Source organism: Pristiophorus japonicus, chromosome 1 (genome assembly GCF_044704955.1).
Source record: "Pristiophorus japonicus isolate sPriJap1 chromosome 1, sPriJap1.hap1, whole genome shotgun sequence".
NCBI lineage: Eukaryota > Metazoa > Chordata > Chondrichthyes > Pristiophoridae > Pristiophorus > Pristiophorus japonicus.
This window is the reverse complement of record NC_091977.1, coordinates 233,966,313-234,169,353: the sequence shown is the minus strand read 5'-3', so window position 1 is coordinate 234,169,353 and position 203,041 is coordinate 233,966,313. Positions and strand designations below refer to the sequence as shown.

Below are 203,041 nucleotides of genomic sequence, written 5' to 3'. Positions count from 1 at the left end.
TTTGTCATTTCTCTCCATTTATATAATCTGCTTTCTTATTTTTTCTGTCAAAGTGGATAACCTCACATTTTCTTCCATTATACTCCATCTGCCAAATGTTTGCCCACTCACTTAGCCTGTCTATATCCCTTTGCAGAATTTTTGTGACCTCCTCACAACTTGCTTTCCCACCCATCTTTGTATCATCAGCAAGCTTGGCTACTTGTACTCGGTCCCTTCATCCAAGTCATTAATTGAGGTCTCAGCACCGATCCCTGCGGCACCCCACTAGTTACTGTTTGCCAACCGGAAAATGACCCATTTATCCCGACTCTCTGTTTTCTGTTAGTTAACCAATCCGCTATCCATGCTAATATGTTATCCCAACCCCGTGAGCTTTTATTTTGTGCAGTATCCTTTTATGTGGCACCTTATCGAATGCCTTCTGGAAATTCAATTACACCACGTCCACTGGTTCCCCCTTATCCACCCTGCTCATTACATCCTCACAGAACTCCAGCAAATTTGTCAAACATGATTTCACTTTCATAAAACCATGCTGACTCTGCTTGACTGTATGATGCTTTTCCAAATGTTCTGCTACTGCTTCCTTAATAATGGACTCCAGCATTTTCCCAACGACAGATGTTAGGCTAACTGGGCTATAGTTTTTGCTTTCTGTCTGCCTCCTTTTTAAAATAGGGGCATTACATTTGCAGTTTTCCAATCTGCTGGGACCTCTCCAGAATACAGGGAATTTTGGTAGATTACAATCAATGCATCCACTAACTCTCAAGACCCTTGGATGCAAGCCATCAAGTCCAGGGGACTTGTCCATCTTTAGTCCCATTATTTTACCGAGTACTTTTTCTCTAGTGATCGTGATTGTTTTAAGTTCCTCCCTCCCTAAAGCCCCTTGATTATCCATTATTGGGATGTTTTCAGTGTCTTCTACCGTGAAGACCGATACAAAATATTTGTTCAAAGTCCCTGCCATTTCCTTGTTCCCCAGTCTCATCCTCTTAAGGAACCAACGTTTACTTTAGCTACTCTCTTCCTTGTTATATACCTGTAGAAACTCTTACTATCTGTTTTTATATTTCTTACTAGTTTACTCTCTCAGGGCTCAATTTTGCCCAAAGCCATTTTCTGGCATATTGCCAGAGTCACGCCCATTTTTCTAGATCAGAAATACTCCAGAAATATTTGTGCCAAATTTTCCTGCTGTACTTTTCAAAATTAGCGCTGCACAGCCGATCCAGTCGCCTCGGGTGGTGGAGCCTGCTGTCTGAGCCGAAAAAACGATGCTGCACCTTCTGCGCATGCGCGGGAAAAAAGAGGACATTTTTTACGTTATTCCTTTGGGCACACATGCGCAGTACAGTTCCAGTCTGCAATCGGCCATTTTTAAAGAGCCAGTTGTGTGTGTGAGAATGTTGAGTGCTGTGTGAGAACATTGGAATAATCGGAGCAGCAATACAAGATGCAAAGCGGTGCAAGGACAAAGAATTTCTTACACGATGAAGTGGAGGCACTATTGAGGCCAAATGACATGAGCTGGACATCAGGAGAAGTCACACAAAAGTTCCACCCAAAGAAATGAAGAAACGCTGGAACCAATTTGCAGAAGATTACTGTGCAATGATGACCACCCTGAGATCTGGAGGCTCGTGCAAAAAGCAGTGGCAGGACCTTGGTCAAGTAATGTAAGTAATATTTTCATTTATTCAATGCAATTGCAATTGTAATATAAATGTGACCAGCTGTATATGTCGCACCCAGCAGAAAGACACCCTCTCTAAAAAGATGTGTTTTCATCTTTGCAGAGGAAGGTGGCACACAACAAAAGGGAAAGAACTCGAACAGGAGGAGGCCCGGCAAATCTGCACCCACTGACACCCTTGGAAGAGAGGGTCGCTGCTTCAATGGGTCCTGCCTGGAGAAAAGCTATCACCACTGCACAAGCTGGGCCCACACTCAAGGGAGAGGGTAAGTCCTGTAAATTTCACAGTCTGACTTTCCTAAATGTTAAGTACTGTGTGGGCTAGTCATGCTTCGATTCATGGGGATATCTCCGTCAGCTACGCTTCGATTGATGCAATGTGCTATCATTCATGGTCCTTCAAATGAGCCTGCTACCTGCGCTGTGTGAGCCTACTCATGTCACCCACCCTGCCCCCTCCTCTGCTGCTAACCATTTGTCTGTTCTATTATATTTTGCAAAACTTGAGGCCAACCCTGACGATGCAGAAGATGATTCAGATGAAGACGAGCCTGAAGAGGATAACATCTTCCAATCCACCTTCCAGAACCAAGAGCATGGGGGTGAGGGAGGGTGGTGTTGGATGAAGCCTCACTTTTGAGGAGGTGCAGGTGCCGTTCATTGAGGTGCCAACCCCTTCCCTGACTAGTGGTTTGAGTATTGATGGGACATTCCATGGTTTCCCACCTTCCGAGGTTGCGGGTTCCATTGGGAGGCTGCAAGCCACACCCAGGGTGAGGAGGGGAAGGAGAGCTCGACTGTGCTCTCTTGAGGTGCAGGATCTAACAGATGTGGTTCAGATGATGGCAATGAGTGGGGAGAGCATTGACCTTGGACAATCACTGCTGGACAACATCAGTGGGGTGGGTGATGAGGTATTGGGACTGTCAGGAGAAATAACACTCTCACGAGAAATGGGAACAATGTCCGGGACCATAAGTGAGGGAATATCTGTCAGCTGAAACCATGTCACTGAACGTGAAGGAGGGAATGTTGCAGGTAGTTGAGACACTTTTGCTCAACATGAGGAAGGGAATGTTGGAGGTAGTTGAAACACTGTGAGGGCGTATGAGAGAGGGCATGTTGGAGTTAGCTGCTGCAATAAGGGAACATGCCCAGACCCCGCGCCCATTGATGGAATCAACTGCCACTTCCCACTCCAATCCTCACACCAGCCTCTCAAGAGCCCCAAGCCGGGCCCGCAACAGGTGCGCATTACACGAGATGTTAGAAAGAATAAGCTTGGTACCAACCCCAGAAACACTGTGCCACCACCTGCGGGCAGGGGTGGTGGAGTCACCAAGACCAAGCGTGGCAGGCAGTCTTAGAATAAGGTGGAGTGAGATGCTGCTGCTGCTGTTGATGTTGAAATTTTGCAAGTGGTCTTAACTGAAAACTAAGATTTGATACAAGAATATTTTTATGAAAGTTAAGTAAAGTACAAATGTTTAAGCTTTTGAATAAAATATATTTTAAATTATAACTGAATCATTTCCATCATTTGTTCCATTAACACAACACAACATTACGGAACAGGTCCAAACAGTAAACATGTCCATGTGGAATAGTTGCCGCTGAGCCTTCAGGCAGCAAAGCGTTCACAGATGAGCTGCTGGCACAAGGCTCGAGCAATCGCTAAAGGGGCATGATAGCCCGCCCTCCTCTGCCGTCATGCTCCGGGTTCAGGTACTTTCGTGGCTTCCTTGTTCTTGTCCTCCTGCTCATCATCTGCATCTTCCTCATCATTATCATCAGCCACAGGTGGGTCTTCTACTGCCAGCTACTGCTGCCTCATGATGGCTAAGTTATGCAGCATACAGCAGTGAACTGACCGACAATCTCAGGGGAGTATAACAAGTAGCCTCCGGAATGATCCAGGCATCAGAAACACTTTCAAGATGCTAATGGTCCTCTATATGATGCTGCACGTAGTAATGTGCGACATGTTGTATTCCCGGTCAGCTTCCGTCCAGGTTACGTGGTATGAGCCAGGTGGTGAGGCCGGACCCTTTGTCTCTACCCTTCTGGCTGCTGCTGAAACATGGCAGATATAACACTCTCGCTAGGATGAATGCATCATGGATGCGGGCAGGGTATCATGCATCGACTGACTTGATGCGATGCATGTCGTCACACACGAGCTGTACATTAGCGGAGTGGAAGCCTTTTCTGTTCCTATGCATCTCGGAATCCTCCAAAGGTGCTTGCAAGGCAATGTGGGTCCGATCAATGCAGCCCTGTACCTTTGGGAAGCCAGCAATCCTGGAGAAGCCCACAGCCCTGTCACGCATTGCCTGGGCAGTCATGGGAAATTTTATGCAGTCATTCCTGCGGGCATATAGTCACCTGCCGAATGCAGACATGTGTTGCATGTTGAGAAATGGCACACATATCCCCAGTTGTAGCTTGGAAGGATCCAGAGGCATAGAATGAAAGTGCAGCTGTAACCTTCACTTCAACTGACAAAGCCTTCCTGATGCTTCTAGGTTGCAGATCTGCTTTCATCAACTCTCAGATCTCAGTTACAACTTCTTTGCAGAATCGCAGCTTTCTGACACAGTCTGCATCACTCAGGTGCAGGTACGAACGCCTGTCTCGAAATACCCGAGGTGGGTAAAGTCTTCTACCCAGCACCCTACGGGCTCTGAGGTTCCTCATGCAATGACGTCGAATCAATTGACTTCTCTGCAGCACTATGATTTTTTAAATTCGTAGCCAATCTTTCCAATTCTTTGTCAAATCACAAACGCCAGAGGTCACCTTGCACACATCAAGGATCACTCTGCGCCAATGCTCTTAGCCAAAAGGCCGAGAGCCACTGCACCGTTCCTGGAAGTACTGCAATACCAGGTTCGTGCCATGGAGGTGGATGGGTCAGGTCCCCCACACACCTCCGTGGAGGTGGATGGGTCAAGCCACCCCACCCACCTCTTATTTCCAAAAAAGCAAGCATATACCTTCCTGATCCAGGGAGAACCACCTTGGGGTTATGGTGGTTACTCCCCTGTCAGGTCAGTTACGCATGATCTTAGCCAAAAGGCTGCAGCACTATGATGCAGAACGCTCGCACAAGATATGGCATTGTCAGTAAGCTCAAAACGGCAGGTAGGCAGGACAGGTTCTTTGTTCTCTCTCCCCAAGGTCTGTTTGGACCACACCCAGGTCTGAGCAAGTGCAGTGATCGGGAATCCCCAGCCACCTTTAACATCCTTTACTTCCTTAGTTAGCCACAGATGGTTCTCCCTTCTCCAAGTCCTTCTACTTTTTTGTACCACATTACACGATAACATAACATGTCATCCTCCGTCCGCTCATGAATCCAGCCACTATTGGTGGGGACTAAAGTAAAAAATCATAAACAGTAACTACACTTCAAAAATATGTCATTGACTGTAAAGCGCTTTGAGATGTCCAGTGGTTGTGAAAGATGCTATATAAATGTAAGTCTTTAAGTCTTTATTTTAGAATGGTTACAGCATGGAAGGCGGCCATTCAGCCCGTTGAGTCCGTGCCGACTCTATCAACTCTCAGCTCGTCCCATTCCTCTGCCCTTTCCCTGTAGCCCTGCAATTTTTTTCCCTTCAGATACTTATACAACTCCCTTTTGAAAGATAAAATTGAGTCTGCCTCCACCACCCTTTCAGGCAGTGCATTCCAGATCTGAACCACTCGCTGTGTAACAAAGTTTTTTCTTACGTCACCTTTGGTTCTTTTGCCAATGTAGAAACTGAACACCTCAAAAGTTTATTTTATGCAAAATAAAGGCTACCCGATCCCATTCATGCAATGGTCCTTGTGAACTATGCCTTTTGATCATTTATTTTTTGCAAACCACCTCTTGTATTCCTCCTCCCTTTTGAAATGGTTGAAACCCAGTTGAACAGTAATGTTTATGCCAATAAGATTTTCTACCCTCTGACCTCGAGAGGTGTAACAAAAACAATTACACGGTTATCATGCTGTCCAGTATAAATAGCTCCTAAAGTGTCTACTTTTATCATAGAATCATAGAAGTTTACAGCACAGCAGGAGGCCATTTTGGCCCATCGTGTCCGTACCAGCCAATGGGATGCTATCCAGCCTAATCCCACTTTCCAGCTCTAGGTCGTAACCCTGCAGGTTATGGCACTTCAAGTGCACATCCAAGTACTTTTTAAATGTGGGGAGGATTTCTGCCTCTACCACCCTTTCAGGCAGTGAGTTCCAGATCCCCAGCACCCTCTGCGTGAAGAAAGTTCCTCTAAAATCTCTAAACCAATTACTTTAAATTTATGGCCCCTGGTTGTTGACCCCGTTAAAGGAAATAGGCCCTTTATATCCACTATATCTAGGCCCCTCATAATTTTATACAACTCAATGAGGTCTTCCCTCAGCCTCCTCTGTTCCAAGGAAAACAAACCCAGCCTATCCAATCTGTCCTCAGAGCTTAGATTCTCCACTCCCAGCAACATCCTCAAATCTCTTCTGTACCCTCTCCAGTGCAATCACGTCCTTCCTGTAATGCGGTGACCAGAACTGCACGCAGTACTCCAGCTGTGGCCTAACCAGTGTTTTATACAGTTCAAGCATAACCTCCCTGCTCATACTCCGTGCTTCGCTAATAAAGGCAAGTATTCTGTATGCTGCTTAACCACCTTATCTACCTGGCCTGCTACTTTCAGGGATCTGTGGACATGTACTCCAAGGTCCCTTTGTTCCTGTACACTTCTAAGTGTCCTCCCATTTAATGTGTATTCCCTTTCCTTGTTAACCCTCCCCAAATGCATTACCTCATACTTCTCTGGATTAAATTCCATTTGCCACTGTTCTGCCCACCTGACCAGTTGATTGATATCTTCCTGCAGTCCGCAGCTTTCTTCTTCATTATCAACCACAAAGCCGATTTTAGTATCATCTGCAAACTTCTTAATCATATCCCCTATATTCAAGTCTAGATCATTGATGTATATCACAAAAAGCAAGGGACCAAGTACTGAGCCCTGCAGAACCCCACTGGAAACATCCTTCCAGTCACAAAAACACCCATCAACCATTACCCTTTGCTTCCTGCCTCTGAGCCAATATGAGAGAGGATTTATTATTCCTGAAGACTCAACAATGTTGCAAACCAAAGCCGCTGGTTACAGACTGACAAAAGTAGAGGCAGACCTACTTGTCTGGAGAAGGGGACTTTTGGTGCAGGGTTTTCTAAAAAAAAAGAAAAGTCATTTTTAAAGGGACTTTTTTTGAAACTTCTGCTTTTGTAATCACATTTTTATTGTGCCATAAGGGTGATTATTACAACCCTCAATGAATACTTAATGTTCTGCAATAAAACCGACCATAAATAGGTTAACTGGTAATTCCTTTATTCATTCGTCGTTTGTGGGATCTTGTGCACACTATGGATGCCATATTTGTCAACAACATCGCAGTTCAAAATAATCCTCTGGTTATAAAATACTTTGGCAGCTTCTGAGAATGTGATGCAGTGCTATGTAATGTTTTTTAATCTTTAAATCGAGTGACCTTTTTTAATTAAAGTAATGATAGACAATGTCATCCATGTATTGTTTTTTTAAAAAAAAACATTTTTTAATCTCTACCTCAGTACCAATCCAAGTTGTTGGATCCCCAGATGGCCATAATAAGCTCCTTATCTGCAAGCTGTATAATAACATCCAGCCCTGAGAACTACTGTTGCCTTTTCCCTGCTGGATCTTGGTCAAGATTAATTTACATTGTTTTCCCCACAGTAACGTATTAAACCGTAAATCACCCAAGATCTTATTTAGAATAGTTCAGGGAGTGCGCATGATTGCCTGTGGATGAATATTCATTTTTAGAATTCACTCTTTCTTCCACTAACTAATATCCAGAGTTATTTTCTATAATTCAAGCTATAAAATAAAGCTCAACTGAGCCTAGCGATTATTAATTCCTTGAGTTCTTAATAGCCCATGGGGTAATTTAAATAAATTCAAAGGGAAATCTGTTGTCAACGTTCATTAGTCTTGTGTAACTTATCTTAAGAGCATCACTTAGCTGTCATTGGTTCCGAACAAACAGGGAGCAACATTGTCCTTGCACAGCTCTGATTTGTAGCATTCCCTGCCAATGTCAGCCCTTCCAGTGCAGCGTCCCCTCAAAGCTACCACTAAGGTCGAAAAGTTTGAGATCCATGTTTGTTTTTATCCAACAGCATAAAGGAGAGGACAACTTTGGCAAGAGTACAAGCACTGGACCGAATGTAAATGGTTTCCACTGAATTCAAAGCTGGAGAATTGTAGGCAAATTTTCCACACTAAATAAGACACCACCACTTTACATTGTCAAAAACCTCTTGTGTATTTTAACAATGTTCAAAAAATGTGAATTTGGGTATCATGGATCCATATTAATATATCCTTTCTATACAGTACAAATGCACACGAAGTCCATACTAGAGAGAAGGTCACTCTGTGACCAGTAACCTTTATTCCAGCACTGAAGTGGAGAAGATGGGTGGAGCTTGCCTATTTATACCTGAAAGTCCAGGTTAGGAGTGTCTCCCACAAGTTCACCACCTAGTGGTCAGTATTCTCACGGTGCACAACTAAGGTCAGTTTATACATGGATTACAATGACAGTTGAATACATGACATCACCTCCCCGCCCCAAAGTCTTATTGGGATCACAGGTTAAGTCTCTCGGGTGGTTTACGCTCCCTTGTAGAGTGCCTGAGTTGGGGCTCCGGTTGTTGGGCGCTGGCCTGAGTGTCTGCTGTTTGCGATGCCTCAGGCCTGTCTGGACTGCCCACAGTGACTGGGCTCTCCTCCACTTGGTTCCGGTGTTCGGTCACCGGTGGTGGAGTGAACTCTACATTGTGTTCTTCCTCTGCTTCTTCTGTGGGGTTGCTGAACCTCCTTTTTGTTTCATCCGCGTGTTTGCGGCAGAATTGTCCATTAGTAAGTTTAACTACCAGAATCCTATTCCCCTCTTTGGCAATCGCAGTGCCTGCAAGCCATTTGGGCCCTGCAGCGTAGTTGAGGACAAAGACAGGGTCATTGACATCAATACATCGCGCCCTCGCATTCCCATCATGGTAGTCACATTGTGACCGGCGCCTGCTCTCAACAATTTCTTTCATGGTGGGGTGTGTAAGGGATAACCTGGTTTTGAGCGTCCTTTTCATTAGCAGCTCTGCGGGTGGAATCCCTGTGAGCGAGTGTGGTGGGGATCTATTGGCCAACAGGAGGTGTGATAAGCGGCTTTGTAGGGAACCCCCTTGGATTCTGAGCATCCCCTGTTTGATTATCTGCACTGCTCGTTCTGCCTGGCTGTTTGAGGCCGGCTTGAATGGTGCCATTCTGACATGGTTGATACTATTTCCTGCCATGAAGTCCTGGAATTCAATGTTTGGAAAGCACGGGCCATTGTTGCTGACCAAAACGTCCGATAGACCATGGACGGCGAACATTGCCCATAGACTTTCTACCGTGGCAGAGGATGTGCTTGAATTGAGAATGTCACACTCGATCCATTTAGAGTAGGCGTCTACTACAACCAAAAACATTTTTCCCATGAAAGGACCTGCGTAGTCCACATGGATGCGTGACCATGGCTTGGCGGGCCAGGGGCTAAGGGGGGCTTCCCTGGGCGCATTGCCAAGCTGGGCAAACGTGTTGCACCTGCGAACACAAAGTTCCAGGTCTGCATCTATCCCTGGCCACCAAACGTGTTACCTGGCAATTGCCTTCATCATGACAATGCCCGGGTGCTCATTGTGGACTTCTCGGATGAATGCTTCTCTGCCCATCTGGGGCATGACTACTCGGTTTCCCCATAGTAGGCAGTCGGCCTGAATCAAGAGTTCATCCTTGCGCCTGTGAAATTATTTAAATTCTTCAGGGCATGCCCTGTACGTGGCTGCCCAGTCCCCATTCAGGACACATTTCTTGACTAAAGAAAGTAGCGGGTCTCTATTTGTCCAGACTTTGATCTGACGGGCTGTCACGGGTGAGCCTTCGCTTTCGAAAGCTTCAACAGCTATGACCATCTCAGCACCATGCTCGGTTGCCCCCTTGGTGGTGGCTAGTGGGAGCCTGCTGAATGCATCGGCGCAGTTTTCAGTGCCCGGTCTGTGCCGAATTGTATAGTCATAGCTGGCTAACGTGAGTGCCCACCTCTATGCGGGCCGACGCATTTGCATTTATGGCCTTGTCAGCCAAAAGGAACGTTAGGGGTTTGTGATCTGTCTCCAGCTCAAATTTCCTGCCAAACAGGTACTGGTGCATTTTTTTTACTTGCATATACACATGCAAGCGCTTCCTTTTCTACCATCCAGTAGCCCCTTTCTGCCTGGGACAGACCTCTGGAGGCATAAGCTACTGGCTGTAACAGACCCTTGGCATTAACATGCTGCAACACACACCCGACCCCAAAGGACGACGCATCGCACGTTAAAACAAGTTTCTTACATGGGTCATATAGTGTTAACGGATTGTTGCAGCGTAACAAATTGTGTGCTCTATCAAAAGTCCTTTCCTGGCTGTCCCCCCAGACCCATTTGCGACCTTTGCGTAGGAGCACGTATAGCGGCTCTAACAGCGTGCTCAATTTGGGAAGAAAGTTACCAAAATAGTTCAGGAGCCCCAGGAACGAACGCAGCTCCGTCGTGTTACGGGGTCTGGGTGCTCTCTGGATCGCTTCCGTTTTGGATGCAATAGGTCTGATCCCGTCTGCTGCTACCCTCATCCCCAGGAATCCTACCTCTGGAGCAAGGAAGACGCACTTAGTCTTTTTCAGTCGCAGACCTACCCGGTCCAGTCTGCATAGCACCTCCTCCAGGTTGTGAAGGTGCTCTTCAGTATCGCAACCCGTGATGAGCATGTCATCTTGAAAAACCACCGTCCTTGGAATGGACTTGAGGAGGCTTTCCATGTTTTGTTGAAAGATCGCGGCGGCCGAGCGAATGCCGAGCGGACATCTGTTGTACTCAAACAACCCCTTGTGTGTCGTGATGGTGGTCAGCTTCTTCGACTCACTCGCCAGCTCCTTGGTCATGTAAGCTGAAGTCAGATCCAATTTTGAAAAAAGATTGCCACCGGATAGCGTCGCAAAGAGGTCCTCCGCTCTCGGTAGCGGGTACTGGTCTTGGAGTGATACCCGATTGATGGTGGCCTTGTAATCACCATATATCCTGACCGACCCATCCGCCTTGAGCTCCGGCACAATCGGGCTCGCCCAATCATTGAATTCGACTGGCGAGATGATGCCTTCCCTCAGCAGGCGGTCCAATTCGCCTTCTATCTTTTCCCGCATCACAAACGGCACCGCTCTGGCCTTGTGGTGTACTGGCCTGGTGTCCGGGTTTATGTGAATCACTACCTTGGTCCCCATAAAAGTGCCAATGCCGGGTTGAAATATTGAGTCAAATTTGTCCAGGATCTGTGAGCATGATATTCGCTCCACAGAAGAAATTGCATTAACATTGCCCCATTTCCACTTCATGACAGCAAGCCAACTCCTCCCCAGCAGTGCGGGACCATCCCCCAGGACAATCCAGAGTGGCAACCTGTTCTCCGAGTCTTTGTGGGTCATGACTACCATGGCGCTGCCTAGCACCGAAATGATCTCCTTTGTATATGTCCGTAGCTGTGCGTCAATCGGCAATAGTTTTGGCCTCCTGGCCTTGGACGCCCACAACTTGTCGAACTGTTTGATACTCATCAGGGACTGGCTGGCCCCCATGTCTAGCTCCATTGATACTGGGATGCCATTGAGGAGCACTTTCATCATTATCGGTGGCATCCTGGTGTATGAACTGTATATGTGCTCCACATGAACTTGCTGAACTTCAGCTTCCAGCGATTTCCCCCAGTATTCATTTGGCCTTGTCGGGTTTACATCGGGCCCGTCCTCCTCGTACATCAAACTGGCTGCAGGCTTCCTGCACATACGCGCCAAGTGACCACTGACGTTGCAATTTCTGCAGGTATATTGCTGATACCTGCAAGCTCTGGCTGTGTGTTTGCCTCCACACCTCCAATATGAGCCATTGTTGGAAACAAAAGGTCCATTACCAGGCAATCGTCTCTGACTGTCTGCAACTGTCCTTAAACGCACCATTGACAGGTGTTGATGGCCACATTACTGGCCACAATGTCCCTTGCGATGGCATGAATCGCCGTTCAGCTAGCCATTGTCTCAGTTGAATTCCCCCTTTGGGTTCGACTACATGCTCGGGCATGTCCGATTGCCCCTGTCTGCCTGGAGAACTGTGTGCCGAATTAACAATGTTGACTCCCTGTCCATTTGCTGCATTTAAACCAAGATTTTTGTCAAACATCATTCTGGTCTCTTCCTCCCCTGAGATAAATGTCTGGGCCATCAAAGCCGCTGTTTCCAGGGCCAAGTCTTTGGTCTCAATCAGTTTCCTGAAAACCCCAGCGTGCCCAATGCCCTCAATAAAAAAAGTCTTGCAGCATCTCCGCTCTGCATGCATCTGGGAACTTACATAGGCTCGCCAGTCGCCGGAGGTCTGCCACGAAGTCTGGAACGCTTTGCCCTTCTCGCCGCCGGTGCGTGTAAAACCGGTGTCTCGCCATGTGCATGCTGCTCGCCGTTTAAAGTATTCCCCGATCAACTTACTGAACTCTTCAAAAGTCTTGTCCGCCGGCTTCTCTGGCGCTAGAAGGACCTTCATCAGGAAGTTCGTCCTGGATCCACAAACCATCAGGAGATGAGCCCTGCGTTTGTCGGCCGAATCCTGTCCCAGCCATTCCTTAGTGACGAAACTTTGCTGTAGTCTCTCAATAAAATTGTCCCAATCATCACCAACACAGTACCTCTCATCTGTGCTGCTAGTGGCCATGCTCACGTGGTTTAAATCCCAGTTTCTCGTCGCCAATGATATGTCCTTTCTATACAGTACAAATGCACACGAGGCCCATACTAGAGAGAAGGTCACTCTGTGACCAGTAACCTTTATTCCAGCACTGAAGTGGAGAAGATGGGTGGAGCTTCCCCTTTTATACCTGAAAGTCCAGGTTAGGAGTGTCTCCCGCAAGTTCACCACCTAGTGGTCAGTGTTCTCACAGTGTACAACTTAGGTCAGTTTATACATGGTTTACAATGACAGTTGAATATATGACACATATCATACTGGTATACTGATACAGTGCCATATGTAACTCATCCAAAACTCTGCTGACCCTATCCTAACTCACACCAAATACCGTTCACCCATCACCCCTGTGCTCACTGACCTACATTGCCTCCTGGACTGGCAATGCCTCGAATTTAAAATTCTCATCGTAGTGTTCAATTCCCTCGATGGCTGTACCCCTCCCTATCTTTGGCCACTTGCACATCCCTGATTTTCATCGCCTTCAGCTGTCTGGGCCGTATCCTTGCTAAGTCTCTCTACCACTTTACCTCTCTCTTTCATAGAAACATAGAAACATAGAAAATAGGTGCAGGAGCAGGCCATTCAGCCCTTCTAGCCTGCACCACCATTCAATGAGTTCATGGCTGAACATGAAACTTCAGTACCCCATTCCTGCTTTCTCGCCATAACCCTTGATCCCCCAAGTAGTAAGGACTTCATCTAACTCCCTTTTGAATATATTTAGTGAATTGGCCTCAACTACTTTCTGTGGTAGAGAATTCCACAGGTTCACCACTCTCTGGGTGAAGAAGTTTCTCCTCATCTCGGTCCTAAATGGCTTACCCCTTATTCTCAGACTGTGACCCCTGGTTCTGGACTTCCCCAACATTGGGAACATTCTTCCTGCAGCTAACCTGTCTAAACCCGTCAGAATTTTAAACGTTACCATGAGGTCCCCTCTCATTCTTCTGAACTCCAGTGAATACAAGCCCAGTTGATCCAGTCTTTCTTGATAGGTCAGTCCCGCCATCCCGGGAATCAGTCTGGTGAATCTTCGCTGCACTCCCTCAATAGCAAGAATGTCCTTCCTCAAGTTAGGAGACCAAAACTGTACACAATACTCCAGGTGTGGCCTCACCAAGGCCCTGTACAACTGTAGCAACACCTCCCTGCCCCTATATTCAAATCCCCTCGCTATGAAGGCCAACATGCCATTTGCTTTCTTAACCGCCTGCTGTACCTACATGCTAACCTTCAATGACTGATGTACTATGACACCCAGGTCTCGTTGCACCTTCCCTTTTCCTAATCTGTCACCATTCAGATAATAGTCTGTATCTCTGTTTTTACCACCAAAGTGGATAACCTCACATTTATCCACATTATACTTCATCTGCCATGCATTTGCCCACTCACCTAACCTATCCAAGTCGCTCTGCAGCCTCATAGCATCCTCCTCGCAGCTCACACTGCCATCCAACTTAGTGTCATCCGCAAATTTGGAGATACTGCATTTAATCCCCTCGTCTAAATCATTAATGTACAATGTAAACAGCTGGGGCCCCAGCACAGAACCTTGCGGCACCCCACTAGTCACTGCCTGCCATTCTGAAAAGTACCCGTTTACTCCTACTCTTTGCTTCCTGTCTGACAACCAGTTCTTAATCCACGTCAGCACACTACCCCCAATCCCATGTGCTTTAACTTTGCACATTAATCTCTTGTGTGGGACCTTGTCGAAAGCCTTCTGAAAGTCCAAATATACCACATCAACTGGTTCTCCTTTGTCCACTTTACTGGAAACATCCTCAAAAAATTCCAGAAGATTTGTCAAGCATGATTTCCCTTTCACAAATCCATGCTGACTTGGACCTATCATGTCACCATTTTCCAGATGCACTGCTATGACATCCTTAATAATTGATTCCATCATTTTACCCACTACTGAGGTCAGGCTGACCGGTCTATAATTCCCTGTTTTCTCTCTCCCTCCTTTTTTAAAAAGTGGGGTTACATTGGCTACCCTCCACTCCATAGGAACTGATCCAGAGTCAATGGAATGTTGGAAAATGACTGTCAATGCATCCGCTATTTCCAAGGCCACCTCCTTAAGTACTCTGGGATGCAGTCCATCAGGCCCTGGGGATTTATCGGCCTTCAATCCCATCAATTTCCCCAACACAATTTCCCGACTAATAAAGATTTCCCTCAGTTCCCCCTCCTTACTAGACGCTCTGACCCCTTTTATATCCGGAAGGTTGTTTGTATCCTCCTTGGTGAATACCGAACCAAAGTACTTGTTCAATTGGTCTGCCATTTCTTTGTTCCCCATTATGACTTCCCCTGATTCTGACTGCAGGGGACCTACGTTTGTCTTTACTAACCTTTTTCTCTTTACATATCTATAGAAACTTTTGCAATCCGCCTTAATGTTCCCTGCAAGCTTCTTCTCGTACTCCATTTTCCCTGCCCTAATCAAACCCTTTGTCCTCCTCTGCTGAGTTCTAAATTTCTCCCAGTCCCCAGGTTCGCTGCTATTTCTGGCCAATTTGTATGCCACTTCCTTGGCTTTAATACTATCCCTGATTTCCCTTGATAGCCACGGTTGAGCCACCTTCCCTTTTTTATTTTTACGCCAGACAGGAATGTACAATTGTTGTAATTCATCCATGCGGTCTCTAAATGTCTGCCATTGCCCATCCACAGTCAACCCCCTAAGTATCATTCGCCAATCTATCCTAGCCAATTCCTCCTTTAAGACACTCTTTAAAACCTACTTCTTTGACCAAGTCTGCCTTAATATCTCCTTCTGTGGCTTGGTGTCAAATTTTGTTTGATGTCGCTCCTGTGAAGCGCCTTGGGGCATTTTGCTATGTTAAAGGTGCTATATAAAGGCAAGTAGTTATTGTAACAGGTAGGTTTGCAATGTCCTATTTGACAATTTAACGAGCTTAACTATCTGTTGACCTAGTCTCCCCACACGATGGGAAGAAAAAGAACAAGCGAACCTGGGCCACACTCTTGCACCCACTTCTCTTCTTAGGCAGTCCCTCGGAGCCGAGGATGACTTGCTTCCACACTAAAAATGAGTTCTCAGGTGACTGAATAGTCTGATGCGGGACCTAGTCTCTGTCACAGGTGGGGCAGATGGTGGTTGAAGGGGATGGTTGGGTGGGATGCTTGGCTTGTCAAGCGCTCCTTTCGCTGTTTGCGCTTGGCCTCTGCTTGCTCCCGATGAAGAGACTCGAGGTGTTCGTCGCCTTCCCGGATAGTTCTCCTCCACTTTGAGCGGCCTTGAGCCAGGGATTCCCAGGTGTTGGTGGGGATGTTGCACTTTTTCGAGGCGGTTTTGAGGGTAATAAGAACATAAGAACATAAGAATTAGGAACAGGAATGGGCCATCTAGCCCCTCGAGCCTGCTCCGCCATTCAACAAGATCATGGCTGATCTGGCCGTGGACTCGGCTCCACTTACCCGTCCGCTCCCCGTAACCCTTAATTCCCTTATTGGTTAAAAATCTATCTATCTGTGATTTGAATACATTCAATGAGCTAGCCTCAACTTCCTTGGGCAGAGAATTCCACAGATTCACAACCTTCTGGGAGAAGAAATTCCTTCTCAACTCGGTTTTAAATTGGCTCCCCCGTATTTTGAGGCTGTGCCCCCTAGTTCTAGTCTCCACGACCAGTGGAAACAACCTCTCTGCCTCTATCTTGTCTATCCCTTTCATTATTTTAAACGTTTCTATAAGATCACCCCTCATCCTTCTGAACTCCAACGAGTAAAGACCCAGTCTACTCAATCTATCATCATAAGGTAACCCTCTCATCTCCGGAATCAGCCTAGTGAATCGTCTCTGTACCCCCTCCAAAGCTAGTATATCCTTCCTTAAGTAAGGTGACCAAAACTGCACGCAGTACTCAAGGTGCGGCCTCACCAATACCCTATACAGTTGCAGCAGGACCTCCCTGCTTTTGTACTCCATCCCTCTCGCAATGAAGGCCAACATTCCATTCGTCTTCCCGATTACCTGCTGCACTTGCAAACTAACTTTTTGGGATTCATGCACAAGGACCTACCAAAATTCTCTGGACTCTGGGGAGGTACCAGCGGATTGGAAAGCAGCTAATGTAACGCCTCTGTTTAAAAAAGGGGGCAGACAAAAGGCAGGTAACTATAGGCTGGTTAGTTTAACATCTGTAGTGGGGAAAATGCTTGAAGCTATCATTAAGGAAGAAATAGCGGGACATCTAGATAGGAACAGTGCAATCAAGCAGACGCAACATAGATTCATGAAGGGGAAATCATGTTGAACTAATTTACTGGAATTCTTTGAGGATATAACGAGCATGGTGGATAGAGGTGTACCGATGGATGTGGTGTATTTAGAGTTCCAAAAGGCATTTGATAAGGTGCCACACAAAAGGTTACTGCAGAAGATAAAGGTATGCGGAGTCAGAGGAAATGTATTAGCATGGATCAAGAATTGGCTGGCTAACAGAAAGCAGAGAGTCGGGATAAATAGGTCCTTTTCGGGTTGGAAATCGGTGGTTAGTGGTGTGCCACAGGGATCGGTGCTGGGACCACAACTGTTTACAATATACATAGATGACCTGGAAGAGGGGACAGAGTGTAGTGTAACAAAATTTGCAGATGACACAAAGATGAGTGGGAAAGCGGGTTGTGTAGAGGACACAGAGAGGCCGCAAAGAGATTTAGATAGGTTAAGCGAATGGGCTAAGGTTTGGCAGATGGAATACAATGTTGGAAAATGTGAGGTCATCCACCTTGGGGAAAAAAACAGTAAAAGGGAATATTATTTGAATGGGGAGCAATTACAACATGCTGCGGTGCAGAGGGACCTGGGGGTCCTTGTGCATGAATCCCAAAAAGTTAGTTTGCAGATGCAGCAGGTAATCGGGAAGGCGAATGGAATGTTGGCCTTCATTGCAAGAGGGATGGAGTACAAAAGCAGGGAGGTCCTGCTGCAACTGTACAGGGTATTGGTGAGGCCGCATCTGGAGTACTGCATGCAGTTTTGGTCACCTTACTTAAGGAAGGATATACTAGCTTTGGAGGGGGTACAGAGACAATTCACTAGGCTGATTCCGGAGATGAGGGGGTTACCTTATGATGATAGATTGAGTAGACTGGGTCTTTACTCATTGGAGTTCAGAAGGATGAGGGGTGATCTTATAGAAACATTTAAAATAATGAAAGGGATAGACAAGATAGAGGCAGAGAGGTTGTTTCCACTGGTCGGGGAGACTAGAACTAGGGGACACAGCCTCAAAATACGGGGTAGCCAATTTAAAACCGAGTTGAGAAGGAATTTCTTCTCCCAGAGGGGTGTGAATCTGTGGAATTCTCTGCCCAAGGAAGCAGTTGAGGCTAGCTCATTGAATGTATTCAAATCACAGATAGATAGATTTTTAACCAATAAGGGAATTAAGGGTTACGGGGAGCGGGCAGGTAAGTGGAGCTGAGTCCTCGGCCAGATCAGCCATGATCTTTTTGAATGGCGGAGCAGGCTCGAGGGGCTAGATGGCCTTCTCCTGTTCCTAATTCTTATGTTCTTATGTTCTTATGACGCCCAGGTCCCTCTGCACCGCAGCATGTTGTAATTTCTCCCCATTTAAATAATATTCCCTTTTACGTTTTTTTTCCAAGGTGGATGACCTCACATTTTCCGACATTGTATTCCATCTGCCAAACCTTAGCCCATTCGCTTAACCTATCTTAATCTCTTTGCAGCCTCTCTGTGTCCTCTATACAACCCGCTTTCCCACTCATCTTTGTGCCATCTGCAAATTTTGTTACACTACACTCTGTCCCCTCTTCCAGGTCATCTATGTATATTGTAAACAGTTGTGGTCCCAGCACCGATCCCTGTGGCACACCACTAACCACCGATTTCCAACCCAAAAAGGACCCATTTATCCCGACTCTCTGCTTTCTGTTAGCCAGCCAATTCTCTATCCATGCTAATATCCTTAAAGAATTTCCTCTGCCCACCTGGGGCTTGCTTGCCATGTCGGAGCTCCGAGTAGAGCGTTTGTTTTGGGAGTCTCGTATCAGACATGCGGATGATGTGGCCCGTCCAGTGGAGCTGATCGAGCGTGGTCAATGCTTCGATGCTGGGGATATTGGCCTGAGCGAGAACACTGACGTTGGTGCGTCTATCCTGCCAATCGATTTGCTGGATCTTTCGGAGGCAGCGCTGGTGGTACTTCTCCAGTTCTTTGAGGTGCCTGCTGTACACGGTCCATGTCTCTGAAGCATATAGGAGGGCAGGTATCACATTGCTCTGTAGACTATGAGCTTGGTGCCGGGTTTGAGATTCTGGTCTTCAAACGGAAGGCTGCACTGGCACCCTTGTTGACAATAGGCTCCCGAGGTATGGAAAATGATCCACGTTGTCCAGGGTCTCGTCGTGGATTTTGATAATCGGGGGCAGTATTGTGTGGCGGGGGCAGGTTGGTAGAGGACCTTTGTCTTACGGATGTTTAGTGTAAAGCCCATGCTCTCGAAAGCTTCTGTGAAGGTGTTGACAATGGTTTGGAGTTCGGCCTCAGAGTGTGCGCAAACGCAAGCGTCGTCTGCATACTGTAATTCAATGACAGAGGATGGGATGACCTTGGATCTGGACTTGAGGTGACAGAGGTTGAACAATTTTCCGTTTGTTCTGTAGATTAGCTCCACTCCAGCGGGGAGCTTATTGAGAGTGAGATGGAGTATTGTAGCAAGGAAAATCGAGGAGAGCGTTGGTGCGATGACATAGCCTTGCGTGACCATGGTCCGTATGTGGATTGGGTCTGTGGTGGATCCATTGGTCAGGATCATGGCTTACATCTCATTGTGCAGCAGGCGGACGATGACAAACTTTTGAGGGCAGCCGAACTTGAGGACACTCCATAGTCCCTCACAGTTGACAGTGTCGAAGGCCATGTGCACGGGCTGGTGTTGTTCCCTGCATTTCTCTTGGATTTGCCACGTGGTAAAGATTGTGTCCATTGTGCCCCTTAGTGTGCGGAATCCGCATTGCGACTCTGGGAGTTCTTCAGCCACCGGGAGAGGCGATTAAGGAGGATTTATGCGATGAGTTTCCCTGTGGCAGACAGCAGGGAAACTCCTGAAATTACCACAATCGGACTTGTCCCCTTTCTTGAAGATGGTCACGATTACGGTGTCTCTGAGATCCCATGGCATGCTCTTCTCCTTCCAAATAAGAGAGTTTGTGTATTCGCGTCAGTAATGCTTCTCTGCCATGTTTTAGTGCTTCAGCGGGGATTCCATCTGCTCCTGATGCCTTGTTCTTCAGTTGTCGGGTGACATTATCAACCTCGTGCTGGGCTGGGGTTGTGCTAAAGTTGTAGCGGGCAGTATACTGCGGGATGAAGTTGAGGACACTCATGTCGAAGACAGAGACTTGGTTAAGGAGATATTTGAAGTGCTCCCTCCAGCGGGCACTGACTGCCTCTCTGTCCTTGATGAGTACCTCTCCGTTATTAGCCAATAGTGGGGTAGGACATTGTCATGTATCGAGACCTGTTACTGCCTGTACTATTACATATGATGTGCCACCAGAGGGCACTACTATCGGAAACTTGTACACCAGCTGTATGGTCACTAAGGTGTGCCACAAGGGGACACTGCAGTGGGAGACTTGTAGGTTACCTGTACAGGTGTGCCAGGCCTAGTATAAAAGGCAGGCCACCATGTGTGATCCTCACTCTGGAGTTATAATAAATGGACTAATGTCACTACAGAGTCATTATCAGAGCATCCAAAGACATAACAGACCTTTGGGTGCTTGGGCCGTAGGTGGTGTTGACTGCGCTAAAGAATCCTCGCACGTTGTGGTTGGCAGCTAGTTGCTGGATCTCTTGCACTTTCTCTATCCACCATCTGTTCTTTAGGTTGCGAGTTTTTTGTTGGACCTCGACCTTCACACGTTTGTAGAACTGCTTTTTTGCTCTCGAGTTGTGTTGCTGTTTCCAGTTCAAGAATGCCTTGCGCTTGTGGCTTATTAGCTCCTGGATCTCCTGGTCATTCTCGTCGAATCAGTCTTGATGTTTCCTGGTCGAGTGACCAAGCGTCTCTTTACAGATGCTAATTATGGAGGCTTTGAGGGCAGACCAGGCGCTGTGGGCACTCTGTGTCTCTGGATCACTGGGAGTCGCCTGGTTGGATGTGAGGCGCTAACTGAATCGGGTTTTCTTAGCAGGGTCTTGAGTGCTCCAGCACTGATTTTCCTGCGGCATTGTTTCTGTTGTCACCGCTGTTTTGGGGCTACATTGATGGAGATGACAGAGCGGATTAGGCAGTGGTCTGTCCAGCAGTAGTCAGCTCCTGCCATGGCGTGGGTGATGCACACGTCCTTGCGGTCCCTCGCTCGGACGATGACTTGGTCTAGCAGATGCCAGTGCTTGGAACAAGGGTGTTGCCATGATGTCTTGTACTTGTCTCTCTGACAGAACAAGATCATGGTTATGACAAGGCCATGTTCTAAGCATTTCGTCAGGAGGAGGGTACTGTTGGAGTTCGTTTTCCTTCCCCCCTCTCTGCCGCTCTCACTTCCCCAGAGGTCTGTGTCCTTTCCAACTCTAGCATTGAAGTCGCCAAGGAGGATCAGCTTGTTGCCCGTTGGGACTAGGGACAGGGATTTTTCGAGGCTGGAGTAGAATTCCTCTTTGGCCTCGTCTGTAGCTTCCAGTGTTGAGGTGTACGCGCTGATGACCGTAGCGCACTGATTCCGAGCTAGGGTGAGCCGAAGAGTCATGAGGCGTTCGTTTAGCCCGCAAGGGGAGTCTCTGAGATGGACAACTAGTTAATTTTTTATAGCGAAGCCTACCCCATGGAGGTGCCGTTCTTCTGGTTTATCTTTCCAGAAGAAGGTGTAACCACCACCTTGTTCCTTGAGCTGGCCTTCCCCTGCCGCCGGGCGGCGATGTCTACGTCGAAATGTCTGAGTTCCTGGGCAACGATAGTAGTACGGTATTGAGGTCTGTCACTGTTGGGACTATCCGCGAGGGTCCTGACGTTCCAGATCCCAAACATCATCTTAAAGGGTGGAAGATGCCTGTGCGTATATTCTTTTAACGTGGGATGGCTGTTGCACACCAGCTACCACACGGGCTTGACAGAGCAAAGTCTTGGTCCAGTGGCAAGGGGATCCAAGACAATTGGAGACCAGGCTCTGCTGCATGAGCCTAGTACATACACACAAACACACTCCTACTGTCCTTCCTCCTTCGCACAGGTCCTCTCTCCCTGGGATTCTTAGGACGCAGTGTAGTCCTCACGACCTCGCTGTTGGCCTGTGCTGCTCCTTCTCTGGGCCACTCCTGGGTCCCGGCCTCATCACTGCTCCAGACCTCCATCTCCGACCCCCGCTTCACTCAGGTCCCGACCCCCGCTCCCGACCTCTGGTCCCGACCTCCACTCCTGTGTCCCGATGCCTCCTCTAGGCTCGGCCTCGCTCCAAAGACACGTCACCAACCAGTTACCTGGATTCCGGTGACGTCGATTTTTGTCGCCCTCTGGGGATGGCTCGCACTGCTCCCTGTGCTGGTTGCTCCTGGTGCTCCTCTGTTCCCACCCAGGTCGGCTCAGGCAGGCACATACCACCTGTCTGTAGGCGATTCTGTGCCACATAGCATCGTGTATCAATTGTTGCAAATTCCTGCAATTCCCAAGTGTATATAATTTGCTGCCCGAGTCTTGCAACATTTTATAAAAAGCCCTGTTGCTGTGAAAGCATTTTTGTGAGGGAATGTGAGCAAAAATCATAAATCTCCCCTAACCATTATTACCAATATATTATAACTTTCATTTATATTGCACCTTTCATAGCCTCAGGATGTCCCAAAGCAGTTCACAAGGTGAAGTACTTTTGGAGTGTAGTCACTGTTGTAATGTAGGAAACATAGCAGCGAATTTGTGCAAAGCACAATCCCATTGAGAGAAATGACCAGATAATCTCTTTTAGTATTGTTGGTTGAGAAATAAATATCAGCCAGGACACCGGAAAGCAATGTTCCCTCTAATTTGTTTTTTTTTGGCTGGGCAGCCCCTTTAATGGGCTGCACGGCCCATTCTAATTTCCAGGCATGTGCGTTTTTTCCTATTGGCAAGCGGCCTGCGTGGAAACAGTGCTAGGGAGCACTCCCCTGTTATTCCATGCTAAAAAACAGCTACGGTGAGACAAAAATGATCTCCAATGTGTTCATGGCAAGAGCAGGAAAAGAAATGCCTTTTAAAATATGCATTTCACTGATGTAGAAACATAGAAAATAGGTGCAGGAGTAGGCCATTCGGCCCTTCGAGCCTGCACCACCATTCAATAAGATCATGGCTGATCATTCATCTCAGTATCCCTTTCCTGCTTTCTCTCCATACCCTTTGATCCCTTTAGCCATAAGGGCCATATCTAACTCCCTCTTGAATATATCCAATGAACTGGCATCAACAACTCTCTGCGGCAGGGAATTCCACAGGTTAACAATTCTCTCAGTGAAGAAGTTTCTCCTCATCTCAGTCCTAAATGGCTTACCCCTTATCCTTAGACTATGACCCCCTGGTTCTGGACTTCCCCAACATCGGGAACATTCTTCCTGCATCTAACCTGTCCAGTCCTGTCAGAATTTTATATGTTGCTATGAGATCCCCTCTCATCCTTCGAAACTCCAGTGAATACAGGCCCAGTCGATCCAGTCTCTCCTCATATGTCAGTCCAGCCATCCCGGGAATCAGTCTGGTGAACCTTTGCTGCACTCCCTCAATAGCAAGAATGTCCTTCCTCAGATTAGGAGACCAAAACTGAACACACTATTCCAGGTGAGGCCTCACCAAGGCCCTGTACAACTGCATTAAGACCTCTCTGTTCCTATACTCAAATCCCCTAGCTATGAAGGCCAACATACCATTTGCCTTCTTCACCGCCTGCTGTACCTGCATGCCAACTTTCAATGACTGATGTACCATGACACCCAGGTCTCGTTGCACCTCCCCTTTTCTTAATCTGTCACCATTCAGGTAATATTCTGCCTTCGTGTTTTTGCCACCAAAGTGGATAACCTCACATTTATCCACATTATGCTGCATCTGCCATGCATTTGCCCACTTACCTAACCTGTCCAAGTCACCCTGCAGCCTCTTAGCATCCTCCTCACAGCTCACACCGCCACCCAGCTTAGTGTCATCTGCAAACTTGGAGATATTACACTCAATTCCTTCATCTAAATCATTGATGTATATTGTAAATAGCTGGGGTCCCAGCACTGAGCCCTGTGGCACCCCACTAGTCACTGCCTGCCATTCTGAAAAGGACCCGTTTATCCCGACTCTGTGCTTCCAGTCTGCCAACCAGTTCTCTATCCACGTCAGTACATTACCCCCAATACCATGTGCTTTAATTTTGCACACCAATCTCTTGTGTGGGACCTTGTCAAAAGCCTTTTGAAAGTCCAAATAGACCACATCCACTGGTTCTCCCTTGTCCACTCTACTAGTTACATCCTCACAAAATTCCAGAAGATTTGTCAAGTATAATTTCCCTTTCATAAATCCATGCTGACTTGGACCGCACCTGTCACTGCTTTACAAATGCGCTGATATTTCATTTTTAATAATTGATTCCAACATTTTCCCCATTATTGATGTCAGGCTAACCGGTCTATAATTACCTATTTTCTCTCTTCCCTCCTTTTTAAAAAAGTGCTGTAACATTAGCTACCCTCCAGTCCATAGGAACTGATCCAGAGTCAACAGACTGTTGGAAAATAATCACCAATGCATCCACTATTTCTAGGGCTACTTCCTTAAGTACTCTGGGATGCAGACTATCAGGCCCCGGGGATTTATCAATTCCATCAATTTCCCTAACACAATTTCCCGCCTAATAAGGATTTCCTTCAGTTCCTCCTTCTCACTAGACCCTTGGTCTCCTAGTATTTCCGGAAGGTTATTTGTGTCTTCCTTCATGAAGACAGAACCAAAGTATTTGTTCAACTGGTCTGCCATTTCTTTGTTCCCCATTATAAATTCACCAGAATCTTACTGCAAGGGACCTACGTTTGTCTTCACTAATCTTTTTCTCTTCACATATCTATAAAAGCTTTTGCAGTCAGTTTTTATGTTCCCAGCAAGCTTTCTCTCAGACTCTATTTTCCCCCTCCTAATTAAACACTTTGTCCTCCTCTGCTGGATTCTAAATTTCTCCGAGTCCTCAGGTTTGCTGCTTTTTCTGGCCAATTTATATGCCTCTTCCTTGGATTTAACACTATCCTTAATTTTCCTTGTTAGCCACGGTTGAGCCACTTTCCCCGTTTTATTTTTACTCCAGACAGGGATGTACAATTGTTGAAGTTCATCCATGTGATCTTTAAATGTTTGCCATTGCCTATCCACCGTCAACCCTTTAAGTATCATTCGCCAGTCTATTCTAGCCAATTCACGTCTCATACCATCAAAGTTACCTTTCCTTAAGTTCAGGACCCTAGTCTCTGAATTAACTGTGTCACTCCATCTTAATAAAGAATTCTACCATATTATGGTCACTCATCCCCAAGGGGCCTTGCACAACATTACGCATCACCCAGTCTAGGATGGCCAGTCTTCCAGTTGGTTCCTTGACACATTGGTCTAGAAAACCATCCCTAATACACTCCAGGAAATCCTCCTCCACCGTATTGCTACCAGTTTGGTTAGCCCAATCCACATGTAGATTAAAGTCGCCCATGATAACTGCTGTACCTTTATTGCACGCATCCCTAATTTCTTGTTTGATGCTGTCCCCAACCTCACTACTACTGTTTGGTGGTCTGTACACAACTCTCACTAGCGTTTTCTTCCCTTTGGTATTCTGCAGCTCCACCCATACAGTTCCACATCATCCAAGCTAATGTCCTTCCTTACTATTGCGTTAATTTCCTCTTTAACCAGCAATGCTACCTCACCTCCTTTTCCTTTCTGTCTATCCTTCCTGAAGGTTGAATACCCCTGGATGTTGAGTTCCCAGCCTTGGTCACCCTGGAGCCATGTCTCTGTGATGCCAATTATATCATATTCGTTAATTGCTGCGTGCGCTGTTAATTCGTCCACCTTATTACGAATACTCCTCGTATTGAGGCACAGAGCCTTCAGGCTTGTCTTTTTAACACATTTTTCCCCTTTAGAATTTTGCTGTAATGTGGCCCTTTTTGATTTTTGCCTTGGGTTTCTCTGCCCTCCACTTTTACTTTTCTTCTTTCTATCTTTTGTTTCTGCCCCCATTCTCCTTCCCTCAGTCTCCCTGCATAGGTTCCCATCTCCCTGCATATGTTCCCATCCCCGCCATGTTAGTTTAATCCCTCCCTAACAGCACTCGCAAACACTACCCCTAGGACATTGGTTCTGGTTCTGCCCAGGTGCAGACTGTCCGGTTTGTACTGGTCCCACCTCCCCAGAACCGGGTCCAATGTCCCAGGAATTTGAATCCCTCCCTTCTGCACCACTCCTCAAGCCACGTATTCATCTTAGCTATCCTGCAATTCCTACTCTGACTAGCACGTGGCATTGGTAGCAATCCTGAGATTACTACCTTTGAGGTCCTACTTTTTAATTTAACTCCTAGTTCCCTAAATTCAGCTTGTAGGACCTCATCCCATTTTTTACCTGATGTATTTGTCCAGAAGATTTACAGAAGTTATTGCTTAGCCTTGTCAAAAAATGTCATTGTTGTCTCTGTAATGCCAACCCACATACATCATCATCTGATCAAGCAAAAGTGCGGCATACGTTACTTCTCTTAACCAGCTGTGCTTCAGTTGTTATAGCACACTCAGAACGTTGTGTATCCAGTCCCATTCCAGAAACATGAGCATGTACTGAGGAAATGCTGCACTGTTGGAGCAGTATTATGGTGATACTTCACATACTGTCTTCCTGTAAACTTAGATGCCAGACTGTCATACCTAACACACGTGGATGTTGTTTAAAGACTGTTACAGTTTACAGATAGGTGCGTCTGCTCTCTCAGGTAAATGTAAAAGATCCCATGGCACTATTTCAAAGAAGAGCAGGGGAGTTTTCCCCAGTGTCCTGGCCAAAATTTATTCCCCAAACAACATCACTAAAACAGATTATCACATTGCAGTTTGTGGGAGCTTGTGTTCAAAATGGCTGCTGCGTTTCCTACAATACAAGAGTGACTACGCTCCAAAAGCAATTCGTTGGCTGTAAAGTGCTTTGGGACGTTATGAAAGACACTATTTAAATGGAAATCTTTATACAGCTAACTTTCTACCTGCTTTTGTATGTTATATTTATACACTGTAAAAGCTGCACTCAGAACATCGGCACAAATACATCTACAAAAAGTCCATGTCAGAATAAACTGCTCTTTACCGACGGACTACTGCCACATGGATCTTTCCCAATCATGGATATTGGTGATCTTGTTTTTAAATTGAAGCTTGTGCAGCTTTTTATCTGGGAGTCCAAGTGAATTGCAGCGATGATGATTTAATGTTTTATTCAGCACATGGCAACTGCAGTATTATCAAGGTCAGAGTTTGGAGCATGACATTGAGAAAAACAGTGACAAATTGTAAACCCATCAAAATGAATACAGCTGCGACCTTTTTGCATTCGTTTACAATGCAGAGAAAAGAGGTTTATTTTTTTGAAAAAAGTAACCATTACTGAAAATAAATGAGATTTATTTGTTCTTAAACTGAATCAAAAATGCAATTTTTTTTGAAAGAGCCTATAGTATCCAAGTCTGCACACTTTTTATATTTTGCATATATATTCCCTCTAAATCTTATTGGCCTGGAATTTGCAGTGGGGATGACGGCAAACAGGCCTTTGAAACTGACCGCAACCTCGGGATTTGGTGCATGCGGAAATCCTGAAGTTGCGGACTGTCATTGACGGCTCCGAAACAGGTCCCCACCACCAGCAGAGCCGGCAATCTGTGTAATCAACCAAATCTGGGAAACTGACTAACTTCGGCTCTTCCGCAGTAAGTACGCTGTTGAATTCCCCACTAAAAGTTAGACCCAAAGGGATTAGGTGGAACTGATGTTTTGACAGCGTCATTGCTGCTAAACAATTGTTGAGGGCCTGGAATACTAATTTTAATTCAATACAGTGTGATATTTGTCCATTTTAATAAAAAAATAATTTTTTAAGAAACTTCAATAGCAATTGTTTTAATTTTTTTAATAGTTTGTCCATCTTTATTTCAAGTTTTCCTTTTCCCTATGTGATAGTCTCAATCTTTGTTTTGCTCTCTAATTATTTTTTAAAAGTTAGAATTTTAAGAGCTTACTCACTTCCTTGTTGACTGTCTGTGACAATTCTGCCTTTTGATTGGCTGCTTAGACAGCCTGTTGATGTCACAGCAGTTCGTATAAGAGAATCCCATTAATTGAAGGTCGTAAAACCCGAAGCTCTCGACAAGGATTGCAAGATCAGGTGTACTTCGGGGCCAGTCATGAATGCCTTCGTTTTGCTTCGCTGCTGACCGCAAATTCAGGGCCTTTATAAACCTCATACCATAAACTAGAGATGTTCAACCTTTTGCAGTTGGAGGTTGGATACACCTCACAACCACCCCATCCTGTCCCCTCCCTCTTTCCCTCCATTCTCATATTCCCCAACCCTCTACCTCAACAACAACATGCATTTATACAGCTTTAATATCCTAAAATGTCCCTGAGGAGCTTCACAGGTGTGATTATCAAAGAAAAGTTTGACACTGCGCCGCATAAGGAGATATTAGGACAGGTGATCCAAAAGCTTGGTCAAAGGTAGGTTGGAGAGGCAGAGAAGTTTAGGGAGGGAGTTCCAGAGCTTGGGGTCCAGGCAGCCGAAGACAAGGTTGTCAAAGGTGGAATGATGAAAATCAGGGATGCTCATGAGACCAGAACTGGAGGAGCGGAGAGCTCTCGGAGGGTATAGGGCTGGAGGAGGTTACAGAGATAGGGAGGGGCGATGCCAGGGAAGGATTTGAAAATGAGAATTATAATTTTAAATTTCACTCAAGTTACCATTTGTAATTGTAAATGTTAGGAGGGGTAGTTAGAATCGAAATCTGTTAAGTTCGTGTAAAATCTGATCAATCAGTTGCATTTTTACATGGGAGGAATTAATGGGCTCGACTTTCCACTTCACATTGCCCATCTATGGCCCAAAACGGACCTCTATCGCCCATTTTGAGCAAAAAGTGGAAACTAGGCCCAAAATATCGCCGGAAAAATAGGCCCCCAAGTTTCCACTTTGATCGCTGAGATGATCGCCCAAATGATCGCCCACACAAGGCCCATCCCAAGTTTTAGCACTTAGCATGCACTTCGCTGGGCCGATGCAAGGCCCAAAAGAGTGCTCAAAAATAGTTGCTTTTTCAGGGCCTTAGAGAAGGAAATGGGCACTACGGACGCCATTTTTAGCCTCTGAGGAAGGGTGGAGAATTGTTCTGAGTTATTTAGAGAGTAAAATTGATGCAAATTGTACTCAGAAATTTGGGACAGGGAATATAAATAGGTATTATCACCTTATTTATGCATATATTGGAATTATTTATTAAAAAGCTTTTACATAGTGAATTTATTTAATGATATTCCATGGGGATACAGAATAAACAAACAAATCTGTATGAAGAACTGTACGTTGTAAAACTTATGTAAGTAAGAGAGAAGGTTCAAAAGTTGTAGAAATTTTTTTTTAAATTGACAAACAAAGAACTAATGAACAACACCCTCCCTCCAAACCCCACCCCCTGCAACAACCCACCCTTCCCTCAAAATCCCCAGAATGTTACAAGAAGAAGAAATGAACATTTTACAGAACAAGTGGCCATTTAAGTAATGATAACAAATGACCATTTTAGTCACGCCAACAAGTGACCATTTCAATGCTGACAACAAGTGACCATTTCAGTGATGATAACAAGTGACCATTTCAGTCACGCCAACAAGTGACCATTTCAGTGCTGACAACAAGCGACCATTTCAGTGCTGACAACAAGCGACCATTTCAGTCATGCCAACAAGTGACCATTTCAGTGCTGACAACAAGTGACCATTTCAGTCATGCCAACAAGTGACCATTTCAGTGCTGACAACAAGTGACCATTTCAGTGCTGACAACAAGTGACCATTTCAGTCATGCCAACAAGTGACCATTTCAGTGCTGACAACAAGTGACCATTTCAGTCATGCCAACAAGTGACCATTTCAGTGCTGACAACAAGTGACCATTTCAGTCATGCCAACAAGTGACCAATTCAGTGATGATAACAAGTGACAATTTCAGTCATGCCAACAAGTGACCATTTCAGTCATGCCAACAAGTGACCATTTCAGTCACGCCAACAAGTGACCATTTCAGTCACGCCAACAAGTGACCATTTCAGTGCTGATAACAAGTGACCATTTCAGTCACGCCAACAAGTGACCATTTCAGTCACGACAACAAGTGACCATTTCAGAAAGAATGGAAAGGGAACAGTTAAGTAATGATAACAAGTGAACATTTAACTTTATGTTGGGTTGCGTAAAACTTAGTTATGTTTAAATGTGACCCAATAACATTGCAGATCCTAGTTACTATTTAGATCATTAAATAATAGATAAATATAAATTTCAATTACTCTCGCAGCTGCCAGTAGGCTGTTCCACCGTTTGCGGCACTGGTCCGGTCTGCGCGTTTCATTGGAGGCCGATGTGACTACGTCGTCTATTTCGGACCAATTCCTGTGCTCTGCACAGGGTGGAGGTTTCCCCTGCCCACCCCGTGTCAGATCCTCCCACCTGGAGCTGACAGCATTTACGAGGGCCTCATTTGCCTCTTCGCTGAAGGGTTTGGCCCTTCTCTTTCCTGCACCTCCCTCCATTCTTTAAATTTATCTGTAATTTGGATAAGACTTTCTGACCTGCTTCCTTTCTCCTCTCTCTCTCTCTCTCTCTCTCTCTCTCCCAGATCCCCCAGAGCTTCTGAGCATGTGTGAAGACCCTTGACCTCTCAAAACGCTGGAAGAAGCATCAACCTGAAAAAATAAAATCAACCTGCACATGCGCAGTGATGCGTTGCTCGGAAAGCTTTTTTTTCATTCACTTCCGTTTTCTTTGGACGATCAGGAGATCGCCGAGAAATGACATCGCCCATTTGACATCGCTGGGCTAAGGCCGAGTGGAAAATCGCAACAAAAAAAAATGAGCCTTGAGCCGGCGATCAGCACGGGCGATACGTCCCGCATCGCTGCAACAAGGCCATTTTTTTCAGGCTTAGCCTGAATGTGGAAAGTCTAGCCCAATGGATTTTGTCGTCTCTAAGATTAAGATCAAGACTATCCATCTCCATCGCTGCCCCTGCCCCAACCCCGAACTCTCATCATACTCTAGCATCTTCTCCTGCCACCTCCTGAACTCGCACCTGACTAGGATTGCCAACTCTGTTTGGGTGTATTCCTGAAGGTTTCATCATGTGACGTCCTGCCTCCAACTGCCCGGCCCCCACACTCGTGTGATTGGTCCATCGTCTAGGCACATTGACTTCCCATGGCCAATTGGAAAGGGAACAGTGTAAGCATTGGCGTAAACATCAACACAGACTTCAACATTTTGGACATTGCTTTTTCATATTTCATTTACTGAGCTGACAGCAGAACTGGGACAGGCCCAGGCGTGTTCCACAAGAATACACATCAGGTGGGCGGGGATAGTCTGGGGTGGCTGAAAACAGATGGAGGACGCTTTTTTCATGTAATGGGAATCCATCAGTGAGAGATCAGGTAAACTGGTCAGTGCTCAAGCCATCGAAATGACTGAGAGCCCCGGAGCGCGGGAACCTCAGGACAAGGAAGTTATTTGGCCACCCAGACTCGTTGGAGCCTTTATCCCCAGAAAGAGCCCGATAACAAAGGCACAGGCTGAAGATGTGATTCATTGCTCTTTAGTTGGACTGCCTCAGGCAAAGGACTGTTTTTTGGTGCGAGGATTCAGCAAGCAATTTTCAGGTATAAGAGACGGCAGTTTGCTTCCATCTCTCTCCTCTTCTACTCTTGCTTGCTTCATTCAACGCATCCAAGGACCGAGCACTCTGTCTGGGACAGAGAGAAGAAACTTTCATCTACGAGCAAAGAGAGCCTCGCTATTTCGACTGGGAAGCTGACCTTGAGACTGAATTTGGAAACCACAGTTTGGTATGAACCCAGAAGATACGCCTCATCGGGAGAAGCAGCGAGTAAGCCAGAGGGGTAACTGGTGAGCATTTATCCCAGCTCACACATCCTTTAGACCACCGCATAGTGTGAAGGGGTGTCATGTGTCCCAACCAAGCATTAGTGGTTTAGTGGGGAGGTTTCTGCATGGATCATAGGCGTACGCACAGTCTGTTGGACAAATTCAGTGGTGCCCTATTGAGCCGAGCAGGGGTGTTTTAGTCGTGGGTACTTTGTGATAGGGACCTGTTCAGACGGGCCAGTGTTGTGTGTTGTACTGTGTTTGTATTACGCCATCAGGGTGTGTTTTACTGGAAGCAGGTGTGTGCTTTAACTTGAATAAAAGCATTGTGATGGTTGAGACCGAAAGATTTGTCTATAACTGAGTATTCTGTTCACTACTATAGTTCCCAGGGTCTAGAACTGTTGATTCGAAACCACCAAGGGCAAAACCACTTACAGAATCTGGCGACCACGAAGGGACCCTTGGTTTGAGTGAACAGATAGTTACGGAAGATCTCAAGGTCAAGAGATTGGCAATGGGGCTAGGATTTCCTCGTACGTATTCGGTAAAGTTAATGTGACACAGCAGTGTGTGTTCGACCTGTTGCGGGCTGAGAGTCCTGAGGACAGAGTACAGAGTGGACAGGGGGTAAGGAGCACAAAAAGGTAAAAGAAAAGGCCATTTGTCTCCTGTGTCTGCAGAAGCAAATCCAGCTGCACAGGGAGCAGGTTGGTAAGCTTAAGGCAGAGCTCCAAGAGTCAGAGCAGCAGTCAGCTGCAAGGGCCACAGTGGGGAACAGATTAGTGGATGAGTTACGCGAGGAGAGGCAGGAAAGGCGTACTCAGGAGGAAACCTCCCGTAACACCGGGGAGTACCTGCAATGCCAGGTCACCGAGGCCAAACTCAATGAGCCAGCTGTACGGGAGGAGAAAGCCCGCTTAACGGGTAAAGTTGACGGGTTGGAGGGGCAACTGAGATATTAAGACAGCTTACAGGGTAGCTAGCAGGAGGGGGTTTGAGGGTGGGAATCACGGGCTCTGCCAAGAAAAAATCCAAAGCTTGACCCAAACTCTTGCCAAAGCCAAAGACATGGTTTGCTTGATGGCCCTGGGGGAAGCTCGGGTGGACTGGGAAGAGGAAGGTGAAGATAGCGAGGATTGGGGGCAGGGTAGGGACATCCGACCACTGCCTGAAGCACTAAAGGGACCGATGTGTCCCATACTGCAGCAGACATTCGGCCCACCCGTAGACGGCACGGGTCAGGGCATGCTGCAAAGCGATTTTGTGGTTCCATTCACCATCCCACAGCTGCAGAATATGATCTTGGGGGTGCTCAAGTTAAAGAATGAAAGGGACTCCTCAGTTCACCGAGGTGGACCAGTTTGGGGGGATTAATGGGTGTAGTGATGCTGAGGCTGTTGCTGTTTTCCCTGGAGGGGAAACTGTATCAGGCCTTGACCGCCGACACCAAACTGGGACAGGGGACCACGGCCGGCTTAAAGGAGGAAATCCTGAGAACCATGGGTCACACCCAGGGTAGTCCATTCTCTAGAGTAGAGAGGACACTGCAACTGGCAGGGGAAGCACCTCAGGTATTCGCGGACAGGCTCTGGCATGACTACGAAAAGGCCACAGATGGGGTGCTCGACAGAGCGCAGTTGCGGGGGCGGGGCCGAGAAACCATTGGCTCAGGACCCTCGTGGCAAACAGTTTGCCACGAATGAGGGTAAAAGCGGAGTGCTCCGTCACATGAACCGGTTCTGGGGGAGGTGGGACCAGTACAAACCGGACGGTCTGCACCTGGGCAGGACCGGAACCAATGTCCGAGGGGGAGTGTTTGCTAGTGCTGTTGGGGAGGAGTTAAACTAATATGGCAGGGGGATGGGAACCTATGCAGGGAGACAGAGGGAAATAAAATGGAGGCAGAAGCAAAAGACAGAAAGGAGAATAGTAAAAGTGGAGGGCAGAGAAACCCAAGGCAAAAAACAAAAAGGGCCACATTACAGCAAAATTCTAAAGGGGCAAAGTGTGTTAAAAAGACAAGCCTGAAGGCTCTGTGCCTCAATGCGATGAGTATTCGGAATAAGGTGGACGAATTAACTGCGTAGACAGCAGTTAACGGATACGATGTAATTGGCATCACGGAGACATGGCTCCAGGGTGATCAAGGCTGGGAACTCAACATCCAAGGGTATTCAACATTTAGGAAGGATAGGCAGAGAGAAAAAGGAGGCGGGACGGCGTTGCTGGTTAAAGAGGAAATTAATGCAATAGTAAGGAGGGACATTAGCCTGGATGATGTGGAATCGGTATGGGTGGAGCTGCGGAATACCAAAGAGCAGAAAACGCTAGTGGGAGTTGTGTACAGACCACCAAACAGTAGTAGTGAGGTTGGGGACAGCATCAACCAAGAAATAAGGGATATATGCAATAAAGGTACAGCAGTTATCATTGGCGACTTTAATCTACATATTGATTGGGCTAACTAAACTGGTAGCAATGCAGTGGAGGAGGATTTCCTGGAGTGTATTAGGGATGGTTTTCTGGACCAATATGTTGAGGAACCAACTAGAGAGCTGGCCATCCTAGACTGGGTGATGTGTTATGAGAAGGGACTAATTAGCAATCTTTTTGTGCGAGACCCCTTGGGGAAGAGTGACCATAATATGGTAGAATTCTTTATTAAGATGGAGAGTGACACAGTTAATTCGGAAACTAGGGTCCTGAACTTAAGGAAAGATAACTTTGACGGTATGAGGCGCGAATTGGCTAGAATAGACTGGTAAAGGATACTTAAAGGGTTGACGGTGGATAAGCAATGGCAGACATTTATAGATCACATGGATGAACTTCAGCAATTGTTCATCCCTGTCTGGAGTAAAAATAAAACAGGGAAGGTGGCTCAACTGTGGCTAACAAGGGAAATTAAGGATAGTGTTAAAACCAAGGAAGAGGCATATAAATTGGCTAGAAAAAGTAACAAACCTGAGGACTGGGAGAAATTTAGAATTCAACAGAGGAGGACTAAGGGTTTAATTAAGAGGGGGAAAATAGAGTACGAGAGGAAGCTTGCAGGGAACATAAAAACTGACTGCAAAAGTTTCTATAAATATGTGAAGAGAAAAAGATTAGTGAAGACAAATGTAGGTCCCTTGCAGTCGGATTCAGGTGAATTTATAATGGGGAACAAAGAAATGGCAGACCAATTGAACAAATACTTCGGTTCTGTCTTCATGAAGGAAGACACAAATAACCTTCCGAATGTACTAGGGGACAGTGGGTCTAGTGAGAAGGAGGAACTGAAAGATATCCTTATTAGGCGGGAAATTGTGTTAGGGAAATTGATGGGATTGAAGGCCGATAAATCCCTGGGGCCTGATAGTCTGCATCCCAGAGTACGAAAGGAAGTGGCCCTAAAAATACTGGATGCATTGGTGATCATTTTCCAACAGTCTATCAACTCTGGATCAGTTCCTATGGACTGGAGGGTAGCTAATGTAACACCACTTTTTAAAAAAGGAGGGAGAGGGGTAATTATAGACCGGTTAGCCTGACATCAGTAGTGGGGATAATGTTGGAATCAATCATTAAGGATGAAATAGCAGCGCATTTGGAAAGCAGTGACAAGATCAGTCCAAGTCAGCATGGATTTATGAAAGGGAAATCATGCTTGACGAATCTTCTGGAATTTTTTGAGGATGTAACTAGCAGAGTGAACAATAGAGAACCAGTGGATGTGGTGTATTTGGACTTTCAAAAGGCTTTTGACAAGGTCCCGCACAAGAGATTGGTGTGCAAAATCAAAGCGCGTGGTATTGGGGGTAATGTACTGACGTGGATAGAGAACTGGTTGGCAGACAGGAAGCAGAGTCGGGATAAACGGGTCCTTTTCAGAATGGCAGGCAGTGACTAGTGGAGTGCCGCAGGGCTCAGTGCTGGGACCCCAGCTATTTACAATATACATCAATGATTTGGATGAAGGAATTGAGTGTAACAGCTCCAAGTTTGCAGATGACACTAAACTGGGTGGCGGTATGAGCTGTGAGGGGGACGCTAAGAGGTTGCAGGGTTAGGTGAGTGGGCAAATGCATGGCAGATGCAGTTTAATGTGGATAAATGTGAGGTTATCCATTTTGGGGGCAAAAACACGAAGGCAGAATATTATCTGAATGGCAGCAGATTAGGAAAAGGGGAGGTGCAACGAGACCTGGGTGTCATGGTTCATCAATCATTGAAGGTTGGCATGCAGGTACAGTAGGCGATGAAGAAGGCAAATGGTATGTTGGCCTTCATAGCTAGGGGATTTGAGTATAGGAGCAGGGAGGTCTTACTGCAGTTGTACAGGGCCTTAGTGAGGCCTCACCTGGAATATTGTGTTCAGTTTTTGTCTCCTAATCTGAGGAAGGACGTTCTTGCTATTGAGGAAGTGCAGCGAAGGTTCACCAGACTAATTCCAGGGATGGCTGGACTGTCATATGAGGAGAGACTGGATCAACTGGGCCTTTATTCACTGGAGTTTAGAAGGATGAGAGGGGATCTCATAGAAACATATAAGATTCTGACGAGACTGGACAGGTTAGATGCGGGAAGAATTTTCCTGATGTTGGGGAAGTCCAGAACCAGGGGACATAGTCTTAGGGTAAGTGGTAGGCCATTTAGGACTGAGATGAGGAGAAACTTCTTCACTCAGAGTTGTTAACCTGTGGAATTCCCTGCCGCAGAGAGTTGTTGATGCCAGTTCATTGGATATATTCAAGAGGGAGTTAGGTATGGCCCTTATGGCTAAAGGGATCAAGGGGTATGGAGAGAAAGCATGAAAGGGGTACTGAGGTGAATGATCAGCCATGATTTTATTGAATGGCGGTGCAGGCTTGAAGGGCAGAATGGCCTACTCCTGCACCTATTTTCTATGTTTCTATGAGCCTGGCCTTTAAAACTGGCTCAGAGGAGGAGGTCAAACCAAGTAAGGACAGGATACACGAAGTAAAGGCCAGTGAGGCTAGTAAAAAGGAATTGCGTCAGGAAGGGGTTAGCACAGGGAAGGCTAGGAAGTGTTTCAGTTGTGGGTAGATGGGACACTGGAGGAAACACTGCCCAGCTCCGAGACGGGGACAAGGCAAAGGGGATCCTCCAGCCGCCTAAGACGAAACATGTCGAGGCGAACGGACCGACCACGGAACTATTTGATGTTCTGGTGGCCGCCCAAATCCCGACCGCTCCGGTGTTCGCTCACGTACGATGAGTGGAGTAGACCATGCGTGAGGATGGGGGTGGAGAAGGTAGAGGGGAAATACTTGGTGGAGACCGGGGCTTCGAGCATGGTGATCCATGCAAGTATCCCGACCGATTCACCCTGGTCCAGCAAGGTTCCATTCAGTCTTGTGGGGTTCACAGGGAACGAACAGGCAGGGGCGATGTCCAGGCCGTTAGCCATAGATTTAGGATTTCTCCACACCAGGTGGGAATGCATCCCAATAAAGTGGGAACAGCCAGGGTCTGGAGTCCTAGGGGCCGTCTTTATGTTAGCCCACAGGATTATAGTGGATTTGAGGAATCACTGTCTTTGGGGAGCAGTGGGTTCCGATAAGGAGAGAGAGATTGTAGTGATCTCAAGGAAAGGGGAATGAAAAGGCAACATGTGTACCATGAAGCCGAAGGGGAGTTACGACCCAGAGCAATTGGTCAATACTACCCCAGCCAAGTACCAGGCGTACACGCGGGACAACCTCGCATCGTTTGTCACACACAAACAACACTGTGATAGGGTGACGGGGGTGGAAGTCAGAGTACAGGGGAACCCCATGTCATGGCCACAGAAACAGTACAGTTTCCCCAGAGAGGCAGAGGCTGACTTGGAGATGGCACTGGGATCCCTGGTAGCACAGGAAGTGTTGGGGCCCATAGCCACACAAGTGAACTCGCCACTTTGGCCGGTTAGGAAACCGGACCAGTCGTGGAGAGCCACCATGGACTATCGGGTGCTCAACAAAAACATCCCAGCCTGCACGCCCACAGTCACGGCCGTAGCTAATCTGATAGGGAGTATTCCAGCAACCGCAACCACATTTACGGTGCTGGAAATTTTGAACGGGTTTTGGTCGATTCCCCTGAAACTGGAAGACCAGTACAATTTTCCTTCACGTTTAAAGGACAGCAGTACACATGGAACTGCCTTCCCCAGCGATTTCATAACAGCCCCTCCATATTCCACCAGTGTATGGCACTCGTCTTAAAGGGATTCAGCAGACCCCAGCAGTTGGTGCAGTATGTGGACGATTTGCTTTTGTTCTCCGGTGAGGGGGAGGAGCATGGTCCGCTGCTGGCTGAGCTGCTGGAGCTGCTGAGAGAGACAGGGTTCAAGGTCAATCCAAAGAAAGCTCAGATCGGTCAGAGGGAAGTAAAATTCCTCGGGCTGCCTGTGAGGCCTGGGGAAAGGGCTATAGACAAGGCCAAATGGAAGGCGGTACAGGAGTTACCAGCCCCCACGACCGTGACGGGGGTGAGATCCTTCCTGGGGTTCACGGGGTACTGCAGGGATTTTATTGAGGATTACGCTGCCACGGCAGCCCCTCTGCTTCGGCTCCTCCGCAAGGGAATCGGATGGGAGTGGGATGAGGACTGCACGCAGCGTTTAATCTCCTCAAGGGAGACCTGCAGACGGCACCTGCACTAGGGGCGGATTAATGGGGAGGACTTCTTTTTGGAAGTAGCAGCCAGCGGGGACAGTTTGAGCGCGGTGCTGCTCCAGGAGCGGCTCGACCAGCTGACACCTGTGGTGTACTCGTCAAGAGTCCTCACGGATGTAGAACGGGGATATTCCAGTTACAAGAGGCATTGGGCCGTAAAGCGCTCACAGCTCTTTACGGGATCGTCCCTGATCGTTCTACTAACCCACCATACCCCCACTCAGATGTTATTAGATGGGAGGATAAAGGGTGGCACGGTGAGCAGCGCTCGCATTGTCCGCTGGACTTTATTGCTCTCACAAATGCATCTGAGGGTGCAAGGCCTGACTGGGCCCAAGTTGGCCGCCAACATGATTTACCCAGGGACGGCCCACATGGGACATGGACGTAGGATTCCGGGCCGGGTTACACCCAATGGGCCGCGAGATCTACATTGATGGGTCTAATTCGGTAGTGATCGGGGAGCGTTTCACCGAGTGCGGGATTTATGACCCTACGGCTGGGATAGCAAGGGCCATTAAACTCCCGAGCACCCTGAGCGCCCAGCACTGTCAGCAGTGGTGTATGTCGTTACCCACGCCGACGAGTTCCTGGCCCCATACACCAACTGCTCGGATTTCGTGTTTACGTGCAATTCATGCACCGAATACTTGGCCATCTGGGCTCGTCGCGGTTTCACATCCACAGACGGGAAGCTCTTAGCAACAGCACCGTTGCTGAGAAAGGTCTTCGAGGCCACGGGGACCCCGGGAAGTCATTACATCCACAAAGTAAAGGCTCACTCTAAGACAGAGCCCAGAGGGGAAGGCAACCAAAGGGCAGACGAGTTAGCAAAGGAGGGAGCCAGGGAAGGATTTTTTTGGGATCCATACGGGTCCAGCCAGTAGCAGCGATCTGGGCCAAAGCGGGGACACCAGGGAGTGCAGGGATAGCAATGACCTCGGACTTGAGGCAAGTCCAGACACAGGATCCCATCCTGAAGGTCGTTCTGGAGCAGCTAGCTAAGGGCGAGAAGGTAGAAGGTCCGTTCGGGGTAGCGGGCATCACGGTAAAGGACGGGATGCTCTTTCAGGGGGATCGGTGGATGTTTCCCGAGACGCACCAGAGGGAATTCCTCCAATTGGCCCACAGGTGCCCAGGAGCGGGACACCCAGTGCCGGAAACTACCTGGCAAAGGGCAGAACAGGCAGGGTGGTGGCCACAACTGAGGGAGGATGTCTGCGATTTTTGCGCGGACTGTCTGGTGTGTGCGGCAAACAACCCTGATCTGCAACATAGGAAGGTTCCCAAGGGGAACACAAGAAGGGTAGAGGGACCATGGCAGTCGGTACAGGTTGATTACATCGGGCCATTGCCCACCATAAAGGGGGGTTACAAGCTCTGTTTAGTCTGAGTAGACGTGTTCTCCAAGTGGGTGGAAGCCTTCCCTTGCTGATCAGCCTCGGTGTTGGCGATGGCAAGGATATTATTTTCAGTGTGAATACAGCTGTGGAAGCAGGGTCTTTACCATCCTTCTGGCTTCTTGCGGTTTAAGCATGAGGCACCTGTGAACAGTAGGAAAAATGACTGCCTTTGAACAGAATGTGAGGATTGCAGAACCAGCTGATAATTGTTACGGTCACATGCTAATCAAATCCACACTAGAAGTAAATACAGCTATATCCGGAAGGCATGCTACAGAAACACAATCATCCAGTACTTTTTTTTTACTAAATTAGATAAATCTAAACTATTGATCCCTCATTAAATTAGAATGGTTTAATATTACAGGATATATCTTTTGGGCATTTTAAACCAAGGTCTATCTCCCTATCTCTGTAATTTCCTTTAGGCCTACAACCCTCCGAGATATCTGCACTCCTCCAATTATGGCCTCTTGAGCATCCCCAATTTTAATCACTCCACCATTGGTGGCCGTGTCTTCAGCTGCCGAGGCTCTAAACTCGGTGAATTGCCTCCATAAACCTCTCCACCTCTCTACCTCTCTTTTCTCCTTTAAGACACTCCTTAAAACCTATCTCTGACCAAGCTTTTGGCCATCTGTCGTAATATGCCCTTATGTGGCTCAGTGTCAAATTTTGTTTGATAACACTCCTGTGAAGAGCCTTGGGATGTTTTACTCTGTTAAAGGCGCTGTATAAATACAAATTGTTGTCTGCCAGTTCAGGTGGTTATAAAAGATTGTGTGGGGGAAAAAAAGAGAGAACGAAAGAAAGAACTTGCATCAATATAGCGTCTTTCACGACCTCAGGATATCCGACAGCATTTTACAGCCAATGAAGTACTTTTGAAGTGTAGTCACTGTTGTGATGTATAAAATGCAGCAGCAATTTGTGCACAGCAAGCTCCCACAAACAGCAATGAAATAAATGACTAGATAATCAAGCCGCACTCCAGAGACCTGAGCACAGAATCCAGACTAACACTCCCAGTGCAGTACTGAGGGGGTGCTGCACTGTTGGAGATGGTGTCTTTGGGATGAAACGTAAAACCGCGGCCCTGTCTGCCCTTTCAAGTGGATATAAAAACTTCCCACTATTTCAAAGACGAACAGGGGAGGTTTCCCGGTGTCCTGGCCAATATTTATCCCTCAACCAACATCATTAAAACAGATTATCTGGTCATTATCACAATGCTGTTTGTGGAACCTTGCTGCACGCAAAATTGGCTGCTGCATTTCCCACATTACAGCAGTGACTACAGCGAAGCCTTTTGAGATGGCCTGAGGTGGTGAAAGGCTCAGTTTAATTGCAAGTCTTTCTTTTATCTTTCTAATAGCATCAACCGCTAACAGGACAATTTTACTGCTTTCTGAAGAAGGGACATCGACCTGAAACGTTAATTCTGTTTCTTTTTCCACAGATGCCGCCTGACCTGCTGAGTAGTTCTAGCATTTTCTTTTTTATTTCAGATTCCCATCATCCGCGGTGTTTAGCTTTTGTATTTGCAGCTTTCTGCTTATTCTCTATATTTCTCTAATAAAATAAATATGAATCAACCTGCCTGCCCACTTAACATTAGTTTGTAAGCAGTTCTAAATCACTAAATGATCCCTTCACACATGGTGTGTGTGTTCCTCTTCTGATCACAGTCAATGTAGTGATCCTGAGAAGATCGATAATAGGGTGCTCTCTAGGACCCGAGGGGCAGTCTCCTTGCGGAGCCCTCTAACAAAAGTGCAACTGCTTTTTGAAAAGACATTAAAATTACGCACAATCCAGCGACCAATTAACAATCAGCCCCACCGATCCTCCCTATAAATACTTCATCTCATCCATTATCTCAAATGCATCAACTGACAGGAAGAGGGGTGGAATCACAGGAGAGAAATAAGCAAATAACGAGGAAAATGCAACTGCTCACAGTGGCTTTCCTCCTCCTCAGTTCCATCACCGGTACGTCTCGTGCTTGAGTATCTAACTATGGAATATGTTCTTAACCTGGCATCATCCCTTCACTTTTGTTCTATCATTTGTATTCTAGATCCCACTGAAAGTGTTCAGGACCAGCTCAAATCCAGGATAAGGAGAGGTAGAACTTAGCTGTTTGTTTGTGTCCTTGTCTGTCTATGTTCGTACTGTTCTCGATGCAGTTACAATCTGTTATTTACTGTTTGCTTGTTGTCTGTAGTTGCTCACTAATATTAATCTATGGTTACTTTTTCCAAGTTTATTTATTATAATGCAGGATGAAATATTGGGCTGAACGTATTTACTTTTTTGTCCTATTCTAATTTGTGTAATTTTTGCTAATTATAATTTAAAAAACTTTAGAATCATAGAATGGTTACAGCACAGAAGGAGGCCATTCGGCCGTCGAGCCTGTGCCGGCTCTAATTATAAATGCAAGTTCTTTTGTTTTTGTTGAATTTTTTATCTTGCATTCTTTATTGCCTTTAATTTGAAAATGTACTTGACATTTGAGGGTGGAACGGATTTTGTTGTTGAGTCTCTTCCCTGCGTTTCACCAGTTCTGAATCAAACCATCACGTTCTGAATTCAGGTCCCACTCCAGAGACTTGAGCACAAAGTCTAGGCTGACACTCTAGTGCAGTGCAGAGGGAGCGCTGCACTGTCGGAGGTGCCATCTTTCGGATGAGACATTAAACCGAGACCCCGGCTGCTCTCTCAGGTGGATGTAAAAGATCCCATGTCACTATTTCAAAGAAGAGCAGGGGAGTTCTTCCGGTGTCCTGGGTCAATATTTATCCCTCAAACAACATCACTAAAACAGATTATCTAGTAATTATCACATCGCTGTTTGTGGGAGCTTGTTGTGTGCAAATTGCCAGCTGTGTTTCCTACATTACAGCAGTGACTACACTTCAAAAAGTGGATCATTGGCTGAACAACACTTGGGGACATATGGTGGTTGTGAAAGGCACTATATAAATTCCTTCTTTCCTTTCTTCCATCCGAACTGTATTATTATTACTTCAGGTACCTGAGGTGCGTATGTGATATTATATCCTTCTTTATTCAACAGGTCCAAGCATGATGTTATTTCGTAAATTAAGCTTAGCTCAGGATTTCTTTAGCTTTCCCTAAAAAATACAACTAAAAAGAACTTTAATTTATATAGTGCCGTTTACGACCTCGGGACGTCCCAAAGCGCTTTACAGCTAATGAAGTACCTTTTGAAGTGCAGTTATTACTGTTGTAATGTAGGAAACACAGAAGCCAATTTGTGCACAGCAAGCTCCCATAAACAGCAATGTAATAATGACCAGATCATCTGTTTTTTAGCAGTGTTGGTTGAGGGATAAATATTGGCCCAGACACTGGGGAGAACCCTTATATTAAATGCTGTCTAAATCCACAAAGACTTCATCCTTCCTATTACGCTCTGTATTCTAATGATACCCAGCCTTGGATCTCCACCATCCCAAACTCCATGATTTTAGCTGATTTTTCTGACTGCCTGCCTGACATCACCCAGCTAAATCCAGAAAGACTGAAGTCATTCTGTTTGGATCTAGCCAGAAAACTCCCTTCTTCCCGATTCTATCCCTTTCCCCAGCTGCTTGCTCAGGCTGAATCTCACTGTGTGTACCTCAGTCTTTTGCTCTATCTTGAGCTGAGCTTCAATCTCCACATCCAAATCCATTGTCACTGCATAGTTCCACCTCCAAGCGTTGCCCGCCTCCAGCCCTGTAAGTAAGTGCCTTGGGATGTTTTCCTACATTAAAGGCACTACATAGATGCAAAATGTTGTTGTTATGTAAGGAAGTCGGAGATGAAGTTTCCAGAGTAATTTTTCTCATATTGACCCTAGTTTTTTTACATGACTGTGGGGAGCATGCTGGAGGAAGGAGAAAGGTGAGATGGTGCAGGGTGGGGAAGTGGGTGGTGGTGAGGAGAGACGGGGGAGGTGGGGGGGGGGGGGTGGTTGAGAGTGTGGTGGGGTGGAAGGGAAGAAGTGTTAAGTAATGATGCTCCAGCCATCATGAGGTGCAGGGCAGGCTTGATGGACCAGATGGCCTTTTCCTGCCCCTCAATTTCATATGCTCAGCGTGGGTTATCTCTCGCATCTCTCTGACCACGACCTTAAAAATCCTCTTGGCAGGGAGCCTGTATGAATTTCACAAACAACAAAGTATAATTTCCTTCGCATGTGACTTGGCATTGCACAGAAATCACCCATAATGGTACATGGCGAAGTGGTGATCACATCACATCTGTCCTCCGTCAGATGGTGTCAGCAAAGGAGTCCACCCATGGCTTGGTGGAGGGGAGACTGTGCAGCTGCAGTATCTATAGGATAGGTTAGATCCAATGGTGAGAGTGGTGGTGAAGCAGGGCTGTTTCTGCTCCTGTCTGAGATTTTGTAAACTGAATGGTACTTTGGAAAATGTTTTGCCAACCTGTGATCTATATTGAGTTAGTTAGTCTTAGCGGGGATTTAAAAAAAATATTCATTCTTGGGATGTGGGCGTCACTGGTAAGGCCAGCATTTATTGCCCATCCCTAATTGCCCTTGAGAAGGTGGTGGTAAGCCGCTTTCTTGAACCGCTGCAGTCCTTGTGGTGAAGGTACTCCCACAGTGCTGTTAGGGAGGGAGTTCCAGGATTTTGACCCAACGATGAAGGAACGGCAGTATATTTCCAAGTCAGGATGGTGTGTGACTTGGAGGTGATGATGTTCCTATGCCCCTGCTGCCCATGTCCTTCTCAGTGATAGAGGTCGTGGGTTTGGAAGGTGCTGTAGAAGAAGCCTTGGCGAGTTGTTGCAGTGCATCTTGTAGATGGTACATACTGCAGTCACAGTGCGCTGGTGGTGGAGGGAGTGACTGTTGAAGGTGGTGGATGGGGTGCCAATCAAGCGGGCTGCTTTGTTCTGGATCGTGCTGAGGTTCTTGAGTGCTGTTGGAGCTGCATTCATCCAGGCAAGTGGCAAGTATTCCATCACACTCTTGACTAGTGCCTTGTAGATGGTGGAAAGTCTTTGGGGAGTCAGGAGGTGAGACACTTGCCGCAGAATACCCAGCCTCTGACCTGCTCTCGTAGCCACAGTATTTATGTGGCTGATCCAGATGGTAGTGGGGAGGGGGATTATACAATTGGTTTCAACACCCCTGTCTTGGGAGGTTAAAGAAAATCAGCCAAGGAAGATTGACCATCTAGGAGGATAATGGCCACCTAACCCACCCAAGGGCGGAGAAAATCTTTGTGTGAGCTAAAGATTGATTTTTAACATAATGTCTTGATTCTCTTGCACTGCATCTCTCAGTTTTGTTTTCTTAATACTTTAGTGTACTTTTCCAAAAAGTCTGTGCCGCTGATTAATGAAAAGGATACATATGATGAAAAATATGGTAGGAACCGACTGGATGATTTAAGGACACAGCTATTTGCACTAGGAAATGCACTGATAGGCTCACCCTGATCACATGACCTGATTGGTCCCCTTGGAGGATAAGCCACACCTAGAAATGTCTCCACAATGTGTAATTGTAACCGCCCATTCCAGGTACTGAGTGACTTTGCAAAGTGTAATTCGAGCCATTCTGAATTCAGACCACAGACATGATAGAGCTCCCCCAGCCCAAGTTCACGCCTGCTCCATCCTAAGTTCCTTACCCGACCCCCAGCCGAAGTTCCTTACCCCAACCCCAGCCGAAGTTCCTTACCATCCCCCAACCCAAGTTTCTGACACCCTCAGCTGAAGTTCATGCCCCCTTCAGCTGAAGTTCCTTCCCCGCCCCCCCCCCAGCCCAAGTTCCTTAACCACCATCCCATCCCATTCCAAGTTCCTGAACTTACCCTGCCATAAATGGGGCATTGTGTGTGGGTCACAGATTGTTAACAGGTTTTTTGGGTATGAAGTGAATATTGTCAGTGTCGTGACTTCCGGATTTCATCCACTCCAGTGATGTCCCTTGTCATGCACACACATCGAACATTCCGAGAAACCGGCTGTGGGTGTAAAGGTGCTTTGAAGAATATGATACGCCATCCCGGAGTTACATCTCTCCCCTCCGATCCCCTCTCCTGCTTCCCTTCCCTTTCCACTACTCTCTCTCACTTACCCTCCTCCCCAGTCGATCTCTGCCCCCCCCCCCCCCAACTCTCTCGCTCAATCCATCGTATCTCCTCCTCCGGTCTCTCCCTTACGCCTCCCCCCCCCACCCCAGTTTCTCTCTGACTCCCCCCCACCCTCCCCTCTCTCTCCCCCGCCCCCCCTAGTCTCTCTCTCTCTCTCCCCCCCCCCCCCCGCAGTCTCTCTCTCCCCCCCAAGTCTCTTTCTCTCTCCCCCACCTCTCTTTCCCCCCCAGTCTTTATCTCTCCCCCAGTCTCTCTCTCCCCTCAGTCTCTCTCCCCCCACTCTCTCTTCCCCCCCCCCACCCGTCTCACTCCCCCCTCGTCTCTCTCTCCCCCTGCTCCCAATCTCTCTTCCCCCCCAATCTCTCTCTCTCTCTCTCCCCCCCCAGTCTCTCTCGCTCTCTCTCCCCCCAGTCTCTCTCGCTCTCTCTCCCCCCAGTCTCTCTCGCTCTCTCTCCCCCCAGTCTCTCTCGATCTTTCTCCCCCCTCTAGTCTCTCTCGCTCTCTCCCCCCTCCAGTCTCTCTCGCTCTCTCTCTCTCCCCCCTCCAGTCTCTCTCGCTCTCTCTCCCCCCTCCAGTCTCTCTCGCTCTCTCTCCCCCCTCCAGTCTCTCTCGCTCTCTCTCCCCCCTCAAGTCTCTCTCGCTCTCTCTCCCCCCTCAAGTCTCTCTCGCTCTCTCTCCCCCCAGTCTCTCTCTTTCTCTCCCCCCAGTCTCTCTCCCTCACTCCCCCCCAGTCTCTCTCTCTCTCTCTCTCCTCCCCCCAGTCTCTCTCTCTCTCCCCCCCCAGTCTCTTTCTTCCCCCCCAGTCTCTCTCTCCCCCCCAGTCTCTCTCTCTCCCCCCCCCAGACTCTCTCTCTCCCTCTCTCTTCCCCCCCCAGTCTCTCTCTCCCTCTCTCTTTCCCCCCAGTCTCTCTCTCCCTCTCTCTTTCCCCCAGTCTCTCTCTCTCCCTCTCTGTTTCCCCCCCAGTCGCTCTCCCTCTCCCCCCACCAGTCTCTCTCTCTCCCCCTCAGTCTCTCCCTCCCGTCTCTCTCTTCCCCCCCCCCCCCAGTCTCTCTCTTCCCCCCCCCAGTCTCTCTCTTCCCCCCCCCCCAGTCTCTCTCTTCCCCCCCCCGTCTCTCTCTCTCCCTCTCCCCCTCCCCCCCTCTCTCTCCCCCTCCCCCCCTCTCTCTCCCCCCCAGTCTCTCTCTCCCTCTCTCTCCCCCCCCCCAGTCTCTCTCTCCTTCTCCCCCCGTCTCTCTCTCCTGCCTCCCAGTCTCTCTCTCTCTCTCTCCCCCCAGTCTCTTTCTCTCCCCCCAGTCTCTCTTTCGCCCCCCCAGTCTCTCTCTCTCTCTCCCCCCACTCTCTCCCTTTCCCCCCCCCCAGTCTCTCTCTCTCCCCCCCAGTCTCTCTCTCTCCCCCCCAGTCTCTCTTTCGCCCCCCGTCCCCCCCAGTCTCTCTCCCCCCCCATCTCTCTCTCCCCCCGTCTCTCTCTCCCCCCTAGTCTCTCTCTCTCTCTCCCTCTCCCCCCCAGTCTCTCTCTCCCTCTCTCTCCCCCCACAGTCTCTCTCTCCCCCTCTCTCCCCCCCCCCAGTCTCTCTCTCCCTCTCCCCCTCAGTCTCTCTCTCTCTCCCCCCCAGTCTCACTCTCCCTCTCTCTCCCCCCACAGTCTCTCTCTCCCTCTCCCCCCCCCAGTCACACTCTCTCTCTCTCTCTTCCTCTCTCTTCCCACCCCCCCCGTGTCTCTCTCTCTCTCCCACTACCTCCGATGTTTTCTCTCCCACAGAAGGCCGCGAAAATGTTTTAAATAATCCAGAAGCGACAAGTGGCTCCAGTGGCTGTCTCTGTCTCGTGCCCGACTTCCGACTTCCTCGTACGTCCCACTGCGCATGTGCGACCGGATCGAGAGCCCATGCTCAAAAAGGGGGCGGAGTCCAATGCTCGCATTTGCAGAAGGACACAAAAAAACTAGTGCAAATAGTCACTCTGATGATTTAAATGTTTTACTGATGTGACGTTTTGTAATATTCTGTATAATATTGTGGAGTCTTTATCTGTGTTCTATGTGTGCCTGAACAAAGGGCATCTGAACCTGTCGGGAGCAAAGCTGCCATCCAAGCATATCCATTTATACAGTTCTGCTCGATAAACACTAACTCAGTTTCTACAGACTTGTTATAGACTCCTCCAGGACTTCCCATCAAAAGGAAGTATTGCAGTACAGAAGTAATTTAAGAACATAAGAAATAGGAGCAGGAGTAAGCCATACGGCCCCTTGAGCCTGCTCCGCCATTCAAAAAGATCATGGGGCTGATCTGATCTTGGACTCGGGTCCACTTCCCTACCCGCTCTCCATAACCCTTTATTCCCTTATCATTTAAGAAACTGTCTATTTCTGTCTTAAATTTATTCAATGTCCCAGCTTCCACAGCTCTCTGAGGCAGCAAATTCCACAGCTTTACAACCATCTGAGAGAATCAGTTTGAAATGGGCAGCCCCTTATTCTAAGATCATGCCCTCTAGTTCTAGTCTCCCCCATTAGTTGAAACATCCTCTCTGCATCCACCTGGTCAAGACCCCTCATAATCTTATACGTTTCGATAAGATCACCTCTCATTCTTCTGAATTCGAATGAGTAGAGGCCCAACCTACTCAACCTTTCCTCATAAGTCAACCCCCTCATCTCCGGAATCAACCTAGTGAACCTTCTCTGACCTGCCTCCAAAGCAAGTATATCCTTTCGTAAATATGGAAACCAAAACTGCACGCAGTATTCCAGGTGTGGCCTCACCAATACCCTGCATAACTGTAGCAAGACTTCCCTGCTTTTATACTCCATCCCCTTTGCAATAAAGGCCAAGATTCCATTGGTCTTCCTGATCACTTGCTGTACCTGCATACTATCCTTTTGTGTTTCATGCACAAGTACCCCCAGGTCCAGCTGTACTGCAGCACTTTGCAATCTTTCTCCATTTAAATAATAACTTGCTCTTTGATTTTTTTTCTGCCAAAGTGTATGACCTCACACTTTCCAACATTACACCCCATCTGCCAAATTTTTGCCCACTCACTTAGCCTATCTATGTCCTAATTTATCAAGGTTTTTCTCCACATCCAATTACCCTTATCCTTCTTCTCCAGAGAATGATAACTCATGCTCCTACATAGTGCTATGGGCACCAACACCTCTCTGGTATGTTGCCCAAATGATTATTCCTCATATATAAGTCTAAACAGTCTAGAGGCATAAGAGTGCAAAAGCAAGAAATTTATGGTAAACGTTCATGTATCATTGGTTAACCCTCAGCTGGAGTATTGAGGTAAATTCTGAGGTAAAGAATCTGGGATTGTTTTCTTTAGAGCAGAGAAGGTTAAGCAGAGATTTGATAGAGGTGTTCAAAATCATGATAGGGAGAAACTGTTTCTACTGGCAGGAGGGTTGATAACCAGAGGACACAGATTTAAGGTAATTGTCAAAAAATCCATGGGGGTAATGTTTTTTTTTACACAATGAGTTGTTATGATCTGTACTGCACTGCCTGAAAGGGAGGTGGAAGCAGATTCAATAGTAACTTTCAAAAGGGAATTGGATAAATACTTGAAAAACAAAAAAATTGAATAGGGAAAGAGCAGGGGGAATGGGACTAATTAGATAGCTCTTTCAATGAGGATGACATTAGTACAATTCCTTGCTCTTCCTTGAATAGTGCATGGGATTTCTTATATCCACCTGAACATGTTGACAGAGACCAGTTTAACATCTCATCCAAAAGCCAGCCCCTCCAACATCGTGTTCCCTCTGTCTTGCGGTTCTTCAGTGAAATGCCGGCCTGGATGATGTGGTCAAGTCTTGGAGTGGCTTTGAACCAACAATTTTCTGATTCAGCGGTGAGAGTGCTACACTAGGCCAAGCTGACGCTTGGAAAATTTGTCTTAAATTATGGGCGGTTTTGTGCCTTAGGGCTTGGCCTACAAGAAGCAGCTTGAGGTTTATGGTTATCAACCCTCCAGGATTATCCTGGTGTCTCCAGGAATTAAAAATTAATTTCCTGGACAATATGGTGAGCAACCTGGGAGATAGATCACAGGGGCATTTTAAGAAATTGTGTTCTTTTACATTTTCTTTTTATACTTTTGTTTACTAGTTATAAAGAATATTGGAGACTGGGTGGGGGAAGAATCATCCAATCAGGTAATGAAGAATTTGTTTGCTTTACAATTGGCCATGGGAAGGCAGGGCACTGAGAAGATGGACGTGTCGGGTGACCAATGGGGTGAGCGTGGGTGGGGCTGGTTGGAGGTGGGAGGTTATGTGATAAAACATCCAGGAATACGTCCAACCAGAGTTGTCAACCTTATTGAGGTTGCTCAAACTTATTTTATTTATAACGTTTACAATTGACACGGGAAGTAAATTCATCCTGTTAATCAGGACTGACCTCATAACAGGAACAGAGGAGCAGTGTAGGCCATTCAGCCCCTCAAACCTGTTCCGCCAATCAATTTGATATGGCTAATCTGTATCTTAACTCCATCTACCCGCCTTGGTTCCGTAACCCTTAATACCCCTTGCCTAACAAAAATCTATCAATCTCAGTTTTGAAGTTTTCAACTGACCCCTAGCCTCAACAGCTTTTTGAGGGAGAGCGTTCCAGATCTTCACTATCCTTAGTGTGAAGAAGTGCATCCTGACATCACCCCTGAATGGTCTAATTTTAAGGATGTGCTCCCTTGTTCATGACTCCCCTCACCAGAGGAAATAGTTTCTCACTATCTACCCTATCAAATCCTTTAATCATTTTAAACGTTTCAATTAGATCACCCCTTAATCTTCTATTCTTAAGGGAATAAAAGACTAGTCTATGCAACCTGTCCCCATAATTTAACCCTTTTGCTTCGGTATCATTCTGGTGAATCTGTGCTGCAGCCACTCCAAGGGCAATATAGCCTTCCTGAGCTGAGGTGCCCAGAACCAAGTCCTAGAATTGAAAGGATAATGTGATGACCCTCTCCTCCCAGTAACCTCAGGCTGCCACAATATTTTGTGTATTGAATCAAGTGTACGTGGAGATGTAGTATAAAAATAGCTGTTTTAACACCTTTGTGTCAGTGGAAGTGAATACTACATTAGATTTAATTTCTCATCAATTTCTTTTTTCTCATTTAATGTAATCAATGAAAAATCCACAACGCAGAGTGTGTGGAACAGCTGGAAATACTAGTGGTGCATGAAGAAGTCTGTAGGGAAAGAGGATCGGATACTCGTACCTGTTTGTGTGCCACTGCCTTGAGTACTTGCTGTTCTTTCCAATGATTATTACTGATAATCTAAACCATTCGGTCAGGGCACAGTCAGTTTCCCAAGAAAGTAGTACAATGGAGACCTTCTGGGTGTGACTCTTTCCAATTAAGTTCATTAGAATCCCCAGCTCGTCTTCAAAATAGAATCTTTTATCTCCACGAGAGGATAGACGGGGCCTGGGTTTTACATCACATCAGAAAGACGGCACCTCCGACAGTGCAGCACTCCCTCAGCACTGGTACTGGAGTGTCGGCCTAGATTTTGTGCTAACCACTAAGCCACAGCTCACACAACCGACAGATAGGTTTGGGTTAATTTGCTACTCCATGCTCGGCAGGTTAACAGGTCTGAATGGCAGGAGAACAAAATGAGGACATGTGAAATTCCACCAACAGGTGGGAAGCAGAGATACATGTGAAAGGAAAAGAAATACTAGACAAGAAAAAAAGATAATGGAAAGAAAAAATGAAACAAAAAAGAGAAACAAGAACAGAGAAAATGCTGCTGTTATCTTGCACTAAAGGATGGATTATTGACCCTACTTTCACAGCATTGAGAGGGAAACAATGAAGAAGAATTACAATGGGAGAAGAGCAAGGTATTATGTGTAATGGCATTGTGAACATATTCTTTCTGAACACGTTGACGGTGTCACTGCACACAGCTACCTCAAAAATTCTTTCTTCCCCTCCTTGCAGTGACATCATGGGAGGGTGAACTTCATTTTGTGCTCCAACCACAGGGAAGGATTGTTGCTTGCTGCCATTCACTGCCAAACTATTTGTAATGACTGCGAGCACAACAGCCGGAGCCCAACTTTACCAGGGTAAAGTCACCTCTTCCAGTGGCTTCACTAACAGTCAGCTCATGTTGCCCAGTTTGTAATGGCGTGCTGCATTCACGTTGGTGTGCTTCTGACTGGTGTAATATAAGAATCAGATTCTCTGCTAGAGATTTAAGTTTATGGAGTGAATATTGACACTACTGTGTCAGCCAACAAGTTGCAGGCGGGGCAGAACCTGTGGTTTTAATATACTCATAAACTATAGCAAACAGAGTCTATTTACTACAACAGAATCTATTTAATCAGCAAATAAGAGTCTCTTGATAATAGCAGGGTGATTTCTCCAGCAAAATGCAGTGAGTGGAGGATAGTTACAAAATACAAATTCTGTGCGTCAAATCAATCCCAGTCACTTCTAGCAGTGCAGTCTCCAGGTATGATTGACGGGGGAATTACCCAATCATCTCCATTCTGGCTGGGAATAGTGGGGTCACCATAGGCAGCCCCATGATTTTGATCATTGGTCACTTACTTTTGTCGGCCATGTCCCTGATTGGCTGGTTCGGTAGTTGAGAGATATGCATACCCTTATCACAGAGAAAGTGCAGTCCATCAATTCAATAGAAAAGGCACAAAATATATTTCCTAATGCTATAACAATGGGAACTGGAAAGTAATGGTCTCTTCACTATTTATGTAGCTGAACTAGTAAATAGAATGTAATGTTCTTGAAAGAGAAGCAACTCCCATCATCAAAACAATGTTTTATATTTTATTTCTACTAATAAGTTGTTTTTTTTGTCTGATAATATTGATGATGGTGAACAGGAAGGGAATCATAAAGGGTCCTACCTCCACAGGCCAGACGTTGTTCAGAATCTCTGCGCTTCCCCCAATTCTGGCCTCTTGAGCATCCTCGATTTTCAATGCTCCAGCATTGGCGGCCGTACCTTCAGCGGCCTAGGCCCTAATCTTTGCAATTTCCACCTCAAACCTCTCCATCTCTCCTCTGTTAAGATGCTTTTTAAAACCTACCATGTTGACCAAGTTTTTGGTCATCTGTCCTATCTCCTTCTGTGGCTCAGTCAAAATTTTGATTGTTATCACACTTGTGAAGTGCCTTGGGACGTTTTTCTACATTAAAGGCACTATATAAATGCAAGTTGTTGTAATTTAAGGTAAATGGGGAGTCAAAGTGAAGCATCAGTAAAGTCAAAATACTCGTCAATTCAAAGGCTATGTTAAGAAAAATTATCCTTTTTAAAAAATATGTACGGAGACTTGTCAGATCAGGTCTCTGCCTCAATGCCCGGATATTTTGTGGTATGACCGAGGGGGGAACTGTTAGGAGCAGATTGCCAACATCCATAGATGGGATTGCCATGTTTGGAGAGTTAAGTAACTACAACATGTTACGATGAGTCAAGTGAGACTGTCTCACTCGAAGCATCACACTTCCCCGAGCTAGCTGATCAGTCTTATTGTAAAGATAATTATATCCTGCTGCCCATAGAATCATAGAGCCTTACAGCACAGCAGGAGGCCATTCAGCCTATCTTGCTCATGCTGGCTCTTTGAAAGAGATATGCAGTTAGTCCCACTCCCCCTGCCCTTTCCCCATAGCCCTGCAATTTGTTTTCCTTTTCAAGCATTTATTCAATTCCCTTTTGAAAGTTACTATAGAATCTGCTTCCACCGCCCTTTCAGGCTGTGCATTCCAGATCATAACAACTCGCTGGGTGTGAAATTGTCTCCTCCTTTCCCCCCTGGTTCTTTTGCCAATTACTATAAAATGTCTTGTTTAAAACTCAAGTTTCTGTTTGCATGTTAACATTGCTGACATCCCCTCTTAATTGTTTCTCCTTTTAATTAGGGTGTGTTGTTGATCAATGCTTTTCTCGTTTGAAGACATGTACAAATACAAGAATTGGGATTCCAGGTACTGCTCCAGCAATGAAATGATCCATATAGCAGAATATTACACTTAATTAGCCGATTACTGATGGAAGGTAACCGAAAATCCAATGTCCAATTTTGAACTAGATAAAAACCGGAATCTTCTCATCATTAATACGTACACAGTCTTTTCATTCTGGTGTTCAATTATTGACTTTGAGCTGCACGGAGAGAACAGTAAATGCCACAAGACTTTACATTGACCTATTACAATGCCAGTGTGAACTGTCTCACCATAATGGAGGTAACAACATTGACTGACGTGACGGTAAAGAAAGATCTTGATAGTGCCTTCCATCACCTCAGGACGCCCCAAAGCACTTTACAGCCAATGAAGTACTTTTGAAGTGTAGTCACTGTTGTAATGTAGGTGTCAGCCTGGGCTCAGTGGGTAGCACTCTCGCCTCTGAGTCAGAAAGGTTGTAAGTTCAAGAATCACACCAGAAACCTGAGCACAGAATCTAGACTGACACTCCCACTGCAGTACTGAGGGAGTGCTGCACTGTCAGAAGTCCCGTCTTTCGGATGAGATGTTAAAACGAGGCCCTGTCTGCTCTCTCAGATGGACGTAAAAGTTCCCATGGCACTATCTGAAGAAGAGCAGGGCAGTTATCCCCAGTCTCCTGGGCAACATTTATCCCTCAACCAGCATCACTAAAGGACGTGACTGCTGCCAATGAAATAAAGTAGTTGTACATGCATAGTTCCAGTGGTAATTTTGATTGTTCTCGCCGGGCTTCCCACAGATTGGAGAGAGGAGGAGAGGGGGTGGAGAAAAAAGATCACTGCTGCCAAAGTGCGCTGAGAAAGTTAACATTTATGCGCTGCCGAACTGAGCCGAAAATAAAAATTAAAAGTTGAATTGGTGTTTCTAGCAGCTTGTGAAAGTTAATATTTACGTGCAGAATGCTTCTGCACAGCTTCTGGTTTATTGGCAGCAGTCACTCTGATCACTAAAACAGTACTGGAATGGCTGCTAATTCTGATGGCTCCTCTTGGGCCAAGTTCTAGAACTTGATTACAGCAACAGCAGAGACCAAGCACATCCCAGAATCTTGGTGGAAGGATCCTGACACTGAGTTGCCCTATGGCCTTGGAGTCAATTCCCTACCCTCCCAACAGACAGCTTAAAAAAACACAGGATAATGGGGAAATATCTTCAGTAGGATTAAGGAAGTTACATTTTCACATTAGGATCCATTTTCTTTATTTTTAATGAAAAGAATGAGTATAGCAGGGTAGTATATGGAGAATAGCAACAAAAATGATCTCTAGATGTCAAAGATTTGGCACAGGCATGATGGGCCGAATGGCCACCTTCTGTGCTCTGAGATTCTATAAGTGAAGACTTACGAGGAAAGATTAGAGTTGTTTAAGATTTACAGTCTGTAAAGAAGATGGTTTAGGGGGAACCTCATTGAACACAAAATGGTTGATTTTGATCTTTGGGTGATCGACTGGCGGAATCCGTTGGTTGACCTCTCGTTCTAGCGGCAGAGGCCCCCTGCCATTTTGAGGCCCCAGTCTCATTTAAAGTTGGTAGGCATGCTGCGGGATGTCAAACAGGCCTCCCGATGCATCTCGCTAGTTTGAGACCTCAAGGTCGGGTCAGGGTGGCTGCCAGTGAAGTACGTTGCTTGGGGAGGGGTGGGAGATGAGTCTGTCGCGACTGCGAAAGGTGGGGGTCCCGGATTGGCAGTGGCCCAGATTAATTTTTGGGGGCCTGGAGTAGCTCCTCTAAGCCCAGAAACATTTGGACACTTGCTTTTGACTAGGTCTCTCTGATTCCATTGCCTGATCACGCCTTGACCTAAAATAACAATCGGGGCCCTATTAAAACAGGCCTATCTCCTGAATCAGGCAGGTGCCCCTTTCAAAATGGAACCAGTTTTAAGGGGGCATTAGGGCTACCAAACCCATTTTCAGACCATTGCTGCCGCTTTAATGCAAGGACACTCATAGGTAACCCTAAAGATTGAAAACATTGAAGTTGTTCAGAATACAGCTGGATACTGTGTTGCGAAAGACGACTGATGTGTGGATGCTGGATTGTTCTCTCCTGGCCAGCCTCACCTATCACCCTTTGTAAACTTAAGATCATCCAAAACTCTGCTACCCGTCTCGTAACTCGCACCAAGTCCCATTTACCCATCAACCCGGTGCTCTCTGACCCATATTGGCTCCTGGTCCAGCAACACCTTGATTTTAAAATTCTCATCCTTGTTTTCAAAGCCCTCCATGGCCTCGCCCCTCCCTATCTCTGTAATCTCCTCCAGCCCTACAACCCTCCGAGATCTCTGCGTTCTTTCTATTCTGGCCTCTTGAGCATCCCCAATTTGAATCGCTCCACCATTAGGCCCTAAGCTCTGGAATTCCCTCCCTAAACCTCTCCGCCTCGCTACCTCTCTCTCCTCCTTTACGTCGCTCCTTAAAATCTACCTCCCTATCCTAATAACTCCTTCTGTGGCTAAGTGTCAACATTTTGTCTGATAATGTTCCTGAGAAGTGCTTGAAACATTTTACTACGTTAAGGGCGCTATATCAATGCAAGTTTTTGTTGTTCAAATGAAGACATTTATCATTTCACTAGAAAACCAAAGGAATCTTCGTGGATGTATTGATGAGGTTTTTTCACGTAACGTAACCCCGCCTCCCCCCACCCCACACCCCATTACTCTTGTAGACTCTCAGGATTAGTTGTTGACTTTTCTTGAATCAGTAAGAATATATTTTTATTTATTTTATAGTTCAGGAGGAGAAGCAGATACTGGAAGTTCGCTGTGTGATTGAATTCGGAACTTGTGCCAATGCCTGTTTCAACGACTACAAAATCTCGAACAGTGTTTAAGCTCACGATGGTCGAATGTCTCTTTCATCTGATGCAAACCCTTTAGAATAGTCTGACTTCGAAATAATCGGTCAGATTTTTATTAATTTGGATTATTATTGTTTCAATAAAATAATAGTATGCACAATATAAAATTTATGTGGGCTCAAGAAGCTGTTCTGCTGAATTATTAAACTGTTTCCTCAGTAGTCTTTCCCTGTAATTTGTATGTTGGCATAAAATAATACACACTATTAAATACACAGTTATTGTAATATTTAGTTCAGGTGTCCCAATTATAAACATGTTTTGTTTCAGTTAAAGAAAACTTATTCCCAGTTTTGTCCCCTCATCTGAATGTGTTGTCTCATGTTGGCGGATCGGTTTAGACACTGTCAGAACGCTGGTCGACTCCCAATTGGCCATTCCTTGTGCGAGTCTAGAGAGTGAGCGCGTCTGGACAGTGAGCAAGTCTAGACCAAAGGGCATGACAGCTCAGTCCAATTGTGTCCCCACACAACAGCCATACACACACACACTCCTTCCTCACTGGATGGTGATCAGCAACAAGAATTTTGCGAATGCAGGTCAGGCAGCATCTGTGGAGAGAGAGTCAGAATTAACAAGGTCTGTGACCTTTCGTCAGAACTGCCTGCGCTGCTGCGTGTTTCCAGCGTTTTCTATTTTTACTCAAGATTCCCAGCATCCGCAGTATTTTGCTTTTTTAAAAAAAATGGTGTCCTAGTTCAGGTTGGCAGTGCGATATTAATGCTTCGGAGGGTTATATATTTGAATTTAGAGCTGTTTCCATCCGTAAACTATTATGCTAATCAGGGAGGGAGAAAAAAGTTGGTCATCCCATCCTGCACAAAAACCAAAGAATCAATCAATCGATCGTTGAGGATTATTAAATTTGTCCTCCTCGTTCAGCTCTGCGGGTGCCAGGGTGGGAGAATGAGAAATGCTACTAATGCCAAAGTGAAGGTCTGGTTCTATAGGTAGTTTTGTTCTGTCTGCAGAATAGACACACGGCCAGGACACCTGCAAGTGTTGGCATCTGATCTCATAAACTTGTAAGGCAAGAAGGCCAAGGAATAAGCTCTCTTATCAAACCCAAAGCACGTTTTATTGTCAGGTCTTATGGATGCAATTGCAGGTTCATATCTTTGATTATACAGTGTAACACTCAGGATACTGCTTGATAAAATTACGAGGTGTTGGCTGAGCATTTCTGTTACAAAAGGATGGGGCAACTTTGGTTGCATGATTTTCTGTTACACTGAGAAAGAAAGAACTTGCATTTGTACAGCCTTTCATGACCCCAGGACATCCCGAAGTGATTTACAGCCAATGAAGTACTTTTGGAAATGTAGTCACTGTTGTAATGTAGGAAATGTGGCAGCCAAATTGCACACAACAAGCTCCCACTAATGGTAATAATTATGAAGAGCTCTGTTGTGCACTATCATGTTAACAAACATTTTACAATTACTTTGACAAGGCAGACACCTTAAATATACTTCTTGAGAAGTTAAGCTGAAGGTTCGGGCTCTGTTGTCCAGAATACCACCAAGGTTGAAAAAAGCAAAATAGAAGACAAGTCCCATCAGGAAGTCATGACTGGAGGACACCAAAGTTGCGTCTTAAAAGACTGAAGATTAAAGGAAGAAGATTAAGGGAGATGGTGGGGGGGAAATTGCCCTCCGCCTCGTTTGGGGCGGATAATTATCACTCCCCCCCCCCCCCCCCCACCGGTGGGAGTCAGAGGGAAGAGGCGTGAAATTTGTATTTTTAACTTTGTCACCGCCTCCCAGCGCTTTGGGGCGCTGTTGGAGGTGATATTGGGGCAGTATCCATTAGTCAGTGTGGTGGTAATGACATCAGTGCAATGTGGACATGCCGCTGAAGCGTAGCAACATCCCTCCCCTTCACTTAAAGGGGGGGATGCTGCGAGGCCTAGTGAGGCCTCCTTGGCGCCCACCGGGCTGCCTGGGAGGAGTTGCCAAACTGCCTGTTAGCGGCCCGGCAGAACCAGCGGCCACCATTGTCGGGCTGACTCCATAGTTGTCCGACAATTAAAACAAAATGGCGGCCACGGCAGTGTGCCTCCACTTTAAGGGCGACAGCACTGCCCAGTTACTGGCAGCTTCCTACCTTGCGAAGCACCGACAGGTGGCAGCCGTGCTCCCAAGGGGCAATTTCCCCTACGGGGCGAAAAAGGGGTTGCTGCTGGGCGGTAAGGGATCGGCGCACAGTGTCGGAGTGCTGGGCAGGGCGGAAACCTGTTTCCGCTGCCCCTGGCTCGGGGGCCCCAATGAGTACCACAGTTTTGAGATTCTGAGAATGAATTAAAACCTTTAGCAAAGGAGGAGATATATGAACAGGAGGAGTCCATTCAGCCCCTCTTCTGCCATTCAAGTAGAACATGGCTGATCTGTATCTTAACTCCATCGAACCGCCTTGTTTCCATGACTCTTAAGACCCTTGCCTAATATCAATCTCAGCTTTGAAATTTACAATTGACCCCCAGCTTCAACAGCTATTTGGGGGAGAGAGTTCCAGATTTCCACTACCCTTTGTGTGAAGAAGTGCTTCCTGACATCACCCCTGAACGACCTAGCTCTACTTTAAGATTATACCCCTTCCGTTTGTGACATAGGCGTTATATTAAAATACTGGATATGGTCCCTGATGGCAGAGTGGAGAAACGTGCTTTGCGACAGTGCCTTGAAACCAAGAATGCCCCAGGTTTGATCTCTGGTTCATGCAGTTGCATGGGGCATGGATTTCCATGAGGATTCTCCCAGTCATCTGACAAAACGTAGGCAGAAGAACTGTGGAAACCCCAGTAATAGTGCAAGGGGTGTGAAAACCCCAGAAAATAGTGTAAGGGGGGTGGAAACCGCAGTAAATAGTGTAAAATGTGTGAAAGCCCCAGTAAATAGTGTAAAATGTGTGAAATCCCCAGTAAATAGTGTAAGGGGTGTGGAAACCACAGTAAATAGTGTAAAATCCCCAGTAAATGTTGTAAGGGGCGTGGAACCCCCAGTAAGGCTGTTTACATAATTTTCCCGGATTTTGCACAGAGTGCCCATGGGCGATCCCGATGCAAAACATATGAGTTGGTGTTGTATGAGGACAGGATTGGGCTCAGCAGTGCTACCCCTCATGGTCAAATAGCCTGTGAACATTCACCATCATGGCTCACATATGCTGTCAGTGCCCATGGAACTGTACGCCAGCGAGGGTCAATGCCAGCAAGTGAAGATGGAAGAAATATGGAAACTAATAACACAATGAGATAGTAGATGCCGGGAGATATTATAAAGGGATTGATTCTGTAAATTTGAGTTATGTGTTCATGCTAATTTCAGATGGTATCCATGCGCTTAACAAAGCAGAATCATGACCTGACTGCTGAGCCAGTTGTCAAGGTGAATGCTTCAGAAAATTCCTCTCTGACATTCGGGAGATTTATATTTTAATTTCATGTGCTATTGTCTTCACAGTGGGATAAAACTTCCATGGGGGTTTCTCCCCCATCTCCTGCTGTAATTTGGGCAAAAACCCCAGAGAGATGTCTTAAGCAGCCCTCTACATCTTCTCCGGAGTTTTTGCTGTCTTCCGCCAAAGTTACACTGCAGTCGTTCGCAGGGAAGCCCCCATGGAAACTTTTACACCACTTTATTTTGATGGAGTGAAATGGCAGACACAACACAAGGGAAAGTTCAAGCTAAGAGCTTTCTGTCCATTTTTAATTTTTTATAACTCCAAGCAATGTTCTCCGTAAGTCCCACTGCCTCTGACGCGGCCAGCGTCCGTCAATGTGCGAACCCACTCAAATCTTTGCGCATGCGCGGTACCTGCAAAGGAAAAAAAAACATTTTGCGACCTATGTGGGACCTTGTAGACGGCCGGGCAGCTTAGCGAGAACATTGACTCCCAATGTTAAGTTGCTTACGTCACAGGGCACAGTTCATGTGTCCCACAGCAGCTCTACATGTTTGCATAGAAACATAGAAAATAGGTGCAGGAATAGGCCATTCGGCCCTTCGAGTCTGCACCAACATTCAATAAGATCGTGGCTGATTATCACCTCAGTACCCCTTTCCTGCTTTCTCTCTATATCCCTTGATCCCTTTAGCCGTAAAGGCCATATCTAACTCCCTCTTGAATACATCCAACGAACTGGCACCAACAACTCTCTGCGGTAGAGAATTCCACAGGTTATAACAACTCTTGAGTGAAGAAGTTTCTCCTCATCTCGGTCCTAAATGGCTTACCCCTTATCCTTAGACTGTGTCCCCTGGTTCTGGACTTCCCCAACATCAGGAACATTCTTCCTGCATCTAACCTGTCCAATCCCGTCAGAATTTTATATGTTTCTATGAGATACACTCTCATCCTTCTAAACTCCAGTGAATACAGGCCCAGTTGATCCAGTCTCTCCTCATATGACAGCCCAGCCATCCCTGGAATCAGTCTGGTGAACCTTCGCTGCACTCCCTCAATAGCAAGAACGTCCTTCCTCAGACTAGGAGACCAAAACTGAACACAATATTCCAGGTCAGGCCTCACTAAGGCCCTGTACAACTGCAGTAAGACCTCACTGCTTCTATATTCAAATCCCCTAGCTATGAAGGCCAACATGCCATTTGCCTTCTTCACCGCCTGTTGTACCTGCATGCCAACTTTCAATGACTGATGTACCATGATACCTAGGTCTCGTTGCACCTTCCCCTTTACTAATCTGCCACCATTCAGATAATATTCTGCCTTCGTGTTTTTACCACCAAAGTGGATAACCTCACATTTATCCACATTATACTGCATCTGCCATGCATTTGCCCACTCACCTAACCTGTCCAAGTCACCCTGCAGCTTCTTTGCATCCTCCTCACAACTCAAACCGCCACCCAGCTTAGTGCAAACTTGGAGATATTACACTCAATTCCTTCATCTAAATCATTGATGTATATTGTAAATAGCTGGTGTCCCAGCACTGAGTTCTGCGGTACCCCACTGGTTACTGTCTGCCATTCTGAAAAGGACTTGTTTATCCCTACTCTTTGCTTCCTGTCTGCCAACCAGTTCTCTATCCACGTCATGGAAGTTATAAAATCATACAGCGTAGGAGGCCATTCAGTCCATTGTGCCTGTGCTAGCTCTTTGAATGAGCTATCCAATTAGTCCCACCCTCCCCTGTTGTTTCCCCATAGACCTGCAAATTCTTCCTTTTCAATTATTTATCTAATTCCCTGTGAAAGTTATTATTGAATCTGTTTCCATCACCCTTTCAGGCAGTGCATTCCAGATCATAACAACCGCAAATTACCTTTATTAATTAACTGGCAAGTTGTACCTTGCCTGGTGAAAGGATACACAGAAATTTTTTGGGGGGACAATTTATGTTCTGTAGATATGAATCGGCCACTTGAAATCTGAAAATGATGTTGATAAAATCATTAACATTATTTTATCTTGGTATAACCAGAAGCATAACAACAAATAGCTCCACAACTTGTGACAAACTATAGAGTGGGAATATGTATACTTGCCCATGGTATACTTTACTTAAACATGTGTAGCTTGTTTCCAATGGAAAAATAAACAAGGATCTTGCTAGAGTCCATTGAATGATATTGGGGCTAAAAGGGTTAAATTATGAGGCTAGGTGGCATAGACTAGGCTTGTATTCCCTTGAGTATAGAAGATTAAGGGGTGATCTAATTGAGATGTTTAAGATTATTAAAGGATTTGATAGGGTGGAGAGAGATAAACTATTTCCTCTACAACAACAACGACTTGTATTTATAAAGCACCTTTTAATGTAGTAAAATGTTCCAAGGCACTTCATAGGAGTGTTTTAAGACAAAACAAATAAATTGGACACCGAGCCCCATAAGGTGGCTCCAATTAGCTGGATAACAATGGAACCAAGCGAGTGCGGTCCCACCCAACTGGACGATGGTGGAGAGGCGTTGGAGGAGGATGGAGTGGTCAATCGTGTCAAAGGCTGCAGACAGGTTGAGAAGGATGAGGAGGGATAGTTTACCTTTGTCACAATCACAAAGGATGTAATTTGTGACTTTGACGAGAGCTGTTTCGGTACTGTGGTAGGGGTGGAAACCGGATTGAAGGGATTCAAACATGGAACTGCGGGAACGATGGGCACGAATTTGGGAGGTGACAACACGTTCAAGGACTTTGGAGAGGAAAGGGAGGTTGGAGATGGGGCGGTAGCTAGCAGGCACAGTGGGGTCAAGGGTTGGTTTTGAGGAGCAGAGTGATGACAGCAGATTTGAAGGAAAGTACCTGAGGAGAGTACCGTTAAAAATGTCAGCTAACATGGGAGCCAGAAAAGGAAGTTGGATGGTCAGCAGTTTAGTGGGAATAGGGTCAAGGGAGCAGGAAGTGGGTCTCATGGACAAGTTGAGTATGGAGAGGGCAAGAGGGGAGATGAGAGAGAAACTGGAGAGAGGTGTGAGTTTAGAGCGAGGGCAGGGGGGAACCTCAGAGGAAGTTTGGCCTGATGGGCTCCAGTGGGGGAGTTCAGAGTAAGGGGGAATAACTTCAAAAGTAGAGCTAGGACGTTCAGGGGTGATGTCAGAAAACACTTCTTCACACAGAGGGTAGTGGAAATCTGGAACTCTTCTCACTCCCCCACCTATACCAAAAAAAAAAGCTGTTGAGGCTGGGGTTCAACTGAAAATTTAAAAACTGAGATCAATAGATTTTTGTTAGGCAAGGGAATTGAAGGTTACGGAACCAAGACAGGTAAATGGAGTTAGGTCACAGATCAGCCATGATCGAATTGAATGGTGGAACAGGCTCGAGGGGCTGAATGGCCTCCTCGTGTTCCCATGTTCCTGGAGTTGGTTTGTAAACATCATCTAATTGTGTCCCAGTCTCATTCTCTGCTGAGCTTTTATTTTATATACGATGTAGCTGTTGTTTTAATGTATTCATTGAGCTTCCTGTGAGTTGCTGCAGGTTTACGATGTTGCCCTATGCACTTTTTTATGCGCCTATGACTTACAGAAGTGCTGCAAGTTTTGTTTGCAGTAGATTGCAGGATTACTCATTAATAACTTCTTATTACAGTGTGTATTGTATAATCAACTGCTCAGCCAAATAATTTCTATTGTTGAGTGTCTGGACACAGATTAAATTAATAAATATGTGTTAATATACTTAGGCAACAATTTGAAAAACACCAGCTTTTTCAACTTTCAAAAATGTTCTTATTCCTAGTCGAAATCTCTCCATGGCCTTGCCCTTCCCCATCTCTGTAACCTCCTCCAGCCCTACAACCCTCTGAGATCTCTGTGCTCCTCCAATTCTGTCCTTTTGTGCATCCCCGATTTGCATCACTCCACCATTGACGGCTATGCCTTCAGCTGTCTAAGCCATAAGCTCTGGAATTCCCTCCCTACCTCTCTCTTCTCCTTTAAGTCACTTCTTAAAACCTACCTCTTTAACCAAGCTTCTGTCCTAATACATCCTTATGTGGTTTGGTGTCAAGGTTCGTCTGATAACGCTCCTGTGAAGCGCCTTGGGGCGTTTTACTACGTTAAAGATGCTATATAAATGCAAGTTGTTGTTGCTGCTCTGGTCAGACCTTGAATACTGCATCTGTTTCTGGTCACTAAGAAATAAGAATTATTTAAGTGCTAGAGACAGTGCAGGCAAGAGTCACAAGGATGATTGCCACTGTCTAGGATCTGAGTTGAGGAAAGTCTGAATAGATTTGGGTTTTAGAGCCTGGTAAAGTGATGTCTGGGAGAGCCTGTGAGGAAATTCCCTGCGAATGAGCAGTACAGATCGGCTTGCTAACAAATCCTGGATTGTCCTGGAGTCTTGAGAAATTAAAGATGAATCTCCTGGCCACTGCAAAACCCGGGAGAAAAATCGCAGAGGCATTAAAGAAGTGTTTTTTTCTCATTTTCTTTGAACACTTTAGTTTAATAGTTTTTAAAATGTTCGAGATGGGGGGAAAAAGGCTGTTTGATTGGGAGGGAAATGTTGGAGGCAGGAGATCATATGATGAAATATCTAGGAATATGTCCAACCAGAGTTGGCAACCCTAATTACAGAGAAGGTATTTCTTGCAATGTTGTTAATGCACTGTCAACGCTAAGCTTTGGATCAGGTAACAAAAAAATATTCTAATGAAGTTTACTGTAAAATTTGATGAATATTCTAGGAGTTAAATTTCTAAAGTTCATGTTAGGACTGATTGCACAAGGTGTGTGGATGGAATAAATGGCCTCATCCCATTTAGTGATTTCTTATAGCAATGGAGCTTTATAATGTGTTTTCACTGGTACAGAATGGCTGCAACTCTCATCACAGGTGTATCCACATTTACACACTTTAAACAAACCTTGTATCCTAGCTTTGCCGCTGTTCCTTCTCCTCTTTCTTATAACTCACCTGATGTTATCTTTTCCATGTGCCTCACAACATAAACCAAACCATAAGAATACAAATTAGACCGTGTACACCAGATGTGTATGATTGTCATTCATCTCATTTAATGTGAACACAAGAATCTTTGCAAATTGAGCCAAGGCAGATGAGGTTAGATTGGGTTCGATGAGGTTAGGAGTTCTTCCTCGATTTCCTTATGAGTGAAGTGGATGAGATTAAATGAGTTTAGTAGTAGCAATGATCGAATGGATAATACCTGGTCTTTCAAGGGCTGAATAGCCATTTGTCATTCCATACTATATGTTCTAAGGAAATGATTCAACTGCAGAATGTTCCTGGTCACACAATGTTGATGGTTCCTGCTGTGTATCTGTAAAGCATGCACTCCCATGTTCCGTCACCAGGAAGCGCATCCCCTGAAGTCCCAAGGGATCCCAGCATCCCTTGGGAGCACTGTATATAAGCCGGCCCCCAAATCCTGTTCCTCACTCTGGAGTGTCTTAAAGACTGGGGTCACTGTTACTGTAACCTCCCCATGTGCAGTCTCATCTGTGTTAGGAATACAATAACTGGCGACGAGGATATGAATCTAACGCAAAGATGCAGCAAACTGTGGGTATCCTGGAGAAGTTCTCGGAGGGCGAGGACTGGGAAGCCTATGTCGAATGGCTAGACCAGTACTTTGTTGCTAACGAGCTGGACGGAGAAGGAAGCGCTGCAAAAAGGAGAGCGGTCCTCCTCACAGTCTGCGAGGCACCGACCTACAGCCTTATGAAGAATCTTCTGGCTCCGGTGAAACCCACAGATAAGTCATATGAGGAGTTGTGTACACTGGTTCGGGAGCATCTTAACCCGAGGGAGAGCGTGCTTATGGCGAGGTATCGGTTCTACACGTGCCAGCGATCTGAAGGTCAGCAAGTGGCGAGCTAAGGCGACTTGCAGGACAATGTGAGTTTGATGGCTACCTGGAGCAAATGCTCAGAGACTTTTTTGTACTGGGCATTGGCCACGACACCATCCTATGAAAACTTTTGACTGTAGAGACACAGACCCTCAGAAAGGCCATTGCGATAGCACAGGCGTTTATGTCCACCAGTGATAACACCAAACAAATCTGTCAGCACACAAGTGCTAGCAATGTTCATAAATTAACTGGAACTGTGTTTGCGAGCAGAAATGTACAGGGCAGAACCCACGAGTCTGCAACTGCCAGCAGGCCTCAGGTGACCCAAATGACTCAGAGTCCGCAACAAAGGATGAATGCAAGGCAATTCACACCTTGTTGGCATTGTGGAGGCTTCCATTCAGCTTATTCATGCCGCTTCAAAGGGTATGTTTGCAAGAGCTGTGGAACAATGGGACACCTCCAACGAGCTTGCAGACAAGCTGCAAGCTCTGCAAAACCTGCTAACCACCATGTGGCAGAGGAAGATTGGTCCATGGTGGATCAAAGCAATTTCGAGCCTCAGAGAGAGGAGGCAGATGCTGAAGTACACGGGGTGCACACATTTTTGACAAAATGTCCACCTATAATGCTAAATGTAAAATTGAATGGCTTACGTGTACCCATGGAACTGGACACTGGCGCTAGCCAATCCATCGTGAGTAAAAAGATGTTTGAGAGACTGTGGTGCAACAAGGCACTCAGACCAGCCCTGAGCCCCATCCACACGAAACTGAGACCGTACACCAAAGAGCTCATCACTGTTCTGGGCAGCGCCATGGTCAAGGTCACCTACGAGGGCACGGTGCACGAACTGCCACTCTGGATTGTCCCGGGCGATGACTCCACACTACTTGGAAGGAGCTGGCTGGGCAAAATCCGCTGGAACTGGGATGACATCCGAGTGCTATCACATGTCGATGAGGCCTCATGTACCTAGATTCTAAACAAATTTCCTTCCCTTTTTGAGCCAGGCATTGGAAACTTTTCTGGGGCGAAGGTGCGGATCCACTTGGTCCCAGAGGCATGACCCATTCACCACAAGGCGCGAGCGGTACCTCACATGATGAGGGAGAGTGGAAATCGAGCTGGACAGGCTGCAATGCGAGGGCATCATCTCCCCAGTGGAATTCAGCGAGTGGGCCAGCCCGATTGTTCCAGTACTCAAAAGTGATGGGACGGTCAGGATTTGCGATGATTATAAAGTACTATTAATGGTTTCTCGCTACAGGACCAATAGCCGCTACCGAAGGCAGACGACCTATTTGCGACACTGGCAGGAGGCAAGACGTTCACCAAGATTGTCCTGACTTCGGCCTACATGACGCAGGAGCTGGAGGAGTCTTCGAAGGGCCTCACCTGCATCAACATGCACAAGGGACTGTTCACCTACAACAGATGCCGTTTGGAATTCGGTTGGCTGCAGCGATCTTCCAGAGAAACATGGAGGGCCTACTCAAGTCGGTAACACGCACGGTGGGTTTTCAGGACGACATATCGGTGACGGGTAGGGACACTGTTGAGCACCTACAAAACCTGGAGGAGGTCCTCCAGCAACTGGATCGCGTAGGGCTGCAGCTGAAGAAGTCAAAATGTGTCTTCATGGCAACAGAAGTGGAGTTTTTGGGGAGAAAGATCGCGGCGGACGGCATTCAGCCCACAGACGCAAAGACAGAGGCTATCAGGAACGCGCCCAGGACACACAACATCACGGAGCTGCAGTCGTTCCTGGGACTCCTCAACTATTTTGGTAACTTCCTACCGGGGTTAAGCACCCTCTTAGAGCCCCTACCTGTGTTATTGCGTAAAGGTGAGAACTGCGTATGGGGAAAAACCAAGTAATTGCTTTTGAGAAAGCCAGAAATATTTTATGCTCCAACAAGCTGCTTGTATTGTATAACCCGTGTAAAAGACTTGTGCTAGCATGTGATGCATCATCGTACGGAGTCGGGTGTGTTGCGGGGAAGTTGCAACCTATCGCCTATGCCTCCAGGAGCTTGTCTAAGGCCGAGAGGGCCGACAGCATGATTGAGAAAGAGGCATTAGCGTGTGTGTTCGGGGTAAAGAAAATGCATCAGTACCTGTTTGGCCTCAAATTTGAGCTGGAAACCGATCACAAGCCCCTCATATCCCTGTTCGCTGAAAACAAGGGGATAAATACTAATGCCTCAGCCCGCATACAAAGGTGGGCACTCGCACTATCAGCGTATAACTATACCATCCGCCACAGGCCAGGCACAGAGAACTGTGCGGATGCTCTCAGTTGGCTACCATTGCCCACCACGGGGGTGGAAATAGCGCAGCCTGCAAACTTGTTGATGGTGGCACAGCCCGTAGACTTGTTGATGGTCATGGAAGTGTTTGAAAATGATGAATCACCTGTCACGGCCTGCCAGATTAGGACTTGGACCAGCCAAGATCCTCTGCTGTCCCTAGTAAGAAACTGTGTACTGCATGGGAACTGGGCCAGCATCCTCATTGAAATGCAAGAACTAATCAAGCTGTTCCAGCAGCGAAAAGACGAGCTGTCCATTCAGGCAGACTGCCTGTTTCTGGGTAGCACTACGCGGTTACCCCACAAGGGCAGGGGGACGTTCAGCGCGGATCTCCACAGCATACACCCGGGTATAGTAATGATGAAAGCGATAGCCAGATCCCACGTGTGGTGGCCCGGTATCGACTCTGACTTAGAGTCCTGTGTACGGCAATGCAGCGTGTGTGCTCAGTTGAGCAACACGCACAGAGAGGCACCACTAAGTTTGTGGTCCTGGCCCTCCAGACCATGGTTGAGGATCCATGTCGACTAGGCGGGCCCGTTTCTCGGTAAAATGTTCCTGGTGGTGGTGGATGCTTTTTCAAAATGGATTGAATGTGAAATAATGTCGGGAAGCACCGCCACCCCCACCATTGAAAGCCTGAGGGCCATGTTTGTCACCCACGGCCTGCCTGACATACTGGTCAGTGACAATGGGCCATGTTTCACCAGTGCCGAATTAAAAAAATTCATGACCCGCAATGGGGATCAAACATGTCACCTCGGCCCCGTTTAAACCAGCCTCCAATGGGCAGGCAGAGCGGGCAGTACAAACCATCAAACAGAACCTTAAACGAGTCACAGAAGGCTCACTCCAAACCCACCTGTCCAGAGTACTGCTCAGCTACTGCACGAGACCCCACTCGCTCACAGGGGTGTCCCCGGCTGAGCTACTCATGAAAAGGACACTTAAAACCAGACTCTCACTGGTTCACCCCAACCTGCATGGTCAGGTAGAGCAGGCGGCAGCAACAAAATGTAAATGATGGTCGCACCACTGTGTCACGGGAAATTGATCTGAATGACCCTGTGTATGTGCTAAACTATGGACGTGGTCCCAAGTGGATCGCGAGCACTGTGATAGCTAGAGAAGGGAGTAGGGTGTTTGTAGTCAAACTAGGCAATGGACAAATTTGCAGAAAGCACCTGGACCAAACGAGGCTGTGGTTCATAGACTGCCCTGGACAACCCACAGCAGACACCACCTTTTTCGAGCCCACAACACACACCCAAAGGATCAACGACACCACCCCGGACCAGGAAATTGAACCCATCATGCCCAACAGCCCAGCAATGCCAGTCTCACCCAGCAGCCCTGCAGGGCCAACAACACGCCAGCCTAGCGAGGGCACAGCCAACACACCAGAACAGACATTTGTACCGAGGCGGTCCACTAGGGAAAGAAAGGCTCCCAATCACCTTATCTTGCAAATAGTTTTCACTTTGACTTTGGGGGGCGCGGGGGGTGATGTTGTGTATCTGTAAAGCATGCATTCCCATGTTCCGCCACCAGGGAGGCACATCCCCTGAAGTCCCAAGGGATACCAGCATCCCTTGGGAGCACTCTATATAAGCCGGCCCCAAAGGCCTGTTCCTCACTCTGGAGTGTCTTAATAAAGACTGAGGTCACTGTTATTTTAACCTCCCTGTGTGCAGCCTCATCTGTGTTAGGAACACAATAGTTCCCATAGGCTCAATTTTCCCCAAAGCATTTTTTTGGTGTACTTGAAGAGTTACACCCAATTTTTTTGGGGGGGCACAAATACGCCAAAAAAAAAATTGTTCCAAGTTTCCCTGTTGGATTTCTTCATTTTGAGTGGCCTAACCCGACCCTTAGTTTTGGGGGTGGAGCCTTGATCTGCGCCAAAAAGATCGGGCTGCCGTGGTAATCAGGGACTCTCTCTTTTGTGTGTGTGCGTGAGAACCGGGGACCGAGAATGGGACCGGACAGCCTTCGGGCAGGGTTGGAGGTAAGTTGTTGCTCTGTGCTTTTCAATTCTTTCACTGTGTCCAGGCATCTACTGCGCCTCTTTCCTTACCTGCGCCGATTACCTTAACTCTAGGGAAGGTTTTTCTGGAGAGGCAACATACACTGGCCTAATCAGAATTGGAGTAACTCTCAGCTGGCCAAACTTCCCTAATTGGCGTAGGTGGCTGGTTACGCCGCCTTTGGCTGAAAAAAAACTGACTTAAAAAGTCACTTATGCGATATCATTAAAAAACCAAGGGCTAGAAATTTGCCGACTTTACGACAGGGTTTTTTGGCAATATTTCACCATATTTGGTGAAAACCCGGTCAACGGGAAATTCGATGACGTTTTGCGGTGATGCTTTCCACATACCGCTGGAGAGGTGCGCCACCGTGCAAGACCCAAAATAGCGCTTTCGCCAAAAATTTAGCTCGCTCCACACCTGTATTCTGCGCTCAGAATACCGACAGGGAAAAATCTGTCGTTGCAGCCGTGCCAGCAGCGGTAAGTATGAAGACCTGCAAAAAGGCAAGTTAAAGTTTTCATTAATTCTTTTTCAGCGATTTGATAGATAATTGTCTTGTAAATGTTTTGTGAATTTTTTTTTTTCCAATTTATCTTTAGGTGTTTTTCTGCCCTCCCTAGGCCTAACCCGCAGCGTTATCGGCCTCGGAGTAAAGTTGTTGAGGATCGCTGTAGGTACCGCGAATCCTCGTGCAATGCCGATTTTTACTGCTGTGCAAATTAAAGCTTGTATTTACAGCCTGATAGCGAAGCGATAACAGTAATTTGTGAAAAAATACCATTTTCGCTGAGAACCGAATTTCTAGCCCCAAAGTTTTTAAATGGGCTTTCTGTATTTAGGTTTTAGTTTCCCTGAATTGGAGTTAAAAATACTAAAATGTGCTGTGAGCAGGTATATGCTTTTTATAGTCATAAATAACAAAAGGAATGAACTGAGAAAACAACATTGGGAAGTACAAGCATACAATGAAAGAAAGGACTTACATTTATATAGCATCTTTCATGACCTCAAGATGTCCCAAAGCACTTTGCAGCAAATGAAGTATTTTTGAAGTGTAGTCTCTGTTGTAACGTAGGGAAACGTGGCAGACAATTTGCATGCAGCAAGGTCCCACAAACAGCAATGTGATAATTACTAGATAATCTGTATTTTTTTATAAAAGTGATGTTGATTTGGCTTTTCAGCAAAACAATTTTGGAAGAAATGAATGATTTTAATAAACACATAAAGCTGTCTTTACAAAGCACAATGCTAAAAGTATTGGATGAGCAACTTCTCCACTGCCTCCTTTTCCATTGTTATTTGTGTGCAACATTCAACTGAGGGTGCACCTTACGTCAATGTTGACCATTGATAAAGAGATGAAGTGTTACATGCAAGGAATTCATTGTATGGGCTTCTTTGAGATGTTTGAGAGCTTGATAGGCAAATTTGTTCATTGAAATGTTCCCTGCACCAAGCATGCAAATTGGTTGTGTATGTCACATTATGCAGACATTTGACCTTTGTTGGTTTGATCAAGTGTAACGCACAATTTTGGAATGAATCCTTTTTCGGGGAGGAAGGGGGGGCAGGAAGAAATTATAGAAGAATCGTAGAATCTTACAACACAGGAGGTAATTTGGCCCATCGTACCAATGCCGGTGCTTAGAAAGTTATCCAATTAATCACATCTGCCTGCTCTTTCTCCATAGCCCTGCACATTTTTCTTTAAGTATTTATCCAATTCCCTTTTGAAAGTTACTATGGAATCCACTTCCACCGCCCTTCCAGATCATAAGTTGCTGTGTAAATACATTTCTCCTCATCTCCCCTGACTATTTTGTAAATTATCTTAAATCTGTGTCCTCTGGTTACTGACCCTCCTGAGTAGAAACAGTTTCTCCTTATTTACTCTCTCAAAACCATTCATGATTTTGCACACCTCTATTAAATCTTCCCATAACCTTCTCTGCTCTGAGAACCACCCCAGCTTCTCCAGTCTCTCCACATAACTGAAGTCCCGCATCCCTGCTCCATTCTAGTAAATCTCCTCTGCACCCTCTCCAAGGCCTTGATATCCTACCGATAGTGTAGTGCCCAGAATTGGACACAATACTCCAGCTGAGGTCAAATCAGTGATTTAGAAATCACAAAGCTCATTTTATTACTGAAGTGGTGCCATTTCGTTCAGCTGTGTGAAGAGAACAGGCAAATGGTTCTGAGGCTGACTGCGTTCACGAGGAACCAAGTGTCTCGTAAGAGGAGACGTTTCTTCAGTTGCTGAAGTATCTGGAAAATCCACACATGCGGGGATTGGCTGTGGACAGGATTAGGATCACCTGTGATATTAACCCTACCCAGTCGAATTGCCCGCCAACATTTACTGCTTAGGCCCATGAATGAACTGCAACTTTGGCAAGATACTGGAATGTGCCAGTGACCATGAAACTGCTCTAGTAAGGATCAATGCCTTCAGGAGAATTGGTGAAATGTTATTTGAATTTACTTACTCACAAAAGAGTGGGAGGGTTCAATTCTATACCTCTAGTGTTTGCTTTGCTTTTTTTGTGGCCTTGCTAACTTCCGTCACAACTTTGTGATTTTTGTTTTTTTACTCGAGATCCCTTTCTTTGTTCCTCTACCCCACCTAGACTCTCACCCTCCAAGTAATATTCTTCCTACCAAAATGTAACACCTCACATTTATCTGTGTTGAACTTAATTTGCCAATTATATGCCCATTCTGCAAGTTTATTAATGTTTTCCTGTAATTTATTGCAGTCCTTCCTCAGTATTGACTAGCTCCCATAATTTGGTGTTATCCGCAAATTTAGAAATTGTGTTTTTGATTCCAAAGTCTAAATCGTTAATATAAATTGTGAACAACAGTGGTTCCAGCACTCTCATTTTCATAGGCAGTCCCTCGAAATTGAGGAAGACTTCCACTCTAAAAGTGAGTTCTCTGGTGGCTGTACAGTCCAATGCGGGAATTAGTCTCTCCGGAGGTGGGGCAGACAGTGGTTGAAGGAAAGGGGGGTGGGGAGCCTGGTTTGCCTCATGCTCCTTCTGCTATCTGCACTTGATTTCTGCATTCTCTCGGCGACGAGACTCAAGGTGCTCAGCGCCCTCCCAGATGCTTTTCCTCCATTTTGGGCGGTCTTGGGCTAGGGAGGCCCAGGTGCCCGAGGGGATGTTGCATTTTATCAAGGAGGCTTTGTGGGTGTCCCAGCACTGATCCTTGTGGAACACCACTACCCACCTTCTGCCACTGTGAATAGCTATCTTTTAACCCTACTCTCTGCTTTCTGTCTTAAAACCAGCTAGCTATCCATTCTGCTACTTGTCCCCTGACTCTGCATTCTCTGACCTTGTTCATCAGTCTATTATGGGGTACCTTATCAAAGGCCTTTTGAAAATCTAGATAAATTACATCTACTGCATTATCATTGTCTACTCTCTCTGTTACCTCTTCAATGAGGTTGGTCAAGCAAGACTTTCCCTTTTGAAATCAATGCTGACTATTCATTATGTTCTTCTATTTTCTCCTTTAGTAGGGATTCCATTAATTTTCCTACCACCGATATTAAGCTGACTGGTCTATAATTCCTTGGACATATTCTATCCCCCTTCTTGAATATAGGTATTGCGTTAGCTCTCCGCCAGTCCTCTGGCCCCACATCTTTTTCTAACAAATGATTAAATATGTGTAGTAATGCCTCTAGTATCTCTTCTCTAGATTCTTTTAAAATGAGTAAGATGCACTCCATCCGGTGAGTTTCATTAGTATATTAATACAGGTTGAGCGTCCGAAATCCGGTGTTCCAAAATTCGGAATATTCCGGAATCCGGACACCGGGCCGATCCATGACGGGGTCGTCCGGAAACCGGAAAATGTTCCAAAATCCAGACCCCCTCCCCCCCCACCTTGTTCCGGCTTCGCCCGCCCCAGCCCTTGGCAGCCCGACTTCGCCATGGCCCGGGCTCCCCACACTTCCCTCGGCTGCCCGATTCCACTTACCTCGGCCCAGGCAAAGACGTTCCAAAATCCAGAAATATCCAGAATCCGGAACGGCCTCGGTCCCGAGGTTTCTGGATTTCGGACGCTCAACTGTATATCCCCTCTTTATTTTAAATGTACTTATCTCATCGTCCAATGTTATGTCCACCTGTTCTATCTCCCTGGTAAATACTGAAGCAAAATAATTATTTACTATTTCTGCCATCTCTCTATCGTTACCTGTGGTATTATCCTGTCTATCCCTTAATGACCCTATTCCCATCACAACCTTTCTTTTTTGATTAATGTACCTTGATAATTTAATTTCACCTTTGCCTTTCGAATTATTTTTTTGACTTCTCTCGCACACCCCTGCTGTCTATGTACTTAATGTATGCCTCTTTCCTTAACCTCAATTGTTCCTTTGTGACTTTATTCATCAATGGAGTTTCATTAGTTTAGTTTGTTCTTTCCTTATAGCGGAATATATTGTTCCTGCACTCTGTTGAATAACGTTTTAAATGTTTCCCTTTGCTGTTCTACATAGTTGTTTTGGCAACATTGTTGTCCATTTTATTTTCCCCAAGTTCTAGTTTCAGCCCCTCAAAATCAGCTTTTCTCCAATCTATTAACCTGTTTTTTGTCATACTTCCGTCCTCCTCAATTATCATCTTTAAAGCATGTTATATTATGGTCACTATTGCCTAGATGTGCTCCTACTTTTACTTTTCTTACATGCTCGGATTCATTCCCCATTATTAGATCCAATAGCGAATCCTCCCTTGTTGGGCTTTTTACATATTGGGTCAGAAAGAAGTCACATTGTAGGAACTCCATTCCCTTATCCCTTTTACCTACCTCTTCTGTCCAATTAATATCTGGGTAGTTGAAATCCCCCATGAATATTATACTATGTTTTTTACTCATTTCCCTAATTTGTGTGCATAGTTCTTCCTCCACCTCCCTTCCACTATTAGATGGTTTGTAAACCACATCCAATAGTGTGATTGATCCTTTATTATCTTTTATCTCTATCCATATGGATTTTATTTCTGTCTTGCCGATAGCTGCATCACTTTTTTTTTACTGCCATTATGCTTTCCCTAATAAGTACAGCTACTCCACCTCCCCTTTCTCCCCCCTCTATCTTTTCTAAATATGTTATACCCTGCAATGTTTAATTCCCAGTCCTGATTTTTCTGCAGCCATGTCTCAGTAATCCCTACTGTGTCTGGTTCCTCGCAACGCATGATTGCCTCCAGCTCCCCTGATTTATTACTGACATTTTAAACTCATTTTTAATAGGATTTCCTTTCACTCTATGTTCAACCATATTTTTAGACTCCTGTTCTATAACGTTATTGATTCCCTTGTCATCAATGTCCTCCCTTACTTTATTCTTTCCTATGCTCTCTTTTACTGTTTTGTTTATATTTAGGCTGGTTATATTTCTTGTAGATCCCTCCCCCCATCTTACAATTCCACCTCCCTATTTACACTTTCTACTAGGACACGGGTAATTAGAGATTATTACCCTCGAGATCCTGCATTTTTAATTTAGAGCCTAACTCCTGATACTCTTTCAGCAGGACCTTCTCCCTGTTCCTACCTATGTCTTTTATTCCAGCATGAACCACGACAACTGGATTTACCCCTTCCTTTCCAAGTTCCTCTCCAGTCGCCATGAGATATCCCTTACCCTGGCACCGGGTAGGCAACATATCCTTTGGGATTCTCCTTCTTGGCTGCAGAGGATGCTATCTATCCCCCTAATTATAGAGTCCCCTATCACTACCACATTTCTATTCTGCTCTCTTCCCCCTCCCCCCTCCCCCCTGCGGACAGCCTTCTGAGCTACGATGCCTTGGTCTGCATTGTGGCTGTCCTCCCTGCAGTCTTTCTCCTGGTCTTCACAGGTAGCAAGTACATCGTACCTATTGGGCAGGACCAGTGTCTGTGAGACCGCCTTCTCAACCTAAATTCCCGCTACCTGGCTCCCTAATAGTCACAACCTCCCTTTCCTGAACCTGTGTTTTTGTGAATGTATGCATCAATGTGGCTGAAACTGCACAACCTTGGCTCATATAATATTTTGATCTTTAAACGGTTAATTTGTAGCACTAAACAGTCTTTGGAAAACAAACCTGAAGCTTGAATCATACCCAGGACTACAGGATGTATGGAAATGTTGTTACTTTGACAACTTAAAAGGGGATACCAGACATTTTATTAGATACACAACTGTGGTACGCTGAAAAGAACACACACAACAGGAGGATGGACAAGCTGGAGTTTCACATGGGTTTATTTTTGAATAATGTAATCCCAGCGATCCCACATGACCCCAATTCACAAGACTCCAATCTGACTAAGGGGGACAGGGCTAATTAATTAGGAGTCTATGAGATCAGTGAAGAAAATGAAATCCTATCAGTAGTCATGTAAGAAATGCACGGTGACCTGGGGCAGAAGGTAGTTAGCAGAGAGCTCACACGAGTTTGAGAATACTTATTTGCAGTGGTAAGTATTATGGGTTTTCTGTTCACTTAGTGGAAAATGGACCTGTATTTAAATTCCTAACTGTTATACAAAGTAGCTCGGCAGAATTCTGCTGGTTTAACAATGTTAGGTCAACTGTAAGTTACAAGCTTTAAATAGCAGAAGTACAATCTATATTGGAACTCTGAAGGGGAAAAGGAGAAGTGAGAAAAAAATAGTTTTTATAATCATGAACCCTTCAAGTACTACAGTAGCATTTTGCATCAAAGGGAAAATACAAGTTTACAACAGTTTGAGTGAACAGAGTATGAAAACTTTCTATTGATCTCGGCATTTCTCTTAAATCATAGAATTACAGAATGATATAGCATAGAAGGAGGCCATTTGGCCTATCACGCCTTTCCAGGCACTTTGAAAGAGCTATTCAATTAGTGTCACTCCCCATCTCTTTCCCCATAGCCCTGCAAATTTTTCCCCTTCAAGTATTGATCCAATTTCCTTTTGAACGTTATTATTGCATCTACATACACCACACTTTCAGGTGCATTCCAGATCATAACTAGCTGTGTAATTTTTTTTTCCTCATGTCGCCTCTGCTTCTTTTGTCAGTTACCTTAAATCTGTACCCTCTGGTTACCAACTCTTCTGCCACTGGAAACAGTTTCTCCATATTAACTCTGTTAAAATGCTTCATGATTCTGAATACCTCCTATCAAATCTCCCCATAACCTTCTCTGCTCGAAGGAGAACAACCCGTTTTCCGAGTCTCTGCACATAACTGAAGTTTTTCATCCCTGGTACCATCCTAGTAAATCTTCACTGCACCCTCTCCCTGGCCCTAACATCTTTCGTAAAGTGTGGTGCCCAGAATTGGACACAATACTATAGCTGGGGAATAACCTGTGTTTTAGAAAGGATTAATAGAAAGATTTGCATTTATATAGCGCCTTTCATAGAAACATAGAAAATAGGTGCAGGAGTAGGCCATTCGGCCCTTCGAGCTTGCACCACTATTCAATATGATCATGGCTGATCATGCAACTTCAGTACCCCATTCCTGCTTTCACTCCATACCCCTTGATCCCTTTAGCCGTAAGGGCCATATCTAACTCCCTTTTGAATATATCTAATGAACTGGCCTCAACAACTTTCTGTGGTAGAGAAGTCCACAGTTCACAATTCTCTGAGTGAAGAAGTTTTTCCTCATCTCGGTCGTAAATGGCTTACCCCTTATCCTTAGACTGTGATCCCTGGTTCTGGACTTCCCCAACATCGGGAACATTCTTCCTGCATCTAACCTGTCCAATCCCGTCAGAATTTTATATGTTTCTATGAGATCCCCTCTCATTCTTCTAAATTCCAGTGAATACAAGCCCAGTCGATCCAGTCTTTCTTCATATGTCAGTCCTGCCATCCCGGGAATCAGTCTGGTGAACCTTCGCTGCACTCCCTCAATAGCAAGAATGTCCTTCCTCAGATTTGGAGACCAAAACTGCACACAGTACTCAAGGTGTGGCCTCACCAAGGCCCTGTACAACTGCAGTAAGACCTCCCTGCTCCTATACTCAAATCCCCTCGCTATGAAGGCCAGCATGCCATTTGCTTTCTTTACTGCCTGCTGTACCTGTATGCCTACCTTCAATGACTGATGTACCATGACACCCAGGTCTCGTTGCACCTCCCCTTTTACTACTCTGTCACCATTCAGATAATAATCTGCCTTCCTGTTTTTTCCACCAAAGTGGATAACCTCACATGTATCCACATTATACTGCATCTGCCATGCATTTGCCCATCACCTAACCTGTCCAAGTCCCCCTGCAGCTTCCTAGCATCCTCTTCACAGCTCTAACTGCCACCCAGCTTAGTGTCATCTGCAAACTAGGAGATATTACATTCAATTCCTTCGTCTAAATCATTAATGCATATTGTAAATAGCTGGGGTCCCAGCACTGAACCTTGCAGCACCCCACTAGTCACTGCCTGCCATTCAGAAAAGAACCCATTTATTCCCACTCTTTGCTTCCTGTCTGCCAACCAGTTCTCTATCCACGTCAATATATTACCCCCAATACCATGTGCCTTAATTTTGCACACTAATCTCCTGTGTGGGACCTTGTCAAAAGCTTTTTGAAAGTCCAAATACACCACATCCACTGGTTCTCCCTTATCCACTCTACTAGTTACATCCTCAAAAAACTCTAAGATTTGTCAAACATGATTTCCCTTTCATTAATCCATGCTGACTTGGACCTATCTTGTCACTGCTTTCCAAATGCGCTGCTATTACATCTTTAATAATTGATTCCAGCATTTTCCCCACCACCGATGTCAGGCTAACCGGTCTATAATACCCTGTTTTTTCTCTCCCTCCTTTTTTAAAAAGTGGGGTTACATTAGCTACCCTCCAATCCATAGGAACTGAACCAGAGTTCATGGAATGTTGGAAAATGATCACCAATGCATCCACTTTTTCTAGGGCCACTTCCTTAAGTACTCTGGGATGCAGACTATCAGGCCCTGGAAATTTATCGGCTTTCAGCCCCTTCAATTTCCCTAACACCATTTCCTGACTAATAAGGATTTCCCTCAGCTCCCCCTTCCCGCTGGACCCTTGGTCCCCTAGTATTTTCGGGAGGTTATTCGTGTCTTCCTTAGTGATGACAGAACCAAAGTATTTGTTCAATTGATCTGCCATTTCCTTGTTTCCCATTATGAATTCACCTGATTCTGACTGCAAGGGACCTACATTAGTCTTCACTAATCTTTTTCTCTTCACATATCTATAGAAGCTTTTGCTGTCAGTTTTTGTTCCCTGCAAGCTTACTTTCATACTCTATTTTTCCCTCTCCTAATTAAACTCTTAGTCCTCCTCTGCTGAATTCTAAATTTCTCCCAGTCCTCAGCTTTGCTGCTTTTTCTGGCCAATTTATATGCCTCTTCCTTGGATTTAATTTCCCTTGTTAGCCACGGTTGAACCACCTTCCCTTTTTTATTCTCACGACCACTGGACGTCCCAAAGTGCTTTAAGGAAGGGCATCCAAAGCTAGAGCTCCCTGGTAGAGAGATTAAAATGAAACATAAAAAGGAGGCTTATGATAAATGTCTGGTTCATAATACAGCACAGAACAAAGCTGAATACAAAAAGTATAGGGGTGAACTAAAAAAGGAAATAAGAGGGGCAAAGAGAGTGTATGAGAATAAATTAGTGGGCAACATAAAAGGGAACCCAAAAGTCTTATAAACAGACAAGTAATAAAAGGGTAGTCAAAGGAAGGGTTGGGCCGATTAGGCGACCAAAAAGGAGATCTTCTTGTGGAGGCAGAGGGCATGGCCGAGGTACGAAATACTTTGCGCGTGTCTTCACTAAAGAAGGGGATGCTGCCAATGTCACAGTAAAGGAGGAGGTAGTAGAGAATTTGGATAGGATAAAATAGATATAGAGGAGGTAGTAAAATGGTTGGCAGCGCTCAAAGTAGAAAAGTCACCCAGTCTGGATGGGATGCATCCTAGGTTGCTGAGGGAAGTAAGGGTGGAAATTGGGGAGACTCTGGCCACAATCTTCCAATCCGCCTAAGATATTGGAGTGGAGAGGGATAAACCCAGCAACTACAGGTCAGTCAGCCCATCGGTGGTGGGAAAACATTTACAAACATTAATCAGAGACAAAATTAATTGGCACTTGGAAAAATAGTAGTTAATAAATGAAAGCCAGCACAGATTTGTTAAAGGCAATTTGTGTTTGACTAACTTGAGTTATTTGATGAAGTAACCGAGGGGGTCGATGAGGATAGTGCGGTTGATGTGCAACTTTCAAAGGGCGTTTGATAAAGTACCACATAATAGACTTGCTAGCAGAATAGAAACCCATGGAATTAAAGGGGCAGTGGACTAAGGGACAGAAGTTGGCGAAGGGACAGAAAGCAGAATAGTGGTGCATGATTGTTTTTCAGACTGGAGGAAAGTGTAACCCAACCCCCTGCCTCATTTCTCCAGCCACGTGTTAACCTGTCATATCTTACTCCTCCTAAACTCACTGGTACGGGACACTGGGAGTAATCCAGAGATTACTACTTTTGAGGTCCTGTTCTTTAACTTCCTCCCTAACTCCTGAAACTCTGTGTAGCACTTCTACCTTTCTTCCTGCCTGGACCACGACTTTTGGCTGTTCCCCTTCACCTCGCAGAATGTTCTGCCGCCGTTCAGTGATGTCCTTTACCTTGGCACCAGTGAGGCAACAGACCATGCGGGACCCACATAGTCTGTTGCAGAAACACCAGTCTATCTCCTGATTATTGAATCCCCTATGAACACTGCATTTCTACATTTTGTGTGTCCTCCTGAGCAGTCAATTGCCCCAACGTGTCGTGGGTATGCTCTAGACTGTACTTTCCCCAAAGGTGTCGTCACCCTCACCGGTATTCAGCACTGAAAGTGCTACATTACCAGAGGATTCCTGTGCTGCCTGCCTCTTCCTACCCTGTCGAATGGCCACCCACTCGCTATCCTCCTGAACTCTCTATACTGCGGGGTGACCACCTCTTGGAACTTGCGCTCCAGGAAATTCTCAGCCCCCCCCGTATGCCTTACAGTGACTCCAGCCGCTCCTCAAGCTCAGAAATCCTAAGCTCGAGTTTGAGCAACTGGAGGCACTTCCTGCACATGTAGTTATCCAGGACACATGAAGTCCTGGAGTTCCCATATGGCACAGGAACTGCAGGCAACGGGTCTTAGCTGTCTCATCATTTTGTTTAAAGTCTATCTACAACAACAACAAGCATTTATATAGTCATTGGAACATTACGAAACAAAATGACACTGGGCCACAAAGAAATATTAGGACAGATCACCAAAAGCTTGGTCAAAGAGGTAGGTTTTATGGAGCATCTTAAAGGAGGAGCGAGCGGAAGAGAGAGGGGCAGAGAGGTTTAGGGAGAGAATTTCAGAGCAGAGGGCCCAGGAATCTGAAGGCACGTCCGCCAACGGTGGAGCAATTAAAACTGGATGCACAAGAGGCCAGAATTGGAGGAGAGCAGAGATATCGGTGGGTTGAAGAGCTGGAGGAGGTTACAGAGATAGGCAGGAGCGAGGCTGTGGAAGGATTTGAAAACAAGGGTGAGAATTTTAAAATCGAGTCATTGCCAGACCAGGAGCCAATATAGGTCAACGAGCACAGGGACGATGTGTGAATGGGACTTGAAGCGAATTAAGATACGGGCCGCAGAGTTTTCGATTAGTTCATTAATGGAGGGTGGGAGATTGGAGGCCGGTCAGGATAGCATTGGAATAGTCAAGTCTAGATGTATCAAAGGCATGGATGAGGCTTTCAGCAGCAGATGGGCAGGGGCGGAGACAGGCGATGTTATGGAGGTGGAAATAGGCGGTCTTGGTGTGGTTTGTAGCTCATCTCAGGGTCAAAAAAGGTGCCAAGGTTACGACCGACCTGGTTCAGCCTCATACAGTGACTAGGGAAGGGGATGGAGTTGTTGCTTAGGGAACGAAGTTCGTGCCGGGGACATAAGGCAATGGCTTTGGCCTTCCCAATATCTAGTTGGAGGAAATTTCTACTCATCTGGGACTGGATGCCGAGCAAGCAGCGTGACAAATTAGAGACAGTGAAGGGGCCGAGGGAGGTGGTGGTGAGGTAGAGCTGGATGTGGTCAGCGTACATGTAGAACTTGACATGTTTTCGGATGTTTGTGTTACATGTATATACGTGTTTAGTTTAGCATCCCCTGGTATTATTTATGTATACCAGATTTTTATTTAATGCAATTCGGGTCCCTTTAATGTTGGTATCCCCTGCTTAGTTAATTTTAATTTTATCCCCTTAGATCTAATTAATGACTCTGATTATTTAGATATTTATTTATTTACTGTTCCCCCTCTGCACCAAATTCCTGTCATCACTCAGTTAAGCAAGCCACTTTGTTCAGAAGATTCGCCCAACTCTCATCAAGTTCTGTGCTTTTGCAAATACCCCTTCAGAAACACATTAGTTACAACTGGTCAGTCAACTTTCAGTCCCGATAATTAACAGCTAGTGAGCGACCCACTTACATCTGATTGACTTTTTAAAAAACTGCAAGTCAGTGACAGTTAAGAAATCCAGGTTAAATTTCAGTTTGCTAAAAACACACTTTTTGCACTACTCACCCACTACTTACCAGTGAATTCCCACTCTCACCAAATTCCTGCAGCAATAGGAGTTTACAGGGTTTTTTTTTTTAAAACAGAGGTTAAATGACAGGTTTTTTTTGAAGCTGTAATGAAAATACTGTAACAAAAGGATTATGGATGATTAAATGAGTATCTATTGCTCCCTTCCGAATAAAATCACATAGTTTTTCTACTTGCTATCCGTATTATTATTTCCCCCCTTTATTAGAAGTTCTACATTGAAAACACTCTTTTGGTCCAAAGGACGCAGACTTTCTTCAGCTGTTGGTAGAAAGGAATTTTCCTGGTTTGAGAAGAGAAGCCTGAGTGAAGGACACAAAGGTGAAGCTCTCACTTTGCTCAAGCCTGACTTTCTTTGCTAGTTTGGGGACCACGGCCCTGAGGGAACGTAGACCCATCCGCTGCTCCTCAAACCACACGTTGTCCAGCTGGGAGAAGTCCTTCCTGGCCACGAGGTAAAAGGGCGACTTGGGATCGCGCTGGCTCAGCGGCCGGTGGGTGTACATGTATTTATACAGCAGGCAGTACGGGCACCTCTTGAGTCCTTCCGAGTGCTCGTGGTAGATCTGCCCAAAGCACAGCTTGTTGCTGCAGACCTTGCTCTCTCTTTTGACCATGTCAGTCCGGGCAAAGAAGGGCCTGTTCTCTGCATCCTTCAGCAGCTCAATGTCCCCATACATGAGGTCCACGTGCTCCTGCAAGGTTCTCATGTTGAAGTACTGGCTGTTGAACTTCACCACCACACTCAGCAAAGCCACCGGGTTGGCATCGCCCAGGTAGCCGGCCTGCCACATCTCCTCCTCGTCCTGGCCGGAGAAGTAGATGATGTTGCGGGATCGCGAGCCGGACATACCCGCTTTGTTCAGCAGCCGCAGTTTGTCCTTCAGCTTCTGGGTGGAGGACTTGAAGATGGCGTCGCCAATCGAGAAGCCCACGTTGCCGTTCTTCAGCACACGGTCCAGGCCACGCCGGATGGCGTGGAGGGAGGTGGCCAGGAAGTCGGAGCCGTCAGTCTTCCTCACGGTCACGTAGAAGTCCTCCAGTAGCTCGTTGAGTTTCGCAGGCGGAATCTTTAACGGAGAGAGAACAGGAAGTAAGTAAACGCTGAAATCACATAACTCCTCCAACATGCTTCCCTTTACGCGCACTCTCCTCCTCACCTGGAAGGTGCTGGCTCATGATTGAGGTGCAGTTCCATCGGCTCCAAGTACCTTGCCCAAGTACCTATTCTTCAAGTGTCAGTCTAGACAGTCAGCAGTCCATTTGGTCCTGGAGGCATCAGGGTGAAACCTGATCCAGTCCCCGCCCATGCACTTTCCTACAGTTGCCACTAGATACTGATCAGGAGCAGGGACACCGTCTGCTATTCCCCCACAGTAGGCTGGCAATACTTCCACCACTGCAGTATCCCTATCCACTGCCCTCGCAGACAACTCTCTAACTCCGCTCGGAATGGGGATCAAACCTGGGCCTGTCACATCCACTGAGCTATCAGGCCAGCCCACTGCTTGCTCTTGGGCATTATATTTGTCGTGACTTTTTCTTTGAAGGTATTTTACCCATCTTTTGGGATGGGACATGTTGAGGGGGAAATTGATTTGTTGTCTCATTGCTCAGTGCATCTAAACATTATAAGGTGGTAGAAAACAAAGCAAATGGGATGCTGGTTATATTGCCCCATCGGCTGGATTCAAATTGCCAGAAGTCACACTGAAAGCTATACAGAATCCTTGGTCAGATTACACCTGTACATTACTGGTCACTGATCTGTTCCGAACTGCCTCTCTATACCAATGAGGCTGATCGTGGGCGTCAGAGGAGGAGCTACTAGGAACTATGGAGCTCACTCTTGAAGAGATGATCCTGAGGGGATCTCAAAAATTATGCGAGATATTTAATGACAAGAAAGTAAACTTGAAACAGTAATTTCAGAAACTCCAGAGTAAGATTCAGGGTTGTAAAGGATAATTTAGGATATACGACAAGAAGTATTTCTTTACAAGGTGAGAGATGAATAGTTGAAATGCATTGCCTAAGAAACAACAGCAGAAAGATGATGGGGTTGGTATTGTTGTAGGATGAGATCAAATCTTGCGAGAGAGGTTGCCAACCTTCCAGGAATGTCCTGGCATCTCCAGGGATTGAAGGTTAATAAGCCTGGACACTGCAGAGAACAACCCAGGAGAAAATAATTTAAAAAATTTTTTTTTTTCCTCTGTTTTTTTGAACACTTTTATTTATTAAAATATTGGAGATGGGGAAAAAGGCTGTTTGACAGGGAGGGGCGGTTGGAGACAGGAGGTCATGTGATGAAACATTCAGGAATGTGTCCAACTAGAATTGGCGACCCTACCTACACAAATCGAGCAGCTTCCCTCTCTCTGGGTTGACACCTTGTCTCTACATGCCAGGTCCCCACATGAAGGTGAATAAGACCAAAACACCCGGTTCTCCCACTGCTTATGTTAATTCACCGTGCTCACACATTGATCAAATTACATAGAATGTACAGCACAGAACAGGCCATTCAGCCCAACTCTCCATGCCAGTGTTTATGCTCCACCCGAGTCTCCTCCCATCTTTCCTCACCTATCAGCATATTCTTCTAATCCTTTCTCCCCCATGCATTCATCTAGCTTCCCCCTTTAAATGCACCTATGCTATTCACCTCAACCAGTCTTTGTGGTAGCAAGTTCCACATTCTCATCACTCAATTCAGGCGCCTCTGAATCAGTCTCCTTCTGCAATTCAACCAGGTGAATAAAAGATGGTTGAAGTGAATATTAATCTGTGAAAGAGCTATTCAATTTAGTCTCACTCCCCAGCTATTCCCCCATCGCCCTGCAAATTTTCTTCCCTTCAAGTATTCAACAATTGGGAGTGTCTCGTCTTAATAAAAGCACCAGTTGGGCTGAATGGCCTGTTTCTGTGATGTACGTTCTATGTAATGCCATTCTATGTAAGTATTCAGATGACCTACCTTGGTAATATCCATGAATTGCTTTAGCTCCCGTGTCACACACCAGTATCTCCACACATTCAGTGAATACAGCGTCGCCTTTGTGGTGTTGGCACTTACAGCACTTGTGCAGAGCTCCTTCAGTTCTCCATCAAATGTCGGAAACCTGTTGAGTTTTCCAGAAAGGGCTATATAAAACAAAAAAAAAAAACAACCCACAGGTGATGGCCAAGGTTACTTACAAAAAGGAACAGTGCCTTACACGAACAACAAACCCCTCTGGAGGGGAAGGATGGCCAAGAGCTGGATGAGACATTATTAATAATAAAGTGCTGGTTTGATCCAGGTCAAGGTGGGAAACAAACTGATGTTCCAACACCGTGATCATCTTGGTCTGTTTAATCCTCAATATTGACTGAGCATAAATTGAGAGCATACACTAAATGGCCTCAGGTTGTTAAATATCTCTATAAATTATGCCCTCATTGTTAAATTATCTATTCTCTCCCCCACCCTCTTTACTGTCCTGACACCATGTAGCTTCTCAAGTGGGCCAGGCATACCACTCTGAGGACCCTGCCAAAGCTTCTCGTGTCTTTACTGACACCACTGTGCCAGCAAATGAGTTGGAGGTGGGGCCAGACTGACAGCAAACAGTCTATTTTACAGCAAAGTCTATTTAAGCAGTGCACTGCAGCAAATAGTTGACAAGAGTCTATTTAAAAAGAGGCTTTACGAACTATAGCAAATTCATGACCAACACTACAGCAAAGTCTCCTGATAAAAGCAGGATGATTTCTCCCGTAAAATGCGAGTGCAAGATAGTTGCAGTATACAAATTATGTGCGTAAAATCAATCCCAGTTACTTACTGCCGTCTCCAGGAGTGATTGACCGGCTTGGGGGGGGGGGGGGGAATTGTCTAATCAATCATCGCCATTCTGTAACTGCCCACTAATTTGAAGGTGATTGACAAGTGTCTGGTCTCCCTTGGTTGCACAGCCTCGATTGGGAACTCACCAGTTTAGAAACTCACTTCTTACCAATCCCCAGCACAATGCAAATTGGCCACATCACTTTCTTACACAACATCTACCTCCATAATTTCTTTATGATCACCCCATTATCATGCTGCCATGCTCTACCAGATATATCACACAGCAACCAGAAGTGCCTCAGAAGCCCACACTACTACTGTAAAGCTTGGCACGCAGTAAATATGAAAAATATTCAGGGTTTTTTTGAGTTTACGTCAAGTGAATATTCATATTCAGTTGTTGATTCTATGGTTAGATAGGCAGAAATAGCCCCATGAATTTAATACTTACTCCCTTTTATAAGGATATTGTCAAATCCTACAAGGAATAATGAGCACTATCAAAGTATCCTATGTGCTTTTAATGAAACCCCATTAAAACTAAATTTTAAGATATTAAAAAATATATATTTTTATATTGTTGTATGAACAGAATGTTGCAGCTTCCAGATTACCAGATCTAACTGGCTGACAGAATTAACTGGCTATTCAGTTGTTCACACAACATATCCTCCACAGATGAACATCTAAAATGAAGACTGCAGTAACAGCATTGAATATTTTAAGATCCCGATGCAGTTCAATAGGCAAATCACTGTGTTTTATTTATCTAATAATACCATCCGCAATGTCAGTCCGTATTGCACCCAGAAATAATCCCATTTCTAACTAATTCGAACCAATCCCACCTCTGGCTTATAGGAACCAAGGGGGTGAAATTGATTATTGGCAATTGCACAAAATGGGTGATCGCGAATTGGTAGCCTGATTTAAACAGAGAGGAAAATCGGGCGGGGTGTAAAACAGACTGGCGATTGGCTATTACCTGTTTTACGCTACCACCTAATATCTATTTCACCCAAAGACTCATAAAACATATACTGCAAGGTTGAAAATGTTGATACTTTAGGTTTCTGAACTATTCATCTTTGTGAATATGGTCATTGGGAAATTAAGAACATTTTCACGCCCAGCGAGTTTTTTTTTGTTGTACACAATAGCGACAGCTCAAGGTTTTGAACGCTCGTAGAAGACCGAAGTCAGGAATACTAAGTGGAGGATGACCTCAGCCCCTTCCTATCTCTGTAACCTCATCCAGCCCTAACAACCTCCGAGATCTCTGCGATCCTCCAATTCTGCCCTCTTGTGCATCCCCTATTCCCATCACCCCGCCATTGGTGGCCGTGCTTTCAGCTGCCTCGGCCCTAAACTCTGGAAATTACCTCCCTAAACCTCTCTGCCTCTCTATCCTCCTTTAAGACGCTTCTTAAAACCTACCTCTCACCTGTCCTAATATCTCTTTTTGTGGCTCAGTGTCAAATTTTTGTTTGAACCGCCTTGGGATGCTTGACAACATTAAAGGCGCTATATAAATTGTTGTTGTCAACTAGCTGATCTCAGTAAAGCTGGTGGTTGAGATGGTACATTAACCTCTGTGACCACCCCCACCGTCCCAACATTCAGCTACGCATCCCATTCCTGATCATGATCTGGTGACCCCTGCTGAGAAATGAGTTAGTAGATAGCAAGCTCGGACAGAATCAAGCCTGATTATCCCTCTCCCCACCAGTCAAGCAGCCTAATGACATCCATTATCTGGGCTAGCACATGGTGAATGGCCACTTGGCACGCTGCCAGAGGTCGATTCCCTTTCTTCTTACTTGCCCCTTCTCCAAGAACAATATACCAGGATGCTCTCATACGGCAAGTGGGCCTCAAGTGTACACAGCACAAATTAAGACACAATCATCTCCTGCCACCCTCCCCCATTTTTCTTCCACCTTTTACTAGGATCACAAACCATCAGACCAGTAATCTGATCCTAGAAGTACCACAAATATTTTTAATCTGCCTTTCTGTACATGTGTCAGATTGGTCTGGGAGTGAGATACCAGTGTTCCTTGCCTCCACTCTGCCACTACTACACCACATCTGAAACCACTGGTGCAGCCATTAGCTGGGCCCTAAACCCCACCACTCAGATACCGTGCATTGGAGCATCAACATACCGCCCTATCATTCCACCCTAAACGCAAGCCATTTTTAGTCAAGGTGAAATAACAGCCCATCATCAATACTGGGTCAATATCCTGGAATAAACTTACTTAACAGCATTGTGGGGGCACCATCGCCATTAAGGCAGCAGTGGCTCAAGGAAAAGGTCCACCAACACATTCTCAGAGCAGCTAAGGATCGGCGATAAATGTGACCATGCCAATGTTAACTCACATCTTGAGAACAAATAAAAAGGAGTGTGTTTCACTCCGATGTAGTGGCATCAGATGTTCAGATTCTTGTGACCTGTAATATTTGATGGCCATCTATTTTAGCCAGGTGAAGCTTCAGGTTATACTTCATAAATCGAAATGCCGTAACTGTGAAATGGGGCATTTAAAACATATTTTTCTCACCGGTTTTCTCTGTTTCCCTTTCTTGCAGGTATGGACTCCTTGATGGGGAACAGATCCAAGGATGGGTGTACCTCTCACAAGTGGCCATTACTCACAGGTGATCCTCAACAGAGTATCAGATTATCTGATTGAAGGGCATATCACAGCTGAGCCTAACCCTGTCCTCACCCAACAATATGGAACTCGCTACCACAGGGAGTAGTTGAGGTGAATAGCATAAAAGGAGAAAGGAGTAGAAGGATATGTTGATAGGGTGAGACGAAGAGGGGTGGGAGGAGCCTCGTGTGGAGCATAAATACCGGCACGGACCAATTGGGCAGAATGGCCTGTTTCTGTGCTGTAAATCCTATGTAAAACCCACAGATTTGCACATCTTGAAGGGATCCTGGATACTGATCTTCCTCACCCAGGAGTGATGAGACCAATTGGAGCACTCCTACCCATGCTTAACTCAACGAACAGTGTGAGAGGGGAATTGAGCTTGGAGCCTTCCTGGTCAGTGCAGCTTACATATTTACTGGATGAACGATTGGCAGATTATTGAAGTATCCCCTAACATTTCTTGGTTAGAGATTTCTCATGACTTGCAGTTTCCACCCTGCCCCCATCCCCCTCCCAGCTTTATTAATACCTGTTCACTTCACTACATCAAAACATATTGAAGTAAAACTATATTACTGAGCTGAGTTGGGCCCTAAAACAAATCTCAAAGCTGGAAGCTGATTGCATTTAATTTAGATTGTACTGTAGTGCAAGGCTTGGATTGTCTGAAATCTGTACAGGAATTCAGAGCATGAATTACATTACTTAGACACAATTCTATCCTCGTGACAAGCTGTATCACACACAGGGACACAGACAACGAAACAAACAAATTGGGAGGATTTGTCCTCCGTTCTCAATTCTCACTTTCTAAGAACATAAGAATTAGGAGCAGGAGTAGGCTATTCGGCCCTTCGAGCCTGCTCTGCCATTCAATAAGATCACAGCTTATCTTCTACCTCAATTCTACCTTCCCGCACTATCCCCATATCCTTTGATTCCCTTGGTGTCCAAGAATCTGTCAATCTCAATCTTGAATATACTCAACGACTGAGCATCCACAGCTCTAGTTGTCATTTAGTATGTGCCAAGACAACTGCCTGTTGCTTAAAACAGAGCAGTGAATTTAAGCCCATGAAACCATTCTTAGCCACTTCTGGAGAGCTGCTGTTGATCCAGTTGATATACTTTATACGCTACTAGATTGCAGCGGTACAATGCTCCCAGCAGAGTAGCAAGAAGTGCGCCCCATGGAGCTCTGCGCGCAAGGGGGAGTCTGTACGGATTAAGTAACACAGCATTACACAAAGGAGCCCCTCAGAAATGACAGCAATTCACTTTGGAAAAACCACAAACAAGCTCTTGTAATTAAACTGTGCATCTCTGCAGTAAGTTTCAGTCATGGCACCCATAAAGTTTATTTAGTGTCAAGGTCAGATTCAACCAGCAGTCTTGCTGGCTGATCACATTCTCCACTATAGTAGGCCTGTAGAGAGACCACTGTGATGTTAAAGCATAGACTCGCCAAGATAAATACACCTGCTCTCAACAGTCCTCAGTCCTACCGCAGTCAAGCGGCACTTCATCTGGGTTTCATTCCCAGCATTTGTGGGTGGAAATAGCAGTGACAAGAATATACTTCAACAACAAGAAACATTTATACAGTGCCTTTAATGTAGAAAAATGCCCCAAAGCACTTTCACAAGTTGAAAATATTTTATGCCACGACAGTCAATAAAAACTCCCTCGAAGTGGAAATATGATTTCCACTAAAAATGAAAACTTAGTTAATTCCAATTCCCATCACTACTCCAGAGATTACTGTCTATCCTGCCCCAATCGCTATAATTGAACTTTGCAATTCCTCAGTTTAAGAATATACAAACCTTTCACTTTGAGGTCAAGATTTATAACAACTATAACGTTCATTTATATAGTGCCTTTAAAGTAGTAAAACGTCTCGAGGCGCTACAAAGGAGCGTTATCAGACAAAATTTGTCAATCGAGTCACATAAGGAGATATTAGGATAGGTAATCAAAAGCTTGGTCAAAGAGGTAGGTTTTAAGGAGCGTCTTAAAGGGAGAGGTTTAGAGCGGGAATTCCAGATTAATAAACCATGAGCATTTAAGTTAGGAGTGAAAACTTTGGGGATGGTTCCTACGAGGTTGCCCAAGCTCATGCAGTGTTAAGAGTTACTGAAAGGGCGCACGCGTGTTTAAAAATGTGGGTAGACTGCAGCAGGATTGTCACTATAGCTCTATAGTCTCTGAAGTTTAACTAGTCATCATAAAATCAGCACTGCTATCCCAGGATTGCAATACCAAGCAGTGGGCACTTGAACAGGCAAATTCCAGCATCTAATGCCAAGCACAGTAACTGGAAGAAAATTAAGTTACACCTTATGCAATTGTGATATTCGAGCCATTCAATATATACTACAGTACGCTCCCTGTCACATCAGAACAGGAATGGTGTTTGACAATAAATAGTCAGGTAAAACATTATATAGTATAATGCGGTAAGGTATCTTCCCACAGAGAACATGATTAGGTTAAAATACTTAAATGCATGCACATTTGTTCTGTCCTACATAAGTGCCTACAAACCTTCTAATGCCAATTCAATTGCTATAATTAGCAAATTCCAACAAGATAGGTCAGCCTTTTTCTGTTTTTATAAAACAGACACACTCACAACAACTTGCCTTTATGTAGCACCTTTAATGTACTAAAGCATCCCAAGGCTCTTCACAGGAGCGTTATCAAACAAAATTTGACACGTAGCCACATAAGGAGATATTAGGACAGGTGACCAAAAAGCTTGGTCAAAGAGATAGGTTTTAAGGAGTCTTAAAGGAGGAGAGAAAGATCGAGAGGCGGAGAGGTTTAGGGAGGGAATTCCAGAGTTTAGGACCTAGGCAGCCGAAGTCAGGGCTGCCAATGGTGGAGTGATGAAAATCAGGGATGTACAAAAAGCCAGAATTGGAGAACGCAGAGATCTCGGAGGGTTGTAGGGCTGGAGATCAAAGGAAATCAAACAGACAGAAACATGCCAAACGTGCGTCAATGTGGCTTCTTTCCTGCTTGTGTTGCACGTTGGCTGCAGTCTGACAATTACATTGCAACTCTGATTCTACAAAAATACCGTGTTGATTCAAAGATTGACAGATAGGACAGGATCGGATCCACCATTTTTAATTTAAACACACATTTATTTCAATTAGTGCCACAGCAGTATTTAAATAAGGTTTGGTATCTGGCCTTTGAAAGTCAATGAGGCATTTGCCACAATAAGGCCGTGTGTAATACAGAGCAGGCAGCGGAAAGAGCGTGCAGCAAACCAGACTTCCCACCCACCCTTTCCTTCAACGACTGTCTGTCCCACCTGTGACAGAGACTGTAATTCCCGTATTGGACTGTACAGTTACCCAAGAACTCACTTTTAGAGTGGAAGCAAGTCTTCCTCGATTTCAAGGGACTGTCTATGATGATGAATACAGAGCAGAAATTAAAAAGCACATTCCACACAGCATGGGTGGGGCTTGTATACTTTCAATCATGCAATCCCATAATCGCAAGGACCTTGATAACCAAAGTAAAAGCTGCTTTGAAGTTAGCCTTAATAATGCAAACACACAGTTTAATGCTTAAATAGGACTCCTATTAATTTTAAAAAGCATTGAATTCTTTACCAGTAAAATGTTGCAATTTTGTTCACAAAAAATATTAACTATATATTACACACATACAGTTTAAGTGTTGTTTTCAGGTAAAACCGAGTTAGACGCCAGGGATAAATGGACCAAAGCACAGATGTCCATTAAGTCTATATTTCTAATGGAAACTACCAATCAAATGCAAGAAGAGGTCCTGCTCTGACAAAAACTGTCTGGTTGTCTAAAATCATGGGTCCGTCCACCATTTTTGCAAATCTTACAACTGCTGGTTCGACCTAGGTGAGCTTTAGTGTGACCATTGTGCTGCATGTTGGGACGGAGAAAACGTTTGAGTGATGGAAATGGAACATACATTTTAATAAATGGGAGATTCTAAAATGGTGACTATGTTGAAATTGAGGCCTGCTCCTCAATTTTTTCGAATTAAAATTGGCACAACAGAGTAGACAAGCAGAGATGATTTCCCAATCCACTGCGAGTTGCACTGTGCCGGGGGGCGGATAGCTGGGCAAGGCTGCCCACCACAGGCTATCATGTGCTCCCTTGCAGTCAACCAGAGGTAAAAGGGGATGGGCTAAGTGTCAAATTGGCTGCTTGGCATGTGCCTTGGATAAATGTGTGCCTTGAAGAATGCAGGAGGAAAACGCAATACGTCCTTCATTGGGGGCAAACGTCCTTGGGCCAGAAACAAACAAAGCAGCTTTGAATTATCTTAAAAACCCTTTTCAGGGCCAAGTTTCTCCAAATGAAGTATGAATTATTTTTAATGTTTCAAGATACTTTGTTAGACCCAGCTGTATGGCAGCTTGAATTAATCATTCCAACAACACTGAAGTGAAAAACCCTAAACCCACCACGTTATTATATTGTTACTTATATCGACTGTGGCTAGAAGCCACAGCGACGAACCATTAATCAGGAGATATCAAAATGATTGAGAATCTCTTAGTTATAATACTCCCCAAGCTTCTATTGTCAGCTGAGCCCCTTTATTAATTTACGACCTTGCAATCATCCCAAAATATTCATATTCTTTTCCAATTAGTGGGTAAAATTGGATAAAGGCTATGTTATTGTGTGAAGGCAACAGTTTTCAATAATGTTTGGGACAGCACATCACAGCACCTTACATTTATATAGCACTTTTAACATAGTAAACTGTCCCAAGGAGCTTCGCAGGAACGTTATAAAACAAAATGTGACAACGAGCCACAGAGATATTAGGACAGGTGACCAAAAGTTTGGTCAAAAGGTACGTTTTAAGAAGTGTTTTAAAGGAGGAGGGGGAGTGACAGAGGTGGAGGGGTTTAAGGAGGGAATTCCAGAGTTCAGGGCACAGGCAGCTGAAAGGATGGCCGCCAATGCAATGGTGGAGCGAAGTAAATCAGAGATGCACAACGGGCCAGAATTGGAGATCTCAGAGTGTTGTAGGGCTAGAAGAGGTTAGAGAAAGGGAGGAATGAGGTGATGGAGGGATTAGAACACAAGGATGAGAATTTTAAAATCAAGGCATTATTGCTGAGACAGCACATGGCTCTTTCATCTTTAGGACCTGGTCTTGAACATATTTGAAACTGTCGGAATAAAAGCCTTTCCTTTTCATTTGCAGTCCAACTTTTCAGCAAAATGAATTTGGCAAGTCAATTCATTTCCTAGTGGGGTGCAAGCCACAGCTCAAACCAGCCCTTAATTTGTCAAAGTTGATCAGTGAAACCACAAGTAGGAGATAGAAATGTCACATTGGTACAGTAGAACCTGCCCTTTTAAGGTTGGGGTTAAGGCAACAGTAGTGCTGGATTTTCGTAACAACCCAACTGGTTCACTCATGACCCTTTGGAAAGGAAAACCTGCCGTGCTTGTCTAGTCTGGCCTATGTGTGATTCCTGACCCACACCAATGTGGTTGATGCTTAACTGCCCTCTGAAGTAGCCTAACAAACCAGTCAGTTATATCAAAATGCTATGTGGATCCAGAAGAGCTAGCACCAACTTCACAAAATCTAGGCTGACACTCCAATGCAGTGCTGAGGGAGTGCTGCACTGTCAGAGGTGCGCCTTTCAGATTAGACGTTAAACCGATGCCCCTTCTTCCCGTTCAGGTCCCACAGCATAATTCGAAGAAGAGCAGGAGTTCTCCTCCCCGTGTCCTGACCAATATTTCTCCGTGAACCAACATCACTAAAACAGATCATCTGGTCATTATCAGCTTGCTGTTTGCGGGACCTTGCTGTATGCAAATTGGCTACCATGTTTCCTACATTACAACAGTGATTGCACTTCAAAAGCACTTCACTGGCTACAAAGCGGTTTGGTTGTGAGGTTGTGAAAGGTGCTCTGTAAGTGCAGGACTTTCTTCTTTCAATGTAATGTTGGAATTTTATTTTTGAATTTAAAAGTTAAGACATGAAAAAATAATATTTCAGTTCTCCTCCTCCTTTGCGAATAAAAATAATGAATAGTCAGTGCTAAAGAATCACAACTTCACAGAACAGTGATCAGACAAGTAAAAAAAACACTGAATATTCTAGATGAGAAGGTATACAAGATATCTCATGCTGTAGAAAATAAATTGCTTTGGGATTGCTAAATAAAGAACATTCATTCAGCGAAACAGAAATTCATTTTTTTTTATTAGTGATCCTTCAAATCGAGCCATAATCAAAATGTATAATTTGTTACCTTCAATGACAGATTTCTGATGACATGACACTGGGACACGAGGTGCCTTTGTAATCCTCAGCAGCATGATTTCTAGCCCAGAGGCACCACATTAAAATAAACTAAAAACTAGCCAAGTGGAGAACACAGCATGGTTTATTCATTTATTATCTGGCAACTAGTTCAGTTTCTACATACACAGAGGAAACTCTGAAATAGCATGCAGCAATCAAATAGACAATTATTAACAATTTTAAAAACAGATTAGTTTTAAGTGTGTTTTTTTTTGTCTTTTTTTTTAAAAAGAGCTCTACATATTTTTGCAAGGAACATCAAAGACTTTTGCCTACCAATCAATTCAGTCATGAGTACGGTACTATACCAAATGTGCAAATGATACCCCCAACCCCTCCAAACCTTTCCCCCCACCCCCCATATCCCAACACACCCTGAATGCACAATACTGAAACACCTGAATAATTTAACACAGTCTGCAGGAATTGACAGTGCACACGTAAAAAAATTATTAAAATCAAACTTGTACGACATGGGCATACTAACTCGGAGCAATACAGAGTCTTGAAACTTTGATTGACTAACTTGTAAAGAAGTACAACACATGGGAAAGGAGGGAGGAGGAGACGCAGAAGTACATCATCCTTTCCGACCCCTTCTGTTCCTCCCCCTCCACATACAACTTTCTGGTCTTTAACCAGAAATAGAAGAAATCCAACAATTCAAAACGGTGCACTGTTGATTTTTTTTTTGGTTTCTCACGCACACCAACAAATCAAATAGTATGAAAGAATTGATTGGTGGAGCCTAAATATACATTGAAGGCTCTTCAAAATCAATAACTAATTGATTAGCAGCAAATGTTAACAGTTCTAAAAAATATTGACAATTTATGTAAATAAGAGCACCTACAAAACATGCTTAGTCTGCACTGCAACAATACCACTTGATTACAAAATGCATAGAGATTTGCATGTTTTTTAGCATGACAGCAACAGTTCATTTTGACAAAATACTGTTTAGAATTTAGACGTTTAAAAAAAAACAAATTAATGATTAGTCTTTGAAAATTTAAAAAAGAGAAATCGCAGAGGCCAGGGTGAAGCTCAAAGCCAAAATACATAGGCTTTGCAAATAAAGTACTCACATTCCCCTTAATCATAGGGTCAAAGTTCATGATTTTATAAGGTGCACCTTGTGAAATGAATGCTCAGAGTGTACACATTTTGAATTTGGTGCATAATATAACCACTGCATTAGTAGAATGGTGAATAACATGATTTTAATCACAGTATGATAACTTGGCTAAACAGAAACACGAGAGATCATAAAAAGAGCAGAATCAGTCACGGACAACCTGCTTGAACCCCTTCTCAGCCGAGTATGACAAAAATGTATCCTTCCAATACGAAGGCCAACAGTGCAAAGGCAGCCTAGTAAAATTAACATTGCCCAAACCAAAAAGGTGTTGCTCTACCTTTTACAGCAACGGACCTCAGGGCTTTAAAGTCAATTATAATTTATCAAGAAAAGAAAGGTTTCCAGGTTTCAGGCCTAGCTAGCTGCAACTAAATATGCACCTTGTAAGGAGGTGGGGGACTACATTATGGGTGTCCGGGGGGGGGGGGAAGAGAACTATTACTCAATCCCCTCCCTAAGCCTCGCTACCTCTCTTTACTCCTTAAGATACTCATTAAAACCTATCTCACTTGTACACTAATATCTCCGTGTGTGGCTCAGCGTCAAATTTTGTTTGATAGCCATGTTTGATAGCGCTGTTTAAATGCAAGTTGTTATTGTTGAAGTGCATCACGAAGAGGAAGCAACACAAAGCAACTATTTGAGGCACTGAAAAATACACTTTGTAAAGAAAGAAGAAAAATAAACATTATATTGTACTGTGAGCCAGTAATTAAGCCAATCAACCAAAAATTTTTCCCGGTGCTTAAAATCGCTTTGCTATCATTTTTCTTGTCAATTTCCTTCTTTCCCCTCCTGACGTTGTTACTTCTTTGCTGGGGCACAGTTGCCACAGGCTGCAGTTAATCTCTGGGACCTCGTATTATTCACTTACGAGCTGCGACAACGGGGGAACCGGGGCTGAGCCTGAACTTTTCCGATCTGATGCAAAGTCATTGACCAGAAACATTAACTCAGTTTCTCACTCCACAGATGCTGTCTGATCTGCTGAGTATTTCCAGCATTTTCTGTTTTTATTTCAGATTTCCAGCATCCACAATGTTTTGCTTCTGAACTTTTCCTCACCTGACGATCCACACATGAACATTTCCAATAGCAGGTGGGCTGGCTAACAATCAGGAATGGAAACCCTGGTCAATTCCGCCCTCCACCTTCCCTTAAAGCAGAAACGCTGTTGGTCAATTGTAGCACCACTAAATTGACAATTTCAAAATTGAGATTGATAGATTTTTGTTAGGCAAGGGCATTAAGGGATACGGAACCAAGGCGGGTAAATGGAGTTAAGATACCAATCAACCATGATCTGAGTGAATGGCCACAACAACTTGTATTAATATAACACCTATAAGGTGGTAAAACATCCTAAGGCACTTCACAGCAGTGGTGCCAAACAAAACTTGACATCAAGCCACAAAGAAATATTAGGACAAAAAAATTGGTCAAAGAGGTAGGTTTTAAGAAGCATCTTAAAGTAGGAAGGAGAGGTAGGGAGGCAGAGGTTTAGGGAGGGAATTCTAGAGCTTTGAACCTTGGAAGCTGAAGTCATGGATGCCAATGGTGGAGTGATTAAAATCAGGGATGCTCAAGAGGCCAGAATTGGAGGAGCACAGATATCGGAGGGTCATAGGGCTGGAGCAGATGAGAGAGATAGGGAGGGATTTGAAAACACGGATGAGAATTTTAAAATTGTGGTGCTACTTAACTGAGAGCCATTGTAGGTCAGCGGGCACAGGGGTGATGGTGAACAGGACAGTGTGAGTTAGGACACAGGCAGCAGAGCTTTGGATGACCTCAAGTTTAGTGAGGGTAGAACGTGGGAGGCTCGAGGGGCTGAATGGCTCCCTCCTGTTCCTATCTTCCACTACCATTCTAAGATCAGGTAACTCAGCAACGATCAGGGATCAAGCCTTGGCTGCTAACTGGATTAACGCACTGAGCCACTTGCAAAGAGCTCAAAATAACTTTCAAATTATGGACTAATATGACGGCCACAGTTTTAGCTTGAATCATTGGGAATCAAAGCCAGAGCAGAACACCTGAAGGCTCCATCATGACTCCTGGCCATCCCCATTCTCTGTGAAAACATTGTTGGCTGCTGGGGCCTGAATCCCGGGGAACCTCAATCTTCCAGTAAACAAACTTTTACTTTCAAAGGGGCAAGCAAAGCTGGACAGCCATTGTTCTTCACTGGACAGTTTGCCCTTTTATTCAGTGGAAAGTTCACAGGCTGGAAAAAAAAGCCTTTTTATTTTTACTAGTACTGCCTTCGGCTGTCTGCAGGGGAAAATAAGCACTACATTCTGAAAACGTACATTAATCAGCAAAAAAAAAGACACCCATTAAAAGAGAAAGATTTTTTTTAAACTGAGTCTACAAAGGCCAGTTTGAAAAGGCTGTACCTAAACACTGTAATTTAATAAAAATGAGGCAAAAAACCCTACAAAACTGCATTGAATAGTAATTTCTGTCAACTACTACACTTCAGGCAGTGATCTGAGTTTCACAGTATTCTAAAGAATTTCCAACCTAGATTGAAACCTAGAGCCATGCAGAACTCCCATCAGATTGACTTCAAGACTCAAACCAAAACAAGAGCAGGTTATTTTAACCCTTTGAGCACTGAAAAACCTTCAACCTTTCAAAACACATGCACCACTTCTGTAGAACACATCTGAGCAAATTCATTTTGTGTACAATTAGAAGGAAGCGCATTATAATTCTGCACACAGTTCTTAATGTATAGTGCTCATAATTTGTCAAATTTTGGTGCATAGGTGCTCAATGGGTTAAATTAGCCGAACGCACTTTGATTAAAAAGTAGTACCTAACAGTCTCCTTGCGAATATATCTTTGCATATTGTTAAAGCAATAAACTGTTTGGATACTAAGCAAATAATTCCATTTAACAAATCCAGATTTTTTTTTTATATAAAGTAAAATTTTTAACCATTTAAAAAGGAGCATGCACTTGTAGGCACATTATTTTGATATAAATCTTTCCTTCCAACAATTTTAGAACGCTCCATTATTTTAACTGAGAACAAGCGGGCAAATTGGGCCCAATTTACACACAAATTATTAAAATACACACACTCAAAATACACGCACTCATTCGTGGCTCCAGAAAGCGCTACAGGAAGTAACACAGTGTCCTGCACATAAGTCTACTTCATTTAAATTTTGTGGAATTAGACTGTTAAGACAGACGGACTATAGAGAGCTGCAATCCTTCATTGGTGTGAACCCAGCATCAACTAATGAATTTCACACCAGACTTAGCTTATGCACTTTTCTAAAATGGCGTTCCAACAAATATCAGTACTTGTGTACGAGCAGCTATATACAGATAGTTCTAATTACAAAATGTCATCTTAAAAAAACTAAAATAAATATGATGACATACAAAATCTGCAACACCAATAATAGTAACATTAAAAAAAACAAAATCAAATTGCTAGCAGAATGTCACAAGCAACTTTCAGGTGTAGAGTCCACTAAAATACAACATGAATGAATAAGAAACTGTGCATTTGCCACACAATGAGTTAACCAGGACACTGAATGTCTTCCTCAGTATCAAGACGACATCTTCAGTAACCAGAAGAGGTAAGGTTAAAGGTTTTAGTCATGACATACTGTACAACCATCATACATCTAGAATCATGAGATGCCAGCCTGATACAATTCAGTGTTTACCCAGGCTAACTGTTTCGTCCTATAACACACCCTGATCAATGTTTCCCAGTCAAAGCAGTAGTAGTGGATCACTGGTTTGCACAGCAGGGTGCAACATGAATCATACAGGCTCCTGATAGAATGTCCTCAAACTCCAAATATATTTCAATATCATTGCCAATCATAAAATTATTTTAAAAATAAATCCTAAATCTGCTATTTTTCTCACTAATTTCTTGTAACTTGTAGGAAAGTTAGAAACACAACTCCTAGGAAGATCTCAGAACCAGCTAATCGCTCTCTGTTTAAAAAAAGCTTGGCTTGGCAAAGAAGGCAAGCCACTTACAACACACTGAATTGACTCACAGATGAGAGACTCTGGGCAACAGGAGGGTAAATGTCATTATCTGCAGTGAAGGATGCAAAGTGGTGGGTATATGGGGCCCAGTGGTACAGGATACAGAAACAATAATACCGAGAGGAGAAATGGTTTAAAACAGCACACAATTAACACTGGGTTAAACAATTAATACTGCAGCTGTGCAAAGAAGCTTCTGCACTTTGGGATCCATGGCAGGTTTGTTCAAAAATATTATTTTTTCGTCTCACCCATTTAGAAATTTGTGAATAAAAAAAAAAGCTGTGCAGCTGAATAATTTCTATAACTCTACTTGAATGCTTAGCACCTAAACATTTGACAGTCGTTTCATTGCAGAAATTGAATAAAGATTGTGCAAATTTTGAAAAGCTTTATGGAAAATTGGTCATTCTTGAGCGTCATGAGGAGAGATTTAAAAATAAAATCAGGATTTTTTTTTTTATTAAAACAACTTCCAGAATTATGGCATTTCAAAAACTATGATTTGATTAATGATGTCCATAGACATGCTTGGAAAAAAAAGGAACTTTCTAGACCAAAATCTGCACACCTTTTTAAAAAAAAGACTAGAGTGCGTTATAGAATCATCATTAACCTGTACATTTGATCACTGGAGTTTTAATATGCCTGCTCTAGAGACATAATTCAGGCCAATAACCCTTTCACATGCTGCGTTTAAAAACTATAACTATCAGTGGCTGAGGAATAATTAGACTGTATAAAAATGTGAGAGAACACAGAGAATAATAAAAAATAATTAAAAAAAATCCCAAAGCACATTTCAGTCAGGCTGTATCTGAGGAAGAGTCAAAAGAACCAGAGATGATAAAGTTCCCCGTATTGGTGAGACCCGACATCGACTGGGCAGCTTGCTGGCTCAGATTGTTACATATTAGCACCAGTTGGTTGCTTTGTGCCTCAGACAGGGAACTACAGCTCTGGTAAACACTAAAGTTGGTCTTCCTCCCAGGAATATTCCCCTTTTCACACATGGTTTTAACCATTTTTGAGAGCTTATTCTTCCCGAGGGATTGGCTGTTGTACCAGTAAAGTGCAGCCAGGTTGCAGACTGGCTTGATGGATAGATAGAAGGGGGCATCTTCATAACGCATAGCTGGCGGGCGCCTTTGAGCGTACTCCTTGTAGTCCTGCACTGGGCATGTCTGCGGAGAATGCGGCGTGGCGTAAATTCTGCACTCAGTTCCCGCTCTCCGGCTCTTCCCTTGTGCATCTGAGCTGTCTATGATTTCCCACTCCAGGTACTCCAAGCCTGTCTCGGTTACGTGTAACCTGATGTCCCCCCATTTTAGTGTGGAACTGTGGAACCCAGCACAGTGCCCAAACGCTTTAGTGTTGTTTAACCACACGAGGTTGAGCAGCCCTTCGGGGTTATATCGGCTCAGCAAGCCTCGTTTGCGCAGGATGAGTTCATCAGCAAAGGTGAGTTTCATTGACTTATGTGGCTTGTTCCCTTTCCCTTTGCCTCGCAGCTCAAGCTGCTTCTGCTTCAGTGCTTCCTGGGAGCGCCTGAATTCCTTATCCCTCGTTATACTAAACCCATATTTGTATTCCTTTAAGTACCTTTCAAGTCCACATTGATAGTTGGCCAAACTGTTTGGCTCGTACTCGGAGCCATCTTTCTGCCTGGCATCCACAAAGAATGAAGCTAGATAGGCATCAAGTTCCGTGCATGGTATAATTTGGATGTCCCGGTTTTCGTGTGGGTATTTGGAAAGGAGGAACTCTCTGAAGTTTCTCAGTGCAGTCAAGGTGCTTCGGACAGTTTTTTCATTCTGTTGACCCTCGCAGCCTCTTTCTTCATTTTCTAAAAAATGGAACAGGGAGGGGGAAAAGAGAAAAAATATATATAAGCTGCACATAAAGCCATTCAAAACTAAATTTCAATTCTCAAAGGTCATTGGAAAACGATTATTACATACCTGTCTCACGTTTCAAAAGCCAACTTCAATTTCACAAATGACGTAAAAGATTAAGGCAAAAAAAATTTCAAAACAAGGTCCTCATGTCAATGCTGCACTCTCGGTGCATGGGAATTAGTGAGAGAGATTAGATCAGAACAACACCTCACAATATTACACTGCTGGAATTGCCCAATATTACACTGCTGGAATCACCCAATACACTGCCGCTGCAAATGGGTGCTGAAAGTAATGCAACAGTAGACAGGATTTTGAAATATGGATGTAACAAAGTACTTATAAACTACCTACACTACTGACACCTAGTTAGCAAATGGGGAAGTCTGGTGTAATGTGTGGCCAAAGGGAACAATAAATCCTTTGTGACTTAAAACAAACCAAGCCAGGCAATCTGGAATTAAAGGACTGATATGCCACACCAAGCATCATTTTCATCTTTACCCTTTCTGCCAATTCACAAAATCATCGATGTTGCCTTTAGGATTTCGTCAGTTGAATGGTGGAAAGTACTCTGCAGTATAATTAGTTTACATCACTCCAACTTGTGTTGTACCCGGAGCAAGCATTTTGAACGAAACAACACTGGATGAAATATTGATAGTTACCCGTTGGTCACTGGTGGCGAGAGCTGTTTCAGCGATGAACTGGTAATAGACTAGAACGCACATCAACAATATTAAAACATATTGGCTTGTGTGATTTGTTTTCCTTCCAGCAAATTGGGACCAATATGCATAATATAGCTCATGACAACATGGGCTTGGTTTGCCATATAGACTACGTTTCTACAGATTCAAACAGAGTATTAGAAATGTCACTCTCACGCGCGCTTTGTGCTTATACAATTACAAAAGCAGCAAACTTGTGAAATGTAATTTGATAAAACACACAGACCAAACACATTGCAAATGATGTATGACTATCTTTGCTGGATTATATATAGGCATGGCAGGCATGGTATTGCAATAGAGAAGTCATTGAGTGCCAGAAAGAATCTCTCAGCCCACCTACCCCATCAATGCAACGACTTTCAGCCATGCAATTTAATGTGGAAAAAGTGACATACAACTGAACTGCTCCAGTACGGTAAAGTTCACCTCGCATTTCTTGACCCAAAGAGGGGCACCACGACGTCTGAAATTTTGTGACTTATTTGCTTTGCCCAAGCTGGCCGAAGAGACAGGCAAATGAGCAACTATACATTGTACTGATTTAGTAACTGAGTCTCTAGGTTGAAAAGTAGGAAAGAAGATAAGATATATTGAGAAACAGTGGTTAGACTGGGGTGGAGTATAAAATGATAGAGGGGGAAGAGATGAGAGAAGCATGAATAGATTTAATTAAAAAAATACATTTGAAGCAGGCACAGCAGCGAACCTAGCTAGATGGTTGCAGTATTAAGTCATATAGCTGTCTGGCCTTGAATCCATTTCAAAACCTGGGCTAAGTTTAACCACTTCTCAGGTAGTCTGCAAAGTGATGCGATAAAAACTAAGCATTTTTTTCCCTGTGAGGTATGGTGGTGTTGGTTTCTTTCTCCCGTGATAGTGCTTCAGTACAGAGAGACCCGTGGGTCCTTGTGCATGAAACACAAAAAGTTAGTATGCAGGTACAGCAAGTAATCAGGAAGGCAAATAGAATGTTGGCCTTTATTGCAAGGGGGATAGAATATAAAAGCAAAGAAGTCCTTCTACAACTGTACAGTGTATTGGTGAGGCCACACCTAGAGTACTGCATACAGTTTTGGTCTCCGTATTTAAGGAAGGATATACTTCCATTGGAGGCTGTTCAGAGAAGGTTCACTCGGTTGATTCCGGAGATGAGGGGGTTGACTTATGAAGATAGGTTGGGCCTATACTCATTGGAGTTCAGAAGAATGAGAGGTGATCTTATCGAAACATATTAAGATAATGAGGGGACAAGGTGGATGCAGAGAGGATATTTCCACTCATAGGGGAAACTAAAACTAGGGGACATAGTTTCAGAATAAGGGGCCGCCCATTTAAAACAGAGATGAAGAGGAATTTCTTCTCTCAGAGGGTTTATTAAACAGTAATTGGATGAATGAACAGAAGCAGTGACACAGTATAGATTTACAATAGTTACAGGCTTAGTTATACCTTCTTGGAAGTTAAAAACCTCGAATTCTCCAGAGAGCTGTGGAGGCTGGGTCATTGAATATATTTAAGGCAGAGATGGACAGATTTTTGAGCGATATGGGAATAAAGGGTAATGGGGAGCGGGCAGCGAAGTGGAGTTGAGTCCATGATCAGATCAGCCATGATCTGATTAAATGGCGGAGCAGGCTCGAGGGGCCAAATGGCCTACTCCTGCTCCTATTTCTTACGTTCTTGTATGGAGCTAAAAATCTGTCTCACCCATGAAAAGGGGCCAAGATATTCAATTCAAATACAAACATCTTGTGGATTTTCTGTTTGTCTGGCAACTTATTTTGAATTGACATATTTAAATTTATTTTTCCTCCTGTCAAATATTGAAAAGTGTTTCTCAGGTTGTCTTGCTTAAATTGAGTGGTCAGTTTGAAGTTATCAGAGAGACAGAAATTGGCCAGGGAGGCTTTGTGGACACTCAACAACAATAACAATATAATATCCAGGGACCCGATGATGAGTCCAGTTTACTTGCAGTATAGTGCAGCAGACACGAGGTTTTTAAACTTCCGAGAAGGTATAACTAAGCCTGTAACTATTGTAAATCTATACTGTGTCACTGCTTCTGTTCATTCATCCAATTACTGTTTAATAAATCTGTTGGCAGTTTATAGCCTCTGCCACAGTCTGGAGAAGTATTTATTCTACCATTTTCTGAAGGTGAGGAAGTTCATGCGAGGACATGTGATTTAACAAAAAAGCCAAAACGCAGTGACAAGTGTTTTCTGTTTAATCCCAAGATACTGAACCCCGAAAACAGTTCTAAAACTTAACCCAAGAACAGAACAGTAAAACATCTGGGATAAATAATGTGCCTCAGGTAGGGGTGAGGGTAGGGGCGAGAGTGGGAGAAGGAGTAATCCTATTATAAGTGAGTTGCTGAGTAGCATTTCTGGAAAGATCAGTGGAATGGACCATTGCCTATACTCTGACACTATCAGACTATATAGGAGCAAGTGGACTGAGAGAGAAATTCACAATATAATTACCGATGGGAGGGGAAGGGCCATTTGGCCCATCTTAGATCATCATCCAAAAGTACTCTAAAATCCCTCTGTGGTAGCACCCAATTGGATCTTAAATGATTCCAGGTTGTTTTGCCTTCACTTGGGAGTCTATTCCATATTGGGAGCTACTGCCTGTAGAACTATTACCCCCAGCACAAGTTTGTACCTTAAATAGACGAGAGAAGGAAATTGGTAGTAAAAATGGCCTGTCAACCAATCGAAATGCATAAAAAATGCTCCAAGACATGGGGACTGGGACCGAGCAGTTACAGTGCACTTGACCTAGAGACACCTGTTGCCTGGAGCATTGAATAAACCAGACAAACAGAGTCCCATTGAACCAAAAGCAATAAATGTTATGCAGGTATTGGGTATAGTTAATTTTCCCAAGTACATTGGCAACATTGGTGCATTATTCATTGAAGCCCTGTGCACTTGCCTCCTCCTCAGTCCTTCACTATTTCCTTCTGGAGTGTGACCCCAGGAAGAGATGTCCTGCACTGCTGTAACCAATCCCCCCCCCCACTCCCACTCCGAGGTTATGCAAAATTAGTCATGTCCCAGGGTTACTCTGGAGATCTGGTGCCAAAACAGACAGGCTTACGTACATTTACTTGGGAGACTGCTTTTGCATTTGCTCTAGGGGCGCCAAATTAATAAAAAAAATATTTAATTTCAGCCGAGCTGCAAGGGGAGAAGCTATGCGTGACTGTGACCAATCAACATGCAAATTCCACATAGAATCCTCAGACTAACTAATCTGTCCATTCATCAGTTTTTCAAGTAAATGGAGATCAAAGGAACCGGATTTGTCCAGTTACACTACATGGCAGATGAGTCTGCTATAAGCAGCTTACATTGTCGTGCATTTTAAACATCGCGGTTCATTGACTGGTTGCCCTTATTCAATGTCTACGAGGGCAGAAGACTGCTTCCCAATTTTGCATAAGGGACATCTTTCTTTAGCAGTTTTGCTCATTCTGTTTGTAATAGTTATTAGTATCTTTTTTAGAGAGCATTTTTCAAGCAATCAATACAAGTGTACATGCTCTGCTTGCATCTGCATTAACAGCGCGTGTGCAATGTTTAGTCTGCAAGCTGGTGCATGATCTTGTGAAAAAAGGCCCCTGGTAATGGTGACACACTTAAGACTGAGCTAGCATTATCATCATAAGCGTGCAATTGTTCTGGAACACGTGAGTATTTTCTTTCGTCCAACTTAATTCCAAAAGCACTGGTTCCTCTTCTACCATATAATACCACGAACAATTTAAAAATTGCATGGCATTAAATTCTACCGCTGCCGTTAATTTCTGCTGTAAACTGAAGTTTAATTCAGTAGGTGAACATCAGTGGTACACAATGTTAAAAGTGGCTGAAAAGAATGCAGAGATTGTAATGGGTTTCTTATATTCCAAATAACTCAGTAAAAATGTAAAATTCCCAGCAAGATAAATGTGTCACAGCAACACCAGTGAGATAAACGAATTAGAATGTGCTTAACTCATTATGCACTGCAAATTTTTTAAAAGTTTGCTTTACACCACATACTAGAGAATAGACTGAAAGGATACTCTGAAGGGAGGGGGTTAATTGTTTTTATTTAATAAGTGGCATGAGATTGAAGAAAGCCATGGCAATGCTATTTATAAACACATTTAAATAACTGTGCTTTAAAAAAATGGCACCATCTAAATTGAATGCATTATTTGGGATCAATAGTATATGGAGAAATAAACTATTTAGGATGCAGACCTCACAACTCCCTTGTGACTGAGTTATGAGGATTGACATGATTTGCTGATTTATTTTTCCTTATACCACTGATTCTTCACCATGCATCTTCTGTTTACAATGCATTCCTAAATCAAATCTACAACCTGTCAGTGCGCCAAGATTACCCTTTAAATGTTCATGTTGTGCTGATTAAAAAAATAAATCACACAAGGAAGCCTTCATTATGTTCACATACCACAAGCACACAACAGATAATACAGGACACAAAGAAAAGCAAAAAAAAGGATATCTCAGTACTCAATATGAAAGGTGAAACACCAGCAGCACAGAGAGAAAATAAGTAAATACATTAAGTATCAGCCGTGGCTCAGTTGATAGCGCTCTCGCCTGCAGAAGGTCGTAGGTTCAAGTCCCACTCCAGAGACTTGAGCACAAAAATCTAGGCTGACACTCCCAGTGCAGTACTGAGGGAGTGCCTTTCGGTTGAGATGTTAAACCAAGGCCTCGTCTGTTCCCTCGGGTGGACGTACAAGATCCTATGGTACTATTTTAAAGAAGAGCAGGGGAGTTAGCTCCGCTGTCATGGCCAATATTTATCTCTCAATCAACATCACTAAAACAGATTGGTCATTATCATTTTGCTGTTTGTGGGCACAAATTGGCTGCTGCGTTTCCTACATTACAACAGTGACTACACTTCAAAAGTACTTCATGGTGCTTTGGGACATCTGGTAGTAGTGAAAGGCGCTGTATAAATGCAAGTCTTTTTTCTTTCAATCAGCTGATACTGCATATCATATATTGTTTTCCTGCAACTATGGCCAATCTTTACTAATCGGCATATTTTATAGTTAAGTTTTCTATAAATTTTTACATAAAATTTTTGCAGCACAGAAACAGGCCATTCAGCCTGTTTATGCTCCACATGAGTCTCCTCCCACCTATATCATCTAACCCCATCAGCATATCCTTCTATTCCTTTCTCACTCATGTGTTTAGCTAGCTTCGCCTTAAATGCATCCATGCTATTTGCCTCAACCACTCCATGTGGTAGCGAGTTCCACGTTCCTACCACTTTCTGGGTAAAGAAGTTTCTCCTGAATTCCTTATTAGATTTATTAGTGAACATCTTACATTTATGGCCCCTAGTTCTGGACTCCCCCACAAGTGGAAACATCTTCTCTACGTCTACTCTGTCAAACCTCTTTATAACTTTAAAATATCTTTATCTGGTCAACTCTGGAGCCCAGGTTTCAGTCAACACAGCCTCAGAATTATTGCATTACCAAAACCAAACATGGCTGCAAATAATTCATTCATTCAGATTTGGATCCTTTGCAATGTAACTCACTGAATTCTTTACCTAGCACACCTGTAGGAACAATTAAAGTACAAATAAAACTGAAGTAAATGAGCAAAAATTAAAAACCATTGTAATGCAGATTTTGAATCAGGACACATCATAATTCGTGTTTTTTTTTAAAAAGTGAGGTTAAAACTCCCTCTTTCCAATTATGCCCCCATGCTTGCTCATTTGGTTTTCCCTGAATTGTCTACCATACTTTAATCAGTTCACCTGCATCAAATTCCTGTTCCAGAACTAGCAGTTAGAAATAACACTGGGATGCTCAGTAAGGGATGAACATTCTTCCAATTTCCCCCTCTTTCCCTGACTAGTCTCCGCTTTTATGTCTTCCCACAATGACGGGGCTGAGCTTAATATCGCAGTGAATGGAGATCGCAGGAACCAGCCCATGACAACACACGTTGTTGCTTCAACACAGCGGCAAACTGAGAAATTTCTCCACTCCTCTCCTGAAGTTGCGGACTCCAGCGAGGATGCAGTTTTTCGGGCCCTAGCAGTTCTTGGGCGCCTTGCCCGATGGGGTATTCTTCACGTACAAGCTCTTTTACGCCGGCCCTCGTTTAGTTTAGATTCCGGGACATCATTAACGATGGGCCATCACCCTGCATTTACACTGCTAACCCAGGTCCCTTATCCCAGCTAGAGTAACAGGCTCAATAAAACCCAACTAGGTTTAGGATTGCACTGCTGGGAAAAGCCAACAGTTAGCAGTCTGAACATAGGGAGCTGACTCCAGGATACTACTCCCCCAGAATCTAAACTAAACACCAGTGTAAAAATGCTTTGCAAGCGTTATTCAACCACATCACAGCCAAGCACAACCTTGTTCTCATCCAGCATTGATAGACACACCTTCCAGAAAGGACTAATGGATATGAGGAGTGCAAACACCCACCTTTCCACCACCACCCCCCTCCCCCCCAGGGTTTAGCTTGGGGACATTGAAGACAATTGAAGCCCCTTGCTGCTACCCCCACCCAACCAAAGATTAAATCATCTAACCAAGCAAGATTGGTCCGCATGGCTTGGTACCACACAAAGTGATACATTATCAAACCGTGGGAGAATCGCCTCTTTACCTGTTTTAATTAGCTGCGCAAGATTTTAAAAAAAGATTCATTTGTTTCAGTAAAAAGTTAAACAATGATATTCTCTACCACCAGCAGTGCGAGGGATCAAATACCCTCTTTATAGAGATCAGATTTGACCTGACATCAGACCTTTGCTCATATAAATTGCCCAATGTCAGCACTGGACTGAATCAAACTTCCCTTCAGCAGCGTGCTTCAAACTGCTTTCCATGTAGATGGGCTAGCAAGCTGATTCACCATCCCAATCTCCGATTCCATATAATAGAATATAAAATAATAATATATAAAATAATCCCTACAATACAAATCACGGCTGATCTACTAATCCACCCGCATGGGCTTGATTGATTAATGGATCAACACTGAAGATAAACAAAAAAAAAGAGTCAATGATGGTGTCATCAATAATATCAATGTTTCAACAGTACTCCGGATCATGGTACTGACAAACCTTGGGTAAAAATTATTGAACTTCTTCCACACACACTTCCCCTAACCCCACTCAGAAACTTGAACTAAAATGTCATAAATTCAAACAGACTTTTGCAGTGTCAGTCATGGCTCAGTTGGTAGCAGTCTTGCCTGAGAGTCAGAAGGTTGTGGGTTCAATTCCAACTTGAGGCTTGAGCACAAAATTTAAGCCGACACTCCAGTGCAGTACTGAAGGTGTCCTGCACTGTCAGATGAGGCGTCTTTCCAATGAGACGTTAAACCGTGGTCCCGACTGCCCAGTGGACTTATCCCACAGCACTATTTCGAAGAAGAGCAAGGGAGTTCGCACCGGTGTCCATCACGAAAACTGGTTATCTGGTCATTATCACATTGTTGTTTGTGGGACCTTGCTGTTCACAATTTGACATCTGCATTTGGGCGAACTTCTGCAGAAGATCTTCAAAAACCATGGGGAAAAACAACCTAAACAAATGTCTATGCCACTTTTCCAGGGCTTCTGCAATTCTTGTGCTGAAGTTAAGGTGGCCCAGCAGAAAGTCACTATCATGGTGTCTCTTGTATGGAGGTGCCGCACTGTTCTGTGGCCTGTTTCACACACCTGTTATAGCAGGCTCAATCTGTTGTGGGCCACATTTGAAAAAAAATGCATAGAAAAGAGCAGTAAGAAAAATACATATTTTTTAAACACCTCAAACATGTAGGGATAAACTGCACAGCATGTTGGAATAAAATGCACAGGAGAGTGTGGAAAGACTATTGTTCTCAATACTTGGATGTGCCAATATTTCCTGCAGCCTTTGGACAAAACCAACATCATAAGAACATAAGAATTAGGAGCAATAGTAAGAAATTGCAAGAGTAGGCCATACTGCCCCTCGAGCCTACTCCACCATTCAATATCATGGCTGATCTTCAACCTCAACACCACTTTCATGCACTATCCCCATATCCCTTGATTACCCGAAAGTCAAAAAATCTATCCATCTCTGTCTTAAATATACTCAATGATCGAGCATCCACAGATCTCTGGATAGAGAATTCTAAAGATTCACAACCCTCGGAGTGAAGAAATTTCTCCTAATTTCAGTCCTAAATCACCAACCCGTTATCCTGAGACTAGGACCCCGAGTTCTAGACTCTCTAGCCAAGGGAAACAATCTCTCAGCATTTCACCTGTCAATCTCTCTCAGAATCTTATGTTTCAATTTTATTAGCCATCTTATTTGTCTCCCACCAACACCTATGTGGTTCTATCCTCAACTCCATCAACCATCCAGTAAAAAACTTCAGCATACTGCTTAACTCCAAGCTGAGCTTCCTCCCCCACATTACCAAGACACCTCTCTCCCACTGCTGTTGCAATCCTAGTTCAGGCCTATGGATCCAAGCCAGCCTTCCTAAATTACAGCTTATCCAGCCAGCTCAAAGTCCTGCACTCCCATCAATCTAGTCCTTTCCAAGCTCCACTGACTCTCTGCTTCAGTATCTTTATCTTTGCATTCAAATCCTTCCACGGTCTCTTCCTCTACTTAGCGCTCTACTCTAATTGCATGACCCTGGAAGTACACGACTTTCTGATCGAGTTACTTCTTGTTCTTCACTCTCACCAGTGGTGATTGCTCCTTTAATTACCATATATCCTTATCGTCAGGAACCCCTTCCCTAGATCCTTGCCATCTCTCTGCTTACTTTGCAAAACTTCCTTAAAACCCATCCAACCTTGTCTGTTTTCCTCTTCTACTCGGTGTCCACCATTTTTCCTCTTCAGTATAAAGTTTTCAGAAGAGTCTGCCTGTATGGGAGGACAGCCATATAAATACAAGTTGTATTGTAGTTATTAAACAGATCTAGTGCTTGTGTACATCAGCCTCCACGTAAAGTGGCTCTCTGACCAATAGCGCAAGAGCTATCAGTGAATCAGTAAAGAAAGACTTGCATTTATATGGCGCCTTTCACAACTTCAGGATGTCCCAAAGCGTTTTACAGCTAATAAAGTACCTTTGAAATATACTCACTGTTGTAATGTGGGTAACGCAGCACTTAATTTGTGAACAGCCAGGGCCCTCAAACAGCAATGTGATAATGACCAGATAATATACTTTTAATGATGTTGGTTGAAGGATAAATATTGGCCAGGACACCGGGGAGAACTCCCCTGCTCTTCTTCAAATGTTGGGGAAGTCCAGAACCAGAGGTCACAGTCTAAGGATAAAGGGTAAGCCATTTAGGACCGAGATGCGGAGGAACTTCTTTACCCAGAGAGTGGTGAACCTGTGGAATTCTCTACCACAGAAAGTTGTTGAGGCCAATTCACTAAATATATTCAAAAAGGAGTTAGATGAGGTCCTTACTACTAGGGGGATCAAGGGGTATGGCGAGAAAGCAGGAATGGGGTACTGAAGTTGAATGTTCAGCCATGAACTCATTGAATGGTGGTGCAGGCTAGAAGGGCCGAATGGCCTACTCCTGCACCTATTTTCTATGTTTCTATGTTTCTAAATAGTGCCGTGGGATCTTTTATGTCCACCTGAGAAGGCAGTTGTGGCCTCGGTTTATTGCCTCACCTGAAAGACAGTGGCACTCCCTCAGAACTGCACTGTCAAGTGTGATTTTGTGCTCAAGTCTCTGGAGTGGGATAATAATGGACTCTCAGTGGAAAAATATCACATTGATCTTGTTTGAAAACTCTCCAGTATTTTTGGCTCATCAGATTGCGACACTGATGCGTCAATCAATCATATCTGGAATGCAGGTAAAAGGTTAAGATAAACCTCCACCAAGCCCAGTGACTCTAGATTAATCCATTTAACTTGTGCTCATGGTCAGCCCGACGAATACCACCCAGAGTAAAGCACCAAAGGGGTGTGAAATACACATATTACCTGGATTAGCTCAAGAAATGGAATATAATTCTACTCCGAAATTCTACTTGACTCGCCCCACTCCACTTCCCTTAATGTTGTCAATTGTACAGAAAAACGTAGATTTTTATTGTATTTTGCCGTTTATACGGATTAGTGTATTACATAACATAAGAACATAAGAATTAGGAACAGGAGTAGGCCATCTAGCCCCTCGAGCCTGCTCTGCCATTCAAAAAGATCATTGCTGATCTGGCCGTGGACTCAGCTCCACTTACCCGCCAGCTCCCCATAACCCTTAATTCCCTTATTGGTTAAAAATCTATCGACCTGTGATTTGAATACATTCAATGAGTTAGCCTCAACTGCTTCCTTGGGCAGAGAATTCCACAGATTCACAACCCTCTGGGAGAAGAAATTCCTTCTCAACTCGGTTTTAAATTGTCTCACCCGTATTTTGAGACTGTGCCCCCTAGTTCTAGTCTCCCCGACTAGTGGAAACAACCTCTCTGCCTCTATCTTGTCTATCCCTTTCATTATTTTAAATGTTTCTATAAGATCAGCCCTCATCCTTCTGAACTCCAACGAGTAAAGATCCAGTCTACTCAATCTATCATCATAAGGTAACCCCCTCATCTCCGGAATCAGCCTCGTGAATCGTCTTTGTACCCCCTCCAAGGCTAGTATATCCTTCCTTAAGTAAGGTGACCAAAACTGCACGCAGTACTCCAGGTGCGGCCTCACCAATACCCTGTACAGTTGCAGCAGGACCTCCCTGCTTTTGTACTCCATCCCTCTCGCAATGAAGGCCAACATTCCATTCGCCTTCCCGATTACCTGCTGCACCTGCAAACTAACTTTTTGGGATTCATGCACAAGAAACCCCCAGGTCCCTCTGCACCGCAGCATGTTGTAAATTCTCCCCATTCAAATAATATTCCCTTTAAATGTTTTTTTTTCCCCAAGGTGGATGACCTCACATTTTCCGACATTGAATTCCATCTGCCAAACCTTAGCCCATTCGCTTAACCTATCTAAATCTCTTTGCATCCTCTCTGCATCCTCTACACAACCCGCTTTCCCACTAATCTTTGTGTCATCTGCAAATTTTGTTACACTACACTCTGTCCCCTCTTCCAGGTCATCCATGTATATTGTAAACAGTTGTGGTCCCAGCACCAATCCCTGTGGCACACCACTAACCACCGATTTCCAACCCGAAAAGGACCCATTTATCCCGACTCTCTGCTTTCTGTTCGCCAGCCAATTCTCGATCCATGCTAATACATTTCCTCTGACTCCGCGTACCTTTATCTTCTGCAGTAATCTTTTGTGTGGCACCTTATCGAATGCCTTTTGGAAATCTAAATACACCACATCCATCGGTTCACCTCTATCCATCATGCTCATTATATCCTCAAAGAATTCCAGTAAATTAGTTAAACATGATTTCCCCTTCATGAATCCATGTTGCGTCTGCTTGATTGCACTATTCCTATCAAGATGTCCCGCTATTTCTTCCTTAATGATAGCTTCAAGCATTTTCCCCACTACAGATGTTAAACTAACCGACCTATAGTTACCTGCCTTTTGTCTGCCCCCTTTTTTTAAACAGAGGCGTTACATTAGCTGCTTTCCAATCCGCTGGTACCTCCCCAGAGTCCAGAGAATTTTGGTAGATTATAACGAATGCATCTGCTATAACTTCCGCCATCTCTTTTAATACCCTGGGATGCATTTCATCAGGACCAGGGGACTTGTCTACCTTGAGTCCCATTAGCCTGTCCAGCATTACCTCCCTAGTGATAGTGATTGTCTCAAGGTCCTCCCTTCCCACATTCCCGTGACCAGCAATTTTTGGCATGGTTTTTGTGTCTTCCACTGTGAAGACCGAAGCAAAATAATTGTTTAAGGTCTCAGCCATTTCCACATTTCCCATTATTAAATCCCCCTTCTCATCTTCTAAGGGACCAACATTTACTTTAGTCACTCTCTTCCGTTTTATATATCGGTAAAAGCTTTTACTATCTGTTTTTATGTTTTGCGCAAGTTTACTTTCGTAATCTATCTTTCCTTTCTTTATTGCTTTCTTAGTCATTCTTTGCTGTCGTTTAAAATGTTCCCAATCTTCTAGTTTCCCACTAACCTTGGCCACCTTATACGCATTGGTTTTTAATTTGATACTCTCCTTTATTTCCTTGGTTATCCCTTCTTTTTCACTGGAATATATTTTTGTTGAGCATTATGAAAGAGCTCCTTAAAAGTCCTCCACTGTTCCTCAATTGTGCCACCGTTTAGTCTGTGTTCCCAGTCTACTTTAGCTAACTCTGCCCTCATCCCACTGTAGTCCCCTTTGTTTAAGCATAGTATGCTTGTTTGAGACACTACTTCCTCACCCTCAATCTGTATTACAAATTCAACCATACTGTGATCACTCATTCCGAGAGGATCTTTTACGAGGAGATCGTTTATTTTTCATGTCTCATTACACAGGACCAGATCTAAGATAGCTTGCTCCCTTGTAGGTTCTGTAACATACTGTTCTAAGAAACAATCCCGTCTGCATTCTATGAATTCCTCCTCAAGGCTACCCCGTGCGATTTGATTTGACCAATTGATACGTAGACTAAAATCACCCATGATTACTGTCGTTCCTTTTTCACATGCGTCTATTATTCCCTTGATTATTGTCCGCCCCACCGTGAAGTTATTATTTGGGGGCCTATAAACTACGCCCACCAGTGACTTTTCCCCCTTACTATCTCTAATCTCCACCCACAATGATTCAACATTTTGTTCATTCGAGCTAATATCATCTCTCACAACTGCCCTGATATCATCCTTTATTAACAGAGCTACCCCACCTCCTTTCCCTTCTTGTTTATCCTTCTGAATTGTCAGATACACCTGTATGTTTAATTCCCAGTCTTGGCTACCCTGCAACCACGTTTCTGTAATGGCCACCAAAGCATACCTATTTGTAATGATTTGTGCCGTCAACTCATTGTCTAACCTATCTGACTGCTTTTGCGGCTATTAAATATCCACCCAAGGATCCAGAATGTTGAACACGAGAACAATTAGGAACTTACTGTTTATTAAGCAAATCTATTTGAAAACCCATATTTCCTCTCTCAACACCAATAGAAATGGCCTGCAGCGGGTGTGCAGGTGATTCAAGGTGCTTTGCTTTGCTATTAATGATGGGATTCTAAATTTTTTTTTTTTTAAAGTGACAACCAACTGTTGATCCCTGTGAAATAGTCGCAATGGCTGGAAGAGAGAGAGAGAGAGAGAGAGAGAGAGAGAGAGAGAGAGAGAGCGCTGAGGAGAGATAAAGGAGAGAGAGGGAGAGAGGCCAGAGAGAATAGATAAAGGAATGAGAGGGAAAGAGAGTGAGTGAGAGAGAGAGACCAGAGGGAGAGGAAGGGGGAGAGAGGAGAGGAAGAGCGAAAGAAGGGGGGGAGAAAAGGGATGGGGGGGGGGAGGAAAGAGAGGGAAGGGAGCAGGGGGGAGAAGGGGGGGGGGGAAGAGAGAGAGAAGGGGGGGGAGAGAGAAGGGGGGGGGGGAAAGAGAGAGAGAAGGGGGGGGGAGAGAGAGAAGGGGGGGAGAGAGAGAAGGGGGGGAGAGAGAGAAGGGGGGAGAGAGAGAAGGGGGGAGAGAGAGAAGGGGGGAGAGAGAGAAGGGGGGAGAGAGAGAAGGGGGGAGAGAGAGAAGGGGGGAGAGAGAGAAGGGGGGAGAGAGAGAGAAGGGGGGAGAGAGAGAGAAGGGGGGAGAGAGAGAGAAGGGGGGAGAGAGAGAGAGAAGGGGGGAGAGAGAGAGAGAAGGGGGAGAGAGAGAAGGGGGGAGAGAGAGAAGGGGGGAGAGAGAGAAGGGGGGAGAGAGAGAAGGGGGGAGAGAGAGAAGGGGGGAGAGAGAGAAGGGGGGAGAGAGAGAAGGGGGGGAGAGAGAGAAGGGGGGGAGAGAGAGAAGGGGGGGGAGAGAGAGAAGGGGGGGAGAGAGAGAAGGGGGGGGAGAGAGAGAAGGGGGGGAGAGAGAGAAGGGGGGGAGAGAGAGAAGGGGGGGAGAGAGAGAAGGGGGGGAGAGAGAGAAGGGGGGGAGAGAGAGAAGGGGGGGAGAGAGAGAAGTGGGGAGAGAGAGAGAAGGGGGGGGGAGAGAGAAGGGAGGGGGAGAGAGAGAAAAAAAGAGGAGAGTGGCACCGGTGAAGTTATTTAGGAAGGAAAAGCAGATGAAGTGTGCGGGTCTTCAGAATTAGCAGGGGGGGGGGGTGGGGGAAACAGACTTGGGAAAAAGCAGGTACATTAAGGACCACACTGGAGCAAGTAGCTTGTGGCTATTGCAGGTGGAAACAAGGGGAAAGTCTGTCTGGGTGTTTTCGAGTTTGATTTTTGGATTTTATTTCCATTGCTTTCATAATACAATTGTGCTCTAAAGAGAGACTGGATTATATAATGGTTTGTAGGAGTTGCCGTGTGGTTGTTTGGCTTAGAGTCTTCGGTAGCCAGGCTGGGCAATAAAGCATCAGGGAGTGCAGGCCCAAGGTCAGGAGTGTTTAAGGCTTTGTGGGTTTGTCTGAATATTCCTGCTTCAAGGATGGGGGAAGACAAAAGGAACTGGAAGGTGGCTGAGTAAGATTTGTATTTCTCTGAGCACGTATTATATTAGAAATGTTAATTTTAGTGGCATGTATTGGGGAGGGCGAGGAACAATCATGGTGCTATATTACAGAGAATTTATTTTTTGTTGTAACGCGATGGGTGGAAATTGAAATCAGGAAGAAGGACTTTGTGCAATCCGATTTCTGAATAACAAAAAACGTTAAAATAATCAATTAGCAAGGAGAAAAAGATTAACCAACGAGGAAGAAGAAAAAATGGCACTGACAGACAGATTGGATTGACAGGTCATTCTGCAGATTACAGACTGCGCGTGCACGACAGAAATTAAGACAGTTATAATAAAGACGTATAACCATGTACATTCTGAATATCATTCTCAATATATTTTGCATGTATAAACATTTATACCACAATCATAAGAAAATGTTATCTTCCATACAGGGTATGACCCATTTAAAAAAACATAGAACTGCCCAACTTCAGCCTCAAATCCCACAAGAAACTGCTTGATCACCAAAAAAATAGTAATTCGATATTCTCAATTCACAAACATTTTAAGGAAGGAAAAAAAATGATAGTAAATATTAGCCACTTAAAAAGGAACCCATATGCTGTATTAGAAAATTAATCACCAGTGTATGTACCCAAAGTAGGTTTCTATAAACAGGCATTTATATATATATTGGTAAAGTTTATTAACGTGGAGTGAATTGAAACACTTATAAAATCAATATCATTGGTTTGGCAGGGTTTTATTAAATTCATTTTAAATTTAAGAATGTTTCACACTTCAGCCTGAACTATATCTATCCCCAATTTAAAAAGGTATAATTCAGAATTGCTGAATCAGAAAATATTAATGGCACCAAAACCATTGCCCAAGTTGCAAAAAGCGGGTTAAAATGTTGATCTTCACCCATTTAGACCAAGAATTTTGTCAATTCTGCAATATTCTGTTGTTTCATCCATTTCTCATTGCTACTTTACGACAGTCATTTGACCATGCAAATGCAAACAATGCCCCATTTCCTTTACAGTCCCAACTTCAGTTGTAATGATGCAACAACAACAACTTGTATTTATATAGCAGCTTTAACAGTGTGAAATGTCCCAAGGCACTTCACAGGAGTATTATGCAATAAAAATGACACTGAGCCGCATAAGTAGAAACTAACGCAGGTGACCAAAAGCTTGGTCAAAAAGGTGTGTTTTAAGAAGCATCTTGAAGGAGGAAAGAGAGGTAGAGAGGCGGAGAGGTTTAGGCAGGGAGTTCCAGAGCTTGGGGCCTGCAAGATAAATGAGGTGGCACTATGGGCTCCAGAGGCTGAGGCCCACCTAAAGAGGTGAGTTTGATCAGTACCTCTGTAGACAGCAAGATAAAAAAGTCTACCACCTTTTGAAACGGGCAGTTGCTAATATCACCCACAAAGTGAAAACAATCAGCATTTGCATTATCATCAATTTCAAAGTTGCCGGATATAGCGTCTTAAGTGCTGCGATTTTTAAATTCATTCCTGGGATGTGGGCGTCGCTGGCAAGGCATTTATTGCCCATCCCCAATTGCCCTCGAGAAGGTGCCTTCTTAAACCGCTGCAGTCCACGTGGTAAAGGTACTCCCACAGTGCTGTTCGGGAGGGAGTTCCAGGATTTTGACTCAGCGACGATGAGGGAACGGCGATATATTTCCAGGTCAGGATGGTGTGTGACTTGGAGGGGGACTTGCAGGTGATGGTGTTCCCATGTGCCTGCTGCCTTTGTCCTTCTAGGTGGTAGAGATCGCGGGTTTGGAAGGTGCTTTAGAAGAAGCCTTGGCGAGTTGCTACAGTGCATCTTGTAGATGGTACACACTGCAGCCACGGTATGCCAGTGGTGGAGGGAGTGAATGTTTAAGGTGGTGGATGAGGCGGGCTGCTTTGTCCTAGATGATGTCGAGCTTCTTGAATGTTTTTGGAACTGCATTCAACCAGGCAAGTGGATAGTATTCCATCACACTCCTGACTTATGCCTTGTAGATGGTGGAAAGGCTTTGTGGAGTCAGGAGGTGAGACACTCGCCACAGAATACCCAACCTCTGACCTCTTGTTGCCACAGTATTTATGTGGCAGATCCAGTTAAGTTTCTGGTCAATGGTGACGCCAGGTTGTTGATTGTGGGGGATTTGGTGATCGTAATGCCGTTGAAAGTCAAGGAACGGTGACTGAACTCTTTCTTGTTAGAGATGCTAATTGCCTGGCAATTAAGTGGCAAGTAACATTCATGCTACACATCATCCTAAGCCTGAATGTCGTCCAGGTCTTGCTGCATACAGGCACGGACTACTTCATTATCTGTGGAGTTGTTGAACTGAACATTGCGTAATCAACAACAAACTTCCCCACTTCTGATCATCAATGACCTTCCCTCCATCATAAGAAGTAGCTGAAGATGGTTGGGCCTAGGACACTGCCCTGAGGAACTCCTACAGTGATGTCGTGGGGCGGAGATGATTGGCCTCCAACAGCCACAACCATCTTCCTTTGCGCTATATATGACACCAGCCAGCGGAGAGTTTTCCCTGATTACCATTGCCTTCAATTTTACTAGGGCTCCTTACTTGGCCAAATGCTGCTTTGATGTCAAGGGAAGTAACTCTCACCTCACCTCTGGAATTCAGCTCTTTTGTCTACGTATGGCTGGATTGGATTTGAACTGCGTTTTGTGGACAGGACATACCTGGCAGTTTTCCACATTGTCGGGTAGATGTCAGTGTTGCAGCTGTACTGGAACAGCTTGGCTAGAGGCGTGGTTAGTTCTGGAGCACAAGTCTTCAGCCGGGATAGTCAGGGCCCATAGCCTTTTGCTGTATCCAGTATGCTCAGCCGTTTCTTGATATCATGTGAAGTGAATCGAATTGGCTGAAGACTGGCTTCCATGATGGTGGGGACCTCAGGAGGAGGCTGAGATGGATTATCCACTCGGTACTTCTGACTGAAGCTGGTTGCAAAGGCTTCAGCCTTGTCTACTGTACTCGGGTGCTGGGCTCCACCATCATTGAGGATGAGGATGAGGATGTTCATGGAGTCTCCTCCTACTGTTAGTTGTTTAATTGTCTACCACCATTCACGAATGGATGTGTCAGGAGATGTAGAGCTTTGATCAGATTTGTTGGCTGTGGGATCGCTTAGCCCGGTCTATAGCATGCTGTTTATCAAGCATGTAGTCCTGCGTTGCAGCTTTCCCAGGTTGGCATCTCATGGTTAGCTACGCCTGATGCTCCTCCTCTTCTACACTCCTCATTGAACCATTGGCTTGATGATAATGGTAGAGTGAGAGATATGCCGGCCATCAGGTTACAGATTGTGGTGAAATACAATTCTGCTGTTGCTGATAGGCCACAGCACCTCATGAATTCCCAGTTTTAAGCTGTCCCATTTAGCACGGTGGAAGTGCCACACAACACGATGGAGGGTGTCCTCCGTGTGAAGACGGAACTTTATCTCCACAAGAATTGAGAGATTTTCACTCCTACCAATACTGTGATGGACAGATGCATCCGATGACAGGTAGATTGTCGAGAACAAGGTCAAGTAGGTTTTTCCCTCGTGTTGGTTCTCTCACCAACTGCCACAGGCCCAGTCTGGCAGCTATGTCCTTCAGGACTAGCCCAGCTCGGTCAATAGTGGTGCTACTGAGCCACTCCTGGTGATGGACATTGAAGTCCCCCACCCAGAGTACATTCTCTGTGCCATTGCTACCCTCAGTGCTTCTTCTAAGTGGTGTTCAGCATGGAGGAATACTGATTCATCAGCCGAGGGAGGACGGTAGGTTTCTTTGCCCATTCTTGGAAGCCATGAGACTTCATGGGGTCCAGAGTTAATGCCGAGACCTCCTAGGGCCGCTCCCTCCCTAATGTATACCACTGAGCCGCCACCCCTGGTGGGTCTGTTCTGCCAGTGGGACAGGACATACCCAGGGATGGTGATGGAGGAGTATGGAGTCTGGGACGTTGGCCGAAAGGTATGATTCTGTAAGTGTGACTGTGTCAGGCTGTTTGCTTGGCTAGTCTGTAGGTCAGCTCTCCCAATTTTGGCACAAGTCCCCAAATGTTAGTAGAGGAGGACTTTGCAGGGTCGACTGGGCTGGGTTTCCCTTTGTTGTGTCCGAAGCCAGTGCCTCGGTCAATGCCGGGTGATCCATCCAAATTTATTATTATTGTTTTTCGTAGCAGTTTGGTAGAACTGAGTGACTTGCTGGGCCATTTCAGAGGGTTGTTACCAGTCACATATAGGCCAGACCAGGTAAGGATTGCAGAATTCCTTTCCTAAAGGACATTAGTGAACCAGTGACAATTCGATTGTTTTTTGGTTACCATTACTGATACTAACTTTAATTAACTGAATTTAAATTCCCAAGCTGTCATGGTGGGACTTGAACTCACATCTCCGGATTATTAGTCCAGCCCTCTGTATTACTGGTCGAGTAAGATAACCACTAGGTTATCATTCCGAGCAGTTAGGAAAGGTAGTGTAGCTAGAATGCACATGCTCAATTGCAACAGGGTGCATTCCCAGCACTGGGAACTTCAGGCAATAGAGCAAAGCCACTTCTTGAACCAATATGGGCTGTTTACCGTAGGAGAACGCCGTCTATGGTTGATATGTGGTTCTCCCGCTGTTGAGGATAGGCATACATAAAGTGAGGGAGCATCGGAGAGCCAACCACATCGGAGACCCATACTTTATGGGCACTGCCAGGAGCTGTTCGGTCTTGACTTGAAAATATGCAACGTCAGATTCCCTTCCTTTTACCAGTTAACTAGGGGGCACAGGAGTAATGCCATGGTCAAGATAAATAGGGGAGAGCAACGCAGAGAGATAATTAGCCTTTATTTTACAAGCCGCTGCCCCAAGACCCCAAACTTAAATATAAATGTGGTTATAAATAGGCCATGAAGTGATACAGGTATTCTGAATTCTGCAACAATGTCCCACAGAAGAAGCTTCATGGAGTGTGCAGCTTTAAGAGCTTCAACCAACAGCTGATTCCAGGTTGACACACTTGAACTTTCGGCTCCAGGTGGCAGTGAAAACTAAATGAAACTCCTTAAAAGAAACGACCCAATCCTGGTCTCAGCAAAATATTGCCACTATAGTGACGGAATGCATTTCATGAGAGAATTTGCTGGCCTCGTGTAATACTCAGTTTTCACTGCTGGGTGCACTTAATCATCATCTATTACTAGATTCTGAAGATGCCTGTGTGCTTCCATTAAAAAGCTCCTAACCATATTCGGTAATATAGAAATATACTATTTTGTGGGAAAAAAACTATAAATCACACACAGACACTGCTGAGGAGAATAAACCACAATGCTGAAAATGCTTTGGTCCCTTCAGTCATATTTCTGGATGCAAGAAAGCATAAAACTACAGACAGGAATGATAAAAAAAAACATATCTTCAACAGACCTTAAAACAAGCGATGGAAACACAGCTTATACTTGTGTGCAAGATTTCTATTAAGCTTTCAAGAGGGACAAGCTCATTTCCACTAGAAAACGTGAGAGCATCAATTTATTTTATTTGTCTGATGACTACACCCCCTTTCATTGTGCTCTCTGTCTGGATTCATTTGCTTTCTGCTGGTGACATGTCATGTTGCCTCAGTGGTTATACATAAAAAGTATACTTTAAAAAAACACAGGTCGAGCTTCTGACTTTGAATCGGGTTTTGGTTTGAGAATGGTAATAATCAGAATGTCAGCCTAATTATAACATTTCCAGAAAATGTCCAAAGTGTAGTGGGAGTAGGAGGCGGAAGGAACAAGGGGAGCAAGGCACATTGCAGATGTCTAACTACAAGGCATCCTTTGTAACCGTCTTAAGTTCCTTCCTTGTCTGACCCAGTGAGCACTGTGTGGGTGTTTGTTCACTTGTCAACTCTCCATGTGGTGTTCCAACACTCGCACAAACAAATCTCTCGCCAGCCAAGGAGTTTATGGACTATTTTGCCTGCTCTAATTTTTAAAAACCACAAATGTCTCATATGAACAAAGCATTTCACATGATGACATCTGATCACTCCCAGCTCAATGCCGTCTGCCAGACCGCGTAGATTCAATTAGCAGCTGAACACTGTGAGCAGGGAGTGACAGCCTCACAATTTACAGCAGCAAAGCACCAGTTTACAGCCAAGAACTGCCCAATAGGAATCTAAATACCACATTCATTATGAATGTCTGTAAAAGGCAAGGACTATAAACTACAAAATGTCAAAGCACCACAGTGCAGCCTTTTACTGCTTTCAAACATTGTAAAGTCTGAGATGAGGAGACCAATTATTACCTCAGAATCATAGAATGGTTACAGCACAGAAAGTGGCCATTCGAACCTCTCCAGCTCGATGCAAGAGCACTTCAGCTAGTCCCACTCCTCCGCCCTTTCCCCGTAGCCCTGCAAATTTTTTCCTTCAGGCTGCGTAGATTCAATTAGCAGCTGAACACAGTGAAGCGGGGAGTGACAGCCCCACAATTTACAGCAATATCCAATTCCTTTTGAAATCTATAATTGAATCTGCCTCTACCACCCTTTTAGGCAGTGCATTCCAGATCCCAACCACTCGGTACGTAAAAAGGTTTTTCCTCATGTCGCCTTTGGTTCTTCTGTCAATCACCTTAAATCTGTGTCTTCTGCTTCTCGACCCTTCTGCCAATGGGAACAGTTTCTCTTTATCTACTATGTTCATATACTTGTATACATGCACCAGGAAGATTACAAACTTCAAAAGGAAAAGGCATGCAATATAATTATAGGCCTCAAGAAACAATTGCAATCATGACCACCAGGGTGTGTAGCATCATTCCATGATGGCAACAGAAACCAAATAAACCTTCTATTAACCTCGCACCTTCCATTCATTACTGACTGCCCCTTTACAGTATTTGGGGTGGGGATAATATTTTTATTTTTTCCTTCTTTCAATTTTCTCCCCTCCCCTCTTGAGGGTTAAACTCCTTGCTAAGTTATGGTTCCAACAGAGCTAAGTACTCTCGAGCACATCATGAGCTCAGTGTTAATGGGATATCTGTCCACAGGGGCAACACAGCCAAAACTGTTCTTGTCCACACATGACATCCACATACCCCGACTGTTGAGCAGGGGCCACTGGATACCAACCAGCTGTGGCTCAGTGGAGAGCATCCTTGTCTGCTCAGAAGGTTGTGGGTTCAAGCCCTCACTCCAGAGACTTGAGCGCATAATCTAGATCGACAGTCCCAATGCAATACTGAGGGAGCGCAGCACGGTCGGAGGTGCTATCTTTTGGATGAGACGTTAAACCGAGGCCTAGTCTGCCCTCTCGGATGAACGTAAAAGATTCCATGGCACTATTTGAAGACGAGCATGGGAGTCCTGGCTACTACGCATCTCTCAATCAACAGCACTTAAAAAAAGATTATCTGGTCATGATTACATTGTTGTCTGTGGGAGCTTGCTGTGTGCAAATTGGCTGCCATGTTTCGTAGATTACAACAGTGACTGCACTTCAAAAGTACTTCATTGGCTGTAAAGCATTGAGACATCCTGAAGATGTGAAAGGTGCTATATAAATGCAAGTGTTTCTTTCTTACCAACACCTCAGCTGAAATCAGCCAATTCAGCACAGACTGGGGATCAAACAGTGATCTTCCAGGCCTGTACAGTTCAGCTAATCACTGGAGAAACTCAAGAGTCACCAGGGGCAACCACCCTTCCAGCTCTAGGAATTTGAGAGACTCTTTCCCACCCAACGAGATTTTGTTCACCATGTTTGCTGAGATTTGAGTGTGAGCAAAGGACATATCTCACTTTGCTTATGTGAACATATTTCCAATGCACATTATTTTAAAAAGATTTTTGTATTAAAAGCCAGTTACATCGAGACATATTTATAATAACTTGTCTACGCTAGTTTAGTGGGACCATTTTTCCTCTCATTCCTCCCCTGCTGATAACGTCTGCTACCCACCCACCTAGCCACCAAGCAAGAGCTGCTTACTTAACAGTGTATGTAGCCTTGTTGATCTGTGCACCCCAATTTTCCCGACATACACGTACACTAATGTGCATGTGCAATTAATTTCCATTATTCATCGACTAGATAACCGTGTCAATTCTAAACAGCAATATTCTTCATACTATACATAGTAAGTAGTGCTCTAATGAGTAGTTGTGCAATTGATATTAAACCAAAAATACTGGCATTGTGAACAAAAAACACATGGTGTACATTTGTATATGCAACAGGCATTCCATTTTATAATAAAAGATAGTTTCTTATGCAGTGTAAAGAACTGATTTATATTGGCTTTTAATGATACACAACAGGAGTTCTACAATTATATATTTAGTAATTGATATAATGTAAATTCTCTCATCTTTCAAAATGTGATCTTGTATTGATGTTAAATTAAATGCACTAATTATAAAACCACTTAGCTTCAATTTATTTTCTATATAGTAATACAGTCGAATTTAATGAAACAGCCAAAGAGCTACAGAAGGACTCGTCAAAATTGGAGCTGGGCAGAATTATGGTAGATGACATTTAATGCAGCTAAGTATTAAGTGTTACACACTGGCAGAAAAAAAAGGACGTACTTACTCAAGGAACTGTGTTGGACTGGCTAGTGGAGAAGCTGAAAGAGATTTACGAATACAGACTCAAGCCTTAACTTGTTTGGTCATCGCAAAGCAAACAACAAAGCAAACATAATGGTGAGCTATATGCACAAGTCAGTAGCGTTCAATTCACCATGCAGAAATTGTACAGTGTTCGGATCAAGCTGCGTCTCGAGTTCAGTTCTAGTCACTCGAGCCTTGGAAGAGGTGTAAAGAAGATCTGTGAGGTTGATCCATAGTGTTAGGGAAGGTTAGAAAAACTCAGGCCCTTCAGCCTTGAGAGCAGGTGAATGTGAGAAGACCTGACAGAAGTATGGAAGATACTACCTGGATCAGAAACGTTTGAGTAAGGGCACTCGTTTCAATACTGTAGAATAAGGGGATATATATACAGGCTAGTAAAAGTTAAGTTGAGGACTGATGTCAGGAAGCATTTCTTTATGCATAGCAATTAATACCTAGAATGGTTTTCCAAGTAAAGTAATGGAAGAGAAGTCCCTGGAATCATTCAAGAGTCAGTTAAATGCTGTCGTGGCAGGGCTGTAGATTTCTATGGAGGGATGCGCTAGATGGGCCGAAGGTATTGTCTTTGTGAATTATATATTAAGAGTACCTGTATTAATATTCCTCAGATATAAATTACAGCCTTGAAATTCTGTGACAGTGGAATTGTTTACACCAGTAGTCATTGTACGAATGGGGCAGCAAAAATCACACGTTTCATAGCCCCTTTGCTTCCTGATCACTGAGACTAGCGCTGCTCACTAAGTAGAGTTTCTCACACAGAATGCGTGTCAAGAGGATTTAACATGCAACTCTGGCTACTGGGGGTATTTAAGGAGTTAGCCTTAATATTGCTGAAGTAAAACATTGCGTTAGGAGGTCATTTTGGTTTATACATGTTGGGAAGGAAGGCAATTATTGTGTGGAGAAGTGAGGGAGATATGCAGCTCAGGTACTGCTTGGTTGCTTTAGACACTTTGATGTCTTCTATCATCAGAGTCAGTTGTTTCAGTAAGTCGATTTCCCCAGCTCAATGAAACAAATGTATTTATTTAACCATTCCAGTTAACTGGGACCAAATCATTTTAAAGTTTGTTAAAAATTAAACATTCAATCAAGTTTAACAGCACATCTCAAGTGTTAATTTTGCCTGGACTACTGCAAATATTCAGTGTGCTTTGCAGTTCATGAGATTTGTACATTAAATCAAGAAAATAATCAGTACAGCTTGACAAAGGTATTTATGTCTCAAAAATCAGATACATATTTGAGATGAGTCTTTAAGCTAAGCTGGTTAATCTCGTTCTTGATTTAATGTGAAATATCGTATTTGTTTTTAAATCCCTCCATGGCCTCGCTCCTCCCAACTCTATAAACTCCTCCAGCCCTACAACCCTCCGAGATCTCTGCGCCTCTACAGTTCTGGCCTCGTACACATCCCCGAATTTAATCACTCCACTACTGGTAGCTGTGCCTTCAGCCGGGGCTCTAAGCTCTGGAATTCCCTCCCTAAATCTCTCCTCTCTCGCCTTCTTTAAGACATTCCTAAAAAAAACTACCTCTTTAGGTCACCAGTCCAAATAGCTCCTTATGTGGCTTGATGTCAAATTTTGTTTGATAATCGCTCCTGTAAAGTGCCTTGGGATGTTTTACTGCATTAAATGTGCTATATAAATGCAAGTTGTTGTTGGTCAAAGAGTTTAAAGTAATCTAAAAATTCCCAGCTAATGACTCCATCATTTTCATGACTAACAGCATCAATGTGAATGGGCAACACAATTCTCCAGAACTGCTGGTTTACACAGAGCCAAGCGTCACCCTGCACCCACCTTGCCATCTGACCTCTATGCAGCACAATAAGCAGACAGCAAAGATGAGCAAGAGGGAGAAAATGCCAGTGAGAAATTAGTAGCATTATCAACTAAGCAACAAAGAAGATTGGTGCACCAAGAATACATTTCAAATGACTTCCAAGGAGTGCCACAGCTACACCTTTCCTTAAAGAGACAAATGACATCTTGCAAGTTTATTGCCTAAATCTTCATAATTTAGTTCTTCAAACAATTACAGTAAACTATTGCCATCTTATGTTGAACTCCTGCAAAAATGTAACAAATGATACAGAAATAAATGTTCAAGGCAAGTATAGGCATTTATTTTAATTGTCTCAGGGTGTGGACGATGTTGGCAAAGCTGCATTTATTAATTGCCTCGAGATGATGATGGTAGGTCCTCTTGAAATGCTGTAGTTCTTCTGTTGATGGTACTCCCACAATGTTGTTAGGTAGGGAATTCCAGGATGTTGACCCAGTGACAATGAAAGATTGGCATATGTCCAAGTCAGGATAATGTGCGACTTGGAAGAGAACTTGGAGATGATGCTGTCAAAGTAACCTAGGTGAGTTGCTGTAGTGCATTCTGCAGAACATATACACTACAGCCACAAAGCACGGATGATGAGGTGAATATTGAGTCCAGTGGCAGAAGCACCAAGTGTGAACAGCTCTACCCTAGTTGGTGTCAAGCTTCTTGAGTATAGCTGCAGCTGCACCCATCCAGGTGAGTGGCGAGTATCACACCACACTCCTGATTTGAGCCTTGTTAATGGTGGAGAGGCTCAAGGAGGTCAGGAGATGAGTCACTTATCCCAGAGAACCCAGTCTCTGCCCTGCTCTTGTAGAAACGGTGCTGAAATGGTTGGCCCAGTTCAGCTTCTGGTCAATGCTGACCCCCAGGATGTTAACAGTGGGGGATCTCTGTGATGGTAGTGCCACTGAAAGTCAAGGGAGGATGACTGAGCTTTCCCTTGTTCGAGGTGGTCATGACCTGGCATTTGCCAGCCCACTCCAGGATGTTATCCATGTCCTGTCGTAGGCTGACATGGACAGCTTCATTATTGGCAGAGTTGTGAATGCAGCCGAACACTGTGGATTCATCAGCAAATAGCCTCACTCCTGACTTGTGAAGGAGGGAAGGTGATTCATCTAGTAGCTAAAGATGGTAGGGCTGAGAATGCTTAGCGAAGGAAGTCCTGCAGTGATATCCTGGGGCTGTGGTGACTATCTGACAACACAACCATCTTCGTTTATGGTAGGAGTGACTGAATTAAATTTTTCTAGGGCTCCTTGATACCATACTCGATCAAGTGATAACTTGATGTCGGGAGCAACTACTCTCATCTCTTCTCTGGTATTAAGCCCATGTGTTCATATCTGCATCAAGGCTGTGATGAGGTCTGGAGCCGAGTGTTTTTTTTTTACAGAACTGAGCTGACAGTGAATTGATTATTGGTGAAGTGGTGTCACTATTGATGACTCCTTCCATCACTTTACTGGTAATTGGGAGGAGGCTGATGGCATAGGAAGTTACTGGGTGAGATTTATTGTGTTCTGTGACAGTACTTCAGCAATCTTCCACATTGTCAGATAGATACCAGTCTCATAGCTACACTGGAACAGCTAGCTCTGCTGCACAGATCTTCAGCATTCCAACAAGGATGTTGACAGGGACCATAGCCTTTGCTGTATTCATGGCACTTTGGTGCTTCTTAATGTCACATACAGTGAACTGAATTGGCTGGACACTGATGGTGGGGACCTTAATGGGAGGCCGAATCGAATCATCCACTCGACACTTTTGGCTGAATACACTTGAAAATACTTCAGCCTGGTCTCTTACATTTGCCTGCTCCCTTATATTTGCGTATGTTCGTGGAACCTCATCCTGTTATTTCCCTGGTTATTTACTACCATTCTCAACTGGATATGGTAGGGTCACAGATCTTTGATTGTGAGGCCAATTAGCTGTTTATAGCCAGATGCTTATGGTGTTTAGCGTGCAGGTAGTCCTATGTTATATTTTCACTAGGTTCATAACCACATTCTAAGGTGCTGTTCCTGGCATGCCCATCTACATTTTGCATTGAACTAGGATTGGGATGTGCCAGGCCTTGATGATACAGTTTGTGGTGATATCCAATTCTGCTGCTAATACTGATGTCCCACAGCACCATATGGATTTTCCATTTGGGCTGCCAGATCTGCCCTTCCTCCTGTTGGTTCCCTCATCACTTGACGCAGGCCGTGTCAGGATTACATTCAGCGAAGCGTGTGAATCTTGAATTGGCACGGTGCTCAACATTTCAGATGAGCACTACCTACACTACAATTCCTTCCAAGTGATCTCTTCGTGTGGTGACAATTGTAAATGTTTTACTGGCAACCTGCTGGGATTTTGGTGGCTCCAGAAATCCTTGACTGGGTTGCCCACTTTAAATTACTTCCCCTCTCCAATAGCCCTTGTTGTGTCAGGCATGGGAAGGAGTAGACTAAGTCCTTTTAAATACATGCCTTCTCTGAGTCTCTGCAGAAAGAACTTGCAGGTCATGGCTAAACTGACAGCATTATCCAAATTTATAGCAACTTGATCAGCCATCAGCTAGCTTTCCTATTTCAGGTGCTTAATTGCACCTCTCAGCTTTTTATAAAGAGAACTAGTTCTATGCCATGCTCAGTGGTTGGCTCACTATGCAGGAAAGACTTCTCAGTTCAGGCCAGACAGAAAACAGCAGAAATGTGTAAATTAGCTCCCAGATACCAGAGTTGCCAACAAATCAGGAATTCCCTGGTTTCTCTCTCTCATTGATTACAGATACAGCTGTATTGTTCAAATACATTTATATTAAAATGTTCAGAATATTGCATTAGTGTATGCAAGCTATCTACACTCAGTATATTTCTAGGATTTATTTCAAACCACTTAAGATTAATTGTATGTGTAACATATATGGCACATAATTCTGTTGTCACTATATTACTCCCATACGATTGTAATTAAATGCCTTTGGGACACTGGAATATTCAAATATGCCTTTTGTTCCCACCCCTCGCCCTTTCACTCATCAGTAAGTGAGTATCGCAGTGCTATATGTGGCCAGCTGCCTGAAAGGAGGGACAGGGCAATATACATGCATGCAGAGGAAATAAGAATATGAAGCATAGGAGAGAGCCAGCAAGAGGAAGAGTGAATTAAATGCGGTTGCAGTAATGTGTGGAAGATGATACAATCAAGGTTGCTCCATTCTAAAAATTGGACGCTCAAACATCTGATCCATAGATTTATTTTCCAGTAAAGATATTTTCTGAATTTTCTAGCGGGGCAAGAAAGTGAATATGAATTTCTATGCCGTGCTTCATTAGTTTTGATGCCATGCTGAGAAGAGTTTCATGTGTTTCGAGAACTGGTTTGCATCCATTGTGGACAGAAATAATGCAGGTGAACCACATGCCCTCCAGGATCACAATCTGATCTGTTATGCACACATGTAGACTACCACAAATGTTACAGCAGATGAAACACTGCCATCCTGAATGTTGCTGAGCATTCTGCACGAAAAAGCACAATGATTAGATCAGAGCAATAAAAATTAAATCTACGCTCAGTCACGAGGCTGGACTTTTCCCTTTTTAACCAAAAAAAACCCCACTAATTCTGGGGCGGAGAGGGGAGGTATTAAATTAAGTAGCCACTTTTGTTGGCATTAGCAGCATTTCATTTTCTCATGAATGAAGTTTCCGACAAAGCCACTTAGTCCGATCCAGACAAATCGTGAAAGGAATATTCAATCTGCATCATGTGCTCCAACAAAAGCAGTTTCCTCCAACCTTGAGTCACAACATGACTGGAATTTGAGCAGGGCACAAAATGAACTCAGTTACTTTTCATTTAATTTTGATTTCAAAACCAATTAAATTATTAACTTTTGTAGGTGCTTATTTTGGTGAGTGCAATTGTGTTTTTTTTTAAATTCATCATCATCATCATCAGCAGTCCCTCAGAATCATGAAAGACTTGCTTCCATTCCTGAAGTTGAGTTCTTTGGCGGCCGCTCAGAGAGCCACAAACTCTGTCACAGGTGGAACAGATAGTTGTTGAGGAAAGGGGTGGGTGGGATTGGTTTGCCGCACGCTCTTTCCGCCGCCTGTGCTCGATTTCTGCATGCTCTCGACGTTGAGACTCAAGGTGCTCAGCGCCCTCTCAGATGCACTTCCTCCACTTAGGGCAGTCTTGGGCCAGGGACTCCCAGGTGTCAGTGGGGATGTCGCACTTTATCAGGGAGGCTTTAAGGGTGTCCTTGTAGCGTTTCCGCTGCCCACCTTTGGCTCGTTTACGTGACTATGCAGCTTTTCAATCTATTACAACAGGCTAATGGTCACAAACAATTAAAAAAAATGAATTCCATAAATGAAATCCTAACTTCAACCGTGGCTGCGGCGGTTTTGCAGTATTAGCACCTCAGGCTTTACAATTTGTTAAAAGAAACCAGACAAAAGTTTATCATCAAGTTATTCTAGCATCAGCATCACAATTTATTTATGCTTCCAGTAAGTATATCACTTCAGTGTGTTGCACCATATTGTACACATGCTGACTTGTGACTGACATGCCTGCCATAAGAAAGATTTTGCATTTCTATAGCACCTTTCATGACTTCAGGACACCCCAAAGCACTTTATGGCCAATGAAGTACTTTTGAAAGTGTTGTCACTGTTGGAATGTAGGTTAACGGAGCAGCCATTTGGCACATAGCAAGCTCCCGCAAACAGCAATGGTGATAGTAACCAGACAATCTATTTTTAGTGATGTTGGTTGAGAGATAAACATTGTTCATGACACCAGGGAGAACTCCCCTGCTCTTTGAATCTTGAATAGACTCTAATCCTCACTTATTTTCAGTGGCAGCAGGAGTACAATCCATGGTGTAACAAGTTGCACGGCTACATAAGGATCAGGCTTCAACTACAGAAATCTATTAAACCAACATTCCTTTTTCCAACCCTAAAAAGTAGACCAAATCCACGGACCGGCTTTATTTTTCTATCAAACAATTTGTTCAATTTCAATTATTCAGAGTCCAATTATTTACAAGAAAATAGAATGCAAGCAGTTGGAGCTGCCAACATATTCATTTTTGTTTCAGAACTCTCTTCTTGCTGGGGACATTAACTCATGCTCTAACAACAGACCAAGCAGCTGATCTGCCAGCTCACAGCTCCGTGTGGTTCCCCCACTCCAACATAGGGCACACTTCAGAATGAAAACGCTATTTCTTTTAAAGTTAGCAGCTCCGCTGGCATCAGGGTCAAGATGGCTGCTGGTGGGATTGCTGGAAACGAGCATAGAATGCCGTCACCCTTCACCTCTGTAATTAGCGAGCTGCAATTTGAATTTGGGGGAAGAGTCCTTTTGGCTGGTTTGCTCAGGTCTGCGGCAGGATTCATGGGTGGTTGTGCAAGAGAGCTGTGTGCTCACAGATCTGCTGACTGATGTGCTGACCCTGCCGACAGCAGTAATGGATGTGAAAATTGTTGGGAGAACACCAAGGCTGAGTAATAGGCACTGCACAATTTCCAATGTCACTGTGGCCCTAAAGCCCTCTGCCTCCCCACCTCCTTCTCCTCTGCTGTCTCCTCCATTAAGACCCTCTTTAAAAGCTTGATATGCTGATAGATAAAAGTAGGCTGGGAAGAGGCTCTATTTGGAGCATAAGCACCAGTTTATAGACCAATTGGGCCAAGGGGCCTGTTTCTGTGCTTTAAAATTCTATGTAAAACCCACTTTTTGACCAAGCTTTTGGTAACCCTTTCTAACATCCCCTTTCTTTGGCTCAGCATTCATTTTTTTTCTGATTACACCTCTGCAGAGCTTTGGGGCGTTTATGCATGTTAAGACGTTATATAAATGCAGGTTGTTGTTGTTGTTGTGGTGGGAGGGCTCCCATCCAGTACAGGTATAGGAAATAATCAAGATCCTACTCTATTACCAAAACTGAACAGGTATAGCATTTCTTAACAAAAACAGATTATCTGTTCATTATCAAATTGCTGTTTGTGGGAGCTTGGTTGTACGCAAATTGACTGCTGCGTTTCCCACATTACAACAGTGTCTACACTCCAAAAGTACTTCATTGGCTGTAAAGTGCTTTGAGATGCCTGGCGGTAATGAAAGGCGCTATATAAATCCAGGTCTGTCTTTGTTTTTTATTGAATGAAAAATAAACAATGAGATGGATCATTGGTCAATCAGTTTTTGGTGGTGTTGGTTGAAGGGAGAATGTTGGCCAGGACATCTCACTTTTCTTCTTTGCCCAGGCACCAAAGATCCCAAAGGACCATCCAAAGAGGTTGGCTGTCTGACATTGTATCTGAAGGATAACAATCTGGCAGGTCACTTTAGATTAGGTGCTCAGAGAGGAGAGTACTACTAATTGTGCCAAACTGACACTTGACAATTTACAGTTTGAGCTGCACATCAATTCTGTTTGAAAAGTTATCTGCACACAAGTATAATTTTTTATAACCTTTAAAAATAGATCCCACAATTTAATTCTTGATAAAATTATCCATTCATTTCTTGATGAATAGATTAAACATGGTTTTAGGAAATTCACAAAACAAAAGGCCAGTGGTGCTAACTTGATGTTCACAGATATGCTGAAAATCCCTAAACCTGAGGAAATTAGACACTTAGGATGCAGTATCGCAACACTGCACAGCAGCAAATGTCACATCGCAAGTCATATCCCAGTCTCATTCCACAAAATTGTGGAAATCTTTCATCCTTGGGATAGACTATAACTTCAACATGGTACCACCTTCTTCTTCTTCCCGGAGTAGAGGATGACTTGCTTCCACACTAAAATGAGTTCTAAGGTGACTGATGAGACCAATGTGGGATCTACAGTCTCATGTGGGGCAAATGGTGGTTGGTGGGACAGGTGGATGAGGTGCTTGATTTGTCGTACATCCTTTCGCTGTTTGTACCAGCAAAGAGACTCAGTGTTCGCCGCCTTCTCGGATGCTTCTCCTCCACCAAGCGATCTTGGGCCAGGGATTTCTAAGAGACGGTGGGAAAGTTAATTTTATCAAGTCGGCTTTGAGGGTGTCCTTGAAGTGTTTTCTCTGCCCTTCTGGGGCTCGCCTGCTGATACGTAGTTCAGAGTAGAGCGCAGTGCTTTGAGGTGTCTGCTGTACATAGTCCATATCTCTGAAGCATATAGGAGGGTGGGTATCATAAAGCTCTGTAGACCATGAGCTTGGTGCTGGGTTTGAGAAAGCCATGGTCAAAGAAAGCCATGTACAGAGGTTGACATTTTTCTTGGATTTGGCTGTGTCAACATGGTACAATGCCTTGTTTAAAAAGTGATTTTATAAAGACTGCTTTCCCCACCCCGCCCCATAATATTTAGAGAAAGTAATAGAGGTTTCCGTGCACACTCTCAAAACTTCAAAATTTACTGTTCAGGAATGGAGCACTGTTCCTGTGCGAGCACAAATTATGGCATAAAAATCGGGTTTTGCCAGTCCCAAAGACTGTGAGCACATTAAACATGCCGCCCAACATTTATACAAGCTCCATCTTGATTATGACGAGTTGCTATGTAACCATTTAGTCCCTACAGCCCTATTGTAACATAATGCATTTGCTACATTGTTGCCCATACCAACCTTTATTATTTTGATTTTCTTCCTCGAACTTAGCAGTGTGTATATATATATATATTTTCTTAAATTAAAGAAATTGTGCACCTAGACTGATCTCCATTAAGTGACAGTAGAACCTGTAGGTAAATTGAGAGCATCACACAAGAGCAGCATCGGCACAACATTAAATCAGATTAGCTTAACTGCTATTTTGCCTACAGTGCATTAGCATGCTAAATATATGTTTGGTGGCAGCACTGCACACTAAAAACACAGCTTACCCTCAAATGTTGTTGAACCAGTAAAAGCTCAACATTAATAGTGCATGACTATTTTTCCATTCCTCCAACATTCTCCACTCATCTCAGGCAGTTATGTAAGCTGGGGTAAGAATCTATGAATGAGCCTTAAGAACATAAGAAATAGGAACAGGAGTAGGCCATACGGCTCCTCGAGCCTGCTCCGCCATTCAATAAGATCATGGCTGATCTGATAGCCTTTTGGTACCTTAACCAAGTAGTTGTACTGGGAGGGGGCGGGGGTATCAGATCGGGATCACACTCAAATCTGATCCTGTCCTTGCTCATGCACCCTTTCTAGAAGTGGGTTGCTAGATGCAGAGCATGCACAGCACCCCATGCCAATTCTTTCCTCCTTGATGATGTGGAGGCCAATAGAACCTCCATCATTGCTCATTTAAGCAATGTTCTGATAGGTCAGCAGAGAGCAGGAGTCAAACCTAGGTACCTTCTTGTTCGTATCATATGGTGATTTGTTTATTCTGTCATGTTTCTGTGCCGTGAAATACAAAAAAAAGTCATGTTTCTTAGAAACAAAAGCATTGCTTTCAGTGGGAATGGTTGCACTGCACCAGAAGTATGTGCAGTGTATTTAATTACTTTAGTTCATTCATTTCAGTGATTGAGTCGTTCAGTGCTTCTGCCTGGGTGCCTTTACAGTGCTCTATTTATTACATTCAAATGTGTGATTCACTCCATTGAAAGCTAACCAGTTTTATAGTACTGGCAATTAATACCATTATAAACAATCATAGGAACAGGAGCAGGTCATTGAGCACCTCGAGCCTGTTCCACCATTCAATGAGATCATGGTTGATCTACGACCTAACTCCCTGCCTTTGGTTCATATCCCTTAATACCTTCAGTTAACAAAAAGCTATCAATCTCCGATTTAAAATGAACAATTAATGTAGCATCAATTGCCCTTTGCGGAAGAGAGTTCCAAACTTCTACCATGCGGTGTGTAGAAATGTTTCCAAATTTCACTCCTGAACAGTCTAGCTCTAATTTTTAGACTATGCCCCCTCGTCCTAGAATCCCCAACCAGCGGAAATAGTTTCTCTCTATCTATCCTATCTGTTCCCCTTAATATCGTGAAAATCATATATCTGGGCAGTGAAATTAATCGGCAACATTCAAATTAAAAAATGATTTTAAAGAATACGTAGGCTTAAATGCCAACAGAGCACTGAACATATGTTCAAACGATAAATGATTACTTCAAATGTACTGGGCGTGAAACAGGTTGTGAAGGATCAGGTTGCTTTACTATCAACCAAGGATGAAATTAATTTATTATTCATCCATTTCAGAGCAGACGCACAATTTGTATGCAAGCTCAAAATGGTACCTTTTAAATAGGCTGAAATTAATCATTGCCAAGACCAGCAGAAAGCCTTCTCAATGTGTATACATAACTGGGTGTTACAGAATTCCTTCCACAACAGGGCAGAAATGTTCACTGACAATTGGGTTTGGAGGACCCCGTACAGAGAGCAAATTTACATCCCACTGATTTTCAGGCAGGAGGGAGGGAGGGAAGTGTGCTGGGGATGGGGATAATTTCAAAAGGTGGGTATTTGTCTTCAGGAAGGATCCAGCCTTCACCCTCCTCCACCACAAAGGCAGTGCAGGCTGATGCTCCAAGTCTTTTACAGCACCAGGAAGAGAACAAGAAGTTCCAGATTCTTTTACGATAGACAAGATGCCGAAGTTGAAGTGCAACTAAGCTGCTATTTTGCCACATGCCAGTAATACATCAATGGTATGTTTATCATGGTAGCTGGTGAGATAGTGTGGTTGGGTCAGGGGTAGCAAAGCAAGAAGACCCTGTAAAATCAAATCAAGGCAATTGCAAAGCAGGCACTAGAAAAAAATGTGAGTAGCTTGGAATTGAGCTTAATTTTCAGCTTTAAAAACCCAGAAATCAAGCAGAAACCTGGAGTGGATTCATTCTACTGCTCACATGAAAAACTCTCACCCTTACATTTGGCACTTATGTTAGGAAAGTTAATAAAATATTCTTTGGATATGGGTCTCCAAACTTCTGATTATGAGTACCACAAGATTTGAATACCACTATGTTCAACACCACCATATGCAGCATTAGAGAGAGCCTAAAGCTTAGCAAATATATCACCAATTGCATGTTTAAACTGCTTTAACCATTGAATATTAAGGTGAAGTAACTTGAGGCTGAAAAGTACGATCTTGTACTGTGGCAGGAACAAAACATACAACTTGCATTCACATAGAAAAAAGTCCCAAGGTGCTTCACAGAAGCACGAAGAAAAGTAAGGAGGGGTGACCAAAAGCTTGGTTAAAGTGGGTTTTACGGAGGAGCTTAAAAGGAGGAGGAGGATGGAGAGGTGGAATGCTTGAGAGAGGGAATTTCAGAACTGAGCCTATGATGGCTGAAAGCTGTCAATGTTGGGGCAAAGGCAGAGAGAATGGCAGAGCAGGCTTGAGGGGCTAAATGGCCTACTCCTACTTCTTATGTTATGTAGACCAGAAGAGGTAGGAATAAAAGGAGGTTACCAAGATAGAGAAGGATGAGAATTTTAAATTTAAGTGCCTGCGAGCCAATTTAGTTCAGAATGGGATATGGGCAGCAGAATTTTGGATGAGCTGAAGTTTACAGAAGATGGAGGATGGGAGTTGATGGAGAAGAGCAGTGAAGTAATCAAGTGCAGAGGCGAGGTGAGAAGGTGAGAATGAACATTTCAGAAGCAGATGGGCTGTAGTAGGGGCAGAGAAGGAAGTAGGCCTTCTTTGTGATGGTGAGGAGAAGGGATTGAAAACTCAGATCAGTTTCTCTTCGACAGATTCACCCCATTGCAAGCAATCTTAAGAGGGGCACTGTAAAACATTGGGGGCAGGGTAGCTCAGTCAGTGTGCAGATGATGCATGGCCACTTCTAGTTGCTCCTTCGGTGGGTTCAATCACTGGCTAATCCCCTTCTGCTTTACTTAGTTACAGTTTTGTTGAGATTATGTTTGTAAATATTTTGCACATATATTGGCCAATGATGAGGATGCCCACGCTCCCCTCTTTTCAGCCTGCAGCTGTTGCAGGCTTCAGTCTTCAGCAAAGGTGAAGCCTCACACATCTTTGCTTTCTGTACTCTATTACATGTCCTGACATTTATGGCACAAATACCCATATGGGAAATGTGTTGCACCTCTGTCTGCACCCACATTAAATTAAATCTTGTTCTCAGTGTTGTAGAATCGTACCACACAGGAGGCGGCCATTCGGCCCAGAGTGCCTATACTGGCTCTTTGAAAGAGCTATCCAATTAGTTCCATTCTCCTGCAAATTTGAAAGAGAGAGAGAGAGAGAGAGAGAATATAAGAAATAGCAGGAACAGACTACACGGCCCCTTGAGCTTGCTCTGCCATTCAATAAGATCATGGCTGACCTATGACCTCAACTCCACATTTCCGCCCGACCCCCATTCCCCGAGAGTTCAAAGATCTATCTATCTCCGCCTTGAATATACTCAAAGACTCAGCATCCACAGCCCTCTGGGGCAAAGAATTCCAACCTTGAGTGAAGAAATTCTTCCTCATCTGTCTTAAATGGACTGCCCCTTATCCGGAGACTATGCCCCCTAGTTCTGGACTCTCCAGCCAGGGGAAACAACCTCTCAGCATCTACCTTGTCAATCTCCCTCAGAATCTTATATGTTTCAATGAGACCACCTCTCATTCTTCTAAACTCCAGAGAGTAGAGGCCCATTCTACACAATCTCTCATCATAGAACAGTCCTCTCATCCCAGGAAACAATCGAGTGAACCGTTGTTGCACCCCCTCCAAGGTAAGTATATCCTTCCTTAAATAAGGAGACCAAAACTGTGCACAGTACCCCAGGTGTGGTCTCACCAAACCCTGTACAATTGCAGCAAGACTTCCTTACTCTTATACTTCAACTCCATTGCAATAACGGCCAACATGCCATCTGCATTCCATATTGCTTGCTGTACCTGCATGCTAGCTTTCAATGTTTCTTGCACAAGGACACCCAAATCTCTCTGAACAACATTTAAAAGTTTCTCACCATTTAAAAAATAATCTGTTTTTCTATTCTTCCTACCAAAGTGAATAACTGCACATTTCTCTACATTATACTCCATCTGCCACCTTACTGCCCTCTCACTTAGTCTATCTATATCCCTTGAGGGGGGGTTGGGGGGGAGAAATTCGCATCATATGTGCCTCCTGTTATCGCCCTCTGGGCACAAAAGATTTCTCACCCAGGGCCGCTACTGCCGCCCGCGAAATTCTGCGGGAGTTAGCGGAGGCACAAACCGGCAACACCCCGGGCTGTAACGCCGGCAATGATGATGGCATCGCCACGCGCAACGGCCCATTTTGCGGGGTCCGTGCCACTATGTTGCAGCCCGGTACTCCACTTCTGTGCCGGGCTGCTGCCAGGGCACCCCACTTCCTGGTGGTGAAGTAGGGACCCTCGCCCCAATGCAGAGCTCGCAGCTTGCCTTCCCCTTTAATGGAAGGAGAGGAGAGGGCCCTGTGCTCCCGCCAGCGCTACGCAGTGCTCTGCATAGCACTGGAACATTCCTGAGCTTAGCACTCCTGTCCACCCACAAGAGGGAGTGGAGCGCCGGACAATGCACTCCACTTCCTCTCGGGGGCGGTAAACCTAATTTCGCAGCCGGGGCGGGACTTCCGTGCCAGGCGCAAGACGTCCCGCCTCGGTTACCACCCCCAAACGGGATGCTACCGAATTTCTGCCCCTTTGTGGTATTCTCGTCACAGTTTACTGTCCCACATAGCTTTGTATCATCAAAAAATCTGGATATATTACAAACAGAGCGCGAGAACGAGAGCGCGAGGGGGGGGTCAGGCAAGAGGGGGTGGGGGGGGGGGCGGGCGAGAGGGGGCGCGAGACAGAGAGAGAGATAGAGAAATTTGCAATTTCCACATTACAACAGTGACTCTGCTCCAAAGTACTTAATTGGCTGTAAAGTGCTTTGAGACGTCTAGTGGCTGTGCAAGGTGCTATATAAATGTAAGTGTTTCTTTTTTTATATAATGCAAGTTTCGGGACTTGCCGAGACAATGTGCCAAATTGTTTCACAGCCAATGAAGTACATTTTGAAGTGAAGTCACTGTTGTGATGTAGGAAATGCAGCAGCCAATTTGCGCACAGCAAGCTCCATAAACAGCATTGTGATAAAGACCTGATAATCAGTTTGAGCGAAGTTGACTGAGGGATAAATATTGGCCAGGACATCGGGGATAACGCCACTGCTCATCTTCGAATAGTGCCATGAGATATTTTACATCCACCCGAGAGCACAGACGGGACTTCGGTTTAACATCTCATTCAAAAGATGGTACTTCCAACTGTGCAGCGCTCCCTCAGTACTGCACTGGAGTGTTGGCCAAGATTCTTGTGTCCAAGTCTCTGCAGTGGAACTTTGAACCCACAACCTTCTGACTCCGGTATCCAAATCCTTTTTGGAAAGGCATGTAAATACCAAATTTAAATACAAAGAAAAATGAAGCTAAATGCTGGGAAAGTGACTGGGCTCTTGTTACAGGTTTATGATCATAGGTTTGGGTCACTCGGGTGAGCATTGCCACCCAAAGTACAGAGAAAATTTGGAGAAGCATTGGAGGCGACAAGCACAACCCTCAGCTCCCGACGGATTTTTATAAAAACCCTATTCTAAGATTATGCCCCCTAGTTCTAGTCTCCCCTATCGGTGGAAACATCCTCTCTGCTTCCACCTTGTCAAGCCCCCTCATAATCTTATATGTTTCAATAAGATCACCTCTCATTCTTCTGAATTCCAACGAGTAGAGGCCCAACCTACTCAACCTTTCCTCATAAGTCAACCCCCCCCCCCATCTCCGGAATCAAACCTAGTGAACCTTCTCTGAACTGCCTCCAAAGCAAGTATATCCATTCTTAAATATGGAAACCAAAACTGCACGCAGTACTCCAGGTGTGGACTCACCAATACCCTGTACAACTTGTAGCAAGACTTCCTGCTTTTATACTCCATCCCCCTTACAATAAAGGCCAACATTCCATTTGCCTTCCTGATCACTTGCTGTACCTGCATACTAATCTTTTGTGTTTCATGCACAAGGACACCCAGGTCCCGCTGTACTGCAGCACTTGAGAATGTGTAAAAGGGTTGCGAAAGTGGTAGATGACTAGAGAAAGTGGCAAAAGGATGGAGATAGGGAATCATGGGAAAATAGCTAAAGAAATGGTCAAGATACAGACAACTGCAGAATCAACAGACTTTTGAAAAATGTTAAAAACAGCAAGCTTTAGCAGTTTAGAAGAGACATTGTAACGACCTTGAAACTGGAACAATTGAGATAACGAAAAGCAGCCCTCTCAGCCTATGTGCCAGACTCCCCTCTAGTTATGGAAAAGACGGGAAAAAAAAGACACAACCTTGAAAGAAAACAAATTGAACGAATTTGAAAGAAAAAGTGTCTTCGATTGTCTGATGATTTTAAATTAACAAATTTACCGAGACACGAGCCCTCTATGTAAAATACAAAACCTAATTTGAAGAAAGGAGACCTTAAAAAAAAAACATAACGTACTAAATAGGTGCTGAAAGGAAAAAAAAAAGTGTTCTGAGATGGAAAAGGACATAACTTACTAAATACTAGCTGATATTTGATGTGAAAAAGATATTGGCTTAATTGAAAAAAATGTTGGAAGAGGTAAGACACTCTCCATTGATAATGATTTTAAATTATGAGAAAGTTCCACTGCAGTTTGAAAAGATGAATCACTTCTGTCAAGTTGGCAGAAAAACGCCACTAAGTTAGAACTCTCATTAATGGAAGGAGGACATGTTAAACCCCTAGATGTATTAAAGAAAGAGTGCGCGCACGAAAAACGTACCAAGAGCTCCACTCGGACCTCTGAAAAGGTATTGATAGACTACATAGTCAAATGGTTGGCCTTGCATTGACCGAGGCTGATGACGAAATTGAATTTCAGTAAACAAAATAGCTATTAAAAATGTGTGGTCTCGTTTTAAATCAATTTAAAAAAAAATCTTTGGCAAGTACTTGAATTAGAAGTTTAAAAAAATTGGAGTTTAATCTAAAATGCCGTCTTCCCTGATGAGAATACTTTTATTATGACGGCTTTACTAATGATTTCTGCTGTTTTAATGGATTCCTAATTTCTAAGCAAGTTTTGAAGGCACAAAGACTTAAAAAAAAGAATTTTTCAGATGATTACGTGAAGTCACGTAATGACATCAGGCCTTCTTACAAACCTGTAAAGGAGTTAACCCTTTCCATTGACAGCTGTTTTATACTGGACATTATTAATTTGGATTTCTTAATAGAATAAAAAAGACTCACCTAACAGAGGAAATGGTGCGATAGTCAGAATAAAAATAAAAACAGAACTAGCCTATGTAATAATACTCACCTAATACAAATAAAAGAAAGATACTCAAACAAAACAAATTCAAGAGTTAAAAGCTAAGATAAATAAGCTGGAAGAGATTTTTTTTTTAAAAACGGGGCCAGATGGATAGTGCAGTGCGCAGCCATAGCACCATCACCTATGGCAATAGAGCCAATGTACCCCACGGTGGGTAAGTGTAGTCTACAAACCCAACCTAACTTTACCTTCGATTTCACAGAGTGACCGCAACATGCATGGATAAAAGATGAGTAGACCAGAACCTAACACCTGGTGATGACCAGGCTATCTGTTTAAAATTTGCAGATAAAACACTCACCGAGATGGGACCGCAGCGGCTACTTCAACTCTGGAGACTCAGGATACTGGGGACCTTGAGGCCCACGCAGGCACTGGATAATACAGATGGACTACGAGAGATATAGCACACGCAGGAAAGACACAACTACATGAACTAGCTTTGTTTAATTTGACTGCCGAAATATGCAACCCAGCAGCCAAGGACTGGAGCAAGGACAGAACTTATTTTAACGCATGGCTATGTATAGTGTATTAAGTAAGGTTGTCATGCAGCAGGCTGCCGATGCCATGGGCGCCAGTAGATTCCGAGGACCAAAAGGGGAAGGGCGCAGAAATCCAACTGGACGGAATTTCAGTTCTAGAAGCTCATGCCTGGGCGGACAAAGCTGCAAACAAGCAGCCAAATCCACCCCGCAAGAACAGAAGGGTGGGAAGAGAACAGAGCAAAAAGGGGGTGGAACCACAGGATGTTTAGGGAAACTGGCCAGTGGGATAAAATAAAGACCAAGGGAGGTCTCTGGAATATAAGGTGTATGTCCTGAAGCGTGACACGGTTATAACATGGAGAAGCCGGTATTGATCATGCGCAGCACAAACAAGAAGGAATATAACCGAAAAAAGGGGGGCTAGTAATAAAAGAATCTAAAGAAAGGATATAATTTGGGGTGCGTCAGCGACTACTTATCCTAAACCTAATGGATATCATTTTTCCTAGCTTCTGTGGGAGTGAAACTATAAGTCTATACCAGAACCTGGCACAACGGATCCTCGAAGGCCCGGAACCCACTACCCTGAGATTTAATGTCAGAAATGGAATAGGGCAAGGTCGGAAAAAAAAAAGGGGAATACTGGAAACACTAGGCACGGGTTATGACGATGAATTCCATAGGCCTGTAGGCAATATACGACCGGGTTAACAATTTAATGGCGTAGTCTTGAGTGGTTTAGTGGGGAGGGACTTGGATAACCAAGCCCTACATGCGCGGTGGGGAGATGGCGCGGAAGGGGAACTGTTACAAGTGGCCCATACATTGCCGAAATGCCAAGACAATAAAATTGATCCATGCAATGGGGAAAGATATAAGTAAACGATTACAGGCTGAGATAGTTTGCTCCGAGTATGGGGCCTGGATATCAAGTGAGGTACAACATAATTTGGAGCAACTCCAGAATGGAGACATACCAAATTGGATTCCGAACAGCATACTTAACAATTGGACTCTAGATAAAAAAAATGAACAACACATGCGAGGTACGAAGGAATAGTCACGCATGGGTGCCGAAATTCAGATGTATTACTGGGCGGGTGAATATGATCGGATTTGTGTTGTCCATACCACAGTATGATGTAACAAAGGGAGGCCCCTTATATCAGATTGATAATATTGGTGAAGTGAGAATCCAAACTTGGTTACGTTACCATCAGCCTGCCAGACGGGTGATTAAAATTAACAATAGTACCAAAGGCATTGATATAACTGACTGCTATAAAATTAACTAAGTGGTTTTATGTCGAGGTACACCATGAATGACGAATGATGATTGCAGATTCCACCAAACAAACGGATGCATGTTGAGTATCACTCCTCTCGAACACGATCTTGAGACCATCGCTGCCCCGCAAGGGAACGGAGAGTGATGCGTGAGCACGGGGGCAGCCAACTTAACCATTAAGACCAGGGGAGGAGTCACCCCCTGTGTCCTCATTACTCCTAACTTCTGCTTCAGACCCAAGGGAGAAATAGACATAGACAGATATCATATACATCCCGAGACAACGGAAATCATCGACGGAACAATCACGGATACCCTCCGAGAGGGGTATGAAGAGGCGGTATGGGAACCGCAAGGCAAACAGATACCGGAACTAAATGAGGAACAATTACGTTTGGTGCAAGGAATCCAGAATCAAAGACGACAGTATGTCCGGCTGATGGAAGAAATAGACAACTTACAGAGAGACACTAACGCAATGCTGGCTGATCAGCCCTGGTACTCAAAGCTGTGGGACATCGGACTTAATATTCAAATTCACCCATGGATAAGAATAATATCACATGTAGTTGTAGTAATACAGGGTCTGGTTCTGATTTGAGAAAAATTTGGCATTAGGGGTACCAGTGGGACAAGGGTTAAAGTGCTGGTTCCTGCACTGGCCCATAAGGAGGTAAAAGGCCTCTCTTCGGCCTTGTACCAAGGCTCCTGAAGTTATCATGTCAATAATATTCCGACAGGATACGATGTGAGAACCTAAACAGACATTGATAAGACCTTGCGAAGAGGCTCGAGGCGGACTTACAGACAACAAGGAGGATCAGGAAAGAGAGTGCGCACGGCTAAACGCGATACTCCTGGAATAAGCACCAGGGTTATCATGGAATGATAAAAGGGGGGGAATGAGAATGTGTAAAAGGGTTGCGAAAGTGGTAGATGACTAGAGAAGGTGGCAAAAGGATGGAGATAGGGAATCATGGGAAAATAGCTAAAGAAATGGTCAAGATACAGACAACTGCAGAATCAACAGAAAAAAAAGGGGTTACCAAGAGTTGAAGTTGAGGTTAGACACAGGTCATGAGAAAGCCCAAGCAGCACAAAGAAAGAAAGCAATTCTAGATAGGAAGGGAAAAGTAATAGCTTCTACTGATAAGGAGGAAGAGAAACTAATTGGGTTCTTTACTGATAAGGGAAGACAGTGTAGCAAAGCTATAACTAACCTACCTGACACCAGCCCTAATTGGGAGACTTTCTTGCCTGCCATTGGACGTACTCGGGGGGGGGGAGGGGAGGCAGAAAGGGATTGGATAGACCAAGTGCTAATCAAATGTGTTCTGTTTTGAAAATGTATATCTACTGTGCTTTTCGCGCTGAAAAGGGGCTTGTCCAGTGGAAGGTAAACAGGCTCTGATTGAGAGTGTCCCTTTGTCTTGACAAGTCCCGGCCAGAGAATCTTCAATAAAGGTCTTTTACAGAAAAGGCAAGAGGTGTTTGCGTGTCAGTGTATTCGCTGAAACAGATTGAGGGAAAAAGAATCCGTATCAACACACTTTGCAATTTTTCTCTATTTAAATTATAATTTGCTTTTCTATTATTTCTGCCAAAGTGGATAACCTCACATTTTCCCACATTATACTCCATCTGCCAAATTTTTGCCCACTCACTTAGCCTATCTATATCCCTTTGCAGATTTTTTGTGTCCTCCTCACAATTTGCTTTCCCACCCATCTTTGTATCATCAGCAAACTTGGCTACATTACACTCGGTCCCTTCATCCAAGTCATTAATATTGATTGTAAATGGTTGAGGACCCAGCACCAATCGCTGCGGCATCCCACTAGTCACTGTTTGCCAACCGGAAAATTACCCATATATCCAGACTCTCTTTTCTGTTAGTAGCCAATCCTCTATCCATGCTAATATATTACCCTCAACCCAGTGAGCTTTTATCTTGTGCAGTAACCTCTTATGTGGCACCTTATCGAATGCCTTCTGAAAATCCAAATATACTACATCCACTGGTTCCCCCTTATCCGCCCTGCTCGTTACATCCTCAAAGAACTCCAGCAAATTTGTCAAACTTGATTTCCCTTGTATAAAACCATGCTGACTCTGCTTGATTGAATCATGCTTTTCCAAATGTCCCACTACTGCTTCCTTGATAATGGACTCCAGCATTTTCCCAACAACAGATGTTAGGCTAACTGGTCTAAAGTTTCCTGCTTTTTGTCTGCCTCCTTTTTTTTTTAAAAAACAGGGGCATTAGATTTGCGGTTTTCCAAGCCGCTGGGACCGCCCCAAAATCCAGGGAATTTTAGTAGATTACAACCAATGCATCCACTATCTCTGCAGCCACTTCTCTTAAGATCCTAGGATATAAGACATCAGGTCCAGGAGACTTGTCTGATATAAAAGCACCGTACGTTAATAAAGTGCTATTTGGCATGGAAAAGAACACCTCAGACATCTAAAATCAAACTGACCAATAAATTATGCTAATATACAATATGTTTCAAAGCTCAATAAAAATGTAAATACTTCATCTACATCTTTTGTACTCCATCCCCAATGCATTACATAAATTTCTTACTATATTTTGTCCCCAGGTCCTCTTCCCCAGCCCTTAGCATGCTTGCAACTGGTCAACAGCCCTAAGATACGAAGGCAGGCAAGATAATACTGGATGATGCCAATGTTTCGCAAGTCACTAACAGGAGAGGAGTACGGTGCGGGAGGCTCTCCTCTTCAGATGCAAGACATTGTTACAAGGCAGGCCAGCTAAGGAGTGCCCTCCCACCTCCAAAAAGAGCAAAACTCTGCCACCTACATTTGTGATCAAATACACGACCAAACCCATATATCACACAAATTGTAAAACAATGACATTAACTGCTACCCAAAGTCACCTTTTCTGTACTTTCAATGCACACTTAGTGTGTTTGTTGAAGATTCATCAAAATATAATTGGTGCCGTATTGGATTAGACTAACTGACCAAGGTAGCTTGCGATAAACAAGTTGATAAACCTGTTCTGTTATATAACCCCTTTCACATAGAAGGCAATAAATAGTAGGCGTGTCGTTCCTAGCTTTACAATACAAAGCAACAATTATTCACAAGGGCTAAAGAACACTAGTTTTTTAGACAAGACTTACTTTTACTCTAACTTTCTCTGAAATGATGCTCTGAAAGGATGGAAAATAAAATCAATGAACCAGAAAGAAGTACATAAATGATAGAATGTGTACTTTTGTAGCAGCATTTGCTAAACTGTTTAGAGTTTGAAGGAGACTTAATTTCGTACACAGGTGTGTACCCAAATGTTTAAACCAACTGACCAACACAGCACTGTTTCTTCAAAGTTTCTCAAACTGAAAAATGGAAAGTTAATTTAGAAAAAATATGAAAGCAGACTTTGCAACAATTTGGTCAGGTTTTTTTTTAAATCAACAGAATTTTCCTTCAATTTAAACAAGTTGCCTGAGAAAATACATTGCCAAACAGAATTACATAGGTGACTGACTAATTTGGGAATGGAACCAAGTGTTCACTGCAGTGCATATTATAAAAACTTCATCCGATTTGGGACAGTATGCACTCATAAGCCAGAATCTTCCCTTTTCATCCCTACCCGCTCCATCCCATAAAAGGTGATTAAAGATTAGCAAAACTGTCTTGACTATTTTAACATCTATAGCTTCAAATGACCACCTTGAAGTGTGTTTCAAAATTATTCATCAGCTCACACTAGAAGAATTTGGTCAGCTTTGCTGTTTCAGTAAATATTTAACTACTTGGGGAACCAGCACGTTTTGTCTGGGTTTTAGTAGAAAATTCAATCTGGTCTCCATTTCTACATCATTTACTTTCATTGAATTTGAAATCACCACATTTGATAATTAGAGGTTAGAAAAAAATTGCAAACCAAATTACTCTTCATACTGCATTTACAGTTGCAGGAACATGGTGTTGTAGGTTCAAACAGTGTTACAACAATTGAGTGTTAGACCTTCTTACCTGTTGCTGATGATTGTGCACTGGCATCTTTGGCCAGAGATTGGAGCAGACTCGATTGTTGCTGACTGGAGCTGACTTCAGGTTCAGCACTGATGGATGGGGACAAGGAGATCTCGCTGGAAGCCCCGGTCTTGATCATCTGTGTCCCTGTGTCTTCGGAAGCATTCTGCTCGTCTTGGCCAGGAAGCTGGAGGGCCGACAATGGAATATTAATCTGCTGGTTTCCTCCCGAGGTGCTGACCGGCATCTGAAGAACTAACTGCTGCCCGCTTCCTTGACCTCCGTTCAGCTTCTTTTGTGAAGTCGCGCAACTCCGTCCAGGCTTTGTGCCCCCTGCCCTAGAGGTGATTGGTGGAATGATGGAAATTCCCTGTGAGTCAGTCTTTTCGGGCATGTGACTAGCAGGAAGGAGGGCTGAAGATTTGGTAGGCCCCAAGTAGGAGGCAGGACCAGACTTTGGCTTGGACCTCAATGTGACAGGTGAGCTATCATTGTCTACAGCGATTTCTGCATTTGTCACAATGTAATAGTCTTCAGGACCCTCCTGCTTGATCTTTTTAACAATAACCTCATTACTGTCCTCATTAGCAAGGTGGTTTGGAGAGTCTGGAACAAGCAAAGAACCTGCTTCCCGCCTTTTCAGTGAGTTTTTTTGTAGCCGAGATTCATAGTCACTATCTTCATCAGTCACTGAAGACTCACACGCCATATGAAACAAATCACCTTCGTCATCATACTCTTCCATATTTTCGTCAACTTCCGAATGTTCACTGTATGAAAAGTCACAGGAATCTCTATTCCTGGAACACTCGGCCTTTCCTTTCGAAGACCTATTAAGGTATTTCTCTGCGGGACTTTGCTGGGCCTCGGACGACACTGCAATTATGCTGGGGCTATCGGAGTTAAAGCTTCTACTGTCCTGAAAGCACACTCTGTCCTGGGGGCCTGCCCTGCAGGTAACAGCCAGTGGCCAGTGATAGGCATGGCCAGCACCACAACCCCACATCGCAGTGAGGTTTCCATGGGCCCCTTCTGTCAACAAGTGCTTCAGATTTGGAATGAGACTGCATATAGTTCCGTGACTGTGAGCCCAGCTGACCAGTTTGGACAGGTTTTCTGAAGACGTGTGAAGACAGTCTTCCATCTTGTTGGGGCTCTTACTTTTCAATAGTCAGTGTCCTAGAAAAGAAAAACGAGGGAAAAAAAGAGACATCAGATTGGACTACGACAGTCGCACAACTTTGTGACTCAAAGCACACATTAACTCGCTGCATCAAACCAGCTTCTTCAAGGGTTCCAAGACTAGATTAAAATATGGTTAATTTTCATTCAATTAAAACAGAACTAGGCAGATTTAGGCAAACACCTCAAATATACCACCACATTATTTCTACAGCACTGCTGTGACCCTCATATGTATCCCACTATACAGTGCAATTAGATTTAATGCGTGATAATTAAATTTTCATTTCTTGTCTGCTCCATCACTCTAATCTGTTATTCACTGAAGACTGTAGCCCTCTCCAGTCAGTCAGGAGGCAACAGTAAAACACTATTTTTGATCGTGGGATTGCATTTTAGCTAATTACATTTGAGATTCCAATCAGTAAACTGGTCATAAAACGAGATAAGCTCCTTTTGGTACAGTGCTTCCTGTTGTAGTTTGGAGGAGCTGAAAAAAAGACACCGGCACAGACTGTTCTGCTCAAGACCAAGTCTGATCCGTGGATTACCTCTTGGCCATCCTTTTCTAAGGGCATTAACCTTCGAGCACAATATTTCCATAAAAATTGGAAAACTGAAAACTTGTGATCTTTAGGAATCAATTTGTAACGGTTGCATTCTTCAGTAAAGACACATTCTGCACATTTAGAGGGTGAACGACTAGGAAAATATGAAATGCTAGGGACTTGAATAAATTTTTTAAATTTATAAATTCATCCCAATCTTAACACAGATGTAACAATGTAACCTATTTAACTATATGACACGATCATGATTAGATATTTCATAAAATTACTATCTTCAATGTGTTGAAAGTCAGGTCACTTTGCATCTCAGCATGCTGCTGACCTGATTTACATAGATGATTACCATTGTGTCCTCTGGTAAATTCCTCAGACCAGGCATCAAACCAGAAGCTTAACCAACCGAGCTTTCAAATGAACCACTGATTAGATACAATGAATTATCAAGGAATAGACTATATATGCACAAAGTCTTTTTTGTCCTAAAAAGTTTCAAATTCCCAATGATTTGCAGTCCCAGCAGATTGGAAAACCGCAAATCTAATGCCCCTATTTAAGAAAGGAGGCAGACAAAAAGCAGGAAACTATAGACCAGTTAGCCTAACATCTGTTGTTGGGAAAATGCCGGAGTCCATTATTAAGGAAACAGTAGCAGGATATTTGGAAAAGCATGATTCAATCAAGCAGAGTCAGCATGGTTTTATGAAAGGGAAATCACGTTTGACAAATTTGCTGGAGTTCTTTGAGGATGTAACGAGCAGGGTGGATAAGGGGGAACCAGTGGATGTGGTGCATTTGAATTTCCAGAAAGCATTCAATAAGGTGCCACATAAGAGGTTACTGCACAAGATAAAAGCTCATGGGGTTGGGGGTAATATATTAGCATGGGTCATTTTCCAGTTGGCAAACAGTGACTAGTGGGGTGCCACAGGGATCGGTGCTGGGCCCTCAACTATTTACAATCTATTTTAATGACTTGGATGAAGAGACCGAGTATAATGTAGCCAAGTTTGCTGATGATACAAAGATGGGTGGGAAAGCAAATTGTGAGGAGGACACAAAAAATCTGCAAAGGGATATAGACAGGCTAAGTGAGTGGGCAAAAATTTGGCAGATGGAGTATAATGTGGGAAAATGTAAGGTTATCCACTTTGGCAGAAATAATAAAAACACAAATTATAATTTAAATGGAGAAAAATTGCAAAGTGCTGCAATACAGAGACACCTGGGGGGTCCTTGTGCATGAAACACTAAACGTTAGTATGCAGGTACAGCAAGTAAAGAGGAAGGCAAATGGAATGTTGGCCTTTATTGCAAGGGGGATGGAGTATAAAAGCAGAGAAGTCCTGCTACAACTGTAGAGTATTGGTGAGGCCATACCTGGAGTACTGCGTACAGTTTTGGTCTCCGTATTTAAGGATATACTTACATTGGAGACTGTTCAGAAAAGGTTCACTAGGTTGATTCCGGAGAGGAAGGGGTTGACTTGTGGGAATAGGTTGAGCCTATACTCACTGGCATTCAGAAGAATGAGAGGTGATCTTATCGAAACATATAAGATATTGAGGAGGCTCGACAAGGTGGATGCAGAGAGGATACTTCCACTCATAGGGGAAACTAAAACTGAGACATAGTCTTAGAATAAGGGGCCGCCCATTTAAAATTGAGATGAAGAAAAATTTCTTCTCCCAGAGGGTTGTAAATCTATGGAATTCTCTGCCCCAGAGAGCTATGGAGGCTGGGTCATTGAATATATTTAAGGCAGAGATTGACCGACTTTTGAGCGATAAGGGAGTAAAGGGTTATGGGAGCGGGCAGGGAAGTGGAGCTGAGTCCATGATCAGATCAGCCATCATCATCATCGGTAGTCCCTCGAAATCGAGAAAGACTTGCTTCCACTCTGAAAGTGAGTTCTTCGGTGACTGAACAGTCCAATATGGGAATTACAGTCTCTGTCACAGATGGGACAGACAGACAGACAGTCGCTGAAGGAAAGGTTTGCCGCATGCTCATTCCGCTGCCTGTGCTGGTTTTGTGCATACTCTTGGCGATGAGACTCGAGGTGTTCAGCGCCCTCCAGGATGCATTTCCTCCACTTAGGGCGGTCTTTGGCCAGGGACTCCCAAGTGTCGGTGGGGATGTTGCATTTTATCAAGCAGGCTTTGAGGATGTCCTTGAAACGTTTACTCTGCTCACCTTGGGCTCACTTGTCATGTAGGAGTTCCAAGCAGAGCGCTTGCTTTGGGAGTCTTGTGTCAGACATGCGAACACTGTGGCCCGCCCAACGGAGCTGGTTGAGTGTGGTCAATGTGAGTGTGAACAACCAGATAATCTGTTTTTGTTATATTAATTGAAGGATAAATATTGGTCAGGATTCCGGGTATAACTCCCCTGCTCTTCTTCAAAATAATGCCATGGAATTTTTTACGTCCACCTGAATGAACGTCCCATATGAAAGATGGCACCTCCGACAGTGCACTGGAGTGTCAGCCTGGATTTTTGTGCTCAAGTCTCTGGAATGGGATTGAACCCACAACCTTCTGACTCAGAGGCAAGCGTGGTACCCACTAAGCCAAGGCTGACACCACAAAAAGAAGCTATATAAATGCAAGATCTTCACACACAACACAATGAATGCCCCTATTGAATCTCATGGAAAAGGACAAACCCAGATGATTAATAAGTTATACTCATTAATGTAATAAGGCTAATTTTCACTCAATATAAAACACTGAACAGTCGGGTGTTCAGTGACACAAGGGTCAATCTTTTATGGCTTGACAAGAAAATAAATACTGCTGAATTCTACCAATGCTACAAAAATAACCAAGACAGATGTACCCTTCCAAGATCAGTACACAAAACCTCAGGACAAATAAAATCAGGCTACGCTCTTGATTTGTGAAAGTGCCTTTCAACAAATGTATTGCTATCCATTATTGTACATATAAAATGAGTTTTGCCAAACATAAAGGCAGTGGAGTGAAAATTCAATTACAACATCCTTCTGTAAAAGCCCACATTGTTTTCTTTTCTGTTGTGCGTTCTTCCATACCTTCCAACATGTGGGACAATGCTTGAGAATCTCTACATTTTTGGTGCAAAATCTGTAAACAAAAGTAGGGGATTTACTAGTCAAATATACACAGTATTTCTCTTTGCTGCTGCATAAACTTCAGTTTGCAAATTGTTGGGGATTGACTACTTAAATTGCACAATAGAAACCAGCTATTTTTGTTGCCTTTTACCCCTTTTGTAAACAGGTTTCCAACACATTACAATGCGCTCCACATATTTTTTTAAATTACAATACTGAACAATGAAAAAGCAAAATGGGAATAAAGTATGCAATAGATCTTAATTTTCTTTGCACTTGGGAATAAAGTATGCAATAGATTTTAATTTTGCACTGCAGTGCAAAAATATCCAACCTAAATGATTATTTCTCGTGATAGGAGTCTATAATCCTATATACAAAAATTGCAAAATGATAATATTTAATACTCGCTCAAAAAATACTTTTTGCCATCACCCAGTGGAGGGATGTTAATGCTGAGGAATTAACTCTTCTCATCAAGTAGCAGCATCATAGGAACAGGAGGAGGTCATTCAGCCCATCGAGCCTGTTCCACCAATCAATTAGATCGTGGTTGATCTATGTCTCAACTCCATTGACCCATCTTGGTTCTGTAACCCTTGCCAAAGAAAAACGTATCAATCTCAGTTTTGAAATTTTCAATTGACCCCCAGCCTCATCATTTTTTTTGGGGAGGGGGGGAATTTTCCAGATTTCTACTACCCTTTGTGTAAAGAAATGCTTCCTGACATCACCCCTGAACGACCTAGTTCTAATTTTAAGGATATACCCTCTTGTTCTGGACCCTCCGCCCAGAGGAAATAGTTCCCCTCTATCTACCCTATCAATTCCTTTAATCATCTGAAACACCTCAATAAGATCACCCCTTAATCTTCTATATACATTCAAAGGAATGCAGGCCTAGGCTAGTTCCCAGTTGCTATCAGTTTCAGCCATTTATGTTACAGACCTTAAATGTAGGTAGGTCTAATCATCAACAACAATTTGCAGTTATAAAGCACCATTAATGTAGAAAAATGTCCCACGGCATTTCACAAGTATGTTAGCAAACAAAATTGGACACCGAGCCACAGAAGGACAGGTGACCAAAAAGCTTGATCAAGGAGGTAGGTTTTAAAAATAGTCTTAAAGGAGGAGAGTTAGAGAACGGGCCCCATTTAGGCTGCAAAATGAACAGGTAACAGGACTGGGGCAATTCTCCCCTCACTCATCTATCTGGCCAGTTTACAACTTGTAAAATTCATCCAGCCATGCCAAGCAAATTGAGCTGACAAAGTGGCCCAGGGTTCAAATTCACAAACTTCGAGCAGGCAGATCAACTGATTCAGCTACCGGGCCAGAACAGATTTAAAGGGAGGGAAAAAAATGATATTTAAGCTAAGCAGTGGATCTTAGTTTGATAACCTTTCAAAATTGTAACAGATATGAATAATAGTAAACCTAAAAATTTGCAACTTACATTTCTATAGCATTGCTCACAGAATGATCTCAGATCATTTAAGAGGGCAGTGATGAAACAGCGGACCAAAACAGGAGAGAAAAACGGGTGGAAGCATGGTTGGGGGGCTGTAGAGTCAAAGTCAAGGGTTCCTGGGAGATATTTGGAAGCAGGGAGGGAGCTGGCAAAACAGAGATGTTGAGGGAATGTGCCCCGAAGGACAACTGAAAACAGCCATTGACAGTGCACTTGAAGAAGCAGGTATAACTGGAAGTAATTCAGTCTTGGAAGAACTGAGAGTACACACATTGGAGGAAATTACTGAAATAAGGCATGCAAAGCTATGCAGGCATTATAGCAGTTTCTGATCAATGTTCTCATAAATCATAATCAACAAAAACCTATATTTATATAGCGCCTTTAACGTAGTAAAACATCCCAAGATGCTTCACAGGAGCATTAGCAGAGAAAATTTGACGTTGAGCCACATAAGAAGATATTAGGACAGGCGACCAAAAACTTGGTCAAAGGGATAGGTTTTAAAGAGCAACTTAAAGGAGGTAGAGAGGTGGAGAGGTTTAGGGAGGGAATTCCAGAGCTTGGAACCTCGGCAGTTGAAGGCACGGCCACCAACAGTGGAGCGATGAAAATCGGGGATGGGCAAGAGGCCAGAATTGGAGGAGTGTAGAGATCTCGGGGGGGTTGTAGGGCTGGAGGAGGTTACAGAGATAGGGAGTAAAGGAACAAGATCGGGCAAGATACCAAGCTCCTCCCTCCTCCCCAACAACACTGACAAAGTCCGTAACATTGACTTGAATTATTTTTTTTGCAGGAGATCGTCCTCTGATCTCACAATTCCTTCCAGCAACGCAAGTACTCAAGACACAAGCTGAAATCTAAGTCTTGAGGTTGACTTTTTTTTTAAATGAATTAGTGTAAGTCCACTACAGTACAATCTAGGGGCCAATGGTTCCCAGTTCACCAGAGGAATATATTCAGAATAGCTGACATTAGGCACAGAGATCCTTCATGTTGAAAGGATAAATAGAAAAACAATGCCACCTACCATCAGTCTTAATTTTCCACAACCTTCTGCATTCGACAGTCAGCTCTAGGAAACTTTAGAGTGAGAATTAATCAATGGTCAGGATGATTTACAGCACTATCCGAACCACTGGTGCAGAAAGTTAAAATTCAGAGTCAGAGTCCACTCTGGCTTAGTTACAATATATATCTGATTACAAGACACTGTCTTTTCTCCCTACTTCACTCAAAGATGGGCTGGAATAGAACCCTGGCAGTAATCTCATTGGGTTTACAGTAGATCAAGGTTGCTTTACTGGCAGGGCCATCTTTAATCATCCTGAACACACACTTCGACAGCATCCCACTCCGGAGTAGAAAGCGCCATGTGTAAAAGCACACTGCACACCCATGCAAACGCTCATTGAAGCTTTCGTTGAAAAAAAAGTATTCAACATACACCACAACTACATCTTCAAATTGCCAACCACTGAGTTATTGAGTTCATTTTTTAAAGTTCAAACTAATTTGCTCACAGGGCAGGGAACTGGCAAAACTTAAAATTTTTTGGGTGTTTCAGTCAACTACAAATAAACACACAGCTGATACGATCGCAGAATGTACTGTCCATTCCCAAAGCATAAAATTCCTGACCTCCCGCAAAGGCTTCCAAGTTATCTCATTTTTATTGTTCAGCATATTAAACACAATCCTCCCACTATCATGTTTCAGTCACAGACATTTTAGAAGTCTAACCATTTCTGTGCAAAATAGTTATTTTTTTTGTTTCAGCTTCAGCAAAACTAAATTGCTAAATGAGCGAGTAAATGGGCCACGGTCGAGAAATTTGCAAATTATTATTAGCTGGCCATTTAGAGCAATCCCAACGCAAGCTTAAAGTGCCTGGGCAAACTAGTTATATATTTATCAGGATTCAACTCGAATAACTAAAATTCTCAAATAGTGAAACATTCATGTCCACAGGCATTGTTTAGAAGCACAAGGACACGTGCTGCGAAACTGTGGCCGTGGATGGGGGAAGGGTGCATACCTGAACACAGTTGGAAAAGCAAAGCACTCGAGTCAAGTCCTGTAGCTTTATAAATCACACACGTAAGCAAGGTGCCGGATAGATCTGTCGCAAAATAACCCCAGCAGAATTAGAAGGGAGAGATTGTACTACCTTGTTGATAATTAACCCTGCCACTGCTGATCACTGTATTTATTGTGCTAATTTCAGTAATTAAATGCCCAACCATTACCAAAACGATCAGTCGATACCTTGAATAAATGAGCAGAAATATGTAGCCAATAACAATATGCTCAGTGGCAGTGTCATAAACTGCATCCTAAATAGAAATTAGCTCATTGACAACAACCTATTTCAGTGTTCCTGAACACATCTTTAAGGACAGGAGTGCAATAATCAGGTTGTGTTGTGTGCAGTGTAGGACATCGCACATACCCACCAATTTGATAATGATGCAACCATGGTTTTAAACGTGTCAAAATTCAACATTACTAGGAAAAGAAGCAATCACTGCCACCAATTCCTACCACCCCCGCCATGGCAGATATTAAAGACACCTTTTGTTAGATTTCCTACTGGAAACAAGAGCAAAGTCTTATGCAGACAAGTACACATTAACAGTTTAAAGGACTCAACAACTCAACAGATGAGTCAGTCAATGATTACACAACTCACTGGAAAACACTCCCATCACCACGATCTACAAACGTGCATTATAGTACTGCTGTCTTGCCTGTTTTTATGGATATATAGCACTATAGGGACAATTAGAAAAATAACCACAGCAGCTGAAGTTCCAAAATGATATGACACACCGACTGGCTCCTGAATGAGTCAGCAATGTTCGTTCGCTTAAAATTGATGACTGTTTACGATTTTTCTTTACACATCATAGCCAAAACTAGTGTGAAGTTTGGATTGAAGCCCAAATCAAAAAGGTCAGGGTTGGAAATGCTTACACATCATGTGATAAAGTTGTAAGACCTGTTATAAAACTTGCCCCTCTCCATAATTTCATCAATTGCGCCATTTCAGGATTACTGTAGGAAATATTACGGTTCTAGAGGAAATAGGTTACAGTAAAACAGAAGAAAACATCTCTAACTTTGAGACACTTTATATCCCGCTATCCAGCGACGGCAATGTAATCATTTCTGTTTCGTTTATAATTTAAACTGCAAATGACTCAGTGAAGTGAATTCCACACTCTATTCACAAACTAAACATTCCTTGTGTTTACTTGAAGAAAGCATCAATTTCAAGTAAAAATATCTTTACAGCCACCATGTGTCAACATGGGAAAGAGCTACCAGTGCCAAGTAGTGGTGGATGCACATCATTTTTGGCCTTTTGGCCCACCAGTATTAGGAACCCGGTTTAGATTAATTTCACGCAGGATCCCATTTTGTCCATTTGTGCAGCTTGGCTCAGTGGTAGCACTCCCTCGCATCAGAATCAGAAGATTGTAGGATCAAGGACTTGAAAACAAATTTCTAGGCTGACACTTCCGGCTATACTGGGGGGGGGGGGGGGGGGGAGTGCTGTATTCACCTGGTGTCCTGGTCGGCATCAACCTACATTACCAAAGAAAAAACTGCTCATTCTCTTCGTGCGACCTTGTTGTACGCAAGTTGTTTATTACATAACAGTGACCACACTCCAACAAAAGTACTTCATTGGCTGTAAAGCGCTTTGAGACATCCGATGGTCATGAAAGGCGCTATATAAATTGAGTCTTTCTTTCTTTCAGAAGTAACCCACTGGCTGTCAAACACTCAGGGGCACCGAGGACACGAGGAGGTGCTACACAAATGCAAGTTCTTTCACTCACTCACTAATTCTCAGTTACATATACCATCCATGTTCAAGAAGACACATGTTCGTTGGACAGACTGATGACCTACATCTAGTCTCTAGGAGATAGATAGATTGGCCTGGTGTGAACAGCTCTCTGATTTTTTTTACTTCCCAAAGATCAAATGAGAAATTGGGTCCCATCATTCTGTGACCCAGAATATTGGTGTTCTAATGCATTATCTCAAGAATATGTAATATTGGGTCATTTTACTCCAATGCAATGAAGGCTGGAGGACTGCATAGGTTAGACTATACCTGGAATAGTGTGTTCATTTCTGGGCACCACATTTTAGGAAGGATATATTGGCCTTGGGAGGAAATGCAGCGAAAATTTACCAGAATGATACCTGGGTTAAATTACGACGAGAGATTACACAGATTAGGGTTGCATTCCCTGGAAATGGGATGGTTAATGGCTGATTTGATTGGAGTTTTCAAGATTAAGGGAACCGATAGGATAGAGAAAAATTATTTCTGCTGGTTGGGGATCTAGGACTAGGGGGCATAGCCGAAAAATTAGATCCAGGCCTTTCAGGAATTAAGTTAGTCAACACTTCTACACACAAAGGGTGGTAGAAGTTTGGAACTCACTTCCGCAAATGGCAATTGGTGCTAGGTCAATTGTTAATTTTAAATCTGTGATTGATTGATTTTTGTTAACCAAAGGTATATTAAGGGATATGGGTCAAAGGCAGGTATATGGAGGTACATGATCTCATTGAATGGCGGAACTAGCTCAAGAGGCTAAATGGCCTACTCCTGTTCCTATGAATAAGTCCCAATAATGTTTTCTTTTTTTCCCCTTCACTCTCCCTCAAATTGAGACTCTCCAGTATTAATACAAGACATATTATCTACTAACAGTCTTGAATCAGTCATCCAATGTAGGCAACAGAGGTCGTCAGTCAAGGCTATGATTCAAATTTTGGTTCTTTAAATGGAAATCCAGTGTTCTACAATTACAAGACCATTTCACAGTCACAGTAGTCTTGTATTAAATAATTATACCTGTACAACTCTCCAAGAGCTCTGCGCTCTTCCAATTCTGGCCTTCTGTGTGTCCCGATTTTCATGGCTCCCCATTGGCGGCCATATCTTCATTGGAACATTTTACAACATTAAAGGCGCTATATAAATGCAAGTTATTCCTCGAAGCAGAGATTTGCTGCTATCTGATATTGTAACCGTAAAGCTGTGTTGTAACAGAAACAGGATTTTCTCTCCAACTTCTTTCCCCAATCAAAAGACCAGTATGTAACCAAATAGTTACAACAGACATTCTAAACAGCTTAGATTTCCCTTAACTAATTCAGCAAACAAACCTAAATATAGGCTTGGGCAAAATGCACTCTGGCTAGCATTAATGTATATAAAGTTTTAAATGACATTCACATTACATGCAAAGCACCAGCAGAAATATCTCAGGACAGTGAATAGGTTAAGCTCCATTTAAGTATGTAACTTAAAATGCATTGCTGAAACGCTTTGTGTATGAGGTCACGAGATTTTATGCTGCCAATTTTAATTAAACAAACCTTATCTACTAGGATCATAGATAACCAAAATTGTTTAGTCCTTACTAGGAAAACTTATGTTTTTGCAAAATAGATGTAAAAATATCCCAAGAAGCCAACTTGCTTCAGCATTCCCATATACAAACAAGTCAGCCTAATGCTGGCATTGGACTTGAACCCTGCAACCTTTTGACTCGGGAGGGGAGAGCACTATTACGGAGCCAAGCTGATACTTATTTACAAATTTGGGAGGAGGTTATAAATGAAGACAGTTACTAATTTGAATTTCACTTTAAGAGATACGCACACATCGAGCAATAGATTTTGTGACTACACAAGTTGGTGGCACAGGAACATAGGAACAAGAGTAGGCCACTGAGCCCTTTGAGCCTGTTCCGCCATTCAATCAGATCATGGCTGATTTGTGACCTAACTCCATGTAGCCGCCAATGAGAATGTATAGAGACATTGAAGTTGAGAATGTGGGAAAATGTATACAGACATTGAAGTTGAGATTGTAAAACATGGCCGAACAGTCCAATTCCACAGGGACCCCGAGAAGGTCCTGACGACTCTGCAGCATCATACTGGCTCTAACATACCTGACTATGTGGATCCTCATCTATGGGCAGAGGACCTCTCCCAAGTGGGTTATACTCCCATTGATCCGATTGAGATCCGATGCAGGGCAACGTGGACTGGCCCTCTATCCGACAGTACAAACTGAAACCACAGACAATACCAAGTATCCACCGATTGATCAAGGGACTAGTGGAACAGGGATTTTGGTCCAATGCCAGTCCCCGTGTAATACCCCTAAGCCAGGCAAGCCAAACGAATACCGCTTAGTCCAAGACCTTCGAGCTATCAATGCTATCGTCCAGCCCCTGCACGCTCTGGTTCCCGACCCAGCACAGATACTGTCATTAAACCCAGCAAACGCCAAGATCTTCGCAATAATAGACCTCCAACACGCCTTCTTCGCTTTGCCGCTAGCCCAGGCGAGTCAGTACCTATTCGCCTTCACTTACCAGCAATATATCTGGACTAGACTTCCCCAAGGGTTCATCCACTCCCCGACCTTATTCTCAAGGTGCCTGCAGAGACGGTTACAGCCTCTCACGCTGACTAAGGGATCCACTTTGATTCAGTATGTGGACGATTTACTGGTAGCCAGCGCAGATGAACCAAGTAATCAGGAGGATGCTAATCAATTACTGAGTTACTTGTCCTCCCTGGGATACATAGTTTCCCCATCAAAGGTCAAAATTGGCCAGTCTCAAGTCAAGTTCCTTGGGATCATTTTATCAGGCACCCACCGAGCCTTGGAGGCTAGCCGAGTCGAACCGATTTGTCAGTTTCCAGTCCCTAGCACGGCTAAACAAATGCGACAGTGGTTGGGGATGATCAATTACTGTAGACCCTGGATCCCTAATGTTGCCCTGATGACTAAGCACCTCACACTGTATACAAACAAGAAAGGCAGCTTTAAAATAAAAACCGCAGACGTCCAAGCCTTTAAGGAACTAAAGACAGCCCTGTTGCAAGCTCCGGCTTTGGGCCGGCCCCTCTATGACCGGCCCTTTCAACTGTATTGCACGATCCTGAAAGACTGTGCTACCGCTGTCTTAACTCAGAAACATGGGGATAAGCATAGGCTTGTTGCCTACTACTCTTCCAAAATAGACCCCGTTGCCTTGGGGCACCCTGTATGTACTCAAATATTAACCGCCATCTACAATAGCCTTCAATCCGCCGCCAACCTTACCCTCCAGCAGGATATTGTTGTATACACCTCTCACTCCATAGCTGCCCTCCTGGGTCAACTGCAGACTCAACACCTTACCATGGCCAGGCAAAGCAGATATGAGATCTACCTACTGAATAATCCTAAGCTGACCTTTCGGCACTGTACTGCCATTAATCCGGCCTGTTTTCTTACCGAGCCACCCCAAGATGAAGAAGAACCCAGTCATGACTGTTTATCTTTAATTCAAGAGACCACCTCGGTTAGGGAAGATTTAGTTGATGTACCAATGGAGGACCCCGACTGTATTACGTATGTTGACGGAAGCTCTTCCATTGACCCAGAAGGCGGACGAATTTCGGGATACGCCATAGTAAACCAGGAGAATCAGGTCTTGGAATCTGCCGCCTTTGAAACCGCCTATTCCGCCCAACAAGCTGAACTATTCGCCCTCACCCGAGCCTGTATCTTGGCTAAAGATCTCAAGGTCAATATCTATACCGACTCTAGGTATGCCTTTGGGGTAGCCCATGATTTCGGACAATTATGGAAAAATAGGGGATTCCTAACCTCACAGGGGAATGAGATATCCCATAGGCAACTAGTATCTGACTTGTTGCAAGCCCTCATGCTCCCCAAGCGCACTGCCATTGTTAAATGTACCGCCCACACCACTGGAAAATCCCCGGTTGATATAGGGAACCACTGTGCTGACAAAGAGGCCAAACAGGCCTCTCATGGACAACAAATGGTAGTGCCCAGAATGATGAGTCAAACTAAAAGTCCTGCAAAGGATAAGTTAGCCTCGGAAAAACCAATGTCAACCATCCAAGATGTCATTAAAGCACAGGAGGACGCTCCTGAAAAAGATAAACTGTTGTGGAAAAATTATGGATGTACTTATGACAATGTTTCTAAACTCTGGACCACGCCCGCGGAACAGACTTTCATGTCTGACGAGTTGGCCCTATGGGTTATTGAATGTATGCATTTTGCTACTCATTGTGGAGCAAGGACAACAAGTGACACTTTTGGCCACTTGGTGGCACCCTCGACTCCAGGCGCTGGCCCAGAACATCAGTAGTCGCTGCCTGGTTTGCCAACAGCATAATCCAGGGAAGGGAGTCCCCTGTAATTGGGGTAAGACACCCCTACCCGAAGGTCCCTTTGAGACATTGCAGTTGGACTACATTGAGTTGCAAAGAGTTCAGTGTTACAAATATGTGTTAGTAATAGTAGATGTGTTTAGCAAATGGATCGAAGCCTATCCTACCCTGGACAATAAGGCTCAAACTGTTGTTAAGGTGTTAATGAGGGAAATTGTTCCTAGATATCCCAGCTCGACTGAGTTCCGATAATGGCCCTCACTTTATTGGCCAAGTTAACAAAGAATTCTGTTCCCAGATGCGCATTAACCAGCAGCTGCATTGTGCCTACCGACCCCAAGCTGCGAGACTAGTTGAACGTGCTAATCAAACTCTTAAAACCAAGCTTGCAAAACTGGTAGCATCAACCGGACTCAATTGGCTCAAACTCCTTCCTATAGCCCTATTCCAGATCCGAACTACTTCCACCAGTAAGGCTAGAGTGACCCCCGCTGAGGTCATTTATGGTAGGCCCTTTAGGACCCCCTGGAATCAGAATGTCCACTCCACTGTCCAATTCCACCACATGACTGAGGAAATGACCAACTATGTTCTTTCTCTGACTCAGGCTCTGCGAATAGCCCACAACCAGGTTCGAGATGCTCACCTCAACCTCCCAGTTTTACCCGAATCGTCCCTCGTGGCACCAGGGAAGTATGTCCTGATTAAGAAATGGATTCGAAAGGGATTAGAGCCACGATGGGAGGGGCCTTTTCAGGTGTTACTTACTACCCCCACTGCAGCTAAGGTTGAGGGGAGAAGTGCCTGGGTTCACCTGCACCACTGCAAGCTCACCACCCTCGAACGAACCTATTTTACTGGTTATTCTAACTCCAGTCTTCCTCTTCTCCATAGCTGAACAAGGTCCTTCCTAGGAGCGTCCTGACGAACCGAGTGGGTCCCAAGGAGAACAGTTTGAACTCCTACCCGTAGTGATAGACAACCAGCTACACCGACGGTGACCTGAGAAGAGGCGAGAAAACCTAACTCTTTGAATCAGCAAAATATTCGGACTATTTATCCTTGTCCATAGAGACGCTACAAGAAACATTTTGTTCCCGAGTAAGAAGATGAAACTGTTTCTGTGTGCCACAGTCTGTATAGTAGCGTTGGTGTACGATAGGTGCGGCGCATGGGAGGGGAGACTGAAGCGAGAACTCCATGTAAACACCTTTTTGTACATGTCTTATGTTTATGCGCAAAATGGGAACTTTTCTAGATGCTGGGTGTGCTCACATATCCCTATACATTCCAAAGGGGGAATTCCTTTGCGCCCCGTTCCACTGACCCTAACTGAGACTGTCAAGTGGCTTCTGAGCCAGACTAGCATGAGAGGAGGGGGGCCAATGCAAATACGAGAGATGAAAGGCGGGTCAAAAGAGGGATCACGGAGGGCAGAAGGAGCATCATACCGTTACCATGTGGACAACCACGGGGACGTCACCAAGTGGGAGTGCTGGGTACCCCATTAGTCAAACGTTCCAGGGATAGTACCAACCAACCTACGACCGTGAAAAGGAACCCCCATTCTTAGCCCTGACCAATACCTCGGGGATCGGGAGGCCAATCGGGAACATATGTTTAACCCGAAATGACACCAGTAGCAAGGGACATATCATAGGGTACAGCAATTGCCCACACAGTCTCAACATCACAACAGGTGCACGAGTCACTATCCTCTCTCACCTTCCGAATAAAACAGGTGGAGGTCTGTGGGCCCATTCTTGGGACCCCGACACAATATATCAGAAGGCAGCGTATTTGTGTGCTGGCATAGGGCATATCCCTGGTTGCCTAGGCGATGGACAGGGTCCTGCTATCTGGGATATGTGGTGCCATTTGTGCGGCAAATACGTACCCTGGCGGAAGCACATGCCTCCAGCCGACAGGCGAGCCCTCACCCCCACCAAAAGTTTCTTTGGGGTCATGATGTTCCCATTCGGGATAGGACGCATCATGGATGAAGTACAGAACCTAGAGAGGGTATTGGAACAGATAGCTAACTATACTGCTGAAGCTCTGGAGGACATCACGGCCGAAATGGTAGCAATGCGGACCCTGGCATTACAAAACCGAATGACCCTCGATTATCTGTTAGCTGAGAAAGGGAGAACGTGTGCCCTGGTAGGATCTGAATGTTGCACTTACATTCCCGATAGTTCAGAAAACATAACCAATCTCGCTGATCACATAAGAAGGGAGGTGAAGAAGTTATCCACGCCAGCAGGAGGATCTAGCTGGTTTGAATGGCTATTAGGTGGATCCTGGGGATCCTATCTAATGCATGGGGCAATTATTCTCATCGTAGTAATAATTACCTGTTGCTTGATTGTTGGTTGCTTTAACCTTTGTTGTAAAGCCATGATGGCAAGGTTAGCAAACCCTCTTGTGGTCACGAGCTCCCGGGTTATGATCGAGCAAACTAAAGACCTACTCGACAAGGAGGATCAGGAAAGAGAGTGTGAACGGCTGAATGCGATACTCCTAGAATAATCCTAAGGGTTATCATGGAATGATAAAAGGGGGGAATGAGAATGTATAGAGACATTGACGTTGAGAATGTGGGAAAATGTATAGGGACAGTGAAATTGAACAAAGGATTCATGGAGGAATAGCCTTAAGAATGTCAGATTGCAAATGTTACAACATTGGCACAAATAACAGACTGGCTCCAAGGTCTTGCTAAGTCACACCAGTAAACTTGAAACAATAAAGGGTGAGAAAGGTTCTGAAAGGCTGTGTGTGTAAAAACAGCCCATACAGATGTCGGCTCATGAGTGGACAAAGGGAAGGAGGGATCATAAGGGGATAGGCTGAATTGAATGTCATTCAAATTGTATCATGTAATGAAAATGTATAACCGTTGCGCACCTACATTGTAACAAGATTTGTCCGTAGGGAGTGGGTGCACTCTAGAGGGAGAGCATTCCTTCTTTCTGATAAGTCCCGGCCGGTGAAACAAACAATAAAGTCTGCTTTGTTATAAGCGGCAACAGTGTTCGACTCAGTGAATTCGCTGAACCAGATTGAGGGAAAAGAATCCGTATTTACACCTTCGCCCCACAGCACACTCGGCTCCAATTTGCTGTGCCGCCAATGGCAAGATCTAAGTTTGTACTCAAGACTTCCCATGTGTAGAGTTACCAATCTCAGCTATGGTCTTACAGAAAGGGCGTTTATTTTTTAGAAACTGAATGGAGATGCGCTTAGGATTGGTCGCATACACCTCTTGGGGGATCACTTGCAGAGCGGTATAGGTCATGGACAGTTCATGGTAGAGGGATAGAGTGATAGAGAAGGGTCAGAACAACGGCACAGTCCTAACCAGCAACACTGTGGATTGGTTGAGCCATCAATCTGTTACACTGATCTCAGCAGCTGCAAGGAGAGGTGCTAAGTGGAGGCCGGGCATTTCTCCAGGAGGTGGAAAAAGAAATGTGAGTCAAATCAAGACATGCTTCCCTCGGAGGCAATTGAGAAGAGACGAAGGCAGGCACTGCATGGACAAGGAAGATAGATAATAGAAGTCCTACCCTCAAATAATGTACTAATATACATGGGGCTAGAAATTCCATTTTTGGTGATAGTGGTATTTTTGTAAATACTGCTTTGACTCCGCTACCGCTATGAGGACTAAAATTCGGGCTTCAGTTTGCCCAGCGGTAAAAATCGGTGTTGCACGAGGATTCGTGGCGCAAACCATGAATTTTCTGCAACTTTTCTCCCGAGGCCAATACCACTGCAAGTTGGCCGAGGGAGGTGGAAAAACACCAAAATAAAAATAGCAAAAAACAAATTAAAAAAAAAAAAATCACAAAACATTCACAAGTCACTTAACTATCGAATCACTGCAAAAGAATTAAAAAATAAAAACTTTAACTTGGCTTTTTTGTAGGTCTTCATACCTACCACTGTTCCAAGGGGTGCAACGCAGATTTTTCCCAGGCGTTTTTTTTGTCCTAACTACGGGCGCACTGAGCTACATTTTTGGCGAAAGCGCTATTTCGAGTCTTGCACGCCAGCGGTCCGCTCCTCAGTGGTACTTAAAAACCGTCGGCACAAGACTTCTCCGAATTTCCTGGTTCGCAACTGAATGGAGATGCGCTTTAGATTGGGCCCGCAAGTGAGTTTCTGTCTTGTAATGCACTCCATGGGCCGGAAATATCACCGAAAAACTGGGCACAAAGTTGGCAAATTTTAAGCCCATGGAGTGCATTACAAGACAGGAACTCACTTGCGCCTATTTTATTGGACATGTTTCAGTTGGTTGGGTAGTGGAGCGTTTTGAACATGACAGAAAATGATTGCATTCACCAATGAAAGCTTCAAAAAGCTACACTGAGAACAGAGTTGACAAGTTGCCATCACAGGTAATTGTGCAAACGATCGTTGGACACATTTTCATTCTCACACGTGCTAAATAGAAGTCACACTCCTTCCACATTTAATTTCTTTCGCATCACACATGGACTTTGGAAAACAAACACTCAAATACTTTTTCACATATACGCATCTTCTGTCATAAAAATATAACTCAATTTTAAAATTATCCACGTATTGACACTATAAACAGCACACTTCTGGGCCAGCAACGTGATGAGATGCGTATCTTCACTTTGGTTTTCCCATCTCCAGAACATTGCTCGACCCCACCGCCTCAGCTCATCTGCTGCTGAAACCCTCATGCGTTTGTTACCTCTAGACTTGACGATTGCAATGCATTCTACTCTCCATAAACTTGAGGTCATCCAAACCCCAGCTGCCAGTGTCCTAACTCGCACCAACTTTCATTCACCCATCATCCCTGTGCTTGCTGACTTATATTAGCTCCCAGTTAAGCAGCTCTGGATTTTAAAATTCTCGTCCTTGTTTTATAATCCCTCCATGGCCTCACCCCCTCCCTAGCTTGGGAATCTCCTGCAGCTCTATAACCCTCCAAGATCTTTGCGCTTCTCCAATTCTGGCCTCTTACACTTCCCTGGTTGGTGGCCGTGCCTTCAGCTGCCAAGACCCCAAGCTCTAAACATTTCAGCCTCTCTTACTCTCTTTCCTCCTTTAAGACGCTCTTAAAACCTGCCTCTTTGGCCAAGCTTTGGTCACCTGTCCTACTATCTCATGTGCCTCGGTGTCAAATTTGTTTGATCACGTTCCTTTGAAGCACCTTGGGACATTTTATTACATTAATGACGCTTTATAAATGCAAGCTGTTGTTAGGTGTCAAATCATAAGCTAATCGTATATCTCACAACTAGTGAATATGCCATCAAAGGCGTGATAATTCACAAAATGAGAACCTTCTGGTCACCCTCACAAAAGTAGAGGCATTCATCTCATGACACTGCTGGCCACTGCATGTCCTGTACTTGGACATCAACCAACCACAGAGTAATCGATTGGCAGACAGGAAGCAGAGAGTTGGGATAAACGGGTCCTTTTCAGAATGGCAGGCAGTGACCAGTGGGGTGCCGCAGGGCTCAGTGCTGGGACCCCAGCTATTTACAATATACATCAATGATTTAGATGAAGGAATTGAGTGTAATATCTCCAAGTTTGCAGATGACACTAAGCTGGGTGGCGGTGTGAGCTGTGAGGAGGATGCTAAGAGGCTGCAGGGTGACTTGAACAGGTTGGCGAGTGAGCAAATGCATGGCAGATGTAGTATAATGTGGATAAATGTGAGGTTATCCACTTTGGTGGCAAAAACACGAAAGCAGAATATTATCTGAATGGCGGCAGATTAGGAAAAGGGGAGGTGCAATGAGACCTGGGTGTCATGGTACATCAGTCATTGAAAGTTGACATGCAGGTACAGCAGGCGATGAAGGCGGCAAATGGTATGTTGACCTTCATAGCTAGGGGATTTGAGTATAGGAGCAGGGAGGTCTTACTGCAGTTGTACAGGGCCTTGGTGAGGCCTCACCTGGAATATTGTGTTCAGTTTTGGTCTCCTAATCTGAGGAAGAATGTTCTTGCTATTGAGGGAGTGCAGCGAAGGTTCACCAGACTGATTCCCGGGATGGCAGGACTGACATATGAGGAGAGACTGGCTCGACTGGGCCTTTATTCACTGGAGTTTAGAAGGATGAAAGGGGATCTCATAGAAACATATAAAATTCTGACTGGACAGGTTAGATGCAGGAAGAATGTTCCCGATGTTGGGGAAGTCCAGAACCAGGGGACACAGTCTAAGGATAAGAGGTAAGCCATTTAGGATTGAGATGAGGAGAAACTTCTTCACTCAGAGTTGTTAACCTGTGGAATTCTCGACCGCAGAAAGTTGTTGATGCCAGTTCATTTGATATATTCAAGAGGGAGTTAGATATGGCCCTTACGGCTAAAGGGATCACGAGGTAAGGAGAGAAAGCAGGAAAGGGGTACTGAGGTGAATGATCAGCCATGATCTTATTGAATGGTGGTGCAGGCTCGAAGGACCGAATGGCCTACTCCTGCACCTATTTTCTATGTTTGTGTGTGGTATCGGCTTTTCACATCTACAATAGTTCAATAGTTGTTCACAAAACTAAGTACCTTTTGGTTCTAAAGTTCGATTTTTTTCCCCCTTTTTCTCACATGAGAAAAAAAAATCACATTATACCTTTGAAGAAAAAGCATCTTTAATATGGAGTTTTCTAAGTACTTAATAACCAGTCGATTCTCAAAAAAGGTATCAAATTAAATGTTACATTCACTAAATTAAAAGATACTGATTGTCCAAACTTTTTTGTGGCAATGCCAGGTTAGCTTTTGGCCATTGCTTTCAAGTATATCTTATACCTGTTATCTGATTTGCAGAACAGCACTTGTAAAAATGAGATGATTGGGCTGAGTTGCTAGCAGAAGTGAAGGGAGATTAATTGTAACTTAAGTGCTTTGCTTTCACATATATATCTGACTTTTATTTATATAAACACTATGATATTCTTCTACCCACAGGAAAAATTCCGATTTAAACATAATTCGAATGAATGATAAATACATTTATGATATAACCTACCACCCACTTAAATAATTCAGACAAAATTAACCCCACTTATGAAGCTGCTCTTAACATCTCAGCTTGCAACGTTCCCAAATTGAGGGCAATCTGACTAACACAAAACAGAACAGAACACTCACCTCGATTCCGAATATCCATGACTGGTCAAGTAAAGAGTGTTCTTTTGAAATTGGATCTCAAGGAACTTCTCAAGGTAATGGGGCAGGCTGAAGAAGCCAGGGAAGAAACTTTTAAGTTACATTAAAGTTGCCCTGTTCGGTCCCGAGGAAACCGGATACTCCTACTCCAGAAGAAGAAAAATGTCCCCAAACTTCATCTTCAACCCCGTTCCACGCCGACCGCCCCCACCGCCAGAAAAAAAAATCTTAAGCACAAAACCAAACTGGAACAGTAAAAATAAAAGGTTGTATAGCGACACCGGTACCTGATGTGGCTTCCAATGTCCAAGTTTAGTGAACATCAAATGAAATTAAATCTGCCTGAACTGTATGTGCTGGCAAGATCTTTGTCACAAAAGTCTACGGTACAATCCACAGCTTTGTTTGGACACAGGTGCTCGGTTGGGAGGTACTAACTTTAAATTGGATCGTCTCCTTACCCTTCCATCAACAACGCCTACAATTTCAACCATATGATGTTTTAAAAAAAAACTATTGTGCCGGTCGTAAAAATGGAAGCGAGATACGGCTGCATTTATTCTTTCGCGTCTCCCTGCTCCTCCACCCCGGTGCTGTGTTCATTTTCAAAGTTTTAAATTAGGAATGTAATGAGACTACATGCCATATGCCAGGTGTCTGGTAACTGGCAGGTGGCAGCGGTATTGGGTATCAGCAGTTGAAACTGCAAAGATACCAGATACAATTTAAACTACTCGGGAATATACTGTCTCTGCAGGGTACAGTCATATCATAACTTGGTTCAGGTTACTGTACACTCAAGCACCATATCGCTGCACTCCGCTCCCTCGTGACAATCGGCTCACTAAGACCCAGGCATAAAGCAAGCACGTAGTGAGTTATAAACCTGTTAATGGGGCTGTTGCAGTAGACAAAAAGGGAAGCAAATTGATTCAATTAGCACTTCATGATTCAGAGAGGATTTCTGAAGTTCGAGGTGGCACCTGGGATATTCAAAACTGTGAGGGTATAATTAGCCATTCCATCTCACCGAACACAGCACTTGTAGGTCGACAGAAATGCAGCACTTGATTTAATTTCTTTTAAAACAGGGAATGACAAATACTCCCAACCACCCCCCCACCCCCCCAACGATCTTTCTATTCCTCCCCTCAACCCCATACTGTCAAGTTTCAAGTTAGCTCCATTTCATTTGATATTCTAACCAGCTTCCAATGCATGCACATCCTTTGAACTCTAGTAAAAAAATATTGTACTGCCTGGATTTACAAGCAGCACCACTTTAGAAGCCTCACTAGAATAAAACGCTAACCTTACCCAACCATTTCTGCTCCACAGACTGCGTTAGGTCGTACAGATTTAATTGACATATCTACCATAGCAGTTAATAAAGCCAGTTATTCAATACAAGGATAATAAAAGGCTGGCAGCACGTTACGAGACAGTAATTCAGCCGAGCGGTTTAGACAGAGTCATAAACTGTGAGTACAGTTCAGTTTATAATGATCCAAACAAGTGCACGATCAAATTACTGCCTTAAACTCACTGCCATTCATTATATATACATAAAAAAATGCGATAACCGTCATTTTGTAGCTCTTTGGTTGTTATGTGGAGAGTGCCTCAAGAGCAGTTAGAAGTGATGTTGGTGAGAGGGTTATGAATGTGCGGCTTGAATGTGTGCCACAGGGATCAGTGCTGGGACCACAACTGTTTACAATATAGACAGATGACCTAGAAGAGGGGACAGAGTGTAGTGCAACAAAATTTGCAGATGACACTAAGATTAGTGGGAAAGCGGGTTGTGTAGAGGACACAGAGAGGCTGCAAAGAGATTTAGATAGGTTAAGCGAATGGGCTAAGGTTTGGCAGATGGAATACAATGTCGGAAAGTGTGAGGTCATCCACCTTGGGGAAAAAAAAACAGTAAAAGAGAATATTATTTGAATGGGGAGAAATTACAACATGCTGTGGTGCAGAGGGACCTGGGGGTCCTTGTGCATGAATCCCAAAAGGTTAGTTTGCAGGTGCAGCAGGTAATCAGGAAGGCAAATGGAATGTTGGCCTTCATTGCGAGAGGGATGGAGTACAAAAGCAGGGAGGTCTTGTTGCAACTGTATACGGTATTGGTAAGGCCGCACCTGGAGTACTGCGTGCAGTTTTGGTCACCTTACTCAAGGAAGGATATACTAGCTTTGGAAGGGGTACAGAGACGATTCACTAGGCTGATTCCAGAAATGAGGGGTTTACCTTATGATGATAGATTGAGTAGACTGGGTCTTTACTCCTTGGAGTTCAGAAGGATGAGGGGTGATCTTATAGAAACATTTAAAATCATGAAAGGGATAGACAAGATAGAGGCAGAGAGGTTGTTTCCATTGGTAGGGGAGACTAGAACTAGGGGGCACAGCCTCAAAATACGGAGGAGCCAATTTAAAACCGAGTTGAGAAAGAATTTCTTCTCCCAGAGGGTTGTGAATCTGTGGAATTCTCTGCCCAAGGAAGCAGTTGAGGCTAGCTCATTGAATGTTTTCAAGCCAAAGATAGATAGACTTTTAATCAATAAGGGAATTAAGGGTTACGGGGAGAGGGCGGGTAAGTGGAGCCGAGTCCACGACCAGATCAGCCATGATCTTATTGAATGGCGGAGCAGGCTCGAGGGGCTAGATGGCCTACTGCTGTTCCTAATTCTTATGTTCTTATAATCCTACAGTAATATTAGTCCGTTGTCAGTGGTGCCTACTGGAAGACATGTTCCAACTTGTGTCATAGAATCACAGAAAGGCCATGGGTGAAATTTCCCCTTAAATCCCCTCTAAACATCCTACCAATTACTTTAAATCTGTGCCCCCTGGTTGTTGATCCCTCTGCTAAGGGAAATAGGTCCATCCTATCCACTCTATCCAGGCCCCTTATAATTTTATACACCTCAATAAGATCTCCCCTCAGCCTCCTCTGTCCCAAAGCAAACAAATTGAGTTACAATATGCAGATGACACTTGCGTTTGTGCACACTCGGGGCCGAACTCCAAACCTTCACTGAAGTGTACGAGAGTCTGGGCCTTAAATTAAACATCAGTAAGACAAAGGTTCTCTACCAAACTGCCCCCGCCACACAGTACTGCTCCACGATTATCCAGATCCATGACAAGACCTTGGACAATGTGAACCACTTTCCATACCTTGGGAGCCTACCATCAGCAAGGATGAAGTCCAACACTGCCTTCAGTGTGCCTGTGCAGCCTTCGGCCACCTGAGGAAAAGTGTTCGAAGACCAGGATCTCAAACCCGGCACCAAGCTCATGGTCTACAGAGCAGTAGTGATACCCGCCCTCCGACATGCTTCAGAGACATGGATGATGTACAGTAGACACCTCAAAGCATTGGAGAAGTACCACCAATGCTGCATCCGCAAAATCATTGGCAGGATAGGCGCACCAACGTAACCGTTCAGACTAACATCCCGAGCATTGAGACATTAACCACGCTCGATCAGCTCCAATGGACGGGCCACATTGTCCGCATGCCCGACACTGGACTCCTGAAACAAGCGCTCTACTCCAAGCTACGTCATGGCAGGCGAGTCCCAGGAGGGCAGAGAAAATGCTTCAAGAACACCCTCAAATCTTCCATGAAAAAAATAGAACATCCCCACCGACTCTTGGGAATCCCTGGCTCAAGACTGCTCAAAGCAGAGAAGCATCCGAGAAAGTGGCGAAAACCTTGAGTCTCTTTGCTGGGAGCACGTGGAAGCCAAGTACAAACCAGCAGAAGGAGCGTACGATGAATCAAGCATTCCACCCACCCATCCCTCCAAACACCGTCTGCCCCACCTGCAACAGAGACTGTAGATCCCATATTGGTCTCATCAGTCACCTTAGAACTTAGTGTGGAAGCAAGTCATCCTCGATTCCAGGGGACTGCTTAAGAGGAAGAAGACAACTGGAAGACATATATTAAGTCCAGAGGACAAGTGACTTTTTATTTCAGAAGCTATCTCTGCTTTGGACTGAAGCGAATAGTACTAGCTAGTTCACATTATCACTATCACAAATCAGAATTTTCAGTCTGGGAAGTAAAGAACATTCCATCAATGTCCTGTTGTCACTGTAGAAAAGCATATTAATTTTAACATTCATTTTTACCTGGAATCTGGAAAATGTTCCCTCTCCATTAGATTGTTGGCTGCCTTACTTTGCCAAGCTATCGATCATTACCTGTGTCTCTCGGCAACAAATCACACCTGATAATTTAATCCTTTTAGAGCTTTGAAAATAAGGCTTTAGTACAGTTGCTGAGAAGGATACACTGAAGAATGAATTGGTCATACCCTGCATCTTTTCCTTACTGATAATGACTTTCAACAATTGATGCCATGTATTTCGTCTGGAAACTGATTTATTATTGGGCTACTTTGGTGGACCAGTTGGAAAATGGCTCATGGTGTGTATTGAGCCATACAGATCTGGAAAGTCTCAGGTTTGAATCCATGGTAAGCTGAGTTAGCTGTTACAAGGGCAACAAGTCAGCAGGTATTTGCCTCATTGCCACTGAGCTAGGAATAGGAATGGGGGGCCCCTCCTCCCTACCTCTGTAACCTCTTCCAGCCCTACAACCCTCAGATCTTGGCGCTTCTACAATTTTGGCCTCTTGAGCATCCCCACTTGTCATCGCTCCACCATTGCCGCCGTGCCTTCAGCTGTCTAGGCCCCAAGCTCTGGAATTCCCTGCGTAAACCTCTCTACCTCTTTTTCCTGTCTTAAGACGCGCCTTAAAACCTCTCTCTTTGACCAAGCACCTGTCCTAATATCTCCTTTTGTGACTGTCAAATTTTGTTTGATAACGCTCCTGTGAAGGGCCTTGGAACATATTACTATGAGAAAGGTGCTATAAAATGCAAGTTCCTGTAAACAATAAAGAGTCAATCTTAAAATAACTTACAAACTATTTCCACTGCCTGAGCACTTGTATGACACTGGCCAACTGCTCTTGATTTTAGGAAAGCATAGCTCCATACATTAAACAAACTCAGCTCTGCTTTCCAGTCTTACAACTATTGCTGATGTTTTGGAAGTTCGGAAACTACTATTCTGTCAGCTTATTTCCATCAATATAAAGGAAATCCAGCATGGTCTGCGCAACAACTTTTAACACAAACATTTAATGTTTTAAAACTTTGCTACCGCATCGATTGCAACCACCAGCGCAATACTAAATATTTAAGAGTATGGATGATCTTGCGGCCAAAGTGGAAGCACTGCGACAGCATTAGTAACAGAGGAGGGAATAAACATTTGGGTGATCAAATGAGCACTCATTTTAATTAATGATTACTAAAATTGTGTATTTTAAAGTAACTTTTCCAACTGCAAAATGCAGTGCTTACTCAAGTATAGAGCCCTGTGAAGCAAGCATGATTCCCCTAGATATGTTCCGAGTCACCAACCAACAATGTCCAAGAATTGCATCACAATTATGCCATAACCACCCTAGGCATCAACTACAAAACATACACAACATATCAGATACACGCTCACATCCTACACAGGCAATGGTTTTCTTCGCCAACAGATATTCTGTTATGATTGAAGCATGCATTAAAATTATGTATCTGTACATGCACACACAATAAGTCACTGGAGAGCGGTTACAATGCAATGATCATAACGAGTGGGGTTGGATGATATCATTAAACAATGACAGTTAAGATCAAGTGATTTATAACTTATCACTTAAACTCTCCAATGAGTACTACCTTGTACTCAATATTTTCCCCCCTCCCCAATACACACAAGCAGATTTCAAGGTGAAAATTGATAGCTAGGACACAGCTGCCTTCGTGGATCATCAACAACTTGTATTTATATAGCACCTTTTAACATAGTAAAACGTAGTCCCAGCGCTTCATAGGAGCGCTGTCAAACAAAATCTAACAGTGAGCCACATAGAAGCTATTAGCACAGTTTGGTCAAAGAGGTAGGTTTTAATGAGCGTCTTAAAAGGAGGAGAGGTGGAGAGGTTTAGGGAGGGAATTGCAGAGTTTAGGGCCAAGGCAGTTGAAGGCATGACCACCAATGGCGGAGTGATGGCAATCAGGATGCGCAAGAGGCCAGAACTGGAGGAGCCCAGTGATCTCGGAGGGTTGTAGGGCTGGAGGAGGGGCGAGAGATAGGGAGGGGTGAGGCCACGGAGGGATTTGACAAGACATTGTCACTAATAACCATGGCATTGATGCCACATTGAGGGGGGGGGGGGGGGGGAAATGACACTTTTAGAGTCCACTGAAAGCTATCTGTCGCCAGTCTTGGCTAAGTTTATAAAAATAAAGGCATTAAATATAAAAAAATTATTTATACATGGTTCCAGGAGGGGTGCGGATAGTACAACACAAACTATAAATGTATCAAGGGCTATGTATCCAACTCTGCATAAGCAGTCAAATTTAAAAAATGTAATTGAATGACAGCACAAGACTAAACATACTTGTTTGGCCATCTACCAGGGCTGGTCAATATAAAATTAAAGATTATGTTGTTTGTTGCATTCTGGTGCTACAAAGGGCTTACACTGAAACGTGGCATACATCAAGTAATATTTCTGCTGTTGCTGGAAATCAACAGGTAAAGTTTAACGTGCTATATGTTCTGCAGATCCATGGGTGAGGAATAGACAGCAAGCATGTAAAATGTTTCATGTCTTGCAACACAGAAAATGATGAGAACTCAATTTTTTTTTAAAGAATTACAAAGACAGCCTTTCAATTTCTCATATTCGGCACACAATTAAAGGAACATATTAAAGTGTGACTTGATGTGATCAGCATTCCCTCTTCCTCACTCATTTTTCAGGGATCAAAAACCTTTTACTCTTGCCAATGGGATTATTAAACAATTTCCAAAAGAGTAACAGTGCCATCAATTCGCATTTCTACTCCCCTCCCCTACACCAATTTCATGTTGAACACAGGTTACACCAGTGAACAGCCCACGGTATGTACAGTATTCAGATAAATTACAGTCAAACATTGCAGCCATAGTTCTTTTAGACATAGTAACTATTTCCCACACCACAAACTAGTTTTATGGAGGAAAGAAAATACTGCTTATGTAGTTACTTTGTTAATTTAAACTACACATACAAACATCAACCAGATTAGGAAATTGTTAATAAAGAACATAAGAAATAGGAGCAGGAGTAGGCCACATGGTTCCTCGAGCCTGCTCCGCCATTTAATAAGATCATGGCTGATCTGATCATGGACTCGGGTCCACTTCCCTGCCCGCTCCCTGTTTTAAATTTATTCAATGTCCCAGCTTCCACAGCTCTCTGAGGCAGCGAATTCCACAGATTTACAACCCTCAGAAGAAATTTCTCCTCATCTCAGTTTTAAATGGGCGGCCCCTTATTCTAAGATTATGCCCTCTAGTTCTAGTCTCTCCTATCAGCGGAAACATCCTCTCTGCATCCACCTGGTCAAGCCCCCTCATAATCTTATACCTTTCGATAAGATCACCTCTCATTCTTCTGAATTCCAATGAGTAGAGGCCCAACCGACTCAACCTTTCCTCATTAGTCAACCCCCTCATCTCTGGAATCAACCTCATGAACCTTCTCTGAACTGCTTCCAAAGCAAGTATATCCTTTCGTAAATATGGGGAAGTGGTGCATGGTCTCTACTGAGGCATGTTGTCATGCCATGTGTATATGTGTGTGTGCATGCGCATGCGCGCACGTATATACACATGTGAAACATCAGGACCCTCATGGACAATCCCAACAGCGACAGACAGGTACTTACTGCTATCGTTGCTCGGGAGCTCCGACGTTTTGACATAGACACTGCCGCCCTAAGCGAGACTCAGCGGGCAAGGGAAGGCCAGCTCAAGGAGCAAGGCGGTAATTATACCTTCTTCTGAAAAGGCAAACCAGAAGAAGAATGCCGCCTCCATGGGGTAAGGCTTCACCATAAAAAATGACGACTCTTCGGCTCACCCTAGCTCAGAACCAGTGCACTACGGTCATCAGTGTATATGCCTCAACACTGGAAGCTACAGACAAGACCAAAGAGGAATTCTACTCCAGCCTTGAAAAATCCCTGTCCCGAGTCCCAACGGACGACAAGCTGATCCTCCTTGGCGACTTTAACGCCAGAGTTGGAAAGGACAAAGACCTCTGGGGAGGGGGTAGGGAAATCCAACTCCAACGGTACCTTCCTCCTGACAAAATCTGAGAACATGGCCTTGTCATAACCAACACCTTGTTCCATCAGAAAGACAAGTACAAGACTTCATGGCAACACCCTCGATCCAAGCACTGGCAACTGCTAGACCAAGTCATCGTCCGAGCGAGGGACCGCAAGGACGTCTGCATCACCCGCGCCATGACAGGAGCTGACGACTGCTGGACAGACCACCACAGCAACGGCAACAGAAACGATCCCGCAGGAAAATCAACGCTGGAGCACTCAAAGGCCCTGCTAAGAAAGCCCTATTCAGACAGCGCCTCACAACCAACCGGGCAACTCCCAGTGATCCAGAGACGCATAATGCCCACAGCGCCTGGTCTGCCCTCAAAGCCTCCATAATTAATACCTGTGAAGAGACACTCGGTCACTCGACCAGTAAACACCAAGACTGGTTCGATAAGAATGAACAGGAGATCCAGGAGCTAATAAGCCACAAACGCAAGGCATTCTTGAACAGGTAACAGCAACACAACTTGAGAACAAGAAAGCAGTTCTACAGACATCTGAAGGCCGAGGTCCAACAAAAAACTTGTGACCTAAAGAACAGATGGTGGGTGGAGAACGCGCAGGATATCCAGCCGCTAGTCGACAACCACGTCGTGCATGAAACATAGAAAATAAGTGCAGGAGTAAGCCATTCGGCCCTTCGAGCCTGCATCACCATTCAAATAAAATCATGGCTGATCATTCACCTCAGAACCCTTTCCTGCTTTCTCTCCATACCCCTTGATCCCTTTAGCCGTAAGGGCCATATCTAACTCCCTCTTGAATATATCCAATGAATTGGCATCAACAACTCTCTGCAGTAGGGAATTCCACAGGTTAACAACTCTCTGAGTGAAGTTTCTCCTCATCTCAATCCTAAATGGCTTACCCCTTATCCTTAGACTGTGTCCCCTGGTTCTGGACTTCCCCAACATCTGGAACCTTCTTCCTGCATCTAACCTGTCCAGTCCCGTCAGAATTTTATATGTTTCTATGAGATCCCCTCTCATCTTCTAAACTCCAGTGAATAAAGGCTTAGTCGATCCAGTTTCCCCTCATATGCCAGTCCAGCAATCCCAGGAATCAGTCTGGTGAACCTTCGCTGCACTCCCTCAATAGCAAGAACGTCCTTCCTCAGATTAGGAGACCAAAACTGAACACAATATTCCAGGTGAGGCCTCACCAAGGCCCTGTACAACTGCAGTAAGACCTCCCTGCTCGTATATTCAAAACCCCTTGCTATGAAGGCCAACATACCATTTGCCTTCTTCACCACCTGCTGTACCTGCATGCCAACTTTCAATGACTGATGTACCATGACACCCAGGTCTCGTTGCACCTCCCCTTTTCCTAATCTGCTGCTATTCAGATAATATTCTGCCTTCATGTTTTTGCTACCAAAGTGGATAACCTCACATTTATCCACATTGTACTGCATCTGCCATGCATTTGCCCACTCACCTGTCCAAGTCACCCTGCAGCCTAGCCTCCTAGTGTCCTCCTCACAGCTCACACCGCCATCCAGCTTAGTGTCATCTGCAAATTTGGAGATATTACACTCAATTCCTTCATCCAAATCATTGATGTATATTGTAAATAGCTGGGGTCCCAGCACTGAGCCCTACGGCACCCCACTTGTCCCTGCCTGCCATTCTGAAAAGGACTCATTTATCCCGACACTCTGCTTCCTGTCTGCCACCCAGTTCTCTATCAACGTCAGTACATTACCCCCAATAACATGTGCTTTAATTTTGCACAGCAATCTCTTGTGTGGGACCTTGTCAAAAGCATTTTGAAAGTCCAAATACACCACAACCACTGGTTCTCTCTTGTCCACTCTACTCGTTACATACTCAAAAAATTCCAGAAAATTTGTCAAGCATGATTTCCCTTTCATAAATCCATGTTGACTTGGACCAATCCTGTCACTGCTTTCCAAATGCACTGTTATTTCATCTTTAATAATTGATTCCAACATTTTCCCCACTACTGATGCCAGGCTATAAGTACCCATTTTCTCTCTCCCTCCTTTCTTAAAAAGTGGGGTTACTTTAGCTACCCTCCAGTCCATAGGAACTGATCCAGAGTCGATAGACTGTTGGAAAATGATCACCAATGCATCCACTATTTCTAGGGGCACTTCCTTAAGTACTCTGGGATGCAGACTATCAGTCCCCGGGGATTTATCGGCCTTCAATTCCATCAATTTTCCTAATACAATTTCCACCTAATAAGGATATCCTCCTTCTCATTCGACCCTCGGTCCCCGAGTACTTCCGGAAGGTTATTTGTGTCTTCCTTCGTGAAGGCAGAACCAAAGTATTTGTTCAACTGGTCTGCCATTTCTTTGTTCCCCATTATAAATTCACCTGAATCTGACTGCAAGGGACCCAAGTTTGTCTTCACTAATCGTTTTCTTTTCACATATCTATAGAAGCTTTTACAGTCAGTTTTTATGTTCTCGGCAAGCTTCCTCTCATACTCTATTTTCACCCTTCTATTTAAACCCTTTGTCCTCCTCTGCTGAATTATAAATTTCTCCCAGTCCTCAGATTCGCTGCTTTTTCTGGTCAATTTATATGCCTCTTCCTTGGATTTAACACTATCCTTAATTTCCCTGGTTAGCCACAGTTCAGCCACCTTCCCCGTTTTATTTTTACTCCAAACAGGGATGTACAATTGTTGAAGTTCATCCATGTGACCTTTAAATGTTTGCCATTGCCTATCCACCGTCAATCCTTTAAATATGGATTCTTTAGCACAGTCAAGACCATCTTCGGTCCAAGCACCCAAGGTCCTACCCCACTGCAGGCCAAGATCGGAGAGGTACTCATCAAGGACAGAAAGGCAGTCAGTGGCCACTGGAAGGAGCACTTCGAAGAGCTCCTTAACCAAGACTCTGACGCAAGTGTCCTCGACTCCATCCCGCAGCATGCTACCTGCCACCACCTCCGCACAACCCCAGCCTGGCATGAGTTTGAAAAGGCCTCCGACTACTGAAGAACAAGGCCTCACAGCAGCAGATGGAATCAGCGCTGAAGCACTGAAGCATGGCAGAGAAGCACTATTGGCGCGAATACATAAACTCATTTCTCTTATTTGAAAGGAGGAAAGTAATATGTCCTTACTATACAGTATAAATGCACACGAGCACATACTTGAGAGAAGGTCATTCTGTGACCAGTAACCTTTATTAGCCAGGACTGAAGTGATGAAGGTGGGTGGAGCTTCCCCTTTTATACCTGAGAGTCCAGGTTAGGAGTGTCTCCCACAAGTTCACCACCTAGTGGTTAATGTTCTCACGTTGTACAACTTAGGTCAGTTTAAACATGGGTTACAATGACAGTTGAATACATGACATCATCTCCCCCCACAAAGTCTTATTGGGATCACAGGTTAAATCTCTCTGGTGGTTTACGCTCCCTTGTAGGAGCGCCTGAGTTGGGGCTCCGGTTGTTGGGCACTGGCCTGAGTGTCTGTTGTTCGCGGTGCCTCAGGCCTGTCCGGACTGCCCACAGTGACTGGGCTCTCCTCCACTTGGTTCCGGTGTTCGGTCACCTGTGGTGGAGTGAACTCTACATCGTGTTCTTCCTCTGCTTCTTCTATGGGATTGCTGAACCTCATTTTTGTTTGATCCACGTGTTTGCCGCAGATTTGTCCATTGTTACGTTTAACTACCAGAATCCTATTCCCGTCTTTGGCAATCACAGTGCCTGCAAGCCATTTGGGCCCTGCAGCGTAGTTGAGGACAAAGACAGGGTCATTGACATCAATACATCGCGCCCTCGCATTCCAGTCATGGTAGTCACATTGTGACTGGCGCCTGCTCTCAACAATTTCTTTCATGGTGGGGTGTATAAGGGATAACCTGGTTTTGAGCGTCCTTTTCATTAGCAGCCCTGCGGGTGGAACTCCTGTGAGTGAGTGTGTGATCGGGATCTATTGGCCAACAGGAGGCGTGATAAGCAGCTTTGTAGGGAACCCCCTTGGATTCTGAGCATCCCCTGTTTGATTATCTGCACTGCTCGTTCCACCTGGCCGTTTGAGGCCGGCTTGAACGGTGCCGTTCTGACATGGTCAATACCATTTCCTGCCATGAAGTCCTGGAATTTAATGCTTATAAAGCACGGGCCATTGTTGCTGACCAAGACGTCCGGTAGACTATGGGCGGCGAACATTGTCCGTAGACTTTCTACCTTGGCAGAGGATGTGCTTGAATTAAGAATGTCACACTCGATCCATTTGGAGTAGGCGTCTACTACAACCAAAAACATTTCGCCCATGAAAGGACCTGCGTAGTCCACATGGATGCGTGACCATGGCTTGGCGGGCCAGGACCAGGGGCTAAAGGGGGCTTCCCTGGGCGCATTGCCCAGCTGGGCACAAGTGTTGCACCTGCGAACACAAAGTTCCAGGTCTGCATCTATCCCTGGCCACCAAACGTATGACAATGCACGGGTGCTCATTGTGGAGTTCTCTGATGAACACCTCTCTGCCCATCTGGGGCATGACTACTCAGTTTCCCCATAGTAGGCAATCGGCCTGAATCGAGAGTTCATCCTTGCGCCTGTGAAATGGTTTAAATTCCTCAGGGCATGCCCCGTACATGGCTGCCCAGTCCCCATTCAGGACACATTTTTTGACTAAAGACAGTAGCGGGTCTCTATTTGTCCAGACTTTGATCTGACGGGCTGTCACGGGCGAGCCTTCGCTTTCGAAAGCTTTGTCAGCCATGACCATCTCAGCAGCATGCTCGGTTGCCCCCTCGGTGGTGGCTAGTGGGAGCCTGCTGAGTGCATCGGCACAGTTTTCAGTGCCCGGTCTGAGCCGAATTGTGTAGTCATAGGCGGCCAACGTGAGTGCCCACCTCTGTATGCGGGCTGATGCATTTGCATTTATGGCTTTGTTGTCGGTCCAAAGGGACGTCAGGGATTTGTGATCTGTCTCCAGCTCAAATTTCCTGCCAAACAGGTACTGGTGCATTTTTTTTTTAAACTGTATAGACACATGAAAGCGCTTCCTTTTCTATCATCCCGTAGCCCCTTTCTGCCTGGGACAGACTTCTAGAGGCATAAGCTACTGGCTGTAACAGACCCTTGGCATTAACATGCTGCAACACACACCCAACCCCATAGGACGATGCATCGCACGTTAAAACAAGTTTCTTACATGGGTCATATAGCATTAACAGATTATTGGAGCATAACAAATTGCATGCTCTATCAAAAGCCCTTTCCTGGCTGTCCCCCCAGACCCAATCGCGACCTTTGCGTAGGAGCACGTGTAGCGGCTCTAACAGCGTGCTCAATTTGGGAACAAAGTTACCAAAATAGTTCAGCAGCCCCAGGAACGAACGCAGCTCCGTCGTGTTACGGGGTCTGGGTGCTCTCTGGATCGCTTCCGTTTTGGACGCAGTAGGTCTAATCCCGTCTGCTGCTTCCCTCATCCCCAGGAATTCTACCTCTGGAGCTAGGAAGACGCACTTCGCCTTTTTCAGCCGCAGACCTACCCAGTCCAGTATGCGTAGCACCTCCTCCAGGTTGTGGAGGTGTTCTTCAGTATCGCAACCCGTGATGAGGATGTCGTCTTGAAAAACCACCGTCCCTGGAATCGACTTGGAAGAGGCTTTCCATATTTCGTTGAAAGATCGCGGCGGCCGAGCGAATCCCGAACGGACATCTGTTGTACTCAAACAACCCCTTGTGTGTCGTGATGGTGGTCAGTTTCTTCGACTCACTTGCCAGCTCCTGGGTCATGAAAGCTGAGGTCAGGTCCAATTTTGAAAAAAATTTGCCACCGGATAGCGTCGCAAAGAGGTCCTCCGCTCTCGGTAGCAGGTACTGGTCTTGCAGTGACAACCAGATTGATAATGGCCTTGTAATCACCAAATATCCTGACCGACCCATCCGCCTTGAGCACCGGCACCATCGGGCTTGCCCAGTCACTGAATTCGACTGGCGAGATGATGCCTTCCCTCAGCAGGCGGTCCAATTTGCCTTAGATATTTTCCCGCATCACGTACGGCACCGCTCTGGCCTTGTGGTGTACTGGCCTGGCATCCGGGTTTATGTGAATCACTACCTTGATCCCCATGAAAGTGCCGATACCGGGTTGAAATAATGAGTCAAATTTGTCCAGGACCTGTGAGCATGATACTCGCTCCACAGAAGAAATTGCATTGACATCGCCCCATTTCCAGTTCATGGCAGCAAGCCAACTCCTCCCCAGCAGTGCGGGACCATCCCCCGGGACAATGCAGAGTGGAAATCTGTTCTCTGAATCTTTGTGAGTCACGACTACCGTGGTGCTGCCTAGCACCGGAATCATCTCCTTTGTATATGTCCGTAGCTGTGCGTCAATCGGCAATAATTTTGGTCTCCTGGCCTTGAACGCCCACAACTTGTCGAACTGTTTGATACTCATCAGGGACTGGCTGACCCGTGTCTAGCTCCATTGATACTGGGATGCCATTGAGGAGCACTATCATCATTATCGGTGGCGTCCTGGTGTATGAACTGTATATGTGCTCCACATGAACTCACAACTTCAGCTTCCAGCGATTTCCCCCAGTATTCATTTGGCCTCGTAGGGCTTACATCAGGCCCGTCCTCCTCGTACATCAACCTGGCTGCAGGCTTCCTGCACATACGCACCAAGTGACCGCTGATGTTGCAGTTTCTGCAGGTATATTGCTGATACCTGCAAGCTCTGGCTGGGTGTTTGCCTCCACACCTCCAGCATGAGCCGTTGTTGGAAACAAAAGGTCCATTACCAGTCGATCGTCTCTGAAACTGTCCTTAAGCGCACCATTGACAGGTGTTGATGGCCCCATTACTGGCCGCATTGTCCTTTGCGATGGTATGAATCGCCGTTCAGATAGCCATTGTCTCTGTTGAATTCCCCCTTTGGGTTCGACTACATGCTCGGGCATGTACGATTGCCCCTGCCTGCCTGGAGAAGTGTGTCCCACGTTAACAATGTTGACTCCCTGTCCATTTGCTGCATTTAAGCCAAGATTTTTGTCAAACCTCATTCTGGTCTCTTCCTCCCCAGAGATAAATGTCTTGGCCATCAAAGCCACCGTTTCCAAGGTCAAGTCTTTGGTCTCAATCAGTTTCCTGAAAACCCCAGCATGCCCGATGCCCTCAATAAAAAAAGTCTCGCAGCATCTCCGCTCTGCATGCATCTGGGAACTTACATAGGCTCGCCAGTCGCCGGAGGTCTGCCACGAAGTCTGGAATGCTTTGCCCTTCTCGCCGCCGGTGCGTGTAAAACCGGTGTCTCGCTATGTGCATGCTGCTTGCCGGTTTAAAGTGTTCCCCGATCAACTTACTGAGTGTTTCAAAAGTTTTGTCCGCCGGCTTCTCTGGCGCTAGAAGGTCCTTCATCAGGGAGTAGGTCCTGGATCCACAAACCGTCAGGAGATGAGCCCTGCGTTTGTCGGCCGAATCCTGTCCCAACCATTCCTTGGTGACGAAACTTTGCTGTAGTCTCAATAAAATCAGCCCAATCATCACCAACACAGTACCTTTCGTCTGTGCTGCTTGTGGCCATGCTCGCGTGGTTTAGATCCCAGTTTCTCGTCGCCACTATGTCCTTACTATACAGTATAAATGCACACGAGGCCCATACTTGAGAGAAGGTCACTCTGTGACTAGTAACCTTTATTAGCCAGCACTGAAGTGATGAAGGTAGGTGGAGCTTTCCCTTTTATACCTGAGAGTCCAGGTTCGGAGTGTCTCCCACAAGTTCACCACCTAGTGGTCAATGTTCTCACTGTGTACAACTTAGGTCAGTTTATACATGGGTTACAATTGACAGTTGAATACATGACAAGGCATGCCAGGGGATCTGAGAGACGCCGTAATCGCAACCATCTTCAAGAAAGGTGACAAGTCCGATTGCGGTAATTAGAGAAATTTTCCTATTGTCTGCCACAGGGGAAATCACCGCAAGAATCCTCCTCAATTGTCTCCTCCCAGTGGCTGAAGGGCTCCTCCCAGAGTTGCAATGCGGATTCCGCCCACTTAAGGGCACAATGGACATGATCTTCACCGCGCGTAAAATATAAGACAAATGCAGAGAACAGCTCCAACTGCTGTACATGGCCTTCTTTAACCTCACAAAGGCCTTCGACACTGTCAACCGTGAGGGATTATGGAGTGTCCTCCTCAAATTCGGCTGCCCTCAAAAGTTTGTCACCATTCTTAGCCTGCTCCACGATAACATGCAAGCCACGATCTTGACCAATGGATCCACCACAGACCCAATTCACGTACGGACCGAGGTCAAGCAAGGCTGTGTCATCACACCAATGCTCTTCTCGATCTTTCTTGCCGCAATGCTCCATCTCACCCTCAGTAAGCTCCCTGCTGGATTGGAGCTAATCTACAGAACAAAGGGGAAACTGTTCAACCTCCGTCGCCTCCAGTCCGCATCCAAGGTTGTCCCATCCTCGTCATTGAATTACAGCATGAAGGCGACACTTGCGTCAGCGCACATTTGGAGGTCGAACTCCAAACCATTGACAACACCTTCACAGTGAGAGCATGGCCTTACATTAAACATCCGTAAGACAAAGGTCCTCTACCAACCTGCTACCCCCACCACTTATCAAAATCCATGACGAGGCGTTGGACAATGTGGATTATTTTCCATACCTCGGGAGCCTATTGTCAACAAGGGCAAACATCAATGACGAAGTCCAACACCACCTTCAGTGTGCCAGTGCAGCCTTCTGTCACCTGAGGGAGAGAGTATTTGAAGACCAGGATCTCAAACCTGACACCAAGCTCATGGTCTACAGAGCAGCAGTGATACCCGCCCTCCTATATGCTTCAGAGACATGGACCATGTACAGCAGGCACCTCAAAGCACTGGAAAAGTACCACTAGCACTGCCTCCGCAAGATCCTGCAAATCCATTGACAGGATAGGTGCACCGTCAGTGTTCTTGTTCAGGCCAACAACCCCTAGCATCGAAGCACTGACCACGCTCAATCAGCTCTGATGGATGGGCCACATCGTCCGCATGCCCGATACGAGACTCCCAAAACAGCCGCTCTACTCAGAGCTCCGACACGGGTCAGAGGAAACGCTTCAAGGACACCCTCAATGCCTCCTTGAATCCAAGCACCCCACCCAACCGTCCCTTCAACCACCTGTGACAGAGACTGCAGGTCCCACATTGGACTCATCGGTCACCTGAGAACTCATTGTTAGTGTGGATGCTAGTCATCCTCAGCTCCGAGGGACTGCCTAAGATGTGTGAGATCGGGTGGTAATCACTGTTTTGAGCATGAGAGAAACAGAGCATTGCATATATTATGCACGTGTGAAGGAAGAGAGAAGTCAAATCACATATAGTGCGCATGCACACAAATCAGTACAGGTACAATCCAATTAGATGTATGTGCACCGAAGGAGTGCAATCACATTGAGCACATGCAAAACACACAAAATCAGGCTGTCTGAATGTGATGCATTTGCACACACACACAAGCACAGAGATGATCCAGATGCATATAAACATTAACACATGCTCTTGTGACCTGATTACAAACAGATACAAGTAGGAGCCAGTTGTGTGCACGAAGACACACAAGTGCTATCTGCTTTTATATATTTATATACCTACACACAACTGGATTGTGCACATCATCATCATAGGCAGTCCCTCGGAATCAAGGAAGACTTGCTTCCACTCTTAAAAATGAGTCCTTAGGTGGCTGAACAGTCCAATACGAGAGCCACAGTCCCCGTCACAGGTGGGACAGATAGTCGTTTAGGGAAAGGATGGGTGGGACAGGTTTGCTGCACGCTCTTTCCGCTGCCTGCGTGTGATTTCTGCATGCTCTCGGCGATGAGACTTGAGGTGCTCAGCGCCCTCCCGGTTGCACCCTCCACTTAGGGCGCTCTTTGGCCAGGGTCTCCCAGGTATCAAAGGGGATGTTGCACTTTTTCAGGGAGGCTTTCAGGGTGTCCCTGTAACGTTTCCTCTGCCCACCTTTGATTCATTTGCCGTGAAGGTGGAAGGACAGATACACCAACATTAGCGTCCTCGACCAGGCCAACATCCCCAGCATTGAAGCACTGACCACACTTGATCAGCTCCGCTGCGCAGGCCAGACACGAGACTCCCAAAGCAAGCGCTCTACTCAGTTATGCACAATGATCTAGTTACATATACACAAATACACGCATATTTGATCTAGTTGTGCGATTGTGTTGTGCACATTGTGCACACTCCAGGTGTGTATGTGTATACGCGTTACGGACGTGTGTGCATGCTCCAGGTATGTGGGGGTTCTGTATTCCGCGTGCGTCTATCTGCTCCAGGGTGTGTGCGTGTGCGCGCGCGTGCAATTACTCTCTCTCACCCTGGCCGTTCCCCCTGGTACGGCCATCATCTTCGCTGCCTTAAGTCCAAGGGTTGCAGATTTGAATGAATATGAAGGACAACTGGTTTAGCCATTCACCACCAGATCTGGCTGAACCACATCAAACATTATTGGATCCTGCTCTCATCTGCCAAAATTGCTCACTATTCCAGAATCATTCTGGGAATGCAAAGATAAACCCCGGCTTCTAAACTCCATCGTAAATCCCTCTCCCGTCTCCTCCACCCTCACCTCCGAAAACAAGAGAGGAGCAGCTCACGGACTTCTTTGTCTCTGAGATTGAGAGCATCAGTTCAGCCACCTCTGCCATTCCCTTCCTTCCCCTAGCCCACTGGGCCAATCTTCCTCTAAGGTTCCTCCCTGCCCTAGCCCTGAACTCACATCTGTCTCTGATTTATCTCCGATCTCCCTTCTCTGCACTCACCTTGTCCACGAGACCCACTTCCTGCTCTCTTGACCCTATTCCCACCAAACTACTCACCACCAAACTTCCTTTTCTGGCTCCCATGTTAGCTGATATTAACTGTTCTCTCTCCTCAGGTACTGTACCTCTCTCCTTCAAATCTACCATCCCTCTCCTCAAACAACCAACCCTTGACTCCTCCGTCCTTGCAAACTAGCGCCCCATTTCCAACTTCCCTTTCCTCTCCAAAGTCCTTGAACGTGTTGTCGCCTCCCAAATCCATGCCCATCTTTCCCGCAACTCCATATTTGAATCCCTCCCATCAGGTTTCCGTTGCTGCCACAGAATTGAAACGGCACTCATCTGTAACAAAGTAAAACTATCCCTCCTTGTCCTTCTTGACCTTTCTACAGGCTTTGACACATTTGATCACTCCCTTCTTCTCCAACGCTTTTCCACTGTTGTTCAGCTGGGTGGGACTGCACTCACCTGATTCCATTCTTATCTATCGAATCATAGCCAGAGAATCAGCTGCAATGGCTTTTCTTCCCGCTCCTGCATCATTACCTCCCCCCATGGGTCTGTCCTTGGCCCCCTTCTATTTCTCATCTACATGCTGGCCCTTAGCGATATCATCCAAAAACACAGAGTCAGTTTCCACATGTACACCCAGCTGTACCTCACCACCATTTCTCTCGACCCCTCCATAGTCTCTAAATTGTCAGACTGTTTGTCCTACATCTAGTTCTGGATGAGCAAAAATTTTCTCCAATTAAACATTGGGAAAATCGAAGCCATTGTTTTCGGTCCCCGCCACAAACTCTGTTCCCGAACCACTGACCCCATCCCTCTCCCTAGCATCTGTCTGAGGCTGAACCACGTTGTTTGCAACCTTGCTGTCATACTTGACCCTGAAATGATCCTCTGACCACATATCTGTGGCATAACTAAGACCGCCGAATTCCACCTCCGTAACATACATAAGAACATAAGAAATAGGAACAGGAGTAAGCCATACGGCCCCTCGAGCCTGCTCCGCCATTCAATAAGATCATGGCTGATCTGATCATGGACTCAGCTCCACTTCCCCGCCCGCTCCCCATAACCCCTTATCCCATTATCGTTTAAGAAACTGTTTATTTCTGTCTTAAATTTATTCAATGTCCCAGCTTCCACAGCTCTCTGAGGCAGTGAATTCCAGAGATTTACAACCCCCCCCGAGTAGAAATTTCACCGCATCTCAGTTTTAAATGGGCGGCCCCTTATTCTAAGATCGTGCCCTCTAGTTCTAGTCTCCCCCATCAGTGGAAACATCCTCTCTGCATCCACATTGTCAAGCCGCCTCATAATCTTATACATTTCGATAAGATCACCTCTCATTCTTTTGAATTCCAATGAGTAGAGGCCCAACCTACTCAACCTTTCCTCTTAAGTCAACCCTCTCATCCCCAGAAACAACCTAGTGAACCTTCTCAGGCGGTGAAGGCAGCAAATGGCATGATGGCCTTCATAGCTCGGGGATTTGAGTATAGGAGCAGGGAGGTCTTACTGCAGTTGTACGGGGCCTTGGTGAGGCCTCACCTGGAATATTGTGTTCAGTTTTGGTCTCCTAATCTGAGGAAAGGCGTTCTTGCTATTGAGGGAGTGCAACGAAGGTTTACCAGACTGATTCCCAGAATGGCAGGACTGACATATGAGGAGAGACAGGATCGACTGGGCCTGTATTCACTGGAGTTTAGAAGGATGACATATAAAATTCTGACGGGATTGGACAGGTTAGAGGCAGGAAGAATGTTCCGATACTGGGGAAGTCCAGAACCAGGGGTCACAGTCTAAGAATAAGGGGTTAGCCATTTAGGACTGAGATGAAGAGAAACTTCTTCACTCAGAGAGTTGTTAACCTGTGGAATTCTCTACCGCAGAAAGTTGTTGAGGCCAGTTCGTTAGATATATTCAAAAGGGAGTTAGATATAGCCCTTACGGCTAAAGGGATCAAGGGGTATGGAGAGAAAGCAGGAAAGGGGTACTGAGGTGAATGATCAGCCATAATCTTATTGAATGGCCTACTCCTGCACCTAATTTCTATGTTTCAGTGAACTACCTCCAAAGCAAATATATCCTTTCGTAAATATGGAAACCAAAACTGCACGCAGTATTCCAGGTGTTGCCTCACCAATACCTTATATAGCTATAGTAAGACTTCCCTGATTTTATACTCCATCCCCTTTGCAATAAAGGCCAAGATACCGTTGGCCTTCCTGATCACTTGCTGTATCTGCATACTATCCTTTTGTGTTTCATGCACAAGTACCCCCAGGTCCCACTGTACTGCGGCACTTTGCAATCTTTCTCCATTTAAATAATAATTTGCTCTTTGATTTTTTTCTGCCAAAGTGCATGACCTCACACTTTCTAACATTATACTCCATCGGCCAAATTTTTGCCCACTCACTTAGTCTGTCTGTCCTTTTGCAGATTTTGTGTCCCCTCCTCACACATTGCTTTTCCTCCCATTTTTGTATTGTCAGCAAAATTGGCTAAGTTTCACTCAGTCCCTTCTTCCAATTCGTTAATATAGATTGTAAATAGTTGGGATCTCAGCACTGATCCCTGCGGCACCCTACTAGTTACTAGTTGCCAACCAGAGAATGAATCATTTATCCTGACTCTCTGTTAGTTCGCCAATCCTCTATCCATGCTAATATATTACCCCAACCCCGTGAATTTTTATCTTGTGCAGTAACCTTTTAGGTCGCACCTTGTCAAATGCCTTCTGGAAGTCCAAATACACCACATCCACTGGTTCCCCTTTATCCACCCTGTTCGTTACATCCTCAAAGAATTCCAGCAAATTTGTCAAACATGACTTCCCCTTCATAAATTCATGCTGACTCTGCCTAACTTAATTATGCTTTTCCAAATGTCCTGCTACTGCTTCTTGAATAATGGACTGCAACATTTTCCCAACCACAGATGTTAGGCTAATTGGTCTATAGTTTCCTGCTTTTTGTCTGCCTCCTTTTTTAAATAGGGGCGTTGCATTTGCAGTTTTTCAATCTGCTGGGACCTCCCCAGAATCAAGGGAATTTTGATTAAAAGCAACCAATGCATCCACAATCCCTGCCGCTACTTCTCTTAAGACCCTAGGATGCAAGCCATCAGGTCCAAGGAATTTACCTGCATTTAGTCCCATTATCTTACTGAGTACCACCTCCTTAGTGATTGTGATTGTGTCAAGTTCCTCTGCCCCATAGCCCCTAGACTATCCACTGTCGGAATATTGTTAGTGTCCTCTACCTTAAAGACTGATACAAAATAGTTGTTCAGAGTTTCCGCCATCTCCATGTTCCCCATTACTAATTCCCTGGTCTTGTCCGCTAAAGGACCAACATTTAATTTAGCCACCCATTTCCTTTTTATATGCCTATAGAAACTCTTGCTATCTGTTTTTATCTTTTGCGCTAGTTTACTTTCATAGTCTATCTTCCCTTTCTTAAATCATTTTTTTAGTCATTCTTTACTGGCTTTTAAAAGCTTCCCAGTCTTCTGTCCTCCCACTAGTTTTGGCCACTTTGTATGCCTTTGTTTTTAATTGGATACCATCCTTTGTTTCTTTAGTTAGCCACGGATGCCTATCTTTTCTCTTACACCCTTTCCTCCTCACTGGAATATATTTTTCTTGAGAGTTGTGAAATATCTCCTTAAATGTACACCACTATTCATCAACCGTCCTACACTAATCTATTTTCCCAGTCCACTTTACCTAACTCTGCCCTCATACCTTCATAGACTCCTTTATTTAGTACGCTGGTTTGAGATCCAACTTTCTCACCCTCCATCTGAATTTGAAATTCAACCATGCTATGATCACTCATTCCGAGGGGATCCTTTACTAGGAGATTGTATATTAATCCTGTCTCATTACACAGGTCCAGATCCAAGGTAGCCTGCCCCCTGGTTGGTTCTGTTAAGTACTGCTCAATTAATCCTCCCCTTACACACTCTATGAACTCTGCCTCAAGGCTACCCTGACCAATTTTATTTGTCCAATCAATATGGAGGTTAAAATCACCCATGACTATTGCTGTTCCCTTTTTACAAGCCTCCGCTATTTCCTGGTTTATGCTCCGACCAACAGAGTTGCTACTGTTAGGGGGCCTATAGACTATGCCCATTAGTGACTTTTTCCCCTTATTGTTCCTTATCTCCACCCAAACAGTTTCAACACCCTTATCATTTGAGCCAATATTGTTTCTTACTATTGCAGTGATTCCATCCTTTACTAGTAGAGGTACCCCACCTCCTTTTCCTTTCTGTCTGTCCTTTCGGATTGTCAAGCACCCCTTAATATTTAATTCCCAGTCCTGGTCACCTTGCAACCACGTCTCTGTAATGGCTATTAGATCATACCCATTTGCCTCAATTTGTGCCGTCAACTCATCTATCCTGTTACAAATGCTACATGCATTTAGACAAAGTGCCTTTAAGTTTGTTTTTTTTTACCCTTTTTTCCTACTTGTTTCCTCTCTCCTTCAAACTCACTTTCTTTATTTTTGCTTTCGAATTCCAGCTTTACTCCCCTCCCTACTGAATCTAGTTTCAGGTTCCCATCCCCCTGCCAAGCTAGTTTAAACTCTCCCCAACAGCACTAGCAACCCCACCTCCGTGAGGATACTGGTCCTAGCTCTGTTGAGATGCAACCCGTCCAGCTTGTACAGGTCCCACTTCCCCCAGAAGCGGTCCCAATGACTCAGGAAACTAAAGCCCTCCCGCCTGCACCATCTCTCCAGCCACGTATTCATCTGCTCTATCCTCCTATTTCTGTACTCACTAACTTGCGGCACTGGGAGTAATTCCCTGCCTCAGCTCATCCGCTGCTGAAACCTTCATCCATGTGTTTCATAGAAATTTACAGCACAGGAGGCCTTTTCTGCCCATCGTGTCCGTGCCGGCCAACAAGAGGCTGTCTGGCCTAATCCCACTTTCCAGCTCGAGGTCCGTAGCCCTGCGGGTTACAGCACTTCAAGTGCACCTCCAAGTACTTTTTAAATGCGGTGGTTTCTGACTCTACCACCTTTTCAGGCAGTGAGTTCCAGACCCCAACAACCCTCTGGGTGAAGAAATTTCCCCTCAAAGCCTTTTACCAATTACTTTAAATTTATGCCCCTGGTTGTTGACCCCTCTGCTAAAGGAAGTTGGCACTTTCTATTCACTATATCTAGGCCCCTCATAATTTTATACACCTCAATGAGGTCTCCCCTCAGCCTTCTCTGTTCCAAGAAAAACAAACCCAGCCTATTCAATCTGTCCTCATAGCTAAAATTCTCCACTCCTGGTAACATCCTCATAAATCTCCTTTGTACCCGCTCCAGTGCAATTCAGTGTGTTTGTTACCTCCAGACTTAATTATTCCAACGCACTCCAGGCTCCACGTTCAACCCCATGTAAACTTGAGGTCATGCAAAACTCGGCTGCCTGTATCCAAGTCCCGTTCACCCATCACCCTGTGCTCTCTGATCTACACTGGTTCTTGGTTAAGCAACACCTCAATTTCAAAATTCTCTTCATTTTCAAATCTCTCGCTCCTCCCTATCTGTGTGATCTCCTCCAGCCTCACGCCCCCCCAAAACCACTTCCACCATCCAAACAGACCAAGATGTCTGCACTCCTCTAATTCTGCCCTCTTGAACATCTCATCGCTCAACCACTGGTGGCCGTGCCTACTGTTGTCTAGGCCCCAAGTTCTGGAATTCCTTGCCTAAACATCTCCGCCTCTCTTTCCTCCGCTCCTGAAAACCTACCTCTTTGACCAAGCTTTTGGTAATCTGCCCTAATTTCTCCTCCTGTGGCTTGGTGTCAATTGTTTTTATATTACAATACTCGTGTGAAGCGCCTTGGGACTTAATACTGCGTTAAAGGCGCTATATAAATCCAAGTTGTTGTTGTTGTTGTTGTGTGCGCTCAATTGTCTCGTAGCCGCTCTGTTGCCGGCCACCACTGCGCAGACTCGGCGCCGTTCTGCTGCTGCCGACCCGATAGAACTGCGCAGACTCGGACCCGCTCTGCAGCCGGCACTGCGCGGACCCACTCTGCAGCCGGCACTGCGCAGACTCGGCGCCGCTCTGCTGCTGCCGACCGGACGGAACTGCGCAAACTCGGACCCGCTCTGCAGCCGGCATTGCGCAGACTCGCCGCCGCTTGCTCTCCTCCTCCTAAAAACAAAACAAGCCACACAAAGAAAACAACCACAAATCACCCGTAAACGCCAGACGGCCCTGCCTCACTCAGGGGGGGGAAATGGGAGCCGCCAACAACAGCCCAGCCCCCGACCTCAGGCGACCAACCGCCACGCGGGTCACCAACGGCCCGGCTCCGCACCCACCTGCACCTCGGCCTCCATAGGAGCAGCCCCGCCTTTACTCGCACTCGCTTCCCCCTTGTGTATATGTGTATGGCGTGCGGGTTTCGCCGGTGTGATCCCCTAGCGGTGGGAGGGGACGAAGACCCAGCGTCTCGATCACTCGCCGCCACCGCTGCTGCGTTTTATTTTCTCCGCGGGGACGGAACGGAATACGAAGGCGGACGGATCACACCGGAGACCCTTTGTATCGACACCGGAAATGAGCTCTCCAACCAGGGACTGAGGAGGAAGTGCGGCAACAAATTGCTTCCCCTCCCCGCCGCTCTTCTCCTCAGACACACTCTTCATCCTACCGCGTCCGCCTCCTGGGCACCTGCCCCTTCCGCCACCCCCATGCGCACTGGCCATGCAACAATTGAGCAGCAGCACTTAAACCCGGCAACTTATTGCAATGGAAATGTTGGCCGTTACAATTTAGGATCGCAGCTGCAAATGTAAACAGTTGCAAAGACAATCTGGCAACAATTTAATTTTTTGCGGGGGCGGGTGGAGAATTGAACTTAACCATTGGAAAAGTTCGCCCTCTTCCGGGGAGAGCAACTTAACGTGGATTCTCCGTGTAATGCACACTACAAGCGGTGAGATACAGTATGCCTTTTACAAGTACAGCAAAGGAGAAATCATCAAACAAAAATGCCCCCCTTTTAGAGGGGCACAACTAAAGAAATTGAGTAAAAAAAGCAAAGGAAACTTAACGAATTTCAATAATATTCCCAGTATTGACTGTGCCCTCCAGTCCCCGCGGTGCCCACCAGCCGTGGAAGGTCACTATACCGTTTCCTTGCCATTAGGTCACTTAAGATTTTCCAGTTGCAAAAGTTACTACTGGAAAAAAATCCTTTGCACTGTTCCCCGCTGTTTATTTTTAATCCCACAGTTGTTGCGATCTGGAATGCACTGCCTCAAAGGACAGTGGAAGCAGTTTCAATAGTAACTTTCAAAAGGGAGTTGGATATAAACTTGGTGAAAAAAAATTGCAGAGTAATGGGGGAAAAGAGTAGGGGAGTGGGACTAATTGGATAGCTCAAAGAATCGGCACTGGTTCGATGAGCTGATTGATACAGCACAGGAGACCATTCTATGATCATTTTGGTATTTGCTGTGTAATCAAAGAATAAAATATCTGGCATTGTGTTCTGAGTATCATTCACACATATATAAAGCTGTTTGTGGCTTTATTTTAAGCAAATTAAATTATTGCCATTTAGATCGTTGTATTGAAAAGGAGTTTTAAATGTAATTTGTATGATTTCTATTTGATCATGGAATAATAAAAGTTGAAAAGTACAGTCAAACCTTGCAATAGATTTTATTCACAAACCTGATATGGATCATTCGGAAGCTGCATTGTAAGTCAGTAGAGAAGTTAAAAACTCGAAAAGTGAAGCCTTGATAAGAACCAGTTTTAATAGGGCTTAACTATGATATATCATTTGGTTCATTAGAAGTGATCATATTTCTATGGAACACAGTAGGCCATTCAGCCCCTTGAATCTTTCGCCATTCAATTCGATCATGGCTGATCTGCATCTCAACTATCTACCCGGCTTTGATCCACATCACGAAATGCGATACTCCAAAACATAGGTAAATATCTTGGAAACCCAGTTGATAAAACAAAATTTGTCATATTAATTTATTTACACCAATTGCATTTGCGTAGACAAGCACGCTTGAATTGACGGTCTACGTGTCTTAACTGAGTGAAGATTATTGTGCAAGTCCATTAGGAAAACAGGCAGTGCTTGTCGAGGTTAAAAAGTCAAAGCCAGGGGCTGACCTGTTAGATCGGTCACTAAATAGCCATTCGTTATGTCTGAAGCTAGTTCTTAGCACCTCGGACCTCATATGGAGATGACATCTCAGTTCCCCCCAGGAACTGTCCAATCGGGGTGCTTTACACAGAATTTACAGTACAGAGCGTCGATGGATGAAGGGAGACCACAACGTCATTGGAGGAAGGGAGGCCCAGACTTCGCCGATGGATGGAGGCCCGGAGGGAAGACTCACGCGTGAGGTAGACCCAAACCTGTGTTTGAAGCTGGTCGAAGGCTAAACATCGCTGGGATCGCCGGGGGTTGGTTGGAGCAGCTGAGTCATCCGTGGGGAGCGAGAAGCGAGGATACAACTGGAGGGACTTGGCAGCGAGGAGGTCGGCCTGGAAGGTAGGCCGCAGTTGGTGGGGGGGGCGGGGGGATGGGCAGTGGGCCCTTGCGGCACGGTTTAAGGGGTAGGTAGAGTACTTTGAGGGTCGCACAGAGACTAATCTCCAAATCATAGTCAACATCTTCACTGAGGCATGCGAACACTCGATGCAATGGATGAGACCAAAGAGGGTTTTTATTCCAACCTCAAAACATCCCTGTCCCACGTCCCCGTGGACGACAAACTGATCCTCCTAGGTGACTTCAAGGCCAGGGTCGGCAAAGACACAGCCCTCTGGGCAGGCGTGGTTGATAGAGAGGGGGTAGGGAAAGCCAACTCTAGCGGTACCCTACTCTTGGCAAAATGTCTAGAACATGAACTTTTCATCACCAACACCTTGATCTGCCAGAGGGATAAATACAAGGCATCGAGGCAACACCCTTGTTCCAAACGCTGGCACCTGCTCGACTATGTCATCGTCCGAGCCAGGGATCGCAAGGATGTGCGTATCACCCACGCCATGACAGGAGCTGATGACTGCTGGATTGACCACTGCCTAATCTGATCCATCATTGACATCAACATAGCCCCAAAGCGGAGGGGGCAGCAGAAGCAGTGCCGCAAAAAAGTCAATGCCGGGGCATTTAAAGACCCAGCTAAGAGAGTCCTATACAGTCAGCGCCTCACAGCTAAACTGGCCAGGTGCCTTGATGACCCCAAGACATAGAATGCCCACAGCGCTTGGTCAGCCCTCCAGGCCTCCATAACCAGTGCCTGCGAAGAGATGCTTGGTCATTCAACCAGGAAACATCAGGACTGGTTTGATGAGAATGATCAGGCGATCCATGAGCTAATAGATTGCTAGCGCAGGGCATTTCTGACCCTTAAGCAACAACCCAACTCGGTAACAGCAAAGCAACATTACAGGCAGCTCAAGGCTGAGGTCCAACAAAAAACCCGGGACCTAAAGAATAAGTGGTGGATGGAGAAAGCACAGGAGATACAACAGCTGACCGACAGCCATTGTTGTATATGCAGACTATGGATATACTCTCTGTGTAGTCACTGTGTGGTTGCATAAGATGGAGACTTGTTTATCTGATGTACTATCAATAAGGTTTACACTGTGTATATACATGCTGGCACCACTAGAGGGTGCAACTGGTGGAGACCGGGGGTTTCCTGCCCTGGTGGCAGGGCCCAGTATAAAAGGCTGCACACCATGCTTGTGCCTCACTCTGGAGTTTGGAATAAAGGACCAAGGTCGCCACAGTTTGAGTACAACACATTGCCTCGTGGAATCATTCATAAGTACATTATAGACAATAGCCATGATGTGTGAGGATTCTTCATCGCAATCAAGGCCACCTATGGTCCAAACTCCCAAGGCCCCACCCCACTGCTGGCCAAGAATGCGGAAACACTCATCAAAGACACCGAGGCAGTCAGGGCCCGCTGGAAGGAGCACTTCGAAGATCTCCTGAAACAAGACTCTGCTTTTGACTCGAGTGTTCTGGACTCCATCCCGCAGCATGCGACCCGCCAGCACCTCAGTGAAACCCCAACACTGCATGAAGTAGGAAAAGCCATAAGACAAGACTACGGGAGCGGATGGAATCCCTAAAGTAGGGCGGAGAGGCACTGTTGGCGTGGATACATGACCTCATCTCATCTGGAGGGAGAAGAGCATGCCGGGAGATCTCAGAGATGCAGTGATCGTGACCATCTTTTAAAAAGGGGCAAGTCTGACTGCGGCAACTGCAGAGGAATCTCCCTATCAGCCACTGGGAAAGTTGTTGCTAGAATCCACCTCAACCGTCTTCTCCGCCGAGGTGCTCCTCCCAGAGTTACACTGCGGATATACATGGCTTTCTTCGCCCTTACAAAGGCCTTTGATACAATTAACCGTGAGGCCGTGAGGGTTTAATGGAGCGTCCTCCTCCGCTTCGGATGCTCCCAAAAGTACGTCACCATCCTCCGCCGGCTTCACGATGACATGCAGGCCGTGATCCTCACCAATGGATCCATTACAGACCCAATCCACATCCGGACCAGGGTCAAACAGGGCTGCGTCATCGCCCCAACCCTCTTCTCAATCTTCCTCACTGCCATGCTCCACCTCACAGTTAACAAGCTGGAGTGGAACTAAACTACAGAATCAGTGGGAAGTTGTTCAACCTTCGCCGTCTCCAGGCCAGGTCCAAGGCCACCCCAACCTCTGTCGTTGAGCTACAGTACACGGATGACGCCTGCGTCTGCTCACATACAGAGGCTGAACTCCAGGACACAGTCGATGTATTTACTGAGACGTACGAAAGCATGGGCCTTACACTAAACATCTGTAAGACAAAGATCCTCCATCAGCCTGTGCTCGTCGCAAAGCACTGCCCCCAAGTCATCAAGATCCTATACCTCGGGAACCTCTTATCAACAAGAGCAGACATTAATGAGGAGATTCAACACCACCTCTACTGCGCCAGTGCAGCCTTTGGCTGCCTGAGGAAAAGAGTGTGAGAAGACGAGGCCCTCAAATCTACCACCAAGCTCATGGTCTACAGGGCTGTAGTAATACCCTCCCTCCTGTATGGCTCAGAGATATGGACCATGTACAGTAGACACCTCAAGTCGCTGGAGGAAACATAGAAACATAGAAACATAGAAAATAGGTGCAGGAGCAGGCCATTCAGCCCTTCTAGCCTGCACCGCCATTCAATGAGTTCATGGCTGAACATGAAACTTCAGTACCCCCTTCCTGCTTTCTCGCCATAACCCTTGATCCCCCGAGTAGTAAGGACTTCATCTAACTCCCTTTTGAATATATTTAGTGAATTGGCCTCAACTACTTTCTGTGGTAGAGAATTCCACAGGTTCACCACTCTCTGGGTGAAGAAGTTTCTCCTCATCTCGGTCCTAAATGGCTTACCCCTTATCCTCAGACTGTGACCCCTGGTTCTGGACTTCCCCAACATTGGGAACATTCTTTCTGCATCTAACCTGTCTAAACCCGTCAGAATTTTAAACGTTTCTATGAGGTCCCCTCTCATTCTTCTGAACTCCAGTGAATACAAGCCCAATTGATCCAATCTTTCTTGATAGGTCAGTCCCGCCATCCCGGGAATCAGTCTGGTGAACCTTCGCTGCACTCCCTCAATAGCAAGAATGTCCTTCCTCAAGTTAGGAGACCAAAACTGTACACAATACTCCAGGTGTGGCCTCACCAAGGCCCTGTACAACTGTAGCAACACCTCCCTGCCCCTGTATTCAAATCCCCTCGCTATGAAGGCCAACATGCCATTTGCTTTCTTAACCGCCTGCTGTACCTGCATGCCAACCTTCAATGACTGATGTACCATGACACCCAGGTCTCGTTGCACCTTCCCTTTTCCTAATCTGTCACCATTCAGATAATAGTCTGTCTCTCTGTTTTTACCACCAAAGTGGATAACCTCACATTTATCCACATTATACTTCATCTGCCATGCATTTGCCCACTCACCTAACCTATCCAAGTCACTCTGCAGCCTAATAGCA

General features: G+C 44.7%; 1 protein-coding gene across 5 annotated transcripts; it reads right to left on the bottom strand.

Moving 5' to 3' along the window:
- Window positions 1-56,974: 56,974 nt before the first annotated feature.
- LOC139269157 (uncharacterized protein KIAA1958) lies at window positions 56,975-197,583 on the bottom strand. Of its 5 annotated transcripts, XM_070888275.1 has the most exons (5): window positions 197,327-197,583; window positions 150,180-151,358; window positions 86,196-86,362; window positions 83,550-84,285; window positions 60,373-60,736 (listed from the first exon to the last, which is right to left on the bottom strand). In XM_070888275.1, the coding sequence occupies exons 2-5, from the start codon at window positions 151,321-151,323 to the stop codon at window positions 60,636-60,638; spliced, it is 2,148 nt and encodes a 715-aa protein (XP_070744376.1). In that variant the 5' UTR covers window positions 151,324-151,358; window positions 197,327-197,583; the 3' UTR covers window positions 60,373-60,635. The 5 variants fall into 5 exon arrangements, with proteins under 5 accessions (XP_070744379.1, XP_070744376.1, XP_070744374.1 ...); XM_070888278.1 differs by lacking the exons at window positions 60,373-60,736; window positions 83,550-84,285 and adding an exon at window positions 56,975-57,472 and having other exon boundaries at window positions 197,327-197,577; XM_070888273.1 differs by lacking the exons at window positions 60,373-60,736; window positions 83,550-84,285; window positions 86,196-86,362 and adding exons at window positions 101,619-103,090; window positions 181,604-181,678.
- Between the last annotated feature and the right edge of the window lie 5,458 nt (window positions 197,584-203,041).

What these genes read in the sequence shown, in the direction of transcription:
- LOC139269157 (XM_070888273.1), bottom strand. Translation starts at nt 151,323, where the DNA reads ATGGAAGACTGTCTTCACACGTCTTCAGAAAACCTGTCCAAACTGGTC. An exon ending in TGCACAATCATCAGCAACAG is followed by an intron (nt 103,091 to 150,179) that starts GTAAGAAGGTCT and finishes TCCATTTTTTAG; the next exon opens with AAAATGAAGAAAGAGGCTGC.